General features: G+C 42.6%; 1 protein-coding gene across 5 annotated transcripts; it reads right to left on the bottom strand.

Moving 5' to 3' along the window:
• Positions 1-74835: 74835 nt before the first annotated feature.
• On the bottom strand, positions 74836-279011 carry DTD1 (D-aminoacyl-tRNA deacylase 1). Of its 5 annotated transcripts, none has more exons than XM_077486202.1 (6): positions 278865-279011; positions 269796-269886; positions 269301-269536; positions 252045-252142; positions 87763-87937; positions 74836-77852 (listed from the first exon to the last, which is right to left on the bottom strand). In XM_077486202.1, the coding sequence occupies exons 1-5, from the start codon at positions 278905-278907 to the stop codon at positions 87785-87787; spliced, it is 621 nt and encodes a 206-aa protein (XP_077342328.1). In that variant the 5' UTR covers positions 278908-279011; the 3' UTR covers positions 74836-77852; positions 87763-87784. The 5 variants fall into 5 exon arrangements, with proteins under 5 accessions (XP_077342328.1, XP_077342330.1, XP_077342329.1 ...); XM_077486204.1 differs by having other exon boundaries at positions 74836-75306; XM_077486203.1 differs by having other exon boundaries at positions 74836-74993.
• Between the last annotated feature and the right edge of the window lie 9347 nt (positions 279012-288358).

The raw sequence follows: 288358 nt of genomic DNA, 5'->3' as shown, positions 1-288358 counted from the left end.
TGATGACCAAAAAGTGAAATTTTAGTCTCATCAGACCAGAGCACCTTCCCCCATACATTTTGGGAGTCTCCCACATGCCTTTTCGCAAACTCAAAACGTGCCATTTTGTTTTGTGCTGAAAGTAATGGCTTTCTTCTGGCCACTCTGCCATAAAGCCCAACTCTATGGAACATACAGCTTATTGTGGCCCTATGTACAGATACTCCAGTCTCTGCTGTGGAACTCTGCAGCTCCTCCAGGGTTACTTTAGGTCTGTGTGCTAGCTCTCTGACTAATGCCCTCCTTGACCGGTCTGTTTTTTTTGGTGTGCAGCCATCTCTTGGCAGGTTTGCTGTTGTGCCATGTTTTTTTTCCATTTGGTTATGATAGATTTGATGGTGCTCCTAGGGATCATCAAAGATTCGGATATTTTTTTATAACCTAACCCTGACTTGTACTTCTCAACAACATTGTCTCTTACTTGTATGGAGAGTTCCTTGGTCATCATGCCAGTGTTTGGTTAGTGGTGCCTCTTTCTTAGGTGTTGCAGCCTTTGAGGCCTTTCAAAAAGGAGTGTATATGTAATGACAGATCATGTGACACTTAGATTGCACACAAGTGGACATCATTTCACTAATTATATGACTACTAAATGTAATTGGTTGCACCAGAGCTTTTTATGGGCTTCATAACAAAGGGGATGAATACATACGCGCATGCCAATTATCATTTTTTTATTTCTGAAAAAAAGTTTTATGTATATATTTTTATAATTTTACTTCACCAACTTAGACTGTTGTGTTTTGATCCATCACATATAATTCAGATAAAAAAAAACATTGAACTAAAGGCTGCAATGTAACAAAATGGGTAAAAAACCAAAGGGGGTGGTGAATACTTTTGCAAGGAACGGTATTTTAGCTTAAGCCAATGGGCAAGTTAAAAGGGAGTTAATAGGGGGGTAAAGTTGCTCTTTAATATCTTATATTTGCCAGTATTCCCTGGCTGTGTGTAGACCTGCATGAAATAGCTTGGTGTTCACAGTTCACTAGTTATCCAAGAGATAAAAGAATCACAGACCTAAAACCACAACTGGAAGTGTGATTACTTTTAAACAGCGATGAACAACTGTCCCATGAGGACTGGCAGTAGGATCTTTATCATTCCTTTCAGGCTACTGGCACAAAATGAGAAGATAATGCATTTAGATGAATACATAACAACCGCAGACCTCAAAACATTGTAATATTTTTATTTAATAAAACATCACAGCATTACAACCCGAGTAAAAGGTTGTATTGCACTTAACTGAACTATGCTACTATCAACCATAAATCTACAATAAATTCTTTAGACACATTAAATTGTTTTTATTTCAAGAAGAACTCAAGGCCAACAGCTAAATATGCAGTTGGAAAAAAAAAAAAGCTGCATGTGAACTGTCTTACCTGCAAAAGGATTTGTCGTTCTTATCAGCCAGTCTTGTGACCCGGATACTCCTGTCAGACACCACAGCCAGATTATGCACTCCCTTTGATATTTGTGGTCTATTTTATAGGTCTAGGTCTCTCCCCAGTGCAGGAGCAGCAGAACACTGATGAGATCATCACATTTCAACCGTGTTCTCCCTGAAAGCTTACAGATTTAAAATGTGAATCCTAAGACCCCATACACACTATTTGATTTTCTGCAGATTTTTGTCTTCAGATTTACCAAAACCCATTTAGTACCTGATTGCATACAAATTGAAACTCTTAAGGTTTGACCTCATATTATATGGTTTTGGTAAATTTGAAGACAAAAATCTGCCGAAAATCTAATAAGTGTGTATGGGGCTTAAAGTGGTTGTAAACCCTACAAACCACTTTGACCAACAGGTAAGCCTAGATTAAGGCTTACCTGTAGGTCCAAGAAATATCTCCTAAACCCACATGGTTTAGGAGATATTTACTAAAAGACAGGGTGCGCCGTAGACAGCACCGACCAGGCGCACTATGCCGTTAGTGGCAGCTCCCGTGCGCATCCGCGGGAGTGACGTCATTGCTGCTCCGGCACTGTGAGTGGGCAGAGATACCCGGAAGAAGATGGGCGCTCCGAACTACGGGGGACAGCGGTGACATCGCTGGCTCCTGTGTCAGGTATGCGATGCATAGTAGTCCATTATGCTTTACCTTTGCAGGGAGACAAAGAATAAATAAACCCATCAGGGGTTACTTCCTCTTTAAGGGCCTGTGCCAACAAGCTTGGGGCTTGTGTTGATGGTATCAGTTTGGCATAATTTTGAGATGCTTCTAAGATCATTTAGAATTCATTGACTTGCTTTTCACCTGCTTCAAGTCTCTTTTGCATTCTCGATGACTTGAATAAGAATTCCAAACTTGTTTGAAGGGGGAGCAGAAGCCTGGCGACACAGGCCCTAAATCTATTTTTCTGTATGCATCATATCTTGCCATACAAAGTTCTTTTTTCTTACTTTAAAAGAGAAGTACAGCCAAAGCTTGTTTGGTTGTATTTCTCCTGTGGATCAAAGTAGTGCAGTCCGTTCTGCACTCCTGTCATCCGTTTTCAGCAGACAGTGAGCTGAAGCCCACTGTCGCCTGACATCACAGAGCCGGTCCTCTGTGATGTCAGGCAACAGTGGGCTTCAGCTCGCTGTCTGCTGAAAACGGGTCACAGGAGTGCAGAACGGTCTGCACTACTTTGATCCACAGGAGAAATACAGCTAAACGAGATAGCGACAATGAAGTCCGGATCCACCAACATGCCTGGACTGGCACCCGGCTCAGATTCTAAGCAAGCTATTGAGAGATTGAGGTGGCAGACAGTGATGACTGACAGCCAGCAGCTCTCTGCTTGGGGAGCTCTGAGAACCGAGCGATCGGCAGTGTTTGATCTTTCAGTGTTAGAGCTGGCAGAGGACAGATGCAGCATTAGACCGATGCTGCATCCACTGAGGTAAGTACGATTCTGCAAAAAAAAAAGACCATACTTCTCTTTTAAGATCCTGACATTCAGGGGCGGACTGACCATTTGGCCACTCAGGCACTGCCCGAGGGCCCCTGGGCACTAGGGGGCCCCATCAGGGTTGCCAGCCTCAGTAAAACCAGGGACAGTATGTAAAAATCTGTGTTTTTTTACATCTATCTCTGAAATGTCCCTTACCGACATCCTTTTAGTCTAAAAATCCTGAGATTATAGCTGCCCCACCTGTGTGATTGTATACTGTGTGTGTGTATACTGTGTGGCCCCATAATCTCTGATTGCCTGGGGGGCCCATAATCTCCTATTGCCCGGGAGCCCCATGAGTTGTCAGTCCGCCCCTGCTGACAATTACCACTCTTCAAGTTGCAAGTCGACAATGCTATGCCACTACCCCACAATAAGGACTAGCGATTTCATTCTGCATTGTACACCTTTTTGAGTTCGCTCTTGGGTTGCTTATCTCTATTAGACAGCCCCATATGCACCTGAATTGGTGCAGTGCACAGGGCAGACTGACAATTCTGCTGCTAATTGCGGGGCAGTGACATAAGCATTGTCAGTCTACACGAGGAAGTGCTGTTTCTGGCAGGACCACAAGGGAAAAAACATTGCAACAGAGCTACAAAAAATAATTTTGTATACAATGAGGCATGACGCAAGAACACACTAAATAATATTTTTTGTGTTTATCTACACTTTAACCACTTGACCGCTGAAATGTTTTACCCCCTTCATGACCAGGGCATTTTTTGCTATTCAGCACTGTGCTATTTTAACTAGTAATTGCAAAGTCATGCAACATTGTACCCGTAAGAAATTTGTATCTTTTTTTCACACAAATAGACCATTCTATTGGTGGTATCAACTGTTTTTTATTTTTTATTATATAAATGAAAAAATATTGAAAATGTTGAAAAAATAATTATATTTTCTACTTTCTGTTTTAAAACATATCCAACAAAATCAAATTTCTTCATAAATGTAGGCCAAAATGTATTCTTCTACATGCCTTTGGTAAAAAAAAAAATGCATTTTTTGTAGTGCAAAGGCAAATCCCTTTGCACTACAAGTGCACTGCAAGTACACTTTGAAGTGCAGTCACTTTAGATCTGAGGAGAAGATCTGAAATGAGGGGAAGATCTGAAATGAGGGAAAGCTCTGCTCAGAGGCGTAACTAGAACCTTCAGGGCCTCTATGCAAGAAACCATGATGGGCCCCCCTCCCCCCTTCCATCCGAGCCCCAGGCTTTCAATTTTGGAAGGGTGTCCATGGACATCCTGCCAGAACCCTGCCCCCCCTCCACATTTCCCCTGGGACATGCATCCAGGCCAACCACAGCGGCCCTTTACTATGCGATCTGCTGATCACATGTAAACAGACTTGTCGGTTATCCGCAGCCCTTTCCTCCCACGCTGTGTCTGTGCAAGGGAAGGACTGCTGGTAACCATCAAGAATGTCAGTGAATTTTTTACACTGATAATCATTGCCCTAATCATCAGTGCCAACTATCAGTGCTCATCAATGCCACCTATTAGTGCTCATCAATGCTGCCTATCATTGCTCATCAATGCCGCCTATCAGCGCCCATCAGTTCTGCCTACAAGTGTTACCTATCAGTGCTCATCAATGCTGCCTATTAGTGCCCATCAATTCTGCCTATCGGCACCACCTATCAGTGCTCATCAATGCCGCCTAACAGCGTCCATCAGTGCCACCTGTCAGTACTCATCAATGCTGCCCATCAGCGCCATCTATCAGTGCTGATCAATGCTGCCTATTAGCATCTATCAGTGCTCATCAATGCTGTCTATCAGAGCTCATCAGTGCCACCTATCAGTGTTCATCAATGCCACCTATCAGTATCTATCAGTGCCACCTATCAGTGCTCAATGCCTATCAGTGCTCACCAATGCTGCCTATGAGTTCTGCCTATCAGTGCTCAACAATGCCACCTATCAGAGCTCATCAATGCTGCCTGAGTTCTGCCTATCAGTGTTCATCATTGCCCATCAGTGCCGCCTATGAGTTCTGCCTATCAGTGCCACCTATCAGTGCCCATCAATGCCAACTAGTGCAGGTATTGTAGCTGAGAATTGCACCCATGAACTAGATGACACTTAGGTGCAAATGGGAACTCTTTATTGATAATGCACACAGAAATTATCCTAAACATTATTCTAAACAATGCATACTTTAAAAAGTAATATAATCATTACATCTAAAAGGATATCAAATGAACAGCTAGCAGCTAACATTAACTTTATTTAAACAGTAACCTAATTAACAGTAAGCTAATCAACAGCCAGGCACCCGACAAGCTTTCATTAGTCAGAGAGCCCACCCCAGACAGCCCAGCAACAAGTACATTATTCATGCTGTCTTTCAGGTGTTTGGTTTTCACTTGTATATTCTGTGCACTAGAAATGTCATCATAGGCCAAAACTCATACACTGTTCCAGCAGTCTGAAAAAGTGGAATTCATTTATCTTCACAGAATTCTTGAGGGAGATTAATGATGAATATTTTTGTCCCAAGTAGAGGAGCTTCTTCAACCCAGTCTGAAGGAGGGCCACCATATTCCCTCTGATCATGAACCTGTACAAGAATATTTCCATCCACTCCAGAAAGCAAGCCTTATTGTCTTTATTGAGAGACTTAATCCAAGCCTCTCTCTCTGCATTCATTACGTTGTTGTCCATCATTGCAAAATGATCTGCTCTCTCCATGGGATCAGTGGCTGAACTGAGCTCTTTTCCATGCTTTGTCTAGAAGAAGCAGACAAAATCCCCAGTCTCCTCCATGGGCCATAATCCATTGGTAGAAAGATAGCCCCTAGTCCCCTCCAAAAGACCTCATCTTGGTTGGATCTGTCACAACTGTTGTGTGCAGAGCAGAGTATTTATCTCAGATTACAGGTCCTTCTCAAAAAATTAGCATATTGTGATGAAGTTCATTATTTTCTGTAATGTACTGATAAACATTAGACTTTCATATATTTTAGATTCATTACACACAACTGAAGTAGTTCAAGCCTTTTCTTGTTTTAATATTGATGATTTTGGCATACAGCTCCTGAAAACCCAAAAATCCTATCTCAAAAAATTAGCATATTTCATCCGACCAATAAAAGAAAAGTGTTTTTAATACAAAAAAAGTCAACCTTCAAATAATTATGTTCAGTTATGCACTCAATACTTGGTCGGGAATCCTTTTGCAGAAATGACTGCTTCAATGCGGCGTGGCATGGAGGCAACCAGCCTGTGGCACTGCTGAGGTGTTATGGAGGCCCAGGATGCTTCGATAGCGGCCTTAAGCTCATCCAGAGTGTTGGGTCTTGCGTCTCTCAACTTTCTCTTCCCAATATCCCACAGATTCTCTATGGGGTTTAGGTCAGGAGAGTTGGCAGGCCAATTGAGCACAGTAATACCATGGTCAGTAAACCATTTACCAGTGGTTTTGGCACTGTGAGCAGGTGCCAGGTCGTGCTGAAAAATGAAATCTTCATCTCCATAAAGCTTTTCAGCAGATGGAAGCATGAAGTGCTCCAAAATCTCCTGATAGCTAGCTGCATTGACCCTGCCCTTGATAAAACACAGAGGACCAACACCAGCAGCTGACATGGCACCCCAGACCATCACTGACTGTGGGTACTTGACACTGGACCTCAGGCATTTTGGCATTTCCCTCTCCCCAGTCTTCCTCCAGACTCTGGCACCTTGATTTCCGAATGACATGCAAAATTTGCTTTCATCCGAAAAAAGTACTTTGGACCACTGAGCAACAGTCCAGTGCTGCTTCTCTGTAGCCCAGGTCAGGCGCTTCTGCCGCTGTTTCTTGTTCAAAAGTGGCTTGACCTGGGGAATGCGGCACCTGTAGCCCATTTCCTGCACACGCCTGTTCACGGTGGCTCTGGATGTTTCTACTCCAGACTCAGTCCACTGCTTCCGCAGGTCCTCCAAGGTCTGGAATCGGTCCTTCTCCACAATCTTCTTCAGGCTCCGATCACCTCTTCTCGTTGTGCAGCGTTTTCTGCCACACTTTTTCCTTCCCACAGACTTCCCACTGAGGTGCCTTGATACAGCACTCTGGGAACAGCCTATTCGTTCAGAAATGTCTTTCTGTGTCATATCCTCTTGCTTGAGGGTGTCAATGATGGCCTTCTGGACAGCAGTCAGGTCGGCAGTCTTACCCATGATTGCGGTTTTGAGTAATGAACCAGGCTGGGAGTTTTTAAAAGCCTCAGGAATCTTTTGCAGGTGTTTAGAGTTAATTAGTTGATTCAGATGATTAGGTTAATAGCTTGTTTAGAGAACCTTTTCATGATATGCTAATTTTTTGAGATAGGAATTTTGGGTTTTCATGAGCTGTATGCCAAAATCATCAATATTAAAACAAGAAAAGGCTTGAACTACTTCAGTTGTGTGTAATGAATCTAAAATATATGAAAGTCTAATGTTTATCAGTACATTACAGAAAATAATGAACTTTATCACAATATGCTAATTTTTTGAGAAGGACCTGTATATAGTGGATTAACTTTTTCTGCGAAACTTGTGTACAAACTCTTTGCAATGATTTATTTTATGCAAAAAATTATGAAATGCCTTATGAGTTGTTGGAGTTGGGATTGCAGTGATATCTCTGTTTCTTGCAACAATTATGCTCTCAGCAGTACTGCACTTTCTGACTGCTTAACCTGGTGTGTCAGAGGGGCCGAGGTTGCCCACAGAATCGAGGAAAAGAACAGGGATCCCAAGCTAGTAAGCAGCTCCTCTGGGGGTAGCACAATAATGATTCAGTCTCTTCGAAAGTCACAGAAAGTACAAACTGTGGTAAATACAGTATATTTGAAAATGAATCAATCCTGATGATCTGATTGCCTCTCATTTTTTGAGGCCCTAAAATGCCAGGACAGTACAAATACTCCCAAAATGACCCTTTTTGGAAAGTAGACAGTCCAAGGTATTTAGTAAGAGGCATGGTGAGTTTTGAAGTTGTAATTATTGTCACAATTTTTGGGAAAAAAATAAATTAAATTGTCATTTTAACACGTTATTTCCCACACATAGCATGGGCATACTTACAAATACACACCAAAACAAATTCTTCTTTCTTTCTTTCCTTCTCTCCATCTCTGATTTCTTTTTGGTGACTCAACTGTTATTGCATTGCCTTGCTCTTATTTTCAGGAAGTTGTATACTGGCTTCTCACTATTATCCCCCATTTCGTACCCCCAATTGGCCATCTACATCAGGGGTCTCAAACTGGCACCCCTCCAGCTTTTGCGAAGCGACAACTCCCATCATGCCTCTGCCTGTAAGAGTCATGCTTGTAACTGTCAGCCTTGCAATGCCTCATGGGACTTGCAGTTTCACAACAGCTGGAGGGCTGCCGGTTTGAGACCCCTGCTCTACATTGAACTAAAGGACACAGCCAGGGCCGGATTTACCATTGGGCTTGACTGGGCTCAAGCCCATGGGCCCCGGCCAATATGGGGCCCTGCTCAATATGGGGCCCTGCCCAATATGGAGCCCCACCAAGATACATAGCCGAGTGTGCTCAGCTCTGCTCACAGTCACGCCCAGTCCCGCCCTATGATGGACATAACACGTGACTGTGTGGGCATGACTGTGAGCTGAGCCGAGTACATTACAAGAGTACAAGAGCCGCCGAGAGGACCTGAGAGCTGGCAAGAGGACCCGAGAGCCACCAAGAGGATCCGAGAGCCACCAAGAGGACCCAAGAGCCGCCAAGAGGGCTCTGTATCTTGGTGGCGCCATTTTTAAACTTCAAGACTGCAATGACAAGGCTACAAATGACAAGTCTACACTGACAAGGCTGCAAATGATACTGACAAGGCTGCAATGACACTGTACAAGGCTGCAGATGGATGGGCAAAGCTGCAGATGGACACTGATAAGGCTGCATTGATGGGCATTTAAATGTAATTTTTTTCCTTAAAATTCGCTCCTAAACTTGAGGTGCGTGTTATACGCCGGCACATGTTATATGCCAATAAATACGGTAATGTATAGAAGGTAGGGCCCAAAAGTGACTCAAGCCATGCCACCATATTGGATTTGGATGCCAGATGTCACTTCCTGGTCACTTACAGCCGAATTCCTGCTGAAGTGCTGCTGCATATGTGTGAGATCGGAAAACTGTGAGGAGATCGTCCTGAAGCCTTTTGGATTGTGTGATGTGATATCCCAGGTGGCTGCAAGCTAAGTAATTCTTGCCTAGGCAATAAATGAGGACATGGGAGCTAACACCAGCAAAAAAGGTACTTGCTTTCCATAAAAAAAATGACATGTGTTTGTGTAACAGGGAGGGGGGAGAATTAGATTGATGACAAATTTTATTGTTGTATGAAAGTCTGCTTTAATGTACTGTAAATGTATAGGTAAATTGAAATTATTCATTCCAAAATGCATAGACTTACAAGTTGTTCCATTTTATGACCACTAATATATGAGCATGAAAAAAACATAAGTGTAACAAAGAGACCAAGAGGGATTATCTGGAATTACATTATTTACAGTACCAAGAAGACTAATTTCAAGATTGCATACATTATGAAAGGAAAATGCATTGGAATGGAAATCCATATTGAAGTCTAGAAGTCTCTAACCTTAAACTTTCCTTTGTTAAGTGGAAAGAAATCATCAACTCCAACGGCCATACTGCACTTGAAACTACCAGCATGTATCTTTTTTTTCTTCACGTTGATTGCTGTATAGTAATTTTGATGAGTAACATAAATCAACTAATCACTAACTAAAATGATGGTATACATATCGTTTTTCGTAACTTTTAACCATTGTTATGCTATTATTGTCATGCTGGGTCTGCAAGAATATAATTGTTAGGATACTGTTTATACAGACATAGGTGCAACAACCATTCTCAGGCAGTAAAGTTTTTGTATTGTTTTTCTAACTTAACCACTTGACCACTGGGCACTTAAACACCCTTAATAACCAGACCAATTTTCAGCTTTCAGTGCTCTCACATTTTGAATGACAATTACTCAGTCATGCAACACTGGACCTATATGAAATTTTTGTCCTTTTTTTCACACAAATGGAGCTTTCTTTTGGTGGTATTTAATCACCGCTGGGTTTTTTATTTTTTGTGCTATAAAAGAAAAAATACAGAAAATTCTGTAAAAAAATGAATTTTTCTTCATTTCTGTTATAAAATTTAGCAGATTAGTAATTTTCTCTTCATAAATTTTGGCCAAAATTTATACCACTACATATCTTTGGTAAAAATAAGTACAAATAGGTGGATATTATTTGGTCTTTGTGAAAGTTATAGAGTCCACAAGCTATGGTGCCAATATCTGAAAATTGATCACACCTGAAGTACTGACGGCCTATTTCAATTCTTGAGACCCTAACATGCCAGAAAAGTACAAATACCCCCCAAATGACCCCTTTTTGGAAAGAAGACATTCCAAGGTATTTAGTAAGAGGCATGATGAGTTTTTTGAAGTTGTCATTTTTTCCCACAATTCTTTGCAAAATCAAGATTTTTTTAACTTTTTTTTTTTTTCACAAAATTGTCATATTATCAGTTTATTTCTCACACAGCATATGCACAGTGTGGCCACATACAGAGGCCCAACATGCATGGAGCGCCATCAGGCGTTCTGGAGCACCCAGGACAATTCTGACATTTCTCTCCTACATGTAAAAATCATTTATTTGCTAGAAAATTACATCGAATCCCAAAACATTATATATGTTTTTTTAGCAAACACCCTGGAGAATACAATTTTTATCTCGCACGGTATTTGCGCAGCAATTTTTCGAATGCTTTTTTTTTGGAAAAAAAACAGTTTTGTGCTTAAAAAAAAAATTTTTTTGCATAATGTGAAAGATGAAGTTACACCGAGTAAATCGATACCTTAACATGTCACTCTTCAAAATTGCACAGGCTCGTGGAATGGCGCCAAACGTCGCTACTTAAAAATCCCCATAGGCGACGATTAAATTTTTTTTTTACTGGTTATATGTTTTGAGTTACAGAGGAGGTCTAGGGCTAGAATTATTGCTCTCGCTTTAACGTTCGCAGCGATACCTCACATGTGTGGTTTGAACACCGTTTTCATATGTGGGCGGGACTTACGTATGCGTTCGCTTCTGCATGCGAGCACATGGGGACAGGGGCGCTTTAAAAAAAAATAAAAATGTTATTGTTCATTTTACTTTATTTATTTTAGTTTGACATTTTTTTCCCCAAAAATAAATTTTTTGATCACTTTTATTTCTATTACAAGGAATGTAAACATCCCTTGTAATAGGAATATGGCATGACAGGTCCTCTTTACAGTGAGATATGGGGGTCAATAAGACCCTGCATCTCACCTCTAAGCTGGGAAGCCTGAAAAAAAAAAGATTCTGGATTTGATCGTATTGGTGAGTCGGTAGAAGCACCGGAGGGCGGCGGGAGGGGGGGGTGTCTATGGCTGGGTATTGCAGGGTATCACCGACTATGGCTGGGTATATCAGAGTATGGCTGGGTATCTCAGAGTATGGCGTTGCAGAGTATTGCGTTGCAGAGCATTGCAGGATATTGGAGGGTGTTGCAGAGCATTGCAGAGTGTTGCACGGTATTGGCGGGTGTTGCAGAGCATTGCAGAGTGTTGCAGAGCATTGCAGAGTGTTGCAGGGTATTGGCGGGTGTTGCAGAGCGTTTCAGGGTATTGCAGAGTGTTGCAGAGTATTGCAGGGTATTGCAGAGTATTGCAGGGTATTGCAGAGTAATGCAGAGTAATGCAGAGTAATGCAGAGTAATGCAGAGTAATGCAGAGTATTGCAGAGTATTGCAGAGTAATGCAGAGTATTGCAGGGTATTGCAGGGTATTGCAGGGTATTGCAGGGTATTGCAGGGTAATGCAGAGTATTGCAGGGTATTGCAGAGTAATGCAGAGTAATGGCAGGGTATTGCAGAGTATTTGCAGGGAATTGAGGGGTTAATTTTCGGTGAGCAGCGATGTGGGCACTGCAGATGCAGCCCACATCGCTGCTGACACCGATCTCTTCCCCCTCCGCTGTTCCGATCGGTACAGAGAGGGGGAGGGAGGAACCGGCGTCATAACATGACGCCGGTTTGTTTACAAGTGATCACTCCGTCATTTGACGGAGCGATCACGTGGTAAACGGCCGCTATGAGCGGCCGTTTACCGTGATCCGTGATGCGCCGGGTCCTGTGGACCCATCGGTCACGGATGCTCTCGAGTGCGCGCCCCAGGGGGCGCACGAGAACGGAATTCTGGGAGGACGTCATATGTCGGCCTCCCAGAGTTAAGAAACCGACCCCTGTAGCCGTCATTCGGCTATAGGGCGGTTATTAAGTGGTTAAAGATTGTCTCTTAACTTAGAGATGAGCCAGGAATTCCTCCTTAAGCTTCTATGGCCCATGTCCTACACACTTGTACTGATGTATGTGTTGCATTCAGAGGGACAGGCTTGGCCCCTGCCCACTCCACCAGCCAGCATACCTCTATTACCCCACTCCCAGTAACAGAATGGGGTCCCGCCGAGCACATAGCGTGGCTCTCACCTAACTCTTCTCAGTCCATACCAAGTGACCATTCCATAGATCTCCATAATGCTGGTCTTCTCTCAGTAACCAGCAGAGATGGACAGCTAGGAAGGGAGTACAAGCACAGATCCCCTCATTACCAGAGAACATGTCCCCTAACCAGGTACCATGCCAAAGACTGGTTGCAGTTTCTCCTTGTAGTTACTTCTGGACTTTGCCATACTGATTTTTCTCATACCCCATATTGTGGATAAGGACCCATGTTCTTTAATAACATGCCAAGACCTCACATGCACCTCTTTGAATAACATCAGACCAGGCTCTAGGCAGTTGAATCAACATTTACTGTAAACTTGGCAATATGTATAACATGTAATAACACTCCGTTCCTAACTGAACCTAACTGTGGCTGCCCCAGGTTACCTGCACAGTTGAAGTCTCTTAGAAGAAAGTCCAAACTTGGCAGTGTTCTAACAGAGAAGTCCATGTTCCAAGTTTCTTCCAGAGAATGGGCATTTCAAAGTGGACCATAGGTCCCAGCAAGTTTTTAGCATTGGTTCTGCATGTGTTCCCCCAAGTTTTCCCTGGAGACCCCCTAGAATCCGGACCTCTTCCCTTTTACAGATCACGGGAGGGAGGCTGGACCCCAGGTAAAGCCTGTGCACACACCAGGGAAAGGCAGCAAAAACATTAACCCGTTCCCCCTGACCTGAGCAGTAGGGTGCTGACTACACATACAGTAGGCTACCTGCCTACGTTCCGCTGACAGAATATTATAGCCACATCTAGAGATTTCTCCAAATGCGCTGTATAGCGTGGATGCCAGCCTGTTCCTTCTGAAAGTATAACTAAAGGCAACATTTTCTTTTTTTTTTCATTTTGGATGGAGGGAAGATGTTTTAGAACACCTGTTAGTCTTTAATGCTGTCTGCATCCCTGTTTTAGGGAGATGCACCCTCTCTATTTAAACTATAATCAAAATAAGTGCAGTGCTAAATACAAAGTATCCCCTGATTTTTATAAGGACACTATATGGACAACATCAGCACATTGCACTTTAATATTTATTATATTGTTTGAGTTATATAAGAACACATTTTGCACATTGCACTTTATTTATATATTGTTTATTGAATGCACTATATATCCCTCAGGGGATACTTTGTATTTTGTGCTGCGCTTATTTTGATTTTACTTTGATTAGTCACATGTTTAGGAAGTATGTTTAGTGCAGGCAGCTTTAATTAGATTAACATGGCAGCTCACAGGATTTCAAATATTTACACCCTCTCTATTTGTCCTGTTTACCATTATCATTGAACGTGAAAGTAAAAGAAAATCCCAAATTTTGGGTTGTCCGCACAAACGTGGTGTTACCCTTTCAAGTATTACTAAAGAAAAAACTATTTTTTTAGTTTTGAATAGATTGCAGATTGATTAGAATACCTGTCAGTTTTTATTGTTGTCTGTTCCCCCGTTAGGGAGATTCACCCTATTTGTCCTGTTTAATATTATCATTTAAAGTGAAAGTAAAAGTAAAAGAAAATCAAAAAATTTGGGTTGTCCCCAGAAAAGTAACAGAGGGAAAATCTTCCAGTGGGGACACTGGTTCTGGTGACCTGGAGGACCCTAAGGAATTCCCTTAATTTGCAGGGATTTCCCTTCACTTCCTGTTTGGCTATGGGACAGGAAGTGAAGGGAAATCTCCACAATGGGACACAAATGGCAAAAAAACCTGACGGGTTATATCCCTCCCTTACGCTATCCATAATAAACAAAAACATTTTGCTTGTAGTTCTACTTTAAGTGAAGGACAGTCTTTTGCTCCCCCTTTTTAGGCCTCATGCACATTGGACGTTTTTGGACATTTTTACAGCAGCTGTTTTTGGCAGTAGACGTTTTTTTCTACAGTCATTAAACTCTCCATCATGTTATCCTATGTGTCCATGCACACATTGGCTGTTGTAAAGGATTAGATGGTGGGCTATGGTGCTAAAACCCAATGTGTATTTAACCTATAAAGGTCTATTCATGAAAATATATACAAAATTAATTTATAAGTGTTGCAATACAGTGCTACAAGAATTTTTTTTTATATATTCAGTGTGTGCAAATATGTGCTTACACTACTGTGACCCATAAATATGATTTGCTTATAATAATAATAACAAATTCATAAAAATTCATAAAAAATTCATAAAAAACATTTGAGAATTTAAAATAATTAGTCCCAAAAAAACATACAAGAGATTGTGCAAAATAATTAATCCCAAAGAGCGTCTTTGTGCATAGAACAAAACTTTCAAAATCGCATTCTGGGATCACTGGAAAGTCCCATACAGTAATGTTCCAGGTAGTGGTAATAAAGTAAAGTGACTAGTGCAAAAGTGCCAATCCTCAATGTAGAGAAAACACTCGTCCCCGGTGCGCAACTCAGTGTTGTGGTAATGTGAATGCTCTCACCAGATCATGTACCCCTGTGGGGTTGGATGGGCTTTCACAGTATGAGCCACTGTGCTGCTGACTGGATACTGCTGCTGGTGCGCTGGGGGAATGTTCACTCTTCACTTTATGTGTACTCCGTTGTTATATACATTGAGGGAAGAAAAACATAACCATGGTGCAAATACGTTTAAAACAGCTTTTTATTTGGTTGTATGAAAGAAAATTACTCACATTTACATATGAGAACAGTTCGCGTTGTGAACAGATAGAAAACGAACTCTGCTGGCCGCTGCTGGCTATGGGAAGGGTGCACGTACGTAGCCACGCCCTACGCGTTTCGTCAGAGTGACGTCTTCTGGAGTGACCATATTGGTGCACCTTCCTGTTTAAGTAGGGTGCAGTGCTCCACTGCGCTTGCACGGATTGAACAGCGCCATTTTGGATGTGGGAATCCCTTATGTTACGATCGAATTACTCCTCCTCTGATGTGTGTATCACACATTCTTCCTATTGGAGGTATATCGCTGCGTTTTTTTATTATATATAATGGCGTATCCCCTACACCTGGTGGGTATATATACGTACGTGGAGCACTGTGACCTGCTTTTTATGTCTGGATGAGCCTGCTGCTGACCAGACATCTACTATTCATATAATATCCCTATCCTAGTAAGACCCCGGAGTTATTATATAAATGTACAAAAAATAGAAAAATAAAAACATAAAAAATAGAATCCAAACAAATGAGATTAAAAATAAAATTAAAATTAAAATTACAAATACAAATAGAGAAGTAAATAAAATTGAAAAATAAAAATAAAATTGTTCACTTTTGTCATGTGTGGATATTATTATTACTTTAATAAAGGAGCACAGATTACATTTGTATTGGGTCCTAATTATTGGATGTAATATGAAATTTAAAATGAAAATAAAATTAAAGATGTGAAAAGAGGGAGATTTTCTTTATCTGAATAGAAGGGTTATATCCCATGGGGAATTATTGTTCAATTTTATGAGAAAGGAAACATAAGGATTTTAACCATTATTGATTAATTAGACCTTTGACCTGCACTTTTTACATAGCCAGTTATAGCTTGGTTGCATACCCTTCGCCATCATGATTTTCATTCCTCAGAGGCCTCCCTCCAACCAGGGGGAATGAATGTGGATTTAGACCTCAATTGCTTTCTGACTAATTTTTAATAGAAGAGACCCCTTTCAACTCAGGCCTCAGATTGGTCTATGTACTATGATGTTCGGATCGAATGTTGTGTACTTAATAACCATAATGTTCAGATCGAATGTTATGTATTCAATAATACTAATGTGGAGGATAGAATAAACATTAACATATATCCCCCTAATTTCTTACGAGCAGACATAGGCCCCAACTGGCTCTTCTGACTAATTGTTAATCAACAGGAAGTCTACCACCTTAAATAAATTTCCCCTTTGGGCCTCGGAATAATCCAGGTTACACAGAAACTAGGGTCGAAGATTATGCATTCAATATATACCTAGGTAAAACGTTTTTTACAAGTATTACATATATATACAGACACACTAATATGATGGTAAAAACCACATACTAGCATCCAGCTGATTAACTGTAACCGAGGTAATTTGCTTAGGCTAGACAAAAATCCTCTGGCCCTCTTCAGCCTCTATTCAAATAATAATAAAGATTGATAATCTACCATAAGAGGCTAGGCCTCTGAGGAATGAAAATCATAATGGCGAAGGGTATGCAACCAAGCTATACCTGGCTATGTAAAAAGTGCAGGTCAAAGGTCTAATTAATCAATAATGGTTAAAATCCTTATGTTTCCTTTCTCATAAAATTAAACAATAATTCCCCATGGGATATAACCCTTCTATTCAGATAAAGAAAATCTCCCTCTTTTCATATCTTTAATTTTATTTTCATTTTAAATTTCATATTACATCCAATAATTAGGACCTCCAGTCTCTTCTTTTGGACCCAATACAAATGTAATCTGTGCTCCTTTATTAAAGTAATAATAATATCCACGCATGACAAAAGTGAACAATTTTATTTTTATTTTAACATTCCTTAATTTTATATTTATATCCACTCTATTTATTTTTCAATTTTATTTACTTCTCTATTTGTAATTTAAATTTTATTTTTAATCTCATTTGTTTGGATTCTATTTTTTATGTTTTTATTTTTCTATTTTTTGTACATTTATATAATAACTCCAGGGACTTACTAGGATAGGGATATTATATGAATAGTAGATGTCTGGTCAGCAGCAGGCTCATCCAGGCATAAAAAGCAGGTCCCAGTGCTCCACGTACGTATATATATACCCACCAGGTGTAGGGGATACGACATTATATATAATAAAAAAAACGCAGCGATATACCTCCAATAGGAAGAATGTGTGATACACACATCAGAGGAGGAGTAATTAGATCGTAACATAGGGGACTCCCACATCCAAAATGGCACTGTTCGAACCGCGCAAGCGCAGTGGAGCACTGCACCCTACTTAAACAGGAAGGTGCACCAATATGACCGCTCCAGAAGACGTCACTCTGACGAAACACGTAGGGCGTGGCTACGTACGTGCACCCTTCCCATAGCCAGCAGCGGCCGGCGGAGTTTGTTTTCTATCTGTTCACAAACGCAAACTGTTCTCATAAATAAATGTGAGTAATTTTCTTTCATACAACCAAATAAAAAGCTGTTTTAAACGTATTTGCACCATGGATATGTTTTTCTTCCCTCAATGTATATAACAACGGAGTACACATAAAGTGAAGAGTAAACAGTCCCCCAGCGCACCAGCAGCAGTATCCAGTCAGCAGCACAGTGGCTCATACTGTGAAAGCCCATCCAACCCCACAGGGGTTCATGATCTGGTGAGAGCATTCACATTACCACAACACTGAGTGGCGCACCGGGGACGAGTGTTTTCACTACATTGAAGATTGGCACTCTTGCACTAGTCACTTTACTTTATTACCACTACCTGGAACATTACTGTATGGGACTTTCCAGTGATCCCAGAATGCGATTTTGAAAGTTTTTTCTATGCACAAAGACGCTCTTTGGGATTAATTATTTTGCACAATCTCTTGTATGTTTTTTTGGGACTAATCATTTTGCACAAATTCTCGAATGTTTTTTATGAATTTTTTATGAATTTTTATGAATTTGTTATTATTATTATAAGCAAATCATATTTATGGGTCACAGTAGTGTCAGCACATATTTGCACACACTGAATATATAAAAATAATTTCTTGTAGCACTGTATTGCAACACTTATAAATTAATTTTGTATATATTTTCATAAATAGACCTTTATAGGTTAAATACACATTGGGTTTTAGCGCCATAGCCCACCATCTAATCCTTTACATTTCAACCTCCCCCCCCCCCCCCCCACCTATAGGGGGTGGAGGATCTAGGCAAAGGCAACTCTAACCCTTGTAAATCTCACAAGTCACAGTAGTTTTTATTTTTATTTTATTTCAATTTTCATTTGTTTTAGTCACATACAGAGTGGGAAGTCCGTAGCGTGACTTTATTTATTTATTTACACATTGGCTGTTATCAGCAGTTTTGGGCAGTGGCGTTTATGAGCAGTAAAAAAACACCAAAACTAGTGGATTCTGAAAGACGTTTTTCAGCTGCAAATGCTCAAAAACTGCGCTCACCAGCATTTTTTAAAGTTTTTGATCCATCGAAAAAAAAAAAACATTTTCTTTAAAAAAAAGCGCTAAAAAAAGCTAACGCGGAAAAACGCTAATAAACGCCAAAAAAAGCTATTGCAAAAATGTTGAAAAAAGCTGAAAAAAAATCACTGCAAAGCTACTGCCGTTTTTATAACGTTATTTTTACGTCCAGTGTGCATGAGGCCTTAATGTTTTTTTAATGTACTTTCCCTGTCTTGGTTAATGCTAACAGATCATCCCTCTCTCAGTAAATGCAAGTACATACAATGATCAAGTATGAGTAAATATAAGTATTCAACAAAGCAATAAAAGTTGATGGAGATGAGTTTTAAAATGCTTTCTTGATATTAGTGATCTTCTCCATATTACATGACACATGAATTATAAGAATCTGTCTGGATTGAATCTTTTTTGCCTTTTCTGATGCTGTTGTAATCGACTTTAAATGCGAGTTACTACGTTTTTTTTATATTGTAGTGGTGCCCCCATGAGGTTGCTATGTGTTACAGCATCCACAAATTTCACCCTGCTGGTCAGACATCCATTAGTCACACTTCCTCAGTCAATGAACAGTCTCTTGCTTGCTTTTGTTGTTTTTATTAGGGGATTAAATTGCTTGGAGGAAAAGAGGACTTGGGATGCCCATAAAATGAATAGTTCTTTATAAAGATAGTTGACTCTAAACTTGACAGTCTTTTCCTCAGCACACTTCCTCCAGCGCACTACTTTGGAGCACTAACTTCACCTCTCCTCCAGCACACTACTTTGGAGCACTCGTTTCACTGTACAAATTTTGCCTCCTGTCACATTATTAGCACATGACTAGACCTCACTATGAATAAGTCCTAGTGTCCTTTCTTGATAGCCCTTTGCATGTAGGGGTCTGCAGTACCCATTTGTGGTAACTGATTTGATTGAGAAGAATAAATGCCTTTGATGGACTACTGATCCCAGCAAGTCCAATTGCAAATCCTGCCTGCCCTCTTGGCTGGAGCGACTTGACACATAACAACCACAATCTCTCCCTCTGGCTCTACATGCAACTCCTGGCATGCCTCTTCCACTGTGCTTTCCACTCACTAATAGGGATGGCCGAACGGTTCGCCCGGTGGTTGTTTCGCGGCAAATTTCGGCTGTTCGCCGTCCGCCCGATCGGCGGACTATTGCCGCCGTTCGCCCGGCGAACTTCCGTGTTTACTGTGTAAAAGAACTTTGACCTATGATGACACATCCATCATGGGGTACAGGACAGCCAATTGAGACATTACAGCACATGGACACTTGGACATTCCCCCTAATTTATAAATAGACCCGATCCGGAGGCCATTTTACATTCTTTTGTATGTCACTATAGGGAGAGGTTGCTGTGTGGAGCAGGGAGAGACTTCAGTGACCCAAATCGCTATCTATTAAGTCCACAAAAGTTCTTTTAAGGACTGGTATCATGGTATAGGTGTTAGGTGTAGTTCAGGATATAGGTTTGAGGCACTGTTTTTCAAGTCATTGTTGCAGCAGCCTGAGTGTCTTTTGTCAGTGTAGAGAAAGGGACAGGACGCTGTGTGCAGCAGGGACAGTCAGTTTAATTATTAGCTGTTACTATTAGGTCCACAAAAGTCCTTTTCAGGCTTGTAAGGATAAATTAGTACAGGATATAGTTTTGAGTGCTATTCAAGTTATTGTTCCAGCAGCCTGTGTTTTGTCAGTTTAAATAGGGACAGGAAGGAAGCTGTGTGTGGCAGTGAAGGACAGTCAGTTTAATCAGTAGCTGTTACTATTAGGTCCACAAAGGTTCTTTTCAGGACTGGTATGGTAATAGGCTTGTACACGTATAATATTCTTTCTTCCAAATATAGAAAGAATATTATACTTGACTGCTGCCCTTCTGCTGCAGCAGTCCTTCATCAGTATAGGGACTGACGTACAGTCTGCTAATCATTCACAACCTACTTGTTCCACAAAGGTCCTTATAAGGACTGGTAAGGTATAGGGTACTACAGTACATAGGGTTGAGTGAGGTACAGTCTGCTATTCCTTAAGGACTGGTATAGGTCCACAATATATAGGGATGAGGTGCACTACTGCTGACTGCTGCCTGCCCTTCTGCTGCAGCAGTCCTTTATCAGTATAGGGACTGAGGTACAGTCTGCTAATCATTCACAACCTACTAGTTCCACAAAGGTCCTTATAAGGACTGGTAAGGTATAGAGTACTACAGTACATAGGGTTGAGTGAGGTACAGTCTGCTATTCCTTAAGGACTGGTATAGGTCCACAATACATAGGGTTGAGGTGCACTACTGCTGACTGCTGCCCTATACTGCAGCAGTCCTTCATCAGTATAGGGACTGACGTACAGTCTGCTAATCATTCACAACCTACTTGTTCCACAAAGGTCCTTATAAGGACTGGTAAGGTATAGGGTACTACAGTACATAGGGTTGAGTGAGGTACAGTCTGCTATTCTATAAGGACTGGTATAGGTCCACAATACATAGGGTTGAGGTGCACTACTGCTGACCGCTGCCCTATACTGCAGCAGTCCTTTATCAGTATAGGGACTGATGTACAGTCTGCTAATCATTCACAACCTACTTGTTCCACAAAGGTCCTTATAAGGACTGGTAAGGTATAGGGTACTACAGTACATAGGGTTGAGTGAGGTACAGTCTGCTATTCTATAAGGACTGGTATAGGTCCACAATACATAGGGTTGAGGTGCACTACTGCTGACCGCTGCCCTATACTGCAGCAGTCCTTTATCAGTATAGGGACTGACGTACAGTCTGCTAATCAGTCACACACAACCTACTTGTTCCACAAAGGTCCTTATAAGGACTGGTAAGGTATAGGGTACTACAGTACATAGGGTTGAGTGAGGTACAGTCTGCTATTCTATAAGGACTGGTATAGGTCCACAATACATAGGGTTGAGGTGCACTACTGCTGACCGCTGCCTTATACTGCAGCAGTCCTTCATCAGTATAGGGACTGAGAGTTTTGTCACACGGTCATTTAAAAAATGACAGGCAGAGGAAGAGGCAGGCCCTTCCGCAGGGGTGGTAGGGTTAGGGCAGGAGCAACAGGCTTGAGCCAAAGTGGGAAGTTGCAGAAGGTGCGTTCAATTACTTTAAAGGACGCACCAGACTTGGTTGAGTGGCTCACTCAGCCTTACTCTTCTGCACCCTCCTCATCCTCTCGATCTGCACCCTCTTCTTCATTCTCTGCTATGTGCACCCCCAAAGACATTACCACCAACAACACCACCACCACCACATACCTTCCGCTTGAGTCACAGGAATTATTTTCCGATCCATATCAAGACATTTCTGATGCGCAGCCACTCTTGGCATTGGATCAGGAAGAGGAGGTAGCAACAACCGCCACTCAACAGTCTGACGACAGTACCCAGATCAGCCCAAGGAGGAGGTTGGTCCCCGGTGTTGCTGCCTAATCCGAGATCTCTACTTATAGCGGTGGGGAAGGTGACGTCGATGATGACGTGTCTAGTGATGTCACGTGTGTGCCCACAAGAGAAGAAGAGGAGGGGAGTTCAGAGGGAGATATGGACCAGCAGATAGGGAGGAGAAGCAGGAATAACTTACATTGCACAGGAGGGACAAAGCAGACTGCTAATGTATCAGGAGCGAGTCATCGACCATGTACGGACACATCTGGCGCTCCCAGGACGCTCCGCTTGCAATCTTTGCAGTCAACGCATTAGTCGCGGTAAGCCCAACACTCACCTATGGACGACCGCCTTATGAAGGCACATGAGCAACCATCACCGAGCCCAGTGGGAGCAATGGAACACACAAAGCCACACTCCAGGCTCTCACCGTCCAGCCTCGTCTTCTTCTTCTCCTTCTCCTCTCTCCTCACAATTGTCCTCCACTCCACCTTCCATCACGCCAAGCTCACGTTTTTCTGCAAAAAGGCAGGCTTCCGTGGGTCTAATGTTTGAGCGTAAAAAAATGATTGCGCCGGATAACCCTCTTGCCCAACGGTTGACGGCTGGCTTGTCAGAACTGATAGCCCGCCAACTACTGCCATATAAACTGGTGGACTCGGAGTTCTTTAGAAAATTTGTGGTCATTGGAACACCACAATGGAAGGTCCCAGGAAGGAAGTATTTCTCAGAGAAGGGCATCCCAGAGCTATATGGCCATGTTTAGTGGCAAGTGAATGTATCTCTGGCACACAGTGTCGGTGCTAAGATACATCTGACCACAGACACGTGGTCTAGCAAACATGGGCAGGGAAGGTATATCACTTTTACTGCCCACTGGGTGAACCTTCTGACGGCCGTCAAGCATGTAACCCGTGGCACCCGTGTAGATTTGGTTTTACCGCCACGGATTGCATGCAGGCCTGGCTCTTCTCCTCCTCCTCCTCCTCCTCCTACTCCATCCTCCTCCCTCTCCTCCTCGGCTGACTCCTCCTTTTCCGCTGCTAGCGTCTCTTCCGCTGTGCCGCCCAAGCTCCCCAGAACTTATTCGACATGCCAGGTGAGACGTTGCCATGCCGTGCTGCGTCTGTTGTGCCTGGAAGCCAAGAGCCACACTGGCCCGGCACTCCTTTCAGCTTTGCGTTCACAGGCAGATTAGTGGCTAACACCGCTCAATTTGACAGTTGGTAAAGTGGTGTGTGACAACGGTGCCAATCTGCTTAGCGCATTGAAACAGGGCAAAATTACGCACGTGCCATGCATGGCACACGTCTTAAACTTGGTCGTGCAGTGATTCGTTGTCAAATACCCTGGTGTCCAGGACATCTTGCGGCAGGCAAGGAAAATCTCGGCCCATTTCAGAAGATCTTACACGGCCATGGCTCGCCTTGCTGACATTCAGCGGCGACACAATCTGCCGGTCAGACGTCTTATTTGCGATTGCCCGACGTGATGGAACTCCACCTTCTATATGCTTGATAGGCTGCTCCAGCAGAAACGTGCAGTTAACGTCTACCTGTATGAACTCTGCGGCAGAACAGGTTCTGGGGAGCTGGGTTTTTTTTTCACCGCGCCAGTGGCTGCTCATGCGCGACGCATGCAGACTTCTGCGCCTATTTGAGGAGATTACCAAACTGGTCAGTCGCAGCCATGGCGCCATCAGTGGCATGGTACATGCCTTCTTTATGGAGCGTGCATTGCGTTGTGTCATTGATCAAGCTGTGGAGGAGCAGGAGCGGGAAGATGAGGAAGTCACAATGCTGGATGAATTCCCAGGGGGGGCTACTCTATCTGAGACAAGTCAACAACAGGAGTCTGAAGAGGAGTCAGAGGAGGATGGTGTCGGGGCGGATGAGGAGGAGCAAGAAGAGCATGCTTTAAACCTTTCTGGGATCCCTGTTGTTGTGCGTGGATGGGGAGAGGAGAATGAAGAGGACGACATTATCCTGGATGATGAGCAGGAGCCAGGCCACCACACTGCTTCCAGTTTAGTGCAAATGGGGGCCTTCATGCTCCAGTGTTTTAATAGGGACCCCCATATAAAAAGCATAAGGGTCAAGGACCAGTACTGGGTGGCAACGTACTTAGACCCCCGGTACAAACACAAAAAGGAAATGTTACCGCCGTCACAGAGGGCTGTCAGAATGGAGCACTTCCAGACCTTGCTTCGAGAAATGCTGCATTCTGCTTTTGTGTGCGCTGGCAGAGGAGCAATTCCCACTCCCAGAGAAGGAGTTGCGGGTACCAATCCAACAGCGCCTGCAAGAAAAGGCCGGTTTGAAGATGTGTTGGTGACTTCTGATATGAGGTCATTCTTTCAGCCGACCCGTCGACAGGTGTCATCCGGATCCAGCATCAGGGAACGCCTAGACCGTCAGGTGTCTGACTACATCGGGTTAACGGCCGATGTGGACGCTCTGAGGAGTGATGAACCCCTGGACTACTGGGTGGGCAGGCTTGACCTCTGGCCAGAGCTTGCCCAATTTGCAATCGAACTGTTGGCTTGCCCCTCGTCTAGTGTCCTGTCCGAAAGGACGTTCAGCGCAGCAGGGGGGATCGTGACCGATAAGCGTACTCGCCTAGCTCACGACAGTGTTAACTACCTCACATTTCTAAAAATGAATGAGGCATGGATCTCAGAGGAATTCAACACATGTGACCAGTAGACCATGTATATGTCTATAAACAATTTTTTTATTCGAGCACACAGACCTTCTTTCTTCATTTGGCTCACTTCCTTGTCCAAAAAAAGCACACCGTACTATATGCCCGTACCCTCCTGTTTGAAGAGGTTGAGCGGTGTCATATTTCTACTGGGGCTGCTTATTATGAGGGGCTCCCACCATCCCTGTGCTGTGCTGACTTCCTCCTGGGGCTGCTTATTATGAGGGGCTCCCACCATCCCTGTGCTGTGCTGACTTCCTCCTGGGGCTGTACCTCTGCTGCGCATATTATAAGGGGCTCCCACCATCCCTGTGCTATGCTCATTATGAGGGGCTCCCACCATCCCTGTGCTGTGCTGACTTCCTCCTGGGGCTGCTTATTATGAGGGGCTCCCACCATCCCTGTGCTGTGCTGACTTCCTCCTGGGGCTGTACCTCTGCTGTGCATATTATGAGGGGCTCCCACCATCCCTGTGCTATGCTCATTATGAGGGGCTCCCACCATCCCTGTGCTGTGCTGACTTCCTCCTGGGGCTGCTTATTATGAGGGGCTCCCACCATCCCTGTGCAATGCTGACATCCTCCTGGGGCTGCTCATTATGAGGGGCTCCCACCATCCCTGTGCTGTGCTGACTTCCTCCTGGGGCTGCTTATTATAAGGGGCTCCCACCATCCCTGTGCTGTGCTGACTTTCTCCTGGGGCTACCCTTTTATGAGGGGCTCCCACCATCCCTGTGCTATGCTGACATCCTCCTGTGGCTGCTTATTATGAGGGGCTCCCACCATCCCTGTGCTGTGCTGACTTCCTCCTGGGGCTGTACCTCTGCTGTGCATATTATGAGGGGCTCCCACCATCCCTGTGCTATGATCATTATGAGGGACTCCCACCATCCCTGTGCTATGCTGACTTCCTCCTGGGGCTGCTTACGGTGCAGGTGTCAGTGCTGTATATCACAGTGCTGGTGTCAGTGCTGTATATCACGGTGCTGGTGTGAGTGCTTTATGTCACGCTGCTGATGTCAGTGCTCTCTATCACGGTGCTGGTGTCAGTGCTGTATATCACGGTGCTGGTGTCAGTGCTTTAAGTCACGCTGCTGATGTCAGTGCTCTCTATCACGGTGCTGGTGTCAGATCACTCTATCACGGTGCAGGTGTCATTGCTGTATGTCACGCTGCTGATGTCAGTACTCTCTATCACGGTGCTGGTGTCAGTGCTGTATATCACGGTGCTGGTGTCAGTGCTTTATGTCACGCTGCTGATGTCAGTGCTCTCTATCACGGTGCTGGTGTCAGATCACTCTATCACGGTGCAGGTGTCATTGCTGTATGTCATGCTGCTGATATCAGTGCTCTCTATCACGGTGCTGGTGTCAGATCACTCTATCACGGTGCAGGTGTCATTGCTGTATGTCACGCTGCTGGTGATCATCTCCTGCACCCTCTTCTTTGCCTACCCTGACCTTCCCTCTCCTCCATTGCCTTCATGCGCTCCACAGTCCTGAATTGTCACAACAATTTCACATATAAAAAAAGAATGCTTGTAGTTGTCGATCCCAGATTCACCTCATACATGTGTTATGTCATTGGCCATGTGGTGGGACTATGTTTGCACAGCTAGTAATTATTTTGTGGCTGCAAATTTGACCTGACCAGAACAACTGCTTGCTATCTGGGTAAGGAAATCCCCTCAGGCTTTGGCCATCCAGTCAAACGACTCAAGTGTGCTGGGTGTAGTGGATGCTGATATTGATGAATACCTGAAGAAGCGTTAGTACACATGCAACGATGCAAAGGTCCCTAGCTGTCAGTGGGACCCCATGGAATAGTACTAAGCTTCTATTACATTACATTGTAAGGTTGATATTGGCTGTTGCAGCAGGGATTCTCCCTTAGCAACAGGTCGTCATTGGTTAAAGAAAATGGCAGGCAATTGTCCCACGCAACACACAGCCATTAATGTCTTAACCGCTGGCAACAAAAGTAAGTACACAATGTCCAAATTGGGCCCAATTAGCCATTTTCCTCCCAGGTGTCATGTGACTCATAAGTGGTACAAGGTATCCGGTGTGAATGGGGAGCAGGTGTGTTAATTTTGGTGTTATTGCTCTCACTCTCTCATAGTGATCACTGGAAGTTCAACATGGCACCTCATGACAAAGAACTCACTGGGGATCTGAAAAAAAGAATTGTTGCTGTACATAAAGATGGCCTAGGCTATAAGAAGATTGCCAAGGCCCTGAAACTGAGCTGCAGCACGGTGGCAAAGACCATAAAGCGGTTTAACAAGACAGGTTCCACTCACAACAGACCTCGCCATGGTTGACCAAAGAAGCTGAGTGCACATGCTCAGAGTCATATCCAGAGGTTGTCTTTGGGAAATAGATGTACGAGTGCTGCCAGCATTGCTGCAGAGGTTGAAGGGGAGGGGGGTCAGCCTGTCAGTGCTCAGATCATACGCCACACACTGCATCAAATTGGTCTGCATGGCTGTCGTCCCAGAAGGATGCCTCTTCTAAAAATGATGCACAAGAAAGCATCAACAGTTTGCCGAAGACAAGCAGACTAAGGACATAGATTACTGGAACCATGTCCTGTGGTCTCATTAGACCAAGATAAACTGTTTTGGTTCAGATTTTGTCAAGCATGTGGCAGCAACCAGGTGAGGAGTACAAAGACAAGTATGTCTTGCCTACAGTCAAGCATGGTGGTGGGAGTGTCATGGTCTGGGGCTGCATGAATGCTGCCGGCACTGGAGAGCTAAAGTTCATTGAGGGAACCATGAATGCCAACATGTACTGTGACATACTGAAGCAACGCATTATCCGCTCCATTCAGAGACTGGGCCGCAGGGCAGCATTCCAACATGATAACGACCCCAAACGCACCTCCAAGATGACCACAGACTTGCTAAAGAAGCTGAGGGTAAAGGTGATGGCTGGCCAAGCATTTCTTCAGACCTAAACCCTATTAAGCATCTGTGGGGCATCCTCAAATGGAAGGTTGAGAAGCACAAGGTCTCTAACATCCACCAGCTCTGTGATGTCATCATGGAGAAGTGGAAGAGGACTCCAGTGGCATCCTGTGAACTCCATGCCCAAGAGGGTTAAGGCAGTGCTGGAAAAGAATGGTGGCCACACAAAATATTGACACTTTGGGCCCAATTTGGAAAGTTTCACTTAGGGGTGTACTCACTTTTGTGGCCAGCGGTTTAGACAATAATGGCTGTGTGTTGAGTTATAGCAAATTTACACTGTTATACAAGCTCTACACACACTACTTTACATTGTAGTAAAGTATAATTTCTTCAGTGCTGTCACATGAAAAAATATAATAAAATATTCACAAAAATGTGAGGGGTGTACTAATTTTTGTGAGATACTGTATGTAATCCTACGACTGCTAGTCAGTTGGTTGATCAAAAAAAAAAAAACAGTTTTCCCCATGCACAATGCGCTGGTGTATATTGAAAGCAGGACTCTTCCCTACTCAGAATACACTGATCAGCATGCAGCACTGATTGGCTGCAGTGTTACTCAATCAAAATGTTTCCAACATTCCTGTTCGTGTAGAGTAGATTATTAGAGTGACTTCTTATAAATGAGAGGGCCCATAGATGGATCACATTTCGGATCCATCTATGGCCAGCTTAAGGCATTGTTTACTCCCACTGACACTGGGACATATTGTATAATAGGTTGTACGCTCTCCATATTATGAATCCAATCCTTATATCCTACAGAAGAGTGGGTAACTCTCCAAACCAAATCTTATGCTGTGTACTTATGCTGTGTTGACTGTCAACGGAATGATCAAAAGTGTCAAGGGACAACCTGCACCTGCTGCTATAGACACCATAGATTTTCATCATCATTCAAACCCTTTATGTTATAAAGACAACACAGAGATCACTAAAGTGCTGTAAAGTTGTACTTTGTGATGCTTTTTACATGGATGTCACTGTGTTTTGCCATGTGCACCCAAAAAAGGATGACATTTATATCATACATGTATATTAATGTAAATAAAAACACCAGGTGTATTTTAAAAAGGCCTATAATACACCACTCGGCGCACAACAATGGCTGCACAACAAATTCGAAAGAATAAATATATATATATATACAAATATATATATATATATATCAATATATATCCTCATATAAATACCTGCATATAGAATGCAAAATAGAACCAACCAACCTGGATGGAATCAATCAGGTTAATATTGACTTAGCAGTCCAAACGATAATAGCAGCTGTTTAAAGACTAAAATAATTATATAAACCAGTAATACAAACAATTCATCAATAAAAATATGAGAATATCCGTATTAAAACAGCGCTCAACATGGAGTTCTCAAAGTTTTCACAAATAATTGTGTATGAGCTCTAATAAAAAAGGAAAGTCCTTAATGTGCAGATAGGGTGATTGTAGTGTTCTATTCAACGTTGCAAGGTGACCAAAAGTGCTGCTGACATTTCTTCCACCAAAATATTTGGGAGTGCTTCACCACGTGCGATGCATCCCCCACAGGGGGTAAAACTCACCAGACAGCGTTGAAAAAAACAGCCTTAAGGAATAGATACTCTTTTAGATATACCATAGGCTCATATGTCTTTCCTTAGGGGTCCCGTTTACAGCAATCCTCCAAGCATGTCATAAAATAAAACAGAGTATATACATAGCATAATACCGTTTTATTTTTTTTAAAAAGAATTTGCTCAAAACAGATAAAATCCCCATTTAAATATCCGCGTACATTGTAAAAAACATCACAAGCAATAAGAGTATGTGTGTTTCACCGGTTTCCAGGTTTCAGAGTCCTCCACCTGTGTTCAGCTGTGTGCACTGTGAGTGACTTCCTGGTCCTTGGTTAGCGGTGGAACGCACACCTCACTTCCGGGAGCGTCGTGTAGGCCACTCTCTGACGCGTTTCGTCACTTCCGACTTCAACAGTCACTCACAGTGCACACAGCTGAACACAGGTGGAGGACTCTGAAACCTGGAAACCGGTGAAACACACATACTCTTATTGCTTGTGATGTTTTTTACAATGTACGCGGATATTTAAATGGGGATTTTATCTGTTTTGAGCAAATTCTTTTTACAAAAAATAAAACGGTATTATGCTATGTATATACTCTGTTTTATTTTATGACATGCTTGGAGGATTGCTGTAAACGGGACCCCTAAGGAAAGACATATGAGCCTATGGTATATCTAAAAGAGTATCTATTCCTTAAGGCTGTTTTTTTCAACGCTGTCTGGTGAGTTTTACCCCCTGTGGGGGATGCATCGCACGTGGTGAAGCACTCCCAAATATTTTGGTGGAATAAATGTCAGCAGCACTTTTGGTCACCTTGCAACGTTGAATAGAACACTACAATCACCCTATCTGCACATTAAGGACTTTCCTTTTTATTAGAGCTCATACACAATTATTTGTGAAAACTTTGAGAACTCTATGTTGAGCGCTGTTTTAATACGGATATTCTCATATTTTTATTGATGAATTGTTTGTATTACTGGTTTATATATGTATATTAATGTGTTTCAAGGAAAAAAATAAATCAGACTTGTTACCACTGTAGGATATATACACAATTAGAATTTTATCTCAGAAGCTTCTGCTGGTGATTTGCATATTCCAAAAACCAATGCTTTTATTTTGTCACATCTTTTCTTTCCTACTGTGAGCCACAAGCTAAAAAATAAGATATCGGAAATTGTGATGCTGTAAACTTATTTGGGCAAGCTCGGGCTTTGGGTCTCGGGATTTTGTTTAAAGTATAAAATGGCTGATGTTTGTTAAGGCATTATATCATGTTTTCTCTCACTTCTCCAAGATACCAATGCAGAGTGTATAAAACAAAGACAAGGATGACAATTACAAAAAAATTACACTTCAAAATATGTCACAGCAAGAGAGGATATTTTGCTGTACTGAGACAGGGAGATAAGGGGCACTTTGCACAAATGCAAAAATAGATGTAATAATTTCAGACATACAGGAGGTAATCAGCACAGTTTTGTAGTGAGAGTTCAAAGCAGTGCCTTTGGAGTTATAAAAATGTATGCAGATGCTAATGGTAGGGAGGCTTTGACACTGGATAAAAACTACCATTATCTGTGCTCAGGGAAATGCTAAAAGCACCCGGACAACTTTACTTAAAAGTTGTTTTCTGAAACCTTCGAATACTAACAAGCTGCATAGTCTACGTACAGTAGCGTGGGCAAATGTGATTGTTACTTTGAGGGGGCACAGAAGAAATATGCTAAAGCGCTCATGATTGTTCATGAGCATATGGCTTGCTTTCTCCCCCCCCATTGCACAAACACACAATTGTATTACAATGATGTGTAGGTAGGAGAATTGAGGTGCTTTGCTATACCCAAAGAGTGATGGGTCAGGTGGGTGATCGAATGATCCTGTGATTGCGAAACGACTGCACCCTTGTAGTAAACAACACAGCCATGTGATTGCTGCATGCTACTGGTCCTAGCACAGAACTAATATGTCCTCTGCCATAGGCTCCAGGGTGCCATCTTGAGAGAGCCTGTGTCTAGTTTTGATACAGTGTTCATGGCAGCTATTTTGGGATGCATTATCAAGGCGCCACGGAGTGGGAAGTGTATTTAGGGAGAGGAAATTATTTGGTAGGGACAGGCAGGCACTATAGGCAAGGAAAGGAAAATGCTGGGATGGGATGGAAGTCCAGTAGTTTCTGGGTGCCTGGATGTTGGATGCTCTATGGCACATGTTCTAAACAAAGCCCATGGGCCGAATGCAGCCCACCAGTCCATTTCATGTGGCCCTCGCACCTCTCCTGCAGCTACCCCCTTGTCTCTTCCTCCACCTTGTCTCAGCAGTTGGAAGCAGAGAGGAGGAGAGAACTCCTCCTCAAGATCCTACACTTTCTGTGTAGCCGCAGAGAGATTGGTCTCTGCCTCCCCTGTCTCAGGAGTCAGCAGCAGAGAGAAGGACAGAACTCCTGCTATAGATTCTATACCTCTCTGTGCAACACAGCATCTCCTTGTCTCCTCCTCCCCGGTCTCTGCATTCAGCAGTCTCCAGCAACTGATTCCAGCCCTCCTCTGGTCCTCCTCCAGACCCTTCTCTTTTTGTTTCCCAGCTCCGCCCCCAGCTTCTTCTTGGCAGCAGCACAAAGTAAGGGGGGTACACTGTGATGTAAGGGAGGGTTGTGGACTGTTGACTTCTGATGGTGTGGGGGCTCTTGACAGCAGATGTAAGGATGAGTGGGGGCCTCTGGACATCTAGTTATACAAATACAACCAGCCCTTTGAGGTCAATTATACTGCTGATGTGACCTTCAAAAAAGGGTGGTCCCGGGGTGCAGAGCACTGTGCTCCAAGCCCACCCTTTTGTGTTACAATAGTGAATGAACCAAAAAAAAAAAACAGCTGCCACTGGTTGTAAATATTTATCATACCTCAGGCATACGTCTTAACTTTTTGAGATGGGAATAAGGGACACCTATTACGAAAAGTATGTAGGCATCCCAGCAGAGGATGCGGAGTCTGCCAATTCTCTTCAGCCTGGCTTTAAGGACACTGTAGCGGAGTATACCTCGTCTCTTCGCACATTAAAGACTAAAGTCCGGGTCCTGGAGTATAAAGTTGATTATGCGGAGAACAGGAACAGAAGAAACAACTTGATGATCGTGGGGCTGCCTGAGGGTGCAGAAGGGAAGGATCCAACCATTTTTGTGGAGGAGCTGGAGGATCACTACTACCTGAAGCACAGTTCTCCCCATACTTTACTGTGGAAAGGGCCCATTGCATTCTGCCTGCAACTGGTCCTCTGGGTTCTCACCCTTGCATGCTAATCTTCAGGCTGCTTAATTTCAGAGATGGAGATGAAACTCTCCGGGCTGCTCGGGTGGTCGGCGAGTTGAAGTTTCAGATCACCAGGCTACTCTTCCTTCCCGACTACGCAGATCCATTGACCAAGTTAGGATGGTGCTGAGAGCCTGGGCCATTCGTTACAGTATGCTTTTCCCTGCAATGCTCAGGGTTGAAGATGGGGAGATTACCTCCCTTCAGGATGCTGCTTCTTGGCTGGATACCTTGCCTCCTCATCGCTGATCTGCTAGGATTGAAGTCTTTGCATTTATTTTTTCTTTTACTGATTTTGCCTTTTTGCATTTTTCTTGCCAATTGTTTATTGATGCTGGTTCTGTGTGACTTTGGGGGAGAATGGAGTACCCTAGTGCCTTGGGATGTCTATGTATTGGGTCATCTGCATTATACCCTGACATTGCTATCCTCTGCAGCTTTGAATATATATCGTTGTTCCATGGATGCCTGAGGCCTATGCATACCATGTGAGGTGTGCATTGATTGGGCTCCCTTTCCTTCTGCACTTGCATGTTACATAGTTACATAGTTACATAGTTACATAGTTAGTCAGGTTGAAAAAAGACACAAGTCCATCCAGTTCAACCTTAAAAACAAATAAATAAAATAAAAAATAATCGTACAATCCAGATACCCAATTTTATGCCCACAATTGATCCAGAGGAAGGCGAAAAAAAAAACCAGCAGAGCATGCTCCAATTTGCTACAGCAGGGGAAAAAAATTCCTTCCTGATCCCCTAATAGGCGATCGGATTTTCCCTGGATCAACTTTACCTATGTTAGTACCTAGTTATATTATGTACCATCAGGAAAGTATCCAAGCCTTTCTTAAAGCAATCTACTGAACTGGCCAGAACCACCTCTGGCGGGAGTCTATTCCACATTTTCACAGCTCTAACTGTGAAGAAACCTTTCCGTACTTGAAGATGAAATCTCTTTTCCTCTAGACGTAAAGAGTGCCCCCGTGTCCTCTGGGTTGACCGTTCAGAGAACAACTCAACACCAAGTTCACTATATGGACCCCTAATGTATTTGAACATGTTGATCATATCCCCCCTTAATCTCCTCTTCTCAAGAGTGAATAAATTTAGTTCCTCTAATCTCTCCTCATAGCTGAGTTCCTCCATGTTCCTTGCATATGTCTGAAATAGCTGTTGTTGGATGGCCATGACTGCTTGAGAACAGTTTTTGACATGACACTCCATGCTGCACTGTACAATACTATGTTGGCTGCGCCTTGTCCTACCTCAGAGTCATGGGGGCATCCCGCAACGCCGGGAATTAGACTTATGTTTTGCATTCTATTCAAGTTTCACTGTAACCAAGTAAGTGTCCCTGTAGATCCAGGAGAAACAGAATCCTTCTACAGTTCCAGTACCTCTATGGGCACCTGCTGTAGTTTTTCTTCTTCTTGTTGACTCACGCCCAAACATAGTTCTGTTTGTACTGGGGGTTTCTTTGTTCTTTTTGTGACTGATGCATTTCTTACACTTGTGGGGGATACTGGGTGGGGGGTAGGTAATTTACTATTGTAGATTCCTATGTGCCTTTTTTATATTTTTGGTGGAGGCTTTTCCCTGTTGGGGGCCTGTTGCCCTAGTTACAGTACCTTGAAAAAGTATTCATACCCCTTGACCTTTTACACATTTTGTCACGTTACAACCAAAAACGTAAATGTATTTTATTGGGATTTTATGTGATAGACCAACACAAAGTGGCACATAATTGTGAAGTGGAAGGCAAATGATAAATGGTTTTAAAAATATTTTACAAATAAATATGTGAAAAGCGTGGCGTGCATTTATATCCAGCTCTCGTGAGCCAATACTTTGTAGAACCACTTCTCGCTGCAACTACGGCTCCAGAGTCTTTTTGGGTATGTCTCTACCAGCTTTGCATATCTAAAGAGTGACATTTTTTCCCATTTTTCTTTGCAAAATAGCTCAAGCTCTGTCAGATTGGATGGAGAGTGTCTGTGAACAGCAATTTTCAAGTATTAGTTGCCACAGATTTTAAATTGGATTTAGGTCTGGACTTTGACTGGGCCATTCAAACACATGAATATATTTTGATCCAAACCATTCCATTGTAGCTCTGGCTGTATGTTTAGGGTCGTTGTCCTGCTGGAAAGTGAACCTCCCAGTCTTATGTCTTTTGCAGACTCAGGTTTTCAGGTTTTCTTTTAAAATTGCACTATATTTGGCTCCATCCATCTTCCCATCAACTCTGACCAGCTTCCCTGTCCCTGCTGAAGAAAAGCATGGTGTGTTCAGGGTGATGTGCAGTGCTAAGCCTCATACACACGATGCGATTGATGGCCAACCGAGCATCTGATTTTTGTCTTAAGGGTGTGTACCAGGATCTTGTCTTGCATATTAACGGTACACAATTTTCGTGCAACAAACACGTATGTAGTGACATACTGCAAGGAATTTAAGCTCTTGAGCATCACTCTTTGGGCTCCATGTTTGGTGAGCACTGATTCTGAGTATGCCTGTTTGTATTTTTGACTTTTGTGTGATTTGTGCATTGACCATATGAAAATCTGACGTCAAACCGTTGTCCGCCGAAAATTTACTAGCTTGCCATCCAACATTTGTTGGCCAAAAGTTGGACAACAATTGTCAAAAGGTAAGATTTTATTGTCAACAGACAATCCTCTGCCAAGAATTGCATTGTGTGTACGAGGCTTTGGTTTTCGGACTCTATTTACAAATTACATGACTTTAAGTGAATGCAATTGGTTCCACTAGATTTTAGTTAGGGGTATCAGAGTAAATGGGGTTGAATACAAATGCATGCCACCCTTTTCAGATATTTATTTGTAAAAAAAATTTAAAACCATTAATCATTTTCCTTCCACTTTAAAATTACAGTAGTTGGGTCTAAAATACTTGGCCTTTGTAAGGCATGGGCTCATTATCATTCCACTTATTCCAATTATGCTAGAAGTATCAGTATTCTGATTCGTAGACCCCTCCCATTTCAATTACTAGATGTGCATATGGACCCAGAGGGCAGATATGTGATCCTGCATGCTCTTCCTTATGACAAATGTTTGGTTTTGGTGGGGTTATACTTACCTCCCAGGCTAATGTTCAGGTTTTGAGTGTTATAATGCAGCACATTGAAATATGATACCCCTGAAGTTTTCCTTTTTGTGGATTTTAACATGGTCCCTGCTCCGGAGATTGATGGGCTTCACTCCACTGCTCGCCCTTCTGCTGATCTGCAACAATGGGCTTCTACATTTCAATTGACACCACTTTAATCCCACCAGTAGAGAATATACGTGTCATTCTACATCTTATAGAACGCTGTTCCGTATTGATTTTGTTTTATGCTGCTTCTGTGGCGCTCTGCTGAGTACAGGAGGTGCACCAATTGTGTAGGGGGGTCTCTGATCACTATCTCAGTCCTTAAATCCCCTGGGCTGAGATTATGGCGCCTGTCCAGGTTCTGGGCTACAGACACTAGGTTGCAGGAACTGCTTATGGCAGCTATGTGTAATTATTGGGTCCTTAACGGGAATTTGGCTGATCCTAAGGTAATGTGGGATGCATTGAAATCTTGGCTTAGAGATGAATACATCTCCCGTATATATACTCTTCAGAAGGAGGCAGCGGAAGGAAGAGGCTAAGAAAGTGTGAGGAGGAGTATGTGACGTCCCGTGGGGGTGGGGGGCGGGCAGCTACCTGACCTGGCAGCGGACACTGAGAAAGCTCTCTATTTAAAAATTGAACAAACCAAAAAATCACTGCACTCCACACAGCGATTATTTGAGTATGGTGATAAAAATGGTCAACTGTTGGCTTGGCTGGCTAGGGATCAGGTAGCCTCCACACATATAACGAACATTTAGGATGAGAGGGGTTTACTGTTAACATCTCCTGAAGGGATAAATGTCAGGTTCTTGGATTTTTTTAAGGAGGTATACACCTCTAGAGCCTGTTGTTCCCACTCTGACCTACAGGGATTTCTGGGTAATGTCTCCTTTCCTATGTTAGAGGACTCTAAGAGGACTAAATTGGAGGAGGCTACTACTCTGGAAGAGGTTCAGATTGCTATTGATGGTCTAAAAGGTGGGGAAACTCCTGGTGCAGATGGGTTACCCCACAGAACTATTGACCCCTAGACTCACAACTCTGTTTTCAGAGTTTGCGTCCTTGGAGTCTCTTTCTGAGTCCATGGAGGAGGCGATAATTGTGTTGGTGCCTAAGCCGGGCAAGGATCCGCAGGACTGTGCCTCCTACAGGCCCATATCATATGTAGATGCCAAGGTTTTTGCCAAGATCCTAGCTTCTTGATTATCTACTGTTCTTGCAGATCTGTCTCAGATTGATCAGACTGGTTTCATGCCCGCTAAAGGCATTGATCTTAATATTAGACATCCCTTCCTGAACGTATCCTGCTGTGTCTCTTCTTTATTTTTTTCTCCATGTGTTTTTAATTGATTTGATTGTTTTTAATTAGGATATACCCACACCTCTTTTGAGGGCTTGTTTTGCTATAAATATCAGTTTTTAAATATGTGTGCTTTGATGAAGGCTCCATAGCCAAAACGCGTCAGCATATAGCCTGTACCAGTGTACCCATGTAACAAATTAAGTAATTTAATTTGAGAGCATCTGAGTTGCCAGCCTTCCTATTCAAGAATCTTCCTGAACGTATCCCTGACCCAGGATAATATTGTTTTTTGGGTGGTGCCCTCTCTTGATGCCGAGAAGGTCCTCGACTCGGTGGAATGGGTGTATGTCTGGGAGGTTCTGGGCGGATTTGTTCCAATCTACTATGTTGGCTTGGAATTCTGTAGAGGAAACGAGGGTCCACAGCAATAATTGGCTCTCTGAGTCGTTCCCATACATAGGGGTACCCAGCAAGGCTGCCCTCTATCGCCTAGTTTATTTGCCATAGCCTTGAAACCTCTGGTGATTTTGGTCAGGGAATGAATGGCAATTTGAGGGTTACGTATTGGGAATCTGGAGGAAAAGCTGTCCCTCTACACCGATGATGCGTTATTGTATCTTAATGATGTTACAAATTTATATTATAAGAAGTTTGTGTCAACATTGGGTGCACCAATGTGTAAATATTTTAATGCAATTAATACATCAAACCCATTACCTCCTGAAGCCTTATTGGCCTATATTACAGTGCTTCCAAAAGCAGGAAAAGATCCACAACACTGCTCCAACTATAGACCAATTTCCCTGCTAAACTCTGACACTAAAATCTTGGCAAAGATTCTGGCACAGAGGTTACAAGACCATGTTGTAAAACTAGTTCACCCTGATCAAACAGGTTTCACGAAGGGCCGGGAGGCCAGAGATAACACCATAAGGGCCTTAAATATTCTTTCATGGATGGAAAACGGACTGGACAAGACACCTAAAGCAATAATTTCAATGGACTCCGAAAAGGCATTTGACAGGGTGAGCTGGGGCTTTATGACTGAAGTCTTAAAACTAATGAGGGTGGGGGAGCGAATGTTGGGCTGGATATAGGCACTGTATGCAGCACCAAGAGCCAGAGTTAAAGTAAACGGTACCTTGTCAAAATACTTTCAGATACATAATGGAATGAGACAGGGGTGTCCCCTGTCCCCATTATTGTTTGACATGATATTAGAACCTTTCTTATGTAAAATAAGAAGAAATTTAGACATACGAGGGACATTTATAGGGACACAAGAGCATAAGGTATTGGCATATGCAGATGACTTATTGTTCTACTTGTCCTCACCACAGACCTCTTTAACAGCATTAATGGCAGAAGTAACCAAGTTTGGAGCATTATCTAATTTTAACCCCTTCCCGCTGAGCATACACAGATGTGTGTACTAGGCTTCCGGGGGTTATACTAAGATGATGCCCGCACCTGCAGGCATCATCCCGGTACCGTTTTTTCCAGTGGGCGATTGGCTTTCCAGCCGCTCGGCTGTTATGCCGGAGGAGCGGGAGGGGACGTCCCCCCTCCCGCTGCCTCCCGCCGCTGTTACCGGTGCTCAGTCTCAATCGGGAGCACTGATTCACGATGCGATGCCTCCGGCTGCTGGGGAGGAACTGGAACGAAGCCGTAATTGGCTTCGTTCCAGTATCCTAATAGTAAACACGGAATCGACGTCATGACGTCACTTCCCGTTTACTCGGCTGCCAATGGCGCCGGTTTTAAAAAAATATATGGTATTCAGAATCGCCGTTTTCGGCGATCTGAATACATTGAAGTGTAAAGGAGGGGTGGGGGGTCTTTTAGACCCCCGATCCCTCCATAAAGAGTACCTGTCACCACCTATTACTGTCACAAGGGATGTTTTCAAAGTGATCAAATTTTTTATTTTATTTTTTAAAACAATTTATTCATTTTCAAATAAATAAAAAAAAATAAAAAAAATGTAAAGCGACCGCCGTCCCCGCGAGCTTGCAAAGCAAAGAAAACGCATACGGAAGTCGCGCCCGCATATGTAAACGGTGTTCAAATCACACATGTCCTCTGCAACACTAACCTGGTAACCGTAAAAAAAATTTAAAGCGTCGCCTACTGAGATTTTTAGGTATCGTATTTTGTTGTCAATCCAAAAGTGCGTGCAATTATAAAGTGTGACATGTTTGGTATCTATTTACTCGGCATAACATTATCTTTCACATTATGCAAAAAAAATTGGCTAATTTTACTTTTTCGTTTCTTTTTAATTCATGAAAGTGTCCCTTTTCCCAAAAAGTTGCGTTTAAAACACTGCTGCGCAAATACCGTGTGACATAAAATATTGCAACAATCACTGTTTTATTCTCTAGAGTCTCTGCTAAAAAAATATATATAATGTTTGGGGGTTCCAAGTAATTTTCTAAGAAAAAATATGGATTTTAACTTGTAAACACCATATGCCAAAAATAGGCTTAGTCATGAAAGGGTTAAGATTAATTTTAAAAAGTCGGTAATCCTGCCAAGTCACATGCCTACTGACATGACTAGGACCTTGCAGAACTCTTACACTTTTGTATAGAATAAAAAGTCTTTGACGTACCTGGGAATACATATTTCAGCAGAGCCTAAGCTCTTGTATGATTTGAATTATAAAACTCTAATGGAAGAGGTAACAGAGGAACTGAATAGATGGAAAGGACAGTTACTAACTTGGTTCGGAAAGGGTGAGTGCAATAAAATGAATATACTGCCCAAAATTATTTACACTTTATACACAGTGCCGATCCAACTCCCACAGTGTTTTTGTGAAAATATAAGTGTCATGGTTATGCAGTGATCTTCCTGTGTTTGCTTACCTTCCCTCATGTCTTCAGACTAAGAAGCCAGCTACTTCCACCTGGTGGTTTTTATAACCTCTCCTCTATGCATGGCTCCACCCCAGGCCCTATCAGGGAGCCCTATATAAACCTGTGCACTGCAGGCCTCAGTGCTGATCAACCATTGTGTATCCTTTGTGTGTTAGCTTCCTGTTTCCTGCCGTGTGCTCTGCTACTGTTTTCCGTTACCGACTTTGGCGGGTTCTGACTATCCCTGCTTGCCTGTGACCCTGACCTTTTGGCGTGTACCCGACTATTCTGTTCTGCTTGTGGCCCCGACCTTGGCTTTGTCCCTCACCATCCCTATCCTCCTGTTGCCTACTGTGGGTGTGAGCTGGGGGACCCTGGGGGTCGCGACCTGGAGCCAGTTGCAGCCAAGTCCATCCTCACCACTCGAGGCTCTGGTGAACACCTGCTGGCTCTTAGACTCCGCGCCCCAGGGAATCTCACGCTCTATCCCCAGTGGGATCTGTCCCCCATCTGCAGCAATCAGCCGTAGGGTCCACAACCTTGCGGTGCACTCCGGATCCCTACGGTGTGCACCTGTCACCTCGCCTCAAGGTGACCTGACAATAAGGAGGGCCTTTGTTTCCTTTGTATGGAATAATAAACGACCAAGACTTGCGTATAATATTATATGCAAAGGGAGGATGGAAGGTGGTATGGGATTACCTGATAGGTCATACTATAGGGCAATGGCCTTAGTTCGTATTTTAAACTGCCATCATGATCAACCCAATAAGATTTGGACATTAGAACAAATAATGGCAGGAAGGAAACTGACAGGATTACCCTGGATTCCGAAGTTGAATAGAGGGCTCTCAAAATGGACAACACCATTAACTCAAAACACATAAAAAATTTGGGATAAACTCAATCAATCAGGGGAATACGCCCCTTGGGTATCCCCCCTGGCCCCATTAGAAGGGTTCCCCTGGTTTATGCCGGGGGAAGGTGAGGGATCAATGGGTACATGGGGGAAAGACGGAGACACATCATGGGGCAAATTTGCCCCGTATGAAACATTACTGCCATTAGAAGAACTAGTACAGAAGTTAGGAGCAATACCAATGGCTGAATGGAGGTATCATCAATTGATATGTTTCTATAATAAAATTAAAGCCATGCTAAGGCCTATGAATATGTTGACTATATTTGAATCAAGATGTGTAAAGATAGTCAGGGTCGGCCATTTACTATTACAAATGCATACATTAGTACTTGGGACCAAGAAAAACATAAAATTATACTATATTAGAGAATGGGAAAATGAATTAAACTGCAACTTTACCTCAAATCAAATTAAAAATATTGTTGAATCCACATATAAGACATCCATAAGTTCACAATCCAGGAAATGTCTTACAAATTTCTGACTAGGTGGTATAGAACCCCAGCAAGAATGGCAAAGATCTACCCAACAGTAGACGCTAACTGTTGGAGAGGATGTGGGCAGAGGGGTACCCCTCTTCACATATGGTGGCTGTGTCCTCTGGTCAGAGGGTTCTGGCAGAAAATTGCCCCATGGGTAGAGAAGTTATCCCCTGGAAGAATTTAATTAACGTCCTTTAACTTTCTATTCTATAGAGTATAAGAGCACACTTATTAAATGCGGCAAAACTACTAATACCCAGATTATGGAGGCAGACTACACGACCAACGTTGATAGAATGGAAGAAAAAAGTGGATAGGATAATGGAGTCTGAAAGATGGAGATATACGGTCCAAAATAGAAAGGAAGAGTTTAGGAAAAAATTGATAAAATGGGAGCTCCATTCAATAGAGATTGATTAAAGTGAGTTTTTCCTCCTTCTCTTTCTTGGAGAGAGAGGAGAGGGGAGGGGAGGGGGCGGGGGAGGGGAGGGGGCGGGGGGGGGGTGGGAGAGGGAAGAGAGGAGTATTGTGTTGTATGTGTGTTCTCTTTTTTTTTGGCAAGATATGGTACATGTAAATGAGAAGTAGAAGTGGTATATTGTGTGGAATTGTCCTGTTTGTTTTAAAAGTTAATAAAAAGGAAAAATTTGGATTATAAAAAAAAAAAATTAATGATGTGGGCCCTTCTCTCTCAGCTACCCTGGAGCTATTCAATATGCTTGGCAATTTTTTGGGTATCCGCATTGATTGTACTAATATGAATTGTTTCCCCTTGATGTTCCCCCCGCATTTGGCCCCTCTTCCCTGAGATGGGTGACTGAATTTCATTATTTAGGGTCCAGGTAACTAGAGAAGTCTCTCAGTATCATGCTCATAATTGACTTCCCCTGCTCTCTGTCCTTAAAGAAAGATGTACATCATGGTCTGGGCTCCCGTTGAATCTCCTGGGTCGTATTAACATCAATAATATTATGCTTTTACCTAAATTTAATTAACTATTCTACAATTTTCCAATATGGATCCCAGTTCTGTTTTTTAGAGAAGTGGTTCGTGCCTTAGCTCCTTCATTTGGAATAGTACCCTCATTTGCCTGGCTAAAAAGACTATTCACCTTCCTGTACAGTTAGGGGGGTTGGGGCTACCTAATTCCCATGTCTATTACTGGGTGGTGGTGTTGGTAATGACCTACTGGTGGTTTGGGGGTTCGGGGGCTAATGCTGCAGTATGTGTCGAGGCTGCCCGCTTGGAATCTGTCTGACCTGCCAAATTTGGTAGAGAGGCTTGGCCATATGCTGTTGTGCTAGGGGCCGACCAAAACAATGTTGAGAGTCTGGAACGACAGCTAGGGGTCGGTTTTTATGTGAGGAGGGCTGGTTCCCCTGTTAAACCCCTATGGTGTAATCCTCATTTGGCCCACTTTCGATCGGTTCCTGATCCCCAAGCGTGGGCACGATTTGGAATTTAAACGCTTTGTGATATTATGTATATGGGTACACTGTTGACCTTTCCTCAGCTTTCTCAGGGGCTTCGTCTGCCGGGGACGATGTATTTCCGTTATTTACAACTATGCCATGCTGCCAGAGCTCAGGTCCCTACTCAGCCTCTCCTCCAGCTAGATCCTGTTGAGTTGCTGTCACACAATGCTCTTGATAAGCCACTTTCTGCGTTATACGAGACCCTACTTGTTAATGACTCTCCTAAGATTGAGCAGTTGTGGGAATAGTGAAAAGAGGACATTCCCTCATTAGATAGGGAGGACTGTCTTGAGCATTGTCCTAAATTGGTAATCGCCTCCAGAGATAAATTAATCCAGAATAAATTCCTACATCGAGTATATTATACCCTAGTGAGACTACATAAAATGTATCCAACTAGAGACCCTTAGACGTCAAACTCAATTGGTTACCTACTTTCACATGTTTTGAGAGTGCCCTGCAATTCATGCTTTTTGGGTGGAGGTCCTTGACTCGCTTAATATTAACCTCCAACTAGCGGTTCCTGTAAAGCTGGAATTGGCCCTACTTGGGATCCCTGATGATGCTTAGCGATCCCATCATATCAACTTATTGATATCTTACTTATTATTTTATGCTAAAAAGAAAATTCTATGCAAGTGGTCATCTTCTATTCTCCCCATCGTATCACCCTGGGAACACATGATTGATGCTGTGTTACGTCTATATAAATTTACATATATCAATCGTGGATGTCCTTGGAAATTCGATAAGGTCTGGCAACCGTGGTTTTCCCAGTAGAAAGTTTTGCCTAAGTATTGCTTGTAGTGATCAGTCGTCTGGCTATATTTGTGAACCTTGATTATACCTGTTACTTGTACTGGATATTTTTTCTGTATTTTATATGTAAGCATTAATGTGCTCTTATGTTGTGTTATGTCAACAGTTTTTCTTTAGTTTTATTGTAATGTGATATACTCTCCTTTAATAAAGCACTCGTGATTGTTAACAAAAAAAAGACCTGGGCTTAAAATAAGAGTTGCAGTTTAGTCCTCAGCTGGTGTGGATGAGGGCCTGGAGGAAATTGGTAAAGTAATCTGCTGGAGGTCATTGGTTGGGAAGTCCTAGTCTGGAGAATGATCTTTTGTCTCCCTCACTAAAGAGTGTCGTTTGGAAGCTGGGTGGCAGACAGCTCTGGGGACACTGTGAGTAAGACCTGTTTTGCCAGTGTGCTTAGAATTGTGTCAGTGGCAGACAGCCTCTTTACTAGTTTGGGAGAACCTGTCTTTTTCCAGCTGTCCCTAGGGCTGAATAATCTTTCATGCCCTAGGCTAGCTGCCCTATGACACTCACTTTCCCCTAAAAAAACTATTTTGGTACTGATATTCCCCCTTGCCTTCCCCAACACATGTACCCATTCGACACATACACTGTTGTGCCCATACGACACAGAAATATGAATAAATAATCATAAACACAGCATATTAGCCATTGGTTAATCGTATTGAAGAATAAAAAATGCCCAAATAATGGGATAAATGATTATATAGGAAATAACTGCAATAATTTATCATTCTCCCCATTCTTCTTTCTGTGTTTTTCCTTTTTTGAAATGCTATATCAAGGTTTCTTTTTGGAACTACTTCAGACAAACAGAGCCTTGCAAGGAGGCAGCAATTTTAATATTGACTCCCTGTGAACTTGGCAAGCAGATAGTGAAAGAAATGTCCTATTTAAACATTTTGAAATAGCATAAACTTCATCTGTATAAAATACATTCACATGCCTCTCTCGTTATTTTGCTATAATAAAAAGAAGATCCATTTTTTTTATCTTACATATATATATTTGCTATAATAATACAGTCAGTTTATGTGTTTAAATGTATGCAAAGATGAACAAAAGCCAGCTCTTTCCTGGGGAAAAATCGTCCCGAGTTATATTGTTTTGGAAAAGTGTCATGTAACTGTCTGGGCATGACTATTACATTATATAAAGGACATGGCTATCGTCAGGATGAACGTTTCCAGAGCTCTTGATATCGAGCAATACAACGTAAGGATGCTGTTGTTGCTAGGTAACCGCCAGGTACACAGTCTGCAATTTATAGAAGGGGTCAGAACACGAGACTGTGTTTAACATCACATACGCAGATACAGTGCCTTTGAGATCACAGCATAAACAATCTTGTGATGTCATGTCCGGCAATGATGTAATGAGCAAGCATGTCTGATGGTACTGCTTGCTGGGTAGTTAGGAAACATAACTTAAGTATAAAAGTTTATATTGATGTTATGTTTTTTAGATGAAATTAAAGCAGAATTAAACCAAAAATTTAATATTTTGCAGGTTGCCAGTCATTAAATGTGGTCGCTGCATCCGTTTTCTTTTTTGGCTTTTTTTTCCTTTGTTTTTACCTGGTGATTTAGGCTCCTGACAGCACTCTGGATGAATGGGAACAGGAGGCACAAAAGACAGCAACAGTAAAATCAGTCTGTATATGCAGTAAAGCGTGCTTGTTATACTCACTGTGGAAGGGGTTAATCCTCTGCATTGTGTAAAAAGACTGTTTGATACATTCTTCTCTGATTCTCCCCTTCTTTTACTGTTTACGATCCATATCCTGATAGTACAGAGCCTTGGGGGCACTCTGCACATGCTCAGTTTGGTGTGTACTGCTAAAGAGCTTTTCTTTTTTTGGGGAGAAGGTGATCAGCACAGGGCCAAGCAGCACTATCCAGACAGAGGGTCAGGGGTCATGCGGCCTCATAGGACAGTCAGAGGAGAATTAAAACTCCTCCTACAAGCGTTACACAGACACTGATAGAAGTCACAAGACTGCTATATACTGCTGATGAGAAAAATTATTTAGCAGTTTATATTTACTAAATTCATTTCATTTCCATGTTCTGTGTACTGTGGGAGACCAGATATCTTGAATGCAGGGTCCTGGATTTAGTAACATTTTAAATGTATTAGCAGATTTAGATACACTAACAAACTGAAGCTAAACTCCAGCTTGCACATTATAATCATTTACAGCAAATCGTTTTTTCCTTTTAGGATAAAGGTTTTGCATGAATAAATAAAAGCTGATGATTTTTTTTTACCCCGCCAGTGATAAGTGTTTTGTCTCATCCATATAAATATCCATTCTGCTAAAGTGCTTGTGCTTTTGAAAAACAGACTTTCCGACTGGATCAACAAAAACCTAAAACCTAAAAAAGAAAAACGAATACAGCCATCACATCTAAGAATTGGCAAGCTACTATATAATAAATGTTTGCTTTTGGGTTTAATACTGCTTTAAAGCTGAATTCCAGCTATAGATTTTATAGCCTAGTTACAGTATCTCACAAAAGTGAGTACACCCCTCACATTTTTGTAAATATTTTATTATATCTTTTAATGTGACAACACTTAAGAAATTACACTTGTACAGTGTACAGCTTGTATAACAGTGTGAATTTGCTGTCCCCTCAAAATAACTCAACACACAGCCATTAATGTCTAAACCGCTGGCAACAAAAGTGAGTACACCCTTAAGTGAAAATAAACATATTGGGCCCAATTAGCCATTTTCCCTCCCTGGTGTCATGTGACTCATTAGTGTTACAAGGTCTCAGGTGTGAATGGGGAGCAGGTGTGTCACTGGAAGTCCAACATGGCACCTCAGGGCAAAGAACTCTGAGGGTCTGAAAAAAAAATTGTTGTGCATAAAAATGGCCTAGGCTATAAGAAGATTGCCAATACCCTGAAACTGAGCTGCAGCACGGTGGCTAAGACCATACAGCAGTTTAACAGGACAGGTTCCATTCAGAACAGGCCTCACCAAGAAACTTAGGGTAAAGGTGATGACTGGCCAAGCATGTCTTCAGACCTAAACGCTATTGAGCATCTGTGGGGCATCCTCAAATGGAAGGTGGAGGAGTGCAAGGTCTCTAACATCCACCAGCACCGTGATGTTGTCATGGAGGAGTGGAAGAGGACTCCAGTGGCAACTTGTGAAGCTCTGGTGAACTCCATGCCCAAGAGGGTTAAGGCAGTGCTGGAAAATAATGGTGGCCACACAAAATATTGACGCTTTGGGCCCAATTTTGCATTTTGACTTAGGGGTGTACTCACTTTTGTTGCCAGCAGTTTAGACATTAATGGCTATGAGTTATTTTGAGGTGACAGCAAATTTACACTGTTATACAAGCTGTACACTCACTACTTTACATTGTAGCAAAGTGTAATTTCTTCAATGTTGTCACATGAAAAGATATAATTAAATATTTAAAAAATCATTTTCTTTACACATTTTCCAGAAACTTGTAGAAAAAAATGTTCAAAAGACTCATTATGCCTCATAGATTATATTGTCCTGGTGCTCCAGGGCCTTCAAAAGTGTAAGAGGTAGTCAAGAAATGATATGTGTAATTTACGCTTCAAGAACACCTGATGGCGCTCCCTGCATGTTGGGCCTCTGTATGTGGCCATGCTGTTTAAAAGTCTCACACATGTTTTGGGGTGTAATTTGTGCTATGCATATGCTGTGTGTGAGAAATAACCTGCTAATATAACAGTTTTGTGAAAAAAGAAAAAGAAAAATAAATCTTGATTTTGCAAAGAATTTTGGGAAAAAAATTACAACTTCAAAAAACTCACCATGCCACTTACTAAATACCTTGGAATGTCTACTTTCCAAAAAGGGGTCATTTGGGGGGGGGGGGGGGGTATTTGTAGATTCCTGGTTTGTAAGGCTCTCAAGAGGCTGTCAGTACATCAGGTGTGATCAATTTTCAGAGATAGGCACCATAGCTTGTGGACTCTATAACTTTCACAAAGGCCAAATAATATACACTGATTTTGGGTTATTTTTACCAAAGATATGTAGCAGTATAAATTTTGGCCAAAATGTATGAAGAAAAATTACTAATTTGCAAAATTTTATAATGGAAACTAAGAAAAATGCTTTTTTTACAGAATTTTTGGTCTTTTTTCTTTTATAGTGCAAAAAATAAAAAACCCAGAGGTGATTAAATACCACCAAAAGAAAGCTCTATTTGTGTGAAAAAAGGACAAAAATGTCATATAGGTACAGTGTTGTATGACTGAATAATTATACAAATTGTGAGAGCAACGAAAGCAGAAATTTGGTCTGGTTAGGAAGGGGGTTTAAGTGCCCAGTGTTCAAGTGGTTAAAAAGGTCTCAGACCCTTCAGCTGCTGCTATTAAGTGAATCAAATAGTAATAAGTACGTCTACACACCCTAAGGAAAATATAGGCATTAGCAATGCTAAACTATTGTATCAATGCCAAGTGTCCAATATTAGAAAAGTTTTTGTTTCAAACAATAATTGAAAAACCACACAATGTCCTCAGTATAAATACAACTGGAAAGTCTGTGTAGAGTAATCAGCTATAACAAAGTAACCGACAGTGCGTGGGGGGAAATTTTAAAATGATAATTCCTGAGAGTTTTCATCCCTTCACCGCACCATGTGGTACACCGCTCCCTTAGGATATTACACTCACCAGAAATCAGGTGAAAATCAGCCTTAAACTCCACAAATAAGCAGACCACCTCCTCCTCTGGTCATCGGATCATGGTATGGACTACCTCTTTAGCTTCTAATGCAAATTCACCAGTGATAGGTCTGTATAGGTTCATACCGTGTTAGATTCTGGAATTCCAGACTCCAATAGATTGCTAATGGATCCCAAGTTCATCAGCGGTAATGCCAAAGGACACAAAAGCTCTTATAGTGTGATTCAGTTTAAAAACAATTTTAGTCAAACACCAAATCCCCCCTTACATGTTGCACTTACAATGTTGCAATAAAAACAAGCATGTTACAATAGCTTGCCTTCCTGGTGTCACTCTCACCACTCCTAAGATTTCAAAGATCGTGGTGATATCCGGGTTGAGCTCCACAAGGATGGACAAGCTGAATGGCCATGTAACCCTGGCCTAACGTGTTTCGGCATCACTTTCATCAGAGGGCGTGGCTTCACGGCACAGTTCACTCTATTTATGGGCTGTCATCAGGTAATTTAATCCTCAGACTGCCCATAGTTTTACTCAGTGCAGAGATTGCTCTCATGACATCATCATCTAATTGCTCTATACCATAATGTATGTACTTTGACTGCCATACACTACACTAATACCTCCAGCAATTATAAATTATAATAAATTCAGATGTATCTGGATGTTCACCTCCCTGTGAATGTTCATGAATACCTAAGGGTGTATTTATAGAAGATTCACATAACTGTCCATTCTTCGAAAAACTGCACGTAAATTTGCTCTGCACGAATAGGATGAAATTAAATGTTCTCTGGTTATAATATTGGCAGAATGAATAATATTTATTGGGAAAAAAAAGTGTGCATGGGGAAAATACCACTTTATGGCCACCTGATGAACTAAGTATGCGCCTCATCTCCTTCTAGTGGCCATATTGTGGTATTTTCTCCCTTCACTGTTTTTTTTTTTTTTTTTTAATGAATAACATTCAATCTGCAGAGAATATAGCATAAGAACATTTGATCGTGTCTTATTTGCACAGAATAAATTTACATGAAGTTTTTCTAGATTAATAGCTATGTATTTTGTTGAATAAATACATCCTTAAAGCGGAGGTCCGCCCACCGCTGCAAAAATTAAAAGACAGTAGCTGCACCATACTGCAGCTGCTGACTCTTAAAAATCGGACACTTACCTGTCCTGGAGTCCAGCGAAGTCGGCACTGCAGCTGATGTCTCCATCAGCTGTCGGGTGCATGCCGCCTCCATTGCGAGTAAGGGAACCCGACAGTGTAGCCTTTTGGCTTCATACCAGGATTCCTACTGTGCGTGCACGAGGCTCCACTCCTCTCTCCTACTGGCCCGGCGACAGGGGAAGGAGGAGGGAGCCCCAGCCGTGACGTCAATACCCGTGGCTGAGGCTTCTGGAAGTGGGGAAAGCATACCTGTAAAAGACAGGTATGCTGCCCACCCGAAAGGTGGCAAATGTGGCACCGGAGGAGGGGAGGAGTACAATGAGAGGAAGTTCCACTTTTGGGTGGAACTCCGCTTTAATATACAGCCAGTATTATATAGAGTGTGACAGATTTTTACTGTTATCTAGGGCTTCCTGGGGAGATTTTCTCTAAGTTACTGTCAACAAGGTAACAAGTTTCATCAGACTGGAGTGCTACAGACAAAACACACATTTTCATTATTGCAGATACAGTCATGGCCAAAAATATTGGCGCCCCTGCATTTCTGTCAGATAATGCACCACTTCACCCAAAAAATTGTTGCAATTACAAATGTCTAGGTATTCTCATGTTTCTTTTGTTTGTATTGGTATGACACAAAAAAGTGGAGAAAAAAAGAGCCAAATCTGACACATTCCATGCAAAACTCAGACAAAAAATGTTGGCGCCTTGTCAAAATTGTAACAAATGATTGCATTTCAAGATTGTGATGCTCCTGTAATTTGTAATTAAGCTCCCCTGTATCAATTATCAGGTGCTGACAATATAGGAATCACACCAGCAACCAGTTAAAATGGTGAAAAATTGACTCAACCTTTCTGTTGTCTCTGTTTGCCACACGGAGCATGGTGAAGAGAAAGGGCAGCAAAGAATTGTCTGAGGATCGGGAAAACAAAAATTGTGGAAAAGCATGGACAATCTCAAAGTTCATCTTCAGAGATCCTAATGTTCCTGTGTTCACTGTGCGCAACATTGTCAAGAAGTTTACAGCCCATGGCACTGTAGCTAATCTTCCTGGACCTGGACGAAAGAGAAAAATTGATCAAAGAGTTTGTCTAAACTTACACAAGGAGGCCAAAAACCTTTTAGGAGAATGTGCTGTGGACAAAACAATAAGCTTTTTGGTAAAGCCCATCATTCTACCGTTTTCAAAAAAGAAATGAGGCCTTTAAAGAAAAGAATACAGTCCCTACAGTCAAACATGGTGGAGGTTCACTGATGTTTTGGGGTTGCATTGCTGCTTCAGGCACAGGATGTCTTGACCTTGTGCATGCCATTATATCTGAAGACAACCAAAGAAATCTGAAAACAACCAAAGAATTCTGGGGTACAATGTAGGGCCCAGTGTCAGAAAGTTGGGTCACCGTCTGAGGTCATGGGTCTTACAGCAGGACAGTGACCCAAAGCACAAGTGAAAAAGCACCCAGAAGTGGTTTAAGACAAAGCACTGGAGAGTACTAAACTGGCCAGCAACGAGTCCAGGTCTAAATCCCATAGAGCACATGTGGAGAGATGTCAAAACAGCAGTTTGGAAAAGGAAACCTTCCAATCTGAGAGACTTAGAGCAATTGGTGAAAGAATAGTGGTCCAAAATTCCAGTAGAGAGGTGTAAAAAACTTATTGATGGTTACAGGAAGTGATTAATTTCAACTATTTTTTCCAAGGGGTGTGCTAACATATATTAAATTGAGGATGCCAATAATTTTGTCCAGTCCATTTTTGGAGTTTTGTGTGAAATGTGTTAGATTTGGCTTTTTGTTTCTCCTCTTTTTGTGTCATACCAATACAAACAAAAGAAATAACCAAGAGAATGCCTAAACATTTGTATTTGTAACAATTTTCTGGGTGAAGTGGTGCATTATCTGGGATGCCCTCAGAAATGCTGTACAACTATAGCTGGAATTTACAGTGCTTTAGCAAACAAAATGTAATTCAGATAACTGTGTCCAACTGACTGGGTTCAAAGTATTGTCACTGTTAATAGAGAAAACATATTTTAAAAAATCTGCAGAGTTCTTCATCCAAATAAACTCACATGTATACTGTGTGGATGGTGGTAAAATAAATGCTAGTAAGATAAAATGTCATTATCGCCAGTAGATGGAACTGATGATCATGGTAAATAAGTATTCTATTCCTATGAGCATCAGCTCCATCTAGTGGCCATTACCCAGTTTTTTTCCTGATTCACCCCTTGAAGAACATTTGACTTGTAGAGAAACTACCTTTATAACATTTGATTTTGCACCCATTCACACAGAACTAACGTAGTTGCAGTTTCTCTGGATGAAAAGCTCTGCTAATTATTTATGAATACACGTCTTATTGTTATTAACTGCACATTGTAATAATTACCCTTTTGCCTGCATATTTTCTTGATTGCCCATATGTTGCCTGTGGATTATACTGATTGCCCATTTGTTGACTATATATTATAACCATTGCCCATTTGTTCCTGTTCATTGTATCTATTGCCCGTTTCTCGCCCACATGTTGTTGTTTGTTTTTTGCCTGCAAATTCTATTTTGATCCATCAATTCCTAGGGAATGTATTCCAATCAAACCCAAAGACTTTTTTTAAGCTAGAAAAAGCAGTGAAACATTACATGCATTTGGTATGTATTACTACAGGAGGATGCGTTCTCCTTACGAACCAATAGCCACTTGATAAAACTTAACCTTTATTCGGGATTTTCACAAAATGTATATAAACGACTGTGTATGTGTTTGTGGCTCTAGCTTGCACTTTATTCAGCACACTCTAGGTTTTTTTGGTTGTTTTTTTTTTTTATTATTATTCGGTGTGCACACATGATCTCTTTTGGGGTGGGGGCTGGTGAATCTTTTTCAGTTTTGCTTGTCCAGTCTTGATGTATGGAGGGGACACAGTAAACAGGGGAGTCCAAACAATACCCCTTAGTTACTGGATACCTTTGATTTCATCTTTACCTCGATACCGATAGTATTTTGATTTTAGGTAGGGGTATATTGTTGTGATACCTAATCTGTCACTGATGAAATGCGATTTTCCCAAGCTATTAATATTGAGGGATGACATGATTTTATAAGCATTTGTGCAGGAGCCCCGATCTATACATGGGGTTGTCTGCATGTCTCCTAGTCCAAAAGAGGGGGTAGTGGGGACCCGATCCACCAGCACACGCCATCAGCTCTGGACCTCTGCGCATCAAAACCTCCAAACGATGGATCTCCAAGGAATATAAATCAATCAATAGAAGAAGCAAGGCCCTCTCATAGTGTAGTAAATTTGTTTATTTAGTAAAGGAACAACACTCGCATAGATCGAATGTAAAACCAGTGTGATAACAGTGAAAAGAAAATCAGTGTTTCAAACACTGTTATCCATTTGTTTGGTTGTTTTCACGTTGTTATTCGTTTGTCGGGTTGTCATCACGTTGTTATCCATTGGTCCAGTTGTCATCATGCTTTTATCCACTGTCTGGTTGTTTTGAGGCGGGAAGGTCCAGAGCTGATGGTGTGTGCTGGTGGATCGGGTCCCCACTACCCCTTCTTTTGGATTCTAATACCAAGTGTTTTGACCGCTTGTAGTGAGGTGGTCAATACCAAGTGGTAAGAAGCTTTGTGTGCTTCTCTGGGTGGTGGAGGATCTTTCTTCTGGCTACACCTATACTCCATATCATGTATCAAGCCCCACATGTGGATTTAGAATGTTTTTTTTTTAACGTGTAACTATAACCAATAATTTCATATTCACTTAGGTGTAAACTTATCATGTTATGATTTTTTATTAAGAAGCGCTACACTTTTTATTTTACAAACAAACTCAAATACTCTGCATTTTGTCAATATACGAACATGTTTAAGTATGTTTGTCAGTACTGTTATATAGAAATAACACTATAGTTTACATCTCTAAATATTCGTTATATGGCTTGCTGTGTATATAGACTTGGAGATTATGTGACATTTTAGTAGTTCAGTTTAAAACGAAGACTTGTTTATACAGGTCTACAAAGACTAATCCATATAATGAAGTGTCCTTTGTTATGAAGTTATTACCTCCTTTCATGTATGATCACTTTATCACCACTGAGCTTTATTAGGAAAAATTGTAATGACTGCTATCTTAAACATATCTAACTGTGCTTCAAGGTTTCTCATCACTCTAAATGACATATTGAATAGTAAATTTTGTTTTGAATCCCCATTCACACCTGAGAGTTTTGTAGAAGGGATCTCGAAACATGTAGCTAAAAAAATACTTGAGCTTCTATTGAGCTGCAAGGTGGTTCAAACCTTAGGCAGTTTTGTAAAAATGCTCAAAAATGTGTTTATCCCATTTTTTTTTTTAATCCCATAGAAACTAGTTTTCCATTGGCTAAAAAAAGAATAAAAAAAAGAGACGCTGATGCAAAAATCAATGCAAAAAAACTCAAGATTTCCCATACAATCAATCGAACAAAAAACCTGTAAAAATGTTGAAAGACGCTCAGCTCAAGTGTAAATGCAGTCTATATGGATAGTAACAAAAATATCAGAGTGGTCTTGTTTTTTTCACTGAAAACCTCCATGTAAAGTAATGTCAGTTCTGGTCAATAAATACAAATGATAGTGGAATCTGCATCCTTTTCCAGACTATATATATTTTCCTGGGAGCACCATCCTCTTAAAATGATTGTAAAGGAAAAATGTAAAATAATATATAACAAACATGTATATAGTGGCAGCAAACCTCCTCTTTTCGTGCCCGTCCCCTCGCCGGCGCTCTTCCCCTCTGCCCCCATGGGAAGTCGCTTTCCATGGGGGGCATTCATGCGTGCTGGGTCCCAAGCCCCACAGCTGCATCCATTGAAACAGACGGCCGGACTCAACCCCAACCCCTGCTCCCTCATCACTGGCTTTGATTGACAGCAATAGCTCCTGGTGCCCCAGCAAAGCCAGCGAGACCTAGAAATGAGGGGAGTGAAGAGCTGCAGCCATGCACAGCACTGGATCGAATGGCAGCTCAAGTAAGGAGAGAGGCCAAATTAAATGCCTAAACATTTTTTACCTTAATGCAAGGAATGCATTAAGGTAGAAAATGTTTAGGCTTTTGCTTTAATACAGTGGTTTCCAAACTGTGCCCCATGGGCCAAGTTTGGCCCTTTACTAGCCTTTAGCTGGTCCTTGGGGCACTATTATTTTCACTGACACCAAATGTGGGGAATATTTCCTGGCACTGACACCAACAACGGTGCACTATTCCTCCAACATGATATCAATGATGAGGCACTATTCCTACAACAAGAGATCAGTAATGGGGCACTATTCCTCCAACATAATATCAATTACGGGGTACTATTCCTCCAACATGATGTCAATGATGGGGCACTATTTCTTAAATAAGATATTAATGATGGGACTGTCAGGGCCTGGACTTGAACCTGGGACCATGAACGTTTCAATTTAAGCCACATCTCTGCACTTCTTGTTAGCAAGATTATTGTGCTCTCCAGCCAACGTCTTGCTTTTTTCTCTCCTGCTGCTGTCCATATCTTCCCTGCCATTCCTTGCCAATCCTTGGCTTGTTCCTCGACTACGCTTCTGCTTAAAGCCAACCTGCTCAAATTCGTTACTGACCTTTGGCTTGTTTACTGACTATGCTTCTACTTGATCCCTACCTGCTTATTTGCTACTGGCCCCCGGCTTGCTGACCTCCTGGTGGAATGATCCTGAGGACCATGACCTAGTACTAACACCAGCAAAACCTCCACCATCAGGAGCTCTGGTAAATACCGATTAGTACTTAGACCCCATGCCTCAGGTAAATCTGTGCCATCAGCCAGGGTGACCTGCTCGTATATCTGTCCTGTTTTGTCATTTAGTGCTGCTCCACTGCTATAGCTATTGGCTTTTCGAGCCTGACTCCAGACCGTGATAGGGGCACTATTCCTCCAACATGATATCGATGATTGGGCACTATTCCTCCAACATTATATCAATGATGGGGCACTATTCCTCCAACATTATATCAATGATGGGGCACTATTCCTCCAACATTATATCAATGATGGGGCACCATTCCTCCAACATGATATCAATGATGGGACACTATTCATTTTACTGACTACAAGTGCTATGTAATTTATATACTCCCACGGACCACAAAGCCTGAGGCATTGTTTTTTCTCGCTGAATCCTGGATATCTGCTACCAATACTGGCCACAATCTGGCCCCCCTGTCTGAAGGCAGTAAGCTGGCACTTCTTTTAGAATGTTTAGAGACCTGTATATTAATGGATATACTCTGAGAGTACCTACATGTTTTTGGGAACTTATATGTAGTCACAGAAAAACAGTTATGCCACGTAAACACGATCAGACTATCCGGCGGACCAGAGTCAGTCGAACAATTCGATTGCGTGTGGGCTGCAGCGGACTTTTTCTTCCCAAAAGTCAGGTGGATTTAGAAATAACTTGCTTCAAAATTGTCCGCCGGATGTAGGCTTTGTGCTAGTCCTGCGGACTAAAACTGACGCTAGGGCAGCTATTGGCTACTGGCTATGAACTTCCTTATTCTACGTCATCACGTTCGAATCCGCCAGACTTTTGGAGTGATCGTGTGCGGCCAAGTCCATTCGCTTGAAAGGCCAGATAGTCCAAAGCGGCATTTGTAAAAGTATGTATCAGATATGCAAATATAAAATTCAGTTTTAATTCACGAGTAGGTACTCTCAGGGAATGTCAGTTTTGAATAAAAACCATATTGATGGATAGCTTCCTTTTATCTACTGGGTACAGTTTCAAGGAATATCTGCTTATCATATTTCACAGCATTACCTCCCACAGTAGACATAAGAAGGACCAATACATTAGATCTCCATTAAAATATACCTTTGGTCAGATAGTAGTTACCCAAATGTCTTTCACTTTGTATTGGAGGCACCTCCAGGATACCTACATTATATTTCTGAATCTCTTTAGAGGTCTACCATACAGCAGAGCTCAGAGAGGGGGAAGGAGAAACTGCACAAAAAGCATGCTGATAAGAGGAGAGTGTCAAGAAATTAGCTCATCAGTCTGCTTCTTTTCTTTTCACTGTCCATTCACACGTTAGGTGAGGGACAAGAGCTGTAAGTGTTACTTAAAGTGTTACTAAACCCAGGACCCTGCGTTCACTATATCTGGTCTTCCAAAGTACACAGAACATGGACATGCAATTATTTTAGTAAATATAAACTGCTAAATACCTTTTCTCATCAGCAGTGTATAGCAGTCTTGTGACTTATATGAGTGTGCGACTGAGCACTTGTTAAAGCTTGTAGGAGGAGATTTCATTCTCCCATGATTGTCCTCTGAGGCTGCATGACCCCTGACATTCTGTCTGGACAGTGCTGATTGGCCCTGTGCTGATCACATGCACCCACCCCAATAAACAAAAAACAAATCAATCATTATAAGCCAAACTGAGCATGCACAGAGTGCCTCCAAGTCTCTCTTCTATCAGGAGATGGATTGGAGACAGTAAAGGGGAGGATCAGAGAAGACAGAATCAAACAGCCTTTTTTACACAACGCAGAGGTCTAACCCCATAGGTTCCACAGTGAGTATACCAGGCATGCTTTTCTGCATATACAGACTGATTTTACTGTTGTGGATTTAGTAAACTTTAAAGTGACATAAAATTCTGGTTTAAAAAGATATATATTCTGTTCAAGTATGTATTGTTAACTCAAAAACAACTGCCTGTTAGAGGGAGGATACTATCATTTTACATGGTCTCTCTGTAAATAAAAGCGTAACCACCCTCTCTTTCTCACTTTTGAGATGGACTATGGGGTTTGTAGTACATAGAGCAATACACATAACCGCCACTAAGGTGCACTGCCTGTTCCAAAGAAATGGAAGTGAGGGAGTCAAGGAAAGGTTATGGAGTAGTGGCAGTCTGTCCATACGGGGAGCAGGGGCGCCGCTCCCCTAATCCATGCACCCAGCCCCCTAATCTACATGCAGGGCACCGGGCGCATAGATTCCAATGTTTTTTTTTTTTTTTTTAGAAGCACGAAGCTCTGGTAGGCTTTAAAAAAGTGTGGGCTCGGGGCGCAGAGCACTGCGCCCTGAGCCCACCCAGTTGTGTGAAAATAGCGAATTAATATTCATTATTGTCTTCCTGATTCTCCTCCCAGCCAATAAGGAAGCGAGTCCTGAGGCCCGTCACCCAATTGGCTGAGAGAAGCGATCTTATTGGCCGCTGAGAAGGAGGAGGGAGGAGACACAGGACAAGCCACATTGAAGCATCAGGAGGAGACGACACAGGGTGACCCGACCGGAGGGGGTGGTGGCGGGTGGATTGTTTGCCGCCCACCGTTATGGAGAATACTACAAGGAGACAGAAAAACACAGTAAGAAATGATTTCATGAACAATAGAGGCAAAACAGCCAAAAACAGTTTGCAATGGCATAAAACACATCAGTGGCTTTGAACACTGTATGACAGTAAATCTGTCTGAATGTGATGACATTCGGTCCCACCACTGTACAGGATTAATATATACATTCCTGGTCAGCAGAAGTTAAGTAAACTGATCAATCTTGTTACTATTGATATGTATTTTGCTGATCCCAGCTGCATATTGTCTGACACTCATCTCTGCTGCCCTGTAAAGGAAAGCTGCAAGTAGGTGACCTTCACAATGTGCACTTGCCAGGATGTGTTTTGCTGACAAATGCTGATCAGGCAGATATTAAATACGGTCTTGTTTTTTTTTTCCATCACTAGTACAGATGTACTGATTAAACCACCATTGGTTACAGTACAAAAGAAAGGTATATTAAACATACTAAATTAAGAACGTCTATAGTTTTTTTTTTTTTTTACTATAATTATTATTACTATTCAGGATTTATATAACGCCAACAGTTTGCACTGCGCTTTACAACATGGGGGCCTATATGAATAATGTTTAATAGGAATGTAAATTGCAATAAATCTGTGTACAATCTAACAATAGGGCTTGATGTTGAACGGTTTCGTTTTCAACTAAATTATGTTTTCAATGAAAGTCAGTTTATGAAAGAAGTTATAATTGTAATTTTGATTGTGATTGCCTTCATTGCATATTGTAAAGCACATTTCTCTGTTTTTGTTGTAGATTAGGAGTGTAATTTTGGCAACGTATGAAAAAAACATTTGTGGCTTAATGCTAATGAAATTTGTTGTCCCCCCCGTGGTTCAGGGGTCTTGTTCACAGTGCAGTAATGCCCACTGGGCATAGTACTGATCCTCTTTAATAATTATTTTAATTAAAGTGGTACAAAGTGGTGTGTGCTCTTTATCTTAATGCATTCCCTGCATTAAGCTAAAAAAATAAAAATAAATGCTCGGTTCCTTCGCTGCCCCGTTTCCAAACACGTGTTGTCCAAGATTATCTGCACCACTTTGCTTAACCACTTGCCCTCCATAAGATTTACACCCTTCCCGACAAGGTCATTTTTTGTGATACGGCACTGCATTAATTTAACTGACAATTGCGTGGTCGTGTGACGCTGTACACAAATAAAATGTTTGTCCTTTTTTTCCCACAAATAGATCTTTCTTTTTATGGTATTTGAACACTTCTTCGTCTTTTATTTTTTGTGCTATAAACAAAAAAGACCGTCAATTTTGAACAAAACAATATTTTTTATTTTCTGCTATAAAACCTATTCAATAAAGTCATTGAAAAAAAATCAAATACCTTCATAAATATAGGCCAATATGTATTCTGCTACATATCTTTGGTTAAAAAAAAAATCCCAATCTGGGGTGCCTGATTAACTCCATTCTCCAATTCTCTTCCCTCTATTTCTTTTATCTTCTTGTTGCATGATTTACCCGTTTCCGTCCCTCTTTGTTGAGCTCTTGTAGGCTCTGGATGAACAGCGCAGACCGTGGCAGATTATTCCTCGAGCCCCCCCTCGTTTTTCTGTTTTTTTCTTTGTTTGTGCCAGGCCCCTTGTTCATATTTTTCATTTGGGTCATAGAAGCATTAGGTTATCAGTGATTTGGGCTGCCTGATATTGATTCGATTGCCTAGATGTTCTTTTTTAGCAACTTTTGTGAACAAAGGACCTTATGTTACAGATACGTAACTTGCATTTACAAATAGGTATTCAATAAGTCTTGCTTTACCCATGTCATTTCACACCATCAGGCTATTGCCATTCTTACTTTGCTTTTAGTAAGCAATATTTCTACAAGGTGTATTGATACTTCATGTTTCCGCTTTGTTTATGTACCGCTTTTACCTCTTTTGTTCAATCTCAATAAATTTCAGTAAAAGAAAGAAAAACCCAATTAGCGTATATTGATTGGTTTGCACAAAAGTTATAGCGTCTACAAATGTATTACTAGTAATGGCAGCGATCAGTGACTTATAGCGAGACTGCAATATTGTGGTGGACATTCTGACACTAACTGATACTTTTTGGGAACCAGTGACATTAATATAATGATCAGTGCTAAAAATAATATGCACTGTCACTTTAATGACACTGGCTGGAAAGGGGTTAACATCAGGGGCGATCAAAGGGTTAACTGCCTAACCAGTGTTTATGTGAACTGTGTGAGGTGCTTTTACTAAGGGAAGAGATGGAATTTATTCCCTGCTTTGCAGGGGCACAAACTCTATCCCTTCCCCCTGTCAGAACAGCGATCTGCCTTGTTTACATAGGCAGATGTCAGTTCTGTGTCTCTGCTTGACGATCAGAGGGTTGCGGAGAAGATCCAGTACCCGGCAACCACCATTTGGTTTCCGCTGTATGTAATCACAGCGAACGCGAGGCACTGGTGGGGCGTGTGCGCGGCCCCTACCTGGATGTGCGGAATCATGTATATATACACATATATATATATATATATATATACACGTGATCCAGTGCACAGCTGCCATCCTATAGCAGTAAAACAGCTATAGGTTGGACAGTAAGCGGTTAAAGTATTATTAAATCCACATCATACAAAACTATTAATAAATGCTGTATTACATGCTGTTCATGCTCACTCAGTCACTATAAAATTACGGTAGTTTTTTGTATACTGCAAAAAACCTGGTTGACCCTGCTGCTCTCTATCTCCACCTTCTGCTCATGTGCCCTATGTTCCCAATTCAGCAAGGGATTTTGCAGTTGTGGTGGCAAATCTGCACATGCTCAGTTTTCAGTGAGTTTCTATGCTGAGCATTTTCTCCCTATCACATCTGAACAACCAATGTGACTATAGAGTCACACGTGTGGGTGTATACACAGTGGTAAATGAAAGCCCACTCCCTCCTCCTTCTCCATGCCCACTAACTGGCTAATAGAGGCTTGAACTCCCTCTTACTCTAAAACACAGGCTGGAGAGGCGTGACACAGCCTGTAACTGGCAGAAATCCACCCACACCACGTTATTGGCAAAAAATAATAAAGATTTGATTTTAAATATATATGACCATTTAAAACAGTTAATTGACATTAATTATTTTTACTCTGTAATTAATTTTTTTTGGAACATGTAACCAGCAGTAGAGGACTAGAAGCTGCCCCTGCTTAGGTTTTCCTGCAGACAGGCTGGGATAGGTTTGGGTTATGTAACAGCTGTATATTGATTAGGAGAAGGGTACTTAGATGTTTTTTTTTAATTAAAATAATTACAGTGCCATCATTCACATACAGATATAGAAGGGACAATGTAAGTTAAACAGTGTGTGTTTAGTATCACTTTAATCTTCTGAGATGTAGGTACTAAGGGCAGTGGAGTGATAGGTTCCGGCTGCCATGAGTTGCATTGCTGGGAGGAAAGGGAATAAGGGAGCAGGGGGTATGAGATCCCGGGCATCTGTGGTCGCACACAGCACTCACTTGATATTCACACGCACAGGTGTTTCCTTAGCATCCAGATTATCTATCATGTTAACCTAAACCTCCTCTTCTAAAAATAAATAAAGGTTTAATATCAATGTAAGGTTTAATTTTTTAATTTTTAAATGTTTTTTATTTAACTGTTTCCAGTCTGCCTCACACAGATATACTGCGGCAAGGGGACGTACATGCAGATTAACGTACCTGTACGTTGCCCTTCAAGAGGCAGCTCGCGGGAGCAAGTGCACCCGCCGGGAGCTCCGTGACCGCGGGTCTCGTGGACTCGATGTCCATGGGCATACCCGCGTTCATCTCACGGTGAGGAAGAACGGCGAGATGCTTGTTTAGGAAATATTATGTCAGCAAGGCGAGCCATGGCCGTGTAAGATCTTCTGAAATGGGCCGAGATTTTCCTTGCCTGCCGCAAGATGTCCTGGACCCCAGGGTATTTGACAACGAATCACTGCACGACCAAGTTTAAGACGTGTGCCATGCATGGCACGTGCGTAATTTTGCCCTGTTTCAATGCGCTAAGCAGATTGGCACCGTTGTCAAACACCACTTTACCAACTGTCAAATTGAGCGGTGTTAGCCACTGATCTGCCTGTGAACGCAAAGCTGAAAGGAGTGCCGGGCCAGTGTGGTTCTTGGCTTCCAGGCACAACAGATGCAGCACGGCATGGCAATGTCTCACCTGGCATGTCGAATAGGTTCTGGGGAGCTTGGGCGGCGCAGCGGAAGAGACGCTAGCAGCGGAAAAGGAGGAGTCAGCCAAGGAGGAGAGGGAGGAGGATGGAGTAGGAGGAGGAGAAGAAGAGCCAGGCCTGCATGCAATCCATGGCGGTAAAACCAAATCTACACGGGTGCCACGGGTTACATGCTTGACGGCCGTCAGAAGGTTCACCCAGTGGGCAGTAAAAGTTATATATTAAATCATAGTGTAGCGCTAAAAAACAAACAAAAATGACCTAATACATGACGATATGTGATCATAAAATATTTAACCAGTCACAAAACACATATAATGTGCAAAGAATACACCTTAAGTGTATAATTCATAAGTGTATATAATAAAAAAAAAGTCCAAAGAAAAAATAAGAGTCTCTATATAAATGTTGATCCAATCCAAACGTGAGATAAGGGTCACCATCCACCTTCCTTAAATGAGATTAACATGCAGACACCATGTGGTATTCCCGTCACCTTTTAAGATAAAGGCTTACCAGATGTAATAGATCCTACACGAATATACATTCAGAGGATCACACAGGCTTGTGTACTCGTATAAGAGATTTCAGACGTAAATTATCCAGGGAAGTAGCGAATCAAACTAGATGTCTCGGCTAGTTGACAAATCCTCAGCAGTAAAATCCAACTCAAATAGTATTGAACCCATATAAAGAGAAAATAGGGGCTACAATAGTGTAATTCCGTTTAAGAAAAATTTTTTAATAAAAAAGTAATGAACTTACATGTAACCAAAGAATCAAGCGCTTAATCAATAAAAACAGTGCTACAGCAGGAGTCCCGACGCGTTTCGTCCTCCAAAGACGTCATCTGGGGTAACACTCCACTGTAACACACTTACTTTTATATCCCCCCTTTCAATCTGGGCGAAAATTCCATCTGCGTAAAAGTAAAAGTTATATACCTTCCCTGCCCGTGTTTGCTAGACCACGTGTCTGTGGTCAGATGTATCTTGGCACCGACACTGTGTGCCAGAGATACATTCACTTTCCGCTGAACATGGCCATATAGCTCTGAAATGCCCTTCTGTGAGAAATACTTCCTTCCTGGGACCTTCCATTGTGGTGTTCCAATGGCCACAAATTTGCAAAAGGCCTCCGAGTCCACCAGTTTATATGGCAGTAGTTGGTGGGCTATCAGTTCTGACAAGCCAGCCGTCAACCGTTGGGCAAGAGGGTTATCCGGCATCATCATTTTTTTACGCTCGAACATTAGGCCCACGGAAGCCTGCCTTTTTGCAGAAAAACGTGAGCTTGGCGTGATGGAAGGTGGAGTGGAGGACAATTGTGAGGAGAGAGGAGAAGGAGAAGTATAAGACGAGGCTGGATGGTGAGAGCCTGGAGTGTGGCTTTGTGTGTTCCGTTGCTCCCACTGGGCTCGGTGATGGCTGCTCATGTGCCTTCTTAAGGCGGTCGTCCCTAGGTGAGTGTTGGGCTTACTGCGACTAATGCGTTGACTGCAAAGATTGCAGATGGCAACGCTATTGTCAGCAGCGGACACGTTAAAAAAAGCCCACACTGCGGAGCCATGTGCCGGTGTCCTGGGAGCACCAGATGTGACCGTACATGGTCGATGACTCGCTCCTGATACATTTGCAGTCTGCTTTGTCCCTCCTGTGCAATGTAAGTTATTCCTGCTTCTCCTCCCTATTTGCTGTTCCATATCTCCCTCTGAACTCCCCTCCTCTTCCTCTCTTGTGGGCACCCCCGTGACATCACTAGACACGTCATCATCGACGTCACCTTCCCCACCGCTATAAGTAGAGATCTCGGAGTAGGCAGCAACACCGGGGACCAACCTCCTCCTTGGGCTGATCTGGGTACTGTCGTCAGACTGCTGAGTAGTGGTTGTTGCTACCTCTTCTTCCTGATCCAATACCAAGAGTGGCTGCGCATCAGAAATGTCTTGATATGGATCGGAAAATAATTCCTGTGACTCAAGCAGAAGGTATGTGGTGGTGGTAGTGTCTTTGGGGGTGCACATAGCAGAGAGTGAAGAAGAGGATGCAGATCGAGAGGTGAGGAGGGTGAGGAAGTAGTAAGGCTGAGTGAGCCACTCAACCAAGTCTGGTGCGTCCTTTAAATTAATTGAACGCACCTTCTGCAACTTCCCACTTTGGCTCAAGCCTGTTGCTCCTGCCCTACCCCTACCACCCCTGCGGAAGGGCCTGCCTCTTCCTCTGTCTGTCATTTTTAAAATGACCCTGTGACAAAACTCTCAGTCCCTATACTGATGAAGGACTGCTGCAGTATAGGGCAGAGAGGTCAGCAGTAGTGCACCTCAACCCTATGTATTGTGGACCTATACCAGTCCTTAAGGAATAGCAGACTGTACCTCACTCAACCCTATGTACTGTAGCACCCTAGACCTTACAAGTCCTTATAAGGACCTTTGTGGAACAAGTAGGTTGTGAATGATTAGCAGACTGTACGTCAGTCCCTATACTGATGAAGGACTGCTGCAGTATAGGGCAGCGGTCAGCAGTAGTGCACCTCAACCCTATGTATTGTGGACCTATACCAGTCCTTACGGAATAGCAGACTGTACCTCACTCAACCCTATGTACTGTAGCACCCTAGACCTTACAAGTCCTTATAAGGACCTTTGTGGAACAAGTAGGTTGTGAATGATTAGCAGACTGTACGTCAGTCCCTATACTGATGAAGGACTGCAGCAGTATAGGGCAGCGGTCAGCAGTAGTGCACCTCAACCCTATGTATTGTGGACCTATACCAGTCCTTAAGGAATAGCAGACTGTACCTCACTCAACCCTATGTACTGTAGCACCCAAGACCTTACCAGTCCTTATAAGGACCTTTGTGGAACAAGTAGGTTGTGAATGATTAGCAGACTGCAGCAGAAGGGCAGCAGTCAAGTATAATATTCTTTCTATATTTGGAAGAAAGAATATTATACGTGTACAAGCCTATTACCATACCAGTCCTGAAAAGAACCTTTGTGGACCTAATAGTAACAGCTACTGATTAAACTGACTGTCCCTCACTGCCTCACACACAGCTTCCTGCCTGTCCCTATTTAAACTGACAAAACACAGGCTGCTGGAACAATAACTTGAATAGCACTTTTGTGGACCTAATAGTAACAGCTAATGATTAAACTGACTGTCCCTGCAGCACACAGCATACTGTCCCTTTCTCTACACTGACAAAAGACACTCAGGCTGCTGCAACAATCACTAGCACAGCACTGCCTCAAACCTATATCCTGAACTACACCTAACACCTATACCATGATACCAGTCCTTAAAATAAGTTTTGTGGACCTAATAGATAGCGATTTGGGTCACTGAAGTCTCTCCCTGCTCCACACAGCAACCTCTCCCTATAGTGACAGAAGAAAGAATGTAAAATGGCCGCCGGATCGGGTCTATTTATAAGTTAGGGGGAATGTCCAAGTGTCCATGTGCTGTAATGTCTCAATTGGCTGTCCTGTACCCCATGATGGATGTGTCATCATAGGTCAAAGTTCTTTTACACAGTAAACACGGAAGTCCGCCGGGCGAACGGCGCCAATAGTCCGCCGATCGGGCGGACAGCGAACAACAGAAATTCACCGCGAAACGACCGCCGGGCGAACCGTTCGGCCATCCCCAATCGTGATATACAAATGCCTCAATGATGATTCTAGCATAGAGAACTATTCAGTCTCAGGGAGCTTAAGAAGACATATGGCTACTCAATGAAATTGGAGGAGAAGCAGTTCAACCTTAAACTGCGTAGGGGGTTCTTTACTGTCAGAGCAATAAAAATGCGGCTCTTCCTTCCACAATCGGTGCTGTCAGTGGAAAGTGTTGATAGTTTCAAAAAACTCTTAGATGGGCATCTTAGCAAACGCACGATACAGGGCTATGGGAAATGATAGCGACATAAACACATACACAGTTTTTACCTTGACGTTCTTTATTCAGCCTAACGCAACTATGTAATAGCATGTCCCTCCCCTATGGTATTAGCTCATCCCACTATGCATGCAGGTGAGTATGTTCATGGCAGGGGAAAAGAGAGCATGTGGCTCCCTGCTATGCTTATACCAGCTAGCATGTTCTTCAAAACTGGGATGGGTCTTTTGACAGGGTTTCCCCCTCCAAAATGGTATCACTCCTAAAAAAAAGGGCCAGTGTGTGTGGTTAACAGGTATCAGGCTCTTGTCCACTCCAGGCCCCAGGAGAGGGTAGTGGCTTATGTGAGGGTTAAGTGCCCATACACCTTCAATCCAGAGCTATCCACCACAGTACTACTTCTTTGGCACTAGATGCTGCCAGTTTTCAAGGTTGAATGGTGCCCAGGGTATTTGGGCTTTGGATAACAGAACTTAGGCCTGGTAACTGACCACTGAGGCACCCAGTGCTACATTGTAGAAGAAAAAAAAGTATCATGCTCATTTTTACCTGGATGTACTGGATATTTCGTAGGGTTCCTGCAAACAGAGTGGCAGGTAAGCATAAGGAAGGAGAGTATCAGCAACAGATGGGCACAGGCTGCCCAGAGAACCTGTTAGATTGCTCTGAATGTACAAGGCACAGGTCCACCTTAACAAAGTGACATACATCAGCAGTCTCAGTTACAGGCCAGCTTGCTTGCCATGTCAGGAAATGAGCAGTGTTGTAAACTATTTATTGCAAAATGCTAAATATAATATGTCAGAGAAACATTGCAGTTCATACCAGACAGTATTAGTAGTAAACTGTAAAGTCAGTTCAAAGGTTACATAGACCTTGAAATAATGACATGCAGTTAATGAGACAGAAAAACTGCAAAGCTTCATAGTGCCTTCCAGTGAATGTCTGGACAAAAGAAAAAAAAAAGATAATAGTAATGAGAAATTGAGAGAGCACAGTGGTCTCAGAAGGCTGGAACAAAGGAGGAAGCTACACAAATAGATCTGCTGGCTCTGGCAGCCCGAGCCACAGGGAATTGGGATAAGGTCAGGCTAATGGGCTACAGAAACCTATGAAAAACATAGAAGGCTTTGCAATTTAGACAAAGGCCATTCTTTAGCTAGTAAGAATATAAATGATAACATAGAAATAAAATGCATGTAAATACACTTCAACTGTGAAAAATCTTTTACATATGTACCCAGTTTTGGCGTTATAATTGTAGCATGGGGAAGTTTGCTACCTACTAAATGATATACACTTTGGCTCATTCAATTCATAAACCTATGTAGGTTGTACTTTACTATACACATCCTTCAAGCAGACCTCCACATTACTTCTTTGGAGCTCTGGCATGCTACCCACCATCCCAAGCCTTTTTTTATAGGAAACCTGTACTATTTTTACAAGAATCTAAGAAAAAATAGATGTTGTAGAGCAGGTGTGTCCAAGAACAAAGTCAGTTTTGCCTTTATTCACTGGCCTTGTTTTAACAGGATATACATTTGGCACCGGAATTTAATATTAGTCAGTGAGTTGTGTTGGATACTAATGAACCAAAAAAACGCTGATGAAAATATTATTCTTTTTTGCTCCTTGATAACCTGAACCCCCCACCTAGGGGTTGTATAGACAAGTCCATGGTGAGTGGGTAGGAACCCAATAGGCCCAATCAGTGGCTGGTCCACCCACTCACCAGTAGGGGTGCGCATCTTCACTGGTCTCATGATTCGATTACGATTATTTGGTCATGAATTCGATTCTGTGATATATCACGATTACTGATGTGCTCCCACTTCCGCTTGGGCCGCCCTTCCTCCATGCAATCTTCTGGGACACATCACAGGTCCCAGAAGATTGTCCAGCTATGCAGGACAGTGCAGTGAGACATGCGCACCTGGCTGTGAAGCTACAAGTTGTCACAGCCGGATGCCCACAGTAGTATTGCCAGCGTCGTGGACAGGCAGGGGAGAGAATGGTGGGATTGGGTGGCCACGTCGTGGGACAGGTGAGTGTCTTTATTAAAAGTCACACGTTTTTTTGTAGCTGCTGACTTTTAATAAACAAAAAATGTACTCTTTCTTTGAATTAAAAATAACCCTACTCCTTTAAAGCGGAGTTCCACCCAAAAGTGGAACTTCCGCTTTAAGCACTCCGCGCCCCCTGACATGCCACATTTGGCATGTAACTTTTTTGGGGGGGTGTGTCCTCTTTTTACTGGGACTTCCTGTCCCAGCCGCCTAGGCGACTCCTTCTCTCGCCCTAGGCAGCCCCTCCCTGCCAGTGATCTTCTGGGACACAAGATTGGCTGGCCAATTGCAGAGGGCAGTGCATGCCCAGCCGTGAAGCCGCAAGTTGTCACGGCTGGGTGTCACTGCCCACAGAAGATATGATGGCACCAAGTAGAGGAGGAGAAGAGGAGTGGGGCTCCATGCTCCATGCAGCCGCATCGCTGGACAGTGGGACAGGTGAATGTCTGTTTATTAAAAGCCAGCAGCTAAACTTTTTGTAGCTGCTGACTTATAATAAACGAAAAAACGGGTGGAACTCCGCTTTAGAGGGTACACTAAAGGGAAAGGGTACAGGAATTCACACACAGGGCTGCTGAGAGGTCAGGAGGGATTAGAATCCACAACTGACAAACAGCCCTGTGAAGTTCCCTTTACTGACACTTCTCTGGGCTCCCCCATTTGCACCTTCCAGCACACTAGAAGTTAACACAGTGGAATGTGCAAACCGGGGGGGGGGGGAATGTCAGTAGAGAGCACGTGTAGGAGCCAGTGAGTAGAGTACACATTTGTACTCTACATACTGCTGTTAAAATAATGCCTGTGTTGTAATAAATGCAGTTATAATCCATTAGTTATAATCCATTAAGTGCCCGCTGTATGTGCATTTGAAAATATATGCAGCTTTTACCTCATTTCTTAGTGTGTGTATAACTGTATATGCCACTCATCTGACTGCCCGGATACCCTCGCCTCTTTCCTCTCACGTCTCTCCTAACGTCAGTGGGAGTTCCCAGCTCCGTCCACAGACTGTAGCTATCAGATAAGAAGAGAGGCAGGCAGGACTGATGTCATGAGAGACGTGAGAGGAGAGAGGCGGGCCGGAGTGAGCAGTCATATGAGTGGCATATACAGTTATACACACACTAAGACATGAGGTATGAAGCTACATATATTTTGAAAAACACGTACAGCGGTGACCACTTAATAGATTATAACTCTGCATTTAAAAGTTAATTTGACAGACCCGCTCGGAGCACACTTCTGGGAGGGGCGGGGCAAGTCGGGATAACGTCACCTGACATTGATTTTTCGGGTCGCATGCATCGATGCCGCATCGGGGACACCCGAATCGCGATGCAGCGATTAAATTCCACACCCCTACTCACCAGACCAGTTTGATGGAACCCAATAGGCTCTGATCAGTAGATGGTCCACCTACTCACCAAACCAGTTTGATGGACAGGCTCATCCCCTCCTTCTGCCAGGCTGGATTCCCATGCTGACCCTATGGGGTCTGGGGCCAGTACAGGTGGGTTGCCTGCACCCTCCTATCGGCAGCCCAGTGTGGGGATGTTTTACTGTGTATGTGCAAATATTTTATCTGTATGGCCAGAAGTTTAAGCACCAGTATATGACATTCTATATGTTGGTGCTTGAAATTCAGATTCCAATGGTAAAAGCTTACATGTACACTGACTTTCTAATAGCATACTCCATATTTTCTATGTAGTTTTAGGGTCTATGCACACTGGCTTAAAAAAATTAATTTGCTGCTTCGATAGGAGTTTTGTGTTTTGCCTGTAGAAGCAACTTAATGTTATCCTGTGTGTCTATGCACATTAGGACGTTAAAGCGGGAGTCCGCGTTTTTTTTTTTTTTTAAAGCCAGCAGCTACAAACACTGCAGCTGCTGACTTTTAAAATAGTGACACTTACCTGTCCAGCGCGCCCGCGATGTCGGCACCCGAAGCCGATCTCTCGATCGTCTCCCGGGTGCTGCCGCCGCCATCTTGGGTATGGGAATCAGGAAGTGGAGCCTTTCGGCTTCATTTCCCGGTTCCCTACTGCGCATGCGCGAGTCGCGCTGCACAATAAGGATGGACCCGCTGCCTCTGGGATCTGTGTGTTTCCCAGCAGGCAGCGGGGGACTTTCGGAAAGGGGCGTAATCTACGCCCCTTTCCGCAGAGAGCTATCCCGGAAGTGGGTGCAGATACCTGTACTGTACAGGTACCTGCACCCCCCTCCCCCCTGAAAGGTGCCAATTGTGGCGCCGGAGGGGGGGGGGGGGGATTCCAATGAGCGGAAGGTCCACTTTAGGATGGACCTCCGCTTTAAGAGGCATATTTTAAGCTGCAAAAAAAACAAAAATCCTTCTGGTTTGCATTTTGGAAGAAATTTGGGAGCTTTCTGGCAGAAAAAAAACACGAAACACTCCTAAAAGTGCCCAAACGTGTACAAAGATGCTATATATTAGCAGGTTTTTTTCTTCCAAGGGAACTGACATTTTTTTAAGCCCAGTGTGTATGGAGCCTTAAGCCTCGTACACATGATCAGATTGTTGACCAGCAGAGCGTCAGACTTTTGTCCTAAGGGCGTCTGCCAGGAACTTGTCTTGCATACAAACGGTACACAATTGTCGGCCAACAAACACGAACATAGTGAGGTACTACGTAGAATTTCAGCTCTTGAGCACCACCCTTTGGGCACCGTCTGCTAACGTCATGTTTGGTGAGTATTGATTCCGAGCATGCGCGTTTGTACTTTAGACTTTTGTGTGACGGACTTGTGTACACACGATACGAAAATCTGCCAACAGACTGTTGTCTGCCGAAAATTTACTAGCCTGCCATCCAACATTTTCTGGCAGAAAGTTGGACAACAATTGTCTGAAGGAGCGTACCAACGGTCAGATTTTAGGCAAACAATCTGTTATCACACAATTCCCTGTCGAAAATCCAATTGTGTGTACAAGGCTTTAGCCTGAATAATGTACATTTTATTATATAGTCTGTAACAATACTTTTTTTTTTATTGCAGATCTTTTCTCAAACATTTTTTGCTGCGTGTATTTAGAGGTGCATCAACAGAAACATTATTTGGATGTTGTACGCCAAACTAGGAACACACCATAAACATTGAATGTCTAATCAGTTAGTAGATTCATAGATGGCTATCGTGTGAGCGTGAACATTGGCACACATTCGCTCAGATGTGGAAACACGACCCATTCATATAATTTCTCTCTGCTCTTCTTTATTTTTATGTAGTAAATCAGCTTTGTTGAATTAAGCAGGAGTGTGGAGCAGATGCCTTTCTTGTTCTTTCCCCTTGTATGCAGTTTAATGCATACAGACAAATTGAATATAAAAAGAGCAATGTTTACACTAGCCTGGGACTGCGATTGTAGCTTCCAAAGCACAGGGAAAGATTATATTGGCACAGTTTTTTGGTGTCTTTATATATATTAAGGTGATAGTAAACTTTTTTTTTTTTATAAAATAAAAATAAAAAAAAAGTTATACTTACCTGCACTGTGCACAGAGGGGTGGCAAACTGACTGCAGAGGGGGCACCCATGCTGGTGTGCTCCCGAGCCAGGCTGCGTGTCCATAGACCCGATCTTCTCCTCACAGGATTTGACCGACAACAGCAGGAACCTAAGCTCCCAGTGTGTCCTGTGAAAGTTGGAAGAAGGAGCAGCAGTGATGCAAGCGGGACAGCACTAGATTGTTAGAGAAGTCAGGTACGTTTTTAGCAAGACAGGGGGGTAAAGGAACAGTTAGTGGGGCATTTTTTTCACCATAGAGGTAAAAAAACATTTGAGCTTTACAACCAATTTAAAGGATATATAAACCCAACTCTTCATATTCCTGATATGTGCCTGCTGTATCTTGTATGAAAAAGCATCCTGTTCTTTTTGTATTGCTTCCTTTGTGTGAAATCCCTTGTGTTCCTTCCACTCCCTCTGCTTTCCTATCAAAAACTGACCACACTAAGCAGCAGAACACACCGTGGTCAGTTGGTTCTGAAAACTCAGCCCGCTCTCCTCCAATGATCAGACTTGCCCCCCCCTCACTCCTCCCCTGCACACCCAGTCACTGGGAAGATCAGTGTGCTGATGCTTCTCTTGCTCTAGCTCTTACGCAGCTGAGAACACAGGGGGGAAAAGGTATGTAATATGATTTTTTTTTTTTTTATATCTATATCCAAATGTTTTGCCTTTTATTTCTATTTTAAACTGAATGGGTTGTTTTGCAAATTGATCGTTTACAATCATTTTAGGCTGTGTGGTTTAAAACTGCACTCATTCTTAAATACTTTGAGGCTGATTTACTAAAACTGGAGAGTGTATTATCGGGTGCAGCTGCACATGGTAGCCAATCCGCTTCTAACTTCAGTTTTTTCAGTTGAGCTTTGACAGAAAACAAAAATGGAAGTGGATTGGTTTCTATGCAGAGCTTCACTAGATTTTTCTCTCTCCGGTTTTACTAAACCAACCATATTGTGTGCATATTCTTCTACACCTTGATTAGCATTTTATTACTTTAAGAAAATATTTATTTGACATTTAACCAAGTGATCAGGAATTACTTCTATCACCTTGTAGAAGTATTTTATGTATTTGTATAGGTCACTGGTTTCAGTGCTTTAACGTCTAGTGTCATTTATCTATCTGTCACATCAGCGACCCATACAGACCTCCAGTAATATCTTGAGCTGTCTTGGGATGAGGATACTGAGAAACAATCTGGACAACTACAGAAACAAAACTTAAACATTAACTATCTTGGATTTTTTTTTACTAGCTACTAACCGATTAAATTACCTGCCTTTCCATTGTTGGACAATTTCTGATTGTTGAACAAAGTTTTATCGTGTCCCAGAAGGACGGGTTTTATGCATGTGTGCCACCCTACGCATGCAGATTAAGACTCTTTTACATTACGATCTTGTAAGTGTAATCTTCATTCAAATATATTAAAGCTTTGGAGATTTTACACCATGTGGAGTCTTTTCTATTTTGGTGCATTCCAATGATTATCGTATGGGAGGATGTCCCTACTTAGAAGACTATTCTGAAATAAAGGCCCTGGCTGGGTCAGGAGCCACAGGCGTTATATGACCTTTTGTAATGAGAGGCCCACATAATCTGGTAAGCAAGCCCTTCAGCCTTAGGTGGTGGTGCCTATTCACAGGATGACTTTTCAAGTTGGTGGATGGTGGTGAAAAACTCACTTGGACTACTGGCTAAATTCACTTGTGGACTTTTTTTTAAATTTTTATATCTTTAGGATTTTCACATTTGTATGCTATACCTTTTAAGCGCAACTATATTGAACTATAAAGTTTTATGCCTAGTGCACACGGGCCGAATGTCAGAGACATCAGCTGGTTCAATAAAAAACGGATATTTAGCCTGTATGATAGGGCGGTCCGACAGAAGTCGGCCAGTTGGCCGGCTTCAGTCGGACCAGCATGCTGGAAAACCAGCAGCTGACCGTTCCCCGATCAGGGATCTCAGCCAATAGCTGAGGGCGCTGACTGGAGTGTTCTGGCAGGTGGATCCCCCTGTCAGAGCACAACAGGAGGGGGGTCGCTGTACTAACGTCGGACTGTTAGTACATCGGCTCCAATTGGAGCTGTTCGTTTTTTCTTTGTTAAACTTGCTGGAGCCTTGAAAGCATCTTGTATGGCCAGGCAGTTTCACACTGACAGGAAGAATCAATGAACTACCACAGCACTCAACATGTGGTCGTTCATTGAGAACTACAATCTGCCAGCCGCAAAGGGTGTCGATACTTATAATTGATTAAATCACAAAACTCTGTGAATGAATGATGTGGTCGTGTGGGGGCGGAACCCCGTGCAGCTGCTCTCTTTTCAAAAAGTGACAGCTGGTATGGGGAACTTCTCCTCGTACTGCTGTCACACACAGGGTTCAAATCGCCCCGGCAAGTTGCAGGAGTGGGAAAAACCATGTAACATGTTCCTGAAGCTGAACTTATCCTTTAAAAGAGAAGTATAGCTAAAGCTTTTTTTGGCCACACTGGGTCACAGAAGTGCACTTACTTTTTCTCTCCTGTGACGCAGAGTCAACTGACATTGGGCTTTAGCACGCTCCAGGCTCTGGAAAGATGCTGACAATTTTGTCAGGATCCACCCAACTGTCTAATTAACAACTAGCTCCACCTCTTAATGCGAGGCTGAGGGCTGGAGCCAGCTGTACCCACCCCCTACCCTGCCTGACACTCCAGTGAGTGCTGGAGGGGCAGAGAAGAGCGGTGATGACAGTCAGTGCTCTCCAATTTGGACAAACTGAAGGATCAGCAGTCATGTGATCTCTCAGTTCTGGGCATTAGAGCCAACGTGGGACAGTTGCAACATTTTTTTTGCAACCCAAAGTCCTCGTTTAAGCACTAGGGACAGATGCCAACGTGTAAAGTATAATTGGAAAGGGAACAGTAAGAACACGATAAAAAAAATGGCTGGTAAGAACAGAGTCGGGATAAGGTGTAGTGAGAGCTATTGATAACTGATTTCCCAAGAAATATGGGTAGCAAGGGTATCTCAACCCATTCATACTCTTCCTATAAGTAAAATACTTTATCACTTTTGGGTAGACTGATCATTAAATGAGAAAAAAAAAGAATCCCTATGGTGTGTTTTATAGCAATTTTTATCCTGACAACATTCATTTAACCATTGTTCACCCAATCACCTCTTCCTTCAGCACACATTTTTACGATTAACTTCCCATAGAGAGCGCAGACCTTTATTAATGTTCATGTCCATTTAAATAAAGACAGGATTTTTTTTTCAAAATAGAACACTTTTTATTACACAGAAGGTCGAATACAAGCTGTGAGCTTCATACAAGTACACACACACACAGTGTTAGAGAAACAGAACTCCATTATGAAATTAATTACAGAGCAATATCCTTTGTCCTTCATGGTCTTTTGTTCCCTGAAACAATAACATTAAATGGATATTAGGAAGGTAATCTGTGTGTAATAAAATTCAATTTGTTGCATGTGTCCCTTTTTGACTTGTATCTTATCAGTCCACCATACAATACCAGAGAACAGTAATATTAATAGATTGTGGGAGGCTGAGTTGTTTGTAGTCGATGGGGTTGTAATCTGTTGTCCAATCACATGATCTATGTTCTGTGAGACTATAATAGGAGAAGAACCATCTCCAGCTTTGCAAAGTGGGCAGTGCATGCTATAAATTATGCAGGGTGCTCAAACTTTTGCAGACATCATTTTTTGGTTTTCTGTAATTTTGAAAGTGTAAATGATGGAAATAAAATTAACTTTTTTTGACATATTATAAGAATGTCTAATCTGTAATTTGATGCCATTTGGAGATTTTCCCATCTTTCCTTGGCTTCGTTATGCACATTAATACTCATTTTTACCTGGGGTGCCCAAACTTTTGATCCCCACTGTATTTGCTTTGTATTTCTTGGTTCTATTCTGTATAAATAGCTTCATTGTTTTGTTAAGTGTAACTATAAAACCTGTGTTTGGAAAAGCCAGCATTTCTAGTTAATCGAAATAGTTAGAATTTAAACTTTAAATATTCTGCTATTATTGAAGGCTTATACGATACAATACTCCGCTGGTACAACAGTGAGGAAACACAACATTTTTTTTCATGCCCAGCTACTGCAATATTTTAAATTACTTTTGGACAGATTAGGGAAATTCTAAAATTCCCGTTGGTAGAATTTTACTATATTTAAAAAAAATTCAACTGGATTTGAGCTTTAAGGCCTCATGCACACGGGCATTAAAACAACACTTTTACAGGTGTACAGCAGATTTTTTTTTTTAGGTCTTAAAAACACAGTTCTTTGATAGCTTATGTGGCCATGCATATCAGACATTTAAATCAGTATTCTAGGAACAGTGTTTAGAGGTATTAAACAAAAAAATGCTGCAAAGCTGCATTCGGATGGGAGCTTATGAGCATTATTTACCTGCGTATGCGTGTAATTGTGTATAAACAGGACTAAACGCACATATGTGTGTAAGTTTATTCCAATGGCCAGAAAAAAAAAATTGTATTCTGGGCGGTAAAATTAATTTACACTCAACGTCACTATACATGGAAACGGTCATAAATATGTGTAAGTACGCGTCAAAATGAGCTAGGAATATTTTAATAAGACCCATGTGCATGAGGCCTATAGGGAGACTGCTCTTTTATATGTAAATCACTCTGATTGACCCATTTCCTTCTGAAAAAGCTAGTTGCCTGGCTATCAGGCTGGTGCAATGGCTTTATAACTTTTTAAGATACTCTAAAACAAGTATGCAGATTGGGAGTTTTGAATTCAGCTTTACCCACCTGATGGTTACTTATTCTGGGCCAGTGACTGAAAGTACTAAAGAGACTACCATTTTCAAAAGGTGGTCAGTGCTCATTATGGGTTTCCTTTCATTGTAAACCACAGCCTGGTACTTGCCAAAGGACAAATTATTTTAAAGGACACATTTTTTCCTTACCGCAACAGTTGGTCGTTTAGAAGAAAATTCTAAACATCACATTCAAGAGTTCCCCCCAAAATTTTCTAAACTAAAGAGAACTTTGTTTAAGACAGTAAACTAAATGAAATGTAGGGCAGCACTCTCTTACCGAATGATTAAATAATTAGAAGTGTTCATTACTGTATTTACTGTACCCCACAGTGGCAGACGTTGCCCCCATAGCATTTAGCATTACACCAACGATGTGCAAGGGGGTTTTGACCCTGCTTTGTTGTGCCTGCTTTGTTTGTCCTGATAAAAGAGTGGTTCCTGCACCGAAATCAGCATATGAGAGAAGAGTGTCCTGGAGCATAGCCATGACATTCAAGCTGCACACAAGTAGGATATTGGGCTGAGAGTCAATATGAATGAATGAATATGATTGGGACCCAACATTAAGGCGATGAAAAAGTTAAACCTCAGTGAACTCTTTTACCCTTTTTCAAGTTTTTTCTATACTTGAAAGAGAAGTACATACTCACCTAGGTGGACTTTGCATCTGTCCCCTGCTGCCTCAAAGACTGAGACCTGTGCTATCAAAGACAGCTGATTGCTCAGTTCTTGGTCTTCAGTGAGCAGAGAGCTTGTGACTGACAGTCACCTTCTCTGCTCTGACCCTCCAGCACTCACTGGATTGGTGGGCTGTGCAGGGGGTGGGAGAGGCTGGCTCAGGCTCTCAGTGGCATGCCAAGAGGCTGAGCCAGCTGTTAGTCAGGCATCTGGGTGAATCCCAAAATTAAAGTTGGGATCTTGCTAGATATGGACCGGCTGAGTGATGTCAGCCAACAGTGGACGTTAGCCCACTGTCGGCTGAATACAAGTCATGGGAGTACAGAACTACATGCATTCCTGTGACCTACAGAAGTTTGGCCAAAAGAGCTTTAGCCCTGACTATATTTTAAGACATTCTACACAATTTTTTGTAGTTGGGTGGGGGGATGGGGGGGGAACACTTAGGCAAAGCACTGACACTGGGTAACATGGAGGGCTTCTTTTTTTTATATGTGACTGGAGTTTAGCATTATGAATTTGGGTGTGCCCTGTTATTTGTGAATGAACAGATTTCTGGGCCTGTGGTCAGCTTAAAGAGGAGAAATTGAGAATTCAGTTCTAAGTACAACATACCATAAATAATCAAACATAAATCACACAATAGAATGACTGTTGTGGACACTGTGCAGTCTGAACAGGCAAGAAGCACAAACAGATATTGCATATTCTGTGCTTTATTCCATAAGAACACCAATATTTTGGTCCCTAAGGAAATTTTTTCCAGGTTGGTGGTCTCCTGGAAGAGAAATACAAATGTAAGAATACACAATCACTAACCCCTATTAGTAAAAAATGATAACATTTTTAACTGTACTTCTATTAGGACACATGTCCAAAACAAACAAAGTTTCCTGTAAGCATTACAAATATAAAATTTCACTGATATGGCTGCCATCTTTTGCTATGGCCAAAACTAGACACCTCTAGAACATACAAATGAAAATGGAACATAAATACGGTACAGTAAGATTGCTGTGGCAAAACATGGATGTGGTCTATTTGATATGGTTATCATTTTCAGAATGATAACATTTTGCAAGATCCTGAACAAATGTCTCGATACAAAAGCCTGGGGAATATTATGTCAAAGAAGTAAACCAGAGCCTGTCTCCATACACGTTCTTTTTTCTCCAGGATGTGTTAGTTAGGCAGAGTATGCACATTCGAACGTCAGTTTGAGGCCATCATCACAGAATGCACACTTCTTCCTCTGAGGGGTGTACTTGATATTGCACTATATGTCGTTTGTCCATAAACACATATTAAGTGATATTTAATTATATATATATTTAAAGACTTGAGGATTGTCCTCCAACAAAGTTTCTAGGACATACCTCTTACGTTTAGCTCTTCCCCTGCTGCTGCTACCCCCACCACGCTATAAACATGCCAGTAAAAATGCAGCCAATCCATTGTACAATGATCTCTTCATGCAATCTAAAAGTATCAATGAGTAGTACAGTGTGGCGCTGTATTATTATATTTTACTGTATTTATTTAATATGTAAATCAAAAAAATAAAATCTATTCCTTTTTAATCCCATTTTTCACCCAAATTAGTTCTATTTAACTCCTTCCTCCCCTTAGCTTTTTTTCTGCTGATTTTTTTTATCCTAAGGTGCGGTGGATGCTCTCGGAAAATCAAAGCGCCTTGCCGGCAAGAGGACTCCCGCGCGCTTGCGATGCCCGGAGCCGCAAACCCAGAAGAAACACAGAGGAAACATGGCAGCTGCCTCAGCAGTGACCAGAAGGTGATGCCGGCACTTCGTTCTAGGGTAAGTATTTCATAATAAGCTAGTATGTGGTGCATACTAGCTGATTATGCCTTTGCCTTACAGGTTTGTTTTGTTTTTGTGGGGATTCAACCGCTTTAAATCTGTTTTCTTTTGTTTGTTACTCTTTTCATGAAAATTATAAACTGAACCTTTTTGAAAATTTGCAAATAACCATACTTTGTACCAGAAATATAATTTTAGTGTCATTTTATACAGGTCAAAATACAGAATAAAAAGTATACTGTTATTTACACTAAAACTGCCTGAAATCCTTACTGCTGGCTGTGAACATGGAAGCACTCAACACTGAGCATTTCCAATTCATCTGTTAAAATCCTAGCTTGAAAAGCCAGGGATTCAACAGATCAAGCACAGCCCAGTGCTGTATCCATTGGAACAAATGGCAAAGGAAACATTAGGGATCTAACAGGCACCTATGAAGGACTGAAATCCTGCAGCGCCTGCAAGAGAAGAACCGGGTGAAAGTGTATTGGTCAGATGAGACCAAAATCAAACTCTTTGGCATCAACTCACCGTGCTTAGAAGAAGAGGAATGCTGGCTATGACCCCAAGAACACCATCCCCCATCATCAAACATGGAGGTTGAAATATTATGCTTTGGGGGTGTTTTTCTGCTAAGGGGACAGGACAATTTCACTGCATCAAAGGGACGATGGATGGGGCCATGTACCATCAAATCTTGGGTGAGAACCTCCTTCCCTCATCCAGGGCAATAAAAATGGATTGTGGATGGGTATTCCAGCATGATAATGACCCAAAATCAAGCTCTTTGGCATCAACTCACCGTGCATGGAGGAAAAGGACTGCTGCCTATGACCCAGAGAACACCATCCCCATCGTCAAACATGGAGGTGGAAATATTATGCTTTGGGGGGTGGTTTTCTGCTAAGGGGACAGGACAATTTCACTGCATCAAAGAGACGATGGATGAGGCCATGTACCGTCAAATCTTGGGTGAGAACCTTCTTCCCTCAGCTAGGGAATTAAACATGGATTGTGGATGGGTAATCCAGCATGACAATGACCCAAAACACATGGCCAAGGCAGTGAAAGAGTGGCTCAAGAAGAAGCACATAAAGGTCCTGGAGTGGCCTAGCCACTCTCCAGACCTTAGTCCTATAGAAAATATGTGGATGGAGTTGAGGGTTCGAGTTACCAAATGTAAGCTTCAAAACCCTTATGACTTGGACAAGATCTGCAAGGAGGAGTGGGGCAAAATCCCTCCGGAGATGTGTGCAAACCTGGTGGCTAACTATGAGAAACGTCTGACCTCTGCGATTGCCAACAAGAGTTTTGCCACCAAGTATTAAGTCATGTTTTGCGAAGGGGTCAAATAATTTTTTCACTCATTAAAATGCAAATCAATTTATAACTTTTTTCAAATGCGTTTTTCTGGATTTTTTTTTTTTTTGTTATTCTGTCTCTCACTATTAAAATAAACCTACCATTACAATTATAGACTGATTATTTATTTGTCAGTGGGAAAACAACAGCTGCTTGGCAATGGTCTTGTAGCCCATTCCAGCCTTGTGTAGGTCTACAATCTTGTCCTTGAAATCCTTGGACAGCTCTTTGGTCTTGGCCATGGTGGAGAGATTGTAATCTGATTGATTGCTTATGGGTGCCTTTGGTACAGGTAACAAGCTGAGATTAGGAGAACTCCCTTTAGTCTTGGTTCACACTGATACGACAAATGTTCTGACATTGGCAGCTCATGAAAATTCTAACTGCACTACTTTGGCCCGACTCTGATCCTACTTCAGCCCATTGAATATCACTGAAGTTGGATCGCCGTCTTGACTGATCTGACTTTGGCATGTGACTTGTGCTCTGATGATCTTGAAGGGGAACTCCACACCAAATTAAAACAAAAAACAAAAAAAGGCATGGGTTCCCCCTCCAAGAGCCTACCAGGCCCTTCGGTCTGGTATGATTTTCAGGGGAACCGCCATGCCGAAAAAACGGCGTGGGGGTCCCCCCAAAATCCCTACCAGACCCTTATCCAAGCCGCAGCCTGGCAGGTCAAGAAAGAAGGTGGGGATGAGGGAGCGCTCCCCAAAACCATACTATGCTGCATGCCCTCAACATGGGGGGGTGGGTGCTTTGGGGCAGGAGGGCCTTGTGCCCCCCCACCCCAAAGACCCTTGTCCCCATGTTGATGAGGACAAAGGCCTCTGCCTGACAATCCTAGCCGTTGGGGTCTGCGAGCGGTGGGCTTATCGGGAATTGGGGAGCCCCCTTTGACAAGGGGGCCCCCACCCTATGTGAATGAGTATGGGGTACCCCTACCCATTCAACTTAAAAAAAAGTCTCAAAAATAAAACACAGTACACAAATTTTGAAAGTAATTTATTAAGCAGCTCCAACGTCTCTTCCGACTTCTTCTCCCCTCTCCTGCTCTTCTGCCTCCTCTGCTGATGTCTTCTGCCTCTCTGGTTCTTCTCCCTCTGTCCGCTGTCTTCTCGCTTTTTTGCCGGGTCTTCTCCACTGTCTTCTTCTTCCGATGTTGACTTGACGCTCTCTCCAGCTCTAATGCCAGATGCCACTACTTATATTGGCATGGGGCGGGGTCACCACCCATCATGCCATGGGTGGTGACATCACAAGGGGTGCGGCCTCTCGAATGATGTCACGCAGTGACCCCGCCCCATGCCAATATAAGTAGTGGCATATCGCGCACCTGGCATTAGGGCGGTAGGGAGCGTCGAGTCAACATCGGAAGAAGAATAGAGGGAGAAGACAATGGAGATTGGCCAGTTTAAAACTTAATAAACACACTTACCTGTCCAGGGCGCCCGTGATGTCGGCCGCCCGAGGCTGACCCGTCCCTCGGCTCCGCCATTTTAACTAAGGGAAACAGGCAGTGGAGCCTTGCGGCTTCACTGCCCGTTTCCTACTGCGCATGCGCGAGTCGCGCAGCGCTCTGTGAATGGGGCGCGCTGTGTTCTGGGACATACAGTTCCCAGAACACAGCGCGACCCATTACCCAGAAGACGCCGCACGGAGGAGAGAAGAAAGAAGATCTCCACGGAGGAGGAAGAGGCAGATTAGGATGATGTCCCTAGCAACAGGCATTTCTGGTAAGTAAAAAAAAAAAAAATTTTTTGATATTTTTTTTTGATTTTTCTTTTTAATTTTTAATGTATTTTTTTTTTTCAGGGTGGCCCTCCACTTTAAAGAGCGAGAAGATAGCAGGAGGAGACCCGGCAGAAGACAGTGAACAGAGGGCGAAGAACCAGAGAGAGCTGAGAAGAGCTGGAGAAGGGAGAAGAACCGGAGAGGCAGAAGACATCAGCGGAGGAGGCACAAGAGCCGGAGAGAGGAGAAGAAGTTGGAAGAGACGCCGAAGTCTGATGTAGGACTGATGTCACAGGGCAAAATAGGATGACAGTTGTACAACAGGCGTGTCGTTGCCGTGTAAACCCGGCCCAAGAGAGTGCTCCTAATCTCAGTTCGTTACCTGTATTGAAGACACCTGGGAGCCAGAAATCTTGCTGATTGATAAGGGCTCAAATACCAATTTCACTTATTAAAATGCAAATCCAGTATAACTTTCTTGAAATACAGTTTTCTGGATATTTTTGCTGTTATTCTCTCTCATTGTAAAATAAGCTATCCCCCTTGCCTGTTTGTGTGCGGGTGCAGATCTACAGCCACAGGCACCTCATTAGCGATGTGGCAACTTGGAGTTACCACAAGATACACCCATGCAGACATCGCTGAGCCCCTAGGTCATCAGGCTACATATCAGTCATCTTTAATCTGGCTGAAGACCTTCAAGAGCCTGTTCCGGGACATGTTTCCTCTAAGATACTTGGTATCTCCAGCATCGGTGAGCGAGTGGAGGCCCACCTTACCCTTTAATACTTCACTCCGAGACACGGCATGCAGACACCTTTACCACCTTATATGCTTAAAGGGCCCTTTGTTATGAAACACCTTGTCTATTCTATTCACTTTGCTGGTTGCCACTGCACAGTAATACCTTTGGGCCCGTTCATAGTTGCATAAGACCAAGGATACCCTTACCTCAAGGACTCCTCCACTCAATTCAGCCTGCAGAATTTGGTTAACCCCTTTTTTTCTAGTGTAGCAACTGTATCGTAAAGGGGAACTACGAACCAGTATTCACATATTGTGCTTTGTCATTTTTGCCTGTGGCTTCAGAGCTTAGAGGGAGCTGACTGACAAAATCTTTCCTTCCTTCTCTTTCTCCTGGGATCTGTTGGCCCTACAGTCAGGTCCATTGCTACGGTCATTTTATTGCACATCTTTGTGGCTCTGTTTAATGCTAAACCCCAGAATTTGGGCATTACACACAGTTTAAAGTTTTGTCTCCTGTTGACTTAAGAATCTCTAGTAAAATATTATCTTGCAATCCCTACGATACCATTACTTTTGGTGTATTTTGCACTTGTGCTCACAGTGATTTTATTCAACCAGGTGTGCCAGTGGAGGCACAGAACAGAGAACCCCAAAATTACCAAGTGGCTCCTTAGGTGTGGCACTACACCCACAAAAAAAATGGTTATGGATTAAACAGTGTTTATGCGCACTAAAATAGATTTTAGTTTCTTTTTTCCTGAAAATAATGATTTGCACAAGTATCGTGCGAAATTGCAACAACCTCCTTTTTATTCTACAGGGCTTCTATGTTCAGAAAATTTATCATGCTTTTTTAAGTAACCATATAACTAAAAATGCAGATTTTAATGGGTGCACAAAATAGAAGAACATGACTCAGAGGGGGGGGGGGGGGGGAGTGGTTAAAGCAAATTGAACTAGCTAGTCATGAATTGACAAGATACTAATGCAAGAAGAAGCTGTTGATTTCACTGTTCCAAGGGTAGAGCCGACCGCAACAACTGGGGGAATTCAGTCTGAATTCTTTCTTCAGAATTGGTAGGGAGTCCACATCTAAAAACAGATCCACAGAGGGATCCTGACTGAACCAGAGAAGTCCAATGTGTCCCTATCAGATTTACCAGAGAAGGGGAAAAAACAAACGTGAATAACCCGTGGTGAGAGGTGGTCCCCAGTAGACAGCTGAAACAGATCATAAGGAACCCCTTCACAAAAGAGCAAGTGGCAATAAATCCTGCTCTTTGCTCACATATGCAAAGTGACCCCGCTTCTTCTCACCAGAAATAAAAGTGAGGGCAAACAAAATAAAGCTAAAGAACCCAAAGCTAACCAAGCTAAAACCCAATGAATTCTGCAAATGACCAGATGTAATGGAATACCAAAAGCAATGAGAAGGCCGGCAGCAGGGCTTTGGTCAGAACCATACCCTTTGAATATACATTCTGGCGACACAGAAAATGTTGGAAGGGAATTAAATGGTCGCTCTGAAATTAGAGGGTTATGAACAGCGAACATCTGTGTCAGGGTAAGTGAAACTGAATGGAAAAAACTTTACAGAAGAATCCACAACAGCAGTTGTAAATGAACGTCAAAACTAAACTCTTCCAGTACAGTCTGACCATGGGCCGTTACTCAGAAATCATAGCACAGGGTATTGGGACTTTATATGAAACACACCACTCGGACAGGATGAGACATTGAACATGATAAAGAGAGGTACTGTATAGAAGCAACAATGGGCATAATTCAATAATTGATATATATTTGATTCAGGAATATGATACAAAAGAAATAAACATGATTAGTAACGTCATATTGTAATAGAGTTAGTCGCAACAAGGTACAACAAACATGATTAATGCAAGTCTTATAAAAAAAATTATAATATAATAAGCTATATACAACATGATTATACTTAGTATCCAAAATACACCCACAGTATACACAAACATAATGAACATTGTAAATAATTCAATGGCTCAGCCGAATAAAGTCCAAGGTAAAAAGCATGGTAACTGTGACACAGCATCAAATATTAAAGCTCTACGCGTTTCGTGGAGTAGTATCCACTCGTCAGGAGCAAATATCTGGGAATATCTAGAATGAAAAATAGATATATAATAAATGATGATAAATTAACACAGGAAGAGAGGGATCAAAATCTATGGTCCTAGCCCTCTTACCTGTGGGTATGGATAGGATTGTATAAAAACCATATAAATTGTAGATATATTTGGTGGTAAGCATCAGGGGATGAAGAAACCGTCCCACCGGGAGCTGAGGCGGCGACAGGGCGGCAACAGGACAGGACAAGTCGGGGAACGTTGAAGATGAAGTGCGTGAAGTAAGATCCCCCTTCTACAGCTGGGATGATCAGTGTGATCCCGAAGGGTATACTAAAAAGAAAAAGTGTTTTAGTATACCCCTCGGGATCACACTGATCATCCCAGCTGTAGAAGGGGGATCTTACTTCATGCACTTCATCTTCACCGTTCCCTGACTTGTCCTGTTGCCGCCCTGTCGCCGCCTCAGCTCCCGGTGGGACGTTTCTTCATCCCCTGATGCTTACCACCAAATATATCTACAATTTATATGGTTTTTATACAATCCTATCCATACCCACAGGTAAGAGGGCTAGGACCATAGATTTTGATCCCTCTCTTCCTGTGTTAATTTATCATCATTTATTATATATCTATTTTTCATTCTAGATATTCCCAGATATTTGCTCCTGACGAGTGGATACTACTCCACGAAATGCGTAGAGCTTTAATATTTGATGCTGTGTCACAGTTACCATGCTTTTTACCTTGGAATTTATTCGGCTGAGCCATTGAATTATTTACGATGTTCATTATGTTTGTGTATACTGTGGGTGTATTTTGGACACTAAGTATAATCATGTTGTATATAGCTTATTATATTATGATTTTTTTTTATAAGACTTGCATTAATCATGTTTGTTGTACCTTGTTGCGACTAACTCTATTACAATATGACGTTACTAATCATGTTTATTTCTTTTGTATCATATTCCTGAATCAAATATATATCAATTATTGAATTATGCCCATTGTTGCTTCTATACAGTACCTCTCTTTATCATGTTCATGATAAAGAGGGATGATCAGTGTGATCCCGAAGGGTATACTAAAAAGAAAAAGTGTTTTAGTATACCCCTCGGGATCACACTGATCATCCCAGCTGTAGAAGGGGGATCTTACTTCATGCACTTCATCTTCACCGTTCCCTGACTTGTCCTGTCCTGTTGCCGCCCTGTCGCCGCCTCAGCTCCCGGTGGGACGTTTCTTCATCCCCTGATGCTTACCACCAAATATATCTACAATTTATATGGTTTTTATACAATCCTATCCATACCCACAGGTAAGAGGGCTAGGACCATAGATTTTGATCCCTCTCTTCCTGTGTTAATTTATCATCATTTATGATATATCTATTTTTCATTCTAGATATTCCCAGATATTTGCTCCTGACGAGTGGATACTACTCCACGAAATGCGTAGAGCTTTAATATTTGATGCTGTGTCACAGTTACCATGCTTTTTACCTTGGAATTTATTCGGCTGAGCCATTGAATTATTTACGATGTTCATTATGTTTGTGTATACTGTGGGTGTATTTTGGACACTAAGTATAATCATGTTGTATATAGCTTATTATATTATGATTTTTTTTTATAAGACTTGCATTAATCATGTTTGTTGTACCTTGTTGCGACTAACTCTATTACAATATGACGTTACTAATCATGTTTATTTCTTTTGTATCATATTCCTGAATCAAATATATATCAATTATTGAATTATGCCCATTGTTGCTTCTATACAGTACCTCTCTTTATCATGTTCAATGTCTCATCCTGTCCGAGTGGTGTGTTTCATATAAAGTCCCAATGCCCCTCTGTCCCTTATTTCTTCCCCCTTTTTATATTTTATGCAAATAGGAATGGAGACCTGTGTGCTGGATGGCCATGGTCTCATATAAAGTCCCACCTGTGTTCTCTTTAATTTTATAGCACAGGGTATGCATACAGTACAATCTGACCATAAGTAGTCTGCATTAGTATACAACATGTGAGTTTGTAGAGAAAATATCACACTGAGAACTAGGAATACACAATGAAGAGATAAAAAAAAATGTTTATTCCAGTCATACTCAAGAAGTAACTTAACCACTTCACTACTTTAATATGTTTAAGAATAGTAAAGTAGCAGATGTGATAATGACTTGATTTGAGCCATCTTCATGAGGAACTTAGACCTAGCATAGGCCTACTAACTTACAACAGTGAGCTGCAAAGACCAGGAAAAAAAAGGGGGTCAACTCTCGACCGATAACTTCATAGGGAAACCCAAGAATTCTGGCCTGACTAGAAAAGTAAGTTTTTGTGTAAACTGGAACACAGGAAGGTAGTCAATATTGACCACAGGACTGGCACAGGAAGAACAGCAGTATAAATAATGAACTGAGAATTTGTTGCGCTGTAGAGGACTGGAGAAGCTTCCATAAATTAAGATACAGAACACCAGTATGAACTGGGAATACTTGAGCTTGATGGCTGACTAGAGAGATTCCCAGGATTTAATTTGCAGAAATCTACCAGCAGCTTTTAATAGTAGAAAATCTTCCAAACAGAGAAACAACAGACCTGAAGAAGACACATCCACTCTTGAAAGAAAAGACCATAAGGATAGTATTTTGCCTAGGTAAAAAGTGATAACCATATCTACATGACCTAGTCCATAGGAATCAGCATGACCCAGTGTTTGGTAGTTGGCCCAATCTATGGCAGTCTGCATGGCGCAGTATGGTGAAGTCATGGTGGCAGTTTCTCTGTATAGTGCAGTCTTTCTGGCAGTCACTCTCTATAATGCAGTCTCTGGCATTCTCTCTATTTTGGAAATGTATTGTCATATATAAATGGTTATTTATTTCTGTAAATCTTCATAATCAATTGTGTTTCACCTGCTAATTCTTTCCAGAATCACTAGGGCTCTCTTTCGGAGGAAACATCTCCCTCTGCTCCACTGCTTGCACTAGGGTCATCCTTGGTAGAGGGTGTGCTCCTCTCTCGAGATTCTGAAGGGACCTTAGTTCTGGTCTTTTCTTTCCTTTGTTGCTGCTTTTCAAGTTTTGTAAGCTGTGAGGAAGAATGAGAAAGTAAATACAGATCATAAAAAGTTTATTTAAACGGGTGTTAGAAAAACACTATATATATATATATATATATTGTTTTAATATTCCCTTTAAAGCAAATATAATAATATACACTAATATATATATATATATATACATACACACATGCACATATACAGTTGTGCTCATAAGTTTTGCATACCCTTGTAGAATTTATGATTTCTTGACCATTTTTAAGAGAATATGAAAGATAACAGAAATACATTTCTTTCACTCATGGTTAGTGTTTGGCTGAACCTATTTATTATCAATCAACTTTTACTCTTTTTAAATCATAATGACAACAGAAACTACCCGAATTACCCTGATTAAAAGTTTGCATACCCTGGTGATTTTGGCCTGAAAACACGCACACAAGTTGACACAAAGGGGTTTGAATGGCTATCAAAGGTAACCATCCTCACCTGTGATCTGTTTTCTTGTAATTAGTGTGTGTGTATAAAAGGTCAATGAGTTTCTGGACTCCTGACAGACCCTTGCATCTTTCATCAAGTGCTGCACAGATGTTTCTGGATTCTGAGTCATGGGGAAAGCAAAAGAATTGTCAAAGGATCTATGGGAAAAGGTATTTGAGCTGTATAAAACAGGAAAGGGATATAAAAAGATATCCAAGGAATTATGAATGCAATTCAGCAGTGTTCCATCTCTAATCAAGAAGTGGAAAATGAGGGGTTCTGTTGAAACCAAACCACAGTCAGGTAACCCAACTAAAAGTTCAGGCACAACTGCCAGGAAAATTGTTCGGGATGCAAAGAAAAACCCACAAATAACTTCAGGTGAAATATAAGACTCTCTGAAAACGTGATGTGGCTGTTTCAAGATGCACAATAATGAGGCACTTGAAGAAAGATGGGCTGTATGGTGGAATCCCTAGATGAAAGCCATTACTACACAAATGCCACAAAGTATTCCGCTTACAATACACCAAAAAGCACATAGACAAGCCTCAAACCTGGCACAAAGTCATTTGGAGTGATGAGAAAATTTACCTTTTTGGCCACAACCATAAACGCTACATTTGTAGAGGAGTCAACAAGGCCTATGATGACACACAGTCAGACATTCCGACGGAAAATGTCCGATCGGACCATGTTGTCGGATAATCCGACCATGTGTGGGCTACATCGGACTGTTTCCGTCGGAATATCCGACCGACAAAGTTTTAGAGCTGGGCTATAAAATTTTCCGACAACATGATCCGATCGGACTTTGTCCGATTGTTTGTAGAGAATTACGATCGGACAAAGTGCCACACATGCTCAGGTCAAATTCCTAGACCAAAGCTATTGGCTACTAGCCTGAACGTAGTCCTGTCATAACAAAATAACGTCATCACGTTACGAACGATCGGATTTTCCGACAACTTTGTCTGACCGTGTGTATGCAACACCAGTTTCAGGAAAAATCCGCCGGACAAAATCTGATGGATTTTGTTGTTGGATTGTCCGACCATTTGTGCAAGGGCTAACACACATGAGTAAGCTGCAGCAGCACTGAATACCTTTGCTGTCATTGTGCTATTGTTGAGTGTCCAGTACCTGTACCTTTACGGAGGAGTGGGCTACCTCCAGGCATATCTGTGCTTAATCTATCCATTATTATAGATGTGCTTCAACTCAGGTGACTCAAAATTATAGCATTAGGACTGCAGTACACAAGGGTGCCCTGACGTGGCCACTGCAGCTTACATGTGTATTTACAAAGGTGTGCAAATGAAAACCCTTGGTTTAACATGAACTGTTAGACAGGGTCAATTTGGTTTGTTGCAGGCTGGTAAGTGAGCTCTGGATCAGACCTGCATGACTTTCATGAGGAATACTCTGACTGGGCCACGCCAAAAGGTGCAAAAAGCCCCATACTAATTTACAAGGGGGTAGCATCTGAGGGACTCCTTGTTAAAGAGGGCTTCCAGATTCCTATAAGCCCCCTGCCCACAGACCCCCACAACCATTGACCAGGGCTGTGGGTCTGGTATGGATTTTGGGGGGGGGGGCCCTGCCATTTAAAAAAAAAAAAAATTGGCGTGGCGTTCCCCTTAATTTCCATACCAGATCCGAAGGGTCTGGTATGGATGGGGAGGAACCACGCCTTTTTCTTTTTTTACTATTTTCACCGGCAAATGTGTTATTTTATTCAGTTGTCAGTGGGAAAGTCCATTGACTGCTTATGACTCAACGGTTGTTAATGACACCACGGCGTGCTTTCCGGCCCCGCTCCTTAACAACCAGCATTTACTCTGCCCTAATTGGGCAAAGCTTTGCCCAATCAGGGCACAGAATGCACTGTGCAGTGTATTGTAGGGCCTTCGTGGGGCGAACACCCGCTGAATGTTAAGATGATAATCCGACTTGGATGCGACTTACATGCAAATCAATGCGCTGAAATCATGCCCGAGTCAGACCAAAGTGGTGCAGGGAGCATTTTCAAAGTCAAATGGACACAAGTCAGACCGGTTAAGACAGCTCTCATTTTGACATGTCATGCAACTTGTGGTCGGGAAGTCGGACCAGTGTGAACCAGCCATTATTGCCACTTTTGCCCCCATAACAGATATTTCTGCTCTTTTTCTATCCCATTTAAAGTGGAACTCCAGCAAAAATGTTTTTGTTTGTTCTAGATAGAATAGAAAAGGAAAAGGCTAGAAAAGATGCCAAGCTTTTATTGCTGTGTCCATAATAGAAGCCAGGGGAAAAAATAAGTAATCTCTCCAATCAAGATACATGTTTTAATCCTGCCACTCCTTTTATAAAAAAAAAAACCTTTTGGTTGGAATTAGATTTTAACTGTGTTACAGGTACGTATTGTGGTTATAGTGGTGGAAAAGGGATTGCTGTATTGGCAGATGTTTTTAGAAATTTGATCTATTGTCTTTCTCTTGACATGGGTTTGCTAAAAGGCATAAAAAGCCTTTTTACCAAAAAGCAGTGCATGACCTTTTCCTTTTAATATTAGAAACCAACTAAGGAAAAAAGCCACAGTTTTATACACTAACCAGCCATAACTTTATGACCAACCACCTAATACTGAGTAAGTCCTCTTTTGCCACCAGAACAGCCCTGACCTGTTGAGCCATGGACACTACTAGACCTCTGAAGGTATGATGTGGTATCTAGCACCAAGTTGTCAGTGGCAGAACCTTTAAGTCTTATACGTTATGAGGTGGGACCTACAGTACATGGATTGGACTTATTTTTCCAGTACATCCCACAGATACTGGATTGGATTGAGATCAGGAGGATTTGTAAGCCAAGTTAACACCTCAAACCATTCTTAAACCATTATTTCAATGTGGAAGGGTGCATTATCCTGCTGCAAGAAGGCACTGTCATCAGGAAATACCATTTTAATGAAGAGATGTATTTGGTCAACAGCAATGATAAGGTAGGTGGTACGTGTCAAAGTAACATTCATATGAATGGCAAGACCCAAATGTAACGAAATGTCCCACACTCTGCTTGAGTGCTTTTGTCATATACCGCTTCTTCCCAGTCAGAATATAAATATCAGATATTCCAACTGCTGACAACCACAAACTAGGAAGTACTAGTTTGGTTGCTCAACATGAACTGCTTATTGAAACACAGGACAATCCCTCTCCCTTCACATTCCAGGCAGAGTAGACTGTCCAATCAGCAGGGGGAGCTTTTGGAGGAACCCCCCCCCCCCCTCACCTCCCTCCTCACAGCAAACACACTTACACATCCCATAATACCTAATAATACCTAAGTAAGACAGGCACAATAGAACAATGGAATACAGCCACACCCCAAACGATCCAGCAGAGAGTACACAACAAAATTAGACACACATATATATATATATATATATATATATATATATATATATATATATATATATATATACACACACACACATACATACACACACACACACACACACACACACAAAAACATTCTATTGTGATTGTACAGTGGAATGTGCGATTAGTATAGATCAGACTGGATTTCTCGGTCACCCTGTGTCCCTTTTAGAGACACAGGGTCACTTAGTCATAGGAGGTGCATGGGGAACAATGGTTTCCCAACCTCCCCAAGGGATTCTGGGTTCCATGGGCCCCCTCGCCCAAAGTGAGTCCCGTCACATCTTTCACCTTTCAGCAGGGAACTAACACAGGATAAGACCTCAGACGGGTTGACCCCAAAGTTAGTCAATAGTTCCAGTCCCCCAAATAAATTGTCCCCAAACATAGCATTACTCACTCAACCAACCTCTGCCTCTCTGAGAGAACATACCCGGGGCTGGGGACTGGCCCTTCTCCCTGGAGTCCTTTCAGCTGCTAGAGAGAAGACAGGGTGGCTGGGCTCACTTTATCATGCTGTTGGGGATCTGGGTCGACTGCCCAGCATCCCTGGGGTATACAGATGGAGACAGCATCTTTGGTTAGTTGAGGGAAAAGGCCAGCAGCACTCGACCCTGTTGCTAGCTCTTCTGCTGGGTTGCTGCCATCATTCTGGGGTGCCATCTGCTGCTGGGAAAAGAAGGCGGCTGCTTCACTTCCCTTACCCTCATCTGACTGCTGGGATGACATGTCTCTGGTACTGCCTCCCAGGTGCATGGATCCTTGCTGGGGAGGAAAAACCACCTCCTTCTCACCCTGGACCTCTCGAACTGGTCGAGCATAGCCTCTCTGCATTCCCGTAGGTCCTCAAGTGTAGGTTCCCCTTCATCGCCAAACACAAAACAAACTGTAAGGCTCTCCCACAGCAATCCAGGGCCGCCAAAATCATATCCCTCCAAAGAGAATTCTGTTGTCTCCCCTAAATATCCCTGCTCTGCATGCCATTGTACAGCCCGATACCGATTGTCCAGTTCTATCTCCTGCTGGACCAGCCTGTCCAACTCAGTTACCCATTGTTCCTGGGGCCACTCTCCCAGGAATGCCATCCACAATGCCCGCTGGTCACTGGCCCATTGCTCTGGGGTTGGAAAGCACTTGCCCTGTTGCATACCAGTGACCTGGAGGGCTCCAATCCAGAGTCCTACCAAAATCTGCTGCCTGAGCTCCAGGTATTCGTCCACAAATACAGTCCTGGAGTATGCTCAAAGGACGAGCCCTGGGAACTCTGATGCCAGCGCCATATCTCCTCTGGGGTGACCAAAGTCTGCTGTCCTGATCTTGGACCAGGTGGAGGTTTGGATGTCCCAGACTGCATTAAGTGTCCTACTGCTTGCCACTAATGTAACAAAATGTCCCACACTCTGCTTGAGTGCTTTGGTCATATACCGCTTCCTCCCAGTCTGAATATAGATATCAAATATTCCAACCGCTGACATGCACAAACTAGGCAGTACTTGTTTGGTTGCTCAACATGGATTGTTTAACCCCCCCTTTGCATTCCGGGCAGGGTAGATTGTCCAATCAGCAGGTCAGCAGGAAGAGCTGTTAGAGGAATCCCCCCTCCCTCCTCACAGCAAACACTTAAGCCCCGTACACACGAGAGGACTTATGTCCGACAGACTTCCGAAGGAGTTCCGTCGGAGTTCTGCCGGAGTTCCGACGGAGTTCTGACGGACTTTTCGGCGGAGCGGACTTGGCCACACACAATCACACTAAACTCCGACGGATTCGAACGTGATGACGTACGACTGGATTCGAATACGGAAGTTCATAGCCAGTAGCCAATAGCTGCCCTAGCGTCGGTTTTAGTCCGTCGGAATAGCATACACACGAGCGGAGTTTTCGAAGGGACCCGGGTCCGGCGGAGTTCCGTCGGGAAAATTTGAAGCATGTTCCATATTCTAAAGTCCTTCGGACTTTGGCGAGTCAAAAGTCTGTTGCAGCCCACACACGATCGAATAGTCTGACGGACTCAGTTCGTCGGACTTTGGACGTTGAAAAGTCCGCTCGTGTGTACGCGGCATTAGACATCCCATATTATCTAAGGCAGACAATACAACAATGGAATACAGTCACACCCCAAACTACTCAGCAAAGAATAGTAAACAAAATGAGACAATATATATATATATATATATATATATATATATACACACACACACACACACACACACACACAACATTCCAGTGTGGTTGTACAGTGAGTCAGATTAGTACAGATCAGACTGGATTTCCCTATTAGAGACACAGTGTGACTTAGACATAGGAGGTGCATGGAGAGCTAAAACAAAGGTTTCCCAACCTTCCCAAGGGATTCTGGGTTCCACGGGGCCCCCCGCCCAAAATGACTCCCGTCACACCAAAGTTTCCCAGAACAACATTGTCCAAAGCCTCACACTGCCTCAACCAGCCTGCTTTCTTCCTATTCTACATTCTGGTGCCATCTCTTCCCCAGCTAAGGGATGCACACGCACTCAGCCATCCACATGATGTAAAAGAAAACGTGATTTATCGGGCCAGGCCACCTCCTTTATTGTTCTGTAGACCAGTTCTGATGCCCATGTGCCCGTTTTAGGGACTTTTGGCTGTGGACATGGGTCAGCAGGGGGCACCCTGACTGGTCTGCGGCTACGCTGCCCCATATATAACAAACTGCGATGCCCATTTTTTCTGCTTTTAACACATCAACTTCAGGGATAACAATTTTACTTGCTACCGAATGTATCCCACTGTCTTTCAGATGCTATTGCAACCAGAAATTTACCTAATCTGCCAGTGGTCATAAAGTTATGTGGCTGATCAGTGTATGTGCTGCATTTTCTATATTGGGTTCACACAATAATGTCTGGGAATTCATTTTATGTGTTTAAATTAAGCTGCCGAAAGTCATGTAAACAGTGGACATGTACAGAACACTTTAGCAGCCAAGTTTGAATAATATGTGATAAGTAATGCTACGAATCAAACTCGAAGTGTATAACATGAGTCTCTGTGGTATTACTGCCCACCGACACTCCTTTTTCATCATGTACTCTTGTACTTTAATCAAATTTTAACATGCATTTCTGATTCTCTACTCCTACATAATCAAGAACTGGAATTAAAACGTACAGACGCAGTGAATTTTATGTATAAAAAAAGGGAATTTAGTGCCAGTGAATATGCTTCTTCAAATGGAAAAAAAGATCTATAACCTGTTCTGTGCTTGCTGTAAATGCACAACAGTGGAATCAATGAGACCAACTTGCATTTTAAAGTAAGTACATAGCAATAAAATAGAGAATTGGGCAGTACAATGCAGTCCCTAGGCCACTTAAAGGAAACCTATACAAAGTAAAATATGTTGGCTGCCATTTCTGAGCTCCATCTGAAAATGATAGCTGCATGACATGTTTTGGAAAATGTGCATGTATGGCCGATGTATCGCATGAGTTTTTTTTTTATCTTGGCCTGATGTATATTTTAACCACTTCAGCTCTGGAAGGTTTTACCCCCTTAATGACTAGGCCATTATTTGCAATACTGCACTGCATTACTTTAACTGACAGTTGCACAATCATGCGTGCTGTACCCTAATAAAATGTATGTCTTTTCCCCCCCCCCACAAATAGAGCTTTTTTTTGGTGGTATTTGGTCACCTCTGTGGTTTTTATTTTATGTGCTATAAACAAAAAAAGACTGACAATTTTGAAAAAAATACCTATATATTCTGCAAAAATTTCAATAATTCTCTCAATTGCTGTGTGTACATTAATGAGGAAAAAAAAACTAACTTAAAGTGGTGTTCCACACACAAACAAAAAAAAAGATTAAAATTCCTAAAACAAAAACAAAAAACATTTGGAATTTTCTTTTTAACTTACCTCTAAATGCCTGTTGCTAGGGGGTCCCTCGTAGTCTGCCTCCTTCAGTGCCTGGGCTGGTGACATCATTTCCCCTCGGCGCAGGAAGGGCTCAGCTCTGGCCACTCCCTCCAGTCAGTCATCTGGGACACGTGACAGGTCCCAGATGACTGCGCGGCCAATCCCGGCGCCGCTCACGCATGCGTAGTGGGTGCCCAGCTGTGAAGCCACAGCTGGGTGCCCACAGTTGCAATGCCAGCACCGCCAAGCGGAGGGGGGGACGAGCGGAGCTTCGACCCCCCCGCATCGCTGGACCCTGGAACAGGTAAGTGTCCCATTATTAAAAGTCAGCAGCTGCAGTATTTGTAGCTGCTGACTTTGATTTTTTTTTTTCAAATGGAAACTCCTCTTTAAATGATTTTAGCAAATCGCTGCAATATAAGAAAGAGTGAAAAATTTAAGGGGGTCTGAATACCTTCTGCCCCTACTGTATATTTTCTACTTTCTGCTATAAGACACATCCAAAAAAAAAAAAAAAAGGATAAAATCAAATTTCTTCATCAGTTTAGGCCAATATGTATTCTGCTACATATTTTTGGTAAAAAATCACAATACGCGTATATTGATTGGTTTGCGCAAAAGTTATCGTGTCTACAAACTATGGGGTATTTTTATGGCATTTTTCTTTTTTTTTTCCCTTTTTTTTATTACTGGTAATAACAGCGATCAGAAATTTTTTGCAGGACTGCAACATTGTGGCGGACAAATAGGACACATAACTGGCACGTTTGACACTTTTTTGGGAACCAGTGACAATATTACAGTGATCAGTGCTAAAAATATGCAATATTACAATAGAGTGGTTTGTCCATGTGGTCAATAGCAAATACTGATTTGTTCCTATTAACCATTAGAATACAGAATGTTTCAAAAACTATCATTTTCAAATTAACTTCTACTGGGGATGACTCGCTTAAAAAATGTAAAGGTGAACTAACACCGGAAACCCTCCCAGTCCCCACTCTACTTACCTCCAGGGTTCTGAGCTGTCAGCCCCCCTGCAGCCTGTCCAGCAGTCCGGGAATTTAAAAACCCTGCTCTTCTCCCTCTTCTTTGTGCACTTCCGGGAAAGACTATATCAAATCTGATTGGACAGGGCAGTCACAGTGAATCGATCTGGCCTGTCCCGGAAGAGCTGCATGAAGAAGAGCGGGGATATCAAATCCCCGGACAGGTAGACCACCTGTTGGAATACTGAGAGCTTGGCAACCCCAGAGGTTAAGAACCTCGGGGACTGGGGGACTAGTGTTAGTTCACCTCTACATTTTGTTCTGTAAAGGTGAACACTTTAAGGCTGGTGTACTGCAAACAATGACCAATACCCTTTAGTAGACAGTGAAGGAGGGCTCAATTAATGAAGACATATTTTCTGCTTTAAAATCTGAGATAAAATAACATAGCTTTTAAAAAAAAAATATAATTTGCAATTCACAAAAAAGGCTACTAATATAAAGCATGAGTTATTTCATCAAAATGTGAGGTATTTATCTCATCTCACGGTGTGATATTCAGTGGGATGGATACAGTGGAGAAGAATTAGAACCCCTGTTAGTTTTTATTGCTAATAAAGAGGTAAACTGGTATAAAGTGTAGAAATATGCCAGGTCAGTGCGGTCCCTGCAGGATATGCAATAATACAAAATAAAAAAGGTGACCAGAATACCAGTCAAAGGGAAGTTCTTTCACAGGGCATACATGGCATATCAAAAACAAATAAATAAATCCAAAAAAATCAATGTCAATATATTCAAAAATAAATCTCATACCTATATGAATACCACCAAAAAAAGGCAACGTTGTCATTGAGATTTGCCCTCACTTCCTATCCAATAGCCAAAACAGGAATTGAGAGTACATCTCTACAAATTAAGAGAATCCCTTGGGGAGCCATAGGTCACCAGAACTAGTGTCCCCTTGGAAGATTTCCCCCCATTAGTTCTCTAGGGACAACCCACAATTTGGGATTTTCTTTTACTTTCACTTTTAAAGATAAAGGTAAACAGGACAAAGGAGAGAAATAATTGCATTCCAAGTCTGTGACGTGCCTGCGATTTGTCATTAAACTCACCTGCATCAATTAACAGGTGCTGACAATATAGAAATCACACCAGCAACCTGTTAAAATGGTGGAAACTTGACTCAACCTTTCTGTTTGTGTCTCTGTATTCCACACTGAGCATGGATAAGAGAATGAGCAGCAAAGAAATGTCTAAGGATTTGAGAACAAACATTGTGGAAATGCATGGACAATCTCAAGGTTACAAGTCCATCTCCAGAGGTCTTAATGCTCCCATTGTTGTGACATATACAGTCCGGCCATCGAAAAGTGTCCACCCCGTACTACGCAGGTGCAGCGCTTGTGCAGTAGGGAGCAGAAGGAGATTTGGAAAATCTCCGAAGATGAACAGCGCCTGCGCCGTGAGTCGAGGTGCAAGCCCCACCATCCAAGTGGGCATAGGGCTTCGCTCACCACGCTTCGGGCACGGCCTCGCTTCACTCAGCTCTTTTTATTCTAACTCTATGTCCACTTGGATGGTGGGGCTAGAACCTGGACTCACGGCGCAGGCGCCGTTCATCTTCGGCTATTTTCGGAATCTGCTTGTCCTGTGTACTGTGCATGCGCAGTACACCGCGGACACTATCCGACGGGGGACACTATCCGACAGGACACCGTGTCCACTGTGTGCAACATTGTCAGAAAGTTTACAGCCCATGGCACTGTAGCTAATCTCACTGGACGTGAACGAAAGAGGAAAAAATCAAACGTTGCAACGAAGGATTGTTTGAATGGAGGATAAAGTACCTTGATCAACTTCCAGACTAATTCAAGCTGACCTCAGGCACAGGGTACAACTGTGTCAGCTCACGCTATACGTCACCATCTGGATGAAAAGGGATGCTATGGTAAGAGAGCCAGGAGGACCCAACTGCTGACACAGAAACATAAAAAGCCAGATTGGAGTTTACCAAAACTTACCTGAGGAAGCCAAAATCCTTTTGGGAGAATGTGCGGTGGACAATCTACAGCTTTCAGAAAAAAAAAATGAGGCCTTTAAAGAAAAGAATACAGTCCCTACAATCAAACATGGTTGAGGTTTACTGATGTTTTGGGGTTGTTTGCTACTTCAGGCACTGGATGTTTTGACTGTGTGCATGGCATTAAGAAATCTAAAGACTACCAAAGAATTCTGGGGTGCAATGTAGGGCCCAATGTCAAGTTGGGTCTCCGTCAGTGGTCAAGCACACGTCAAAAAGCACCCATAAATGGATTAAGACAAAGTGCTGGAGAGCACATAACAGCAGTTGGGAAAAGGAACCCTTCCAATCTGAGAGACCTGGAGCAATTGGTGAAAGAAGAGTGGTCCATAATTCCAATAGAGAGGTGTAAGAAACACATTGATGAATACAAGAAGAAATTAATTTCACTTTTTTTTTTCCAAGGGATGTTCTACCAAATATTAGAGTTTTGCGTGGAATGTGTCAGATTTGAGTTTTCGTTTCTCCACTTTTTTGTGTCATACCAATACAAAGGAAAAACATAGAATGCCTAAACAATTCTAACTGCAACAATTTTCTGGGTGAAGTGGTGCATTATCTGACAGAAATCCAGGGGTGTCAATATTTTTGGCCAGGACTGTAAAAACCTCATAAGGTGATAGTGAACAGACATTTTCATTATCTCACGAGATATTTGGAAAAAAGGAGTCACGTGACTTCATTACAGTGCCTTGAAAATGTATTCATACCACTTGAATAAATGTATTTTATTGGGATTTTATGTGATAGACCAACACAAAGTGACACGTCATTGTGAAGTGGAAGGAAAATGATAAACAGTTTTCCAAATTGTTTACAAATAAATATCTGAACAGTGTGGCGTGCGTTTGTATTCAGCCCCCTTTACTCTGATCCCCCTAACTAAAATCTAGTGGAACCAATTGCCTTCAGAAGTCACCTAATTAAATAGAGTTCATCCGTGTGTAATTTAATCTCAGTATAAATACAGCTGTTCTGAGAAGCCCTCAGGTTTTATAAAGGGCAAGAAACACACTAGACAGGTCAGGGATAAAGTTGTCAAAAAAAATGAAAGCAGGGTTTGGTTATAAAAAAATATCCCAAGCTTTGAACATCTCACTGAGCACTGTACAATCCATCATCTGAAAATGGAAAGAGTATGGCACAACTGCACACCTACCAAGACATGGCCGTCCACCTAAACTGACAGGCCGGGCAAGAAGAGCATTAATCAGAGAATCAGCGAACAGGCCCATGGTAACTCTGGAGGAGCTGCAGAGATTCACAGCCCAGGTGGGAGAATCTGTCCACAGGACAACTATTAGTCGTGCACTCCACAAATCTGATCTTTATGAAAGAGTGGCAAGAAAAAGTCATCCTTGAAAGAAAGCCATAAGAAGTCTTGTTTGAAGTTTGCGAGAAGTCGTGTGGGGGATTCAGCCAACATGTGGAAGAAGGTGCTCTGGTCAGAGGAGACCAAAATTGAATGTTTTGGCCTAAAAGCAAAACGCTATATGTGGCGGAAAACTAACAACGTACATCACCCCAAACACACCATCCCCACTGTGAAACATGGTGGTGGTAGCATCATGTTGTGGGATCCTTTTCTTCAGCAGGGACAGGGAATCTGGTCAGAGTTGATGGAAAGATTGATGGAGCCAAATACAGGGCAATCGTCGAAGAAAACCTAGAATATGCAAAAGACTTGGGACTGTGGTGGATGTTCACCTTCTAGCAGGACAATGACCCTAAACATACAGCCAGAGCTACAATGGAATGGTTTAGATCAAAGCATATTCATGTGTTAGAATTGCCCAGTCAAAGTCCAGACCTAAATCCAATTGAGAATCTGTGGCAAGACTTGAAAATTGCTGTTCACAGACGCTCTCCATCCAATCTGATAGAGCTTGAACTATTTTTCAAAGAAAAATGGGCAAAAATGTCACTCTCTAGATGTGCAAAGCTGGTAGAGACATCCCCAAAAAGGCTTGCAGCTGTAATTGCAGCAAAAGATGGTTCTACAAAGTATTGACTCAGGGGGGCTGAATACAAATGCACGCCACACTTTTCACATATTTATTTGTAAATAAATTGGAAAACAATTTATCATTTTCCTTCCACTTCACAATTATGTGCCACTTTGTGTTGGTCTATCACATAAAATCCCAATAAAATAAATTTACGTTTTTGGCTGTGACATGACAAAAATTGTAAGGGGTATGAATACTTTTTCAAGGAACTGTATGTGATGAGATATTCTTTAGTGAATTGAGCCCAGAATGTGCTGTTTTACTGGTCAGATGAAATTCTGTCATGTGTCCATCTTGTGTTACATTATCCATGTAAGAGTTATTAAGAAATCAATAAAAGAGGCTAGAATCTGGATGTTCATATTCTCACAGACAAGCTATAGAAGACAATAGCACATTAAAAATGTAACTGTAAACTGGAACATCAAAGTGAGTTGCACTGAGAATTTTGAATCAAATCCCCTTGCTTTAAAATGATCTATGAGTGGAATTTATATTTGCAAGGATTACCATGAAGTCATTGCAGATTGCTAACAAAAGGAGAAAATGTGTAATTGGCAAGACTGTATTGTACAACAGAGTAACAGGATAAACAGCTGTCAAATCAAATGTCAACGTCCCCACCAAACTAAAGACTCTGCAAGTATTACTGACACTAGATTAACAATGCTTAGGAATCAGAAGAAAAACATGCAATGCAGCTGTCATGGAGAAATAACACCATTACATTCATTCATTATAACGAAGACTTCTACATGTACTGCATGTACTTTAAGCAATCCTTATTTCTTCTGTTCTACAAATACAGCTTTTACCTATGCACTGCTGAAATGTTAAAAATGAGAATCAGATTACGGAGGGGTCTTCAGGGAGACCCAGATCATGAAATTAATCAGTGTCGGCCCATCCATTAGGGGCGCTGCCCCCCAGCCACGAGTCAGACCCCCTAGTCTACATGCAGGTCGCCAGATGCATGGATTCCAAACAGGTTTCTTTTTTTTTTTTTTTTTAAGCACATGATTAGAACCTGGGGCTCTAATAGGCTTCAAAAAAGGGTGGGCTCGGGTGTAGAGCACTGTACCCTGAGCCCATCCAGTTGTGTTACAATACTGAATGACTATTCACTATTGTCACATTGATTCGCCTCCCGGCCAATCAGTAAGTGAGTCCTGAGACCCCTTTCCCAATTGGCTGAAAGAAGAAGCGATCTGAGGAGTAGGAGGAGGAGACGCACGGGTGCCATGATGTAAAAAGCCCCAAGTAAATGGTGCATGAACAAACATACATGTTAGGTGAAAAAATTTTAATAATTCCAGACAAAAACTTTGCTTGGTCTGTATAGTGTGTGGAAGGATTAGACAGGATTAGCAGTGTATTGTAATCTGTGTCTCCATCAGGGAAAGTCCTCTTCACTTTCTGTCCCAGTCAAAGGGTTTATGGGGGAAAGGAAATTTGGGGAAATCTCTTCCCTGAAGACAAAGACTAACAAAATATTTTAGTCAATGGTGGAAGGGTTAGAACCCCATGTAGTTTTTTTTTTTTGCTTTCTTTTCCTGGGATGTGCCCATCCCAGCCCAGTTTCTAGCCAAACTCAATGCTTGGGCTGTAATCAAACATTGATATTACTGTAAGTATAAATTTTTTGCTCCATAATAGAACAAATTATTATTATGCATGATGCAATTATTTTCACAATTAATCTCTTATAGATATTACCAGTGGTTGTTGCATAATTAAAGTGGAACTACACTCAAATAGTAAAGTCTGCCCGGTCCCCCCCCCCCCCCCCCGATACAAGTTTGAGGTTTTTTATGTGGGGTGGTGGGGGGGGGGGGGGGGGCGTACCGTTTTTTTCATCTGTACCAGCTTCCACTTCCGCAATCCGTGCTTAGGTGAGGATGATGTCCCTTGCCCCTTTCCCTCCAGTGACACATTACATATGCCAGAAGGCTGCAAAACTATTCACAACGCTCCACACAAGCTTGCGCATGAGCAGTGGGATCCCGGCTGTGGTTCCTCAGGAAGCCACAGCTGGCTCCCACATCAAAGATGATGGTGAAGGGAACCCGTAGAAGTAGGAAGACTCAACTGCAGCCACTAGTAAGCTGTTTTTTTTAAAGTCAACAGCTACAGTATTTGTAGATGCCGACTATTGAAAAAGAAAAAAAAACAAGGTTCCTCTTTAAGTATAATGTACAAACCATTATTAAAATGGAATTATTCTCTAGGATTCTTTCCTAAAGATAGATTTGTGACAAGTGCTATGGAGAGAGAGCAAATAAACAATAATCATTCCAACTAATATTCCATTACAGAGTCACCTACGAACCACTCATAGTTGCATCAGAGGCAATCCAGAAAAAGACTACTCTAAATATTTAACTAGTGTCAAATAAACCTCTCTACTAAATCCAATTCAATTAAAAGTCTTTCCATTTGATGGTTATATTGGTAAATGTCAGGTGTAGGATTCCTGTGCTTTGCATCCTAGTAATGGTACGAGATGGAAATCTGAGCATGACATATCCAGCCAACATTACCCATCAAACTATGGTCTTATGGAGACTTATGGTTCTCAAGGGTCAGCCCACTTAGAATGGCGGGTTCAATTTCTGGCAGATCCCACAGAGAAAAAACATTTTTTTTACATCCTTTAGCCTCCCTGGTGGTTGATTATGTCAGATGATTATGTCAGATATTTGCATCTCAAAGCAGTCCAATTATTTTTGCATAGAAATTTGGTGTTTTATATTGTAGGCCTGCAATTCTTAGCAATAACTCACTTAAATCTGTCCAAACCAGAGTCTAGTAGATATCCTGGGTATGATAAAGTTTGAAACACAAAATCATAAATTATAATATAATAAATAAATATAAATAATTATAAAAAATATTAATAATAAATTTTATTTCCCCACGATTCACTATCGCTCGATTCTGCAAGTGTTCTAATTTACTATTGCTGTTTTCTAGCTGGTCTAAAACCACTTTTGACGTAAAGGGACACTTTTTGGTTGCTATGGACAATCTCCAGTTTCCCGGCAGCAAGAACAGTATATATATCATAAAAAAACTGCATGCAGGGCATTGGACAAAGCACTGGGGACAAAAGTAATGTGAAATATTTTATACAGTAATGTAATCTGTAGGATTACACTGTACTGTATGTATTATGATTTTTCAATCTTTTGAATTTGCCGCTGGGCTCCGCCCCGTGCGTCGCGATACTCGCAGGGAACGGAGCCCAGCACAGAGGCATCGGGCAGAGGACAGAGCCCATGGACACAGCAGGGGGACATCGCAGGATCCTGGGGACAAGGCAAGTATACCGAACCAGGATCCTGCAATGCAATCCCAAGTGTGGTTCGGGGTTACCGCCAATAGTACTGAAATTTAACCCAGAGCCACACTCTGAAAAACCGCCAGGGAGGTTAAGGGCTAGTGCTGAGGTTTCTTCACATGAGTTACTTTTTCAGCACCTGTTATTCCCCTTGATTTTTTTTTTTTAGCAGATTCTTTATGAACTAGAAAAAAAAACACCCCAAGATGGGCAGATAACAGAGCCATGACATGTGGCATGGAGATCCTACTGATGTAGTCAACCCCAAATAGAAAGAAGATGCCAAACTCAGCCTAAAATATCAGACAAAATGCCACTTTTTGTTGAACTCATTCTTTAATTGACACTGCACTAGTCCAATATGGTGGAATAGACAAAGAAAGAAATTCACCACATACTGCCTGTGTTTCTTCCTACTTCAGAGTACTTTATATTTTTCCCATGTGTATGCAATCTTTATTTTAAGTACAGTGCAGTGTGTGAAATCAGGCAACTGAAGTGTACTTATAGCAGACCTTAAAAAAAAAAGTTAGGTCCTCTGTAACAGATAGGGCCGGGAAAAGGGGGTAAAATCTGAAGTTACTCTCTGTTGTAATGAGGTCTTGCGGTGCTATGGTTTTGGGTCATGATGGGGTTTTACTTGGGAGCTGACATCAGAGTCTTTGGTGAAAGTGAATTAAGATTCTGTTGAAGTTAGTTCCTGCAATGCACTGCTACTGTGGGCCATGTTACCTATATGTTGGTGCTAGAAGTGAAGCACCTAGTTTTTACGGCTCAGAGGTATAGATTTCTTCTTCTTCATTCCTACCTTCCCAATGCCTGGCAATAATAATAAAATTGACCCAAACTGCTACTAAGGTTACTATAAGTAAACTTCCTAACACCCTTTTAGAAGGGTTTGGGTCACTTCATCTGCCGGTCGTGTGGCTAGGTGCGGTTTTCGAGGTGAGGGTTGAGCTGGATGTCAAGTATAGTTGATAATGTATTGCTTTTTATGCACAATGTATAATATCTGGATTCAAGAAAGAAAGGGTTAGCTCCTGGAAGTTGCCCATCTAAGATCTAATAGAGTGGCAACCTCAGCCTGGACTCCAACCTGAACTCCTGACACACAGCTGGCCTAATCATATTTGTGATCCGGACTGGCAGGTTTTGGTGGCGGCAAACATCAACCAATCCAATTTGAGCACAGGTCAGTCAGCACAGATGACCATGTCTGTGTGAGGTCTGCACACTTAATCAGTGAGTGACAATCAGCGCTATGCTGGTGGAGTCTCGCGGTGTGGCGCCAGCACAGCCACCATCGAGTCCTGCGAACATTGTGAGTGACCCAACGGCATACCTGCTATTCACACAGCTTGAGAAACACTGTCCTAAATGGTGCATGTTTAGGAGATGTTCATTTTACTTACAGGTAAGCTTTATTATTAGCTTACCTGTAGGTAAAAATGTCACAGAAGACTTCACTGCCACTTTAAGAAATTCCATAATCCACTGTGGTGTTCATGCCTCCGGTCTGTAGATTTCACTAATTACAACTACAATTATCACTCCCTAGCCACATAGGTAAATTTCGGTTTTGAGAGCGGAAAAGACCATAGGGTCCAACTTTAAAGGCAAATTGGACCACACCATTTATATAAAAGATCTATATTTTATTTATACATAGAAAATATAAAAACAATAGACATGGACAAAAAACAGCATTTTGGTTAAAACCATGTATTCACATATGTACAAAAATCAGCCCACAAGGGCCGAGTACTTGTAAAGTATTGTTGCATAATGTCAGGCAAATGAGCCCCTATAAGTCAACGCATTTTGCTGGTCTGCTTCCTCAGAACACACAAAAAGGGATGATGCAAGAAAAAAAGGCCTCACTTGCCTGAATATGGATACGCAAGCATACAAATTCTGGGCGGGCACCGGAGCAACAGGAAAAGCCAGACAGTCTAGCCCACGCGTGGTTTATATGGTCAAATTGTTGGTATTAGAAAAACATATGTTTGGAGGCTCCCGTCAGAGAGACTGAAGATAGGGTCATAGCTGCAAAAAAATAGTATGTTTGATCCACCAGATAACAATTTTAAAAGGTTAAAAAGATCACCAGCTAAAATAGCTTTGCATTAGTAAAGCTGATTGGTAGCTAATCTCTTAGTGTGGAATGGAGTTGAAAGGCATGAGATATGAATGTCTCCCCAGACCAGCAGGGCTGATCCATGAAGCAAAATCAAAATGACTAAGGGGGACAGCGTCTCCAAACATATGTTTTTCTAATACCAACAATTTGACCATATTAAACCACTTAGGCCGCGTACACACGCGCGGACTGTTGGCCCAACTTTGTCCGTCCAACAGTTTGAGCGAACAGTCCGCTCAAACTTAGCATGGACGGACATGGCCACACACGACGAACGAACAGTTTGCTGAAACCGTGCGCGATGACGTGAATGGCACGTACGACGGGACGCAAAATACGACGTCCTATACACTGCATTATAACTTTCGGCTTGAAAATCCTTTCTGAGCATGCGCAGAACTTAGTTTGACGAACAAGCCTACACACGGGCGGACTGTTCGTTGAAACAAGGTTTCAGCGGACAGTTTTTCGGAATTTCCGTAAAACCTTGTCCGTCCAACTGTCCGCTGAAACTGTCCGCTGAAAGCCCACACACGAGCGGACTGTCCGCCCAAACACTGTTCAGCGGACAAGGTTGGGCCAACAGTCCGCGCGTGTGTACGCGGCCTTAGATGCTAGACTGTCTGGCATATCCTGTTGCCCAGGTGCCCACCCAGGGAGACTTTATATGCTTGCATATCCATTATCCACATTCAGGCAAGTGAGGCCTGTATTTCCTGTACTACCACTTTGTGTGTCCTGAGGAAGCGGACCAGCAAAACGCGTTGACGCACAGGTGCTCATTTACCTGACATAATGCAACAATACTTTACATGTACTCAGCCGCTGTGGGCTCATTTTTGCGCATATGCGCATATCCAAATACATGGTTTTAAACAAAATGCTGTTTTTTTCCATGCATATACTTTTATATTTTTTATATGTATAAATAAAAGATAGATCTTTTATTTAAATGGTGTGATCCACTATTTTCAACTGTTACATCTATAATACTTTCTCTACTATGTACAAATTATTTCCAGTCCCCGTTATGATATACTCAGAAAGTTGCATGTGTTTTATGGATGCCTAAAGGAATTCAACTCTAACCACTCTGCCTACCCAAACTACAGGGCACAACATTCACCCTTATCATAAAAATCTTTGATAGAAGTACAGGCTCAGATACAGACCAAGCAAAGCTCCCACTGCCTGATATACTGAACAGGGTTTCAACATTCTCTAAAATCACTGGGTGTGTGCCAGGTCTGGCCATAGATATAAATAATACTCATTCCCATCTCTGGAATGACCAGGGCAGTAACAGATTCCCAATGCATGTACAGTATATACCTTTACATTTTACAGGCGTGCCCTTGTTCATTTGTGTTTTTGTATTAGCCCTTGTACACACGGTCGGAGATTCTGACGAAATGTGTCCTATCGGACCGTTTTGTCGGATATTCCGACTGTGTGTGGTCTGCATCAGACTGTTTCCGACGGACCAACTTTTCCAACTTGCCAGTAAAATTTTCCAACAAAATGCTCCAATCGGACATACTCCGTTCATGTGTAGCCTACTCCAACGGACAAAGTGCCACGCATGCTCAGATCAAATTCCTAGACCAAAGCTATTGGCTACTAGCCTGAGCGTAGTCCCGTCGTAACAAAATAACGTCATCACGTTATGTACAATCGGATTTTCTGACAACTTAGTCCGACCGTGTGTATGCAACATCACTTCCGGACCTCTTCCGGAATTAATCCGTCAGAATTACTCCGACGGATTTGGTTGTCGGAATCTCCGACCATGTGTACAAGGGCTTAGAGTGTTAAAAACATATTTGGAACACCTCTGTAATTCATGTACATTTCCCCATGTTTTGTCTATTAACAAATGCTGCAAGGACAGAACAATACCTGTTGATTGTCAGAAATCCCAACTTCCTGTAGTGAGCCGGCAAAGCTGCCCAGCAGCACTGAAATTCCAAGCAGTGTTGTCAACCCTGCCAAGGTCTCCCTTGAACCACCCCCTCTCCATAACACTGAGGGTGGTATCTTGTAGTCCAGGAGGGACAGCTAGGCAGGGTTGACAACACAGATTGGGATTTTATTGCAGCATAGATAACGTTGCCAGCTCAAACAGATAGTAAGGAGCTCAGTGGAATCCTGGCAGGATAAACATGTATTTTTCTATACAGAAAAAAAAGGGTATTGTGAATGCAAAGATTTACTACATATATTTTTTTTTATTTTGCCCAGACACACAATAAATGTACAGATTTATAGATTGGTCACTAGGGAGCACTGTCATTGGCTTAGTGGAATTACTCTATATTTACAATTGAGATAAAATAAAACCCACATTTAGGAAGTGCATTATTTTTTGTGATATGAAAAGCATATTAACCTCCCGGGCGGTAATCCTGAGTGTGGCTCAGGGTTAATTTTCAGTACCAAAAGTGGTACCCCCGAGCCACACTCGGAGTTACACCGTAGTAACCCTGTACTGTTACTTACCTTGTCCCTACCATCCCCCGATGTCCTCCGGTCGATGCATCCGTCTTTCTGGGTTCCCTTCCCTGTGAGCGACGTGACGGGGGGTGGGGGGTTGGGGGGGTGCTTGGGGCATAACATACACACAATACACTGTATACAACATAACATACACACAATACACTGTATACAACATAACATACACACAATATTACTGTATGCTGGCACTTTTACCGTTCTTTCTGCCTGGAAACTTGCGAATGTCCATGACATCCAAAAAGCATCCCTTTAGGTCAAAAGTGGTTTTAGACCAGCTAGAAAACAGCGATAGTGAATTAGAATCACTTGCAGAATTGAGCGATAGTGATTTGTGGGGAAATTCGCCATCAGACACTGAAAGTGGCAACAGCGACGATTCTGTGACTGAGCTCAGTGATGTGCAAACTTGGTGCTCTATTAACTGTGGTATGGATCAGGCAGTGCCCCCAAGATTCCCATTTATTGGAGCATCTGGTATGAAAGTAGACATTGAACACAACAACCCCTTGGCATACTTACAATTATTTCTGACCGATGAGGGCATTGAAAAAATTGTTACTGGTACAAACGGGTACAAAGAGCAACAATCAGCTACTACGCATCGGAAGTTTCCAAGAAGCAGAAAGTGGGAGCCAGTAACCAAAGATAACATTTGGACATTTCTGGGCCTAATAATACTTCAGGGAGTGGTGGGGAAACCCCTGCAGAGGTGGTATTGGTCAACTAATAAATTACTTGCCACTCAATTCTTTGGCATGGTCATGTAAAGAGTACAGATTTTCCCTGATCATTAAATATTTACACTTAGAAAACAATGAAGAATTTGATGAAACTACTCATCCTGCACCAAAACAAAAGAAAATTTGGGAAGTATCTCAAATGATTCTAAAGAATTTCCAACCAAGCTTTGTGTCAGAAAGAGATATCAGTATAGATGAAAGTCTAATGGCCTACAAGGGAAGGCTCAGCTAGGTACAATACATTGCATCAAAGAGAGCACATTTGGCATAATATCCTACATGCTATGTGAATCGTCAACTGGCTACATTTGGAAATCATTCATATACACTGGAAAAGGAACAAAATGAAATCCAAAATACAGCAACTATCGAATGGCAAAACAAAACAGATGCCTATGGAACCGTTGGGCTATCCGGCGTGACATGCCGCCAAAGTTTGGCAATAAGAAGCTGAAGACTGAAGAAATGTTTGCCTGACAAAGGCAAAATGATGGCACTGCAAGAAAGATGTGTGCCTAATGAGTATAGTTCATAATACCTCCACTGTTATGGTACGCACAAAAGGTGAGAAAGAAATCACAAAGCCAAAAGTAGTGATAGACCAAGCAATTGCACTCTACCCAGCAATGAGGAAATGGCAAAAGAAGTACTACAAGATCTTCAGGCATCTTCTTGATCAATGCTTGTGGAACGCCTACATTCAATAAGAGTGACAAGCCTGTGATTCATTTTTTATTTGGAAAATTGACGAACGTAATGTTGTGAACCACCAAAATCACGCTGTATGTATAAATATTGACATATTTTTTAACCCACAAATAGAGCTTTCTTTTGGTGGTATTTGATCACCTCTGCGAGTTTTATTTTTTGCACTATGAACAAAAAAAGAGTGACAATTTTGAAAAAAAAGCATTATTTTTTACTTTTTGCTATAATAAATATCCCCAAAAAATATATAATATAAATATATATATATAATATAATAAATATATAATATATATATATAAAATATCGGTTTAGGCCGATATTCTACATATTGTTGGTAAAAAAATGCAATAAATGTATATTGATTGGTTTGCGCAAAAGTTATAGCGTCTACAAAATAGGGGATAGATTTATGGCATTTTTATTATTATTATTTTTTTTTTTACTAGTAATTGAGATGCTCTTTTTATCAGCACTGCTACATTATGGAGGACACATCGGACGCTTTTGACACTATTTTGGAACCATTGTCATTTATACAGCGATCAGAGCTACAAATAGCCACTGATTACTGTATAAATGACACTGGCAGGGAAGAGGTTAAAGACTAGGGCCAGATCAAGGGGTTACGTGTGTCCTAGGGAGTAAATCTAACTGTGGGGGGATGGGGTCACTACAACATGACAGAGATCACTGCTCCCGATTACAGGGAGCAGTAGATCCCTCTCATGTTGCTAGGCAGAACAGGGAAATGCCTTGTTTACATAGGCATTTCCCCGTCCTACCTCTCCTCGCTGCACTCGGACCTGCGGGCGCGCTCCCATGGGACACGGCGGGCATGTGATAGGCGGCAAACTCAAAGGGATGTACAGGTATGCCAATTTTCCTGCCTGTGCCATTTTGCTGACGTATATGTGTGTGCGGCGCTCGGCAAGTGGTTAAGAAGATTATTTCCATCAGGCTTAGCTCTTTTACAGGTTTACCTTAAATAAAAAGAAAATAAAAACCCAAAGAGACTATACATTCCCTTTAAATGTTATCAGCCACCTGTATTTAAAGACTTATAATGGAGCCATTTTCTGTATATGAGGAAAAGTAAAAATATTTCAGCTACCCACAGATATGACTTACTTTATGGCTGCCAATGTGCGTATTAAAGATAAAGCGTTGCCATAATTGCCAGTCAACTTTAGAGCTTAACACTACATAAAACTCCCAGATCTATACAGAAAACCTACACAAAATGCTAAGAAGCTCAGTCCCAGCTAACAAAGGGAAGCCTGCCGAGTTCTTACATTGGTGTAGGTAGAGCAATACACCCCAGAAATGCCTTCTAACATCTTAGCACTTTCTATAAATAAGCACACTTCATCAATAATACATTTACAATGCACTCCGCAGGAAACTTAAAGTACAATGTATGTGTGGCATTCTTCGATCCAGACAAAAAGAAAAAGCCCACCTTCTCCCTGTAACAAGGGCATTACAATACAAATCTTTATCACGTTGTGAAAAAAAGGGGCCTCAATGATAAAAAAAAAAAAGAACAACGGCAGCCTGGAAACAATGTAACAGTAAAAGAGTGCAACCAATTATAAGCGGAAATCCATGTACAGCACAAAAAGTTGTTAGGCTGCTTCAATGCATCACTATTACACGTGCTGATTCCTTCTGGTAATTATTTACGCACATTAAAAACAATGTAGCTGGTGAAATATTTATGTTTATGGCATTTGGTTGTCTCTGCTCCAATTCAAACTAATTTTAGTCTTGCAGTTGTACAATGCACATGCTGCTGTGGCATATCGCTACTTTTCCATGGGGCACCAGCTGTAGCACAGTTTAACAGCATGCATAGTAGAGATAAATAATAAACTGGAAAATAAAATCCTCTGGCGGTACAATGGCAACCTTCTATGTGCTGGGATTTTAATCCTAAAAAACATCTGGAATGTTGTTCCCAGCTACTTTATGGGGAAGAGATAATGACATACATTAACCTATTCACCCCTGAAATGGCAGGACATTAGTGTTTAACCGCTGCAGTACCTGGCGCCCATTTTCTGGCGACAAATGCATTAAATGTCCCTGACCTCTAACATAAAGGGTAGTAAAGATAAGAAACTTTGCAGAGCCATTTGTCTTGAAAAACTGGATGTTCTATACCAGTGGTCTCCAAACTGTGGCTCGAGATCCGGATGTGGCCCTTTGTTTGCCTTTATCTGTCTCTCCAGCACTACCCCTCCAACTGACACCAACGCAAGTATGCCATTTCTTCCACTGACACCAATGATGGGGCACTATCCCTTCCACTGAAGTCATTGATGGGGCACTATTCCTTCCCCTGATACCAGCGATGGGGCACTATTCCTTCCATTAAAACTAAGAATGAGGAATTGTGTTTTCCCACTGGCCGCTAGGCTTAAGCAAAGGGCCAGTTTACTGTACTTCAGGCTTCAAGGGGCCGTACTGACCTGTTCTATACAAATGCCGGTGAAATCAAAAAGTTACTAGGCAATTTTTTATTCAGGCAGTTCTTCATTCAAACAAGATTGATGCAATTAGTGGGGGCATCTCCACTGCACAGATATCTATCCCACTTAACATACCCTGTACAAAACCACCCAACACTTTCCTCTTTTGACCTTGCTACTACTGAAGAGGTCGCTAAAGTATTCTCAGAATCCCACCTTACCACCTGTCCCCTGAAGCCTGTTCTCTCACACCTACCATGGTTACCCTCTTCTTCTATCCTATGCTCCCTATTACATCTTCAATATCTTCCTCGCTACTGGCACCTTTCCATCCCCTCTAAAACATGAGCTGATCACCCCCATACTTGAAAAGCCCTCACTGGACCTCACCAGCCTGAACAACTTTAGACCCATCTCCTTGCTCCTGTTTACCTCGAAACTTTTAGAACACTTATGCCACGTACAGACGATCAGAATTTCTGACAACAAATGTTCGATGTGAGCTCCACCAGACATTTATTGTCGGAATTTCCAACAACAAAGTTCGTTATCGTAAATTCCGATCGTGTGTACACAATTCAGATGCACAAAATTCCACACATGCTCGGAATCAAGCAGAAGAGCTGCACTGGCTATTGAACTTCATTTTTCTTGGCTCGTCGTATGTGTTGTACATCACCGCATTCTTGACATTCAGCATTTCCGACAACATTTGTGCAACTGTGTGTATGCAAGACAAGTTTGAGCCAACATCCATCAGAAATAAATCCAGGATTTCGTTGTCGGAATGTCCGGTGTGTACGCAGCATAAATCTACAACCGTCTGAACTCCTACCTCACCGACAACAATCTTCTTGACCCCTTACAGTCTGGTTTTCGCTCGCACCACTACACTGAAACTGCCTTATTAATACTAATGATTTACTGTTAAAACCAATGGCCACTACTCCATACGCCTACTACTAGACCTCTTTGTGGCCTTTGACACTGTTTACTATCATCTCCTCAAAAAACTAAACTGAACCCTACAGACAAATCTTGCAGATTTCACCTCCAAAATATTTTCAAAATATGCCCATATTTAACCATTGAAACCACTAAGCAACTTATTCACTCTCTTGTTCTCTCTCACCTTGATTATTGTAACTACTTCCTCATTGGCCTACCTCTCCGCAGGCTATCCCACCTGCAGTCCATCATGAATGCTGCTGCCACACTCCTCCACCTTACCAACCGTTCAGTGTTGGCCACCCCTCTCTACCAATCTCTCCACTGGCTTCCCATTGCCCAACGTATAAAATTCAAAACACTAGCAATAACATACTAAGCCATTTACAACTCTGCCCGAGCTACATCACCAATCTTCTCCCCAAATATGACCCAAACCGTCCTCTTCACTCCTCTCAAGGCCTCCTGCTTTTTAGGTCCCTTGTCTCCTCCTTTCATGCTCGTCTCCAGGGCGTCTCCTATCCTGTGGAACTCCCTGCCCCAATCTGTCCGACTATCTCCTACTCTGTCCACTTTTAGGCAATCCCTGAAGACGCATCTCTTCAGGGGAAGCCTATCCTGCCTTCAGCTAATTACCAAATCTTCCATTTCTCCCATCAGTTCATCCTTCACAGTTAATACCTTTTGTTACACCAGCCCCTATTAGATTGTAAGCTCGCAGGACCCCTCTTGTATTGAATTGTATTGTTGCTGTATTTTCTCCCTTTATATTATAAAATGCTGCAATCTGTTGGTGCAATATAACTCCTGTATAATAACAACAATAGAGTGAATCAGCAAAATATTGCATTATGGCCACCAGATGGTGTTGGCTAGTAAACAAGCATTTATATCCTTGATCACCAGTTCTAGCTAGTGGCCGTATTGTAGTAATATCCTGATTCAGTTTATTCTCATGAAGAATATCCACCTAGAAGTTAGCAAATCCGCCTAGCAGCACTAGAGTCGTCGGTTCTAATCCTAACCCTGACACTAACTGCCTGGAGTTTGCTTGTTCTCCCTGTGCCTGCGTGGGTTTCTTCTGGGTACTCCCACATTTCAAAGGCATGCTGGTAGGTTAATTGTCTAAATTGGCCCGAGTATATATATGTATGAATGTGACTTAGGGACATTAGATTGTAAGCTCCTTGAGGGCAGGGACTGATGTGAATATAATTGTATATGCAAAGCACTCTGTAAATTGATGGTGCTATATAAGCACCTGTAATAAATAAAATAAATAGAAGAGAAAATAGCCTAGTAGCATTTAATGTTGCTGGCATTTTCACAGAACAAACATACATGTAGTTTTTTAGGAATAATAGCTCTGCAAATTTATTATTAATACACCCCAAAATGAAAAGTGAAAACTGGATATATATCATTAGTTTCTAAATGTGTAAATATTCAAAACAACATTTAAAGTGATTGTAAAACAACCCACTCAGCGTAAAATAGAAATGCAAGGTAAAACATGGGTGTATAGATATAAAGAACCATTAGAAATACCCCCCCCCCCTTTTTTCTAAGTGATCACATCTCTATTTTCAGCTACATAAGCGCTAGGGGAGAGGAGAAACAGCAGCACTCTGATCTTCCCAGTGAAAGGCTGCGCAGGGGAGGAGGTTGCAGCACAAGTCTAATCATTAGAGGAGAAACGATTTTTCCCCTGCTGGAGCAAGTTGAAAAGGGCTTTATTGGATTTTTTGCTTTCCGCTGGATCAACTGTAGGCATAGGACTATGTATATGGAGGTTTTCTATTTGTTTTCTCTGTGAGTTGAATTGGATGGACCAGTGTTTCTTTTTTCAACCAGACTACCTATGTAACTATGGAAAAGTAAACTAGCCCAATTTTTTTTAAAATCTGCCAAACCTATGTAGCCACTTAAAGCAAACCTAAAAAAAAGTCATTTTTTTTCAACTGTCCATCTATTAAATCATCTGTCCTTGTGGTTTTAACTTTGGATAATACATTTTTTTTTTCTGCCAGTAAATATCTTATACAGCCCACTTCATGTTTCTTGTCTGCTCATTAGCCTAAGCTTATGACACCGTGCACAGTTTTCTCTCTCTCACACTTGTGAGAGTTTTCCAGGAAGGGAGGGAGGATGAGTCATAAGAGGGCCAATGAGAGCTACAAGGCTATAGAACTGGAGATGTGCCTATTTGTGTCTTTGTAAATCCAGGAAGTGAACAGGCAGCAGCTTCAGCTACCCACAGTTATTTCCAGTATGGTTGCAGCCAGACTCAGTGGAGGGAGCTTTCTGCAGCATAGTTGGCAAGTACAGAATCACAGTATATCTAAAATAATGTGGTTGGAGGGAAGCTTCAGACTGTTATGTCCAGTTATACACCATTAAGCAGATGTTGTTCTCTTGTATGCTCAGATTACCTGTAATATATATTTATTATTTAGCGGTTGTCTTTATTTGATATAGTTTCATTTAACATGTGCTCTTTTTACTTGCTGACAGGATGTCCAGACGCACCTCTCCTTTCTTTCCTCTAGATGGTGCCACCTGTTGTGCTCTCTTGGCGTCGCTTATAGGGCGGACCCCTTCGGCATGGCTTCCCGGCCAGAGAAGGGGCGGGGCATAGTGTGCACGCATGCCCCTCCCCTGTGATCCCAGGTATGAGCGGGGTGATCCCACCCGCCCCCCTGGGGGATTATATCTGGCCGGCGGCATTCTGGGACAGCTTTGGACGCGGCGCTTCACTGCGCACGCGTGTTTTGCGCGTGCGACATGACGTGCCGACGTCACGCCGGTGCGACAAAACTGGGTACCCTTCCGCCATGTTGGAAGGGTCACTTCCAGAACGCCGGGGGGACCACATCCGGTCGCCCAAGATGGCGACCGAATTATTAGACTGACAGAAGGGCAGGACTCCCTGATAGGGCTTACAACTGATTCAGCTGGGCTTGTAATGGAGCCAGCTGAACCAATTAGATATAAGGTATTTATACCTCCCCTTCATGGATAAGGAATTCATTCCATCTGTGACAGGACACCTGATACACTGACATTATGCTTAAGGGTAAGCTACTGGTCTGTCTTTGCTGACACTGCAACTTCTTTTTGATACAATTGGGTTGTTGTATTGCTCACTCTTCATTATTTTTATTTATTTGTAGACGAAAGTCTCCCTCTGTTTTTGCACGGTTCCTAAATAGAAAGGGGTGGCACCTGCGTAAATCCACAGGACCTCTTCCTCCTGTTTTAATATATTGCCTTTTTTTTGGGCTCATCCAACACATGAGCACGTATTGCAAGATTACATAGGTAATTACACAGACAGCTTCACCATTTCATTCAGCCTTTTCTGATCTGTGCTCACTGTGGCATGTGATGTATTTGGCTTTTCTTTTTCCTTTCTTTCCTTTTTTCTTTTTTTGTTTTTTCTTTCCCTTGTTTTGTTTCTTTGCCCTCACGGTTATAGTTTTTTCACACTTCCGTGTCATTCACAGGTGTTTTTTCTATGGTTGTTCACTCTTTTTGGTTTCATAGTGTGCTGATCTATCTGGGAATCTATACACAAGTTTCCCTATATTTATACACTATTTTGGTGGGACCTGTGTTCTCCATTTATAGACCAGATAGTACCCAATTAGTGTACCTCATATACACTTATACATATAAACTTTTTTATTACCTTTATATTTTGTCCTATTGCAGGGTGTCGCCCTTGACCCTGGGCTGTCCACGTCTATACTCCCCTCCAACCTACACACAGGAGGTGGAATTAGGGATGTGATCCCCCGCAAGCCATCCCGTTTGTTGGATTCCGTTTCCCTGCCCTCCTTTGATGGTAGGACACAGCGACCTATACCAGCTAGATGAGCTGTGGCACATCAATGAATGATTGATATGAGGGATGTGTCTGAGCATATTCCTGTCTTTTAAAGAGGATCTCCACTGTTGATTATACAGGTATTCACCTGTGATATATAGTAACCAATATTTGTACAACATCACTATATCAGACATTCACTCTGTCTATAGTAGGTTACCTTCAATATATCATAATGTATGGATATATATTTATGTTTGTCCTCTCTTTTACAATAGATAAACCTTCTGAAGAAGACCCCTGAGTGGGTCGAAACGCGTAAAGGATTACTTTTATCTATGTTTTACTGTGTATACAGATGTAATAGGGTTCATATGATGTAATTTCCCTGTCTATACATGTACCATTATTCACCAAGTGGAGTTCAAGTTCCTGACCATTGTGTCACCCATTTAATTCTTTTATCAATAAATAACTGTATTACAAACTTTCCGCGTCATTTCAGTAGTTATTCCTACTGTGTATATACATCAGTCCTCACAGGTAATATATGCTGTTAAAAACCCCACCTAGGGGATATCTTTTTGTTTTTTCTTTACTTATTAGGGGTGACCAGCGCCCTCTGACCCTTTATTGGGGTGTTACTGCCTTTTCTTTTTTTGCTTCAGACTGTAGTTCCTTTTTAACAACCATTGCTACCATATAAACAGAGTTGAGTATAATGCCGCGTACACACAGATGGAATTTCCAACGGGAAATGTTCGATGTGAGCTTGTTGTCGGAAACTCCAACCATGTGTATGCTCCATCGGACATTTGCTGTCGGAATTTCCGCCAACAAATGTTTCAGAGCAGGTTCTCAAATTTTCCGCCAAAAAACGTCAGAAATTCCGAGTGTGTGTACACAAGTCCGACGCACAAAATTCCACACATGCTCTGAATCAAGTATGAGACAGAAGCGATTGGTCTTGTAAAACAAGCATTCGTAATGAAGATAGCACATTCGTCACTCTGAATTTTTTTTAAATCTTTCAATGCAGCACATTCTCTTCTTCTTTATAATGCTAGAATAATCAAGATGCTTTTCTCCTGATATTCACGCAGAGTTTTGACAATCTGATTTCTTATTATTTCTTGTGATCTCCTGAATAATCTTTGTTTTTTAGCCAGATCTCCAGAATTCTTTTTTTTATAGTGATCTACTTTATTTTTTATTTTTTATCAAGATCTCCAGAAATATTCGTCATTTTGTGTTATTATTCGCTTGCATTTTTTAACATTAAAAGAGGTTGGTTGTGTCCCTTTAACATTATATTTTGAAATGTACCTGCCTACCCACAAACAAACTATCCTTTTTGAAGTAAAACACATAGCCAAGTATTTGTCAAAACAAAAATTATAAATTTATTAGGGGTCATAGAAAACTAAAGAGGAAGTTAACGTTGGAGAAACAGTTGAAATTGGTGAAGCCTTTGTAGCCCAGGGCAGACATCAATTATTTGACAGGCAAAATTGGTAGCCTGAGGAGTTAATTTAATAGGGAGCCCAATCTGGTCCAGGAATACAAGAGATCGGGAGCAGCAGCAGATGACGTATATGTCCCAAAGCTGTGGTATTACCACAGCCTGCATTTTTTGACAGACTACACCAAACCCAGGCCATCACTCTCAAGACTTCCTTGCACGCTTCCTTCCAGGCTGTGGTTGTGGTGTTGGAAGTGTTGCAGGAGGTGGTGGAGGAGTCATATGGTCCAACTCAGAGACGTGGCTTTTATTGGTGAGTTCGCCCCTCATTCCTTTATTTAGGGCCTGCAGTATGACCTCCTCACAGAATTACTTGCATTTTACTGGCCATTATACAGCCAAAGGCCTCGTGGACATTAGGGGTGGTTGTAAGGACACCAGTAGCCGGCCTAATCAAATTAGTGGCCGACTCCTCCAGGTTCCTCCGCTTCCTGGTTCTTTTTTGTTGGAAGGCGGAGGGTAGGAACCTGGGATTTGGTCAGGCTACTGGCACGGCCCCCTCCTGGCTGCCACTTTCCACGGCCACCTCCTGGCTGCAACTTTCCACTGTCTTCTTCTGGCTGAGACTTTTCTGTGTATGAAAATGGCACTAGTTTTAGTTTTTTGGTCATAAATCACACACAATTTTGAGCTCATGACTGTTGAAAATTGAATGTTAACAAATAGAAAAGACTATGATTCTGACCCCATCATTTTTCATTCTTGTCCCAATCATTTTTGGCTACAAGTGTCTATTGATATGTCAACCATTTTGTTAAATATGAAATTAGTGATCAATAATAACTCTAGTTCTAGATCTAGTTAACATCATACATTTTTTGACAAGAAATATGTTGAACAATGCAATACCTGGCTCAAGCTGGGCTCCTCCACATTTTCCTGGGTGGAAGGCCCAGGTTGTACGTCGGAAGCCTAAGCTGAGGTGAAAGGAAGAGTGGAAGGAAGGGTTGAGAGTGATGGCCTGGGTTCACTCTGGTCTGACAAAAACCGCAGTCTGTCATAGTGCCAGAGCCTGGGCACATAAATGTCATCTGCTGCTGCTCCTGATCTAATGGAATCCTGGACCTTTTTGTGCTCCCTATTATATGTGCTCCTCAGGCCACCAATTTTGTACTTCAAATAGTTGATGTCTGCTGTGGGAATCACTGGATTCACCAATTCCAATAGTTGATGCAGCGCTGCCTTCCTCTTTAGTTTGTTGTTATAAAATTGGTGTTTCACTTGCCACAGACAGGGCAGCTCCCTGTCCTTATCAATGAAGTTGGGGAGGAAGTCATGGTCATTAATTGTATCCATTTTATCTGCAAGACACAACACCAGACAAACCCTAATGTCAGGCTAAACTTTCCTAATCTTGTCCCAATACAGGCCTCAATCTATAAGCAGTATAGGCCAATAACCACTGATACCCCAAGTTAAAATTGTACCTTCGTTTGTACGATCGGCACTTACACTACTCCATCCTCCGCTCACTTATCGTACGTACGATGCACGTGTTATGCTTTATATACACTGCGCATGCGTAAAACTCTGCCCCTGACCTTCTTTCTACTATATTCCCCGCCCCTTCTCTTTCGGCGCAATGGGAGAGCACATAGCAGAGGCACAGCAGGTGCGTGATAATAGCAGCAACGAGGAGGAAAGCCCAGAGCCAGAAATGTCTCAATCCTGGAGTAGTTATAAGGCCTCAAATATGTCTTTTGTAGAGATGGTGAACATCTTGAAGAGGGCCAACTATGATGGGAAGTATGGACCTTACCCAAACCCAAATGTGAGAAAGGCCAAGATCATGACTAAAGTAAAAAAGTCTGCACAGGAATTTTGGGGTACGACGATCCAAGGAACAATTGAGGAAACGCTGGTCAGACCTGAAATTGAGGGAGCATGATCAGTACTGAAGGATCAGGAAAGTGCTTCTAAAAAGTAAGTATTTGTCCTGTGTTCCTATTATTATTACTTGCATGCTGCTCCATGTGCTTTTCTTTACTGTTGTACAGTTTAAAATGGCAAGTTTCAGGTTCGTGGGCACAGTAATCGTTCGTAGTAAACATTGTTCGTTCGCCCACTAATATGATGTTTTTGGCAGATGTAGGTTAACTACATTTGTTCAGGCCTATTTGTATTAAAAGAAGTTTAGTACATTGTTGTCTACATGGGTTTGTAACTAGAATGAAATGCAAACTTGATTTAGTGTAAGGAGAGGACACTCAGCAGCTGTTTACACATCTGGATGCAGGAGCACTAGTGTGGGATGCCAGAACACCCTTTTTAGGGTGTCCCACACAGGTGCTCCAGAGGATACCATGTGTGAAACTTTACCAAGTATTCCAGCTTTAAGAAAGGGGAAAAAATCTTCAGCTTGGAACTCTGCCAAAACAGACAATTGTACAACACTTCCAAGCAATGTTTCATATTCCTATTTCTTGCCACAAATATCTGTGTGCGAAGTATACCTTTTTTGTATTCACATAGGAGCGAAAAGAATCGGGACATAGGAGGACACCAGGAACCCCACACCTAGAGAAGAAGGGTAAATCCCCACACACCATGAAGAAGATGTGGAGGGAGAGATTCAGGAAATGGTGGGTGATGTGGGCAAAATAGTGACCACAACAGGTCAGTGTCTGAGACCACAGCTTCAGGTAATAGATGTATGCCTGCATATTTATAATACAATTTGTTTTTTAAATTTTTAGGTGATGTGGATGTTGTGGAAGAAGAAACTAATTTCACTATTGCAAATGCCCAGATCCTCATCGGGGAGATAATGGTGTGCAAATGTGATTTAGAGCTGGTCAAGCAAAATATCACTGATGTACAACAAAAAATGAAGATCATCATTGATGTTTTAGGCAGAATCTAAAACCGACAAAAATTGAACAGTTTTTTTTCATTGAATTTTTTATTTTTACTAAAGTTGTAAAGTCATTTGAAAGCCAAATTTTGAAAATGCACACAGTGTGTCAAAATGTGCTATCTGCCATCACGGGATATCAATGTATGTGTTTTGTGGGTGCAACCCCTTCCTCGCAACTAAAGTAGATGAGAGGAAGGGGTTGCACCCTAAAACACGTCCATTGATCCCCCATGATGGGAGTTAGCACATGTTGACATTAGGCATGGGATCACGAGGGAAATCCACATTTTAACTCCCAATTTCTGTGCATCTTCAAAATGTGGCTTTTACAGGGGTGACATCACTCCATCTGATGAAGGCAGGATCAACACAATTTTGACTTACTAATGTCTCATATGGCCTTCACTTTATAAGTTCCTGAGTTGTGTATGTTATGGTTTTAAACATGCCTGTTTAACCAAAAAAAGGATATTTATAATGTTAAACATAAATGTTATACACCAAAGATGTTGGTTTGTTAAAAAAAACCTTTTATAACACACATGTGAATGTGCACGGAGTAAAATGTTTACTCAACAACGTGTGCCTTCTTCTTTCAATGCTCCATATCAGTTTTTGGAGTAAGTTGTTGTAGTTACAGTGACAATGGCGGTATTTACTAAAGTCAAATCCACTTTGCACTAATAGTGCACTTTAAGTGCACTTTCAAGTGCACTTGTAGTGCAAAGTGGATTTGCCTTTTGTAAATAACCTCCACAGTGCTCTAAAATTTGCCCCAATCAGGCCATTTAAGGGACTCAAAGCAATTAATTAATGGAGCTGAAAAGGATGATTATTTTTATCATTAACGCATTACATACATTAACAACAAAAACAATGTGTGTGTGTAGCAGACCCACAGCATAATAGTTAGCTGAAGAAGAGATTAATACCTCATGTATCAAATAAATTACGTTTGCACTATTGAAGAAAATGGCCAAAAACAAAAGGCCATTGGAGAACCTAGGAGACAGATAAGAAACACAAGCAGTAAATCAAATGAAATATTAATTCAGTTTATACCAAAAAAAGTATTAAAAGAATGTTTTACACATTGTCTGGCATATCAATGGCCCCTCTACCAGAAAAGTACTCTACATACTTTTGTCTTACTTCGAGGGCGATTTGGGGGGGGGGGGGGGCAAGCCAGGATGGCCAGCTTCAAGAGCCGTCAAGGTTATTGTATTTTGAAAGCAGGCCTCAGTCAACTGAGGCCACATAGTTTGCTGCATTTTTATGGAGTATGCAGCATGCAAGGACAATATGATTCAGTTTATATTCCACCATGTTGATCGCTGTGAGAAATAGGCGGAACCAGCTGGCCATTATTCCAAACACATTCTCCACCACTCTTCTGACTCTGGCCAGCCAGTAATTAAAAACCCTCTGGTCCGGGGTGAGGGTTCTCATTGGGAAAGGCAGCATCAAATGGTCACCCAGCCCAAACGCTTCATCAGCCAAGAAGACGAATGGGAGTCCTGCCACGTGGAGGTGGCAAGCCCAAGCCACCATTCTGGAGGCATCTGAAGAACTCCGTCTGGGCGATGACTCCACCACCCGACATCTGGCCATTTTTCCCCACATCCACATACAGGAACTCGTTTTTTTCGCCGACACCACCGCCAACAACACAATACTATTAAACCCCTTATAGTTGTAATAGTATGACCCCGAGTTGGGGGGTGGTACTATGTGGACATGCTTCCCATCTATTGCCCCTCTCTGCAATTGGGAAAGTCCCACTGCTGGGCAAACTGGGAGGCCACAGTCTGCCATTCCTGTGGGTTTGAAGGAAACTGTGGAGTCAAACAAGAAAAATAAAAATTATTACTTTTGCACATAACATTGCAAACAGATTCAACACAAACATTGTTGGCCAACATAAGTATAACATTTATTTTAAGGGGTATTTAACCACTTACAGACCGGACCATTTTGCTGGTCAAAGACCAGACCACTTTTTGCGATTCAGCACTGTGTCGCTTTAACTGACAATTGCTCGGTCGTGCGACGTGGCTCCCAAACAAAATGGACGTCCTTTTTTTCCCACAAATAGAGCTTTCTTTTGGTGGTATTTGATCACCTCTGTAGTTTTTATTTTTTGCGCTTTAAACAAAAATAGAGCGACAATTTGGAAAAAAACACATTATTTTTTACTTTATGTTATAATAAATATTCCCCAAAAATATATAAAAAAACATTTTTTTCCCTCAGTTTAGGCCGATATGTATTCTTCTACATATTTTTGGTAAAAAAAATTGCAGTAAGCGATTATTGATTGGTTTGCGCAAAAGTTATAGCGTTTACAAAATAAGAGACAGTTTTATGGCATTTTTATTAATATTTTTTTTTTACTAGTAATGGCGGCGATCAGCGATTTTTATTGTGACTGCGACATTATGGCGGACACATCGGACATTTTTGACACATTTTTGGGACCATTGTCATTTATACTGCAATCACTGCTATATAAATGCAGTGATTCCTGTGTAAATGACACTGGCAGTGAAGGGGTTAACCAGTGGGTGGCAGTGTAGGGGTTAAGTGTTCCTAGGGGTGTGTTACTAACTGTTGGGGGCTGGGCTTTAATTTAGTGAATACTGATCTCTGCGCCAATCACATGGAGCAGAGATCAGCGTCACTAGTTGCTAGGCAGAATGGAGAAATGCTGTTTACAACGGCATTTCTTCATTCAGCCGCTCCGTGAGACGATCGCGGGTATGCCTGCGGCGATCGAGTCCGCGGGTCCTGCGACCGGACTCACGGGGGTCCCGACCAGCGCAGGAGCGCGCCGCCACCGGCGCGCTCCCGATGGCAGGGCGGCAAATTTAAAGGGATCTACAGGTACGCCCATTTGCCTGCCCGTGCCATTCTGCTGACGTACATCGGCATGCGCTGGTCGGCAACTGGTTAAAGACAAACGTATATGGTCCACTTATCAGATTCCTCACCCCCTCTGATGGGCCATTACAAAAATTTTAGGGTGGGGGAGATGTTTTGGACAGGTAACCCTCTCCACTTCATTGAGAGCTAAATGCATAAATGTGTGTTACTTTGGCAAGCCCCTCCTTACTTACACTATTGACAGCCCACTGGACAGGTAAGAAGTGTCATAATAAAAACAAAAAAATACACTCTGAACAAATGGAAGCACATTTTTACATTCTGCTATTACCTATCATGATAATAATAGAACTTTAAACAGTACCATTTGAAAGTATGCAGACAGGCCCTTGCACTACATGCTATGGTGAATTCATCCATAAATATGACCACAAAAGAGGTAGGTATAGTGTGTATGGGATTGGCAAAGTCAGCAGATAGAGGATTGGTATCAGTTGACTTAGCGGTTGAGTCCAAATGAGTTTTGCCTCATGCACGATGCCTGAATTTAAGGACAAAAATAACATTTGGACACAATTTAGGGGGTGTTTAGGGTAAGCACAATGGAGCTGACAAAATACATTGTTAAGTGACTAGGCTAGGTGTGTATGGGTGCAGGATAGCATACTGGGGAGGTTAGTGAAGGCAAATATGCACGAAGGATAAAAAAGAAGCATTAAAAGCTTACAGCATGCAAGAGGACATTCACAGCATATTACAATCACAGTAATTAAGGAATAATGAAATAAATACAATACATTAGCAAACATTAAATACACAGAATGTGATGTTAAAGGATAAAACTTACCTTAATATAGTCCTTCTGCAGGACTTGTATAATGGCAGAACAGGTCTCTGGAAAAAGGATTTACAGAGCCTGGGGGGAGATGCCAGTCGAGAACTTGATGTCCTGGAGACTTCTCCCCGTCGCCATGCACCGCAAGGTGGCGACTAGCCTTTGTTCAGGACACATGCAGGTATCCTGCTTCATAATATAAGGGGACAGAAAAGCCAACAGACAAAAAACTGGGTTCGTCATCCTGAGATAATTCCTGAAATTATCAGGATTATTCTCCCGGATCTCTCGCAATAAAGGCATGTGCGAGAATTGGTCACGCTGGAGCAACCAATTCTTCGTCCATGAACTCCTCCTCGCCCTGTTCATGGACTGGACTTGGGTCAAAGCAAGAACTCCAACACCAAGCCCTTGCACAGCACGAACTCTACGGCAAGTGCGTACCTGCAACATGGCTAGAAAATGGTCGGCTGGTCAGTGCGCACTGAAAATCAGAAAGAACTTGAGAAGAACGAGCTGAAAATCAGAAACTAGTGGACAAGAACACAATAACACAGATATGAACTATTAAATAGAACACACTGAAAGACAGGAATGAACTGACAACACACACTGAAGAACGGATATGAACCCTTAAGCACAAACTGACAAGCAGTAACGAACTGAAAAGCACGAGGCTGAAAAGTGTGAATCGTCTCTCAAACTTCTATTAACACGAGATTAGCAGAAGGAGCCCAAAGGGTAGCGCACTGGCTATTGAACTTCCTTTTAATAGTCCCATTGTACGTGTTGTTGACGCTTGTGTAATGGTGTGTATGCAAGAAAAATTTGACCCAACAGCCTTCGGAAAAAAATCCTCGGTTTTGCTGTCGGAATGTCCGATCATGTGTACGCGGCATAACTATCCAAAATGACTAACTCATAACAACTTCTTCCCACTTATTGGAAGGCTAAAGCTCCCTCTCCCACTAGCATGGATTATTCCATCAGTTACAATCAGGCCATCAAATGATCACATTTTCTTTGGACACTCATATAATGGAGACTCCATGTATATGCAATGAACAGGACATGTTGGATAAGCTTTCTATAGGGCAAATTTAATAGAATTGGGGTATCTCTGCATAAATCAGCAGAGAACAATAAGAATCGCTATATTCACCAGCCTGTCCATTCATTATCAGTCGGTGCTTCTGTGCTACAGTCATTTGTTTTTGTACATTGTCAAAATGCTATATGATCATCTGGAAATTGTACAGCTCATATGACATTCTGTGCCCATGTAAGGGTATACGGGTATCTTTACGCATTGGTGTGCACAAAGCTTTGTCCTTAACCTCTCAAACATTAATCATGATTTAAACTTGATTTTAACTTGTTGGCAGCTTTAAACTCGGAAGCCTAAACTGTGTAAGTCTGGCAAGTTTTACAGACAATCAGAACAGTTTGTACTGCGGGTTTAGCAGCCTCAAATGAAAGCTTCCTAGCACTGGTTTATGTTCCAATTCTTCCAGTGTTTATAAAGTGATCATTTTGTGCATGACAAACATATTAGTAACATAAACCTCATCCATAATGTATATGAAAGGCTGCTATTGCTTATACATGTCCACTGTTAATGATATAATGTAAAGCAGAAGTCCTCCAAAAGCAGCTAACCTGTTTCTGTGGAAGTACATCAAATCATTTTCATTCCTAGCACAAAACCTGTGTCATTGAACTATGTGTGGGTGGAATCCATTTCACTTGAGAGCACTAAGCAAACTAGAGGACCCTGGAAAGAAAACTGCTAGTCTTGGCGTTCATTCATTTGATTAATATTCTGGTTGTCGGTAAGGTAAAAAAGAAAGCAATTGAACATTGACACTTTTGTACTGGCCTCTGCTGGTATGTGTCAAAAGAAAAAACACAAAAATTAGTTCAGCTGATTGCATGTATTTTTTTTTTCAAATGAACTTTTTTTTCTACTAGCAGAAAAGTTAAAGATTAAAGCAAAGATCAAATTTTAGATCAACTTTGCGTAAATTGCTTTATCCATCTTCACATGGACTTTTATTAATAACAGAAACATTTCATGGGGATATCCAAACATTCCAGTTCAATGGCATCCTGTGGTACTGCTAAAAAGGTTATGGAATGATAAATCATTGACTATCCTGCACCCCTTTAAGGTTTAGGGGTGCTCCATGCCAAAAGCTTGAAAAGTTGGGGTTCCCAGAGTAGTTTATGGTTTTGATGGGAATACAATATGTATACTGGAATTGATTTTGCCAATTTTTGTCATCTTTGCATTGTCAATAAAACTGTACGCATTGGAATTTCTGTAGTCCATTTGACTCCTGATGTGCCAAATTTCATACTGTACTTGGAATTGCAGCATATTTTTTTTCTTTATTTTTACTGTGGTTGAAATTAATAATTATATATAAAGTACTGTATATAAAATGCTTCTGAACTGCACATTTTTTTTCTTTTTAAAGTCCTTCAGATGCTGTCCAACCAGTACCTCTTCTAGGCCAAAAGATGTCCTCTTAATCCAGGTTGAATGATGCCCAGCATCACTCAACTCTGAAGACCGAGGCCTCTATCTGAGGGGGCATCACCACAACACCCTTTAATAACACTGCACTGGTGCTCTCTACACTCATAAGGACCACCCAGCACAGAGAAGAGCTGATGCTGGAGAAGCCCCTGTGGCATCTTGTGACTGGTCTGAAGACGTTGGAAAAAAATAAACGTAACATACATCTATTCACACCAAAAGTGGGATAGTTTGGAGCACAGATTAGGTCTTTAAATTACATTTTTATCTGTGGAGGTTCATGACTCAAAGGTAAGCTATAATGGTGTTGGGTCAAAAATGTATTAGATATCATTTTCAAGTTTATAAGATCTTCAACTGTGGTATCAGAGCTGATGTTTCCTGCCACAAAGCATACAGTTGTGCTTATAAGTTTACATACCCTGGCAAAATGTATGATTTCTTGGCCATTTTTCAGAGAATATGAACGATAACACAAAAAAACATTACTTTCACTCATGGCATAGTTGCCAACTGTCCCGAATTTCTGGGACATTCCTGGGATTAGGACATTTGTCCCGAATTAATTTTGTCCCGGGAAATTCGGTTTGTCCCGGGAAATTCAAATTTCCCGTTTTTCACCGCCGACCGCTAGAGGTCCGCGGCCGGCGGAGACAATGTCTCCGCCGGCCGCCATTTTTAAGAAGACCAGAAGCTGGTCTTCAATAGAGATCATTGCTGCCAGTGTGTGTGTGAAGTGCAGTGGGCGGCGCCACAGTTGGTTCAAAGTCTCCGCGTGGCAACAACGGGATGACAGGGGCCAGTGAGTCTGTGGATCATGTCGGGGGCCAGTCTGTGTATGTCGGGGGCCAGTCTGTGTATGTCGGGGGCCAGTGGTATGTCGGGGGCCAGTCTGTGGATGTCGGGGGCCAGTCTGTGGATGTCGGGGGCCAGTCTGGATATGTCGGGGGCCAGTCTGGATATGTTGGGGGCCAGTCTGGATATGTCGGGGGCCAGTGAGTCTGGATGTCAGAGGGGTGCAGTCAGAGTCTGGATGTCAGAGGGGCGCAGTCAGAGTCTGGATGTCAGAGGGGCGCAGTCAGAGTCTGGATGTCAGAGGGGCGCAGTCAGAGTCTGGATGTCAGAGGGGCGCAGTCAGAGTCTGGATGTCAGAGGGGCGCAGTCAGAGTCTGGATGTCAGAGGGGCACCAGATGTTAGGAGGACTGTTGGGGACACCAGATGTGAGGAGGGCTGATGGGGACACCAGATGTGAGGGCTGCTCTGATGGGGACACCAGATGTGAGGAAGGCACCTCTGATGGACACCAGATGTGAGGAAGGCACCTCTGATGGACACCAGATGTGAGGAAGGCACCTCTGATGGGCACCAGATGTGAGGAAGGTACCTCTGATGGACACCAGATCTGAGGAAGGTACCTCTGATGGGGCACCTGATGTAAGGAAGGACTCTGCTGGGGCACCTGATGGCATCTGGTGGCAGGCAACGTGGCTAGTGATGCGCTCATGGCTCCCACTGATTCTGCATTATGGCGAGTTGAATGATTTCATTTCATTAAACTATTATGTAATAATAGAAATAATGTGCTTCAATCATCCTGACACCATAACAATCATGGCGCCGGGATGATTGAAGCGCTAACACCAGGTATTTGGAGTATCTTTATCTGCTGATTGTCAAACTCTGGAAAACACATTGCTATTGTGGTGTAGGATCGGATGGCTGCTGTCCCTCCATCCCTCCACCCTCGACCCCCTTTCCCTCTCCATCCCGCATTCATCTCAGACACTAACCACAGCCCTTTGAGCCACGCCCCATGTAAGCCACACCCACTATTTTACGTAAACCACGCCCATATTTTGCGGCAGCGCGCAACACATTTTATCCTTTTCCTATGCCACACCTATAACTGCATGCCCCGCCCCCTAATTATAACACAACTCCGCCTACTGCCAAAAAAGTGTCCCGAATTTTTTTTTTACAATGTTGGCAACTATGTCATGGTTGGTGTTTGGCTGAAACCGTTTATTATCAATCAACTGTGTTTACTCTTCTGAAATCATAATGAGCACAGAAATGACCCTGATCAAAAGTTTACATACCCCAGTTCTTAATACCATGTATTGCCCCCTTTAACATATATGACAGCTTGAAGAGTTTGGTGGTATTTGTGAATGAGGCTCTTTATTTTCTCAGATGGTAAAGCTGCCCATTCCTCTTGGCAAAAAGCCTCCCGTTCCTGGAAATTTTTGGGCTGTCTTGCATGAACTGCACGTTTGAGATCTCCCCAGAGTGACTCAATGATATTAAGATAAGGAGACTGAGATGGCCACTCCAGAACCTTCGCTTTATTCTGCTGTAGCCAATGACAGGTCGACTTGGCCTTGTTTTTTGGATCATTGTCATGTTGAAATGTCCAAGTACGTCCCATGCGCAGCTTCCTGGCTGATGAATGCAAATGTTCCTCCAGTATTATTTGATAACATACTGCATTCGTCTTGCCATCAATTTTGACCAAATTTCCTGTGCCTTTGTAGCTCACACATCCCCAAAACATCAGCGATCCACCTCCATGTTTCATAGTAGGAATGGTGTACCTTTCATCATAGACAAAAACAATTCCATAGCTCAACTCACCAACCAGTCTGCTGACCAACCAAATTAACCTGTCTAACGGTCTGTTAAAAGCAGGGATTTAGTTAGCCCACATTTGCAAACACATGTGAAAGGTCGCCACGGCACCCTGTGTTGCTTGCAGTACAAATTTATAAGTGTCTTCACAGTGGAAGCACATGCATGGAATGGATAGATGTGGGACAGGTGAGCCTGGGGGCTGCCCAAGCCCCCTTAAAAGAACAGGAGCACCTTGGACACCCAGCAAGAGCACAATGGCAGCGAAGGTGCCCAATGTGTCCCCGGACCCTATATATATATATATATATATATATATATATAAAACAGTAACAAAAAAAATGGCCACTGCCCACACCCATAACTGGCCTTCATAGTAAGGAGCACATGGAAGGCATATACATGTACATATATGTGCTCCTTACTGTGAAGGCTAGTTATGGGTGTGGGCAGTGGCCATTTTTTTGTTAACTCACTGACCTTTTATACACACACAGTAATTACAAACAAACAGAACACAGAGGAGGAGGGTTACCTTTAAAAGCCATTCAAACCCCTTTGTGTCAATTTGTGTGCATGTTATCAGGCCAAAATAACCAGGGTATGTAAACTTTTGATCAGGGTCATTTGGGTAGTTTCTGTTGTCATTATGATATAAAAAGAGTAAACACAGTTGAGTGGTGTCCAAGAAATCATAAATTCTGCAGGGTATGCAAACTTATGAGCACAACTCTATAATATCTCATTAAAACCCTGAGCTACTCAATGAGGGATGAGTCACTGCAACCAATCATTCATTTCTGAATATAAAATCATTAACAAGCTACTGATCTCTTTAAACATGCTTTTTAACAATCATTAAGAGAATACCACATATTATTTATTTTATTTTAGGCACTTATATAGTGCCCCCAATTTTATGCAGATGTCAGCTCCATAGAGGAGACTGGAGGGTCCGATCAGGTCTGCCTGAAAAACAGACAGGTGGACCTAATCAGGCAGCCCCCCCCTTACCGTCCTTACTGACCTATGGCGCACATGTTCTAAGATGGCCTATTTATTTATACATCATTTTCTGTATTGTCGTTGGCTCCAGTCCGGGGTCATTCTTTAATGTTTGCTTGACTTGTTTATTACTGTAAATTTATTTTCATGTGTTTATTTACCCCCCATGCTTGTGCTCTTTTTACTGTATTTCAATTTCTTTTGTTGTCCTTACTGGACATTTTTTTCTCTTTGTACAATGTGTAAAACCTTAATAAACTTAGATTGAAGATAAAAATAAGTCAAATTAGTGTTAATTTTCCACTTACTACAAAGCAACTAGAAATGTGCTTATTTGTAATTGCTAAGTGATCATAAAGACTACAGATCTGTAATCATAGTAATTTTGGCATAATAATAAAGACTTAGTGCTTTTAAGTGTTTAGTTTTAAAAGTATATTGGACTAAAGAAATAGTGAAGCACGCAATAAGTATAAAGAGCATACTGAAGAGTCGCTAAATAAAAACTACACCAAGAGCAACAAAACTGCAAAATTATTCAAATAATAAAAAAAATAGGTCTTTCCCACTGAGGACTGAATACAGCCAGTGATGAATCTGATAGGCCAGGGATATGCAATTAGCGGACCTCCAGCTGTTGCAGAACTACAAGTCCCATGAGGCATAGCGAGACTCTGACAGCCACAAGCATGACACCCAGAGGCAGAGGCATGATGGAGAGGTCCGCTAATTGCATATCCCTGTGATAGGGGAAATCATTTCAGGGTCCTTTGTGACACATTGCTAATGACAGCTTATGACAACATTCTTCTGAAGAGAAATGGTCAGTCATATTTAATTTAGAATACCCAGCGGTCTAATAAATAAAATGTATGTTTTTTTTGTAAATGCCTTTTTATTAGCAGAAATAAAGAATGGGATTTAACAATATCCGGTTCCCGACCAGCGCACGCCGATGTACGTCGGCAGAATAGCACATGCAGGCATATTGGCGTACAGGTATGTCCAATCTCTAATGCCGCCCTGCCATCGCGAGCTGGTCGGGACCCCCGTGAGTCCAGTCGCGGGTCCCGTGGACTCGATCGCCGCGGGCATACCCGTGATCGTCTCACGGGGCGGCTGAATGGAGAGATGCCGTTGTAAACAGCATCTCACCGTTCTGCCTAGCAACTAGTGACGCTGATCTCTGCTCCATGTGATTGGAGCAGAGATCAGTGTTCACTAAATGAAAGCCCAGCCCCCAACAGTTAGTAACACACCCCTAGGAACATTTAACCCCTACACTGCTTCCCACTGGTTAACCCCTTAACTGCCAGTGTCATTTACACAGGAATCACTGCATTTATATAGCAGTGATTGCAGTATAAATGACAATGGTCCCAAAAATGTGTCAAAAATGTCCGATGTGTCCGCCATAATGTCGCAGTCACAATAAAAATCGCTGATTGCCGCCATTACTAGTAAAAAAAAAAAAATTATTAATAAAAATGCCATAAAACTATCTCTTATTTTGTAAATGCTATAACTTTTGCGCAAACCAATCAATAATCACTTATTGCGATTTTTTTTTACCAAAAATATATAGAAGAATATGTATCGGCCTAAACTGAGAGAAAAAAATGTTTTTTTTATATATTTTTGGGGGATATTTATTATAACAAAAAGTAAAAAATAATGTGTTTTTTTCTAAATTGTCGCTTTATTTTTGTTTATAGCGTAAAAAATAAAAACCGCAGGGGTGATCAAATACCACCAAAAGAAAGCTCTATTTGTGGGAAAAAAAGGACGTCAATTTTGTTTGGGAGCCAAGTCACATGACCGTGCAATTGTCAGTTAATGTGACACAGTGCCGAATCGCAAAAAGTGGTCTGGTCTTTGACCAGCAAAACGGTCCGGGCTGAAGTGGATATTGTAATTTTAATTATTTATTATGATTTATTTTTATTTTTTATTTACATTAAATTTTCCCAGGCTTTACCATATAAAAAAAACCCTGTTGATTATAGTATAGCCCATGGATTAACATTCGGCTAGTTCAGCAGGGACTGGCTGAATTTCGATTCATGGGTGGCCACTGTGGTTGAACAGAAGTCGATCTACCTATCAACTTCAACCATCATCTCGGATGAAAGCCACTCAATCAGTGCTGCAGGCAACAGGCTGCAGATTTGATTTGTGTATTCTGACAGCAGGGGATTCTCCTCTGTTTGAGAACACTAGTGCAGTGAGGAGGATTTCCATCTCCACCTCGAATTTGTGGATGGGTGAAATGGATCTTTGTTTTTTTCCATTCAACCTCTTCAGTGTGGATACAGCCAAACTGCATGGTGAAAAAAAAAAATGTGCCTGGAGTTTGGCTTTAACAGACTAGATGTTTGCTTTGCTGTCCAGAAGCAGGACTTTCTTAACCACTTCAATACAGGGCCCTTTCTCTGCTTCCTGACAATTTTCAGGTTTTTAAATTGAATGCCAATTGTGTGGTCATGCTACACTGTACTCAAACTAAATTTTTATAATTCTCTTCCCACAAATAGAGCTTTCTTTGATGGTATTTGATCACCTCTGGGGTTTTTTTTTTGTTAAACAAACTAAAAAAGACTGGACCGCCCCCCACAGGAGAGCCACCGATCGGCTCCCCCTGTCAGCGTGAACTGAGGAAAGCCATTTACCTGCACTTCCTGGTTACACGCTGTGATTGGTCACAGCTGATCATGTGATAAAGAGCCTACTTCATAGGTTCTTTATCACAATCAGAGAAGCAGTATGTCAATGTGACACACAGCACCAACGATCGCCATGCTGCACACCCCCTGTGGTGCACAATCGCGGATTATCCTGTTGGACTTATATGACGCCCAGTCAGGATAACAGAGCCACATTGCGGACATCAATCCACAATGGGGCAGGCGGGAAGTGGTTAATCACTTATTCGGAATGAATTCGTATATTAGGATAGTCAAGAAAAAAGTTACTCGTCAGTGCAACTTTGGAGACCGAATTTGAAGGGACTTTGGTAAGACTTTTACACTCTCTGGCATTGAAGTCGTGTCAAAGTCAGATCAAAGTAGTGCAGGAACCTTTTCTGAAGTTGCAGCGACTTCAGTCGAAACGGCTCTCGGAGAGATATATATATGGCATTTCACATGTCTTGACACTGGTAAGATCCACAAATGTGAAAGGAGCCTAAAACTGATCAAGGTAGAAAAAAATCCATTTTCTTTTGGTTTTTAGTTTTGTTCCATTTTTGTCATTTGTGTTTATGTTTTTTTTTTGGGGGGGGGATTTCATAAAAGATTGCATAAATATTAAAATATTTTTGCAAGACAATATCACCAAAAGAGCATTTTTTATCCTAAAAAACAATGTAAGCCTTATTGTGATCTTAAAACCATTTTTTTGTCAGAAGTTGTCAGAAGATGAAAGTCAGGACCTCCTTTGTCCAATCAGAGAATTTCCGGCACTTACACTTGTCAAAAGAATACAAGACATTTTATTAACAAAGCAAGAGGGAAAGCGAGTGGTGCTCTTCTTGACTGTATGAGAGTCGAAATGGAGTTATGCAGCTTGTAAGTTTGAAAATTACAGTAGTTGTAGGGATGAATAAAAGTATGATTTTTACCTAACATCGCAGCTCCTGCAAATGTAACACCCATCATTAAAGGTAATATATTAGTACAAGTAGTTTTCAATGGGCAGGAGCATTGTAGGAGAGGTGTATACACCGCTCCTATAGCACTGCAAAGATGCGGCTTGCAGGACTTTTTTGACCGTCCTGTAAGCGCACCGCTCCAGTGTGAAAGCCCTCGGAGAGACAGGTGGGGTAGGTCTTACAATGTAATGTGCTATCTTCTCTCCTCCTCTCCCTCCCTGCCTATCAGGAATCCCCAGTGTGAACAGAATTAAAATGCTTGTAAAATCCTATAATCCACTCTATTACAGTAGTATATAATGTACAATGTGTGTGTTTTTGTAATAAAATTGTGCCAAATACCAAATAGCTCTGCACTTCTGTGACCCATCGGAAGTCTCTTGCCTGCAATTATATTACAGAAACACACACATTATTATTGTACATTATATACTACTATAATAGAGTGGATTATAGGATTTTATACGCATTTTAAACTAGGGTTTATTTTCGAGGATAGGGCTTATATTGCAGCCCTCCTGGAAAATAACGCTAGGTCTTTTTTTTGGGGTAGGTCTTATTTTCAGGGAAACATGGTAGAAAAAATGCTGCACGTCTGTTTTTTTTGCCTGTAAATTTTTTCCTTGACAGACCATTTAAAATTAATAGAAAAAGAGAACCCTAAATGCATTTCTGAAGCCTTGCATACTGCCTTTACATGACACCAAGATATTTGTCTGTAGTATACAATCTACAGATATTGCCTCCAGTATAGAATATACATCTTATTTTAAAGCTGTCCTGTAAATCAGGAGTGTCAAACCCAATTTTATCATGGGCCACATTAGCATTAAGGTTGCCTTTAAATGGCCAGTTGTATCTGCAATGCCCTGTACACACGGTCGGACATTCGGACGACAAAATCCTACGGATTTTGACCAAACTTGTCTTGCATACACACGATCGCACAAAGTTGTCGGAAAATCTGATTGTTATGAATGAGGTGACATCAAACACGTATGTCAGGTCTATAAACGGGCCAGCAGCCAATAGCTTTTGTCTCTTAATTTATTCTGAGCATGTGTGGAACTTTGTCTGTCGGAATTGTCTACACACGATCAAATTTAAACGATCGGATTTTGTTGTCGGAAAATTTTAGGTCCAGCTCTCAAACTTTGTGTGTCGGAAATTCTGATGGAAAAAGTCCAATGGAGCCCACACATGATCGGATTTTCCGACATGATCCAATCGCACATTTTCTGGTGGAAATTCCGACCGTGTGTACAGCACATAAGACTATATAAATATATTTACTCTTTATGATATTAACTTATTGCCTCTGCATTCTGTTATTACTGGTTTTAGTAATATCTTAAGAACTAGGCTGTGAAGTGCACACACTCACACTCCTGTAGCAGATGATGAAAAGGATGGTCGCACACCACCATTATCCTCCACAAGAAACTTTATTAGAGATGCTCAGATAGAACATGGTTCTGCCCTCCTGTATTGAACTGTACTGTAATTGTGCTATATAATTGGCGCTATATAAATCGTGTATAATAATAATAAAAATACCATGGTGTTCTTTCAAAATTCTCCAATGAAGCTGCTTGTGGATGATACCAGCGCTGTGACTCTCTTTTTCAAATGGCAAAGAATTGTATTATTTTCTGAATAATGATAAGCAGATGTCCAGAGCCCTTCATGCCCCTCCACCATCAGAAGTCAGAAGTCCCCCACCCTCCTTTACATCACAGTACACCCTCCTTAACTGCTGCAGGGAAGAAGTTGGGGGCAGAAATCAGAAGAAGAAAGTGCAGGGTCTGAAGGAGGACCAGAGGAGAGCTGGAGTCGGCTGAAATCTGAGAGTAGGCGAGCACCGGAGGAGGAGATGGGGGGGGGGGGGGTGTGCAGGATATGGAGGAGGATTTCTGTCCTATACTGCCAACTGCTGAGAGCAAGGGGGGGCTGGGATAAATCTCTCTACAGCTTTACAGAGAAGCGAAAGATCTGGCGGAGGAGTGCACCTCTCTGTTGCTAACTGCCGAGACGAGGTTGGGGCGGAGACAAGGGGGTGCAGCAGTAGAAGAGGTGCAAGGGCTGCATGAAACGGCCTGGTGGGCCAGATTCAGCCTTGTGTTGGTTCTGGTACAAAGCACTGGAAATTTTTTTTTTTGTAAAGTTATTTACTTAGGCCCCTTTCACACATGCGGACAGTATGTCCGTATTTCATCCATCCGTTTGCGGATGAAATACGGACATACATGCATCCCTATGGGATAGCGGGCATCTGTGGATGAACATCCGCAGACACCCGATATCGTCTGTCCGCTATGGTCCGATTCTGCAGACGGAGGAAAATCCTAATTTTCTATCCGTCTGCAGAGCGGATTGGATGAACACAGACAGACGTTGTCACAAGAAGATGTGATCTTCAGTGTTGTCACAAGAAAAGATATAATAAAATATTTACAAAAATGTGAGAGATGTACTCACATTTGTGAGATACTGTAAAATATTTTGGGGTTCCAAGTAATTTTCTAGCAAAAAATACAGATTTTAACTTATAAGCAACAAGTGTCAAAAAAGGCTTAGTCTTTAAGTGTTTAAACTGACCTCATTTACAGACGAAAGTTCATTCCTTTGATCTAAAAGAGACTAGAGATTCATTGTTTCTCTTTATCACCGTTGATAAACATTTGCCTGCTGAGTATTTTTTTTTTCCTTTTGACAGCTCCATTTGGCTCTGCACTTGTTTAACATGAATCGGGGAAATGCTGTATTAAGATCGTGAGGGGGGTTGAATCGCAATAACGATTTTGTTAACAATTAACCGGGCAGCTCTATGTTAAGGCCCGTACACACGGTCGGACTTTTTGACAACAAACATGCAAATTAGCTGTTTTGGAGCAACATCCGACTGTGTGTACGCTCCATCGGACAAACTTTTTCTGTTTTCATCGGACTTTTGTTGGCTCTGCGAACGGACAAACTTTCTGGCAACAAAAGTCCGATGGAACAAAGTCCTACCGTGTGTACGCAAAAACACGCATGCTCAGAACCATTGCAAACGATCAGACTACAATACAGAAGTTGACCAAAGGTGGCGCTGGAGTCATTGAACGTCCTCTTTTGAAGCGGCGTCAGTACGTTGTGACGTCATTACGTTCGTGTTTGTTGTCAAAAAGTCCGACCGTGTGTATGCAATACAAACTTGTGGACAACACACTTTGTACAAAAGTCCACGGAAAAGTTTGTACAAGTCCGACCGTGTGTATGGGGCTTTAATGTAAAGTAACCCAATTTCTGAAACCCTTCACTCTGTCTTATTACTAAAACTAGGTAATTGTCTGCAGTTTACATGAAAGTCTCAGTGCTTTTATTTTTGGTACTGTTTCTACAGTATATACAGTACAAGCATGGAGACTACATTTATATACACTAGATATTAATAGAATGTATATGATTTTTACCCTTACATACCAATTCTTCTAACTGGGGATTTAAATAGCACAACCCCAACAGATACTCTATCAGTTTTGTACTTGTGCAGTGTAAACTGCTTGTCAAGGGAAATGAATCTTTTCCCACTCATAACACTACTTCATCTTCTATTCCATCCTCACTCTGATGGAACTCTACATTTTGTTATGGCAGTATATTATGGGTGATAAAATGAAAATTACATTTTAAACTCTTTTCTCACATACAAAACCAAACTAATATCAACTGCACTATAATCAGACGAGTGGCTTTCATCCTCATTTTGTAAAATGTTAATGCGGAGTAAAAATATACATATTAATATGGGATTTTGCATACACCTTTGCAATGCTGTTTTTTTAAATGTCAACTTCACCCACATTATTAATAAATATATTTTTTTATTGATACTTGGATACTATTATATTCTTGGGGACTCCAATTGCAAATAATTCCTAGTTTTTCCCATACACAAAGGTTATTTCAAAGATAAATGATGGTGCTATCACATACTAATGGATTCTGCAAGAAATAGCATGAAACAAAATTGGAATCTAGCTAAAAAAAAAAGGAATACTTTAGGTATGGTATTGTGAGAAGGGTGCAAATACAAACTACTGCAGACATGCAGCGGGTATAGAAAAGAATCACTCCCTTTAAAATAATGGCATTTTGTTGCTTTGAAGCCTGAAATGAAGACACCGTTTTATTTTACCAGCTTTATTTGAAGTGTTTGTTACCCCGGCATTTCATATTTCTGATATGTGGCTGCTGCACAATGTACTTGTATGGAAAACTATCCTGTTCGCTTTGTATTGCTTCCTTTGTGTGAAATCCCTGGTGTTCCTGCCAGTCCCTCTGCTTTCCTATTAGAAACTGACCACACTAAGCAGGAGAGCACACTGTGGTCAGTTCTCTAGCTATGCTGGGAACTCAGTGTGCTCTCCTCCAATGATCAGACATGTCCTGACACCACCCACCTGCACAGCGATTCACTGGAGAGTTCAATGTGCTGTTGCTTCTCCACCCCCAGCTCTTATGCAGCTGAGAACAGAGGAAATTTTATCACTTATAAAAAAGGAAAAAAGGATATTGATATTTTTTTTATATCTATACACAAATGTTTTGCCTTTAATTTCAGTTTTAAACTGAATGGGTTGTTTTACAAGGTGATCATTCACAATCACTTTAATTAGTGCAACATCCAAGTGAAATAAATAACATCAACATGTCAGAAAAAAAAAAAATCACTGAGTTGGAAAAAGGATCACTCCCTCCTAAAAATGACTTGTATACTCAATTAGGTATAGCTATTCATCTTCTCAATAGCACACACAGCCATTTGACTTTCAGCTGTGATCAACTTGTGGTCATTTTGATTAGCTCAGCATGAAAAGAGCTTTCCTGGAGAATTTCATTCCCTGGTAGTGCAATTGAAGCAAACAATCAACTATGGGTGGCAAAGCACTGTCAAAAGATATCTGGGATAAAAGTTGTGCACAGGCACAAGTCAGGAGATGGATACAACATATTTTTAAAGGCTTTATCAAGCTCAGTGAAGTCTATTTTTTATGAAATGCAGTTAGTCGGTACAACACAGACCCTCCCTGGATCAGGACACTGCTCCAAATTGGATGAAAAGGCCAGAGAGGCTACCAAGAGGCCTACAGCAACTCTGAAGCAGTTGCAGGAGTTTATAACAAAGAGTGATCATTGTGTGCATGTGCCAATGATATCACAAACTCTCCATAAATGTGGCTTGTATGGGAGGGTTAAAATAAAAAAGCCACTCCTCAAGAAAGGCCACATGCAGTCACAACCGAGCTTTGCCAAAATGCACCTTGAAGATTTTGAAGCCACATGGAAATAGGTGTTATGGTGAGATGAGACCTAAATTTAATTATTTTTGCCTCAACACCAAACAATATGTCTAGTGGAAATCCAATACAGCTCACCATCCAATCAACACCATTCTTACATGAAAGCATTCTTGAGGTGAATTTGCTGCCCTCTGCCAGAAAGTTGTCAATGGGAAGAAAGTTTTCCTTCCAACATGACAATGACCCAACGCGAAAACCAAAAATGACAACACAGCGTTTGAAGGAGAAAAAGGTGAATGTCCTTACACAGCCTAGTCAGAGCCCAGACTTAAACCCCATTGAAAATCCCTGAGATGTATTAGAGGCTGGAGGGCAGCTTAATCCACAATTATATGCCTAAGCCCTTGTATACATGGTCAGACATTCCGACGGAAAACGTCCGATCGGACCGTGTTGTTGAATAATCCGACCATGTGTGGGCTCCATTGGACTGTTTCCGTCAAAATATCCGCCGGACAAAGTTTTAGAGCTGGGCTATAAAATTTTCCTACAACATGGTCCGATTGGACTTTGTCCGATTGTTAGTAGAGAATTCCGAACGGACAAAGTTCCACGCATGCTCAGATCAAATTACAACACCAAAGTTATTGACTACTAGTCTGAACGTAGTCCCGTCGTAAGGAAATAACGTCATCACGTTCTGAACGATCGGATTTTCCGACAACTTTGTCCGACCGTGTGTATGCAACACCAGTTTCGGGCAAAATCCGTCGGACAAAATCCGATGGATTTTGTGTCGGAATGTCCGACCGTGTGTACAAGGGCTAAGACTGAATTATTAGTTTTGATTGAAGACTCGGCAATATAAACTTTTTCCCATAGAATAACCAACATTAAAGTGGTTGTAAACACTTTACAACCACTTTTTACTACAGGTAAGCCTATAAAAAGGCTTACCTGTAGCTACCCTGGATATCTCCTAAACCTGCATGGTTTAGGAGATATCCCCTGTATCAGCATGTCCTGACGTCATCGGCACATGTGCACTGAAGAAATGGCACGTACATGCTGTTGCTTCAGTTTGTGTGCCGTTACCGGTGGGAGTGACGTCATCATGGCTCTGGCCAATCACAGCGCCAGAGCCCGCAATACCCGGAAGTAACTCTGGGAGCGATGTTCTGCATACTAGCTCATTATGCCTTTGTCTTGCAGGTTTTTTTGTTTTTTGTTAGCGGATTTACAACCACTTTAACATAATGGAACTTTGGATGCAAGGCTGTGTAGGAGATCATATCTCAGTCTTTGGCTATCCTAGAAATCAAAATAATTTTGTGGTACAAATTCAGCTGGGGCTAAATGAAATGGACTGTGCATCCATTCAGCATTAATTTATGTCTAGAAGAGACCTTGCATCACCTCATGCCTATTAAGATGAAGATGGCTTGTGAATGTACTCACAGTGCAAATATTGTAGCTATCTAGCTTTTTAATACTTTGGTTAATGCAGCTCTGATGAAGTTACGCAAATCAAGGAATGAAACATGTAAGCTTATAGCTCTTTCTGCTGGGAAGGACACCCCCGTTTTTTGCCCCTTTACCCGGAGCAAACACCCTATGATGGGTTTAAAGGACTGGGCTGGAATCTGATGAACCTGATGATACATCAATTTTGAATCTATCAGCATGATTGACCTCAAGATGGAATCTAATGGATTTAATTATGGAGAACAGACACTGTGACTATGGGTTATACTACGTCATTGGTTCATCAAACAGCCTGATACATGCTGACAATCTATCTTGGATGAGGAAGCACTATTTTTATCACAGATGAATGATCATTATCTGGAGATCTATGGCTATCACATATAGACCGACAGATTGAACTTTATCCTATATTGGAGAGTTCTCTGTGTGATCTAGTAGCAGTAAGTAACCGCTATGTAATATTATTACAACTGCTTGGATGATATACCTACATGTTGTGGGAACATTGGCATATGGTTACACTGACGGTGCCTGTGAGATCACTCTTATTTGTGTTACATACCTGACAAGGTCGGGACTGAAGTATCTAGTGATCCATCCACTTTCAGTGTCTGTTACTTTTAGGTGCTTATAGGGGTGTATTATATTGGGGGAGGGAGGGTTTAACCCGCTGCATATATCTATTATATCATCTTTATATATAGATATATTTTTGTATCAATTTTTTGGGGAATTGTTTGTACTATTAGTAGTTTACCCTATTTAAGGTTTTTACTAGGGATTTAGGGAATTTCGTATTGGTGTTATTTGTATTTTGCTTATTTTCAGTGAATAAATATACGTAGTATAACTCTTTAGGTCCAGTTCACACTGAGGCAGCACGACTTACAGCGCGACGGCCTCAGGCGACCCAGACACGACCGCTGCGGCAACTTGCAAAACGACTTCTGTATAGAAGTCAATGCAAGTCGCCCCCAAAGTCGTACAGGAACCTTTTTCTAAGTCGGAGCGACTTGTGTCGCTCCGATTAGAACGGTTCCATTGTACAGAGAGTGGGACGCTACTTGTCTGGCGGCTAAGTCGCCTGACAAGTCGTCCTAGTGTGAACCGACCCTTAGGGTGTGTATATCATTCTGTTTATTTTTCTTGGTCTTTGCTAGTTATTTTGAGAACACCCTCCACAATATATGCACTGAGTGCTACTCTTTGATTATAGGCAGGATTCCCTTGTGTCTACATTTGTTGAGCAGACCAGCTAGTCTCAGACTCCAGATCTGATTTGACCACAATGTGAATGAGCAGCAGTGTGGGCGTGACTGTGGGCATGTATGAGATAAACGTGTATGGGATGAATCAGACCCCTGACCTATGCTGTACAGTGGGCAGATCAGACCGGGTGTCTGAGACTATGGTGTCCACCCTCTGCAGCAACAGCTCGCTTTACTGAGAACTACAGGAGGGAATGTAGAAGATTGTTGGCAGGGGGAATAGAGGGAACAGCAGCCTCCGGTCTTATGAACAGGATATGAAGAGAACAGAGGACTCCTCACAGTTCAATTGCTTGTTAACATAATTTGCTAATCAGCCAATCACATGGCAGCAACTCAATGCATTTAGGCTTGCTGAAGTTCAAACTGAGCAAGTAGACATACACTGGATATACACTTCCCATTCACCGCACTCCAACAACCAATCCTTGTCTGGTTGTTCTTGTGCATCCTGCCTAACAGCCCTAACTCAGGACAACAGATTTCAGTCGGCGACCAGGACAACAAATTTCAGTGGATGAACACCAGGATATTTATTCGTACTTTTGCTGTACCTGAACTTGGCTTGCAGAAATGGCACTAAGAATAAGCTGCACATACTGTAGTTTTTGCATTTCCATGTGTTGTGGTGTATTAGAAAAAATACTGCATGTCCAGTTTTTGTCTGTAACTGTGCATTGGCAGCCTATTCAAAATGAATGGAGAGGGGAACACAGAAGTTTTAATGGGCCCTAAATGGATTTCAAAAGTCCTGCCTACTGCCTTATTACTACACCTAGATATGTGCCTGTTGCATATTAACAGGCAGCTAGGAAGTATATTGTGTGATAACTGACATAACAGAGATGATCAGGACCCCCTGCATGAAGCCCACCTTGATGATTTGCTGTATGACAATCAGGTACCAATCTTATAACACCAAACATCTCTTTGGAAATACGACACATCAACCTATATAGCAGGACAATGCTCCTCTAGCTGCAGTTGCACATCACATTTAAAATAGCTCTTGCGAGATAACATTTCTCTTGGCCAAACCTGACCTAATTGTGGCCTCTGGGCCACATCTGGGCCCTTTAGCTGTTCCTATCCAGCCTTCGAGCCTCTACTGTCAGCATGCCTCTGAGCCGGTCCGCTTTCTCATTGAGAAAGCGGACAGATGTCCATGCGGGGAGCTGCAAAAACTGGAAGGAGAGAGCCTGATGAGCTTATCGGTACAATGGGGCAGCTCGGTTTTGGTAGGAGAGCATTGCCTAGGAGATGTCCTGATGCTCTCCCACTACTCGGCTACCCAGCCAAGTTCTTCCTGTGTTAGTGCCTGAATGCTGCAAACCAAAGGAGTCATGCACCTGTTTTTCACTTAAGAATTCCCTGCTATACCTCAGTCTGTCTTCTAGTAACAGTGCTTTTCAAAGGCCACTGGACAAATGATGAGGAGGTGTTATCGTCTCCTCACCATCTGGTTTAACCCTACAATGCCGCACTACTATGCTACCGTCCCGTGCGTTGAATGCGGCTGTGGCGCAGGCCCACTGAACTCAGTAGGGGAGTTTGAAAAGTGGTACCAAAATTCCAAAGAAAAGCATCACGGTCACAGCATGTGAACAACCCCATCCAGCTATTATTTTACAGTTCAGATGGGCAGCCTGAATGATCAGCTGTACCTAGTGCTAGGTGCTTGTTTTCTACATGTTTACGTACTTGAAGAGCTTCTTAGGTCCAAAAATATTATTGAGAAGAATTAAGTTTGGCCCTCCATAACTGTTCTAGTTTCTGAACTGCCTCTTGGGAAAATTATTTATCTACCCCTGCTCCTGGCAATACTTTTCAGACAACAGTGAAGACTTGAATGTCTATGTCCTCCTTGTCTCAACACATAAAGCACTGATGTTATGACGCAAACGTTTCTTATACAGTCATAAAATCAAAAGTAAATACACCCTTTTGGGGGTCGCTATGCTTTATCAAGCTAGTTCACCACTGGTTTCCCAAAAGCACATGCAGCTAATTCTGTAAGTAATCACCGTTCTGAGATTTACAGTCTATGGGCACCGTACACAGCTTTTTTTATAAAAAGTATATTCATCTATTGAACACTGACGTTATGCAGCAGTATCCATTTATATATTCCATGCAGCTGCCAGTGCTTCATACTCATCTCTCCTTAGTATGACACAATGGATTCAAAATGCTTCATCAAACACGGGGGACTTTTTGCATAATCATGTAACCTGTAGGCTACAGCTGGTCTCTCTTCACAATCTCAGACAGGCAACAGAATGGGGTTTTAAAATGTCTGACCCAATACGTTGCTGATTTGTCATGTGTTGATATCATTTGATTAGAAAAGCTGACACAGCCAATAGTACCCTGTCACTAGCATATTATCAGTCATTAATGTTATACACTAAGACCCACATATGCAGAGCGCTGCTCTACAGGCTCTGCCAAAGAAAACATAGGAACATTCTGCAGAAATTACAAAGGATGTTGCAAAAACATTGATACATGTCTGTAATGTCCAGAAATTTTATATATATATATATATATATATATATATATATATATATATATATATATATTTTTTTTATCATGATACATTTATTATACTGTATATGTCTTTTTTTTTATTCTCTTTATTGGTATTTCCAAAGAAGTAAGAAAGTTACAATACAGAGCCTTTGGGCACGCCTCGGCTCAGAGAAATACAAACTTAAAAACAGGTACATAACAACAGATTATCTACCAAACAAGACAATATACCAACCTAAAATTCAACTGCTCAGTCTCTCCATTTAATAAAGCAATGAAATTAAAATGCACTACACTTCGTCAATAGGAATGAAATGTCCCGGGGGGAACATTTGTATTAGGCCTAGTATACGTAAGGTTTAAAACAGAGGAATAATTTGAGTTTTAGCTGGTAATAGTATAAAGAGAGTAACTAGAGAACATCAGATACATCCCCTATTATTGAGCAGCATTAGTAGAGAGAGATTCCAGACGTATTTTCCACACTTTGTCGAATTTAGCAATACACCCACGAGAGTGATATGTGGCTTTATGCAATCGGATTGCAGAATTAATCAGAGATTTCCAAAAAATCAGGGATGGAGCCTATGGCTGTTTCCATGTTAATATTGCCTAATGTCGCGTACACACGACCAGACTTTTCAGTGGACTAGGTCTGCCGGTCTTCCCGACGGACTTTCGGTGGAGTTCCGACGGACTTTCCGAATGAACGGACTTGGACACACACAATCACACCAAAGTCCGACGGATTCTAACGTGATGACGTACGACCGGACTAGAATAAGGAAGTTCATAGCCAGTAGCCAACAGATGCCCTAACGTTGGTCTTTGTCCGTCGGACTAGCATACACACAAACAGATTTCTCGATAGGAACTGGGTCCGGTGGAATTCCGGCCGAAAACTTTGAAACATGTTCTATTTCTAAAGTCCATCAGATTTTTGGACAGCAAAGATTCAATGGAACCCACACACGATCGAATTGTCCGACGGATTTGTTTGCTGTCAAAAAGTCCGGTCGTGTGTACGCGGCATTAGGGGCATAAAATAGCAACAATCCTATAAGGGTTTTGGTTGCTGTGTGCCAGGGTGCCCACCAGGCCCAACAAACAAACCGACAGTCTGTGGGATTGGAATTGTTAATAGCGAGGTTATAAATTGCACTACCTCCTCCCAGAAAGATTGCAATTTGTGACAAAACCACACAACATATAGCAGAAACCTGCCTCCAGATTACCACATTTCCAACAGCTAGGGTAAACCCCAGGATAAATTTTATTTAGCCATTGCAGAGTTAAATATATCCAATGTAGAATCCTAAATTGAATTAAGCAGTCCTTTAATGCTACTAATTGAAGAAAAGCATATTCCCACATATAATCCCAATCTTCCGTATCTAGTTCACGAAAATCTACCCGCCATTTAACCTGTAGAATTTCAAGACCAAAATGCATTGATGGCAGTAGTGCCTTATGTATGGTAGATAAGGGTTTTTTCCAGCTCGTTAGCTCTGAGTAGGGATTCTAGATTGGAGAGTAGGAGTAGTATTGTAAGAGACCCAAATTGGGAAGAAAAGGCATGTCTGAGCTGAAGATATCTAAACAAACAATGATTGGGTAATTCAAATTTCTGTTTGAGAGCAGGATAGCCCCGTTTTCACATATATGGTCAAGTATCTTAATGCCCCTTGTTGCCCATACTGTATATGTCTATTACAGTTTTTCTCAACCTTTTTTTCAGTCAAGGCACCCTTTAAACTATGGACAATCTCAAAGCACCCCATTCTGGAATGTGCAGAATCTGGTGCAGTTCTGCATAGAAATCAAACAGATTCAGCCCTCGTTCACATAGAATGTGGCTTTGAAATTGTGCAAGTTCATATGAAATCACGTTTTCAAAGTGCGACTTAGAAGACATCTATGCGGCTTCACACACAGATGTCTATGCAAGTTGCACCCAAAATCGCAGAAGGTAGTGCAGGAACTACTTTTTCAAATTGATGCAGCACCACAAAGTCGGCGTTGCACCGTTTTGAACAGTGCCGTTGCTGACAATAGGGTGCAACTTGTCATGCAATTTGACCTGTCAAACTGCATGACAAGTTGCTCCAATGTGAACGAGGGCTTAAGGTTTTATGGTCAAAGATTAAAGTGTTACAAAACCCAGGATCCTGTATTCACTATATCAGGTCTCCCACAGTACACAGAACATGGAAATGCAAGTATTTAGTAAATATCTGACTTCTATCAGTGTCTGGTTAAAGCTTGAAGGAGGAGTTTTCATTGTGCAGGTTGCAGGACCCCTTACCCTCTGGCCCTGTGCTGATCACATGCACCCTCCCAAGAAAAGAAAAGAAAACCTCTCTAGAAACACACACCAAAACTAAGCATGCGCAGAGTGCCCCCAAGGCTCTGTATTATCAGGTGATGGATTAGGGACAGTGGAAGAAGGGGAGGATCAGAGAAGACAGGATCAAACAGCCTTTTACTCAATGTGCACCATTAACCCCTTCTGTGCATGTGATACTGCAAGCTCTCGGACACACACTGCGTGAGCTCGCCTGCGGGTCCGGCAGACTCGATGTCCGCTGGCCACCCGTGATCACGCGAAGAGAGACAGAACGGGGATCTGCCTATGTAAACAAGGCGGATCCCAGTTCTGACAGGGGAGGAGAGAGAGGGCCTAATTAGGTTATTTAAAGCAAACAACAAATATTTCTTGGCAAGGATGTAAGAGTGAGGGCAGTCCACTCTTGAAAGGTGGATTAGGAGGGGAAGAATATCTGAAATTCAGAACTAAGTTGGTTTGTGCTGTATAAAAAAAATCAAATAATTAAAAAAAAAAAAAAAAATAGTTACAGCTCTATAACATTTGTTGGAACTGGATTCCTATTTCTGGATTCATTTTGCAAGTGCAAATAGAAAAAAGTAATACACTTCTGTTAGAAACATAATTTTAGCCATCGGAAAGATCATGACAGTATCTGTAGTATCTGTAAGATATGTATCCCAATAAATATAAGCAGTGATGTAACTATGGAACTCGTGTGCTACGCCGTGCTTAACAAAAACTCATCTTAATGCACCTATGGGCATTACCATTGCTGACTTGTTTACTCTTGTTTAACTAGTTTTGGAACACTGATTTAAAAGAAGCATGTATATATCAGGTGTTAGTACTACTAAGATGTGCATGTTCTTTCCAGGTCAACATTTTTTTGTGTGTGTCTGCAGGGCTGGCGTTTTGGAGGTGCTATTTGGGCAAATGCCCAGGGCCACCTAATCTTTGAGGACCCCCATTAGCCACTAAACTACTTGTCCACTTGCCCCATGTTCCATTCCTAAAGTCTCCCGGTGGCAGTTGGCTCACAGCTCTGATCCCCTGGTCTGTAAATGTCTCCTCTGCTTGCAGGCTAAATAAATGTTCCAGATATGTTAAAACTTTTGCTTTCATATTTCATAGGGGAGGGGGGCACTTTTTACAGATTTTACTACCAGTACTAAGTTCAGACAAGGAATAAGACAGCTTGATACTTCTGTTAGATCATGGAAAAATAAACAATTCAAATATTCCCTAAAAAGTTGCACTTTTACACTTGAAGTGTGGAGATCATTATTATTATTATAAATGCAGTTATATAGATGATTGATTCTCTTTAAAACGTGTGTCTTGTTGCACTTACCCCTTACTCCAGGCACTCAGCGATCCTTCAAGAATCGCCTAACAGTAAACAGTATGACAGAACCGACGGCTGATCAAAGATGGAAATAATATTCTAGAAGAATTGTAGATTAAGTAGCTGGTAGCTTTGACACTAGTTAAATTTAGTTCAAGGACAACGTGTTCCAGAAAGAAAGGTGAGTCAGTGGTTGTAATGAAACATTACAGCTTCTACTTTCTGTCTAACTGCTAGGTGCACTAGTTCTATTGTAATGATACTTTTCACTGAAATGAAGCTGTTAAAATCCTTCACTTTGTCCTGTTCAGCTAGTGAAGGGTTCTGAGCCATGTCTAGCATGGACGAAATCTATCAAAAATTGAACAAGCCTTCACAGAGAAAAACTTATCTGCGCAAAAACTCAACATGATTATAGAAATAGGTACGAAAACTATCCAGCATTCAGATGATCCTGTTCCGATATACGAGGTGTGTCTAAACAGTTTGGTGAATGGTCCGATATCTCAACAGGAACATGGGCCAGGTGCGCGCAGATGCACATAGCCATCCAGAGACATGCTGAGAAGTGCCACCTAGCTAGTATACATGCCCGTCAGAGAACACCTGCTGCGGGTAGTTGAACCTAGCCCGTGTGAGAGGTAGGAATGGTCACAGTGCAATGGAGAAAAGATTGAACATCTAGTTCTGCTACAAATTGGAGAAAACGGAGATGCATGAAATGTTGTTGCAAGTGTACGGGATGGAAGCCGTGAGCAGTCGAGTGTTTAGGACTATTTCAAACGCTTTTTTCGACGGGAAGGAAACAAATGAGGGTGAGCCACGTTTGGGCTGGCTGTTGACAATGACCGAGCAAGTGTGGCAAAGGCTGGCATGAGATAGGCAGCTGACTATACAATTGATGGAGCAGGAATTGGGTATTAGCAAGGACATTTGGATCAGCTGAAGATCCGTTCCCGGTTTGTACCGCAAAAGCTGACGAACAGAAAGCAAAACAGATGGAAACCTATGGAGATTTAATTTCAGTGTGTGACCAGGATCCATCCTTTCTGCGAACCATCATCACAGGGGATGAGACCTGGTGCTACCAGTTCAATCCGAAATCCAAGCGGCAATCGATGGAATGGCGTTCACCGTCTTCTCCGCAACCCAAAAAGAGTCACCTGCAAAAGTCCAGGGTCAGGACAATGTTGATCGCCTTCTAACAATGTGTGACAGTGGTCTGGCAACTATCAGCCAAGAGACCTTTGCTGGCAGTTTCCAGAAGCTTTATGAACGCTGCTAAAAGTGTATTGTGAAGAAAGGCCATTATTTTGAAGGCCAATAGAGGTAATTTGTTTGCATCTTCTATTTGGTTTGTTTTCTGATACTATTCATCAAACTTTTTAGACACACCTCGAATATTGATTGTACAGTCAGACAATTGCTCTATTACAATTAATGTTGTGGCTTTAGCCAGCCATATATGTATTGAAATTCAGCCAAATCAGCAGAGACCAGACGAATTTTGATCCATGTATTGGGTTTCTTCTGATTTATCAGTGCCACAGGCTATAGCTGGCAGCACTGACTGTTGTATTCTGATGGTGGGGATGTCTCCCCACTGTCAGAACACAATAGCACAGCGGGAGGGATTCCCCCATCCCACCCACTGTACTGTTGTGTTCTGCTCTTGTGAATGGTGCGGGGGAGGGGGATTCTTGCCTCTACCTCGAACGTGTGGATGAGGGAATCGGATCTTTTTTTTTTTCGTTCAACCCACTGGTTGAGCGAAAATAAATTATTACTGTATGGGGTGACTTGGTTAAGCTAAATAAAAAGAGAACAATGTTAATAGCACAAAATATTCCAGATCTTTTTCAACTTGTGAAAAATCTGCAAATAATTTTATTTGGTTAAAGAAGAACTAAACTCTCTTAATTAAGATTAACTATTTGTAATCTTTATGTTGCTAGCCTTAGCAAATACATGGCAAGTTTTTTTCTAATTTACGGGAAATATGTAGGAATACAATCCACGCTTATGTATTGGAAACGCAGCGTGCAGTAAAGCTGCCTACACTATATCCTGATACAAGATATGGAAATAATAAAGTACAAAGTGAGGTGCTAAAAAGCAATAATAATAATTTTTTGCACTTATATGCATTTTTGCACATTTGCTTTGTAATGCCAAACTGTACTTTAATATTATATTATATTTACTGGTTTAACTTTTATTTTTATTATTACTTTTCTTTGGTTGCTTACTGTTCTAGGCCAAAATGATGTCATACATCCCAGGAGTCTTCATGGGCATTTTTTTTCTTTAATCTGAAAAAGGGGCTTCCTCAGCTAAGCACACTCTCCTAACAGTAAATATATGCAGAGCTTCCACAATATTAACAAACAATATTAAAGAGAAGTAGGGCCAAAGCTATTTTGGCCTTACTTCTCCTATGGATCACAGGAGTGCATTCTGCTCTCCTGTGTCCCGTTTTGAGCCAACAGTGGGCCAAAGCTTGCTGTCAGCTGACGTCACTCAGCGGGTCTAGGCTCTGGATTGATCCTGACTATAAAGCTGGGATCCACCTCGATTCTTGAGCTGCAGTTGGCTCAGCCTCTCAGCGAGCCGCTGAGAATCTAAGCCAGCCACTCACGGCCCCCCTCCACAGCCCAGCGATCCAGTGAGCGCTGGTGGGGCAGAGTAGAGAACTATTGACTAACAGTCTTTAATTGCTTGGTTCTCAGTCTTAGAAGCGACGGTGGACGGATGCTGAATCCACCCAGGTGAGTATATGCGTCTTTTTTTTATTTATTTTTTCATTCCCAAACTTCTCTTATAACATATACAACAAAAAAATGTATTGTGCATTATAAATTTTCACAAAATGCTCACGTCATTTGGAAGATTTTGTTTGCTTTTAATATTAGATTTTTGAATTAATAGACTTTACTGATTGAAAAACACATACACTGTTAGAAATGTGTTAGTTTGAGAAAATCTTTTCATCCTGCTCATTTGAATGTTCTCCTCACTGCAGTCAAAAACAAAATGTCAAAAGTCTAGAGAAAAAAAAAACACCTTTCTTTGAACATTCTTTCCCCTTTTTTACCCATCTATGGCCAACTTTAAAAGGATTACCAGAGAAAAAAAACCCACATACAGAGGTACATTGCACTCAGCATTTACAACCCCTGACAAAAAGTATGGAATCACAACTCTTGGAAAATGTTCATTCAATTGTTTTAATTGTGTAGCAAAAATAAATAACCAAAGCCCACCACCCCTTTTTTGATAATCACAGACATGCCCCAAAACTATTTTCATTTAACATTCCAATCTTCTGGCTTTAGGAAACACTTAAAAAAAATAAAAACTGTAGTCAATTGCAACTGTTTTTGCTGATCAAGCAGAGGGGGAATAGATATGGAATCATGAAGATTATACACTACAGTACACCACTAGTACCCTGTTGCACCACCTCTGGCTTTTAGAACAGCTTGAATTCTCTGAGGCATGGATTTAACTATCAACAGTAATCGTCATCAATCTGGCTCCAAATTTCTCTTATTGCCAGATCAGCTTTGCAGGTTGGAGCCTTGTCATGGACCACTTGCTTTAATTTCCACCAGATTTTCGAATGGATTGAGGTCCACACTATTTGCAGGCCATGCCCATGATAATATGTCTTTCTTGAAGGAAATGTTTCATGGCTTTTGCCCTAGGAAAGATGCATTATCATCCTGAAAAATGATGTCATCAAACATCTTTTCACTTTTTGGAATAAGAAATCTCTCCAAAAATCTCAATAAAAACGTGTGCATTTATTGACTGTCATCTCCCCCGTACCTTTAACTGACATGCAACCCTATATGAATGATTGTGGAAAATTACATGTTTTCTTCAGGCAGTCATCTTCATACATTTCATTGGAAAGGCACCAAACAAAAATTCCAGCATCATCACCCTTCCCAATGCAGATTGGTGATTCATCGCTGAATATCCATTTCATCCAATCATCCACAGACCATGATTGCTTTTCTTTAGCCCTCTGTAACCTTGTTTTTTTTATGTTTAGGTGTTAATGCTGATTTTTGTTTGGCTTTTCTGTATGTAAATTCAATCTCCTTTAGGCGATGTCTTACAATTCCGTCACAGTCATTGACTCCAGTTTCTAAACAATTGTTCCTCATTTGTTTTGTTGTGCATTTTCTGTTTTTAAGGCATATTGCTTTAACCACTTGCCGACCACCCGCCATCATTGTACGAAGGCTGTTTGAAGAGAGATATCGTTGTTATGCCAGCAGCTAGCTGATATAACTCCAGAATCCTCTTCTTCATTGAGCGGTCCGCTTTCAGATAAAAAGTGTCTCTGTGGCGGATTTGCCGCAAAATCACTTTTATTGGCAGCAGGAGAGGGTTCACCCCCTCCCGCCGTGCTCTGGTGCCCTCCGCCTCTTCCTGGAGCGGCCGGCAGCAGCGGAGGCATCTGCTCCCGTCTGCGGTATGGAGCTGAGTGAGTGGAAGATGGCTCCCACCCATCTCCATACCATTGCAGAGTGGAGGTGACCTCAAAACCAGTTCCCGACCGGCGCACGACGATGCACGTCGGCAGAATGGCACGGGCAAGCATATTGGCGTACAGGTACGTCCATTTCTATATGCCGCCCTGCCATCGCGTGCGCCGCCGACTGCGGGGATACCTGCGATCGTCTCACGAGGAGGCTGAATGGGGAGATGCCGTTGTAAACAGCATCTCCCCGTTCTGCCTAGCAACAAGTGACACTGATCTCTGCTCCCTGTGATTGGAGCAGAGATCAGTGTTCACCAACACAAAGCCCAGCCCCCCACAGTTAGTAACATGCCCCTAGGAACACTTAACCCCTACACTGCCACCCCCTGGTTAACCCCTTCACTGCCAGTGTCATTTACGCAGGAATCAGTGCATTTTTATAGCAGTGATTGCTGTATAAATGACAATGGTCCCAAAAATGTGTCAAAAATGTCAGATGTGTCTGCCATAATGTCGCAGTCATAATAAAAATCGCTGATCGCCACCATTACTAGTAAAAAAAAAAAAAAAAATAATAATAAAAATGCCATAAAACTATCCCCTATTTTGTAAACGCTATAACTTTTGCGCAAACCAATCAATCGCTTATTGTGATTTTTTTTACCAAAAATATGCAGACGAATATGTATCGGCCTAAACTGAGGGGAAAAAAAAAAGGTTTTTTTATATATTTTTGGGGGATATTTATTAGAACACAAAGTAAAAAATAATGTGTTTTTTCAAAATTGTCGCTATATTTTTGTTTATAGCGCAAAAAATAAAAACCGCAGGGGTGATCACATACCACCAAAAGAAAGCTCTATTTTTGGGAAAAAAAGGACATCAATTTTGTTTGGGAGCCATGTCGCACGACCGCGCAATTTTCAGTTAAAGCGACGCAGTGCCGAATCGCAAAAAGTGGTCTGGTCTTAAGCCAGCAAAATGGTCCGGTCTGAAAGTGGTTTAAGAGACTTTTTAAAAAATAAAAAATTTCAAACATTTTTTTCCGCATTTTAGTGTAAATATGAGATCTGAGGTCTTTTTGACCCCAGATCTCATATTTAAGAGGTCCTGTCATGCTTTTTTTTCTATTACAAGGGATAAAAGTGACACCATTTTTACATTTTTTTTTTTTAAATCGTGTAAAAATAAAAGGTTAAATAAATAAAGTAAAAAAAAAAAAAACATTTGAAACGCACCCTGTCCTGCCGAGCTTGCGTGCAGAAGCGAACACATACGTGAGTAGTGTCCGCATATGAAAACGGTATTCAAACCACACATGTGAAATATCACCATGAACGGTAGAGCGAGAACAATAAGTCTAGTCCTAGACCTCCTCTGTAATGCAAAATGTACAACCTGTAGAATTTTTTAAAAGTTGCATATGGAGATTTTTAAGGGTAAAAGTTTGTCACCATTCCAGGAGCGGGCGCAACTTTGAAGCATGACATGTTGGGTATAAATTTACGCGGCGTAACATCACCTTTCACAATATAAAAAAATTGGGCTAACTTTACTGTTAAAATACTGTCTTATTTTTTAATTTACCACTTCACCCCCGGAACATTTTGCTGGCCAAAGACCAGACCACTTTTTGCGATTCGGCACTGCGTCGCTTTAACTGACAATTGCGCAGTCGTGCGACGTGGCTCCCAAACAAAATTGACGTCCTTTTTTTCCCACAAATAGAGCTTTCTTTTGGTGGTATTTGATCACCCCTGCGGTTTTTATTTTTTGCGCTATAAACAAAAATAGAGTGACAATTTTGAAAAAAATGCATTATTTTTTACTTTTTGTTATAATAAATATCCCCCAAAAATATATAAAAAAAAAACATTTTTTTCCCTCAGTTTAGGCCGATACGTATTCTACATATTTTTGGGAAAAAAAAAAATCGCAATAAGCGATTATTGATTGGTTTGCGCAAAAGTTATAGTTTACAAAATAGGGGATAGTTTTATGGCATTTTTATTAATATTTTTTTCTTACTAGTAATGGCGGCGATCAGCGATTTTTATTGTGACTGTGACATTTTGTCGGACACATCGGACATTTTTGACACATTTTTGGGACCATTGTCATTTATACAGCAGTCACTGCTATTCAAATGCAGTGATTCCTGTGTAAATTACACTGGCAGTGAAGGGGTTAACTAGTGGGTGGCAGTGTAGGGGTTAAGTGTTCCTAGGGGTGTGCTACTAACTGTTGGGGGCTGGGCTTTCTTTTAGTGAACACTGATCTCTGCTCCAATCACATGGAGCAGAGATCATCGTCACTTGTTGCTAGGCAGAACGGGAAGATGCTGTTTACAACGGCATCTCTCCGTTCAGCCGCCCGTGAGACGATTGCGGGGATGCCCGTGGCGATCGAGTCCGCGGGACCCGTGACCGGACTCTCGGGGGTCCCGACCATGGCAGGGCGGCATTAAAGATTGGACTACCTGTACGCCAATATGCCTGCCCGTGCCATTCTGCCGATGTACATCGGCGTGCGCTGGTCGGGAAGTGGTTAAAAAAAAAGTGTAATTTTTTCCCAAAAAAGGGCGCTTTTAAGAACGCTGCACAAATACGGTGTGAAAAAAAGTATTGCAACGACCGCCATTTTATTCTCTAGGGTGTTAGAAAAAAATATATATTATGTTTGGAGGTTCTAAGTCATTTTCTAGCAAAATTAAATGATTTTAACTTTTTAAGTCTGAAAAATAGGCCCGATCTCAAAGTGGTTAAAGCAGGAGTCCGCCGGGACTCCGCGTTTTTTTTTTTTTTTTTTTAAAAGCCAGCAGCTACAAATACTGCAGCTGCTGACTTTTAAAATAGTGACACTTACCTGTCCAGCGCGCCCGCGATGTCGGCACCCGAAGCCGATCTCTCGATCGTCTCTCGGGTGCTGCCGCCGCCATCTTGGGTATGGGAATCAGGAAGTGGAGCCTTTCGGCTTCATTTCCCGGTTCCCTATTGCGCATGCGCGAGTCGCGCTGCGCAATAAGGATGGACCCGCTGCCTCTGGGATCTGTGTGTTTCCCAGCAGGCAGCGGGGGACTTTCGGAAAGGGGCGTAATCTACGCCCCTTTCCGCAGAGAGCTATCCCGGAAGTGGGTGCAGATACCTGTACTGTACAGGTACCTGCACCCCCCTCCCCCCTGAAAGGTGCCAATTGTGGCGCCGGAGGGGGGGAGGGTTCCGATGAGCGGAAGGTCCACTTTAGGGTGGACCTCCGCTTTAGGTTTTCTATCATAGCGCTTTGATGTCTTCCTTGGTCTACCAGTACGGTTCCCTTTAACAACTTTCCCATTAGATTTGTACTTGGTCCAGATTTTAGATGCAGCTGACTGGGGTCGACTAACATATTTGCAACATTCCATGATGATTTATCTTCTTGAGAAGTTTTATAACCCTCTCCTTTGTTTCAACTGACATCCCTCATGTTGGAGCCATGATTCATGTCAATCAGTTTGGTGCAACAGCTCACCAAGGTGTGCAAGCACTCTTTTTTTAACTGCAGACTAATTAGCAGATGTAATCTGATGCAGAGATTTCCATAATATTTTCCTCAGAATTTAGTGATTCCTTATTTTTTTTTTCCTCTGCTTGATCTGCAAAAACAGTTGCAATTGACTACAGTTTTTTTTTCTGTACGGTGATTCCATAAATTTTACCAGGGGTTGTATTAATCTGGGGCCACTTCTCCTGTCTCTTACTACTAACCAGGACACAGATAAAGATGGATGAATAGATATTTGCTACAACACCTCCAATCCTCTCATACATATAAGACATCCCCAGTATAATACAGAGCATCAGGGGAAAGAGAGAACTCTCATAGTGTAGTAAATCCATATTACACACTGTGGAACCTAAGGGGTTAATCCTGTGCACTGTGTAAAGAGGCTGTTTGAACCTGTCTTCTCTGATCCTCCCCTTCTTCCACATTTCCCAAACCATCTCCTGATAGTACGGAGCCTTGGGGGCACACTGCACATGCTCAGTTTGGTGTGTACTGCTAGAGTTTTCTTTTTTAGGAGGGTGCATGTGATCAGCATAGGGCCAATCAGCACTGTCCAGACAGAAAGTCAGGGGTCATGCAGCCACATAAGACAGACAATAATAACTCCTCCTACAAACTTTAACCAGTGCTTGATAGAAGTCACAAGACTGCTATATATTGCTGATGAGAAATGTTTTTTAGCAGTTTATATTTACTAAAATAACTGAATTTCCATGTTCTGTGTACTGTGGGAGATCAGATATGGTGAATGCGGGGTCCTGGGATTAAGAATACTTAAAGTTCCGCTTTAGCAGCCATAAATGGAAGTTTCAGGAAGAACATGCATTTAGGTAACTTCAAGCAAGAATGGGTGACTGCACACTCATGTATGAGGAATCCAAACACTCTACTGAAGTATTTCAATGATCTAAAACATCATAGCATCGCAGGACAGACAGGGTAGTTGACGGATTTCACGCTAAGAGCGCTTATGAGTAAGCACTTTTAGCATGAATCTAGTTTAGTCTATAGTAAAAAATAAATAGAAAACCTTCATATACAGAACCCTATGCTCACAATCGATCTAGAAGGTGGTAGAAACAAACCTTTATAAAGCACGATCCATTTTGCTGCAGTGAGGGAAATAAAATCCTTGCTAACCCCCCAGAAGGCAATCAGTTTTTTCCTGGATTAACAATCTTTAGTGTTACTAACTATAAATGTGTTGTCCCGATACCACTTTTTTAAGACCGGGTACCAATATTTTTTTTAAGTGCTCGCCGATACCGATGGCCTATAACATTGCAAAATTCTTCCTTTCCTCTCATCAGTCATGTAATTTATCACATAGTATATACCATATGCTGCAATGCCCATTTGGTACACCTTGCACTTGGCCACAGTAAGCAGTAGCAGACATCTTGCTACACCTAGCCTGAACTATATGGGCTGGGTGTAGCAAAATGTCAGCTACTGGCTTACTGCAGCCGAGTGCAGGGTGTACCAAGATTGGTGTCGTGCTGTTTAACCGCCGACGGAGAGACGGAACGTACCCCTAGTTTCACTACTTCCAGCCTGTTGACTCGCTCTCCGCTCTGTCCTCTCCACCTACTGACTTCCGCTGTATTCCCAAGTATCGGATTAGGCATCGGAAGCATTTGTGCGAATACAAGTACTTGCACAAATACTCGGTATCGGGACAACCCTACTATTCAGTTATATTTTGTGCATTTTAGGAATGCATACAGCTCTTTTTTTTAACAATCTACTGAGCTGGCCCAGCTTTTGTCTTTTGTACCCAACTGTGACATCCAATGTCAATCAGTTAAAACCCAAATCCAGCACATTTTTTAAAGAACTATAATTTGTTAGGCTTCCTGGTCCAAAAAATTTAAATGCTCTATTTACCTACCCCACACTCTAAGGTTGCTCTAAATCAGCTTTTTTAAACCAAGGCGCTCTAATGTTTCTTCAGGGATGCCTTGGCAAAATGGCTAAAAATTGCCCCAAAATTGTATACAAGCCAGAGGGTGGATGAAGGCTGCCTTTTAGTTACACAAAGCACGGGTTTTCATTGTCCACCATTACAACCTTCTAGCTATCAACCTCCCAACGACATCATCAGTTGATAAGGAGGGTGTCAGTTGCTTGCATATCATTCTTGTTTGATCCTCCCTTGCCTCTCTTCATCAACTTTGGGGTCTCATTAGCGAAGTGATGGAAAAAAACAGTCAGTACCACTTTGCAAAAGTGTATTTGCTTTGGAAGAATAAATCACCTCTAGCATTGGGTATCCTACATGCATAAAGTTGCTTGTATTATGCAAAACGTTTAGAAACGTTTTTACATTTTAGAATGGGGTGCCTCAAGAATTTTGCAGGGTGCCTCAAGATTGTCCATAAAAGTATAGAAACACTGCTCTAAATGTCTTCTACCAATGGGTGCTACCCCACTTTTGGGCTGAATGACTCCCAGTGTCAATGGATCCCTTTGTCTGAACCCAGAATATCAATGATACACCCCGAAGCTCGGCATCATCATGTAGCCTGGGCTCCCAGTGGAATGTTGCGTAGATTGGCACTCATATGTCAATATTGGCACTTTTTTAATTTTACAAACACAGACCTCTAACCGTCATAAACTGGAGAAGAGAGGACGAGAGTCCAGGAGAAGAATCCATGAATGCTTCTGAAACTAAGGCGTGTAAGTTGCAAATGTTAAATCCGGTCTGTGACTTACCTAAAACTATACAGACAAACTCAGAGCTGAAAAAATGAAAAAGAGCACTTAGAATTGGTAACTTTCTTTTATCAATCTGTGCCTGAGCTTGTTTGCTCCGACATTACCCAGAAATGTCAGAAGCACTTGTGCTTTCCTGCTGTTTCTGCATCTAAGGGCCTGGAATTAGTGCTTTACATTCTGACTCTGACTGAAACTTTTCAATTATTCATTCTTTGAGACCATATTGTGCTTGCAATCCAAACTGTCCCAAAAAAAGGACACCGATGACAACGAAAACTGTCCCAAAAATGATACCACTGACAAAGATAGTCACACCAGGGTACTGAATAAGAGGTATAGTATAATAATGTACCCCCTCCGCTGGAATAAAAAAAAAAAAGGTAATACCGGTACTTCCTTTTTTAGTGGAAAAGGGAGAATAAATCTCTTTTGTGCGACCGTACACGTGCTGCATTTCCAAATCCATATTTCAGAGGAGCTAGTGTAAGAATACTTGCTGTGAGATAAATGTGATTTATGTTGCATACTGATACTTTGATCTAGCAGAAAAATGTTATTGGGGGGGTAGCTCAATGGAATTTTAGGGGCTGACTGCATAGACAAGAAAATTGCTTACAAGAAAGAAGCATCACAACAGTGAAGATAAGGTGTGTATATAATACATTGATTTAAAGTTTGCATAATGCAAGCAAAACAGATTTTTTAGTCCATGCTTACTGTAAGGCTGATGGCAGTCAGATGATTCTACCGCTAGAGAAAAATTGCCTGCAGCAGGATCACTAAACCAACTATCTGTCTGCCCCATGTAGCCAGGCTCAGGCTCGATCGCTAGCGACGGGGATGACAGCTGGCTGCCATAGTTACAGAGAGAGCTATTCCAAAGGAACAAACAGGCAGCCTCTTAGCAATCCTGCCACTGGCGATTTTGACAAATTGTTAGCCCCAGGATCACTAGTGGCAAAGTCGCCCATCAACAGCCTATGGCAGGCAAATCCACGGTAGCTCTCATTTATGCATTTAACTATAACTGATTATCATAGAAACCAAAGTATATCTTTATATTTTTTCTATTCTTAAACGAAGTGGAAAAGCTAAATTCTGTTTTGTTGCTCTACACCAGTGGTCTCCAAACTGTTGCCCGGATGTGGCCCTTTTCTTGCTTTTATTCGGCCCTTGGGGCATTATTCCCTCCACTGTTGTTGCCACCCTATTCTTCCTACTGACACCAATGATGGGGCACTAGTCCTCTCACTGACACCAATGACAGGGCATTTTTTCCCCACGGACACCAACAATGGGGCAGTATTCTTCCCACTGACACCAACAATGGGCCACTATTCCTCCCAGTGACACCAGGGATGAGGCACTATCCCCCCAACTGACACCAATGAAGAGCACTATTCCTTCCACGTACACCAATGATGGGCACCATTCCTCCCACTGACACCAACAATGGGCCACTATTCCTCCCAGTGACACCAGGGATGAGGCACTATCCCTCCAACTGACACCAATGAAGAGCACTATTCCTTCCACTTACACCAATGATGGGCACCATTCCTCCCACTGACACCAACGAATTGTCAGATGGGAGAATCTGCCACTAGTGATCCTAGTGCTAACAATTTGGTTGAAATTGCCAGTGGCAGGATTGCTAAGAGGCTGCCTTGTTTGTTCCTTTGGAATAACTCCCTCTGTAACAATGGGGCAGTATTTTTCCCACTGACATCAACAATGGGCAACTATTCCTCCCAATGACACCAGTGATGAGGCACTATTCTTTCCACTAACACCAATGATGGGCACAATTCTTCCCGCTGACACAGAGCAAATGGTCTGGGGGGGGGGAGGGTAACAGTACCCCTAAGGAAATTGGTTAAATGTAGTTCAACCAATACTGTAGTTCCACTTAAATTTTTTGAATCCTTTAAAGTGTCATACGCCCCCTCCCCCCTAGTTAATATAATTTTCTGTGCCCCTTGATTAGTTATAAAATCTTTCCTAATAAATAAATGAATTACCCGTTGACCCTGGCAGCCCGGAAAGCTCCCTTTCTTCTGCTGAGTATACTATGTATAACCATGGCTTGGTCTGGAGGAAATCCCTTATTCTTACATCAGCTCGGCCCAAGTCAGGACTAAGTCAGGACTAAGCTTTTTCAGGCCCTCCTCCCCAGGCCATGCATAGCAGAGGGGAGCTGTCACTCAAGGATCTACTCCATCCCACAGGTGTTGTTTTCTGTCATGACTCAACCAGTCCTATTATATATCGGGCTCCATAACCAAGTATTTACGCAATAAAAGTAGTAAGAAGGACCTGATAAAACAGCAAACACACCACTCGCAGACAGAGAGAGAGATAGAGAGAAAGCAAGGCAGAATCTGAAGATTAGATTCTGCCTCCATGCTTTGCTCATCGTCGACTAACGCGTCCGATGATCTGGGAATGCGCAGTTTTGATGTCACGCCAGCTGATCAGCTGCACATGCACAGATCGTCAGAGGCATTATCCATCGATATGCATTATTGGACAGAACACCGGCACGCTAGAATGACAGCAACATTTCTTATCTTTTATTACAAAAACTGTGGATGCCATCCAACGCATTTTGGCTGTCAGACCTTAATCATGGCTACAGACAGTATAAAGATATCGTCTATATTCCCACACCCTGACAGACAGCTCATGTGATGGATAGGGAAATATGGTAATATGCACAAACAAAAAGAACCATAGTGTACACTGGTCTTATGAGTACGGTACTTTAATAAAATTAAAATGTGAATAATATTCACAAACACAAAAGATGAGTATGCATATTGAAGCAATCAATAAGCCACATCAATAGGAAGGACTGGACTACCACCAGAATCCCAACAAATCCAACATATTTCTGGAGCTCTACCTCCTTTCATTGGCCTTGCTGCCTGTGGGGTGGATCAGATGCTTGACTGACAGCTCCACTTTAAATGGTCTGAGAAGAAAGGTAAAAAAAGCTGAAGCAACATCAACAGGACATATGGCCAGCTCTGGCTTAGCCCTGCTCCTGATCCAGGCCGTGTTGCAAATTAGGGAAAAATGTCACATGACCCAACAAGGACAATGAAAAAGGTATAACTTTTTTGCAAAGGGTCTATTATATACAGTAAGTAAATGGCTTATAGTGTGCCCATCATTTGCACATGGGAGAACTAGCAGGTATATTCGTAGGCTAAATGAAATACAAAAATGGAGGAATTTGGAGGAATATAAAAAGAAAATAAAAGCGAGAAGGAGGGACAAGGCCCTAAGGGAGGGGTTTGGCGAAAGGGCCAAAAGAGGAAGAATAATGCCGCGTACACACGACTGGACTTTTTGACAGCAAAGGTCCGACGGAACGAATCTGTCGGACAATTCGATCTTGTGTGGGCTCCATCGGACCTTTGCTCGCCAAAAATCCGGCAGACTTTAGAAATAGAACATGTTTTAAATTTTTCCACCGGAACTCCGCCGGACCGAGAAATACGTTCACGTGTATGCTAGTCCGACGGACAAAAACTGACGCTAGGGCAGCTATTGGCTATGAACTTCCTTATTCTAGTCCAGTCGTATGTCATCACGTTCAAATCCGTCGGACTTTGGTGTGATTGTGTGTGGCCAAGTCCGTTCATTCGGAAAGTCCGTCGGAACTCCGCCGAAAGTCCGTCGAAAAGACCAACGGACCTAGTCCATCAAAAAGTCCAGTCGTGTGTACGCGGCATCAAGCTACATTCGCACCTAGGTGATTTGAATCTCTGGCATATTTGCGGAGATTTTGCCTGCAATTTCAAAACACGCAGGTTTGAATGACAAATCACAGAAAGCACATTTGAGATACTATTTATTTGCATGGCACCTAAAATCGCGGTGAGGTTCTGCTGCGAGTGTCACATGGTAAATTCCACATCACACGAAGCTTGTTGCGCAAAAAAAGTTCAGGAGCTTCTTTTGGGCAACATAATTCATGTGATGTGGTTTGCCGCGATTTCATCTCAATTTATTGTGCGAAAATCACGGAAAAACCACACCGCTATTTTAGGTGCCATTTAGATGAATAGCATCTCAAATGTGCAGATGTGAGAAGAGGAAAAAGGAAGAAAAAAGGGGTAAGGAAGCACGTGATGCATGTTTACATTAGTGGGCTGGAAGTCAGCCAAGACTCTTCTTTCATAGAAAAGATTTCAGTGCCAGTAAAAATGAATTTCTCCACAATGCCTATGTGAATGATGCTTGTTTTAAAGTGCTAGTATTGCTTGTGAAGGATATGTAAATACTTAACTGTATACATACTGTAAACAGTACAGTGGGGAATATAATTATTTGATCCCCTGGCGATTTTGTAAGTTTGCCCACTTTCAAAGAAATTAAGGGTCTATAATTTTTATCATAGGTGTATTTTAAATGATAAAGACAGAATATCAACCAAAAATCCAGAAAAAAAAAAAAAAAAAACGAATGTTATAAACTGAGTTGCAGTTCAGTTATAATAAATTTGATCTCCAAGCAAAACAAGACTTGGAACTTGGTGGAGAAACCCTTGTTGGCAAGCACAAGGGTAAGATGTTTCTTGTAGTTGGTTACCAGGTTGCACAAATCTCAGGAGGGATTTTGGTCCACTCTACTTTATAGATCTTCTCTAAATCCTTAAAGGGGTTTGGTTTGTAAACCTTCGTGTTTTTTCACCTTAATGCATCCTATGCGCCGAGGCCGAGTCCAGTATTCTTGTCTATGGATGCAAATCCTGGACTCGGGGAGTGCGCCCGCACGGTCACCCCCCAGGAGAGCGCTTCGTCTAGGGGGTTATCTGATGCAAGGAGGAGCCGTGAGAGCCGCCAAGGGACCCCAGAAGAGGATGATCGGGGCCTCTCTGTGCAAAACGAACTGCGTAGTGGAGGCAAGTATAACATGTTTGTTATTTTAAAAAAAAAAAACACACAAAAAGGTTTACCATCACTTTAAGGCTTCTTGACTGTTGCTTGACAACTCTAATGCGGCGTACACACACGACCAGACTTTTCAACATCAAAAGTCTGACGGAATGATTCCGGCAGACCATTCGATTGTGTGTGGGCTGCAGTGGACTTTTGATTTGCAAAAGTCTGACAGACTTTAGAAATGGAACATGTTTCAAATTTTTCCAACAGAACTCCGCCGGACCCAGTTCCTACTGAGAAATCCGCTCGTGTGTGTGCTAGTCCGACTGACAAAAACCGACGCGAGGGCAACTATTGGCTACTGGCTATGAACTTCCTTATTCTAGTCCAGTCGTACGTCATCACGTTCAAATCCGTCGGACTTTGGTGTGATTGTGTGTGGCCAAGTCCGTTCATTCTGAAAGTCCGTCAGAACTCCATTGAAAGTCTGTCGGACCTAAGTCCGGTTGTGTGTACGCGGCATAAGTTTCAGCTCCCGCCATAAACTTTCTATTGGATTAAGGTCTGGAGACTGCCTAGGCCACTCCACGACAATAATGTGCTTCTTCTTGAGCAGCTCCTTTGTTGCCTTGGTGGTCTGTTTTGGGCCATTGTCATGCTGAAAGACCCCTTCACGACCAATCTTCAGTACTCTGGCTGAGGGAAGAATGTTCTCATCTAAGATTTTAGAATACATGGCCCCATCAATTGGCCCTGCAAAGTCAGTCTGTACCTTTAGCAGAGAAACCGTAGCCACAAACCATAATGTCTCCACCTCCATGTTTGACTGTAGGGATGATGTTCTTAGGGTCATAATCAGCATTTTTCTTCCTCCAAACACAGCAAGTCGAGTTAATGCCAAAAAGCTAACTTTTGGTCTCATCTGACCACAGCATTTTCTCCCAATCCTTCATTGAATCATTTAGATGTCCACTGGCAAACTTCAGACAGGCCTGTACATGTTCCTTCTTGAGGGAGGACCTTGTGAGTGCTGCAGGACTTCAATCCATAGCAACATATTGTGCTACCAATGGTTTGTTTGGTGACTGTGGTCCCAACTGGCTTGAGATCATTCACAAGCTCCTCTCATGTAGTTCTGGGCTGATCCCTCATTTATTTTACGATCATCCTTACCCTATGAGGCAAATTCTTGCATGGTGCTCCAGACCAAGAGCGACTGATGGCTATTTTGTATTTCCTTCATTTGTGAATGATCGCTCCAACAGTAGTTTCTGTACCACTTTTGGCGACTTCGGGGTGCAATTTCCATAGACATGTGTGCAGCAACCCGCAGAGATGTCCCAGAAATCACCCCCATAGTTGGAACTGACATGCGGGAATGAAATTGTGTGAGTTCAGCTGTACCACATGAGCACATACTGTAGGCAGTTTGTGGGAGCCAGAATTATTGTTGGTTGGTGCGGGATCAAATACTTATTTTACTCACTGAACTGCAACTCAATTTAGAACATTTGTATTATGTGTTTTTCTGGATTTTTGGTTGATATTTTGTCTCTATCATTTAAAATACACCTATGAGACAAATGATAGACCCTTAATTAATTTGTAAGTTAGTAGACTTACAAAATCTGTAGAGTATTAAATAATTATTTTCCCCACTGTGTGTGTATATATATATATATATATATATATATATATATATATATATATATACACACACATACATATATACATATACATATATATATATATATATATATACACACATACACACACACACACATATATACACATACACACACACACACACACAAATACACTTTTGCAATGTAAATTAGTGAGTGTACAGCTTGTAAAGCAGTGTAAATTTGCTGTCCCCTCAAAATAACTCAACACACAGTCATTGATGTCTAAGCTGCTGATAACAAAAGTGAGTACCCCCCTCCAAGTGAAAATGTCCAAATTGGGCCCAATTAGCCATTTTCCTTCCCAGGTGTCATGTGACTCATTATTGGTACAAGGTCTTAAGTGTGAATGGGGAGCAGGTGTGTTAAATTTGGTGTTATCGCTCTCACTCTCTCATACTGGTCACTGGAAGTTCAACATGGCACCTCAGAGCAAAGAACTCTCTGAGGATCTGAAAAAAAGAATTGCTGCTCTAAATAAAGATGGCCTAGGCTATAAGAAGATTGTCAAGATCCTGAAACGGAGCTGCAGATCAGCGGCCATGACCATACAGCGGTTTAACAGGACAGATTCCACTCAGAACAGGCCTTCGCCATGGTTAACCAAAGAAGTTGATTGCATGTGCTCAGCATCATATTTGGGAAATAGACGCATGAGTCCTGCTAGCATTGCTGCAGAGGTTGAAGGGTTGGGGGGTCAGCCTGTCAGTGCTCAGACCATATGCTGCACACTGCATCAAATTGGTCTGCATGGCTGTCGTCCCAGAAGGAAGCCTCTTCTAAAGATGATACATAAGAAAGCCTGCAAACAGATTGCTGAAGACAAGCTGACTTGCAAGTCTCTGCCTCAGCCAACATGTTTTAACATGAAGTTCACACAACAGTAAAGACACAGGTTTTTTTATGTTTGCACCACTACATAAATGTTTAAATATTCTGCTGAATTTATCCCCATATTTCTCACTCAATTGTGTTTTGTTCAAAAGGAGGGTTTAAAATAGAATATAATTTATTTCTGATTGGACAGTAATGAAATAAAATGAGACCAAAGAGATCAATTCAGTCCTCTATTATAGACGGAACATTAAACATTAAAGCTTTTCTTTTCAATCCTTTTAGAGAAATAATAAGCATGTCCAATTTAAAATTCCCATAATTATCTATAATCCTTTCAAAGGTTTTAAATTTTTTATTTCCCATTAGAGTCTCCCACCCTTTATGGGTCAGGGCCAGAACGTGTGCTGCACTCCTCAGAGATGGCGATAAAGCATGTTCCGCCTGCTTTTTAAACTAATCATTGGTTTTTGCACTCTCTTTACGAACAGTTAGTATAACATAACAAGACCAGATAGGGATTTACTCAGGGCAGAAAATCTGATGCCAATGTAATCATTTTGCCTTGGGCTCTACAGAGTTCTTGCTTCGGACACATCAGCCCCTTGGGAATTCTAGGCAAGGCCCAGCCTGACCTTATTAGGATACAGACCCACTATTCAGCTCTTCCTCTCTAGCCGACACAAGTTCCTTTATCCCCATGTACAAATCTATATTCAAGAGCAACTCCCCCTCTTTATAAATATCCAGAATCTAGGCTGGTCTGCTTGGGTAATGAAAATCAATCTTATTTAAAGTGTTTGTAACCCAAAAAAAATATGATCCTGTTCCCTTAAAGCATGCATAAGGGAACAGTGCTTGTGCTGTATAATTTGGCCCCTTGTATCGTTTAAAATACCTGGCTGATCCTGCCTGGTTCTGCCCTCCCTCCTGTAAACTGACCACGGTTTATCAGGGCTGCTGAGCCCTGACACCATAATCAGGTTATGTGCCTTCGTCGTCCGCAGCTCTCCTCTGTTCTCCTCTCCCTCCCCTCCATGTCAGCTAGCGACAGTGCCACTTTGCTCCCCGCCCCTTCCTGCTGCTATTATAACTGTATCATATTCATACAATTCCATCTTTTAGATAACATTATATGTCTCAGGGTCTGTGATTTATAAAAAAAATATGCAGATTTCTACCTTATTTCAGAGCGCCTCTCTGCACTCACATGACCACACCACATTCCTCCTCTCCATCGGCTGACGTCAGCAGGAGATCTCGGCCCCTCCCGCTGTAGTTGTCAATCTGGGAGAGGAGATAGGTGAGCAGTCACGTGAGCGCTGAGAGGCGCTCTGAAATTGGCATTTTTTTTTATAAAGCACAGACACTGGGACATACAATGTTAACTAACACAGGGGATTGTATGATTATGATACAATGGCTTTACAACCACTTTAAGCATCAAATACATCAGAGGCATCTGTTACATCACAGAAATCACTGAAGGCACATAGTTTGGTGAAGATTACAAACATAATATGAATGTTACAAGCGTCCAATCCACTCAAACTGAACTCAGGCTTGTTAAACTGTTTGTTACCCTAAAAAAAAAAAAAATTGGCCCCCTGTAATACCTGGCTGATCCTGGCTGGTTCTGCCATCCTCCCTGTAAACTGAGCACGGTTTTCCATGGCTACTGAGCCCTGACACCGTGTTCAGTTTACATGCCTCCATCGTTTGCAGCTCTGCTCTGTCCTCCTCTCCCCCCGCCCCACTCCTTGTCTGTCAGCTTGTGACAGTGCCACTCTGCTTCCAGCCCCTTCAACTCCTGCTGCTTTCAAAACTGTAATATGTCCATGCAATCCCCTGTGTTTAATAAAGATATGTGTCCAGTGTATGTGCTGTGTGTGTATTTCTACCTTCTTTCACAGTGCCTCCCAGCGCTTACGTGACTGCTCAGCTCTCTCCTCCCTTGCTGATGTCAGTAGGAGTTCTCAGCCCATCATGCTGTAGTTGTCAGCCCGGAAGAGAAGAGAGCCGAGCAGTCACATGAGCGCCGGGAGGCGCTGTGAAAGAAGGTTGAAATCGTCATTTTTTTTAAAAACACATACACTGGGGAATATTGGTAAACTACTCAGACTGTTCTGGAATTTTTATAGACAGACAACTCCTATCCTCATATTGATTAGTGGTTCCAAATTAATAACTACTGCAGTAGGGAACAGACACAAAAGATGCACTCAGCATCTTTCCAAAATAATTGTTTTATCTGATACAATTGAAGGTTTTACACATTATTACGTAGGTATCACATTATTATTACAGTTGTACTTGTATGGTAACAAGGGGCGTAATATAGGCAGACTAATTCTAATCAGGACATAAACGTGTAATGAAAACATTATTAGTACCGTGTGTACAATGAGTGCAGTGTGCAATACATAGAAAAAACATACAAAATAGAATACAATTTTATACAGAATTGTACAACTTCCTTAACAGAGACCAACCCTGAAAAGGTCCTACACTGGTGCCTAGAAGAATGACCTAAGGACCTATGATATCTAGTGGTGTCTAGGGAAATTACACAGACAGACTTCTACCCCTAAGCCTAGGTTCACACCGACTGCAGGAATGAAATTGTGCGAGTTAAGCTGTACTCGTGCGATTTCATTTCCGCATGTCAGTCCCGATCTCGGGGATGATTTCAGAGACACCTGTGTGGGTTTCTGCACAGATGTCAATGGAAATCGCACCCCGAAATAGCCAAAAGTAGTACAGAAACTACTTTTGAGAATTGGTGCGGCGTCAGGCGCTGCCATTGCCGGCAATTGCTGCCGATTTGGCATGCAATTTGACATGTTAAATTGCATGCCAAATCACATCAATGTGAACCAGTGGTTCTGAAGGCTAAAGGTTTTTTACATTCTGTGTGCAGCAGCCTCCTCAGCCCCTCCTAAAACTTACCTAAGCTCCCTCTCAATCCAGCAATGTGCACGAGAGCATCAACTCTCCAGGGACTCTCCTTCCTCATTGGCTGAGACAGCCAAAAGAGTTGCAAAGCTCACTTCCTCAGGCGGTAGTACAGTGGAATTGAACATTTTCAGAGAAAACTTGTCATTAATATACTACAGTAAGGAGAAAAGTACCGGAGAAGCATTTTCACATTAAAGATAAAGCACACATTTATAAAAAAAAAACTTTTTATTTATTTGAAAGATTTTCCTTTGTTGTGGATATGCTTCTCTGGTACATTTCTCCTTACCAAATATAAATATAATTAATATAAATATATTAATGACATGGTTTCTCTGCAGATATTCCATTCAACTATACTATTTCCTTAGGAAGTGAACTTTGCAACTCTTTTAACCACTTGACCACTGGGCACTTAAACACCCTTAATAACCAGACCAATTTTCAGCTTTCGGTGCTCTCGCATTTTGAATGACAATTACTCAGTCATGCAACACTGGACCTATATGAAATTTTTGTCCTTTTTTTCACACAAATAGAGCTTTCTTTTGGTGGTATTTAATCACCGCTGGGTTTTTTTTTTTTTGTGCTATAAAAGAAAAAATACGGAAAATTCTGTAAAAAAATGAATTTTTCTTTGTTTCTGTTAGAAAATTTAGCAGATTAGTAATTTTTTCTTCATAAATTTTGGCCAAAATTTATACCACTACATATCGTTAGTAAAAATAAGTACAAATTGGTGGATATTATTTGGTCTTTGTGAAAGTTATAGAGTCCACAAGCTATGGCGCCAATATCTGAAAATTGATCACACCTGAAGTATTGACGGCCTATTTCAATTCTTGAGACCCTAACATGCCAGAAAAGTACAAATACCCCCCAAATGACCCCTTTTTGGAAAGAAGACATTCCAAGGTATTTAGTAAGAGGCATGATGAGCTTTTTGAAGTTGTCATTTTTTCCCACAATTCTTTGCAAAATCAAGATTTTTTTTACTTTTTTTTTTTTTCACAAAATTGTCATATTATCAGGTTATTTCTCACACATAGCATATGCATACCACAAATTACACCCCAAAACACATTCTGCTATTACTCCCGAGTATGGCGATACCACATGTGTGAGAATTTTACACAGTGTGGCCACATACAGAGGCCCAACATGCATGGAGCGCCATCAGGCGTTCTGGAGCACCCAGGACAATTCTGACATTTCTCTCCTACATGTAAAAATCATCATTTATTTGCTAGAAAATTACATAGAATCCCAAAACATTATATATGTTTTTTTAGCAAACACCCTGGAGAATACAATGGTGGTCTTTGCAAATTTTTATCTCGCACGGTATTTGCGCAGTAATTTTTCGAATGCTTTTTTTTGGAAAAAAAACTGTTTTGTGCTTAAAAAAAAAAAACACAGTAAAACTAGCCCAATTTTTGCATAATGTAAAAGATGAAGTTACGCTGAGTAAATAGATACCTAATATGTCACTCTTCAAAATTGCACACGCTCGTGGAATGGCGGCAAACGTCGCTACTTAAAAATCCCCATAGGCGACGATTTAATTTTTTTTTACTGGTTATATGTTTTGAGTTACAGAGGAGGTCTAGGACTAGAATTATTGCTCTCGCTCTAACGTTCGCAGCGATACCTCACATGTGTGGTTTGAACACCGTTTTCATATGTGGGCGGGACTTACGTATGCGTTCGTTTCTGCATGCGAGCACATGGGGACAGGGGCGCTTTAAAAAAAACATTTTTTTTTATTGTTCATTTTACTTTATTTATTTTAGTTTGCCATTTTTTTCCCCAAAAATAATTTTTTTTATCACTTTTATTCCTATTACAAGGAATGTAAACATCCCTTGTAATAGGAATATGGCATGACAGGTCCTCTTTACAGTGAGATGTGGGGCCAATAAGACCCCACATCTCACCTCTAAGCTGGGAAGCCTGAAAAAAAAAAAGATTCTGGCTTTGATCGTATTAGCGATTCGGTAGAAGCACTGGAGGGCGGAGGGCGGCGGGAGGGGGGGGGGATGTCTATGGCTGGGTATTGCAGGGTATCACCGACTATGGCTGGGTATCTCAGAGTATGGCTGGGTATCTCAGAGTATGGCGTTGCAGAGTATTGCGTTGCAGAGCATTGCAGGGTATTGGCGGGTGTTGCAGAGCATTGCAGAGTGTTGCAGGGTATTGGCGGGTGTTGCAGAGCATTGCAGAGTGTTGCAGGGTATTGGCGGGTGTTGCAGAGCATTGCAGAGTGTTGCAGAGTGTTGCAGGGTGTTGCAGAGTGTTGCAGAGTGTTGCAGGGCGTTGCGGAGTGTTGCAGGGCATTGCGGAGTGTTGCAGGGCATTGCGGAGTGTTGCAGGGCATCGCGGAGTGTTGCAGGGTATTGCAGAGTGTTGCAGGGCATTGCGGAGTGTTGCAGGGCATTGCAGAGTGTTGCAGGGCATTGCAGAGTGTTGCAGGGTATTGCAGAGTATTGCAGAGTGTTGCAGGGTATTGCAGAGTATTGCAGAGTGTTGCAGAGTATTGCAGAGTGTTGGCAGGGAATTGAGGGGTTAATTTTCGGTGAGCAGCGATGTGGGCACTGCAGATGCAGCCCACATCGCTGCTGACACCGATCTCTTCCCCCTCCGCTGTACTGATCAGTACAGAGAGGGGGAGGGAGGAACCGGCGTCATAACATGACGCGGGCTTGTTTACAAGTGATCACTCCGTCATTTGACGGAGCGATCACGTGGTAAACGGCCGCGATGAGCGGCCGTTTACCGTGATTCGTGATGCGCCGGGTCCACTGGACCCAGCGGTCACGGATGCTCTTGTGTGCGCGCCCCAGGGGGCGCGCGAGAGTAGAATTCTGGGAGGCCGTTAATTAACGGCCTCTCAGAGTTAAACAACCGCCCTGAAGCCGTTAATCGGCAATGGGCGGTTGTTAAGTGGTTAAAGTGGTTGTAAACCCTTACAGACCACTTTAACCTACAGTTAAGCCTAGATTAAGGCTTACCTGTAGTTGCAAGAAATATCTCCTTAACCTACATGGTTAAGGAGATATTTTCCAAAAAAGGGGCACTGATGTCTACGGCACAGGCGCATTGAGCGTGCCATTAGTGAAGGTGATCACGCCGTCACTAATGGCTCCCACGCGCATTGCGCCGGAGTGACTTCATCGCTGCTCCGGCAAGTCACACTGCTGGAGCAGCGATACCCGGAAGTCACTCTGGGAGATATGGCGGCGACGGAGGAGGTGAACGAGGGTTGCTTCAGGAGCTTTGATCTCAGGTAAGTAATTCACAATGAGCTAGTACGCTATGCATACTAGCTCGTTATGCCTTTGTCCTGCAGGGTGTTTTTTTTTTTAAAGAGGGTTTACTTCCTCTTTAAAGTCCCATGGGTGAAGTATAGTAATTGTACCTACCGTATATACTCGAGTATAAGCCGAGATTTTCAGCCTCTTTTTTGAGGCTGAAAGTGCCCCCCTCGGCTTATACTCGAGTCATCGCTGTCTGCCCGCTCGATCAGCGTGTCGAGCAGACAGACAGCGGCCATTCTATTCAAAAGCCGCGCCTCCGGCTCCGCCTTCGCCTGTGATAGGCGGAACACTGAATTTCCCAGCAGCCTGTGTTCCGCCTATCACGGACATCGTATCATCCTCGTACTACGGACGAGGATGATACGACGTCTGTGATAGGCGGAACACAGGCTGCTGGGAAATTCAGTGTTCCGCCTATCACAGGCGAAGGCGGCGGCGCAGCTTTTGAACTTTACAATGGCCGCCGACGAAGAGGGCACGGGACGGAGGCAAGGCAAGGCACGGCACGGCACGGGACGGGACGGGGGCAAGGCAAGGCACGGCACGACACGGGACGGATGCAAGGAGGCAAGGCACGGCACGGGACGGAGGCAAGGAGGCAAGGCACGGGACGGAGGCTCGGGACAAAGGTAGGCTGGACACACACACACACACACACACACACACACACACACACACACACACACACACACACACATGGATGGAGACACACACAGGGATGGATGGATGGATGGATGGAGACACACACACACAGGGATGGATGGATGGATGGATGGAGACACACACACACAGGGATGGATGGATGGATGGATGGAGACACACACACACAGGGATGGATGGATGGATGGATGGAGACACACACACACAGGGATGGATGGATGGATGGACACACACACACACAGGGATGGATGGACGGACACACAGGGATGGACGGACACACAGGGATGGACGGACACACAGGGATGGACGGACACACACACAGGGATGGACAGGCATGTCTCACCCTCGGCTTATACACGAGTCAATAAGTTTGCCAGTTTTTTGGGGGGTAAATTGGGGGCCTCGGCTTATATTCGGGTCGGCCTATACTCGAGTATATACGGTACTCCCTTTTTAGTGTAAAGCACTGTTCAAACTGTTGGCACTATATAAATCCTGTATAACAATGATTGTCACAGACAGTATCTAATGCAAATTTAAAATTTTAGAGTATCTGTCATAATCACTTGAACTGACTCACCTAAACATTCTAGTGTGTTGTTTTAAAAGTGTGCCATGCATAATATGTGCTTAGCAGAAGGACCAGACTTGACAAAACAGATTTTTTTTTTACAATATTTTTTTCCAACCCTGCCTTGTCGTGTGCAAGAATACAGATGTGTTGGCAAGGTGCATTGGGGTGCCATTAACAATAAACGGAACCACATTGCACATATGCACATTACCTAGCTTTGTGGTCCCTAAAGCATTTCTGATTAAATACGGTACTTGCCTAATGTACAAATGCCAATATCCGCCACCCTTCTATCTGACAGTATTGTTGTAGAGCATCCAGCATGCACTGATTTGTTTGGTACTTACAAACTGCATTGGCTATGGATGTACAAGGTTCAGTTGTTATTGCAAAGAATAAGCACGATTCTTTTTAAAAGTAGACCATACCCTAGTTCATAAAAATAGCTGGATATTTTTCATTTTGCTAGATTAGGTGCCTGATCTCTACTAGCAGCTCATAAATATAACCTCTGTATATTGTTCCAACGTTCCAATACAATGTTCGTTTTCTAACTGCAATTCCATGTTTAGAACTGCTGCCGTTGAATAATTAGTTTAAGCACAACAATAAGACTTTGTACTAATGATGACTCCCCAAAAGCGGTTGTACATCCCTACTAAATACCATGGTTAAGTTAGAGACCTATGTATATTTCCATTTTATATAAAGAAGAGATACAACTCTTCACTGGGCATAGGAAAAACACAGACCAACTAGATCAGTCTTTCTCAACCTTTTCAACACAGAGGAACCCTAGAAATCTACAACTCATGATACATTAGCCCTTGTACACACGGTTGGAGAATCCGTCGGAATGTGTCCTATCGGACTGTGTTGTCGCATAATCCGACTGTGTGTGGTATGCATCGGACTGATTCCGTTGGAATATCCGTCGGATCCAATTTTCCAACATGTTGGAAATATTTCCCGACCAACTGGTTCGATCGGACATACTCCGATCACGTGTAGAGAATTTTGATCGGACCAAGTACCACGCATGCTCAGATCAAAATTCCTACATCAAAGCTATTGGCTACTAGCCTGAACGTAGTCCCATCGTAACGAAATTACGTCATCACGTTCTGAATGATCAGATTTTTCGAAAACTTAGTCCGATCATGTGTATGCAACAGTTTCGGACAAGATCCGACGGACAAAATCCAACGGATTTGGTTGTCGAAATCTCCGACCATGTGTACAGGGGCTTAGTGTGATTGTCAGTGGGAAGAATGGTCATTACACTTGTGGTCATTGGGAAGAATTACCTCCTTACCGGTAGCTAAAAAGATCAATGTGAAGAACTTATCTGAGAGGCAGAAATGGCCCAATGCTAAAGGAACCCCTAGCAGCATCTGAAGGAACCCTAGTGTTCCACTGAACCCTGGTTGAGAATCACTGCCCTAGATAAAACATAATCAAAGTATTTTCTTAGTTGTCTTGTAAATTAGTGGAGTAAAAATCATAAACTAAATATCATGATTTGCGAACCTTCATTCTAATTGGTAGTGGGATGAAATCGTAGTTTGTATGTGACCACAGTGATGAGAAAATTCAGAGCAGGAATAAAACTTTTTTTAAATTAATTTCTAACAGTGTATATGATATTTGTTTGTGAAATGTTTCTTTCCAAAATCAAATGTAAAAAGCAAAAGAAAATTTTGAAGTATTTTTGAATGGCATTTGTCTAATCAAATGTGCAAAGAGTTTTCGTATGAATATTTGTATGGCCAAGCTTTACTGTGTAGATAACCATGTGAAAATAAAGGAAACTAAAAATAAAGAAAACAAATGCAGCCACCACATGTAAAGTGGTGCCAAAGACACAAGTTTTTTTACTTTTATCCAATCTATGCATGAAGGTAAAAAAATCTTCTGCATGCAGCAGTCCCCACCAATACTTGCCTGAGCCCCCTCTCGATCCAGCAATGTTCACGAGAGCCTTGCCTCTCTTAGGACTCACACTCCCGATTGGCTTTTGGTAGCAGTAGGTACCATTTGCTCCCTCTGATGTTAATCATAGCCAGTGAGCCAATCAGGAGACAGAGGGGGCAGGGCTGAGCCGCAGCTCCACGTGTGAATGGACACACAGAGCTGTGGGCCGGGAGCTGCCTACTTTAGTGCCCCCAGAGCAAGCTGCTCACTGTGGGTGCACCTGGCCGGATGGAGGAGCCAGGAGCGCCAGTGGTGGACCTGAGAAGAGGAGAATCTGGGCTGCTCTGTGCAAAACCACTGCACAGAGCAGGTAATTATAACATGTTTGTAATTTAAAAGAAAATCAAGGCTTTAATTTTACTTTAAGGATTGTAAACTGTAATATATCATTTTTTTAATTAGGTTTAGAAACAAGGTCTTTAACCGCTTCAGCCCTGCAAGATTTTACTCCCTTCCTGACCAGAGCACTTTTTGCGATTTGGCACTGTGTCGCTTTAACTGACAATTGCGCGGCTATGCCACATTGCAACCAAACAAAATTGATGTCCATTTTTTCCTACAAATACAGCTTTCTTTTGTTGGTATTTGATCCTCTCTGCGATTTTTATTGTTTGCGCTATAAAACAAAAAAGCGTCAACTTTGAAAAAAACTCAATATTTTTTACTTTTTGCTATAATAAATATCCCCCAAAAATATATAAAAAAACTTTTTTTTACTCAGTTTAGGCCGATATGTATTCTTCTACATATTTTTGGTAAAAAAATAAAAAATAAAAAAAAAGTCGCAATAAACGTATATTGATTGGTTTGTGCAAAAGTTATAGCGTCTACAAAATAGGGGATATTTTTATGGCATTTTTCTTATTCATTTTTTTTTTATTAGTAATGGCGGTGATCTGCAATTTTTATCATGACTGTGACATTATGGCGGACACATCGAACACTTTTGACACATATTTAGGACCATTGTCATTTATACAGCAATCAGTGCTTAAAAAAAAAAAAGCATTGATTACTGTGTAAATGACACTGGCAGGGAAGGGGTTAACCACTATGGGGCGATGTGTGTCCTAGAGAATGATTCTAACTATGGGGGGGTGGGCTACAACTCACATGACAGCGATCACTGATCTCTGTCATGTAACAAGGCAGAACGGGGAAATGCCATGTTTACATAGAAACTTCCACGTTCTGCGGCTCCGTGACATGATCGCCGGGAGACATCGAGTCTGCCGGTCCCGCGGGCACAGTCATGCTGTATGTGGTGGGCGCTCGCACCCACTAACCCCGCCAATTAAAAGGGACGTACAGATATGCCCATTTGCTCACTGCTGCCATTGTGCCGACGTATATCGGCGTGCAACGGTCGGCAAGTGGTTAAGGAACATTTTACCCAGGTTCTTTCTGTCAACACGATCCTGAGTATAAACATCAGTAAATTCTTACGCCCATGTGCAACTGGCCAAAGGGCTCTGTGTCTCATGCAAAAGTTGGAGTCATTACATTCAAGCAGTAGACATTATTTTCAAATACTACAGGTTTAATAAAAATGAAATTATTTTTTAGGAAGGAATTTTTAAAAATGACTAATATTTTTACATAATGCAATGAGAGCACCACATGGATGGATAGTAGAGGAAAATAAAAGTGTGCCATTGCGCTTACCTACATAATCTCAATGGTCAGTGAAACTTTAGTTGTGTCCCACCACTCTTATATGGACAGAAACATTTCCAAAGGATTGCACAGTGGCACTGCACTTTATGTCTCTTTTACCCAAAGTGCCTGTTTAACCGTCATTCTTTGTGGTTGGGCAATGATTAAGACTATTTGTCAAACACAAGGTCCGCAGGCCGTATTGAGCACACCATGCAATTTCATGTAGCCCTCACACTGCTCCTGCAGAACTCCCTTTGTCTCAGCAGTTGGCATCAGAGAGGATGACTCCTCAGCCAGATCAAGCACTTCTCTGTTGGCAGAAGAGAGGAGGCCAGAACTCCTCCTACAGATCCTGAAGCTCTCTGTACAGCCACAGCACCCCCTGGTCTTGGCATTTAGCAGACTCTGGCAGCTGACTCCATCCCTCCCCCAGACCCTGTAGATTCTGCTTCCCAGCTACACCCCCATCTACTTCCCTGCAGCTGCACAAGATAAGGGGATGCACTGGGATGTGAAGGAGGGTGAGGGACGCTTGACTTCTGATGTTTTAGAGGCTCTTGACATCTGATATAACAGGGGGTGAGGTGCTCTGGACATCTAGTCTTACAGATACCATTGGCCATAATGCTGATGCGGCCCGTAATGAAATTGAGTTTGAAGCCTCTGTGTTAGGCCAACTGTAAAACAGCCCAATGAAAAACGTAACACTGCAAATTAAGGCAGAAAAATGTGTGAGAAATCATTATCTATTAAGGTAATCATCACATATAGATGTGTTTTAAGCTTATAGAGTTTCGTTTTTCAGACTGGTTAATGTGGTCATTGGGTACACCACAGCAACAAACCAGAAATCATCATTCTCGGATGTGGTTAAGGAAGGCCTCTTTCACGCGAACGATCTGTTCAGGTCCGTCTGTCAGTTTTTTAGGCGGACCTGAACGGATGCTCCATAGACCTCTAGGAAGCGTCGGATGTCAGCGGTGAAAAAGTGTGACGGAGGAAAAACCTACTTTTCCATCCATCTGAGGATTGGATCGGGTGACGACAGACTCTACGGTCCGTCATTATCCGATCCCCCATAGGGGAGAGCGACGCTCTGACAGGTTCGTTCCTGCACAGTGTGCAGAGACGGACCTGTCATCTTCCTGCTCAGCAGGGATCAACGGAGCTATCCCTGCTGAGCAAGCGGATGTTCACGGGGCGGATCATCACTGATCCACCCTGTGTGAAAGAGCCCTAAAATTAAAGCTGGGCTCCAGGCAGATATAAAGGCAAATGTTAATGCAGCTCTGTATATATATATATATATATATATATATATATATATATATATTTCTTTAAATGCAAGCAGTGGAAATACCTGAATGTGTCTTGGTAACAGCTTCTTCCAGTACTTTTTTTTTCCTTTTTACCCTGAACCTCGAGTTCGGTGCGCAAAAAAACAAACACCAAGTAACCAAAAAAGTAATTGTAAAAACACACACACAAAAGTGCACAGGGTGTTTCACTGGTCCCCTCCTGAAGAGGAAGGACCTCCCTGACCCGCTGGGGCACAGACTCCTGACAGGGGCAAACCACTCTACTCCACCTAGCCAAAAGGACTGGCAAACTCCTCTCTTTGTAGCTAGCTGAAGCCGACCACTGAGTATTAAGTTAAGGCTTCTCCCAAATAGAGAAACCTAATGACCACACATTCTCCCCCTAGACGTCAAGGTAGGCCTGAAGACCCTTCAGGGTAGGCCTGAAAAAAGACATAAAAAAGTTCTGTGATAAATGTGAAGAAACAAACTAAAAGTGCCCATGTGCAAGACAATGGCAATACCTTGAGGCCAGGTAACAAAAAATGTTCCAGTCTCAGCCAAAAGACCTAGCCCATGAGGCATAATGCAGAATTTTTTTTTTTGGTATGGTGTTCTATTGCTTATTCTCATAGCGAGGTCACAACCCCATAGTGGTACTAGGAGCACCCCTGGGTTGCTACTCCTAGGGGGTGCTGACACTGCGGGCTTGCAGCCTCTCTTTTTCCTTGTACAGCAGAGCTTAGACTTGGGGGTGAGCAGCACAATGAGTTCATCCAAGGGACATGCTGATATGAGGAAAGAGCAGAGTGACAGAGAGATGAGCTCATTTGTGTGCTGCTTCTCATTTCACTGTTCTGTCCCAGGATGGGGAGGTGAACTGTAATTGAAACTACAACAAAAATAGGAGTGAATGGACAAAAATTGAAATCCTTTTGCAAATAAAGCAGCTTAATTATATGCAATTCATCTTTATATTTAGAGGTTTTCTTGGAGTTCAGCTATAAATTCGAGTGGATACTATAATTACTATAGCCTATGCATCTCACTAAATTTTGCATTGCCTTACCGAATAAGGCCCACAAACATTTTGACAACAAAAACAAAAAAAAAGTCTGATTTATGAGCTGCTTAACCGCTTGCCGACCAGCGCGCGCCAACGTAGGTCGGCAAAATGGTGCTGGTAGGCAAAAGGGTGTACAGGTACGCCCCGTTTAAGAAGCCGTGTCACTCTCCATGATCGATGGTCCGGCGGACTCAATGTCCGCCCGGTGACTGGGTTCGTGTCACGGAGAGGAAGAACGGGGAGATGCTTTTGTAAACAAAGCATTTCCCCATTCTGCCTAGTAACAGGACAGAGATAACTGCTCTTTGTCATCGAAAGCAGTGATCACTGTCCTGTGTGTTGAAGTCCAGCCTCCTAACAGTTAGAATCACTCCCTAGGACAGGCATGTCCAAAGTCCGGCCCGCGGGCCATTTGCAGCCCGCTTTCCAGTTTGATGTGGCCCCCACTTGGAATTTGCATATATATACACATCTGTGGCCCCCAAAGCTCAAGCATGTTATGTTTTTTATGCTGTTAATATATCTATCTTCTTTAGCCTGACAGATCCCGAGTGGCACGCTTATTCTTAGTATAAGCCGGGGCGTGTGGCTGGGCGTGTTCACAAGTCTATGTGCAATGAGCCGCTATGAAGCTGACAGTGCAAAGAGCCAATCGCAGGCACTGTGACTATTTCCAATCTCTGCATCTGCGGACTGCAGATGCAGAGATCGGGGAAATGTCACAGTGCCTGTGATTGGCACTGCGTGCGGTCAGCTTCCTTGCGGGCTCGGGCACATCGACTTCTGTACACGCCCAGCCACACGCCCCCGGCTCATACTAAGAATGAGCGTGCCACTCGGGATTTGTCAGGCTAAAGAAGATAGATATATTAACAGCATAAAAAACATAACATGCTTGAGCTTTGGGGGCCACAGATGTGTATATATATGCAAATTCCAAGTGGGGGCCACATCAAACTGGAAAGCGGGCTGCAAATGGCCCGCGGGCTGGACTTTGGACATGCCTGTCCTAGGGAGTGATTCTAACTGTTAGGAGGCTGGACTTCAACACACAGGACAGTGATCACTGCTTTCGATGACAAAGAGCAGTTATCTCTGTCCTGTTACTAGGCAGAATGGGGAAATGCTGTGTTTACAAAAGCATCTCCCCGTTCTTCCTCTCCGTGACACGAACCCAGGCACCGGAACATGCTCGAGTTTTGGGTGCCACATCAAACCGAAATATGAGAGAGAGAGAGAGAGATTTTTTTTTAAAACATAACACGCCTGAGCTCATCGTTACCCTGAGCGGAGAAGAGAAGATTTTTATATATATATAAAATTATATATCATCATATATTGTCATCAGTGTTATGAAATGAATAGTATACTGTTTGCAATAAACCTTGCATAAACTATTTGCATTTCATTTTAATGGTTCAAAAAATGTCAGGCAAAATGGTCGGCCCTCACGCATGTTCACTTTAGGAAATCTGGCCCTCTTTGGGCACACCCTTAACCCCTTTACTGCCCCCTAGTGTTTAACCCATTTCACTATCAGTGTCATATACACAGTAATCAATGCATTTTTAAAGCATTGATCGCTGTATAAATGTCAATGGTCCCAAAATAGTGTCAAAAATGTCCTGCTGTGTCCACCATAATGTCGCAGTTCCGAAAAAAGTCACAGATTGCCGCCATTACTTAAAAAAAAAAAAAAAAAAAAAAAAAATGCCATAAAACTATCCCCTATTTTGTGGACACTATAAATTTAGCACAAACCAATCAATATACACTTATTGCGATTTTTTTTTTCCAAAAATATGTAGAAGAACACAGCCTAAACTGAGGAATCGGCCTAAACTGAGGAAAAAAATTGTTTCTTCGGATATTTTTGGGGGATATTTATTATAGCAAAAAGTAAAAAAAATTGTGTTTTTTTTTTCAAAATTGACGTTCTTTTTTTGTTTATAGTGCAAAAAATAAAAACCGCAGAGGCGATCAAATACCACCAAAAGAAAGTTCTATTTGTGGGAAAAAAAGGACGTCAATTTTGTTTGGGTACAATGTCGCACGATTGTGCAATTGTCAGTTAAACCGACGCAGTGCCGAATTGCAAAAAGTGCTCTGGTAGGGAAGGGGGTAAAATCCTCCGAGGCTGAAGTGGTTAACAGAAAAATGGTTGTTCAAAAAAATAAATAAATAAATCATTTTTTGGCCTGAGTCATAAACATGTATTTATTGCTTAAACTAATATCATGTAATTCACATAGTTTATGATTCTAAAACTATTTATGTGCATGTCTTACATTTGCTATACATTCTTCAGGAGTCCTTTCAAGTATAACATTTAATCAGGTTAATTTAATTGCTACAAATGTTGAAGTCTGTTCACAGCTGGCTTTAATCCCCATGCATTCCATACTGCATTAGCTAACGTGAGATAAAACTGGATAAAATTAGTATCCAGATTCTTGAGATGATTTAACCACTCTTTCAGACTTATGGCAGAGAGGTGGAAAACATTTTGCAATGTAGAATACATTTTTTTAAATGTATTTTTAATTAGTGCCAAAGTCTATCTTTAGATTACTACCCACCCCCTGTAGGGGTAGAACGGACTTGTGGGAAAGGAAAGTGGAGACGTGCAAGCTAACCAGGCTTTACAACACTGCACAGTACACAAGTTGCTGACCAACAGGAGGGGAGAACATAAGGTTAACCTCACTGATGTGTTGCTGCTCCTTCATTATCCAATCAGAGACTGGGTGGTCTTTTCCCAATCTATATTGCTTTAATTGCAGTACAGAAAAAGTAAGATCCAGACTCTGAAATAATTAACTTGCACAGAGTTACATATTCCTGTGCCAAAGTACAGACACGTCATAAGAGAAAAGTTAACCAATGAGCATTCATCATTAAGATGTCTACCCCTACCCTCCCCAAATAGCTTCATAAGATGCAATGAAGTTGTAAGCAGTGATTGCGCCAAAACATCCCATCTGATAAATATGCAGATGTCAAACTTAATGAGATCTAGATTAGGTTTTGAAGTGCAAACAAGGCGGTTCAAAATAGCTTTACTTACTGATGTGATCTGTGAGTACCGAGCCTAAAAGTGCACTGAGCTTTCGGATTTAAAAGGCCTTTTTCTGACACTTGTTGTTTACCGGCCACTGTATAAAAAATACCAGGGTTATGGCAGCTATCTGCTGCCATAACAATGGTGTATATATGGCGAACCTTGACACCCCAGATGTTTTGGAACTACATTCCCTATGATGCTCATGCACTCTGCAGTGTAGTTGAGCATAATGAGAAATGTAGTTCTAAAACATCTGGGGTGCCAAGGTTTGTCATCACTGCCCTAGCATTTCTGGCTGTGGCCATCTTGAGTAAGGGCAAATGATTCATGTAGCATTTACTTCTGGGAATCCATCTGCCCTTAACTCAAGCATGCATGCAGGAGAGTGTGCTTAGTTGAGAAAACACCTCCTCCTTTCCCGAAGACTCCTGGGATGTAGGACATCATTTACTTGGGTAAGAAACCAGCAAGTAACCGAATGAAACAAGTAACTACGATATACTTTCCAGCGTAAACAATGTACTCACTGTGCCGTCAGACTTGCCAGTTATTAGCTCTCCTTTCGTCACACGCTGTCAGTGTGAATGCCGATAAGCAGCAAGTCTGTTAACATGTGACCAGCTGTGATTGGACACAGCTGATCACATCGTAAAGTGGCGCTGTGATTGGCCCTTTACAGCGATCTGTGATCAGCTGTGTGCAAAGGACACAGCAGTCACAGCGCACACCTTAAGAACTTGCGTGCCACACTGTAGTCGTCTTACGGTTGTAGCATGGACGGGCAGCCTTTACGATAAAAATCATTTTGGCTTTAGAACTTCTTTACCGTTGATTGAGAGAATTTAGCTCCGCTTTAATAATAGATTTTGCGTTACACTATAATATGCAGGCCCAATGTACGGTAATGCCAAAATCATCCTTAGTACACCGTAATAAATTCATTAATGGGTGAGAGAGTAACATGTGATGGGTCTGGGGCAATAGTGATAGAAATCTTATGGCTGGCAGGTCTCAGAGGAGAGATCAATCGCTTGCAATGGATTTTCTTGATTGACTGCTACTGCTCCCTCAAGAGAAGGCTGGCACCAGGAATATTTGCTCTGTGCATAAATATGTGGACTCAGCTGCAGTAATCAGAAGTTTGTCATGACTGTTGTACAAACTCTTTTAAAGAAAACTTGCACAATTGTTTGATATTCTGATTGCCACCTCACATCTATGGGTAACCTAATGATGCCCATATATACGTACCACGTTTTGATTGAACAAAATAATCGTATAGATTTGATTAGTCCAAATGAAAGGTTTACCAGCTTTGAGCAACCAACTCTACATGGATATTATGGGTGGGGAGAATGGACTGAATATTTATTTTTTATTACTATTGTGGTTCGTTTGTCTAAGTTCCACTGCACTCGGCCTGATGAATTTGCATTGTGCCATTGATCTTTTGATTGTGCAAAACTGCATAACGATTTTACCACTGAAGGACCGAGCCTCATTCTGAGAATTATTGTTTACAAGTCAAAAAAATTGTTTTTTTGCTAGAAAATTACTTAGAACCCCCAAACATTATACATTTTTTTCTAACACCCTAGAGAATAAAATGGCGGTTGTTGCAATACATTCCGTCACACTGTATTTGCGCAGTGGTCTTACAAGCACACTTTTTTTTGGAAAAAATACACTTTTTTTTTTAAATGAAAAAATAAGACAACAATAAAGTTAGCCCAATTTTTTTTTTTATATTGTGAAATTGATACCCAACATGTCACACTTCAAAGTTGCGCCCGCTCGTGGAATGACGACAAACTTTTACCCTTAAAAATCTCCATATCCGACGTTTAAAAAAATTCTACAGGTTGCATGTTTTGAGTTAAAGAGTACGTCTAGGGCTAGAATTCTTGCTCTTGCTCTACTGATCGTGGCGATACTTCACGTGTGGTTTGAACACCATTTTCATATGTGGAGGCTACTCACGGATGCGTTCGCTTCTGCACGTGAGCTTGTCGGGACGGGCACGTTTAAAAAATTCTTATTTTACCTTTTATTTTTACACTGTTTAAAAAAAAAAAAAAAGGTGATACTTTTATTTCTGTTAAAAGGAATGTAAATATCCCTTGTAATAAAAAAAAAAAAAAAAAAAAAGCATGACAGGACCACTTAAATATGAGATCTGGGGTCAAAAAGACCTCATATTTCATATGTACACTAAAATGCAATAAAAAATATATATACATATTTTTTTTGATTAAAAAAAATGGCCCTTTAAGAGCTATAGGTGGAAGTGACGTTTTGACTTCGCTTCCGCCCTGCAATGATATGGAGACGGTTGGGGGTCATCTTCCCCTCACTCGTCTCCATGTCAGGTCATAAGAAGGATCCGATCGCCTCCGCCGCTGCCGATGGCTCCGGTCAGCGGTAGAGGGCACCTGAGCTCCTCTCCCGCTGCCAATAAAAGTGATCTTGCGGCGATTCCGTCGCAGAGACCACTTTTATCTGAAACCAGACCGCTCACTGAAGAAGATGATATCGGGGTTATGGCAGCTAGCTGCTTCCATAACAACGATACTCCTCTTCAAAGTACTGACGTGTAACGACGGTGGGCAGTCCGGAAGTGGTTAACCACTTGCTTACTGGGCACTTAAACACCCTTCCTGCCCAGACCAATTTTCAGCTTTCGGTGCTCTCACACTTTGAATGACAATTACTCAGTCATGCAACACTGTACCCAAATGAATTTTGTGTCCTTTTTTTCCCACAAATAGAGCTTTCTTTTGGTGGTATTTGATCACCTCTGGGGTTTTTATTTTTTGCGCTATAAATGAAAAAAGACCGAAAATTTTGAAAAAAAACGCATATTTCTTTGTTTCTGTGACAGAATTATGCAAATTATTAATTTTTCTTCATAAATTTTGGCCACAATTTATACTGCTACATATCTTTGGTAAAAATAACCCAAATTAGTGGATATTATTTGGTCTTTGTGAAAGTTAGAGAGTCTACAAGCTGTGGTGCGAATCGCACAAAATTGATCACATCTGATGTACTGGTGGCCTATCTCGCTTCTTGTGACCCAAACAAGTCAGGAAAGTACAAATACCCCCCAAATGACCCCTTTTTGGAAAGTAGACATTCCAAGGTATTTAGTAAGAGGCATGGTGAGCTTTTTGATGTTGTCATTTTTTTCCCACAATTCTTTGCAAAATGAAGATTTTTCATTTTCTTTATTTTTCTCCACAAAATTGTCATTGTAATAGGTTATTTCTCTCACGTGGCATGTATATACCACAAATGACACCCCCCAAAAAATTCTGCTACTCCTCCTGAGTATTACAATACCACATGTGTGGGACTTTTTCGCAGCCTGGCCACATAGAGAGGCCCAACATGCAGGGAGCGCCATCACGTGTTCTAGGAGCATAAATTACACATCTAACTTGTTGACTACTTATTACACTTTTGAAATACCAGGACAATGACACGTGACACTGATGACAGATGGCACTGATACGTGGCAATGATGACACTTATACGTGGCACTGATGACACGTGGCACTGATGACAGATGACACTAATATGTGGCACTGATGACACGTGGCACTAATACGTGGCACTGATGACACGTGGCACTAATACGTGGCACTGATGACACGTGGCACTAATATGTGGCACTGATGACACGTGGCACTAATACGTGGCACTGATGACATGTGGCACTAATACGTGGCACTAATACGTGCCACCGGTGACAGATGGCACCAATGACACGTGACACTGATGACAGATGGCACTGATAAGTGGCATTGATGACACGTGACACTGACAACAGATGGCACGTGACACTGACAGGTGGCACTGATGACAAATGGCACTGATACGTGGCACTGATGACAGATGGCACTAATACGTGGCACTGATGACAGATGGCACTATGTGGCACTAATAACACGTGGCACTGATGACAGATGCCACTTATACGTGGCACTGATGACAGATGGCACTGGGGACAAATGGCACTGACAACAGGTGGCACTGGGGACAGATAGCACTGCGGGCAGGTGGCACTGGGGTGGGGTGGATTGCACTGGGGTGGATGGCACTGGGGCGGATGGCACTGGGGCAGGATGGCACTGGGGCGGATGGCACTGGGGCAGGATGGCACTGGGGCAGGATGGCACTGGGGGGGGGGGGGGCATGGCACTGGGGGGGGGTGGCACTGGGGGAGGATGGCTCTGGGGGAGGATGGCACTTTTTATTAAACTTTTTTTTTACTTTTTTTTCTTTTTTACACTGACGGCTGCTGCAGCCGTTCTTCTCTCCCCTCTCACACGCTGTCTGTGTGAGGAGGGAGAGCGGCGCTGAGAGATGATCTCATATGTTTACATATGAGATCATCTCCCATTGGACACGCCGATCACGCTGTAAACGGCCGCTGTGATTGGCCGTTTACAGCGATCTGTGTTTGCCTGTCCCCGGGGGACACGGCAAACACAGAACTTCCGCGATGCGCGCCCGCGGCGGCGCGCATTGCGGAAGTAAACACCAGGCCGTCCAGGGACGGCCAGGCGTAGGAAGCCGCCCGCCCTAAGGCCGGCATTCGGCTATAGGGCGGGCAGGAAGCGGTTAAAACAAGACTAGTGTGGAGGGTGCAAGGCCATGCAATTTGTTTTCTTTCATTTAAGCTGATGGAATGCTTCCAATATCACTGCACGTATGGCCAGCAGAACTGCTAGGAACTGTGAACTCATCCCTACAATACAATCCGCAGTTCTGTATTATCTTCATTACCATGCATGCTTTAACCAGAGGCATTTGTAATAAAGAAGATACAGCACTGCAGGGCTGGGTTGATAGTTGCTAGCTCTTCCCGACACTTGTAATTTCCACATCTTGCTGCACGTAATTACTTTAACAAGATAATTAATACTGAGGCAGTTGGTTGTAAAAGAGGTCATTTCTTTTCTTGCTTTTATGCAACACATTAAAGAAAAGTAGGTCGTTGCAAGCTTGCAATTTAGATCTAGGCTTGAGAGAAAAAAAAAAGGGGGGGGGGGTATCGAGGATGTATAATCATTTCTAGGGATAAAGCTCAACAGCTGGGACAGAAAAAAAAAAAGATAATCCGGCCAGTTTTTGTGCAGACACAAAACACAATGTATATTGTGTTCTGCCTGTTTTATGTTTCATGTGGTCAGATCGATGCTGCTCCAAGAGGTTCCTGTTCCTGTTTCGAGCCAAGTGTATACATATAGGGATTACTGCATTCTAAATCAATTTCTTTGACAAATCAAAGCCTTCAGAAATGATAGATGTGTCCTTACAAGCATGTTAACTCAAACAAGTGGTAGTATATCTGGAAATTGCTTTAGGCTGTGCAATGACAATTCTTCATCTGATATGACAACGATTTGACAATAAGAATAAAGACCTACATAACTGTAACCATCCAAATGGAAATTTAAAAAGCAAACTACCACTATGTGAGCCTTAAAGAGTATCTAAACCCCAACATAATATAAGACATTGCAGCTTTCCAGTCCATAGAGGTGATGGCTGCATTCATCCCCCCCAGAACACTTTCAGCAGGTACAGAAAACACCCGTTCAATTTTCTAGAAATCCTTGCCATATCCTGGGAGCTAGAAAGAAATTACAAACATTCTTGCCTTCCTTGTGCAAACCTAGTCCCATCAATCCAACATGTATTGGAAAAGAATCAAAGTAGTTATTACCCTTACATATACCCAGTAAAGTGTCTGGCCTCAGGTGGCACAGAGATGAAACAAATCCTCCTACGTAGGTTTTACCTCTCTATCTACAGCCCTTTCTTCTCTACATCCATTCAAAGTGCTGAATTATAAAGCTTGTCTGAGAGCTCAGAAAAAAGAGGGCAGAGAGCTGAAGTTACGCAGGCCATACACGGTGCAAATTTCCTTCCAGCAACCTATTCCCATGATTCCTTCATCAACACAGACTGTGCTGACAGGGGAATCCCTCCTGGTGAGCAATAGTCTACTCCCGGGTGGGGACAGGCGATGTAAGTAGTCCCCGTTAGAAAAAGACAGTGACTATCGCTAGTGGTTATAGCAACCGCTAGCAATAATCGTAAGAGAATCCAGCATGCTGGTTGTACCCAAGCTGATCAATTGATCAACTTGGTACATTCAGCCTGCCAAATAACGGTTTAAATCTCGGCCGGTTCAGCAAGAGATTCGAACCATGTATGGCCAGTCTTACACTTTGCAGAGCTCAGTGAGGAGAGCTCTGAAAGCTGACTGGAGAGAAGGGACACACCCCCTCCACACAGTACACAGGAACAGAGCTGAGGTTGTCAATCAGCTGGAGATCCCTCCCATCACTATTTCTCTCTTGGTGTCAGGAAAAGTGGTTAGAAGTGATTCATGCTGATACCAGAGGAACAAAGGAGCAGACAAAAGTGACACTTATGCCACGTACACACGATCAAATTGTCAACCATAGTACGCCAGACAATTTGATCATGTGTGGGCTCCAGCAGACTTTTTCATCGTAAAGTCCGGCGGACTTAGAAAGTATTTTTAACTCAAAATTTGTCAGCTGGACTTGGCTTTCAGCGGACAATCCGTTCGTCGGTGTGCTAGTCCGGCAGACTAAGAATGACACATGCTCTGAAGCAAGTACGAGAAGGAAGCTATTGGCTACTGAACTTCCTTTTTCTAGTCCCTTCGTACGTGCTGTACGTCATCGTGTTAGAAATCGCCAGACTTTCGGAGCGTCTGTGTGTGGCCAAGTCCGTTCCTTATAAAGTCCGCCGGATTGTTTGCAAGACCAATTCCGCTGGACAATTCGATCGTGTGTACGCGCCATTGGTGCTCTTAATTGGGACAAGTACACACTATAGAGGGATATGCTTTGTTCATTTCATGTCTGAGGTTTACAACCACTTTAAGGGAGACATGCTTGTCCAGCATGTGGATCCCCCCATAGATACAGTGAAGATACAAGTGTAGACATGTAGGGACAGGATGTGTGTTACTCGTAGGACTGGTAAGCTGTAATATATTACATTTTTGTTTTAGTTTTTGGGCAATTCTGCATTGAATCTTTGTAGTCTTATGTGTTAAGGATATAACAGATTTTAAAACTCAATTTGTAAAAATGGAATAAAGTCATGATGGTTCTAAATAACAAGTGACATTTTTTTTCACACAAATCCTTACTGATTCATGTAGATGTCCGCCATCATTTTTATCCACTTCTCCCTAATGTCTATTGGGTTGTAAGGGCCCAAGTGGAAATATGACTCGTGTTTGGTGGGAAAGTCCCCCTATTAAAAGCTTCTGGAAATCTATTTTAAACATCTACTTTAGAGAGACAGGAACAATGTTTCTATACAATTCAAAAGTTACCCTGATGCAGTTGTGATTCCTCAGCACAGGCAAACCCCATGGATTCATACCTTAGAGCAGTGATGGACGAACCTTGGCACCCCAGATGTTTTGAAACTACATTTCCCATGATGCTCATGCACTCTGCAGTGTGGTTGAGCATCATGGGAAATGTAGTTCCAAAACATCTGGGGTGCCAAGGTTCGCCATCACTGCCTTAGATGAATGGCCATTGTAAATAGACTCTACCATGGATCTCTTGACAGCAAAATATGATGGACTAGACCAAACACATCTAGGCCACTAGGACTGTATTCCACTACACCCTGGAATTACAAAACATGATGTTCTCATAAATATAATTCCTCATCATCTCAGTCATAGTGGAGTTGGGTTGAACTATTCCTTTCTCTCATAAAACTACCAACGCTTCCTCCTCTCTACTTCAACCTCTCACTCCAACATTCCTATTATGCTTTCTGCCCTTACTTTCTCCTCTTTCTAATTTCCCATACACCCTCTCCCTTCTGATGAGTATCCTATGGCAACACAGGTAGATAATTACTTACTGAGACACGTAGGCATACTACCAACAATTCTTAGGTAAGGGGAAGATATGGAGAATCCATAACATGCTACTACTAAATCAAATCAATTTTATCTAGATATGATTTATGTTTGCGTACCTTGATACATCTGCATCTACCTTTGTATCTGTGTGCCTTTCATAGTATAATCTACAACAGTGTTTCTCAAACTTTTTTGTCCTGAGGCGCACCAAAAAGATCTAAAAATTTTCAAGGCACACCTGAAAAGATTAACAATTTCTGCTGTGAAAAATATATTAAATTATTACACATATATTTAGTTTTGCTTTCGCATGCTTTCTTACGGTTCATTTAACAGTTTCTCTTTTAGAGTTCCAGAGTTGATTAAAGAGGAGGGCCACCTTATCCACTTAAGGACCGCCTCAAGCTGATATATATCAGAATGGCGGCACACTCATGACCCGGTCCTGAGCTCCGTGGCCGCGGACCCGCACGCTGACGGTGTCCCGCGATCGGGTCACAGAGCTGAAGAATGGGGAGAGGTAACTGTAAACAAACCTCTCCCTGTGCTTCCTAGTGAGCCTGTCACTGATCGTCTGTTCCCTGTCATAGGGAAAGACGATCAGTGATGTCACACGCCAAGCTACGCCCCCTACAGTAAAAAAAACACACACTCACACTTAACGCCTACACTGCCCCCTAGTGGTTAACCCCTTCACTGCCAGTGCCATTTTTAATCACACTGATCGCTGTATTAATGCCAATGCTCCCAAAAATGGGTCAAAATTGTCCGACGTGTCCGCCATAATGCCACAGTCACAATAAAAATCGCTGATCGCCGACATTACTAGTAAAAAAAAATTATTAATTAAAATGCCATAAAACTATCCCCTATTTTGTGGACGATATAACTTTTGCGCAAACCAATCAATAAACGCTTATTGCGATTTTATTTACCAAAAATAAGTAGAAGAATGCGTATCGGCCTAAACTGAGGAAAAAAATGTTTTTATATATATATATATATATATATATATATATATATATATATATATATATATATATATATATATATATTTATTTATTTTTTTTTTTTTTGGGGGGGATATTATAGCAAAAAGTAAAAAATATAGAATTTTTTTCAAAATTGTCGCTCTATTTTTGTTTATAGCGCAAAAAATAAAACCCGCAGAGGTGATCAGATACCACCAAAAGAAATCCCTATTTGTGGGAAAAAAAGGATGGCAATTTTGTTTGGGAGCCACGTCGCTCGACCACGCAATTGTCCGTTTAACGTGACCCAGTGCCGAATTGCAAAAAGGGGCCTGGTCCTTAAGCTGGAAAATGGTTAAAATGGTTAAAAAAATATATATATATATATTAAAAGTCAGCAGCTGCAAATACTGCAGCTGCTGACTTTTAATAAATGGACACTTACTTTCCAGGGTGCCCACAATGTTGGCAGCAGATGACGAGCAATCGATCGTCTCTTGGCTGCCCCGCCGCCATCTTCGTTCAGGGAATCACGAAGTGAAGAGTTGCGGCTTCACTGCCCAGTTCCCTACTACGCATGCGCATCTTCACTGGTCCCCATTTTGTTCTGGGAACTGTGCATTTCCCAGAACAAAATGGGGGGCGGGCATCTGCGGCTAGCTATTCCCGGAACAAAATGGGGGGCGGGCATCTGCGGCTAGCTATTCCCGGAAGTGGGTGCAGATACCTGGATTATACAGTTATCTGCACCCCCATTTTCCCTGAAAGGTGCCAATTGTGGCACCGGAGGAGGGGAGGAATCTGATGAACGGAAGTTCCACTTTAGGGTGGAACTCCACTTTAAGTATTTCTCCATCGCTAAACAATGAACAAACTTTATTTATAAGCACCAAGTTGAAATGGAACAGTCTCTATTATTATAATATAATTAGAGCGATCAAGTTCTCCCGAAGGCTCGTACAAGTCTCGTGTTATGGAAGGATCCAATGAATGACAGACTGACAGAGATTGCGTTTTTATATATTTTACTTTTTAACTTTTGCAACACCGATTTACCATAAAATTTTTTGATATGTTCAAGGTTTTAAAAAGCTAGCAATTTTATATATTTTTCAAAACTCCAACGGCACACCTGCCTCTTTGATATACAGTGCTTTGAAAAAGTATTTGCCCCTTTCCTGATTTTTTTTTTTTTTTTGCATTTCTCACACTTAAATGATTCAGATCATCAAACTAATTTTAATATTACACAAAGATAACCCAAGTAAATCCAAGATGCAGGTTTAAAATTATTATTTTATTTATTAAGGGAATAAAGCTGTTCAAACCTGCTTGGCCCTGTGAAAAAGTAATTGCCCCCTCTCATACTGAATCATGAATGAACTGTGATTAACCACATTTTTTGGGAAAGCCGAGTTAAATTTCACTTGCCACACCCAGGCCTGATTACTGCCAGATCTGTTGAATCAAGAAATAACATAAATAGAAGCTGTCTGACAAAGTGAAGCACACTAACAGATCACAAAAAGCCACACATCATGTCACAAACTAAACAAAATTGAGAACAGATTAGAAACAATATAATATACATGTATCGGTCTAGGGAGGGTTTCAAAGCTATATATAAGGCTTTGGAACACCAGTGAACAACAGAGCGTGCCATTACCCACAAATGTAGTTAACTTGGAACAGTGGTGAGCCTTTCCAAGAGTGGCTGGCCTACAAAAATTACTCCAAGAGTATGAAGACGACTCATCCAGGAGGTCATAAAAGAACTCACAACGTCTAAAGAACTGAATGCCTCACTTGCCTCAGGTAAGATCAGTATTCATGATTCAGCAATAAGAAAGAGACTGAAATTGCCATCCATGGGAGAGTTTCAAGGCCAAAGCCACTGCTGACCAAAAAGGACACAAAGGCTCATCTCACATTTACCAAAAAACATTGATTATCCCCAAGACTTTTAGGCAAATATTCTGTGGACTGATGAGACAAAAATGTTACTTTTTGGAAGGCGTGTGTCCCGTTACGTTTGGCATAAAACTAATACAGCATTTCATAACAAGATCATACCAACAATCAGACATGGTGGCGGTAGTGTGATGTTCTGGGGCTGCTTTGCAGCTTCAAGACCCAGATGACTTAACCACTTGCCGACCAGCGCACGACGATGTACGTCGACAGAATGGCACGGGCAGGCAAATGGGCGTACATGTACGTCCCTTTAAATTTGCCACCCTGCCATCGGGAGCGCGCCGCCGGCGGCACGCTCCCGCGCTGGTCGGAACCCCCGTGAGTCCGGTCGCGGGACCCGCGGACTCGATCGCCGCGGGCATCCCCGCGATCGACTCACGGAGCGGCCGAATGGAGAAGTGCCGTTGTAAACAACATTTCTCCATTCTGCCTAGCAACTAGTGACGCTGATCTCTGCTCCATGTGATTGGAGCTGAGATCAGGGTTCACTAAATGAAAGCCCAACCCCCCCACAGTTAGTAACACATCCCTAGGAACACTTAACCCCTACACTGCCACCCACTGGTTAACCCCTTCACTGCCAGTGTCATTTACACAGGAATCACTGCATTTATATAGCAGTGATTACTGTATAGATGACAATGGTCCCAAAAATGTGTCAAAAATGTCCGATGGGTCCCCCACAATGTCGCAGTCACAATAAAAATCGCTGATCGCCGCCATTACTAGTAAAAAAAAAAAATAATAAAAAATTATTAATAAAAATTCTATAAAACTATCCCTATTTTGTAAACGCTATTGCGCAAACCAATCAATAATCGCTTATTGCGATTTTTTTTAACAAAAATATGTAGAAGAATACGTATCGGCCTAAACTGAGGGAAAAAAATTTTTTTTTATATATTTTTGGGGGATATTTATTATAACAAAAAGTAAAAAATAATGCGTTTTTTTCAAAATTGACGCTCTATTTTTGTTTATAGCGCAAAAAATAAAAACCGCAGGGGTGATCAAATACCACCAAAAGAAAGCTCTATTTGTGGGAAAAAAAGGACGTCAATTTTGTTTGGGAGCCACGTCGCACGACCGCGCAATTGTCAGTTAAAGCGACGCAGTGCCGAATCGCAAAAAGTGGTCTGGTCTTTGACCAGCAAATTGGTCCGGTCTGAAAGTGGTTAACATGATTGATGGAACCATGAATTCTAAGCTCTACCAGAAAATCCTAACGGAGAATGTCCGGCCATCAGTTTGTGACCTCAAGCTTGCACTTGGGTTATGCAGAAGGAAAATTATCCGAAACACAACAGCTCCACCTCCAAATGGTTCAAACAAAGCAAAATTTAGGCTTTGGAGTGGCCTAGTCAAAGCCTTAAATCCAATTGAGATGCTGTATCATTACAATACACAGGCTGTTCATGCTGGAAAACCCTCCAATGTGGCTGAATTAAAACAATTCTGCAAAGAGTGGGACAAAATTGCTCCACAGCAATGTGATAGACTCATTGCCAGTTATTGCAAATTTTGTATTTACTTGGGTTATCTTTGTGTAATAATAAAATGGTTTATTATATCTGAATCATTTACAGTAAGTGTGACAAATATGCAAAAAAATAAAAAATAAAAATCAGAAAGGGGCAAAATACTTTTTCACAGCATTTTACAGTGGGGAGAAGAATTATTTGATCCCCTGCAGATTTAGTAAAGTTTATCCACTTACAAAGAAATAAAGGGTCTACAATTGTTATCATGGGGGTATTTTAAATGATAGAGACAGAATATCAACCAAAACTCCAGAAAAAATACATGATTGAAATGTTATAAATTGAGTTGCAGTTCAGTAAGTAAAATAAGTATTTGATCCTCTACCAACCAACAATACTTCTGGCTCCCACAGACTGGATACAGTATGTGCTCCTGTGGTACACAGATTAGTTCTGTCAATTTGGGAAGGTGCTCCTAATGGCAATTATGTGTATAAAAGACACCTGTCCACAGAATCTTTCTTCCATTTAAACCCACCATCATAAGCAAGACCAAAGAGCTGTCAAAGGATGTCAGGGACAGGATTGTAGACCTGCAGTGTGCTGGAATGGGCTACAAGACCATCAGCAAGAAGCTTGGTGAGAAGGAGACAACTGTTGGAGCAATTATTTACAAATGGAAGAAATACAAAATAACCAAATGCCTTCAGTCTGGCGCTCCATGCAAGATTTCACCTCATGAGGGCAGAATGATCATGAGAAAAGAGAGGGATCAGCCCAGAATTACACAGGAGAAGCTTGTGAATGATCTTAAGGCAGTTGGGAGCACAGCCACTAAACACACCACTGGTAACACAATACGCCGTCAGAGAAGAATTGGGAGAAAGTGCTGTTGTCAGATGAGGCCAAAATTGAGCTCTTTGGCATTAACTTGACCCGCCGTATTTGGAGGGAAATAAAACGGTGACTATGATCCTAAGAACAACATCCCTACAGCCAAGCACGGAGGTGAAAACATTATGTGTTGTGGCTGTTTCTCTGCTAAAGGTACAGGCTGACATCGAGGGGCCAAAGAAGTGGTCATGTGTTGTAAAATCTTGGATGAGAACCATCTTTCCTCAACCAGAACACTGAAGATGGGTCTTCCAGCATGACAATGACCCAAAACATACCACTAAAGGCAACAAAAGAGTGGCTCAAGAAGAAGCACATTAGGATTATAGAGTGGCCTAGCCAGTCACCAGAACTTATAACTATAGAAAATTTATGGAAGGAGCTGAACCTTTCGAGTTGCCAAGCTAAACCCAAGAAACCTTAAGGATTAAGAGAAGATCTGTAAAGAGTGGCCAAAAATCCCTCCTGAGATGTGTGAAAACCTGGTCACCAACTACAAGAAACGTCCTACCTCTGTGCTTGCCAATGAGTGTTTCTCCACCAAGTCATGTTTTGCTTGGGGATCAAATACTTGTTTTACTCACTGAACTGCAACTCCATTTATAACATTTGTATCATGTGTTTTTCTGGATTTTTGGTTGATATTTAGTTATTATTTAAAATACACCTACGATAAAAATTATACTCTCTTAATTTCTTTTTAAGTGGGCAAACTTACAAAATCTGCAGGTGATCTGTATTCGATTGGGGATGTGATGCTGCTGGACCAACCAAACCTGTTATTTGTTTAGGTTAATGTTTCTTTACTATTGTACCCTGTCCAGAAGTTTTCATTCAATTGTTTTTAAAGCATTCATTACTGCATATCCAACTGGAAAGAACATATATATCCGTCACTCTGATTGTTAAACATTTTCCTGTCTTCGTAATTGTATTAACTAATAAACTATGTCATTTGCATTAAATTATGTGATACAAATACAGTATGTAAAAGTAACACATATTTACTTGCAGTTCAGGAATACAATTTGAATATATAATTTAGTGACATCTGCTTGTTTACATACTGAATTTGCATATAAAATGGTTTGGAAAATTCAGTGAAAAAAAAAAATGATTTTCAACTGTTGAGACATTTAAGAGATTACTGCTTATAACACACATCCTTATCCTGGATTTCATGCCTTTACACTTTAGACTTTAAAAGTCTACTTTGTATTTCAGGCAGCTGGTTTGTTCAAAGACATCATAAAACTACAATCCAGGTTTTTAGGTGTTTGAGAGCTTAAGTGAGCCACACATGCTGCAATTCAATACATGGCCTGGAGAAATCTAGCTAAAATCTGGTGCCAGCAAAACTGTGGGTTTGATCTCACAGACTGTGTTGATAGAATTGGGACACTACATTGGCCAAGTTTACCTCATGAGGATTTTTGGGCAATTGGTATTTTTTTTTTTTTATATGAAATGTCTATTTAACTTATGGAAGCTGATATTTCTCATAAATTTTACTTTTATTTCCCCCTAAGTTGGTTCTTTTTCCTGCTCTCCTCAACTGATATCTCATGAAGTATTGCCATTATTGTAGGGCTGAATGAAGCTAGAGATATTTTAAAGCCCATCTATGGGAAATTGAAAATTCCACCCGGATTGCAAGGGTTAACTGCTTGTTTATTGTAGGGGAGGGTAAAAGCACTTTACGTATACGTACTACTAAGTAGTCAACAATTGTAGTGTGGGTGCTGCCTTGCTGCAAGTAAGAATTTACTAGTTTCCTGGAGTTGGGCTTAAAGGAGTAATGCTCTATGTTCCAATCAGCTGTTGCGGTACCTCACCCCCCTTCCATGTGATCAGATTTTGCTCCCTCTCCCTGCCCCCCACTACTCGATCAGTTCCCACTCTACCATCTTACTTATCCAATACAATCAGCTTGCAAACAAATTACTTACCGATACATCACTTCCTGTCCTTTTCCCTTCCCCACCATGATCATCTACCACTTTCCCTAACCTTGAAAATTTCACATTTTACTCCTAATCCTCATCTAGCATAAACAGTCCTCACCCACCTCAACCATGGTCACCTCCCACTATTCCTCATTCCCAGCCACATTAACCTTCCACCATGCCTCATTCCCAGCCACGATCACCTCCCACTGTGTCTCATTGCCAGCCATGATCACAGTCCAATATGAGTCATTTCTAAACACAATCACCTTCCAATATGAATCATTCCTATCCATGATCAACTCCCACTGTGCCTCATTCCCAGCCACGATCACAGACAAATATGAACCATTCCCAGACACAATTACCTTCTAGTGAGCCTCATTCCGTGTCACGAGTACCTTCCACTATGCCTCATTCCCAGCCACAATCACCTCCCACTATGCCTTATTCCGAGCCACGGTCACCTCCTAGTATGCCTCATTCTCAGCAACGATTACAGCCAAATATGTCTATTCCCAGCTACAATCATGGCAAATAAGCCTATTTCTCGGCCTTGACCACCTTCAACCATGTCTTATTATCAGTCATAATCCCCTCCCACTATGTCTTTTTACCAATTATGATCATCTCAAACTAGGACTTATTCCCAGCTATGATCACCTCCCACTAGGCCTCATTTGTAGGCATGATCACCTCCCACTATGCTTAATTCTGAGCCATGATCACCTTCTACTATACTACATTTCTAGCCATTCTCACCTTCAGCTATGGCTTTCTACCTACACATGCCCGGAATCTGTGTGCTAACTAAACACTTTGTTAGTGCCTCTGTTTGGACTTCTTTAATTTGCTACTATACACTTTTTTTGTGGTACAAACTACATCACTGTTTTTTTTTAATTCATGTGTGATATATATATATACTGCAAGTCAACTTACGCAAATACTACATGTCTTAACAGCATGTGGATATTAAGGTCATTTCAGAACAGTACATCACATTTTTTCTTTAAACCGCCTTAGTTATTTTAGGTTCATGTTTAGACAAATGATAAAGCAAGTCATTTTTCATGTATGAGTGTTTGTAGGCTACAATTCAGTGCAAAAATATGATACTTACTGTCATCCAAATTGTAAATCATGCAATTTGGATTTTTATTTCAAAAGACTATTTAGCTTTTATTAAACATAAAGAAATAATAAACTGAGATAAAGCAGCTAACTTGAGAAGCAATGGTAAGTTAAAGTGTACTTAGCATGATATATTTTTTGACTAAAGCGGACCTATCAACAAGTTTATAAATTCTAAACTATATATACAGCAACCATTTTTTTTTTTATTTTTTTTTTTTAAGTGTACCCTTTTATCATAAAAAAAACATTCCTAGAGCTCTAGGCAGGCATCACTGCCCATGCTGAGGGGAAGAATCTGAAAGAATGTCATCAGTATGTGGCAAGCAGTAGGAGGCCCTCCCCCAGAAATCATTCAGATGGTAAATTTAGATGCTGATCATGGATGATGCCAGGAAGGCACTGTCCTTTTGGAGAGAAAGGTAGGAGTAAATAGGAAGTAATAGAAGAGGTTAAAAAAAAATAAAAAATAAAAAAAAACAGGGTTACACCAACACATTCCTTGCATGCATGAAAACATGATATAACATAATACATATCTGATGCTACTTCCACTTTAAGGTGTGCATCTGTAAAAAAAAGAAAATGCATAGCTATTCATCCTGTGAAACTGCAGGCCCATCCATTCTGTATAAACGGGGGCAAAATTGAATGTTCCTAGGCTATTTTCTCTCCAGGCTGAATGTTATTCATTCAAAAAGAATACAGTGACTCAGGAAATTACCACCATGGAGAGCCATTAGATGGAGTGGATAATCATAAAAAAATGAATAGAAATTTACTATAATTTCCGAGCAACATCTAATGACCATAATATGGTATTTTACGGATTAACTCTCCTTTATTTTCCTTGATGGAAAATAGCCTAATAACAGATTTTGCCTCTATTTCCACTGAACTAATGTAAATGCAGTTTTGTTGGACTGGAATTTTTTTTTATAAATACTGCTGCTTAATATCAAATGCATGCATGTTAGGTAATGTACAATATAGCTTTACACATTTTGAAAAAGTTTTTTTAAGCTAGATCTGCTTCAAGTGGATGTTTCAGAAAGAGCTACAGTATAATGGTTTTTGTAGCTGCCTGCTTTGTGCCTTCCTTTGTCTGACTGAAACTTCCAACTGATTTCTGCATAAGGGGAGGAGTCATCCACCTCAGTTTGTGAATTGCAGCTTAATCTATGAAATCTGTAAACAAACCTTCCTCCCCAACAAGCTTTATGTAGAGAAAGGTACATGTGAAAATTTGCCTAAAGCTTCATGTGCTGGCTGAATAAAAGATTACATCATAAAAACTTACAAGATTTCATATTTAAAGAGGTTTGACAAGGACGAGCTAAGCCTGAGGTTTCTGAAAATAATGAGCAAGGCTGAAACCTGTCCATTGTGAGTTACTGAGGACAAGTTCTGGTCAAGCCCTGATAATAGGAATGCCAGAATGTGAGGCAGAGCGTAATCTCTCTGGACTGAAGTGCCTCTCTCTCTGCCCTGCAGAAACCACCCTTTGAACCCTTTTAGGGAGTTCCCCTCATGTCTACGATAGTAGATCTTTCTTGCTTTCAGTAAAGTTGGAATGACAGACTCAGAAACCTCTATGTCCCTTACCTGGGATTCAACAGTCACATTAACTTAGCCAGTGATAGAAAGGCAGGACGTAATACAGGGTATCATCCCAGTAAACAATGGTCATACCTCCAGAAACACATGGGATAGATTGGCAAGCATAGGGATGAAGAATATATGTAGTTAATGGTGGCTATTGATTTTATCCTTTTTTTGTGTACAGATACATTTCTTCTAACTGGGATATACCCTTGGCCTGTCCATTACTATGCCCTTGGAGGTCCCTCATGTTGGCACGAGCAGTTGCAAAATTGTTTGGTGAAAACCATTTGTAATAATGGGGATCTTTTTCCTAACCGCCTGTGTATCCTCCTTTTTGCTGACCATTGTGTGTCTCTCGATATATTTAGTTTTGTTTTTTTAGAGGATGGTGCAGTTACTTCCTCTTTTTCTTCCATTTACTGTACAATTATCTGTGTGGATAGATTTTGATATATGCCAGGTTGTCAATTATATGGGAATAATCAAAACTACCATATTTATTATACGGTCTACATCCTTATGCCCTGTACACACGGTCGGAAATTCTGATGGAAAAGTTCTGATCGGATCATGTTGTCGAAAAATCCGATCGTGTGTGGGCTCTATCAGACTTTTTCCGTCGGAAATTACGATGGAAAAAGTTTTGGGGCTGGATCTAAAATTTTCCGACAACAAAATCCGATCTGAATTTTCTGATCGTTTGGAGAGAATTCCGACAGACAAAGTGCCACGCATGCTCAGATTAAATAATGAGACCAAAGCTATTGGCTACTAGCCTCTACGTATTCCCATCGTACGCAACAAACGTCACCTCGATCCGACAACTTTGTCCGACCGTGTGTATGCAACACAAGTTTCGGCCAAAATCCGTCGGAAAAAATCTGATGGATTTTGTGGTCAGAATGTCCGACCGTGTGTACAGGGCATTACTTTTGTTTAGGTAGGTTATGATGCTTTGGATTGTGTGTCCAGATTGGTTGGGATTTAGAACTTTGAAGTAATTGGTATTTTTTTTCTCTTATCCCCGCCACCCTCTCCTGCCTCTAGACCAACTATAGACTTAAATAATGATGGACATCTCCTGAATGTGATCTTGCTATATGATTTATGGTATGTCATGTGGCACGCTATGCTAAGGCCCAGTTCACACAGGGGCAGCACGACTTGCAGCGCGACTCACAGACGCGACCTGCACACGACTTCAGCTGCGACTTGCAAAATGACTTCTGTATAGAAGTCAATGCAAGTCACCTGAAGTCGCCCCAAAAATAGTACAGGAACCTTTTTTCTAAGTCGGAGCGACTTGAGTCGCTCCTATTAGAATGGTTCTAGTACAGAACGGAGCGCGACTTGTCAGGCGGCTAAGTCGCCTGGACAAGTCGCTCCTGTGTGAACCGGCACTTAGGATGTTGTCTCCAACCAATGTTATTGCAAGTTCACTGAAGTTGTATAATATTTATGCTATTATTGTAATTACATTGTTACTATATGTGCGCTATCATTGTTTTTTTTTAAAATCTCCTTTTAGGTAGTATTTCTACATTAGCACCTTTTGGTTCGGTGAAGGGGTGGTGGAGCCCTCTATCGACTTGGACTTTCCGTCTAATAATACATTATACACTACAAATATATCTGGACCACCACCCTCAGCAAAAAATGGTGCAGAATGCTACTGTCTAAACTTGTATGGTCTTGAATATTTATTGTGCATCAATAAAGTTTTGTATTTTATTTGGTGTAGTTGTGCCTATAAAGTCCATGAACTGTGGTTCAAATATTTTTCGCTTTACATATAGAATCTTCTGGGACACGGCACCGTAGTATATTTAGGGTTAACAAGTGTCTATTGTGCTTCCCAATGGTCCCTCACTCGTTTTGTTTATAATACAAGACAATTTATGGCATTCTGCAAATCTGATCTGTTCATGGGCAGATTCTGGTTGAAATGAAAGAAGAAAGGGGGTATAGATTTCAATTCTATTTTATACCTTTTCAAACCACTGATTGAACCCATGGGTCTAAGTCCTCTGTGACCTATAAAAAGACACACTGTAAAAAGACATCCCTCCATTCTAAGGACCTTCATTGGGAAAAGGTCTTTGGAGAAGATATGGTGGACTTTGTGGGCCAAGCCTTACACTGAATGGAAAGGTGGAACTTAGGTTTTTAAGTTGAAGCCTGGGTAGAGTATTGAGGTGCACTGGGTTTTAAAGAGGAAGTAAACCCTGATGAGTTTACTTCCTCTTTTATTCCCTGCAAAGGTAAAGCATAATGGACTACTATGCATCGCATAGTAGTCCATTATGTGTCACTTACCTGACACAGGAGCCAGTGAAGTCACCGCTGTCCCCTGTTGTCCGGCGCATCCATCTTCTCGGTGGGTCTCTATGCTCCGCCGCTGTCATTCAGTAAAGCCGCGATGACGTCACTCCCGCACATGCGCACGGGAGCCGCCACTCGCGGCATATCGCTGTTGACCGTGGCGTGCTCAGTGCGCCTGCACGCCGCTGTCTACGGTGCCTGTCTTTCGGCAAATATCTCCTATACCGTGTAGGTTTAGGAGATATTTCTTGGACCTACAGGTAAGCCTTAATCTAGGCTTACCTGTAGGTCAAAGTTGGTTGTAAGGGTTTACAACCACTTTAAAGAGAAAGTAAACCCTAATGGGTTTTACTTCCTCTTTATTCCCCTGCAAAGTAAAAGCATAATGGGCTAGTATGCATTGCCACTTACCTGCAAACGAAGCCTGCAATGTCCCCGCTGGTGGCCACGTCCATCTTCCCCCTCTTCCTTCTGGGGCCGTAGACTCCGGCTCTGTGACTGGCTGGAGTTGGAAGTGGCACGAGCCCTATAGAAACAACACTATCGTGCCCTTTTAGCGCACATGTGTCGATGACGTTGGCGCATGGGTATATGGTAATTATCTCATAAACCGTGCAGGTAATAAGGCTTAAATGTAGGTAAAAGTGTAAGTGTAAGGGTTTAGAACCACTTTAAAGAGGTAGAGACTAAAAAGAAGGTTCTTTTTTTTTTTAATGTTCCACTGCGGATGAAGGAACTTCCCTCCTGTAACATCTCTGATTAGTTTTTCAAATGCCTCACCAAAGAGACATCCTGTTTCAAAGGGCATACAAGTACATATGGGGTGTCTTTTACAAGCAGCTTCAGCTGAACAGGCTTTCAGCCACAATATATTGAGCATGTGAATGGAGTTTCGAACCATTCTGGAAATTCGTGTCCTTCCTTGTTCCAAGGCGTCCACACAAAAGAGCAGGGCAGGAGATAATTGCTGTAATGGCTCAGTTAAAGTAGGGTCCTGGAAAACAGGATTGTGTTGGTTGTTCATTGCCCTAACCCAGTTATCTGCAGTTTGGCAGACAGAAATTGCAGCAATAGCTAATTGCAGAGCTGGGCCTGCAAGTGTAATAAGAGCCTATAAGTGCATCTCAGACTTCCTATTTGCAGAGTCTTTGAATGAACGTCTTCAAATTGGTACAGTGAGATGTTTAAGGTGAATACGGCAGGATTCACTACCAGAACAGGCCACTTTTTTTATAAAATCTCTTTAGACTGGATAGAGCTCGGCAATGATTTATAGATGGGTGAAAATCTGGATTGACCCAATCATCATTGCCCATTTTATTTGTTCATGAATGAGAAATGCCTTTTAAAATGTAGTTTGTCTCTTTATACCCAAAAGGTTTTACTAAACAGCAACCCACAGAAAGACAAAGAATGGAACTGTATCCCTAAACACAACAGTACCGACTTTTTCACAGTGCTGATTGATATCTATGCAAACCACTACTGAGGCCTTTGAGAGGAACCTGTCAGAACAGATTTGCAGCCACTATGATGTAAGCTGTCATTCTAATCCTTCTATTCCCCAGATGTCTTGACCCTAACACTTTACTGGCAGCATGTTTGTCCCAGTTCAGGAGCTCCATAACTCATAAAACAAGGATCATGTTTATTGCAATACCTTTGGTAACTGCCACTCTGGCTTTACCCTTTACCCAGCCCTGTGCCTGCAATATTGCAATGAAAAATTACATGTAAAAATGCAAGGCGACTTTTAATGCTGTCAGACCAGGCCTGTTAGGCGATTAATGAATAACACAAACACAGATGACTAATTCATTAATCACACTTTGTCTTTCCATCTGCCTGATTAGCCAGTGCTTTTATTTATTTACCTTCTCGGAGGAACACTTAATCTGTTCATAGCGCTTGCCATATCAACGGCATCTAAATTAATGATACGCTGAGAATGTGGAATTAAATAAGGACAGCAGAGAGATTGGGGAAATACAAAGGAGGGGGGATAGACTGCAAAATCTCTCATTGCCTTTGACAGGTGGTAAATAGCGAGCCGCCTGTCCTCTATGCAAAGGGCCAGTTTACTGTTTTCCCAGGGTCATTGGGAGTGGACAATGTCTCAGGCTTGGTGGTCAGTGGGAGTAAAAGTTCAAGTTCATTTAATGCATCTGATGAGCTCCTGAGGACATGCAAGTGTGAGAAATGCGTAGGGCAGAGTACATGGACTGCTTTAAAATAATATATTTTTGCACTGATTGGTTTTATGGTCACTAGCTTTTGTAACATTTATCAACTGTTTCTGTATGTCAAATTGTGATGAAATTAAGGTACACATGCATTTTTATGCAAAATTAATTTCTCATTTTTTTTATATGCATTTTTATGCAAGCACAATTTTATATAATTTTAATTACCGTATTTATTGGGGTATAACATGCACTTTTTTACCCTGAAAACAGAGGGTAAATTGTGCCTTTGTGTTTTTATTTTTTATTTTTTTTAAATTTACCAATGGGGGGCGGGGATTGGACGGTCCGCTCCAGGTTTCACCCATTGGGAGGGTATCAGTCCTGGCCCTGGGACAGCGCTGCCAGCATACTTTAAACATTACTGCCAGCTCTTTCTCATATACTGTTCCTCCTGTGTCACTATTAATGTAAATCTAAGTCTCTTAATCCCTCTTTTACTGCTGCTCGTTCTGGCCGCTCTCCTCCTCGAGTGTAGCTTTTGATTGAAGGAGGAGAGCGGTCATGTGACCATCAATGAAAGAGAGGAGAGCAGTCAGATGACCGGGTCCACGGCATTAAAGGAGGTATTTAGAAGCTTTGATTTACAATGAGTGACACAGGAGGAGCGGCGTATGAGAAGGGGCTGGCAGTGATGTTTTCTATACTTTATAGTATGCTGGCAATGCTGTCCCAGGAGTCTGGGGGTCTCCTGAGATGGAGAGGAGGAGGGGTGAGGCTATAATGAAAGGGGTCTGTGTACTATGCGGGGGGTCTATGGAATATGCAGGGGTCTGTGTACTATGCAGGGGGCTGTGTGTTATGCAGGGGGTTGTGGAAAGTTTTTTTCCTGAAACTTCCCTCTTAAAGTTAAGGGGGGTGTTATACACTAATACAGCAATTTTTTTTTTGTATGAATTAGTATGAATTTGTTTCAAAGAAAGTCATATTTCTGGATAAAGGTCCACTTTAATGTCAACGTGGACAGAGGGCAAGTACTTGCAGATATATTACACATCAGATACAAGAAAAAGATGAGGGCCGTTGCAAGGAGGTTTGAAATGTTTTTATTGGGCTGTGCATTGTGGGGTCTTCCCCTTATATATGGGTGATATAATCATTTGATGAATAAAGTTTTTTTTTTTTTAATACAATGTAAGTTTTGTATGGTTGGATTACATGAAGCCTTTTGAATATATTTCTTTTACTAGTTGTAATTAGAGGTCAGAGTCCCAATGTAATAAGTTAATATTAAAAGAGATATTGTTTTTGAGTGGCTTTTTTTCGTATTTTGTACCTTAGAAGCAAATTAGGCCAAGTCAGGTTTACTTTAATGCAGACAAAAAGAGGCATCCCAACCATGGCACTACCCACGCAGAGTTTCCATGTTCTCCCTGTGCGGGTTATCTCTGGGTATTCCAGTTTCCGCCCAAAATCCAAAGACATGCTGGTAGGTAATCGGCTCCCATCTAAATTTGGCCATAGTATATGTATGTATGAGTGAATGTATGAGTGAATGAATGAGTGAATGAATGAGTGAATGAATGTGAGTAAGGGACCTCTAATTGTAAGGTCCTAGAAGGCAGGGACTGATGTGAATGTACAATATACATATATAAAGCAGTGCTATAGAAGTACCTGTAATAAATAATAAATAAATGAAGCTGGTAGCCATAACAAGAATCTTAGTTTTGTTTGAAGGATGAATAGTGACTAGTTGTCATGGTCAAAAGCTCTAATTTTGTTTGACTTTTCTGTGCTTTACTTTTTCATAATCAAAAGGACATTTGAACAGATACGGCAGAATATAAGAATTGCCATTAGAAATAAACGGTCAGAAGTGAAGAGTACAGAATGCTGCCATGTTTTGCTCCTTTGGTAGCCAAGTGTGGGATATTAATATAACAATCTTGGCAGACGAACAAATATTAAAATAAACATTTAAACTGAAAATAAAATATCTACATTATATTGTCTTCTGTGTTTATTTCATTCAAGAACAAAGGTTCCTAGATGAGCAACACTAGAGTGTTTGAAGCATGAGACATAAAACATCAATGATATCAGGTACTATCTTTATAAACTTTCAAATGCTAATTCGATTTTTAATTGAGGTTTAGCCATGTACATCCATAATTAACTACAAGCTCTGATACAGACTTTGTATACTTTTGGATCTTAATAAACTTTTTGAGCTTTAAATGGCATTAGTGGGGAATAAAAGATAACTCCAACAGCAACGTTTAAAGATAAAGCTCAAGCTGAACTCCAGGCAAACAGCTTAAGAGGGTTGTAAAGTCAGAAGAGTTTTCATCTTTAAAAGCCTTCTGAGTGTAGCAGCCCGCCTCAGCCCTCCTAATACTTACCTGAGCCCCCTCTCTATCCAGTGATGTCCACGAATGCCTCAGCCGTCCAGAACTCTCTCTCCCGCTGCTGTCAATCAAACTCAGCCAATCGGGAGAGAGAGGGGGCAGGGCCAAATGGCAGCTCAGTGTCCGAGTTGCAGCTCGGCTGGGGTGCCCCCATAGCAAGCTATTTGCTGTAGAGCCACTCAAAAGGAGAGAGAGGCCAGGACCTGAGGAGAAGAGGGTGCCCTGTGCAAAAACAACACAGAGCAGCACAGAGCAGGTAAGTATAACATGTTTGTTATTTTAATGAAAAAAAAAAAAAGAAGAAACTTTACAATCACTTTAAAGTGGTTGTAAACCCTTACAACACACTTTCACCTACAGGTAAGCCTAGATTAAGGCTTACCTGTAGGTGCTGTAAATATCTCCTAAACCTACATGGTTTAAGATATATTTACAATTCCCCGTACGAGGATTCCTTCGGCGCATGCAAATTTTAGAAGGGTCACGGCGTGCCGTTTTCATTAAAGGACATGCCATGATTGGCGGCTCCCGCGCGCGCGAGCGGGAGTAACATCATGCGACTCCGGCCAGTCACAGAGCTGGAGTCCGTGACCTTGGAAGGAAGATGGACGCTTCCAGCCAGCGAGGAAATCTGGGACATCGCAGGCTCCTGTGTCAGGTAAGCGACACATAATGGGCTACTATGCAATGCATAGTAGCCCATTATACTTTGCCTTTGCAGGGAAACAAAGAGGAAGTAAACCGTAGTAGGATTAACTTGGAGCTTACATCTTGCTCCCGGTGGCAAAGAGAGTGAAGAGGGAGCAAAGGGAAGGCAAGCATAAGGTGCCAAGTATGTATGGTATATCTGGTCTCCCACAGTACAGAGAACATGGAAATGCAATCATTTTAGTAATTATAAACTGCTAAATACCCTTTCTCATCAGCAGTATATAGCCTAGAGTCTTATGACTTCTATCAATGTCCGGCTAAGCATTGGTTGAAGCTTGTAGGAGGGTTTTCATTCTTCTCTGACTATCCAATGAGGCTGCATGACCCCTGACCTTCTGTCTGGGCAGTGCCTATTGGCGCTGTGCTGATCACATGCACCCTCAAAAAAAAAAGAGAAAAAAATATATATCTAGCAATACATGCCACTACACTGAGCATGTGCAGAGCGTCTAGGGCTCTACTATCAGCAGATGGATTGGGGACAGTAAAAGAAGGGGAGGATCAGAGAAGACCGAATTAAACAGCCTTTTTACACAATGCAGAGGATTAACCAATAAGGTTCCACAATAAGTAGAACAAACATACCTTACTGCATATACAGACTGATTTTACTGTTGTGGGGTTAGTAACACTTTAATCCTGGACATGTGTCTGTTTAATCGTTAATAAGTGCAAAATTAATTCTTTATCTGCATATTTTATTATCAACCTCTAATAATAATTGTGGGCTACAATAAAAATGGAAAAAAAAAAAAAAAAAACGGTTCCAAATCCATACAAATATAGTAACCATCAATGATGTGTGTGTAATTCCAGAACTGTTAAATTTGAATGAGGATGTTTATTCAAATATAAGGCCTATGTGACATGAGTGACAATGCCTCCTAAGATAGCTTACAGCAACAGGATTGCTAATCGACCTCTTACCTTCCCCTATGGAGCTGATTCCCTACTGAACAATACAGCCAGATGTCTACTCCACCACCGTGACCTCACCAGTGAGTATAACAGGCGATATCTTTTACGGAAGGTGTCAGTTGCAGCCGGATGGTCGACACCTTAACAGTATCATCCATGTAACTTGGCCATAAGTGTGAGTTGTTATATGAAGTCGTATTTTCTTCTATTTCAGTGTTAAAAATATTTTTAACGTTTGGTGGCATCTATATCGCATAATGAAACTTCCTAAACAATTGGTGAGATTTTGGCATTAGAATATACGGTTTGTCACTTGTTACCAGGGAAGGCAACATGTATTCTGTTTGACAAAAGTAGCAGATGTTTGTCCTCAAGCAATTTATTTACATGAGTTTCTAGACAGCAGCACATATAGGCTTTAATAATGTGCAAACAGAGACTACGCCAGGGATATGCAATTAGCAGACCTCCAGCTGTTACAGAACTACAAGTCCCATGAGGCATAGCAAGACTCTGACAGCCACAAGCATGACACCCAGGGGCAGAGGCATGATGGGACTTGTAGTTTTGCAACAGCTGGAGGTCCGTTAATTGCAGATCCCTGGACTACGCCATCCAAACGGGATGTTCAAGTATACTGAAGACTCGTGTTTGCATTAAGGTACCCATGTTTTCATCTTTCTCTATATGTTAATACATGGTATGATCTTCGGTAAGAGTCGCTATAGTAACTAGGATTAAAACGCAATATTTTATTTGAGACTTTTATAATGATGCAGGGTTAGCCAGTAATTACTGTATGTTCCAGCGTTGTGACGGGATTCCCTATGATGTGTGCTGTGTCCACTGTGCTGGATGTGTGTGCTGTTGAGTGCTCTGTCCAGTGTGCTGTGCCCCATGAGCTGGGCATGGCATGTGCTGCATCCACCATACTGCCTGTTTTCAATGCATACTGTTAGACAGGACAATTCGGTTGGTTAGCAGGCTGGTCGGTAAGCTGAGCTGGGAATTTCTTTGGTTTGGTCATACTGCTTGTATGCCTTAGCTATTCTTCTCTCCTACCTTTATTTCCTCGGGATGCTCTTCCTCCAGTTGAACTGTGATTAATTCATTGCTACATTGTAGTTAAAGGATCACTAAAGATAATTTTTTTTTTTTTTTGTAAATAACAAACATGTTATACTTACCTCCACTGTGCAGCTCGTTTAGCACAGAGTGGCCGCGAACCTGCTCTTCTGGGGTCCCTCGGCGGCTGTCTCGGCTCCCACCCGCAAGGACTCAACACCTTCATGATGTGCAATGCTTACGGGTGCACTCCCGTGATACAACTGGCGGCCATAGCAGCTCACTGTATCACTCGACCCCGCCCCCGGCACGCTGCATCATTGGATGTGATTAGCAGCAGCGCGAGCCAATGACTGCGCTGCTTTCATTCCATCCACTGTAACCAATCAACGACCAGGCTGAGCGGCGAAGAGGATGTCGGGGGCGAGCACGGGACTTTCGAGGGGTCAGGTAAAATGGGGGTACTGGGGGGGGGCAATATTGTCTGATGTTTTTTCACCTTAATGCATAGAATGCATTAAGGTGAAAAAACACGTACCTTTACAACCTCTTTAATCATTTTTTTAAAACACTGCACTTTTTCTAAATTTAATCTTTTGATACTATGAATTTATATTTGTAAACAAAATAAATCTATTACATAATTTGTTTTTTTTATCTAGTTTTTGCTGCTGAAAGTAACCTCTCATCTGGTATCCTCCTAACCGGGTACCTATTTTTCTTTCCCTTTAAGCAATACTGTTACAGCGACAACACCTAAACAGTTGTGAAATCAAACTGGTCATGTATTGTACTTGACCGTCTATTAGTGGACTGCTTGCATATTTCTCTTTTCCCTTCCCCCATTTTTCAATCCACTGAGGGTACAGGATATGTCTCAAAGTAGAACTATAAGCAAAACATTTTTTTTTTCATTTTGGATAGAGGCAGGGTTATAACTCCTGTAAAGTTTGTTTTTCCTGCCATCTTTTTCCCATTGGGGAGATTTACCTTTACTTCCTGTCCCATAGCTAAGCAGGAAGTTAGAGCAAATCCTTGCAAATTAAAGTGGTTGTAAACCCTTACAACACACTTTGACCTACAGGTAAGCCTAGATTAAGGCTAACCTGTAGGTCCAAGAAATATCTCCTAAACCTACACGGTTTAGGAGATATTTGCCGAAAGACAGGCACCGCTGTCTACGGCCCATGCGCCGTAGACAGCGGCACGCAGGCGCACTGAGCGTGGCACCGTCAAGACGAAGATGCCGCGCGTATCGGCTCCTGGGCGCATGCGCGGGAGTGACGTCATCGCGGCTTCGCCGAATGACAGCGGCGGAGCAGCGAGACCCCACCGAGAAGATGGATGCGCCGGACTACAGGGGACAGTGGTGACATCGCTGGCTCCTGTGTCAGGTAAGTGACACATAATGGGCTACTATGCGATGCATAGTAGTCCATTATGCTTTGCCTTTGCAGGGAATGAAAGAGGAAGTAAACTCATCAGGGTTTACTTCCTCTTTAAGGGCATCTCTTGGGGTCACCAGATTAGTGTCCCCATCGGAAGATTTGGGATTGGGATTTCCTTTTACTTTCACTTTCAAAGGAACTGGTAAGCTGAAAAAAATAGAGAGGGTGAATCTCTCTAATACAGACACAGTAATAAAAACTGGCAGGTGCATTAATCCATCTCCCATCGATTCAAAGATTTAAAATAAATAAATAAATAAATGGTTTCACGTTAGTTCTACTTTAAGGCTACTTTTACACTGTAGCCGCGGCCTTGTCAGCGCCTCGTAAGAACCTTGTTTTAGCGGTGCTTTATGGCCACTATCGTCTGAAAAAGTGGTTAAAAATCGCTTTGGAAGAGCTTTTCAGCCACTTCGGAAGTGCTGCTTGTGATTCCAGGGGTGGTGTAGGTGCGCTGTATACAGCCTGTAAACAAAACGCAGGTATACGCGACTTACCACGTTTACAAGCTGTTACAGGCGTTTGGCGTTTCAAATGCCTCTGAACATCCGTCCTGAACGCATTTTTTTGCATTCCAAAAAATGCTTCTAAACACATCTGCCTTTAAGTGTACTGTCTTAATTGCATATATATTAAAATATATATATAATATCTTAGTATAATATAAGTGATAACAGGTGCATAAGGGGCTTAGGGAGATGGGGAGAAATGGCAGTACACTTATCAAAGCGAATAACAGTGCATGGGGGACGGTCTCAGGAAGGCTGTTTCCCCAGCATAGCCAGGAAAAACTAAGCACATTGGGAAGCCTAGCATGGTCAGTTTAAAATAGGAAAGCAGGGGGACTGGCATGGTCACCAGGTATTTCACACAAAAGGAAGCAATACAGAGAGAACAGGATACTTTTTAACACAGATACATATATTAAATGTTGAGATAACACTCTTTATTTGGGCTTTTTCAGTAAAAAAAAAAAAAAATGCACACAAGCAACGAGGATATGCAAAACCCAGTAAAAATATTACCCCCCTCCTTCCTGACCAAAATTTGTAATAAATGCCTCTTGGCAACGTTCCTAGGAATAGGCTTCCAAATGTCTGTGTTTGAGAACCAGCAGTTGACACTGACCTTCTTCAAGCTGCTTTTGCACTATCATAGAAGTGAGAAACAATTTTGACAGGAACAAAACACCTGTCAATACAGGTCCTTACAGTTTTTAAAACGTTACTGCATTAATAAAATCAAATTTAGCCAACAAATAACGAGACTAGAGGTTTCTGTAAAGCGGTCTATCTCAAGCCTTTTAACTCGGAGGGACCCTTGATATTACTTTTTGGCTCCAGAAAACCCCTGCTAAAAATAATTATATTTACAGCTCACAGTACCTTAAAGTGGTTCTAAAGACAGAAATTTTTTTTTTACTTTAATGCATTCTATGCATTAAGGAAAAAAAAAAAAAAACACTTCTGGGTGCAGCTCCTCCCCCAGCCCCATCTAGATCCAGAAATGTGCATGGGAGCAGCGGCTCTCCCGAGTCTCTCTCTTTTCATCTTCTCACACAGCAGTGGGAGCCATTTGCCCCCACTGTTGTTAATCAGACAGTGATCCAATTACTAGAGAGCGAGGGGCTGGGTCGAGCACCACTGTCCATTCACAGGAGTGTGGCTCAGGAGCCAGCCTGCTTGAGTGTCCCCATAGCAAGAGCCTTGGTATTTGGGGCACTTGGCAGGTTGGAGGAGCCAGGACTGCAGACAGGGGACACCGAGAATAAGAAGATCAGGACTGCTCTGTGTAAAACCATTGCAGGTAAGTATAACATATTTGTTATTAAAAAAAAGCAAACCTTTAGAAACACTTTAATGTGATGGTCAGTGGGAAGAATGCTCCCAACATTTGTGGTCATTTGGAATAATCCCACTACAGAGAGCTAAAAAGATCATTTATGTCTGTGGTTGTCCATCTGACAGGCTTATTGCTCAAGGAACCCCTAGCAACCTCTGGAGGAACCCTAGAGTTCCCCATAATCTTGGTTGAGAAACCCTGCTTTATAGGATAAGAAAACTTTGGATACTTTCGCCCATCTCCCGCCCCACAAAGATCTATGGGGTTCTACTGTGCATGTACAAGCTGCCGGCCATGGGTGAACATTATGGCAGACTGGGTAGGTACTATAATAGGTACTTTAAGTATGCAGCTGCAGAGGGTAGATTAAATCAGCTAAGTGAAAATAAGGTTCTCCTTACCCTTTAAAAAGATTTCTCTTCTTTTTTTTATGTCAATCAGTGAACCATTGCCGTTACATACAACAATAAGTTTTCTGTACTTCTCTCCAGCAATACTCAACTGCATATTTGTAAGCAGGGAAAAAAACCCTAATGAAATGACTTCTCTTGATGACTGAGAGCCTTTTCATGCAACTGACAAAAGGTGGCTTAATAAGAAGTACAATGCAGCTGCTCCCATGTGCCATAAGTACAAACATCATCAAAGTTTTACATTGTGGCTTCCATCTCATCCATCCTGTAGTGCGCTGACAAGAGAAGACTAAAATAGCAATAGCACACCAAATGTCTTGTGTTTCTGAACACCACGTATTGAGCAAACGGCATGAACGCCCTGGAGCAGGCTGGGTACAAATCTACTTAGTCTCATCTTTGACCACACGTCTGTGATACGTGTCCATACTTGACATACTGAGCCCAGGCTTCTGACATATACTCAACAATTATATATGTCATGTCAACAACAAAAGCAAGATAGATATACTACAAAAGAAAAATCCCTAGCTTTAATTCAGATACAGCGGTTAGCTTACCTAAGCAACAGCTATATAAACCAGTTATAAAATGTAAAAAAATAACTCAATTTCTAAAAATAAACATTTGGCATTTTGCTGCATACCAATTATTGCCCTCTCATCTTTTCCATTTGTCTCACTAGAACTCCTAGGAGGTGGCTTTAAAGTCCACCTCTGCGGAAAGGAACTCCGCCCCTGCAATGAGTCTGCCCCCGCACTGCAAGGGTTTAATGCTCATTTACAATAGGTCTTGGGGGCCAGAAAGAGCAGTTTTTCTTGCCTGATCCTCCGCTTCCTTGACTCCCCTATACTCCTCGCCATCATGACCAATGCAGGGTTATGGGCACTTATAAGTGCCATAGCTTAACTCTACCCACTCTTCCAGTGGTCCCCAATTAACTACTGCTGTCCCCCCTCAGGAAGAGCTCTCATGAACTGTCAACAATCAGCTCACTTTCTGCTTTTCTAACCCCCTGCCATCATATTTTAATCATCCCACCCTCTTCCACCTTCCCAAGATCAGATCCTATTTCTAACAATTTTTCAAGTAATAAGCTCCTGGCATTTTCATCATGCCCATAATCAGCTCAAACCTATTTTGCCAGCAGTCAATGATAGGTTTCTGCCTAGTTTTCCCATATGAAAATGATCAGCTTGAACTCTAACAATCTCCCAATGGTCCCAGTTTTCCCCATGAACAATTCGAACTGTATTTAACTGGCAATATCAAGTGGATATAAGTGGATTTTAAAGGTTAATAATGGCTTATTATAACTATTTACAAAAAGGTTACCTTCCCCCCTCCTCCAAGCTTTCCTGCACACCCTGTATAAAAAAGGTTTATGTATTTACCTGTTTTTAATCTGGTCCAGTCACTTGAATTCCCAGAGCTGTGAACAGGGGCACCAACAGGAGGGTACCACTGGCCCCCCTGGAGGAAGCCCGGGGATACAAGGGGTCCTAACAGAGAGGGGGATTAATTATTACAGTAACTATTCTCTGTACAGCTCTCTGCAGCAGCTGAAAGCTGGTTTCTCACCCTCCCGCCGGCTTTCAGCTGCTGGATGGGGGGACACACAGGGCATAGTTCCTATAATAGCCCCCCCCCCCCTCGGCCTGCCAAATCAATCCCCCTCCCTGTCCTGTCTACAAAGGATTCCATCCCGTGTGCACCCCCTGTGGGCAAGGGGCCCCCTGCTCTGCCGGCTTCCCTGTCCCTAGGCTGCACAGGGTACACAGGATCATCTGTTAGGATGGAAAGCAGTGAAAGGGGCTGATAAATATGGAATTTACCGGCCCCTTCCTTTAGTAAATGAATGGATATACCGTCCAATCGCTCTGTCCATCGATAACTGAGCATAGTAAACTGTGTTTACTATACTTCAGTTTATGAATGAACAGGAGCCTCTGTCTCCTATCCATTCATCTGCAGTGCAGCTAAGGCTACAGGGAAAAGAACTGAAGAAATCTGAGTAAAAATGCATTTAAAAAATGTAAAACATAAATTGTAAAAAAAATACTAAAACACTGTAAAATAATAATTTTTTAAAAATTGTAAAAAAAAAAAGTAAAGGGCTCATTCACATGCGTCCTCTGGGCCATACAGTGTGAATCAGCAGTTTGCTGGAGCAGCCTGTTACTCCATGAGGATGCAGCAGCTGTATGAACACAGCTTTGATGTGCAGGTGCAGATGAGTGGCCCTGAATGCATACTGTCTGTGCTTGGAGATGTACACCTGCATCCACACACCTGTCAAATTACGACCTGTGGCTGTGTTCACACTGCTGCTGCATTCCCATATCGTAACATAGGCTGCCTGCACACAGCAAGAGCCACATTAAAAATGAGACATGGGATGGGGGAGATGGGACTGGAGGAGGAAGACATGGGATGGAGGAGATGGGATTGAAGGAGGAGGAGATGGGACTAGAGGAGGAGGAGGAGATGGAACTAGAGAAGGAAATGGGACTAGAGGAGGAGATGGAACTAGAGGAGGAGGAGGACACGGAATGGAGGATATATTAAAGTGTTACCAATACCGCAACAGTAAATACTGTCTGTATATGCAGCATAGAATGCTTGTTATACTCACTGCGGAACCTAAGGGGTTAATCTTGTGTAAAAGAGTGTTTTATCCTGTGTGCATAGATCCATCTCTCCTGCACGGTCTGGCTAAATCCGGCTAACACAGGCAGAGTAGCCGACCTGCACATGCTCTGTTGTGTCTTTTATGCTGGAAAGAATAATTATTTGTTGATCAGAGCTAGCCAGGTCACATGATATTGGCATCACACATGTGGGCGTGTATATAGGCTGAAGTGGAAATCTTCGCCTTCCTGAACTCTCAGCACTGGAGAAACTCTGCAGTTTATCACTGACCGTGGTATACAGCTCAGCCAAAAAGGTATACAGTGGAAATATTTTAATATAAAGAGAATATTTATAAGCTGTGGGCACTGTGGGGGGCAGATGAACTATTTTCATAATACTGGGTTTAGTAACACTTTAAGTTGTAAGAGTGGTCTCTGACACAGGGGAACTAGAGTTTCTGGACCAGGAGCAGGATAGGTGAAAGAAGGTGAGGGGGGATGTTTTTAAGAATAGTAATCCTTGGCCTTATCTTACACTTAAGTTACATCACAAATGACTTTAGTCTTAAATTAACGACTCCTTTAAGGTTTGTGCACATGGGCATTTGTTTATATAAGAAAGGCTTTACAGTAATGTTAATGAAAATGCCAAAGCAGCTTCATACAACCCAGAAGAGGGTTTCTCAAGAGGTTGCTAGCAATGAGCAATGTCAGCCTCTCAGTTAAGTTCCCACTGATATAATTGATCTTTTTAGCTCTATGTAAGGGGGTAAGTCTTCCAACTGACCATATCACTAATGTATCATGAGATGTAGATATAGTAATTTGTAGCAGCGACCCTGACACCAGAAAGTTATTTCAAGGGTTCCTCCGTATTGAAAATGTTGAGAAAGGCTGACCTAGAAGGTGGTCAGAAGCAGGTAAGAAAGTAGATCTCCCTCTACACAAGCCCTGAAAGATATTCTTTGCCCTACTGAGAAACATATGCTAATTTTTTCTCTTCTACCCCGATTTCCTTTTTGACTGGCAGGAGTAAAGTAAATATTTAGTACCTAGTAAAAACCTAGCCTTGGATGAGCATGTGACCCATTTGTAAAAACTGGTGCATGATGATCAGGCAAGGGCCATCATATAGTGATGGGGAAAGTGCTCAGACCTGTGTGATCTAGAAAAAATTATGTGAATACCTGAACAAATGTAGCTTCATACCCAATGTCACCATTGCGAACTGTCCACAGTTTTGTGAAGTCTTTACAGCATTACCCACCTAGTTTCCTCTGTTGAGTGTTTGCCTACATGATTACTCCTTTGACTACAGTGTCTTCCTGGTGCAACCTATGACATATGCGCTCCTGCCACCTGGTGCCTTGCTTGCGGGACACAGGTGCAGTAGGGGCTGCAAGCGCTGTGTCTGACAGGAGCATTCACGTCAGGGGCCACGGCTTTACAAAAGGGCAATTATCCATCTACTTACAGTGCCTTGAAAAAGTAGTCATACCCCTTGAAAGTTTACACATTTTGTGATGTTACAACCAAAAATGTGAATGTATTTTATTGGGATTTTATGCGATAGATCACGAAGTGGCACATAATTGTGAAGTGAAAGGAAAATGATCAATGGTTATCAATTTTATTTACAAATAAATATGTGAAAAGTGTGCCGTGCATTTGTAATTAGCCCCCCTGAGTCAATACTTTGTATAACCACCTTTCACTGCAATTTACAACTGCAAGTCTTTCTGGGCATGTCTCTACCAGCTTTGCACATCTAAAGAATGACATTTTTGCCCATTCATCTTTGCAAAACAGCTCAAGCTCTGTCAGATTGGATGGAGAGCATATGAACAGCAATTTTCAAGTCTTGCCACAGATTCTCAATTGGATTTAGATCTGGACATTGACTGGACCATTCAACCACATGACTATGCTTTGATCTAAACTATTCCATTGTCCTCCACCCCAGTCTCAAATCTCTTGCAGACTTTAACAGGTTTTCTTCTAAGATTGCCCTGTGTAGGTTTATTTGGGGACATAAGAGGCCCAGGGTGAACAGAAGCACAATGTACACCCTACGGAAACATAGGGGACTGGGCCTGCCGGATCTGCAGAAATATTATCATGCGGCTCAGCTGGCCCACCTTACTAGATACCATTCACGCCACGCACATGCTATCTGGATGGATATGGAATCTTATTCCTGTCGTCCCTCACAGGTTTCGCAGCTATTATGGCTTCCAATGAAAGATAGACCACTGATCTTGTGTCCGACCCTGTCATTGGCTTTGGCTATATGGGACAGACTGTCAAAAATATATAAATTCAGGTCATCCCACAATCCGTTGGCACCATTACTTAACAACAAAGAGTTCACCCCGGGCCTCTCTCCTCAACTGTTCAGCTGGTGGACAAATAAAGGGCTGCTGACCTATGCGACCATAGGGGTATACTTTCTGAACAAGCTCTGACGGAAAAATTTGATATGCCGTCTTCGGAGAAGTTTCGATGTGCCCAACTGCGACATTTCGTACAGAGTGTGGCCCGTAGGGGAGACCTGGGGTCCCTGACTCCCATGGAGCAGTTGAGTATGCAATATGACAAAATTAGAGGCCATTTATCAGCCATATACACAATCCTTAGAGGTCCAGTGAAGAAGTTGAGTTATATGATCCAGTGGGAGCAGGACCTTCAGGAATCCTTTGAATTAGATGATTGGTGCACGCTCTCTGAGACGGCATATCGCTCTCTCACCAACACATCGGTGATAGAGGCGAACTACAAGGTATTGTTGAGGTGGTACATGGTCCCAGCCAGACTGGCCGCTTTTGTGCCGGGAGCTACGTCCCATTGTTTTAGAGGATGCGGCCAGGTGGGGACCACCTACCACATTTGGTGGTCATGCCCGAAGGTCAGAAGGTTTTGGATTAGAGTGTATAATTTTGTCTACACAATCACAGGACTGAACCTGAAAAAATCACCTAAGCTGGCCCTCTTGGGGGGCACAGCGGCAGGGGCTTCCAGACCTCAGCAGAGGCTCCTTACCTTTCTATTTATTTCAGCTAAGATCACCATAGCTCGTAATTGGAGATCAGCCGCACTACCGATGGCCCAGCTCAAACATAAAATGAACGACTATCTGCGCTGTCTCAAGACAGGATGAAAATGTTCCATAGAATATGGGATCCATGGATTGTCTATCTAACTAATGATCCCAGGACACGCGCTGTTTAACGCTATTATAGTAGCAAGGATTTGAGGATCCAGGACTACGGCTCCCTCCCCCCCCCCCCCCCCCCCCTCCCAGCTCTCCCCCATTCTCCTTTTTCTCCACCTTTTCCTGTTCTCTAATCTTCTCTCTTCCCCTGCTATTGGGTCTTTCCTCTCTTCTCTACTGTTTTTTGTTTTCTTTAAATCACTCATTTAGCGGTGCTAGCTGCACGATTGGATATCTATACAACTCCAGAGGTAACAGCATCGGCAGTTGGGATCCAGTGTGATCCAGGGTTTTTAGTTATGGAACCTACTTTGCCACTGCCAACATGTCTTAGGAATTGACCGGTGTATTACTCGATTGTGCATTGTGCTAGATGCCATGCTTTGCCGCATTGATGAGACCTTTGTTTGTATTGTACTGAAAACCTTTAATAAAAATATTGAAACATAAGATTGCCCTGTATTTGTCTCCATCCATCTTCCCGTCAACTCTGACCAGCTTCCCTTTATCTGCTGAAGAAAAGCATACCCACATCATGATGCTTTCACAGTGGGGATGGTGTGTTCAGGGTGATGGGCAGTGTTAGTTTTCTGCCACACATAGCGTTTTGCTTTTGGGCCAAAAAGTTAAATTTTGGTCTCATCTGACCAAAACACCTTCTTCCACATTTACTGTGTCCCCCACATGGCTTCTTGCAAACTGGAATTCAGATGGCTTTCTTCCAACAATGGCTTTCTTCTTGTCACTCTTCCATAAAGGGCAGATTTGTGGAGTGCATGACTAATAGTTGTCCTGTGGACAAGATCCCCCCACCCGAGCTGTGGATCTCTGCAGCTCCTCCAGAGTTACCATGGGCCTCTTGGCTGCTTCTCTGATTAATACTCTCCTTGCCCGGTCTGTCAGTTTAGGTGGATGGCCAAATCTTGGTAGGTGTGCAGTTGTGCCATACTCTTTCCATTTTTGGATGATGGATTGAACAGTGCTCCCTAAGATGTTCAACGCTTGGGATATTTGTTTATAACCTAACCCTGCCTTGTATTGGTCTATGACAAAAAATCCCAATAAAATGCATTTACGTTTTTGGTTGTAACGTGACAAAATGTGGAAAATTTCAAGGGGTACAAATACCTTTTCAAGGCACTGTATTTACTACAGGTACTTGTATAGTGTCGTCTATTTACACAGTACTTCACATATTTATCATACATTCACATCAGTCCCTGACCCCAAAGAGCTTACAATCTAACGCCTGCCATACATGGTCCTGCTGTCCTGCGAGATTTGAACCATTACTGGGCAGGCTGAACGTACCAAGTTTATCGATCAACTTGGGTACAACTAGCTTGCCAGATTCGCTTCCAATTATCACAAGTGGCTGCTATAGCCACTAACCTAATGATAAACACTGTCTTCTCCCGCAGGGCGACTTCCTCCACCTACTCCTGCCCCTGTGGCGGGAGCAGATAATAGCTCGGCAGGAGGGATTCTCTTGCCAGCACTGTCTGTGTTGATGGGGAAATCATGGTGGTTGCAGGAAAGAAACTTGCACCGTCTATGGCCAGCCTAAGGTCCCTAAACTAAAGTCTAGTACACACTATCAGTTTTATTTTTTAACCCAGCAGGCTGACCGAAAAAAAAAAAAAAAAACTTAAGAGCTGGGGAGGAAAATCCTGTGCTAACGATCCGATATTAGTACAGCGATCTCCCCGCTGAGCTATTGTGTTCTGACAGGGGGACGACAGAACACACTGGTCAGTGCTCTCACTCATTGGCCGAGTTGGATGCCGAGTAGCAGAGCCTTTTCAGCCGTGCCCTTTTGACAGAAGCTGGACATTCGGCTTCTGTTGGACGAGGTGTCATATACACAGGCCAAATGTTGTCAGGTTTCTGTTGAATCGACCGATACTGCCCAATTTTTGGCCCGTGTTTACAGGGCTTTACTCACATTCATACATACAGATACTAGGGCCAATGTAGAAAGGAGCCAATTAACCTACCAGCATGTCTTTGGAGTGTGGTGAGGAAACCGGAATACCCGGAGGAAACCCAAACAGGCACAGGGAGAACATGCAAACTCCAATTACTGGTGCGACTTTTATCCATAAAACAAAGTCGGATTGAGAATCGCACCAAAAATTACAATTAAAGTTGCGCTCCAAAGTCACACTGGAAATCGTGCAACTTTGGAGACACCCTAATGTGAATGGAGCCTATAATGTAAGCGTATAAGAGAAAATAAATATTAATATAAGCTAACTGCCAGAGCCAAAAAGAGAAAAACCTTGCTTTTCACATTGCGATTATCCATGTGACATAATAACCCAAAGCAAATACTGATTTTCTGAAATAAATTGCATGGTACTTGCATATGCATAGGAACACCGCTCCCCCATCCATAATGTGACAGAATACAACACAGCACCTCTTTGCTGCGCATAGGTCTCCAACATTTTTAGCAGCCCTGACCTACATGTACTGTATAAAAATATTGTACATAAAGAATAAACAAGGAGAAAAAATAAAAAAGCATAGATCGCTTTTCCCTCAGTCGCAATACTTTGATGCTTACATATTTTTTAACATTTACATTTGTACAGAAGGCATAACTACTTTTAAATGTATGATGGAGCTGCAGGCATCATGATTTATGCAAATGCAAACAACAGAAGAAACCCTTAAATCACGTGTGGTAATCACAGCACTGCAAATGAAGCACAACAAACCGCTGCGCCATAAAAATCTGTATTTTTTATTGCAGTTTAACTCCACAGTATCCTTTTCAGCATTCGCTCTGGGAAGAAAAGGTTGTATTTCACAAAAGGCACTTTTGACCGACTACCAAAGACACTGAAGGGCAGCTCCACTAATATAAAACCTGCACATTGAGATATACAGTGCCTTGCAAAAGTATTCACCCCCTTGGCTTTTTACATATTTTGTTACATTACAGCCTTTAGTTCAAAGTTTTTTTTTTTTATCTGAATTATATGTGATGGATCAGAACACAATAGTCTAAGTTGATGAAGTAAAATTAGAAAAATATATACATAAAACAATTTTTCAGAAATTGATAATTGGCATGTGTGTATGTATTCACCCTCTTTGTTATGAAGCCCATAAAAAGCTCTGGTGCAACCAATTACTGTCAGAAGTCACATAATTAGTGAAATGATGTCCACCTGTGTGCAATCTAAGTGTCACATGATCTGTCATTACAGATACACACCTTTTTGAAAGGCCCCAGAGGCTGCAACACCTAAGAAAGAGGTACCACTAACCAAACACTGCCATGAAGACCAAAGAACTCTCCGAACAAGTAAGGGACAATGTTGTTGAAGTACAAGTCAGGATTAGGTTATAAAAAAAAATATCCAAATCTTTGATCCCTAGGAGCACTACATAACCAAATGTTAAGAACATGGCACAACAGCAAACCTGGCAAGAGACGGCCGCACACCAAAAGTCACGAACCGGGCAAGGAAGCCATTAACCACTTTCGCCCCGTAGAATTTTACCCCCTTCCTGACCAGAGCACTTTTTGAGATTCGGCACTGTGTCGCTTTAACTGACAATTGCACGGTCGTGCGACGTTGTACCCAAACAAAATTAACTTCCTTTTTTCCCCACAAATAGAGCTTTCTTTTGGTGGTATTTGATCGCCTCTGCGGTTTTTATTTTTTGCGCTATAAACAAAAATGAAGCGCCAATTTTGGGAAAAAAAACGCAATATTTTTTACTTTTTGCTATAATAAATATCCCCCAAAAATATATAAAAAAAACATTATTTTTTTTTACTCAGTTTAGGCTGATATGTATTCTTCTACATATTCTTGGAGGAAAAAAAAACCCCAATTCGCAATAAGCGTATATTGATTGGTTTGCGTAAAATTTATAGCGTCTACAAAAAAGGGGATCGTTTTATGGCATTTTTATTTTTAATTTATTAGTAATGGCGGCGACCTGCGATTTTTATCGGGACTGCAACATTATGGCAAACACATTGGACATTTCTGACACTATTTTGGGACCGTTGTCATTTATACAGCGATCGACGCTATAAAAATGCATTGATTACTGTGTAAATGACACTGGCAGTGAAGAGGTTAACCACTAGGAGGCAGTGAAGGTGTTAAGTGTGTCCTAGGGAGTGATTTTAACTGTTAGGGGGCTGGGCTTTAACACACAGGACTTTGTTTACAAAAGCATCTCCCCATTCTTCCTCTCTGTGACACGATCCCTGCGCGCCCCACCGGCCGCGACACCGCTTCTTAAAGAGGACGTACCTGTATGACCTTTTGCCTACCAGCGCCATGTGGCCGACGTACATCGACATGCACTGGTCGGCAAGCGGTTAATTAGAGAGGCAGCATGGAGACCTAAGGTAACCTTGGAGAAGCTGCACAGTTCCACAGCAGAGACTGGAGTATCTGTACATATGATGACAATAAGCCGTACACTCCATAGAGTTGGGCTTTATGGCAGAGTGGCCAGAATAAACCATTACTTTCAGCAAAAAACAAAACGGCACGTTTTGCGTTTGCGAAAAGGCATGTGGGAGACTCAAATTTATGGAGGAAGGTGCTCTAGTCTGATAAGACTAAAATTTTACTTTTTGGCCATCAAAGAAAATGCTATGTCTGGCGCAAACCCAACATATCACATCGCCCAAAGAACACCATCCACACAGAGAAACATGGTGGTGGCAGCATCATACTGTGGGGATGTTTTTCAGCAGTCGGGACTGGGAAATTGGTCAGAGTTGAGGGAAAGATGGATGGTGCTAAATACAGTAAAACCTGTACCACTCTGTGTTTGATTTGAGGCTAGGACGGAGGTTCACCTTCTAGCAGGACAATGACCCCAAACACACTGCTAAAGCAACACTTGAGTGGTTTAATGGGAAACATGTAAATGTGTTGGAATGGCCTAGTAAAAGCCCAGATCTCAATCCAATAGAAAATCTGTGTTCTGACTTAAAGACTGCCAATCACAAGCACAAACCATCCAACTTGAAGGAGCTGGAGCAGTTTTGTAATAAGGAATGGGCAAAAACCCCCGTGGTATGATGTGGCAAGCTCATAAAGATTTATCCAAGGCGACTTGGAGCTGTGATAGCCGCAAAAGGTGGCTCTACAAAGTATTGACTTTAGGGGGTGAATAGTTATGCACATAACTTTTCTGTTATTTTGTCATAATTGTTTGTTGCTTCACAATTAAAAAAAAATAAAAAAATAAAAATCTTTAAAGTTGTGGGCAAGTTCTGTGAATTAAATGATGCAAATCCTCAAACAATCCATGTTAATTCCAGGTTGTGAGGCAACAAAACACGAAAAATGCCAAGGGGGTGAATACTTTTACAAGAAACTGTACTTATTAGATGCACCCTTTCAGAAATGAGCTCATAACTGACCTAACTATAGAAAATGGAAATGTGTATGCTAGCTGTGGGTTATTTAACTTTGCACGTCAGCACTGCCTTACTGAATAAGTCTATTTAGTGTAGTGAGCCAAGCAAAAAATGGAGCTGTATAGCCAGCATCTAATGTGAACTGCTAGAGCCATCCGTGAATTCTCCTCCTCCCAGACCTTTTCTTGATGCTGCCATTTATTATGGGTCATTTTTTGTTGTTGTTTTCTTGGATACAATGGGAAAAAAATATCCATCAATGATTTTATTGATTTCTGAGGTTTAACTGGAAGATTTACTCTCACTTCCTGCCCTGGTGACAACCTTCTTACCATACTGAAATTAAGTGAAATCTGCAAAGGAGACATAGACACAAAGAAAATGTGAACAGTGGTGTAAGCCCGGATCTTAAACCTATGTGTCCCCGCTGGAGAACACCAATGAAAATCCCAGATTCTGTCATAGTTTCACATACAGAATACATCTCACTGGGGTGTATATGTAATCTAATGCAAAATGGCCACCTTAAAGTGGCCAGTGGGAGCACAAAATGTGCCAACATCAGTGTAAGTAATGCCCCATCAATGGTGTCATTGGCAGGAATAGTGCCCCGTCATTAGGCAGAATTGTACCCCACCATTGGTGTCATTGGGTGAAATTGTGCCCCATCATTGGCCACTTTGCTGGAGTCATTGGGAAGAACTGTGCCCCTTTGTTAAGGTCATTGGTAGGAATTGTGCCCCATCGTTGGCAAAATTAGGAGGAATTGTGCCCTTAACTGGTGTCATTGCTGGTGTAATTGTGTCATACCAATGTGCAGCGCTAATAAAATAAATACATAAAACCTATATAAAGCGTGACATTATATATAAAAAATATATATGGAATGCTCATGCTCCATGAGTCACACTCAGTCCTTATTAAGGTATTGAATCAAAAATTCCAAGTAACATTTGACGTGTGATAATTGTGTCTTCATGTGGTGTACACACGGCCCTCACCAGGTGTACTCTCACTTTAAGGGCTTAGAAAATAAGCCTGTAATCTGATAGAAATAGCTTGCAGCGATCCTCCTTTCTTTCCTTTATCCTATGCAGATTTATGGAATACTGGCATGAACCACAAGGCACCTGTTCCTCCCGGTAATAGCCCAGCTCAAAAGCCACTATTTTCTCCTGGTATGTTCAGAGACTCTCCTTATATACATTACATGCGAAAAACGACAGAGGCATGCAATAGCGTAATAACGTTTAAAAAAGATTCCATTCCAAACAGAACTCCACATGCATACAACTAACATTTCTAATAAATAAAAATTGCCTTTAATGTGCTACACTCTCATGACTTCCTCTGGGATTTCTGCATAACCATCCCACTTATGGTCTGTTCTCTATGGATTGGACACCAGCCAGTGGAAGGGTCATGGGCGTCCGCAGGTAGGGGCAAGGGGGGTCAAGTGCCCCCCCTGGAATTAGGGATCAGATCTTAAATTCAACACAGTTCCATCGCTATTGGAGTGCGGGCAGCCTACACCTATGTGCAACCCACCAGTGGGGTGACACCATCAAGGTTTTGTCAAGCCCCCCTATCAGTGTAGTGTGACTGCGGGCTTTTTTCCCTGCTCAGTCCAGCAGAGAACTCGGCAGCGCTGTGATAGGAGAAAGGCGAGCTGTGGGCTATCAGAGGTTTCCCCTGGTCGCCCCCCCTTTCTCCTGTCTGGGAGAAGATATGACGGCTCTGACCAGGTTCCTGTCCCAGCTTCCTGCCCGTGCCGTTCCTTCCCTGTTGGCCATAACTGAGGGTCAATCAAAGGAGACTAGGAGAGGAGAGCATCATGGGACATGTAATCCCAAAGATTGGTGGCCCCATTTTCCACGGGGAGGAGGCTACAGCTCGATCAAGAGAGAGATTTAGAGACTGCAACCTGGAAAAAAGCTGAGGGAGAGAGTGCTACAGGAAAAAGGATGAGGAGTGTGTTGGGTAGAAGCCAGAGAGAGAGCCACGCTGCCCAGCGCCACCAGAGAGAGAGCTACACTGCTCCGTACGAACAGAAAGAGCCATATTGTCCAGCACCACCAGAGAGAGCCACGCTGCCCAGCACCACCAGAGAGAGAAAGACCGGGCCACTGCCAGAGTACAGACATGCTAGACTACTGGCCAGAGTCGCCCCCGGAGAACCCAGAGAGAGCAATCGTCCAGCCGGAGGGATCACTGCTGTAGTTTGGCGGGGTCTGATAAGAGGTTCTGTTGGCTATTATGCATTACTTATCCTAGGGATTGTACTACGTCTGCAGCCTCTGACCACGATAATGTGATAATGACATTGTCGAAAATGGGTGACCCTAAAATGATGCCCCCCCCTGAAAAAAGTTCTGCGGACGCCCATGGGAAGGGTATTTGTATAAGTGCAAAGACTAGTGCTTTCCTATTGCTGTATGAAGAGGATACACAGCTGTGGTGATGGATGTGTGGTGGGCATTGGGACTCCCTCCTCTGCTCTCTGGGGGTACACTGCTCAGTTTGAGTTGTGAGTGAAGGGGACTTCCCTACAAGCACCCTTGTGCAGTACAGTGATCAAGGGGTTAAAGAAAGTGGTGAGGAGGCATTTGTTTTTTATTTGTTTGTTTTTTTTGCATTTTCTCTGCACTTTATCAAATAGTAATTTTTTAAGAGACTGTTTTTAGTTACTTACCTTTGTTCACTTGATTTTCATTTATTTGGATTCTATCACCTCTGTGGTGTGTTTATTTTATTTTATTTAATGTAGCACTTTGCACTTTTTGATATTATTCAGTAGACATTTATATATATATATTTTTATATTACACTATTGATTGATGTAACTAGGCATTATACTTATCACCCTTGGAGGGTTATTTAATATAGGGGCAGCGCAATACCAACATATCTTAAGTTTCATATTAAGTGGATACGGTGTGATCCATTCCGGTAGTAGCAGCAGCCCTTGACATTTGATAGATCACCAGTGGTAGCGTAGGAATAAAACACTATCATTTTATTGTATCACCTCCTCACCACACATTTTAACACCTTAGACCCTGCACTGGTATGCTGCAACTATGTGCAAAGAACGTGGTAGTGGGGCATTCGCAGAGTGGTCCCATTCATTTGAATGGGTCACAAACAATGACAGATAATATAACTCCTGATGTGACATGTGCATACCCTTGACTGCTGCCTCTGTGGCTAAAGGAGGTAGGAGGTCATGTTCCTGTGTGATTTACTGTTGTACAATTTTGTAGCCCATTCATTTAAATGTGCTGCATATCACACCAGACGGCACAAAAAGTACTGCATGCACTACTATTCAAGAACACACTGCACCAAATCACATGGTACTGCAGCACTATATGATCTGGTGCAGGCAAACACACTATTTGCAATCTGCTTTTTTCATGCCATTAACAATGTATTGGCACCCACAGCATATCGCAAAAGGCAGTGCACTTTGCAGTGCAGAAAACGTGGACTGAAGGTTGCCTACCCCTGATCTAAACCATTCCATTGTAGCTCTAGTTGTATGTTTAGAGTCGTCGTTTTTTGCAGACTCTTAGCCCACGTACACACGGTCGGAGATTTCGGCAACCAAATCCGTCGGATTTTGCCCGTCGGATTGAGTCCGACGGATTGTGCCCGAAACTGTTGCATACACACAGTCGGGCCCAGTTGGCGAAAAATCCGATCTTTCAGAACGTGATGACGTAATTTCGTTATGATGGGACTACATTCAGGCTAGTAGCCAATAGCTTTGATGTAGGAATTTGATCTGAGCATGCGTGGCACTTGGTCCGATCAAAATGCTCTACACATGATCGGATTAGGTCCGTCCGGCCCAGGTGGTCGGGAAATCTTTCCAACATGTTGGAAATTTGGATCGGACGGAGATTCGGACGGAATCAGTCCGATGCATACCACACACAGTCGGATTATCTGACGACGCGGTCCGATAAGACTCATTCCGACAGATTCTCCGACCATGTGTACAAGGGCTTACAGGTTTTCTTCTAAGATTGCCCTGCATTTGGCTCCATCCATCTTTCCATCCACTCTGACCAACTTCCCTTTTTCTGCTGAAGAAAAGCATCTCCACAACATGATGCTGCCACCACCATGTTTCACGGTGGGGATGGTGTGTTCAGGGTGATGTGCAGTGTTAGTTTTCAGCCACACATAGCATTTTGCTTTCAGGCCAAAAAGTCATATTTTGGTCTCATCTGACCAGAGCACCTCCTTCCACATATTTGCTGTGTCCCCCACATGGCTTCTCACAAACTGCAAATGGGACTTCTTATGGCTTTTTTTCAACAATGGCTTTCTTCTTGCCACTCTTCCATAAAGGCCAGATTCTTGAAGTGCACGACTAATAGTTGTCCTGTGGACAGATTCTCCCACCTGAGCTGTGGATCTCTGCCGCTCCTCCAGAGTTACCATGGGCCTCTTAGCTGCTTCTCTGATTAATGCTCTCCTTGCCCGGCCTGTCGGTTTAGGTGGACGGCCATGTCTTGGTAGGTTTGCAGTTGTGCCATACTCTTTGCATTTTTGGATGATGGATTTTACATTGCTCTGTGAGATGTTCAAAGCTTGGGAATATTCTCCACAACTTTAACTTTGTTCCTTGGCCTTCATGATGCTGCTTGTTCACTAAGGTTCTCTAACCAACCTCCGAGGGCTTCACAGAACAGCTGTATTTATACTGCGATTAAATTACACACAGGTGGACTCTATTTACTAATTAGCTGAAGACAATTGGTTCCACCAGATTTTAGTTAGGGATATCAGAGTAAAGAGGGCTGAATACAAATGCACGCCACACTTTTCACATATTTATTCGTAAAAAATGGTGAAAACCATTTATAATTTCCCTTCCACTTCACAATTATGTGCCACTTTGTGTTGGTCTATCACATAAAATCCCAATAAAATACACTTATGTTTTTGGTTGCAACATGACAAAATGTGGAAAATGTCAAGGGGTATGAATACTTTTTTTAAGGCGGATAATGACCGAACTCTGGACGGCCGCACTCCAATGCTAAAACGATGCTTTATTCAAATAATATCTAGGACACAGTAAATGACATCACAGCAAAAGCTGCTAACTACTGATGCGTTGATGCTTACTCATAGCTGGTTGCCTACTTTTTTAAGCTGGATACCTACTTTTTTAAGGCACTGAAGGTTAGGCAGAGCGGCATTTAACTGGCATTCCAGGAAAGTGTGCTGACGTTTAGTAGTAGATACCAAAAAGTCAAGTACACAGAGGGAAACTACCTGACAGCAATGCAAAAGGAGGCCTGTTCTGTACATATTCGTATATCTTCTTACAAATTAATTTGCCTAATAAAAAATACACAAAAAAAAAACCGGTAGTTTCTGTGTTTGTTTAATGGTTGTAACAACGTGACATAATTTAAAATTCCCTTTAGGTCCGGTTCACACCGCTGCGGGTGAGAGATCCGGATGTGATTCGCACCGCACTGCAGTGCAAATCACATCCGATCTCCGTAGCGATGCGAGTTCAGCCATACAGATAGTATGGTTGAATTCGCATCGCTCCCGCCGCAAACTCGCACGGGAGCCTTTTTTTGGTCCGCAGCAGAATCGGATCGCATGGGTGTTCACACCATGCGATCTGATTCCTGTGCGAGTGTGCAGATCGCACTGCGATATGCGGACGGATCTGGGGGTGTCATTAACATTTCATTGACACTCCCAGCAGTCCGCATAGGGCAGTGTGAACTGCCGGCGGGAGGCATGCGATGCGGGAAAACTCCGCGGATTCGCGGCGTTCCCGCATCGCTATGGTGTGAACCCAGCCTTAAGGTCCGGTTCACACCACTGCGGGTGAGAGATCCGGATGTGATTCGCACCGCACTGCAGTGCAAATCACATCCGATCTCCGTAGCGATGCGAGTTCAGCCATACAGATAGTATGGCTGAATTCGCATCGCTCCCGCCGCAAACTCGCACGGGACCCTTTTTTTGGTCCGCAGCAGAATCGGATCGCATGGGTGTTCACACCATGCGATCCGATTCCTGTGCGAGTGTGCAGATCGCACTGCGATATGCGGACGGATCTGGGGGTGTCATTAACATTTCATTGACACTCCCAGCAGTCCGCATAGGGCAGTGTGAACTGCCGGCGGGAGGCATGCGATGCGGGAAAACGCTGCGGATTCGCGGCGTTCCCGCATCGCTATGGTGTGAACCCAGCCTTAATCAAGCAACATCCACAACTCTCTCTTCTAATTGATCTTAAGTGGAGATGGACATTAAATAGAGGAATAGGCAGATTTGTTGTTTCATCCCTGTCCTGATTCCTGACTCCAAAGCTCAGGCTTGCATACGCAATTTTTCCACTACTCATAATATCATAATACATAAATCCAGAAATTATGAAGCTGTCAGCATTATATACAAGAGGATTCACTCATCGGTAAACACACTGGAGTTTCGCTTCTTTCTAATTTTTTTTTTTTTTTAATAAAAAAAAATGACAAAACAGTTATAAATCATGTAGGCTCCTTTCACACTGAGGCGCTTTACAGGCGCTACAGCGCTAAAAATATTGCCTGCATAGCGCTTGTAAAGAGCCTCTCCTCTCACTCCAGTGTGAAAGCACTCAGGCTTTCACACTGGAGCGGTGCGCTTGCAGGACAGTAAGAAAAGTCCTGCAAGCAGCATCTTTGCAGCGCTGTAGGAGCTGTGGTGCATACACCGCTGCTATAACATGAAAGGTATTTCACTGTGTCAGACTCTTGTGTTGTTGCCGCATCCCGAGAATAATTAGAAAAAAATAACCCCCTTCGTTGGGACTTTAGAGGCAGTAGCCACATAAGTAAACTGAAAGATATATTTATTTTGTATACATAAAATCATTCGATCATGGAGTGATTGTTATTAAAAGACATATCAAAGACTATTACAAAAAAAAAAAAGAAAGACAAAAAACACATAGCAGGTTACATGGTTTGCATGACATATGAAAATGTGTTACTCTCCACTACAAAATGATCTCCGGTACCCAACATGTTTCTGATTAAAGCACCTTCATCAGGGGTATTTGGTAAGAATATATACAAAGTTTTGTCTTGCATGCAAAATGTTCCATAATGCAACAAAAACAGATGAGGCACTGTCAGTGGGGGTGCCGATAGGCGCCCACCAGGAGCACCAGTGTCACACGGAAGGGTTAGAAAGGAGGGCTCGCCTATTATCGTTTGCCTAGTGGTCACAGGGAATCGCATATGGCAGATAGCCAACTGCAAGGTCTATGGATACAAGGGGTTGACGCTATCCAAAGCAGAAATATAGCTTCTTATCCAGGTATAGCACCCTCTAAATCATTTGATATTAGACCTCCATACATGAAAGGAGAAACCTCCGTCTGTGGTTCACCCCACTATGCAGTGCTCAATGACACCGCTCCTAAAGCTCCCCTGCCCATTGAAATCAATGGGCAGCACCACCGAACCGCGGGCAAAGTGGCGCTTTGCGGGTGGCTTTAACCCTTTTACGACCCCTATAAGGGGTTAAAAGCACCTGCTAGCGGCTGAAAAAAGTGCAGCGAAAAAACGACATTAAAGCGCCGCTAAAAATAGCGGTGGTTTACTCCCGATGCCCGCCCACCCCAGTGTGAAAGTAGCCTTATGCCGCATACACACGACCAGACTTTTTCGAGGGACTAAGTCTGACAGACTTTCGACGGAGTTCTGACGGAGTTCTGACAGAGTTCTGACGGACTTTCCGAATGAACGGACTTGGCCACACACAATCACACCAAATTCCGACGGATTCGAACGTGATGACGTATGACTGGACTAGAATAAGGAAGTTCATAGCCAGTAGCCAATAGCTGCCCTAGTGTCGGTTTTAGTCCGTCAGACTAGCACACACACGAGCGGATTTCTCAGTAGGAACTGGGTCCGGCAGAGTTCTGTCGGAAAAATTTGAAACATGTTCCATTTGTAAAGTCTGTCAGACTTTTGCAAATCAAAAGTCCGCTGCAGCCCACACACGTTCGAATAGTCTGCCGGAATCATTCCGTCAGACTTTTGATGTTGAAAAGTCTGGTCGTGTGTACGGGGCATTAGACCCCATTCACGCTGAGGCATTTTTCAGGCACTTTTGGGCTAAAAATAGTGCCTGTAAAGCGCCTGAAAAATGCCTCCCGTGCAGTCCCAGTGTGAAAGCCTGAGTGCTTTCACACTGGGGCGCAGCGCTGGCAGGCAAAACTGTAGAGGAGCGGTGTATACACCTCCTCCACCACTCCTGCCCATTGAAATGAATAGGCACCACTGCTGAGGTGCCTAAAAAGTGCTTCACAGGGCATTTAACACTTTATTCGGTCGCTAGCGGGGGTTAAATAGCGACACAAGAACAATGGTAAATCGTCCCCAAAACTAGCAACGTTTTACCGTTATCGTCTGCCCCAGTGTGAAAGCAGCCTTATATATCTGAAATGAGCAGGACAAACCGAACACAAGACAAGACAGACAATAATGACTAACTGCCAGTAAACACAGGCACTCTGTCTTCTGTTTGCTGGACAACATTTTTTGGACAAAGCATTTAAAGTGCATCCATAGGCATAATCAAAAAACACATACATGATGCAATCTTTCACTTGCAATTTTTGTTTATCTGAGTCCCCTCCTGTATTATGATTACAATATATATGTAAAGCACTGCGTAAATGGTTGGCACTATTGAAGTACTTGTAATGAATAAATAAATGACCTGTTGATCCTGCCAACAAATCTGTTATTTTTTCACTTCCTGTAATAGGGTGACAACGCTGTCCGTTCTGCAGTAAATTCACGTAGCAGCACGGTCATCCTGTGGACAACACAGCCATAGATGGGTGAGCAGTTGCTTACAGCAGACCTTTACCCATTTTTGCAAGCTCTTCTCTCCTGCCTCCTCCCCCCTGCCTCTTACACATTAGTGGAAAAAAAATGTATTCAAATTTTGTATTTTTTTTTCTTGCAAAATCCTGGCCTAGGTCAGAATGGCATCGCTTCCCTCCGCATGCACAGACACGCCATGGGTCTTTGCCAATTCTCTGGTGTGACATATCTGTCCCAGGAGCCATTTGCGCTTTCTGTGCATGCGTGGGAGATCTGGTGTATGCGCAGACACGTGGAGAGAATTTCTGCCAGGTCCTGTAAAACAGGATCTCAATTAAAGATGATGACGCAGGAGAGAGGGAACATTTGCTTTAAGCAGGGAAAAAAACTGTGTAGTAAGAATTTTTCGTATTTAAGTACAGGGACAAGTGTTAGAGATTTTAAATCTTTTGAGGTTTAGCAGGAGTGAAGTGCCTCTTTAAGTAAAAAAAAAAAAAACAAGTTAAAGCCCAAACCGCCAACTCTTGCAAACTGTAGTCAGATCTGTCGGCTGTACTATGGAACACCTCCTAATCTTCCAAACATTAGATAGAGGTGTTCTGCAGTCCAACAGGCAGACTGCAGGCGGGGATGATAACCATGCTAGGGATTTCAGTGCAGCAGAGGTAGTCTTCAGTGTAAATAGGAAGATAGGAGCTCACTAGATTTCTGGAAGGATCAACAGAATTATTTTCTGTATTTGCAGCATTGTAATGAGATGTACATGCATCACACATATATACTAAATATATGTTAAGACAAGTAGATGGGGGGGTTGTTGAAAATGCACAGAGGCTGGAGACCTGCCGCAGCAAAGTAGAATTATAGGCAAAACTTTTTTTTTTCATTTTGGATAGAGTAATATATATATTCTTCTTTACAAGAGTTAGATATATAACTCTTGTGAAGTTTTTTTGCCATCTTTGTCTCAAAGGGGGGGGGGGGGGGGGGTTACCTTCACTTCCTGTCCCATAGCCAAAACAAATTTAAATGCAAATTAACTACTTGCGAGCCATCCCACACACATATAGGGTGGCCGCTCTGTGCCAGATTACATACCTATGTGACCTGACATTTCCAGGGTCTAGGTAGATGTGTGTGCTGCCAACGACCCATTCCAGCTGTGATTGAACACAGTGGGAGCCAATCAGCGGGTCCCGCCAATTGTTAAGGAGACTGGCAGCACGAAGGTCTGCCTATGTAAACAAGGTAGACCATTATTCTGTGAGAGGGGAATGTACTGATCCTGTGTTTCTGCTAAGTAGGAACACAGATCTTTAACCCCCCCCCCCCCCCCCCAGTCAAAGCACCTCTCCCACAGTTAGACTTGATTCACACCTATGCATTTTTTGTACTTTTTTCTGATTTTCTGTACGGCACATGTTCCATAGGAAACCATGTTAAATGGGCTGTAGTGCAAATCTGTAAAATGCAAAAAGCACAAAAAATGCATAGGTGTGAATCAAGCCTTAGTAAGCATGCCCTATGAACACATTGAACCCTTTGATCTCCCATGATGTTAACCTTTCCCTGCCATTGTCATTAGTACAGTTACAGTGTGTATTTTTTTAGCACTGATCAATGCAATCGTGTCACTGGTCCACAAAAAGTGTCAATTAGGTGTCCCATTTATCCGCTGCAATATCGCAGAGCCGCTACAAGTCGCTGAAGGCCGCTATTACTAGAAAAATATATATATATATAATAATAATAATAATAAAAATATCCTATAGTATGCAGATGCTCTAACTTTTGCGCAAACCAATCAATATAAGCTTATTGGTATATTAATTTACCAAAACAGTGATAAAAACTGACAGATGTTCTAATCCATCTGCAATCTATCCAAAACTGAAAGAAAAAAAAAGTTTTACCTTTAGTTATACTTTAATTTTTTGGGGGAATGGGGCTGGTGCTGAACACAGCAGCCAGGTATGTCCTGACAATCCTTCTTAATTCAGGTTAGAAAATGCACTGATTGCTTAAAGCAACACCTTCGCCTTGGGAAATCAGCCAACAGCTGCTAATTAGCGAATATTTGCGAATAGGGATGAGCTTCGTGTTCGAGTCGAACGTACGTTCGACTCGAACATGGGTCGTTCGGGCGTTCGCCGAATTCCGAACGTTTGGGCCGTTCGCGGCAAAATTCGTGTGGCCCGCAATGCACTGCGATGGCGCAGTGCATTGCTGGCTCATGATTGGCCAAGCATGCACTGTGACCCCGCATGCTTGGCCAATCGCAGCGCCAGCAGCGAGGAGAGCCATGATTGGCCACGGGCGTCCTGCCTGTGGCCAATCATAGCTCAGGCTGTGTAGTGTACGCCCCACACTATATAAGGCCGCCTTTGAGGCGGCCTCGTGTAGTGTGTTGGCATCTGAAGCAGTGGGTGTTCTGTGTACCTTCAACACAGTTACACACCAATCGTTTTTGGCTGATTTCCTATCTTGCTCTTGTGTTGTAGTGGTTACTGTCTGTGCCCTGACCGCAGTATACACCACTATATTCACCTCACCTATATAGCTAGTGATCTAGCTTTAATAATAGAGCTTGCAGTCAGTAGTGTTAGGAGATAGTGCGTGCTGTCTGCGTGCTCTGTACCCAGTACATACCACTATAATCCACCTACATAGCTGTTCTCTATTTGAGCCCAATTGCCATCTGCAGGAGTTATTGGAAGTTGTGTGTGCTTCTAGCACAGCACAGCACAGTATACATCTGTATATACCCCTTTAACTCTGCTGTTTTCTGGTTATTGTCTGCGTGCCCTGACCGCAGTATACACCGTGATATTCACCTCACCTATATAGCTAGTGGTCCATCTTTAATAATAGAGCTTGCAGTCAGTAGTGTCAGGAGATAGTGCGTGCTGTCTGCATGCTCTGTACCCAGTACATACCGCTATAATCCACCTACATAGCTGTTCTCTATTTGGGCCCAATTGTCATCTGCAGGAGTTATTGGAAGTTGTGTGTGCTTCCAGCACAGCACAGTATACATCTGTATATACCCCTTTATCTCTGCTGTTCTATAAAAAAGGCATCAGCAGGAGTTAGTGGGTGTTGTGTGCCTCCAGCACAATATAAACTACCCAACTACTGTTTTACCCAACTCCCTTCAGGCCATTACCATGTCTGGAAGGCCAGCAAGGAGAGGCAGATAGGCGCGAGCCGATAAAAGAGGGCAAGCAGGCTCTGTGTCTAGAGACAACAGTGCTGGTCGTGGACGCGGTGCATTGTCATCAGCACGTGGCCATGGGACATGCTTGTCCTTCTTTTCTGCAGCTGGACATGTTGAACTGCAACATGCCAACGACTTGGTAGAGTGGATGACCAAGCCCTCTTCATCCTCCTCATCCTCTCTCACCCAGTCTCAGGGTAGTAGCAAAGCAGCTGCCAACACATCGTCTTCCCTCCTCTCAATGTCATCATCAGTGACTCCTTCCCTAGACCCACCACGTCCTCCTGAGGAGTCTCCTGAACTCTTTGAGCACAGTGTTGGGTACATGCTCCAGGAGGATGCCCAGTGTTTGGTGGGCTCTGATGACACTCAGCTAGAGGAAGGCAGTAGCGTGAGCGCAGAGAGAGGGGATGCTCAAGAAGGACAGCAATCTGGCAGTCATGTTCCACAAGCTGCAGCATACTGCCAGGTTTGCTACAGCGATGAAGAGGGAGGGGATGATGAGGGCACTGACTCCACGTGGGTGCCTGGAAGGAGGGAGGAGGAGGCACATGTCCAACGAGGCAGGATGCCCTCTGGGGGTCAGCTTAGGGGCAGCACACCAACTGAATCACACCGCAGAGCTCCGCCTGCGCAGAGCGCTTCCTCTGCACGTTATTCTAAAAGTTCTTTGGTGTGGGCCTTTTTTGAGACGAGTGCATCAGATCGCACCGCTGCTATTTGCAACATATGTCTCAAGCGTATCTCACGTGGCCAAAACATCAGCCGCTTGGGCACCACATGCTTGACCAGACATATGTTGACCTGCCATGCAGCTCGTTGGCAAGCGTACCTCAAAGACCCACACCAAAGAACAAAGCGGACCTCTCCTTGCTCCTCATCAGCTGGCATCTCCAACCCCACTAGACCTTCAGTCCTCTCTGAAACCTGCTCTGAGAGGAATGAAGGTGTAGAATTAGGTGTGTCACAGCCAAGTGCTTCCGGGAACTCTGCTAGTGTTACATCCACATCCGATTATAGCAGGCAAATGTCCCTGCCCCAGCTGCTGGACCGGCGGAAGAAGTTTACTCCCAGCCATCCACATGCCCAGCGGTTGAATGCTAGCTTGGCTAAATTGCTAGCACTTCAACTGCTGCCTTTTCAGTTGGTAGACTCGGCCCCCTTCCGTGAGTTTGTACAATGTGCGGTTCCTCAGTGGCAGGTCCCCAAACGCCACTTTTTCTCACGGAAGGCGATTCCGGCTCTCTACCGGCATGTGGAAGGCAATGTCCTTGCCTCGCTGGACAGGGCGGTCAGCGTTAAGGTGCATATTACCGCTGACTCATGGTCCAGCAGGCATGGACAGGGACGTTACCTGTCTTTCACAGCCCATTGGGTCACTCTTCTGGCTGCTGGGAAGGATGCAGGACAAGGTGCAGTAGTGTTGGAGGTTGTTCCGCCACCACGCCTCCAAAATGCTACTATTGGTTGTGACACACCTCTCTCCTCCACCCCCTCCTCTTCTTCTTCCTCCATGGCCTCTTCCAGTGCTCTGTCCTCAGAACCAGCGGTGCTCCGTAGGCGTTCCAGGGGCTACGCAAGTACGCAGGCAAAACGATGCCATGCCGTGCTTGCGCTGGTTTGTTTGGGGGACAGGAGCCACACTGGGGCGGATGTTTTGTCAGCTCTGCAGGGGCAGGCCGAGAGGTGGTTGACGCCACGCCAGCTTAAGCCAGGAATGGTGGTTTGCGACAATGGCACCAACCTCCTCTCCGCCCTCCGACAGGGACAACTGACCCATGTGCCCTGTGTAGCTCACGTCCTTAACCTGGTGGTGCAGCGGTTCTTGGGCAGGTACCCCGGCTTACATGATGTCCTGAAGCAGGCCAGGAAAGTCTGTGTGCATTTCCGCCGATCATTTAATGCCTGTGCTCGGCTGGCTGAGCTCCAAAAGGAGTTGAACCTGCTCAAGAACCGCCTTATATGTGACATGCCCACCAGATGGAACTCAACATTGGCCATGCTGCAGTGGCTGCACACGCAGCAGAGGGCCATCAATGAGTACCTGTGCGACTACGGCACCAGGACAGGGTCAGGGGAGCTTGGTTTTTTCTCACCACGCCAGTGGGGCATGATCAGGGATGCATGCACTGTCCTGTCACCGTTTGAGGAGGCCACAAGGATGGTGAGCAGTGACAGTGCATGCATCAGTGACACTGTACCTCTTGTCCACCTCTTGGAGCATACGCTGCGTGGAATAATGGACAGGGCACTTGAGGCAGAACAGAGGCAGGAAGAGGAGGACTTCCTTGCCTCTCAAGGTCCCCTTTATCCAAGACAGTGTTCCTGCTGTGCCACCCATCACACAGGAAGAGGGTGAGGAGGAGGAAGAGGAGGAGGAGGAGGATGATTGTGTCAGCATGGAGGTGGAGGCTGGCACTCAGCATCAGCATCAGCAGCAGCAGTCTTATAGGGATGATTTACAGTCCCAAGGAACACGTGGACTTGTACGTGGCTGGGAGGAGGTAGCTGCGGATCATGTTGTCCTTAGTGGACTCCGGACCGAATGCCTCAGCTAACCTACGCTGCATGGCCTCCCTGATCCTGCAAAGCCTGCGGAAGGATCCTCGTATTCTTCGGATCAAGGAGAGGGACCATTACTGGCTGGCCACTCTCCTTGATCCACGGTACAAGGGTAAGGTTGCCGACCTTATCTTGCCATCGCAGAGGGAGCAGAGGATGAGACATCTCCGGGAGGCCTTGCAGAAAGCTCTGTGCAACGCGTTCCCAGAGACTGGGAGGTCACAAACTCCTGGTCCTGGACAACGTGTTGCTGAGGCATCAGTCAGAAGGAGCGGTGGAGAAGGTGGCCGTCTGACTGATGCTTTCAGACAATTTTTTAGTCCGCAGCCCCAAGGTATGATTGGTTCCAGCACCCATCGCCAGCGTCTAATTTACATGGTGCAGGAATACCTAGGGGCAAGGTCAGACTTGGACACCTTTCCCACTGAAAATACTCTGGCTTACTGGGTCTTGAGGATGGATCACTGGCCAGAGCTTGCACAGTATGCAATTGAGCTACTGGCCTGTCCTGCATCCAGCGTTCTTTCGGAACGCACCTTCAGTGCTGCTGGTGGCTTTGTTACCGATCACAGGGTGCGCCTGTCCACCGAATCAGTTGATCGACTGACCTTCATCAAGATGAATCAGTCTTGGATCACCCACAGCTACCAAGCACCTGAAGCTGATGTAACCGAATAATTTTTTTTTTAAATACCACATCCCTTCAAGACTGCCTATGCTGATGCTGAGTGACTGTCCTGTTATGTTGATTGTCTATCCTCTTCCTCCTCCGCTGATATGTTGGAAGAACATTTTTGGTTCTGGGTGATGCCAGCAGCCCAATTTTTCTGCCCCTGTTTAACAGGGGCGTTTAATTACAATTTTTGATGCAATGCTTTGCAGCAGGGCTAATTCCTGCAATAAAACTAGAGTATATGGCAGAGGTTGCAGTGTGATGGCACCAGCACCAGTGCCTAAGGCCCAATTTTTCTGCCCCTGTTTAACAGGGGCGTTTAAGTACAATTTTTGATGCAATGCTTTGCAGCAGGGCTAATTCCTGCAATAAAACTAGAGTATATGGCAGAGGTTGCAGTGTGATGGCACCAGTGCCTAAGGCCCAATTTTTCTGCCCCTGTTTAACAGGGACATGTAATTACAATTCTTGATATAATATTTCACAGGAGGGCCCCTTCCTGTGCCCACCGAGAGTAACGGTGAGGACTTATAGTGTTGTGGCACCAGCACCACAACCACCAAAGGTCAATTTTTCTACCACTGTTCAACAATGGCATGTAATTACAATTCTTGATATAATCGTTCACAGCAGGGCGCTCCAGCGCCCACCAAGAGTCACTTTCAGGGCTTACAATGTTGTGGCAAAACCAACACCTTGTTCCGCCATTTCTGCAGAGCATATAGGGCAGGCCCCTACTTACTAACATCCAACTTACAAACATCAGACAGCAGCAAGTGAGATGAAAAAAGATGGACGACAAAACAAATTATACAGGGGTGATAACCCCTCCCTATGTTTTCCAAAAAGCTTAAAAATAGTATTTTTTGACTGGAGCTACACTTTAAAAATGTACCAGTTGAAAATTACAAACAGATTCAACTTAACACAACAAACCTACACAGTCCCTGTCTTGTTTGCACCGCCTGTATACTGCTGTTCTGAGTATATAGGGCCTGGGGGCCACACGCATTTCCTTTTTTTAATATGGGTAGGGGGTTCCCCTTAATATGCGTACAAGACCCAAATAGGCTGGTAATGGGCAGGGAGGGCTACCCATGCCATTTTTCTGAATGATTTTCAACCATATTGCAGGAACCAGATATAACATTAAAACCGCAAGCAGTTTTAAATGGTGTTATTTCCGTTTAATGTCATTTTGTGCAGGGACTGTTCTAAACACGGGGAACACGTGGCACTTCACAGGCATACTACAGACACCCCCCAGGCACCATATTTAAAGGAATATTTCACTTTTTTTTTCACTTTAATCGTCATTAAAATCAGTGCTCCCGCCAAAACGGCCATTTTTAAAACCTTTTTTTGCATTGACCCATGTCCCCTGGGGCAGGAGCCAGGTCCCCAAACCCTTTTTAGGATAGTATCTTGCATATTAGCCGTTAAAATTAGCACTTTCCATTTCGAACGTTCGAGTCCCATAGACTTCAATGGGGTTCTAACGTTCGTTTCGAACGCGGGGTCCGTTCGAAAGTTCTGGTGCGAACCGAACCGGGGGGTGTTCGGCTCATCCCTATTTGCAAACATGAAAATATAAGGGGCATGCATTGCCAACTCCCAAAATAGTCATATCTGGCAATCCATTTCATCAAGTCTTTCCATAAGCTACAATTGTGGATGGCATACCAAATCAGGTTACCGTATATACTCGAGTATAAGCCGAGATTTTCAGCCTCTTTTTTGAGGCTGAAAGTGCCCCCCTCGGCTTATACTCGAGTCATCGCTGTCTGCCCGCTCGATCAGCGTGTCGAGCAGACAGACAGCGGCCATTCTATTCAAAAGCCGCGCCTCCGGCTCCGCCTTCGCCTGTGATAGGCGGAACACTGAATTTCCCAGCAGCCTGTGTTCCGCCTATCACGGACGTCGTATCATCCTCGTACTACGGACGAGGATGATACGACGTCTGTGATAGGCGGAACACAGGCTGCTGGGAAATTCAGTGTTCCGCCTATCACAGGCGAAGGCGGCGGCGCAGCTTTTGAACTTTACAATGGCCGCCGACGAAGAGGGCACGGGACGGCACGGCACGGGACGGGACGGGACGGGGGCAAGGCAAGGCACGACACGGGACGGATGCAAGGAGGCAAGGCACGGCACGGGACGGAGGCAAGGAGGCAAGGCACGGGACGGAGGCTCGGGACAAAGGTAGGCTGGACACACACACACACACACACACACACACACACACACACACACACACACACAGGGATGGATGGATGGATGGATGGAGACACACACACACAGGGATGGATGGATGGATGGATGGATGGAGACACACACACACATGGATGGATGGATGGATGGAGACACACACACACAGGGATGGATGGATGGATGGACACACACACACACAGGGATGGATGGACGGACACACAGGGATGGACGGACACACAGGGATGGACGGACACACAGGGATGGACGGACACACAGGGATGGACGGACACACACACAGGGATGGACAGGCATGTCTCACCCTCGGCTTATACACGAGTCAATAAGTTTGCCAGTTTTTTTGGGGGTAAATTGGGGGCCTCGGCTTATATTCGGGTCGGCCTATACTCGAGTATATACGGTATGTTTAAGCCATCACCACACAGCAAACTGCCATCAATTTTTAGGTTACTTTTTTGTTTTTATGGCATTAGACAGATATACACTTATCCAATTAAAAAAAAAAATCTCTAATTTCCTTATGCAAAGACTGTAACAAACCCTCAGGAAGTATATTAGAAAATAGGTTAAAAAGTATTCAGCATGCTAGGGGGTGTTTTTCAAACAAATTTTTAAGGCTGGATTCACACCTATGCATTTTTTGTGCTTTTTGCATTTTGGAAATTTGCCCTACAGAACGTGATCCATAGGAAACCATGTTAAATGGACTGTAGTGCAAATCTGCAAAATGCAAAAAGCACAAAGCACAAAAAATGCATAGGTGTGAACCAGGCCTTAAAGTTCATAAAGCACGGAGATATGGTTGGATCAGTGACTGCTTTGAATACTAAAAATAAATTTAATTGTTTTTAGTTTGTGGTGCTCAGATACAGTTTAGTTCTGCTTTAATGAGCGTTGCATAATTTTTATTTATATACCAGCTCAATATTTTCCAGTAATTGATTTAAATATCTGGGCATAGTTAGATAATATATCCATGCCTAAGAGTTTCTGTGAAATATATCAGATGGCCGCTAACAAGGAAGATCGTTTGACTGCCTTGCCACCCATAGTTGATTGTTTGCTTCAGTTGCATTACCTTACCAGGGACTGAAATGCTCCAGGAAGGCTCCTTTCATGCTTTTGAGCTAATCAAAATGACTACAGCTGATCACAGTTGAAAGTCGAATGGTTTTGTTTGCCATTGGGGAGGGGATTAGCTACACCTGATTTGAGTTTACAAGTCATTTTTCGGAGGGGTGATCCTTTTTCCAACACAGTAATTCTGTCTTTTAATTTTTATTTTTTGGTGTTATAACTTTCACTTGGATGTTATAAGTTGCATTAAATACAGTTGGATAAAACAAACTATGGGGGTTATTTACTAAAGGAAAACCCACTTTGCACTGAAAGTGCACCTGGAAGTAAAGTCGCTGTAGATCCGAGGGGGACATGCAAGGAAAATAAAAAACAGCATTTTAGCTTGCACATGATTGGATGATAAAATCAGCAGAGCTTCCCTTCATTTCAGATCTACCCCTTAGATTTAGAGCGACTGCACTTCCAAGTGCACTTTCAGTGCAAAGTGGATTTGCTTTTCGTAAATAACCCCCATTGTGTCCGTCTTCATTTCAGTCTGCAAAGCAACAAAATGTGATTATTTTAAAGAGGGTGATTCTTTTCCCTGTATAACTGTGGCCTCTTTCGGCAAGTTAACATACCCTGCCACACTGCAATAATGGTCCAAGAATGGTTTGAGGAACACGACGACAAGCTTGAGATGTTGAGCTGGCCTCCAAATTCTCCAGATTTTAATTCATCAAACATCTGTGGGATGTGCTGGAAAAAGAAGTCTGATACATGGAGGATCCACTCCACAACTTACATGCTACATATTGGTGCCAGATACCACAACATACCTTCAGAGTTTTTGTGGCATCCATGCCTTAACAGGTCAGGGCTGTTTTGGTGGCAAAATGGGACCTACTCAACATTAGGTGGGTGGTCATAAAGTCATGGCTGATCAGTAAATATCTATCACAGACAGCTGGCGGCATCATTTGTACATGGATCCATCCGACGGTGGCAAATGGGACCTACTCAACATTAGGTGGGTGGTCATAAAGTCTTGGCTGATCAGTGAATATCCATCACAGACAGCTGGCGGCATCATTTGTACATGGATGCACCCGATCTACAGATTACCAGGGCTGTTTTAAAACAGCTTTCGAACAAACAGCTATTCTCCATTTTAAAAAGTGTTTGGGGGTTCAAATGGTTAAAGTGGAAAATAAGCAGCAAGTTAAAGTCCTCGATATAGAATTTGCAAGGCTTTGAACCACCAAACGGGCTAATTTTCAAGAACAGAGTTAAAAAAAGCAAACTTAATCCATCTTTAAATAGTCACAGCAAATCTCCTATACCCAATAAACACAAAGTAATTCCTTGTAGCATTCTAATTTATGCCATTAGGCTTTCCCTTTCATGCACAAGACATTTGATAAGAATTGGATAGGAGTGCGCTTCAGTACATGATACAAGGTATTCTTTTTTTAATATACAGATTAAAAAGCCAAGGAATAATTTAGTTTAAAAAGCCACGGTACCTTCAAAAACTTGTCGAAAAAGACACAGCAACTAAGAAAACTAATTACGAAAAGTTCTTGAATACTTCAAATACAGTAGAGAGAATAGACGCCCGTAAGAACTGAAAATTCCTATGTACCACTACTGCCCCCTGGTGGAACCGGAACGGCTATGCACAATCCTGTCTATCCACTTAATGAATAAGCTAAAAGAGGAAAAGTTAATTCTCTCTGCACTTCCTGAACATTTGTTTTACTTGAAACAAACAAACTGTTCAAGCCACAAGAGAGCACACTGCTCACCTTAAAACATCACAACCGAATTTTACTTAACTCAAATATATCAAGAAGCTATCCCGCTAAATATACAGTTTATGTATTGAAAGTAAATATATAATTCAAATAAAAGTGACTGAAGAAGGAGGAACTGTTCTAAAAATACAACCAAAACTTTGGTATCATATTAAAGTAAAAAATGATAATGATGGGAAATGTGAAACGGTGGCCCATACTATTTTTTGAATATATATATATATATATATATATATATATATATATATATATATATATATATATATATATATATACATATACATATACACACACACACACACATATACACACACACACAAAAATAGAAAAAAAAATAACTTAAGGTCAGGCGGCAGCTACTTAACCAGTAAGTAGCAGTCGACACCCGCCAGCATCCTTAACAACCAGTGAATAGCTTGTTGTTAAGGAGAAGGCACCTGCCTGTGTCCTTAACAACCAATTATTCACTGTATATACGTTGCACACATCACATTTAAAACGTATGATGCTTTTTAGAGCACAGCAGTGAGAAACCAACCCAACATGGATTATCTTGTTACAATAGCTCCTGAAAGTGGGTAGGATAAATTAGGCAGCAAGTAAACATGTCATCCCTGAAGTTGATCTGTTGAAAACAGAATAAAATGGGCAAGCATAAGGATTTGACTGACTTTGACAAGGGCCAAAACGTAATGGCTAAACGACTGGGTCAGAGCACCTCCAAAACTGCAGCTCTTGTAGGAGGTTCCCAGTCTGCAGTGGTCCAAGGAAGGAAAACAGGGTCATGGACAGCCAAGGCTCACTGATGCACATGGGGAGCAAAGGATGGTCTACATTGTCTGATTCAACAGAAGAGCTATTATAGCTCAGATTGCTGAAAAAGGGAATGCTAATTCTGGTTAGAAAGGTGTCAGAACATACAGTTCATTGCAATTTGGGGCTGCGCAGCTGGAGACTGGTTAAGGTGCCCATGCTGACCCGTGTCCACAGCCAAAAGTCCCCCGGCAATGGAAGAAGGTGGCCTGGTCTGATAAATCACATTTTTACATCATGTGGATGACTGGGTGTGTGTCTGTCGCTTCCCTGAGGAAGAGGTGGCACCAGAATGCAGTATAGGAAGAAGGCAAGCAGACGGAGGCTGTGTGATGCTTTGTCTAGAGGAGTCTATGCCTTGACAGGTTAGGGCTGTTCTGGTGGCAAAAGAGGAACCTATTCGAAAGTAGGTGGATGATCATAAAGTTATGGTAAGTGGTCATAATGCACGCAGTTGCAGAGCGGATGCAGTGCAGCATCATTCCCCTGAGGGTATACTACCTTCTGCGGCCACACCATGTGTTTGACCCTGGCTGCTGCATCTGCAGCTAAAGGCAGAGCAGTTGGGGGTGGTAAAGATGTGGCTCAACCGCATGGTTTACCATCCCCCAGCCTTTTGTGTGAATGAGCCCTCGGATCACATCTGTGCGGCTGCATGCAGAGCAGCCCAGCCCTGCCCAAAGAAATGCAAGGAAAGAAGTCCCCAATGATTTTTTTTTTTTATTTAAATTGCACCGTGTTTTCCCATGTGTGGGGGTACCATTAGGAATAAATGACACCCCTACACGTCTGCTAAGAAACAGCAAGATTTCGTACACATTCTGATACAGTAATGTGAACAAGTCCTAAACTGGGGTGACTCAAGAATTAAATACTTTTCTATGGGGCCATGACTGTTAAAAGGTCAAGAAATACTGTTTTAACGACTTAACAGTAACCTACCTTTTGCTGCATCTGACTTGATGTCGAGAAGCTGCAGATAAACCTGCTATTTTTCTTTGATAAGAAATCCATTCTACGTACATGAAGCTTGGAGTACATGGAGAGGCAGAACTTTGGTTAACATCTTTGGGGTGGTTATAAAGGCATAAGTTTTTTTTTTATCTTAATGCATTCTATGCATTAAGATAAAAATCCTTCTATGTGCAGCAGCCTCCCTCAGCCCCTCTAATACTTACCTGAGCCCATCTCCATCCAGAGATGTTGCATGAGAGACTTGGCTGTCTGGGACTGTCCTCATTGGCTGAGACAGCAGTGGTGTGCCATTGGTGCTGTCAATCAAAGTCAGTGAGCCAATGAGGGGAGAGAGGGGAGAGAGAGAGAGAGAGAGAGAGAGAGAGAGAGAGAGAGAGAGAGAGAGAGAGAGAGAGAGAGAGAGAGAGAGAGAGAGAGAGAGAGAGAGAGAGAGAGAGAGAGAGAGAGAGAGACAGGCCTAGCCAGGGGTCAGTGTCTGAATGGACAAACGGAGATACGACTCGGCTTGGGTTCCCCCATAGTAAGCTGCTTGCTGTGCGGGCATTTGTCAGGGGGGAGGGGGGAGCAGGAGAGCCGAAGAGGGACCCAAGAAGAGGAGGATCCACTGCAGAGAGCACAGAAGTATGATATGTTTGTTATTTTTAAGAAGAAAAAAAACAAGACTTTGACTTTACAATCAATTTAAGACTTCATCGTAGATAGGAATATTTGAATTTACTTTGTGTATGAATCTTTCTACCAGAAGCTGGCATAAAAAAATGCTTGTTTTGATTATGTGTGTTCACTGGAATTAATTTATGTGCACACACATGCTTTTATGCACCTTTATGCCACTAGGCTCCTTTCTATACCCAGGTTTGGGGCATTTTTATTTTATGCCCTTGACTGTGGTCCTAAAATAGACAACCCAAATGCCACAGTATATAGTGCGTAGACACATTGGCTGGGATAGAGTTTTGTTCAGAGGCATTAATCAAAAAAAAAAAAAAAGACAACATCGTACGGTCAAATTCCAGATGGTCAGGTCACCACAGATTGATAACTTTGGAAAGAATACCAATTTAGTCACTTTTAAAAACATTGCCTATTCAGAGAAGTTCACAAGAGACCCCACAAGAAAGGTATACACACACACCAATGGTCCCTTGCCATCTACCCTCTGCAGGAGTCCACAACAGGTAAGCTTCAATGCCAGAGCTTACATGGCTGGATGAGGTCACTTCTCCCACACTTGACAGGTTTTGGGCCGGACACGGTCATACAAGGGGAAGTGACAGGATCCCCTATACTAGGAAAAAAAGGACATGGAAAGAGGAAATGTGCTGAAGGAGTAAGGATAGCTGAGTATACCATTGTTGGGGTGGAGGGGGTTATCAGGAGGTATGGACACTTTGATCATTCAGGACAGTGAAAGTGATCAGCTTCCAGGTTTTTTTTTTTTTCTTTTTGTCAAAACTTAATTGAACAAGTTGAAGTTAGAAGCCGATTGGCTACCATGCACAGCTGTACCAGATTTTGCACTCTCCAGTTTTAGTAAATCAACCCGAATGCCTCTTTAAGCCCAGGTTCACACTGAGCTGCGGGAATGAAGCCGTGCGAGTTCAGCTGAACTACCGGGAAAAGGTAGTTGAACTGTATAAAACAGGAAAGGGATTTAAAAAGATATCCAAGGAATTGAGAATGCCAATCAGCATCAAACTCTAATCAAGAAGTAGAAAAATGACGGGTTCTGTTGAAACCAAACCATGGTCAGGTAGACCAACTAAAATTTCACCCACAACTGCCAGGAAAATTGTTCAGGATGCAAAGAAAAAAACTCACAAATAACTTCAGGTGAAAGACAGGACTCACTTGAAGAAAGATGGGCTGCATGGTCGAATCGCCAGAAGAGAGCCATTACTACGCAAATGCCACAAAGTATCCCACTTAAAACACACCAAACAGCACAGAGACTCAAACCTTCTGGTACAAAGTCATTTGGAGTGATGAGACCAAAATTCAGCTTTTCGGCCACAACCATAAACACTGCATTTTGAGAGGAGTCAACAAGGCCTATGATGAAAGGTAAACCATTCCTACTGTGAAACACGTAGGTGGATCGCTGATGTTTCAGGGATGTGCAAGCTACAAAAGCAGAGGACATTTGTTCAAAATTGATGGCAAGATGAATGCAGTTTCAAAAAAATACTGGAGGAACATTTGCATTCATCAGCCAGGAAGCTGTGCATGGGACATACTTGGACATTCCAACATGACAAATGATCCTAAACTCAAGGCTAAGTCTACCTGTGATTGGCTATAGCAGAATAAAAGGTTCTGGAGTGGCCATCTCAGTCTCCTGACCTCGATATCATTGAGTCACTCTGGGGGGGGGATTCTCAAATGTGCAATTCATGCAAGACAAACCAAGAATTTCCAGGAACTGGAGGCTTTTTGCCAAGAGGAATGGGCAGCTTTACCATCCGAGAAGATAAAGAGCCTCATCCACAAATACCACCAAAGACTTCAAGCTGTCGATTTTAAAAGGGGTAATACATGGTATTAAGAACTGGGGTATGTAAACCTTTGATCAGAGTCATTTGGGTAGTTTTTGTTGTGATTATGATTTAAAAAGAGTAAACACAGTTGATTGATAATAAATGGCTTCAGCCAAACACTAACCAAGAGTGAAAGAAATTTTTTTGTGTTATCATTCATATTCTCTGAAAAATGGCCAAGAAATCATAACTTCTGCCAGGGTATGTAAACTTATGAGCACAACTGTATATCAAAAGCATGTCATTAGGGAATTCATCATCTTATGTTTTCTTTTAAAACAGTTCTTTTTTTCCAGGACAAGCCCCCTTTCTCCTTGTCCACTGCAACAGTTTTAATACTTGAGCTTTTCTCTATAAACCCCCCTATTTGTATATGACATACTTACATATTTTGGGTCAGCTGTTGATGCCGGAGGCTCCAATTGTATAGTGACTGGGCCATCATTCTGTATGTTCACTTGCATGTATGCTCCAAACTTTCCATCTACAAGAGAGCACAGAAACATTTACGGCAGGAAAATTACAAAGCAGGTAACCAAAAGTGAGTTTTTGATTTATGAGCACTTAAAACCAAAACCACATTTAAAAACAAAAAACAAGGATGTGCTGTATTTATCAGCGTATAACACGCACCTTAATTTTATGAAGAGCGTTTCAGGAAAAAAACAAAAAACATACATCTTAAATAAAGACCTTTGAAGCAAAATAAGGGTCAGTGCCCATCAATGCAGCCTTATTAGTGCCCACCTGCAGCCTCACCAGTGCCCATCAATGCAGCCTCACCATTGCAGCCTAATTAGTGCCCATATGCAGCCGAACCATTGCCCATCAATGCAGCCTGATCTGTCCCCATATGCAACCTCACCATTGCCCATCATTGCAGCCTCACCATTGCCCATCAATGCAGCCTGATCTGTGCCCATATGCAGCCTCACCATTGCCCATCAATGCAGCCTGATCTGTCCCCATATGCAGCCTCACCATTGCCCATCAATGCCACCTGATCTGTGCCCATATGCAGCCTCACCATTGCCCATCAATGCTGCCTGCTCTGTGCCCATATGCAGCCTTACCATTGCCCATCATTGCCGGGTTACACAGAACCAGGATCTCCTGTTTACTCGGCACAGTCACACACAGTCCCTCCTCCTTGGCCGGCTCTTATCATAGACAGAACACTGGTCCAATGCTGGAACATGTGTCGTCTATCCTAAGAGCTGGTCCAGGAGGCAGGACAAGAAATTCTTTAAGTATATAAACCGTAAAAAAGGGAGGACAGACCATATTGGCCCCATAAAGAATGAGGAAGGACATCTGGTTACAAAGGATGGGGAAAAGGCGAAGGTATTGCATTTATTCGTCTTCTTAGTCTTCACGAGGGAATTGGGGGGCTTCAGTAACCAAAACTGCAGTGTTTATCCTCATGAAACATCACATCTCCATGGTTAACAGAGGACAGAATTAAAATTAGACTTGGGAAACTTAACATTAATAAATCACAGTGACCAGATGGCTTGCAACCGAAGGTACTTGGGGAACTCAGTCAAGTAATTGCCAGACCATTGTTCCTAATTTTTTTTTTTTTTTTATGGACAGTCTACTGACTGGAGTGCTACCCATTGATTGGAGAAAAGCCAATGTAGCACCAATATTTAAAAAGGGCCCAAAATACATCCCTGGGAATTACAGACCAGTTAGCATAACATCAATAGTATGCAAACTCTTGGAAAGGATGATAAGGAACGATATACAAGATTTTAGTAATGAGAACGGTATCATTAGCAATAATCAGCATGGATTCATGAAGAATCGTTCTTGCCAAACCAATCTATTAACCTTCTATGAGGAGGTGAGTTGCCAAACAAAGCAAACATAATATTGGCATGCATTAAAAAGGGGATCAACTCCAGAGATAAAACCATAATTCTCACGCTATGCAAGACTCTGGTCCGGCTGCACTTAGAGTATGCTGTCCAGTTCTGGGCACCAGTCCTCAGGAAGTATGTACTGGAAAAGGAGCGAGTACAAAGAAGGGCAACAAAGCTAATAAAGTGTCTGGAGGATATTAGTTATGATGAAAGGTTGCGAGCACTGAACTTATTCTCTCTGGAGAAGAGATGCTTGAGAGGGGGGTATGATTTCAATATACAAATACCATACTGGTGACCCCAAAATAGGGATAAAACTTTTTCGCAGAAGGGAGTTTAACAAGACTCGTGGCCACTCATTAAAATGAGAAGAAAAGGAGGTTTAACCTTAAAACTACGTAGAGGGTTGGTTCTTTACTGTAAGAGCGGCAAGGATGGTCAAATTCCCTTCCACAGGTGGTGGTCTCAGCGGGGGGCATTGATAGTTTTAATAAACTATTAGATAAGCACTTGATCGACTGCAACATGACAGGACTATACAAATGTAATACTGACATATAAAATCACACACATAGGTTGGACTTGATGTCTTTTTTCAACCTCACCTACTATGTAACCTTGAAACTGTGTGTGATTGCAAGCACCGAGTAAACAGGCGATCCCAGCTTTGTGTAATGCGGAGGTGCTTCCCCCCCCCCCCCCCTCCGAGGCAGCCAGGTACAATATATCGGCGTATAACATGCATACATGATTTGCCCCCAAAGCCTGGTCACCTTAGCTGACTTTGTACCAAAAAAATATCATTACAAACTGACCAAATCCCTAAAATGTCATGTTGCTTGCAAAGGATGTTGGCTATTTCCCTACATACAAATTCTGTAAATAACACAGCTAAAAACATATTCAGTCTCATCTCTAGAGCTGTATTATGCATGCGTCTGTTCTGATCAATTGTGCCACGCCGTACAAGCAGGCAGGACTCCATGGTGAAAAGGCATCTTTAGTGAAGTATTCTTGTTATATTTTCCAATATGATTACATGTGTTATCTGTATCCATCGTTACTTAATTAAATGTATTTGTGTGATCTCTCGTTCAACACCTCGAATACAACACCAAAAATGCAAACTATCACGTATCCGTGATAAAACCGTGTTTAATAGTTCACAGATGACAACTGGGAAGATTGATAAAATTATTTACGATTTCAGCTCAGTGTTAAGTAAGTTACAAAGACAGCATTCCTGAAAACATAAACATCTGGTATGATGTAGTATATTACATTTTTGTTCTAGAGTTTAGATATGCATTAAGCAATTCCTACCATTGCAATCTAATTGTGAGGGCCTACCTGAACATTATATTCAATTATATTTAACCAGGCCAGCCTCTGTGTTGCATAGATTGTTGGTAGGTTACCATTAAAAGAGTATTGTGGGCAGCACAGTTGCTTAGTGGTTAGTACTTCTACCTTGCAGCACTGGGATGCCTACCTATGTATGAATGCGAGACAAGGATCTTGGATTGGAAGCTCCTTGGCGTAAGGGACTAATGTGAATGTACAGTATTTAAAGCGTTGCATACACTTTCAGTGATGCATGAAATAAAGGAGATCATGCAATTCGACTGTAAAAATATAGGGTCACCTTTTTCTTAAGTATAATATATTTATTTCTTGTATCTAGAAGTGAGAAAATAACCAAACATAAAGAACAACAAAATGTCCATATCACTCCACTTAAATAATTTTTGTTCTTATGTTCCAAAGTTTCCTATTTTTGTTTAATCAAATCCCTCCTTACTAATCAAATCCCTACATCCAGCCATTATAAAACCATCTCATCAGCAATCATCTTGAATTGGTTGCCTGAATAGAAACTGTGCTAACAAAAATTAAACTTGAGTGCGTTGGGATCAGAAATACAGTAATCCTGTGAAAATTGCAATCAGCAAGTTACATGATAAATCCAAAAGACAAGATGTTCCCTCTGCAAATAATGCATGGCCTTGGCTGCTCTAACTTCCACCTAAATGATTGCTGAATCGAGAAATACGTGAAACAAAACGCAGCTGCCACCACGAGAAATGTTTAAAATTGTGCCATTCATTGTTAACAACTCAAATAAAAGTTTGTACAGGTTTAGTCAAGGATTAATGAGAATGCATAACCTTTTCAATGTTTTGTTTAATATATGCAGTACTGTATGTAAAAGAGATCAGTAAATGTAAATATTATGAATCTACATAATTTCCAACTGTCACTTCTTTGGAACCAAAATCGGACTAATCCCTCTTTTAGCTGTGGTGAAGAGAGCTGTACACATTAGGGGTGTTGAAAGCAATTGTTTAATCGGTGCATCACGATGCAACCTTAAATGATTCTGCATCGAAGCAGAGAAGGGCTACATCGCAATTGCATCAATGACGTAATCGTCCACCTTTCCACCCCTAAATGTGTATGTCAAACAGAGCAGGGCTTTCTTGCGCTGTGATATGGAGCTTGGATCTGAAACACCCCATGGCCGCTGTAACAAAGTCCTGCCTCTTAGACCAGATTCTATGATAGATGGCACATTGATTCAATGCTGGGAAATTGAATCAGTGTAATGTATATCATAGGAGGTCTGAGAGGTGGGATAGCGGTCGCCAGGCAATTCAAACCAAGCTCAGTCTCACAGCGGGAAATCCCCGCTCTGTGTGATCCGGGCACTAATAAAGCCACATTAATGGGCAGTGATAGGCTGCACTGATGGGAACTGATGGTTTTTGATAAAAAAAAAAACATGGGCAGTAATCGTGATGCATCGCAGAATCAAATCCAATTGAATCATTGACAAGATACACACCTCTAATAAAAAACGTTTAGCAGTTGAATATGATGTTTATGTTGCACTAAAACCTTTACCCATCCTTCAGATTATTACACTGGCTTGTTTTAACATAATGGCTAGTAATGGTGAAAAAAAACCCAGGTGGTTTAATGACCAACTGTACTTTCATACAAAAGAAATTATTTGATGAGCACTTTGTTTCTTTACCCAAATACTTGTTGACTTAGCTGTGGTTTAGAGAGCTGTAAACATAAATGTTAGGGGTGTTGAAAACAATCACGTAATCAACACATCGCAATGCAACCTGTAAGATATTGGGGTTATTCAGCTCAAGTGGTGTATGCGATTTGAAGAAATACGTGTCAGTCCAGACTGCATTTTCAAGGGCACTTTTTTTTTTTAAAGGAAGCAAAAAGTTCAAATCAAAACAGAAATTTTCCCCTGCAGGGGGTTCCACTATTGCATTATGGTTATTCAGCCTCCTGGCTTTCTCAACTTACTCAAGCTCTCTCCTAGCTTACCCAGAGTTCAACCTGTCACCTGTAGTCTCCACTGTCAGCTTAGTACTGTTCAGTCGGGCCACGTCTGCCTGCTAATGATGTGCACGCACAGGCTGCCACCTGCAGCCTTAGACTTCAAGACCCCCTGTCTCTTTACTGGAGCCGTCTCCTACTGGGACCCTCCTGACCTCTTTGGCCAGACTTCCGGTCTGCTGGGCGGAGCCGTCTCAAAGCCTGAGCCCATGTCAGAGTCCTCCCCTCCCTCCATGCCTAAATGTGTATGTCACACAGAGCAGGGCTTTCCCGATCCAATGCCAGGAAATTTAATCAATGTGATGTGTATCATAGGAGGCAGGACTTTGTTGATAGCAGCCACCAGGCAATTCAAATCAAAGCTCTGTTTCACAGCTGGAGATCCCCGCTCTGTGTGATCCAGACGCTGATGAGGCTGCATTGATGGGTACTGATGAGGCTGCATTGTAGGCCACATATAAGGGTGCACTGATGGGTTTTTGAGGAAAACCCATGGGCAGTAATTGTGATGCATCGCAGAATCAAATCGAATCATTGACAGGATAATTGTAATCTAATCTTGAGACCAGTGAAGATGCACACCTCTAATAAACGTCACATTCAACTGCTAAAATATGTTTATGTTGCACTAAAGTCTTTACCTATCCTTCATATTATTACAGTGGGCTAACACCCAGACAGCTGGATAAAAAGGTATGTATGTAAAGAATTAAAAAAAAATAGGTGTGTGGGGGTTGAGGGGTAGGGGGAGCAGGAGGCTGGGCTTGAACATGTTAATATAATTTGTCCTGTCATTGCCTTCCTATTGTGCGCCTGTGTTGTCAACTTGTCGCAGGGTCTTGCACTAACCAGATAGCAACTAGCAACTCCCCCACCAAGGCCAATGAATGAATGACTTATTCATTTGGCCCTGAGCAGTGGCAGAGACCAATAGGGCCGCCGCATGCTGTATGCTAGTACACGTGGAAGAGTTTCATGTTTATATGTGTACATTGTTAATTACTGCCAGATATGTGGCTCTGGACGCACTTGCATCAGCCAAATGCAGACAAGTTTACTCAAGACGCTGCTGTATGTATGAGCCCATAGACTTCATTAGTGCTGCGTTCTGATGCGTACGAAACTATATGCTGTAAGCATCTGAACACAGCATTTTCTACAACTGTGTGGATGAGCCCCAAATGCATACATTCTCTATAACTGTTAATAGACAAAGTGTAATAAAAATGGCATATAGTTTGATTGTACGACTTTCTTACATTTTCGCCTGGGCTCACCAAAATATAAAATGCTTCGAAATGAGACAAAATTCATTCCCCCATGTTGACAGAGTATGCCGTACCCTCAGAATTAGAATGGTTCTGTCTGTTGAGGATGAGTTGCACCCAATAAATCAGGACTAAATGCCTCAATCAGAAATTCCAAAGTGTGTCTACTGCTAAGTTAGATGTATCGGTCACAGGCTACGTCTTGTAAGCCGTGCGTTCAAAACATCATTTTAAAAGCATTACCTACAAGTCTGATCTAATGCAGTCAATATGCTTGCCGTTACAACTATAAATTGTAACATAACACAGAATGTTGTTTTGTTCTCTACCTAGAAATCAATATCCTATTATTTGTACGATTAAAGTCACTGTGCAGGTATTTTATACTTTATACTTTAAACCAATGTGCTGCACAAATGTTATGAACATTTTATTAGCTGGACTTAAAGGTTAACTCCAGTTTTAATTAGAAAACGAAAAAGCCCTTTGGGCAAACTGTACAAACCACAGGATTTTAGAAAACATTTTTTGCAGATTTATGTAGTGAAAAAATTGCTATGCCCTGTGCCCTTTCTAGACTGATTTCTGAATGACGGGGTCAGCCTTTATCATGATCACCGGAGCATACTGTATACAAGTGTTAAAATTAAAGAGAAACTGCCCATAAACATGAATAAACCTTAGGGAGCATATCATCAAAAATAAAATATTCAGAAAAGTAAGAATTGAGATTTCTGGGCACAGTACTATATCACTTTGTGTGGCAAAAAAGACAATGCCCAGATGGAATCTCCATGGAGGCAAGTAGACAGGTGCACTAGCTCATGGTGACCTCCTTGCACCCAAGCACAATATGGAGAAGTAGGATGGAAACCCGGCAACTCGTTCTTCCAAATATAATGCTTTATTGATACAGGTAGTATGCTCAAATCACAGCAACCTACGCATTTCAGCTGTTAGCCTTAGTCATAACCATCAATGGCCAAAACCAACAGCTGAAATGTGTAGGCAGCTGTAATTTGTACACACTACCTGTATAAATAAAGCATTATATTCAGAAGAATGAGTTGCCGTCTCTCTATCCTACTTCTTCAAGTACTATACCACACATGCACAATCCTGCACTACACACTTCCTACACTACAGACTCTTATAGGTTCATGCACGAGGGAGTTTTCTAAGCATATTATATGCCTAGGATAACTTCCTAGCACTTTCCTGCAGCTGTAGAGCCCCACATGTAGGGTACTGCCTGCCATATAAGTGAGTGGCTGTACGTTGCCATGCTCTTGTAAATGAGATGCATCTTTGTATTGGTATTTAATCGTGCATGTTACAGGTTCAAAAAGCATCTGGAAATTAGGCTAGACATACAATATGCCTATAAAAGTCCCATGTGCATGAACCATTACTACTACATACACACCAGCCGCCTCATATCTTCAAGAACAGTTAGTAAAAAGCAATGAGAAACCTTGCTGAAGAGACTACTGTAGAGAAGGAGAAAGTAGAGATGACTGCTGAACTGCAAAGGACACACAGCGAAGAGCAATGTCTGTCTGCTGGAGGTGGGACCCTACTGGGAAAAGATCACTGTGTGTGTGCTGAAGGTGGAATCTATCTGTACAACTAGACTGAATGATCCCCCCACTGATAAAGTGAAAGTGACACTTACGCATTATACTATACACCAATTAGCCATAACATTAAGACCACTGACAGGTAAAGTGAAGAGCATTGTTTACCTCTTTACATGATTGATGATCTATGATCTACCAATTGACTTCTGTACAACCATGGCATCGGATTTTCCTTGCTCGCTGGCACTGATCACTATAGCCAGCAGCACTGATCAGTGTAATCTGATGGCAGGTAACTGAATACAATACCTCAGCAGAGAGGATTCCCCCCCATCCATATTAAGTGTGTGGATGGGGCAATCGAGTCATTTTTTTCCCCCAATCATCTAAAGTGTGTGGTCCATAGGAAGCCATATAGTCATAGCTCTGTGGCTCTTGGCTGTTCCCCTACTTGTATGAAAAATCCCATTCATTTGTTAGAAATTCCCTCCTTCATGCATTCCAACGACTGACAACCTTTCCATAGGGGTAAATGGGATTCTCCTTTAAATGGGCAGAAACAATAGACTACCTGAGAGTGTTTGCAAGGGCAACTTGGAGGCTATCCATGGGCCGCACAGCATGATTTTATCAGGAAGATGGAAAGATGATTATAAGATTCTTGCGAATGTTAGGTGGGTGAATTAAAGGAGTTGTAAAGGCAGAAGTTTTTTTTTATCTTAAAGCGTTCTATGCATTAAGATAAATAACCTTCTGTGTGTAGCAGCCTCCCCAGCACCCCCTAATACTTACCTGAGCCTCATCTCTGTCCAGCAATGTCCGCGAATGCCTAAGCCCTCCAGGACACTCCTGATTGGCTGAGACACAGCAGTGGCGCCATTGGCTCCCACGGCTGTTGAAGTCGGTCATCCAATCAGGGGAGAGAGGGTGACGGAGCTACATGTCTGAATGGACACATGAAGCTGGAACTCTGCTCTAGTGCCCACATAGAAAGCTGCTGACCGTGGGAGCACTCAATAGGAGGGAGGGGCCAGGAGCAGCAAAGAGGGACCCGAGAAGAGGAGGATCTGGGCTGCTCTGCACAAAACCAACTTCACAGAGGAGGCAAGTATAACATGTTTGTTATTTAAAAAAAAAAAAAAAAAAAAAACGGACTTTACAATCACTTTAACCCCTTCCAGCAGGAGGTTGTACATACACTCCCAGCTGTGTATAAATCTGACAAGCCAACTGTCGACTTTGAGATGGAAGTGACGGCGCAGCTGCACAGCCACCCAATCGTATCCGCGGACCCCCAGAAGTGCTGCCAGACCCCCCGCCATGTATTACTCCACTGTCTTACCTGTGGACCCAGGACCCACATGGCAGGTGTTGCTTGGTAGTAGGGAGGGAGACCAGCAAACCCAGGCTAGTAAGAACCTGGAAGCAATGTGTTTTCCACCCATTCCGATTTCTGCTGTCACTTTCCTTGGCTAATGTGACCAACAAAGAAGAAGCTAATGGAGCACTCAATTATCCTTCGTGGAGTGCAGCGGAAGCATCAGGGGTCAAATAGATCCCTGGTGTCTTAATAAAGATCACATAAGGGGCTATTGATCCCCTGTGTGATAGTAACATTTAGTGAAAAATACAATTAAAAAAAAATGTAAGTTATACCTTATATAATAATAAATGGAACTGGCGCCAACAATGAAACAAAAAGGAAAGGAGGTTTGCTGCACCTGAAATTAGTGAAGACTAATGAAGAATGAATGCTGTGATAAAGGGCGCTCCCAATACAAGTGATTTATACAAATAGTATGTATACATTCAAAACCATGTATAAATGTGCATTAGTGAATGGCTTCACTTTATACATGTGCACAAATATTTCAGAAAAAAAAATAATATAATTTATGATTACTCAAACAAATATATCATAAAAAGTTCAAAACAGCTCCAAATTTCTTTCTAGATGATTCCACTCCAACACCATGTGAGAAATGTGTTCCAAATAATATTTGTGACTTTTCACCCAAAGTGATAACAAATTGCGCTCGCCAGATGGCCCTGGCCAGCAAGTGACCAATTACCCCACACATTATGTTTGCATATAGCAGTGCATTACATTGCTATATGCAAGTATTTTGCGAAATGAAATACCGTATAATTTTACCACAAAAAACTGGGAAAATGTATTGACTCGAGTATAAACCTAGGGTGGGGAAATTCAGCAGCTACTTGGTAAACAATGCCCATTTGCAGCCTCACTGTGCCCATTTGCAGTCGTACCTATGATTACTAAAACAGCGGGTGTCTCCCGATGTGTTATGCAGTCTGCCATTGTAACAAAGCCCCGTCTCCTCCTCGTTCGTGATAGAAGGAACACTGATACAGTTTCCCAGCATTGTATCAGTGTTCCTCTATCACGGACGAGGAAGAGGCAGGGCTTTGTTACAATGGACAGATTGCATAATAGTAATCAAAAGGTATGGCTGCTGTACAGCTCACTCGAGTGTAAGCCGAGGGGGGGGGGGGGGGGGGGTTGGGGGTTACAGCCTAAAAAATTGGCTGAAAAACTCTAGTATTAATTCAATATGTTTTGTTGTGATTGGTCAGAGCTAATCACATGGTACAGATGGACTGTGATTGGCCCAGTCTGTACCATGTGATTACACTGTCCAATCACAGCTAGCAACACAATTTTATACAATAGAATGGATGGCTTGAAAGGAAGCCATCCATTTTTTACAATTGTCATGTAACCTGCTGTGATTGGTTACAGCGGTCACGTGGTACCGGCAGTGGGCACTGTGCGGCCCTGTGTCTGTATGCGGCGCACGTTCTGACGAGAGGTTCCTGCCTGCGCCATTATACCATATATCATTGGGGGGGAGGGGCTTAGGAGGAACAATAAAATATTGCTAATGGAAAATATTGGGTAGTGAAGTTTGTTGACCTTATACAGGGGCAAACAATTCTAAAGCCTCATATACACGATCGGACTTTAAACAAACTTTCCCGTGGATTTCTGTAAAAAGTTTGTGGCCCTGATCTTGTTAAACATACACACGATCTGACTTTTTCAGCCAACTTTCACCAAATCACGTGGTTTTTCTGTTCTTTAACACCACCTTTGGTCAACTTCTGTATTGTTGTCTGATCTTTTGCATTGGTTCTGAGCATGCGTATTTGTAAAGTCTGATGGTTTTCTGTACACACAATCGGACTTTGCTCCATCGGACTTATGTTGTCGAAAAGTTTGTCTGTTCGCACAGCCAACATTTGTCCGATAAAAACTGAAAACGTTTATCCGATGGAGCATACACACGGTCGGATGTTGCCTTAAAACAGCTATTTTGCATGTTTGTTGTCAAAAAGTCTGATTATGTGTATGGGCCTTTAGGCTTGACATGTTGGGTAGCTGCTTACTCAGTGCAACCTAAAGTTTTTCCCCCTAAAAATGTTAGGTAATATATTTAATTTGAGAAAAAGTACACTTTAAAAGGTGTCCTCAAGGGAGCGTGGCTTAGCTATGGCTGAGTGAAGACCTGCTTCTAAGGAGCTCCTGGCTTCCCCTTACCTACCACGACCAACCGACAGCTATTCACCTATGTGAATACGGCATAAGCAACTCCAAACGGTACAGAACCAGACAAATAACTCCCAGACTGGCATTCAGAGATTCCTCCGAGGCCCGCAGCAGACCTCGCCAGGCGCCATTGCAGTAACCCCACATGCACCTCGTATGGAGGACAGTGTCCCTACCACTCTGCCCGATTCTCACATTCCATCTACGGAATCTGAACACCTCTCGGGGACCCCAACGGCCTTTAGGACTGACATGGCTGGTCCTTCACAATACTCGACCCGCCTGGAAGAAGACCTCCGCATTATGCTACAGGCTCTTCCCACGAGGTCGGACATTGAGGCCCTGATCCTCCGCATAGAGGAGGCACACAGCAGGGATATGGCAGCGGTGAGAACAGAACGGAACTCCCTCATGGACCACATGGATGCAGAGGAAGCCTTGGCTTCCTCCCTGGAACTCAGGGTATCAGCCCTGGAGCGCTCTCAGGCCTCCCAAGTTACCACGGCCGAAGAGATGCAGCTTCACCTGGAGAACTGCAGCCGTCAAAACAACTTAGGGCTGCAGGGACTCCCAGAGGCCACCGGTGTGGAGGACCTAGCTGCTACAGTCACAGCTATTTTTCATAGTATTAGGGAAGCTCCCCCACCAACAATGGAGATAGATCGGGTGCACAGAGCCCTCAAACCCAAATCAATAGATCCAGACAGGCCCAGGACGTTCTGTGTGCACTGCACCGATACTCGCAGAAAGGCATCATCCTCCGTAATGCCTGGTACCATGGACCGATCAAATTTGATGGAGAGAGCATTCAAATCCTCCCTGACTTATCTAGAATGACACTACAGAGAAGAGCCCTTTGAAAGCCGGTACTGGAAACAGAAAGACATCATGATTGCACCTACAGATGGGGATACCCCTTGGCGGTTGCGTTATGGAAGGCACAGGTGTCATTCACGCTCCGCTTCCCTGCAGATCTGCCTGCACTTTTCACATTCATGGATGCTGAACCTGTGAGTGTACAGAACTGGCTACAGATCATCCACCGGCCATCCAGCCACACAGGTCCCTCTGCGACCCGGCACAAACAGCCTGCCCGCTCTCAGAGATCCAAGCGGAATTCCCAGGCACTGTCGGTAGAACAGACACACGAGTCATAAACATCCCCTCTCCCCGGGCACAGATTTCCAATTCCACGCCAGATGGCTGTTCACCTCCCCACTTGTTGTCTCCCTCCATACTCGTGTACTTTACTGACCATTCATTGTCTAATTGTCCCCATTATTTGAGAGGCTTGTGACCACTCTGCGACTTCCATGCCAGGACGGCTGGCATCATTTTTGCTCCCCCACCTGAGTAATGTTTTGATCTCTCCCTCTGGGGGCAGTACCAGCAATCCCAACCGCAGTTTGGAGCACATGGGATGTACTTGTCCAGGAGAACAAGCATTTACACGATCCCCTACAGCCCACCCCCCCCCCCCGCCAAGATCCGGGTCTGGAAAACACTCCTCGGATAGAACTGCCAGATAAGGGGGGAGAAGGGTCCACGCTGCTATGAACTGCCGCTACTCCACATATACACCAGACGCATGTGCCATTCTGATGCCTCCTGTGGGGGAGGATGCTTTTAATCCGCCACACAGGAGGGGAGGACACTGACTCTGTTAGGGTTAGCTTTGAATGTTATTATGTCCTGTGTGATTACTGGAGAAAATATGTGAGTTCTGTATGTACCTGCTCTAGATAGACATGTTTGTTAGCACTGTTTGCTCATGTTCGTGTAACAGCTTTACTACTTACTATGGTCAGGGGGGCTGAGTTTCTTTCCAGCCTCCGCTGGCCACATTCACACATAGGCCAATGCTTGACTCCCAGTCTGATACTGGGAAGCATTTTAGCAGTATCTTACTACCAGTTTAGTTTTACTTCCAAAGGAGGCGGTATCCATTTTTAAAGCAACCGCTCTCCTTTAACACTCCCCCTTTGGGAAATTTCTTTTTCTTCTCTTCTGCTCAACTCTACTCCCCCTTTACCCTCATCCACTCCCTCTCCTCCCACCTATCTCCCCCATTCCCTTCCCACCCTAACCCTTCCCATGGAGGTTCTAAATCTGATCTCGCTCAACGCTAAGGGCCTTAACACGCCCGAGAAAAGACGGATGCTTCTTTAAGACCTGCATCGTCTTAAATCAGATGTCGTCTTCACACAGGAGACACGTTTTAAGATGACAAATTGCCCATTCTCAAGAACCGGTCATTCACTCCACCAACCAGTCGGCTAAGTCAAGGGGGAGGGGGGGTTCCATTCTTCTTTCAGGCAGAGTAATATGGTCCCCTATAGACTCAATTATGGACCCCAGAGGTTGCTTCCTGTTTGTGAAGGGCATGGTCAGCGACATCAGGGTTAATTTAGAAAATTTGTATGCCCCTAAGGAACACAATTCCTACAATTTAAAGCCAAGGCAGCACTACAAGCGTGCAGGAAGTTTTCTTATGAATCCAGAGATAAGTGTGGGAAACTACAGTAGCCAGAACCCTTGTGGGAACAGAGACTAGCAACCTATATCCCACATCTAGTACCCCCCAAGATATAAGGTTACGAAACCCCACAATATAACAAGAGAATTCCGGGAATTCTACAATTTCTTATATTATCTGACGACCAAACCCCCCACTCAAGACCAGATAGATTCTTATCTATCATCATCACTCATGCCTCGACTATCAGACGAAGACAGGGACATCCTTGAAGACCCCATCACTATAGAGGAACACCAGGGAGCCATTGGTGCCACGTAACAGGGTAAAGCACCTGGCCTGGATGGTCTTACGGCCCAATACTATAAGGTCCCACTTCCTTCTCTTGCCCCATACATGGTCAAGCTGTTTAATGCACTTGGCTCGGCTGCAATATTCGTGGCTGACACCCTATTAGCTCACATCTCAGTGATCCCTAAGGAGGGCAAGGACCCAGCATCCTGTGGAAGTTATCGACTGATCTCGTTGCTCAATTTGGACCTCAAATTCTTTACAAAAATACTGGCGAACAGGATCCAACACCTTATCGCGAACCTGATCCACCTGGATCAAGTGGGCTTTGTTCCTACATGGGAGGCTAGGGACAACACTACGAAAGTCAAAAGGCAGTCAACAAATCACAGACATAGTGTGCGTTTCTCAGTACTGACGCGGAGAAGGCCTTTGACATGGTGAACTGGAATTTTATGCTTGCAGTTTTATGGTACGCTGGCTTCGGCACTAAAATGCTAAAGTGGATTTCCACGATTTACTCCCAACCAGCAGCTTGAGTTCAGGCCAACGGTGTTCTATCGCCCTGTCACCGTTTCTGTGCTCAGTCTGACTTAACCCGGATATTAATGGAATAAAGATAGGAGACATTCAACACAAAATCTCGGCCTACTCCGATGATATGTTATTTTGCCTCGCGAACCTTCTGATTTCACTTCCTAACTTGATGAAAGAGTTTGAGAGATATGGAGTTCTCTCAAATATCCAGATTCATTTCTCCAAGTCGGAAAGCGATGGGGGTTAATTTTTCACAAATATCTATCATACAGCTTCAGAACAATTTTAAATTCAAATGGGCTGACAAAGCGCTGACGTACTTGGGAACATTGGTCCCCTCCAACATAGCCAAAGTCTTTTGGGCAAAACTTCCCCCACTACTTCGGCCTACTGGCCTTCACTCTTGGTTTGGCCGCAGCAATATTATTAAAATGAGCATCCTCCAAGTTTCTTTATCTTCTACAAGCGCTGCCAATCCATATCCCGTCTATCCATTTCAAGCAGATCCAAACGATATTCTTTGATTTCATTTGGGTTCATAAAAGTCCACAGTTACAATGTAACCAGTTAATGCTACCTATGCGATACGGGGGATTGGCACTACTGGTCATATGCAAGTACTACCAAGCTATAGATTTGAGTAGGCTGATCGATTGGAACAGAAACACAGGTAGACATTCCAAGGTATTAAGTAAGTAGCATGTTCAATCCAGATTGGGGACGCTGTGTTATGTGAGGAGGTGTACTTGTTCATACGATAGGTGCTCAAACCAGCAGAGTCTGGTAAGTGCAATATCTACAGGGACCTGCACAGGAGGTGTGGTGAAGAATTTAGTTCCATATGTGAATCGCCTTTCAACACTGGTTGTATGAGTTTCTGGCTTTTGGTACAGTCACATATCCTCAAAGAATTCACCCCTGTACCCAATTTTGGGGAACCCTCTTTTCCCTCCAGGAATTGGCGATGCCAACTTCCGGAGCCTGTTGGGCTCAGGCTGCACAAAAGCCTGCCGCTACATAATTTCAGGGGCATGGCCGATGATCTCAGAGATGGTGGACTAGTCTGGTTTTTTACGACTAGGATTTTGGAGTGCTCTCCATATTACTCACTTCCTCAGAATCATCCTGGCCCCGGACTGGATGCCAGGCCCCTTACTACTTTCATTTTTGCTCAGAAACGGGGGCGCTGCACCACATGCTCTCTGCCAACTATGACTTTTTAGTCACTCCTGCAGAACCCCGCCTCTTGAACTGCACACAGGAATGGGAACGTGACCTAGGTAAAACTTTCAATACAACACACTCACGTTTACGTACAAATCTTCTATTTGCACGAGAACACGGGAAACCAATTTTAAGATTCCCACCAGGTAGTATAGAACACCAGCGAGAAAATCTTTCCAGACACTTCTGATCAGTGTTGTAGATGCCAGGGAGACAAGGGCACCATCTTACATATTTTTTGGACATGCCCCAAATTAAAACACTTTTGGACGGAGATCCAACGCATTCCTCCAAAAAGTCACAGAGCGCAAAATACCAGAGCCTTCTACCGCTTCCATGCTTCCAATATACCTGGGAAGATATACAAAAAAATATATCATTCGCCACCTCCTTGACACCGCTAAGGCATGCATCTCTCTTAAGTGGAAATCCCCACAACCTCAGACAATAGGGATGTGGATTTGTAAAGTAAGGGAAATCAGTAGAATGGAAGACTTAGTTCTTTTGGCACGACACCAGCAGGAGCGATACTCCAAGACCTGGTCTCTCTGGAACGTTTTTCTCTTTTCTGGAGAAGGAAGAACTCTCCTTGATGGTGACCTGAATGACTAAACTCACCCCACCAACGAGTGGCCCTACTGGCTATAGAGCACCCATGGTCCTTGCCTCATCACCCTCCGCGTTCGGTGAGTTCACACAAGGTTAATCTCCGCATTAACCCCCCCCCCCCCCCCCCAACTACTCTCTCTTGCTTCACCCCTCTCCAATCCCTCTCTCTGCTTTCAGGAGATATATAATGTGTTGGAGTTTTAAGCAACCTTCAGGCCTAAAATTTGCATTTTTAAATGTGTACAAAAAAAATAGCAAAAACAGCTCTGGCAGTGACAGGGTTAAAGTGGTTGTAAACTCTGGGGAAAACAAAAACAAAAAACTGCAAGACAAAAGGCATAATGAGCTAGTGTGCATCACATACTACCTCATTCTACTTACCTTAGAACAGAGTTATTGCAGTACACAGCTGTGATGGATGACATGTCCCCAGAATGTTACGTCCGGGTTCGCAGGCTCCAGCGCTGTGATTGGCCGGAGCTGAAATGACATCACTCCTGGGCATGCACGCAAGAGCCGCCGGTCATGGCACAGAAGCAACGACACGAACAAGCCATTTCTTCAGTGCGCATGTGCCAATGACACATGCAGATACAGTGAATATCTTCTAAACAGTGCAAGCTTAGGAGAAATTCACAATACCTACAGGTAAGCCTTATTATAGGCTTATCTTTTGGCAAAAGTAGTTATAAAGGGTTTACAACCACTTTAAAAGATACCATTATGAAAGAAAGAAAAAAAAATTCCCTTGCACCCACAGTGTTGACTTTTCTTTATCATTTTACACATAAATATACAGTGTGTTGTAGCTCAGTATTTCGATGAGGCATACAGCACTTTACCATGAAGTAGTACCTTTGATTAGTTCTGGTTTGTAGGCCTTTCTCATTTGCTCCAAGAAGTCCTGGTAGAATGGTTCAGCGTTCTCGGAAGGCATTGCCATGTGATAGTCGGGCTTGTTTCCTTTTAAGACGCACTGCAAAGTAAACTGGCTGACACACAGCACTTCATACTGCTTGTCCATAACACTTTTACTCCAATGTTTGCCATTGTCATCCGCAAATATCCGAAGGTTCAGAATCTTTCTCACCCTGCAAGGACAAGCAGCAAGGGTTAGACCTGATGCTCCAGGTAGAAATTCTAGATTTTCAAAAATAACCACTGCAGCTCTTGTACATTTATACCCATTATGAACCAGAGCAATATGTAGGATAACAAAGAAATACATCATTTTTTTTTTTTGTTGGGAATGGAGGACAATCCAGGCTTTTTGACAATGTTGTTTTGCAAAATATTATTATTCTCTATGCAATCAATAGACAAAAAGACATAAAATGGTGAAGAACTTACATATAATCAATATCCTTCCGTGTGTCTTCTACTGAAATACCCAGCAACACACAGATTCCCCGTCCGATGGAGCTGACCTGTTCTTCTCCCACTGTAAATGTAAAGACAGCCTGTTAGTAGATTGATGGGGAGGTTTATTTCAGGTACTTAGCAGTCAATATACGCAGTGCTTTACATTTATATTGTACATTCACATCAGTCCCTGCCCTCAAGGGGCTTACAATCTAAAGTCCCTAAATCACATTCATACATACACATTAGAGCTGCACGATTAATCGTCAAGAATAGTTATTGCAATTTTTTTCCCTGTTACGATTTTGACAAAAGAGTTTCACGATTCTTGCTATGCTAAGAATTTTCTCTGCTCTTTTGAAGCCACAGCCTTCAAAAGAAAGGAAGAAAAAAAAAAACAGGCAGTCTGCCAAGAATCACAAAATTCTGTAGAAGTGGAACTATAAACATTGTAAGTAAAAGATTTGTATAGATGGGGTTTGATCAAAAAATAAAATGGTACCACATCCCAAACAGTAAATATTTAAAGATATAGGGAAGAAACAAACAGGGGACTGGAGGGTAACCAACCCCCGGGACTTTTAAGACGGTACCCAATGTCACAAACAGAGAATAAAATCAATATAATTTTATTGAAAATACAAATATATAAAACATTTCCAGAAAAGGAAAAAAATGTATAAAATATACGTAGCAAGTCTTAACATACAAGAACTGGTGCAGAATCATACGGAACTACACGTTACCGAATTTGTACATTATATATGCTGCATTTTTCTATCTACATGTTTCGCTCTTCTGAGCTTCTTCAGGACATTGCAGCGTGTACAGTTATACAGAGAAACCATTGAGTCTTTGAATTCATACTTTTCAGAGAATTAATTAAATCAAATGTTGATAAGTGAAGAAGGTCACAGTATGAAAATAGAATATAATGAGAACGCCATTGAGGAGCCTCGATGTTCCCCGACAATCTTTCTCAAAGGTATGTAAAACAGATTTGAATCTTTCCTTCCAATTGCATCAGAGTGACAGAGAGATCCTTCTCCATCAATTGCTACGTATATTTATACATTTTTTCCTTTTCTGGAAATGTTTTATATATTTGTATTTTCAATAAAATTATATTGATTTTATTCTCTGTTTGTGACATTGGGTACCGTCTTAAAAGTCCCGGAGGTTGGTTACCCTCCAGTCCCCTGTTTGTTTCTTCCCTATATCTTTAAATATAAACATTGTAACAATTTGTCAAAGGAATAGACTTTGTGTGTTAGGCTGGATTCACATCTATGCATTTTTAGTGCGTTGTGCATTTTGCAGATTTGCACTACAGAATGTGTTCCATAGGAAACCATGGTAAATGGACTGTAGTGAAAATCTGCAAAATGCACTAAAAATGCATAGGTGTGAATCCAGCCTAAATGAGGAAAGTTTAACCACTTAAACACTAAACCTTTTTCTCACATTTGTTGGTTTCAACTTAAAATCATTATTATTTATTTGCTAGAAAATTACTTAGAACCCCCAAACATACATTATATATATATATTTTATGTCATATTGTAATTGCGCAGCGGTCTTTCAAATGCAATTTTTTTGGGAAAAAATTACTTTAATTAATTTAAAAAAAAATAATCTAACCAGTAAAGTTAGCCTTATTTTTTTGTATAATGTGAAAGATTTTACGTCACGAGAATCGTGATCTTTTTATTCTAAGCAAAAAAACGCAATTCTCATTTTGGCCAGAATCGTGCAGCTCTATTACACATACTAGGGCCAATTTAGACAGAAGATAATTATCCTTTCAGCATGTCTTTGGCGTGTGGGAGGAAACCGGAGTACCCAGAGGAAACCGGGGGGGTTAGAATGTATTGGCCTGCAGTTATATGAAAAAGCAACATACTGATAAAGCCAATCTAAAAGGAAATCCATTGCAGCTTACCAGTATTCAGCTGCCATTTTCTCCCATTCTTCCATGTCTGGAATCTTTGGTCAATAGGCGGCCATTTCTGTATGTGCATGCATTTGCAAAGGAGCTGCTTTCCCCCAACCCCCCCCCCCGACACCTAGCTCTTACTCCCGACATTTGCAAGATGCGCGACATTACATGTAAAATTATCTTAAAAAATTGATAGCAGGAAGGAAAAAGGGTCATATGGCAGAAGCAGGGTGGATTTGATTTAAATCAAGTCGATTTAAATGACTAGTAAAAAGGCTTGATTTAAAGTAGAGGTCGACCGATATGGGTTTTTCTCTGGCCGATGCCGATATTTAGAAATCATGGCGGCCGATGGCCAATATATGATGCCGATTTTTTTGGGCTGATATGTTAGGCCGATTTTTGTTTATTTTATTTTCCTTTTTTTTTTTTTAAATCCCCCTTCATCTCATAAAATCGAACACACCTTTCCCACTGGGGCGTTTTTAGGCTAAAAATAGCGCCTGTAAAGTGCCTGCAAAATGGCTCTCCTGCAGTCTGTGTGAAAGACAGGACTTTTACTTGTAAGCAACAAGTGTCAGAAAAGATTTAGTCTTTAAATGGTTAAACTGAGAACTTCTACACACAGAGATGACTTCATTCATTCAAGTGTAAACATTGTATCTTTTTGCTCTTTTCTTGGCAGACTGCCCAGAGAGGAGACAAGCCGTTTCTATGAAGACTCAGGCAACTTACATTGACTTCTATTACAGAAGTCATTTGCAAGTCGCGCTGTAGTTCTAAATCGACCTTTTTATCAGCACAATCGGCCGATGCGATTAATTAAAAAATGCCAAATATCGGCCGATATATCGGTTGACCTCTAATTTAAAGCAACTCATTTTAAATCGTATATTTTAAAGAGCAACTGTCATTTCTGTCCCACAGCAGCTCCTCCTCTGACCCGCTGTTGATTCACTGACAGTCCCATTCACTTTAATGGGATGGCTGGTGATGCGGCAGTGACACAACAAGGTGAGGGACGTGGCGGCAGCAGGTGAGTGGATGCCATGATAGATCTGAAATGACAGGTGCTCTTTAAATGTAAAGGACTTTTTCTTGCTGGTAGTTAGAATCTTTAATATTTGCAAACAAAATGAATGTTTTCTATTTAGGGCCGGTTCACACAGCGAGGCGCGGCGAGGCGTCTCCGACTTACCTCGCCGCGACCTGCGGGGAGCTCAGCGGCGACTTGCAGAGGACTTCTGTATAGAAGTCAATGCAAGTCGCCCCCGAAGTCGCCCCGAAGTAGTACAGGAACCTTTTTTCTGAGTCGGAGCGACTCGAGTCGCTCCTCTCAGAACGGTTCCATTGTACAGAACGGGGGCGACTTGCGGGAGCGAGGCGAGGCGAGCCGTGTCGCCTCGCCTCGCCGTGTGAACCGGCCCTTAGAATAATAAGATATCAGGTTAGTAAATATTCCCAAACTGGGTCTCTTTTATGGCATGCTGGCCAAAATGAGAATCACAATTTTTTTTTCTTTTTTTCTTAGAATAAAAAGATCACAATTCTCACTATGTAAAATCTTTCACATTATACCAAAAAAAAAATAAAAAAAAAAAATGGGCTAACTTTACTGGTTAGTTTTTTTTTTTTTTTTATTCAGTATAGTAATTTTTTCCCAAAAAATTGCATTTGAAAGACCGCTGTGCAAATACAGTGTGACATAAAATATTGCAACAACCTCCGTTTTATTCTCTAGGGTGTATATATATTTTTTTGTATATATATATATATATATATATATATATATATATATATATATATAATGTTTGGGGGTTTCAAGTAGTTTTCTAGCAAAAAAATATATTTTTAACTTGAAACCAACAAATGTCAGCAAAAGGGTTTAGTGTTTTAGTGGTTAAACTTTTTTCACTTACACACAAAGTCTATTCCATTGACAAATTGTTACAATGTTTATACTTAAATTCAGCTGATAAAGAATGTTTTGATTCTTGGCAGACTGCCCAGTATTTCTCTTCCTTTCTTTTGAGGGCAGAAGAGCAGAGAGAATTCTTTGCATAGAAAGAATTGTGAAACACTTTAGTCAAGATAACGATAACGATTCTTGACGATTAATTGTGCAGCTCTACTCTCCAGTTTCAGTAAAATCAACTCCGTACTGTCTTCTGTTCATAGCACGAGTTTCTATCCTTCGCACTCAGTTCACACGGTGCGACTTCCTGGTGACTTAAGTCCTACTTGAAGCGACTTTGAAGAGAGCGTTTTTGAAGCAACTTTACTCCGTTCACATATATGCAAATTGGATGCATTTTGAACCACATCCGATTTGCACGACGTGAACCAAAGTAGCTTTCTATGGAGCCCGTTCACACATATGTGGTGCAGCAGCAATGTGAATTCACTGCAAATTTGAAAAAAAAAAATAATTCCTTTGCATTATCTGAGCACTGCGGTGTGGTTCAGATGCAAATTCCAGGTTTATTGTCTTCTATGGGAACGCATCTGAATCGCACATCTCATCAGTTTTCAACGCTAATTTAAAAAAAACAAAAAAACATGGGCGGGCGGGCGGGCCCTCCCTCCCTCCCCACAACCAATCCATGCCAGTCACTTAGGTCTGGTATGGATTTTGAGGGTAAACCCAATGCCAAAATGTAAAAAGCAGATGGCCTGGTCCCTCCCCAAGGTCTCTACCAGACCCTTATCCGAACATGCAGCCTGGCAGGCCAGGAAATATGGGCAGGAAGCGAGCGAGCAAGCGCCCCTCCCCCCCTCCTGAACCATATCCCGTCATATGCCCTCAACAAGGGGGGGGTTAAGATCTGATTGCTTTGCATGTGGACGTTGTGATTGGAAATCATGGGCAGCAATGAGGAGGATAAATACCAAGGGGTGATCGATGTGATTGAAGCTCACAGTCAGCATTAAGGAGGAGGAATACAAGGAGAAAAGCTCAGGAGGATTAACCGTTTACAAAGGCATATTTATAAAGTATATGAGGTGAGGGCACAACCAGTGGAGGGAGGCACAAGGAATCTGATAATATACACAGCTGTGGATTTGTGTGAAGAGTTTGTTTTCATCCATATTCATCTGATTTGTCTCATAAAATGAGATATATATAATCGGCACGTTATTCTTCAGTATTTCTCATACACATAAGGGACACTCTATGGATTCATACATTTTACTTGGCACTATGCACTTTATTTGAATGTTATTATTTATTTGTTCATTTACTGCACTTATTATACTTATGGGATATTCTTATGTAGTTTAGCACTGCAATTATTGTATTATAATTGTTGATTTGCATATTTTAAGGAAGTGTGGGAAGTGCAGGCAGCTTTGTGGAAAAAGCATAGCAGCTCACTAGGTTTTACGCAGTTGACGTTCAGATGTGACTCTTTGCTTGCCTTTATCCGACCACTGGGCCACCATGTTATCCATTGACATCAATGACAGGGCACCATGTTATCCACCAACACCAATGACAGGGCAACGTGCTATCCACCAACGACAGGGGCCCCATTCCTCCCACAGACACCAACGATGGGGGGCCCCATTCCTCCCACAGACACCAAATGACGGGGCCCTATTCCTCCCACAGACATCAATGACGGGACACCATTTTGCCCACAGACACCAATGGGGCACCATTCCTTCCACAGACACCAATGACGGGGCCCCATTCCTCTCACAGACACCATTCCTCCCACTGACACCAATGACGGGGCCCCATTCCTCCCACAGACACCAATGACGGGGCCCCATTCCTCACACAGACACCAATGAAGGGGCCCCATTCCTCACACAGACACCAATGACGGGGCCCCATTCCTCCCACTGACACCAATGACGGGGCCCCATTCCTCCCACTGACACCAATGACGGGGCCCCATTCCTTCCACAGACACCAATGACGGGGCCCCATTCCTCCCACTGACACCAATGACGGGGCCCCATTCCTCCCACAGACACCAATGACGGGGCCCCATTCCTCACACAGACACCAATGAAGGGGCCCCATTCCTCCCACTGACACCAATGACGGGGCCCCATTCCTCCCACTGACACCAATGACGGGGCCCCATTCCTCCCACTGACACCAATGACGGGGCCCCATTCCTTCCACAGACACCAATGACGGGGCCCCATTCCTTCCACAGACACCAATGACGGGGCCCCATTCCTTCCACAGACACCAATGACGGGGCCCCATTCCTTCCACAGACACCAATGACGGGGCCCCATTCCTCTCACAGACACCATTCCTCCCACTGACACCAATGACGGGGCCCCATTCCTCCCACTGACACCAATGACGGGGCCCCATTCCTCCCACAGACACCAATGACGGGGCCCCATTCCTCCCACAGACACCAATGACGGGGCCCCATTCCTTCCACAGACACCAATGACGGGGCCCCATTCCTTCCACAGACACCAATGACGGGGCACCATTCCTCCCACAGACACCATTCCTCCCACTGACACCAATGACGGGGCCCCATTCCTTCCACAGACACCAATGACGGGGCCCCATTCCTTCCACAGACACCAATGACGGGGCCCCATTCCTTCCACAGACACCAATGACGGGGCCCCATTCCTCCCACAGACACCAATGACGGGGCCCCATTCCTCCCACAGACACCAATGACGGGGCCCCATTCCTTCCACAGACACCAATGACGGGGCCCCATTCCTTCCACAGACACCAATGACGGGGCCCCATTCCTCTCACAGACACCATTCCTCCCACTGACACCAATGACGGGGCCCCATTCCTCCCACTGACACCAATGACGGGGCCCCATTCCTCCCACTGACACCAATGACGGGGCCCCATTCCTCCCACTGACACCAATGACGGGGCCCCATTCCTTCCACAGACACCAATGACGGGGGCCCCATTCCTCCCACTGACACCAATGACGGGGCCCCATTCCTCCCACTGACACCAATGACGGGGCCCCATTCCTCCCACTGACACCAATGACGGGGCCCCATTCCTCCCACTGACACCAATGACGGGGGCCCCATTCCTCCCACTGACACCAATGACGGGGCCCCATTCCTCCCACTGACACCAATGACGGGGCCCCATTCCTCCCACTGACACCAATGACGGGGCCCCATTCCTCCCACTGACACCAATGACGGGGCCCCATTCCTCCCACTGACACCAATGACGGGGCCCCATTCCTCCCACTGACACCAATGACGGGGCCCCATTCCTCCCACTGACACCAATGACGGGGGCCCCATTCCTCCCACTGACACCAATGACGGGGGCCCCATTCCTCCCACTGACACCAATGACGGGGGCCCCATTCCTCCCACTGACACCAATGACGGGGGCCCCATTCCTCCCACTGACACCAATGACGGGGGCCCCATTCCTCCCACTGACACCAATGACGGGGCCCCATTCCTCCCACTGACACCAATGACGGGGCCCCATTCCTCCCACTGACACCAATGACGGGGCCCCATTCCTCCCACTGACACCAATGACGGGGCCCCATTCCTCCCACTGACACCAATGACGGGGCCCCATTCCTCCCACTGACACCAATGACGGGGCCCCATTCCTCCCACTGACACCAATGACGGGGCCCCATTCCTCCCACTGACACCAATGACGGGGCCCCATTCCTCCCACTGACACCAATGACGGGGCCCCATTCCTCCCACTGACACCAATGACGGGGCCCCATTCCTCCCACTGACACCAATGACATGCCCCATTCCTCCCACTGACACCAATGACGGGGCCCCATTCCTGCCACAGACACCAATGACGGGGCACCATTTCACCCACAGACACCAATGATGCGACACCATGTCTCCCTTAAATACCAACAATTTCACCAGTGGTGGCTGGTGCTCAACATTTTGGGGGGGGCGCAAACAAATTGAAAAATTCTGAAAAAAAACCCCCATCAATTGCAGCCACTGTGGCCCATCAATTGCAGCCTCACTGTGCCCGTCAAATGCAGCCAGTGTACCCGCCTGTACTTACCCTGCCTTGATGGCAGTGGGACAGCTCCTCGATATCTTCTCCTGTCCTCTGCTGTGATTGGCCGCCTGATAGGTGTCCAATCACAGTGCCTGTGGTTTCAGCCAATTAGGTGACGGGTAACAGATCCGAGAACCTGATTGGCAGAGAGGTGGTTTATTGTTAGGAAAGTGAATATTACTTTGCTTTCCTAACACAGCTGAGTGACCTGCGAGCGCCCATCATGGCGCTCGCAGGTCACCTTTTTTTGACGCCTATTAGAGCCCATGGCTCTATTCAGGTGCTTCAAAAAAAAAAAAAAAAAAAAAAAAAACCCTGCTGCTGTAAGGCACCCGTCGCCCTTATAGGGGTTGGCAGCGGCGGCCATATATAGATTCATGCAATGCATGAATCTATCTATTGGTGCTAGAGGGGGTGGCGCCTGTGGGCCCTTATGGATGTGCCACCACTGATTTTACACTTGTCTGAGAAGCTCTCAAAGTCGACCGCCAATCATAGGCGGCACAGGCATTCCCCTGCCCAGTAGCTGCAGATATCCATGACCCTTGTATACAGGCAGCATGCCTTCGACAGCTATGATTGGCTGTGACAGCTTCCTGGCGGGATAACGCAGACGGGTTGGAACTCATACCTAATAATGACCAAATTATGCTGCCAATTAGATGCAAAACTGTTGATCATTTTCTGCCCTCTGGCCGATCGACTCAATCGGATGATGAAATCAAAGCATGTATGGCCAGCAAGTCTGTAGTGTGAGGGCCTGCCCAATTGTATACATACTGATTGGATAGGTAGGTCCTCATCTTTCATAGAGTTGGTGTAGATTGTATCATGTATGGAGCACTTTGTGTACAGCACATAATGTATTGTGGGGGATCCAGATACGATCCATGTAGGGATGTGCTCTGGGCTCATCCATAGAGAGGAGGATGTGTCTTGAGCTCCCTCCCCTCCCCCATACCTGGGATGGGTGTGTGGACAGGAAGTTCCCGGATGAGCCGCACGCTGCACAGGCAAGAGAATGTCATCACTTCCCCCCCCAGCCTGTCACTAGCAGCCGCTGTCCTGTGCGCTGTGCCCGGCCACTTACCAGTCACACTGGCCTGAGTCACCCTTTGGATGATCGCTCTCATTGTGCTCAGCGGGGGGACACAAACACACGATCTCCGCTACCGAATCTGCTGCACCGACACCTTCCTATAATGAACCGAAAGGGGGTGTGCGCGCCCTCTAGTGGCTCTAATTGGTAGTAACAGGTAGCGGACTGTACACTGTCCATGGGAGCTGACACTGCTGTCCTTAGTTTATACAATAGAACTAAAAAAAAAAAAAAAAAAAGTTTTCATTTTAGATAGAGTAAGGATGAGTTATTACCCCAGTCAGCAGTTTTTATTTGGCTTGTGTGTCCAGTTAGGGAGATTTCTCCTCACTTCCTGTCTCATTGCCAAAACAGGAAGTGGGAGGAAATCTATCCAACCTGAGGGAAACTTTTCTCACTAGAACCAGTGTCCTCATTGAAAGATTTCCGCTGTGATTAACCCATACGTCACCTTGCATCAGAGCTCGTGCGCATAGCTCCCAACTGTCCCTGATTTGGAGTAATATCCCTCATTCCTCCTCATTTGTCCCTCATTTTGGTCTGATCTATATACTTGCATATAAAATGCACTTTTTATCTATCAAAAAGTGTTTCCCAGTGCTAAACCTTTCATCTGATTTCTAAATTGCTGCATTTGTAAATTCCAAAAGCCAATATAAAGGAATAGTAGTGGTATAAAAAGCACTTTTGGGTTTAACCAATCTTGTTTTTTTTGTACAAGTCTCCTTTAAGGGGGCGTGGCAAGGGTGTGTGTCCTATGCCTGCATACTTTTGCTGATAGGTGTCCCTCATTCCCATCTCCAAAATTTGGGACGTATGCACGTGCAAGGCTCGCCGGGTGATCAATGTGCTGGCCAGGAGGATCACATTACCGGGTACAGGACCAATGTCCGCCTGAGTCTAAGTTAGACATCCATGTCCCAGGGACACTGAGTACAGACCTGAGAGAAGGATCCTAGTGACTGTTGGTGCAGTTAACCCCTGGTGCATTAGTATCAAGGCTTGCTTGGACTGGAACATTGCTGATGGTTTCCCAATGTTGTCCACTTTATGTCCTACTGCTGAAAGGACTGTTCTGAGATGTAGCTGCAAAGGGCAGAATGTCTTCACATACACAGACATTGATCAGTTTTTGGCGTATTCCCACAGTTTCCCTCGGCCCAATCCAAATTAATCTATAATAAATAAAAAAAAAAAAAAAGGCAACCCCTAGACTGTTTACTGAGCCAGAGGAGTGAATGTTGCTGTTTGCCTGGCTGCTACATCACTAGTGGGTGAAGAACCTGGGAAACAAATGAATTACCCTTGCAGGGGTGAGCACTACACAGCTTAAGACCCCTTTCACACCAGGGCGTTTTGCAGGCGCTATAGCGTTAGAAATAGCGCCTGCAATCCGCCCTAAAGAAGCTGCACCATTGTCTGTAGTGTGAAAACTCGAGGGCTTTCACACTACAGCGGTGTGCTGGCAGGACGTCAAGGAAAAGTCCTGCCCGCAGCTTCTTTGGAGCGGTGAAGGAGCGGTGTGTTTACCACTCCTCCACCGATGCTCCCCATTGAAATCAATGGGGCAGCGCTGTAATACAGCCGGCAAAATGCTGCTATTGCGGCGTATTGCCGGCGGTTTTAACCCTTTCTCGGCTGCTAGTGGCGCGCTTTTACCAAATGTGCCGCAAATCCGGCAGTAAAACGTCACTAAAAATAGCGGCGTGGTGTGAAAGGGGTCTAACACTCCTTGGATGTGATGACTCCATTTCTTTTCTTTTTAGATTTGTTTTTCTCATTTATTTTCAGCAGGTAACGCTGCAAGTAAAGCCAGCCATAGACGGAGAGATTCTCTTCCCTGCAACCCTGCCAGGAAAGCACATTGATTATTGGCAATTGCTAAATCCACTGTCAATAATCACATAAAAAAAATCAATCAACTTGGGTACATTCAGGCTGCCCATACATGGTTTGAATCTCAGCCAGTCCCTGCTGAACCGGCCAAGATTTGAAACGTCTGGCCGGCTTTACACACTGACATTGTGTCTATTGGGGGGCGGGGGGGAAGAGTCATAGTTGTGACTGCTGTGGAAATTTTAGAAAGAATGTATTTTAATGTGTATTGTCACAGTGTCTCTCAGTGTTAGTTCTCCCGCAACACGCTCTAAAGAGCTGACTGGGGCAGACTGACGCTGGTTGAGATCCGTTAGGTAGTGGAAAACTTCCAAAGACGTGCAGGTAGGTCAATTGGCTTCTGTCCAAAATTGGCCCTAGTATAAGAATGGGGACCTTGGAGTGTGGGCTCTTTGGGGGTAGGGACCAATGTGAGTGTGCCATGTACAGGGGCAATTGTAGACACTCAATCAGGTTGAACTGGATGGACTGGTGTCTTTATTCAACCTTACAAACTATGAAACTTCCTGAGGTTGGAGAGAGGTGTTTACAGAGTGAGTATTTGTCTGCCGGCAAAAGGGCCCCTGTGCGATTAGCAGATGTGCATCTCGGGGGTGGGGGGGGGGGATGTGTTCACTCTGCAAAGAAATTATTGGTTTAGTGGATGTGCGCTCCTGTCACCCATGTATGCCTGATCAACATATTTGGGGTACACCTGCAGAGAGTCTCCCATCAGCAGGAACAGTAGTCATTGGTTGTTGTATAAACTCATATCCTGTGAGGTCATATCCTGTGAGGTCATATCCTGTGGAGGAAGCAATTGGCTGTTGGGGCCAAGACTTGTTTTGTGTGTGTGAATAAAAGCCGAGAGCCTCTGCCCAGCTGAGCAGATGAAGGAACGGTGGAACTAAGATGGTGATTATGTCTGTTTACTAGGGAAATGCGGGAGACATGGGTTATTTAAAGATGCATTATACCATTAGACTGAATGGGCGCTTATTAGCGCAAAAGAGTATGGTGGTTTATCCACAACAGTGACACAAGCCTTCAAATGCGTTTTCCTTTGCTCATTACGATTTATGTGGTGGGTTGATGGGACTCGTAGTTTACAAAAGAGAGATAACATTGTTTATGCTGTCTTTTCAGCTTACTGTACATGACAGGGACTATGCATCTTTGGCAAGGTTGTCTGTACTTACTAAAAATGATCATAACCTGAAAGCAGGAAACTAATGCAAGTAGGTATAACCTTGTGAGCTGCCACACTACTGACCTCAATAAAAATAAATAGAGACTAAATAAATAATAATAAAATAAACAGCTGCCAACACTGCCCACACTTCCCAAATGTGACAATACGAACTGATGTACCAAATGCGTGGTGCTAAACATAAATAAAAAAATATGAAGTTAATAACTCATACATATGTCCTATAATGTGAAAAAAAAAAACCCATAAAATATACTATATAATTGCACGTGCTTCATGTGATGCACACAAATCCTCAATAATATAAAAAGTCCATTATACAAACCTAGAACAAAAAATAAAATCTTAATGCAATTTCCAAAAACTATATATAGGAAAAGTGTGCATGCTTCATGTATTGCACAAAAAAAAACGTTAGTATTGCAACAGTCCAAATATAATAAACTGTGATGGTGAGGTCTTCATGCAGGTGTACCCTCACCTTACGGGCTTTTTAAAAAAGTCAGTGATAAATAATATCATCAGCTTATGAAGATCCTTCTATGGTTCCTCTTTCGTGTAGTGGTCAGTTATGGCTTAAATGCTCCTACAAAGATCACTCCTTCCTCCTGATCACAAGCCAATTTCCTCCTGGTGTCACCTGGAGACCAAGTCTGCAGCTACGTTTCCCACATTCTCCCTGTCCTTAGCCTGTAGTTAGTACAAACAACACCATCCTCGTCAGCCGATCAAGCTCCTCCTGCCGGTTTTGTCACAATCTCGTGACTTCCTCTGGGAATTGTGACAATTTCCAGAGGAAGTCATGAAATTGTGACAAAACCGGCAGGAGCAGCTTGATACTGTCGCTCCTCTTTGCTGTCCATAAGTATATCAAGGCTTGTTTTTATTGTACTAAATGTGAGTGTACATCGATGTGGGATTTGTAAGTTTAATAAACCTGTTTTAAAACGTTATCACACCATTGCAAGTTTCCACTGTCTTTCACATGTGTGATTTAGGAGGAAATTGTGTTGTTTACTATGGTTTCGCGGGCTGGCTGGGTACTCAGTGTCTGTCCAAGGCTGTGCTAAGCCCACTGCTAGGCCTTGCCCTAACCATTTAACCAGATCCCATACACAATCTGTGCATTAGGATAATGCAGATAAGGCTTAAAACCCCCATAAGTAATTTTTGCCATCTTTGTCCCACTGGACTGTGGAGATTTACCTTTTTCTCTTAAGCAGCCCATATATTATACAATTTCTTTCCCCCCCACCATGAGTGGAAGGAAAAATAAATCGCTTGATTCCACCATCAACATCGTCAGTATTGATGGGGTAATCTCTCCTGCTGTGCTACTGTATTCTGCTGCAGAACACAATGAATACTGCTGGCAGCTTTGGCCGCATGCAAAAAACACAACAGGATGTGATCAATTTACAAGCCAACCTCAATACACTGTCTAATTGGGCAACTAAGTGGCAAATGAGGTTTAATGTTGATAAATGTAAAGTTATGCACTTGGGGGCTAAGAATATGCATGCCTCATACATACTAGGTGGAGTATAACGGGGGGGGGGGGGGGGGGGAATTGATGGCAGAGAAGGATCTGGGGTTTTTTGTAGCGCATAAGCTTAATAATAGCATGCAACACCAAGCTTCAATTTCCAAAGCCGGTTAGTTTTGGGCACCAGTTCACAAAAAGGATATTGAGGAACTGGAGAAACTGCACAGAAGGGCAACCAAACTGATAATAGGGACCTCTGGAGGAAGTCTATTCCACATTTGCAGAGCTCTTACTGTGAAGAACGCTTTCCATATTTGGAGATGAAATCTCTTTTCCTCTAGATGTAAAGAGTTTCTCCTTGTCCTCTGTGATGAGCTTAAAATGAATAACGCAACACCAAGTTCACTATATGGATCCCTTATGTATCTGTACATGATGAGCCTATCTCCCCCCCCCCCCCCTTAATCTCCTCTTCTCAAGAGGGAATAAATTCAGTTCCTCTAATCTTTCCTCATAGCTGAGTTCCGCCATGCCTCTTATCGGTTTGGCTACCCTTCTCTGCACCCTCTCCAGTTCCCCCATATCATTTTTGAGAACACATGCCCAAATGGTTACATTCATATTATATCCACCTACTCTTTGACCCCATACACACTATTAGATTTCCTGCAGATTTTTGTCTTCAGATTTACCAAAAACATATAATAGAAGGTCAAACCTTAAGAGTTACAATTTGTAACTTGCAGTACATCGTTCTGGTAAATCTGAAGATAAAAATATGCAGAGAATTTAATAGTGTGTATGGTAATGTTGAGTTTCTATTCAGATTCACCTATTAGATTGCCCCATGGAAAAGGACCCAGACGAATGCTTGATGGGTCATCTTTATTGTCAGATGCCAGACAAGTGTACAGGAATCACACTTGACAAGTTTCACACGAGTTTACCATGTCTGTTCACAACAAGCACAGTAAACTTGTTGGAAACGTGTCAACTTTTTCTTATTTGTACATATTGGTGAAAATACCAGGATTCAAAGCTTGCAGTTTGAAAAATTCCCACTAGATGTCACTGTGCATTCATATACAGTGCAGTACTGGACATTTGTATGCTTCATGCATGCTAAATTCAAATTTTAAAGGATAAGGTCACTTATCGTAACATGTTACGCCCATATTCAGGGTGTAACATATAACATGTTAGAGCATGGGAAAGATACATATATAGAGAGGTGAAGTTGCTGCACACCCTGGATAATATGATATGGGAAAACTCCCCCAAATGGGGTTTTTAAGCAGCAGGGTAAGTAAGTAATGAGGGATTCAAGAATCCCTCATTACTTACCTACCCTGCTGCTTAAAAACCCCATTTGGGGGAATTTTCCCATAACATGTTATGAACAGACCAGGCTCTGCTCCTGCTCCCCCCCCCCCCCATAATCCCCTGCTTGGACAGCTAGCAGGGATCTTCCCCTTCTTGCTAGCTGTCACAATTTTTTTTTAAAAACACAACCAAGTGGAGCTTGACTCACCTGGCTGCGTCACTCATTCACAGTCCTCTGTGAATGGAAAGTCCAGACAGCCTTTGCCGCTGTCAACTTTTAGTTTTCAATGAACTATCACGGCTCTGTGGACTGCTGAAGTAGTTCATTAAGTCTTCCTGTCAGATTGTATCTGCTTCTTCTACATATTTTTGGTAAAAGAAAATAAAAATAATCGCACTAAGGATATATTGAATGGTTTGCACAAAAGTTATAGCATCTACAAAATAGGGACTAGATTTATGGCATTTTTATTATTATTATTATTTATTTTTTACTAGTAATGGCAGTGCTCAGTGATTTTTAGTGGGACTGCGACATTGCGGCGGACAGATCGTACACTTTTTTGGAACCAGTGACATCTATACAGCAATAAAAATGCACCAATTACTGTATAAATGACATTGGCAGGGAAGGGGTTAACACTAGGGGGTTATCAATGGGTTAAGTGTGTCCTAAGGAGGTGTTTCTAACTGTGGAGGGAGTGGACTGACTGGGTGTACAGAGAGATCGCTGTTCCTGATCACTAGGAACAGACGATCACGCTGTACTCCCCTAACAGAAGGGGGATCTGCTTTGTTTACACTGGCAGATCCCCGTTCTGCCTCTGTGGAGCGATGGCTGGTGGATGGCAGACATCGCGGCCTCCAGCACCGTGTGTGTGCCCACTGTATCTATTACACAAAGGGCCATAGAGCCGCCCTGCCGCAGTATAACTGCGGAGGGTGGTTGGCAAGTGGTTAAAGTAGAACTATAGGCAAAACTTTTTTTTTTTCCCATTTTGGCTAGAGTAAAGGCCTGTACAAAAAAAAAATACCGCTTTATGCCCCATACACACAAGTGGAATTTCCATCAGAAAAATCTTGGATGGTTTTTCCGATGGAATTCCGCTCAAGCTTGGCTTGCATACACACGGTCACACAAAAGTTCACTGAACTTTCGACTGTCAAGAACGCTGTGACGTACAACACTACGACGAGCCGAGAAAATTAAGTTCAATCCTTCTGAGCATGCGTCAAATTGTTTCCGAGCATGCGTAGGAATTTTGTGCGCCGGAATTGGTACAGACGATCGGAACTTTTTCTGACCGAAAAAGAGAGAACATGCTCTCAGGCTTTTGCTAGCCGAAATTCCGCCAGCAAAAGTCCGATGGAGCATACACACAGTCACAATTTCCAATCAAAAGCTCTCATCAGACTTTTGCTGGCAGAATTTCCGATTGCGTGTACAGGGCATTAGAATCAATTTGTATGATAATTTGATCGTTCGCAAACAGCTTTCATCCGAAAGGGAGAAACACGAACATTTTTCTCATTCGGTTTTTGCTTAATCAGTACAGTTTTCATCCAAAAATACAATACAACACATATTACTTACAACTGTTTATTCTGTCGTATCAGAATTTTCATACTTTAGTAACCTCTTCACTTTCGATCTGGAGACTAGTATGCAAAAAAAAATTGAAAAAGCGGATGATCATTCATCCAATAATCTCATCGTGTGTATTAGGCTTTAGGGAGGACTATAAACCCTGTAAGGTTTATTTTTGGCATCTGTGTCTCATTTGGGAGAAGAGAGGAGGAAATCTCTGCAACTTAAGGGAATCTCTTGGGGCCCCCCAGGTCACCAGGACTAGTGTCCCCATTGGAAGATTTCCCCTCTATTACTTTTCTGGGAGCAACCCAAAATGTGGTTCTCTTTCCATGTGTAGTGGTACCCTTGTGAGGGTTGCTGAGTGTTCTAGTCCACCTGTCACCCTGCCCAGTCAGGCAATTTCCAGTCACTCTTTAGACAGAAAACAATCCATGCACTTTGTTTTGTTTTTTATTGAGGGGAGTTAACTTGAATGGGATAAGGGAATATGGGATGCCCACTGACTTGCAGAATATTTACATGGCACAAACTATATACACTTCTTGTATATACACTCCAGCTCAACACTTTCTTACAGACTATTCCTCCTCAACACCTCCAGCACATCAATTGCTTGTACTTCTAGGACCAACTAGCACAGGTTTAGGCCTGACACTGGCACAGCCAGGCCTTATAAGTTCCCTTTGTGGGTAGGGACCTACAATCCCATACATCCACATTCTACTCCTCCCAGTCGTGCCTCCCCAGTCCTCCTGGCTGCGACCCGTTGCTTCTGCCTGGAGACTTGCCTGGCAGTGCTCTCTCTCCCGCTGTGCTCTCCTTGATCCCATGCCTCTAGTCCAGGACACCACTACATGTTCTCAGAGGGTCCTGTCCACACCTGAGCCCAGGGTCCAAGGTCACACCACCCCCCCCCCCCACCACCAGACTGAGGAGCTCCCTCAAAGTCCACGACAGCCTAGCACTCCATATCCAGCTTCCTCTCCAGCTGGGCTGACCCTAGGAATTTTTTTTTTTTTTTTTTTTTTTTAAATAGATTTTATTGAAAAGAGATAATAGGCACAAAAGTTCAGATATACAGTACGATCCCCAACAATCGGGGGGGATTCAAGTGTTAACAGAATTTCAATTAAAACATACATCAAGTTCAGTAAGATTGTATATAGGAACATTCTTGGATTAAAGGGACCAAAAAAAAAAAAGGCATAAGATGTGAGGGGATAGGCTGCTAGGCATAAGGCGACTCCTAAGAGTGGGAAGAAGGGGGAGTTGATATGAGGGGGGAGTATAAGGAAGACTCGGTTTGATCTGCAACAGAGAGCTAAGGGAATATTTATCCCTGTGAGGTGTGCGGGCCCAACTGGGGGATGGGGTCGGAGCTCTGGGCAAGCGGGGATGGGTCTGTTTCAGAGGGGACCATAGGTAAATGGTAGGGCAAAGTAGATAATAGATTTCCAAGTCGCTTCTTGTATGTTCCTGGATAACGCTGTGGATAAGGGCTGGAGTGACGTCATGTTGGGGGTCTGTGACATGAAGTACAGTGGACTATCTATGTGCCTGGGTTGGAGTATAAGGGACAGAGGGAAGTGGGAGAAGAAAAGAGGGGTGAGAAAGAAAGAGAGAGGGAGGGGGGAGGGGGAGTGATGGGGAAGGGAAGCAGCAGCATCAGAGGGACGGAAAGGTACAGGAGAGGCTGGGGAAGTGTAGGGTCCCCTTCCCCGGGACCCCCGGAGCATGGAAGCTGACGCATAGTTAGCCAACCTGTTTGCCCTTCCGGCCTGATGATCTCAAAGAGAATCAATATCATGAGAGGTAACACTTCATAGCCAATCCTTGAAGCCTGAGGTCTCTATTTGCTTGCGTCCAGGTAATCAGCAGTAGTCTGGAAGTGTTTCCAGCAGGCCCATTTTGTGTTGAATTTAGCGGGGGTATCTCTGGATATGTGAATCAATTCTTCCATTTCAGCCGTTTTACTGATTCTGATGAACCATTCTTTGATA

This window comes from Lithobates pipiens, unplaced genomic scaffold, assembly GCF_037356315.1.
Source record: "Lithobates pipiens isolate NorthernLeopardFrog02 unplaced genomic scaffold, aLitPip1_a1.2 Scaffold_18, whole genome shotgun sequence".
Lineage (NCBI taxonomy): Eukaryota > Metazoa > Chordata > Amphibia > Anura > Ranidae > Lithobates > Lithobates pipiens.
This window is presented reverse-complemented; position numbering and strand designations above follow the sequence as displayed.

What these genes read in the sequence shown, in the direction of transcription:
- DTD1 (XM_077486202.1), bottom strand. Translation starts at nt 278,907, where the DNA reads ATGAGAGCGATCATCCAAAGGGTGACTCAGGCCAGTGTGACTG. An exon ending in CGGAAGGATATTGATTATAT is followed by an intron (nt 269,537 to 269,795) that starts GTAAGTTCTTCA and finishes TTGTCCTTGCAG; the next exon opens with GGTGAGAAAGATTCTGAACC. An exon ending in CAAACCAGAACTAATCAAAG is followed by an intron (nt 252,143 to 269,300) that starts GTACTACTTCAT and finishes GCTCTCTTGTAG; the next exon opens with ATGGAAAGTTTGGAGCATAC.